This window comes from Oncorhynchus gorbuscha, linkage group LG18 (genome assembly GCF_021184085.1).
Source record: "Oncorhynchus gorbuscha isolate QuinsamMale2020 ecotype Even-year linkage group LG18, OgorEven_v1.0, whole genome shotgun sequence".
Classification (NCBI taxonomy): Eukaryota; Metazoa; Chordata; class Actinopteri; order Salmoniformes; family Salmonidae; genus Oncorhynchus; species Oncorhynchus gorbuscha.
This window is the reverse complement of record NC_060190.1, coordinates 6,887,748-7,090,842: the sequence shown is the minus strand read 5'-3', so window position 1 is coordinate 7,090,842 and position 203,095 is coordinate 6,887,748. Positions and strand designations below refer to the sequence as shown.

Sequence of the window (203,095 nt, the reverse complement as noted above, 5' to 3'; positions counted from 1 at the left end):
TGAATGAAATATTCTTATTAAATAATTGTTTTCTTTACATAGTTGAATGTGCTGACAACAAAATCACACATTATCAATGGAAATAAAATGTATCAACCCACAGAGGTCTGTCACACTCAAAATTAAAGTGGAAAACCACACTACAGGCTGATCCAACTTTGATGTAATGTCCTTAAAACAAGTAAAAATTAGGCTCAATAGTGTGTGTGGCCTCCACGTGCCTGTATGACTTCCCTACAACGCCTGGGCATGCTCCTGATGAGGTGGCGGATGGTCTCCTGAGGGATCTCCTCCCAGACCTGGACTAAAGCATCCGCCAACTCCTGGACAGTCTGTGGTGCAACGTGGCGTTGGTGGATGGAGCGAGACATGATGTCCCAGATGTGCTCAATTGGATTCAGGTCTGAGGAACGGGCGGGCCAGTCCATGGCATCAATGCCTTCCTCTTGCAGGAACTGCTGACACACTCCAGCCACATGAGGTCTAGCATTGTCTTGCATTAGGATGAACCCAGGGCCAACCGCACCAGCATATAGTCTCACAAGGGGTCTCAGGATCTCATCTCAGTACCTAATGGCAGTCAGGCTACCTCTGGCGAGCACATGGTGGGCTGTGCGGCCTCCCAAAGAAATGCCACCCCACACCATGACTGACCCACCACCAAACCGGTCATGCTGGAGGATGTTGCAGCCAGCAGAACGTTCTCCATGGCGTCTCCAGACTCACGTCTGTTACATGTGCTCAGTGTGAACCTGCTTTCATCTGTGAAGAGCACAGGGCGCCAGTGGCGAATTTGCCAATCTTGGTGTTCTCTGGCAAATGAAAAACGTACTGCACGGTGTTGGGCTGTAAGCACAACCCCCACCTGTGGACGTCGGGCCCTCATACCACCCTCATGGAGTCTGTTTCTGGCCATTTGAGCAGACACATGCACATTTGTGACCTGCTGGAGGTCATTTTGCAGAGCTCTGGCAGTGTTCCTCCTGCTCCTCCTTGCGCAAAGGCGGAGGTAGCAGTCCTGCTGCTGGGTTGTTGCCCTCCTACTGCCTCCTCCACGTCTCCTGATGTACTGGCCTGTCTCCTGGTAGCGCCTCCATGCTCTGGACACTACGCTGACAGACACAGCAAACCTTCTTGCCACAGCTCACATTGATGAGCTGCACTACCTGAGCCACTTGTGTGTGTTGTAGACTCCGTCTCATGCTACCACTAGAGTGAAAGCACCGCCAGCATTCAAAAGTGACCAAAACATCAGCCAGGAAGCATAGGAACTGAGAAGTGGTCTGTGGTCCCCACCTGCAGAACCACTCCTTTATTGGGGGTGTCTTGCTAATTTCCTATCATTTCCACCTGTTGTCTATTCCATTTGCACAACAGCATGTGAAATGTATTGTCAATCAGTGTTGCTTCCTAAGTGGACAGTTTGATTTCACAGAAGTGTGATTGACTTGGAGTTGCATTGTGTTGTTTAAGTGTTCCCTTTATTTTTTTGAGCAGTGTATTTTGATTTAATACTTGTTTTTTGGTTACTACATGATTCCATATGTGTTATGTCATGAAATAGTAAAAATAAAACTGTTGAGTAGGTGTGTCTAAACTTTTGACTGGTACTGTATATGTACAGGTAATTTCGGCTCATTTTATGCATATTGTTCAATTTGGACATTAAAGCATCACTAATATACTACAGAACAAAGTTCAGGGATGAGTCTCAGTGTTTTCCTCAATTCTTTGCTTCTCAAAACCTCAGATGGAAGCAAGGAGAAGGACTTGATGAGTCAAGAAAAATAATTCTGAGATCTACCCAAAGGTAGAGGACAATATTCTGAAGTAGAGGGTCACTTTGTTGAACAGGACTCCCTAATCTTCTACAAACATTAGATTCCAACAAACACTCTCTTTTCCAGAATCTTAATAAAGGCATGTACAAATAAAGAATTGCATTCACCTCTTGTTTTGCTGTAGAAATTGCAAGACTCGTAGTATGGCGCTAATTGTTTTCCTTTGCTATACTTATTCATTGTAATCATGAATAATATTGTAGTGATACCATGGTAATAACTACCAGTATGTTTTGGTGAAGATAAGAATGACCAGTTGTAAGGCTGACTTTGCCTTAGCAACATAAATGCGTGTGTATACTGGCTGGTTATTGATACATTAATGTACATCATAGAAAAACAAAATAACTCAATCATGCGATTGTTGCAGCTTGCCAATATAAATGGTATCATAGCAACTGTGTTCAGCAATACTGTTTATATAGGAAGTATACTTTTACAATAAAGGGATAGAAAATGTACTGCAGTGAGTGAAGTGTTTCATAATCTACAGTTCCAGAGCAAGCATCAGGGTTGGATCAATTCATTTTCAAATCTGGTAATTCGGTAAGTAATTGACTGGATTGAAATGGAATTGACCCCACACTGGTAAGCATACAGTCCTAAGTCTGAGAGGAGTTCTAGTTGTTCCATTAAAGGGTTGGAATGGAAGCATCCAGTAAATACCCGTTATTCAAAATGACAAAGTCAATAACAATTAAGTCATGATGTCATTTCCTGGTGGACAGAGAACCTTGGTATGATGTGTTTGTGGTTGGGTATGGGACGTTGTGCTTATAAATCTGAGGAATATATGTCATTATTGGTCTCTGAAGAATGTTTCAAGAGGGATGTAATGAGTCCCTAAATCAATATAAATTGGTGTATTGCTTACAATACTGTACAGGTCCCATATATTCCATTTCCAATTGCATTTTAACATTATATAGTGCCACATATTTCATTTACATTTCTGTTATTCCATTATTTACATGTGGCCAGGCCTGTCCATCTATCACCTCTATATGGGCGTCCATTTTGCACCAGGGTTCTCTGGATCACAGGAAATGATGTAACGATAGGTGATATGACACCAAGAGACCAGGTCAGGTGACAGATGTACAGTGTGACTGTGTTGTTGTTACTAGGGTGGTGCTGTGAATGGGAGGGTGTACTGTCCTCCACTCCTCTGTAACCACGGTTACATGATACAACACTGGGTCGCTCCGCAGCAGTCCTTGATGATGGTGATGGACTTGGTGACGGACGGCTTGCTGGGCGGAGGACCAGGGAGTCTCTTGGGCTTCTGGGGATCTAGGGTAAGAGAGTATGGGCAAATCTGAGATGTCATAGGGCAACCTGTTCCCAACACAGTGCACTACTTTTTGCACTCCTACCAGAGACTCGTATAGGGGTGCACATTTGGACACTTTCTCTGTGGTTGTAGATGGAGATGAAAAAGGCCCAGCCATTTCTCTACGATTCCCATCTTCGACTCTGTTTGAATGAAGTCCTAGCCATGATTAGATGAAATCAACGCCATAACAACTAAGACTCTGTTCTAGAATTGATATTCCGATAGGATTTGAATCGGCTGTTATCACATTAATTCCATTACGTGGCTTGTCCCTTGTTGCCTCTTGATGTTATCTCGGTCTTGACCTAATGTGACAGAGCCAGTGTGCCCGGTGTGAAACTGTATGACAGTCAGGGCCACTCATGGTCTGTGACTCTGGAGATGACAGAACTCATCTGCTTGGTATTACACCATATCCACAACTTTACTGTATGTGTGCTTTTAATACGTACTTGAGTGTTTTCATCAAGGCCACTGTGACCATGACCATGTTGGTGTTGCGTTGTCAAGAGGGGCAACCTGTAAGCATTTCATTGCACTGTGTCCTACACGTGTATCATGTCTGTGACTCATAAACAAACTTGAATTTGAGCTATTGATTGTGTACTAGTGTGCGTTTTGTATGAAGGATACTACTCACTTTGGGCAGCTTCTCTGGCCAGCTTCTCCAGAGGCATCAGCTTCTGTCTCAGGAACTCAGCCATCTCCTTGTCCTCCTCCTGCTCCCTGTAGAGAGGATATGGGTTAGAGTCAGTGGTTACAGACAGACAGTCACTCAATGGCAAAACGTCACATAGTCTGTAGAATACCCCCATACGTACATACCAAAGCATTTGCCCCTAAACAGTTGTCACTTTCCAGACTGTAATATACCTTGTATCAATACTCCTATTCCATAAAGTTAGTGACTATTTACGGCACACAAAATAGCTTTGTTTCCAAGAATGTCTCGCAATCTGTCCATTTACTTCTCAATATCCTCAATACTCCATACATACATTCACTGAATGACACTGTGATCTCATATCAGCTGTATGTAAGTAATCTCCATGTCAAATAAAAGAGGACCAAGATAGCAGGCAGAGGATGGGGAGTAAGTGAGAGACCAAGGGGGACCAAGATAGCAGGCAGAGGATGGGGAGTAAGTGAGAGACCAAGGGGGACCAAGATAGCAGGCAGAGGATGGGGAGTAAGTGAGAGACCAAGGGGGACCAAGATAGCAGGCAGAGGATGGGGAGTAAGTGAGAGACCAAGGGGGACCAAGATAGCAGGCAGAGGATGGGGAGTAAGTGAGAGACCAAGGGGGACCAAGATAGCAGGCAGAGGATGGGGAGTAAGTGAGAGACCAAGAGGGACCAAGATAGCAGGCAGAGGATGGGGAGTAAGTGAGAGACCAAGGGGGACCAAGATAGCAGGCAGAGGATGGGGAGTAAGTGAGAGACCAAGGAGGACCAAGATAGCAGGCAGAGGAGGAGATAAGGAGTTGTGGTCATGTGTCACATCCCTCAGACTGTCTGGCAGTTAGACCATAATCTCTCCACCTCCCTCAGACTGTCTGGCAGTTAGACCGTAATCTCTCCACCTCCCTCAGACTGTCTGGCAGTTAGACCATAATCTCTCCACCTCCCGCAGACTGTCTGGCAGTTAGACCGTAATCTCTCCACCTCCCTCAGACTGTCTGGCAGTTAGACCGTAATCTCTCCACCTCCCTCTCTCCATCTCCCTCCTCTCTCTAGCTCCCTCCCTCCACCTCCCTCTCTCCATCTCCCGTCCTCTCTCCAGCTCCCTCCCTCTCTCCAGCTCCCTCCCTCTCTCCCTCTAGCTCCCTCGCTCCCTCCCTCCACCTCCATCTCCATCCTCGCTCTCTCCAGCTCCCTCCTTCTCTCCATCACCCTCTCTCCATCTCCCTCCCTCCTTCTCTTCAGATCCCTCCCTCCCTCTCTCATCACCCTCCCTCTCTCCAGCTCTCTCCCTACACATCCCTCAGACCACAGTTATACCTTAATCTCTCCACCTCCCTCCCTCCCTCCAGCTCCCTCCTTCTCTCCATCACCCTCTCTCCATCTCCCTCCCTCCCTCTCTCCAGATCCCTCCCTCCCTCTCTCATCACCCTCCCTCTCTCCAGCTCTCCCCCTACACATCCCTCAGACCACAGTTATACCTTAATCTCTCCACCTCCCTCCCTCCCTCCAGCTCCCTCCCTCTCTCCAGATCCCTCCCTTTCTCCAGCTCTCTCCCTCCCTCTATCCAGCTCCCTCCCTCTCTCCAGCTCCCTCCCTCCACCTCCCTCCCTCCAGCTCCCTCCCTCTCTCCAGCTCCCTCCCTCTCTCCAGCTCCCTCCCTTTCTCCAGCTCCCTCTCTCCAGCTCCCTCCCTCTCTCCAGCCCCCTCCCTCCACCTCCCTCTCTCCATCTCTCTCGCTCTCTCCCTCCACCTCCCTCGGACCACAGTTATACCTTAATCTCTCCACCTCCATCCCTCCCTCCCTCCACCTCCCTCTCTCCATCTCCCTCCCTCCCTCCCCCCACTTCCCTTTCTCCAGCTCCCTCCCTCTCTCCAGCTCCCTCTCTCCAACTTTCTCCCTCCCTCTCTTCAGCTCCCTCGCTCCCTCCCTCCATCCATCTCCCTCCTTCCCTCCCTCCCTCCCTCCCTCCCTCCCTCCAGCTCCCTTGGACCACAGTTCTACCTTAATCTCTCCACCTCTGCATCGTCCACTAGGAAATCCCTCTTCTGCACCAGTTTGTGGATTTTCAGGATCAACTCCTCCTCCCACTGTCTCTGTTTCTTAGTCTTCTCTTTCTCTGGAGGAAGGAGAGAGGGAAGGGGATAGAAGGGAGATAGAGAGGGGGTTAGATTTGAAAGGTGATAGATGTTTTATATCAAACTAAAAAGTATATTTTTATCTTTTATTAAATACATTTCTCAATTGATACAACATTTGTTAGATACTGAGCTACAGGGGAAGAGGAAACTTCCTGGGAAGGCAGCGCATGCTACCAAATAGTGATTCACATCACAAACCGTAGGGACCCTATTCAATCTGTAAAGCTCAAGTGATGGAAATGTAAAGGTGATTTCCAGTTGAGCCAACATATGCTGTGATACCGTGAATGCAGTCTCTGCCAAAGCGGGACATTGCCTTTAAATTTCAATCATGCTGTAAAGCTGAACTTCTGCGTTGTGGATTGAATAGAGTCCTAGATATTTATATTCTTAAATAGTCCTCCTCGTGTTTAATTCATGAGAACTAATCGGGAGACAAAATATGCAAATGCTGTTTAATGATGCGATGTCCTGTCTGAATGGGGGAATTTGCATAAGCAGTCGTATATTAATGGAATTAATCTCAAATGTTACCCTATGCCCTACACAGGACAATACTTTTGACCAGAGCCCAATGGGTTAATTTGCATAAGCAGTCGTATAGTCATAAACTCTGTATCCAATTCCCTGGAAAGGATTTCGACGTAATTCCCCTGACCTTCACACTGAAATCAAATCAAATTTATTGGTCACATACACATGGTTAGCAGATGTTAATGCGAGTGTAGCAAGATGCCTGTGCTTCTAGTTCTGACAGTGCAGTAATATCTAACGAGTAATCTAACAATTTCACAACAACTACCTAATACACACAAATGTAAAGGGATGGAATAAGAATGTGTACATATAAATATATGGATGAGCAATGGCCGAGCGGCATAGGCAAGATGCAATGAATGGTATAAAATACAGTATATACATGTGAGATGAGTATATACTTTTATATATAAAATGGCATATTTTTTTAAGTGACTAGTGATCCATTTATTAAAGTGGCTAATGATTTGAGTCTGTATGTAGGCAGCAGCTTCTCTGTATTAGTTATTACTGTTTAACAGTCTGATGGCCTTGAGATAGAAGCTGTTTTTCAGTCTCTCAGTCCCAGCTTTGATGCACTTGTACTGACCTCGCCTTCTGGATGGTTGCGTGGTGAACAGGCAGTGGCTTGGGTGGTTGTCCTTGATGATCTTTTTGGCCTTCTTGTGACATTGGGTGCTGCAGGTGTCCTGGAGGGCAGGTAGTTTACCCCCGGTGATGCGTTGTGCAGACCACAACACCCTCTGGAGAGCCTTGCAATTGAGGGCGGTGCAGTTGCCGTACCAGTGGGTGATACAGCCCGACAGGATGCTCTCAATTGTGCACCTGTAAAAGTTTGTGAGGGTTTTAGGTGACAAACCACATTTCTTCAGCCTCCTGAGGTTGAAGAAGCGTTATTGCGCCTTCTTCACCCCACTGTCTGTGAGGGTGGACCATTTCAGTTTGTTCATGTTGTGTAAGCCGAGGAACTTAAAACTTTCCACCTTCTCCACTACTGTCCCGTTGATGTGGATGGGGGATGTTTCCTGAAGTCCATGATCATCTCCTTTGTTTTGTTTATGTTGAGTGAGGGGTTGTTTTCTTGACACCACATTCCGAGTGCTCTCACCTCCTCCCTATAGGCTGTCTCGTCATCGTTGGTAATCAAGCCCACTACTGTTGTGTGCATTGATGATTGAGTTGGAGGCGTGCATGGCTGCGCAGTCATGGGTGAACAGGAAGTACAGGAGAGGGCTGAGCACGCATCCTTGTGGGACCAAGTGATAGACTGAGACACACACACACACACACATACACACACTGCAATAGATGGAAAACAGTGTGCAGTCTTGTTGACAGTAGTAATAGTAGGTGGGAAAGCTGAGGCACCAGGCAGGAGAGGGGTGCAGTCTCAGCTCTTTCTCTCCCACTGGGATAGAACTGGATCCGTACAGCCATTCCCTGGAGTCACAGTGTTCCCGGAACGTATAGACGGATGCAGAAATCGGAATGTCAAATGGAAAAGGAAAAGCAGAGGGGCCTTTCTCTGTACTGAGGTAATAACAGAGCTTGTTGGGTCACATACATATTGATACATAGAGTATGGTATATTATGACTCATAATGGTGTAAGGAATTAGATTTGATTTGGAATGTGTGAATGGTGTTCTAAATGTCAATGAAGGTCATGAATCATGTACTGGATTTAGCTTTTATGTAATCAGTATGGCATCTGTACAGTATGTAGGCTTTATGTATGCTCTAATGAACAATTAATTCCATTGTTCTTGTTTGTTGCGATTCCAGATTATCACTAATACAGATCCAGTCACTATGTCATCACAAGTTCACAAGTAAAAGGATAAACTAGCCTGGTACCAGATCTGTTTGTGCTGTCTGGGACCAGGCTAGACAGCTAACTCTAGACTGTGACGTTGTAGAGTTGTGAAGTTGTAGTGGCTATTTGACTCCCTCTGCTTTCAGCCGTGGACACAAATAGACCTATAACATCATTTGTGGAGAAAAGTATAAATAAAGTAGTATTTGTTGAAATAATCTTTGGCCACAGTCTCAGGAAATGGACCATTGGCTCATATAGCCATTACGGTTAGCTATGTGTGCATGTGTTTGTGTGCCTGTGTGGCCATTATGACTGTGCCTACTCTAAACTACCTGAGGGGAAGAACCCCCCCCCCCCCCCCCCCCCCCATAACTCTCCCATGTCCCTGAGAGTTACAATCAATTGTGCGGCTACTTTACCGCAGTGAACCTACCCACAAATCACCTACCCACAAATCACCTCAATATGTAGCAGCGGGTAGCTGCATACGGTAGCAGTTTTTCTCCTCTACCCTATTTCTGGATCTGTACTCACTACAGCAGGGGTGTTTTCATTTCAATTCAGACCTAGACAACCAGATGAGGGGAGTTCCTAACTAATCAGTGACCTTAATTCATCAATTAAGTACAAGGGGGGAACGAAAACCCGCAGACACTCGACCCTCCGTGGAATGAGTTTGACACGTGCTCTACAGCATGCATAAGCAATTTGGCTAAGCTAAGGGTACATTGAGGATACATCCTGATATACTTGTTCTATTTCCTAGAGGGATTTCTCTCCCTGTTATGTTGCCGGGTAGACTAGGACAGGGGAGGGTGGTAAAAGTGGATTTCTTGGCTGTAGTTATATATGGTTAATACTATATGGTACATTTTTCTCTCTGTTGCCAGGAGGATAGGAAAGGCGATAGGACAGGAGAGGGCAGCCAGTGGAGGTGTTGTGAAGTCTGTGTTGCCGTTAGTTACCTGGATATATGGTTATTGATAAACTTGGGTGGTTCGAGCCCTGAATGCTGATTGGCTGACAGTCGTGGTATATCACAGTTATGGCAAAACATTTATTTTTACTGCTCTAATGATGTCGGTAACCAGTTTCACCTCCACATGATTGGTGCCGGGGTGTTTTTTCCTTTTAATTCAGACCTAGACAACCAGGTGAGGGGAGTTCATAACGTAACAAAAACATTTCCCAGGACATATCTGATATGGAGAAAGCTTGAAATCTTGTTAACTAATGTGATTAGCATAACATAGGCTAATGTGATTAGCATGAGGTTGTACAAAAACATTTCCCAGGACATATCGGATATGGCCAGAAAGATTAAATTATTGTTAATCTAACTGCCCTGTCCAATTTACAGTAGCTATTACAGTGAAAGAATACCATGCTATTGTTTGAGGAGAGTGCACAATTATGAACTTAAATATATTAATATACCAATTAGGCACATTTTGGCAGTATTGATACAACAATTTGAACAGAAATGCAATGGTTCATTGAATCAGTCTAAACCTTTGCACATGCACTACTGCCATCTAGTGGCCAAATTCAAAGGTTAACCTGGAATATTACATTTGTCCTTTCTCTTGCATTTCAATGATGCAAGATCTAATGTGTTATATTTACAGAAACTTCAAAGTATTTCCTTCAAATGGTATCAAGAATATGCATATCCTTGTTTCAGGTCCTCAGCTACAGGCAGTTAGATTTGTATGTCATTTTAGGCGGGGGGAAAAAAGGTCCAATCCTTATTATAATAGCAATAAGGCACCTCGGGTGTTTGTGGTATATGGCCAATATACGACTGCTAAGGGCTGTATCCAGGCAATCCATGTTGAGTCGCACCTAAGAACAGCCCTTAGCCGTGGTATATTGGCCTTATACCACACCCCTCGTGCCTTGTTGCTTAAAAATATATACCTCAGATATATAGTTGATATATGGTACATTTTTCTGCCTGTTATTTGGTAGGATAGCTATGGGCAGTGGAACTGTTGTGATTGTATTATTATATATTATTGTGATTGTCTCTATTTGTTGCTGTTAGTTACCTGATACATTTACCACCTTCCTCAGCTCCTGTTTCAGACTCATGATGTCTTTGCAGAGCTGGATGTCATCCGCCCTTGAAAAGACAACAACATTCATTCCAGTTAGGAAGGGTAAAGCACAGTGTGACTCTATGGCCCTGTTCCATTTTGGTTCTTCCAAGTGACCTGGCTATTGGAGGCCTATTGACATAATTTGCATTCATCTAGTTATTTCAGATCTATGAGTTAGGGGAAAGGGGATAGGATTTGAAAGGTATGGGGCCAGCTATCCACTCTATCCATTTCCTAACATAAAAATGCCCTACTATATATCAATGCGGCCCAGTACATCATAAACACACTGTGCAGTCATACTGACAGATATCTTATAAAAAAGAGTGTTTTACAGTAATATAAAAGATAAAGCAAACATCCACATATAAAAGCTATAGGGGAAAATAACATTACACTCCCCTTAGGGAAGAGTGTAGGCAGATGAAAAGTGTTGAATGAATCACTACTCTACCAGATCCTCTGGTCCTGAAGACCCACCCTGAGGACCTTACTGGTACCTCTCTGTCATGTCATCCCCCTCTGTTCTCCTCCCCTTCCTCCCTCCATCCCTTGTTCTTCACCTCCCCTCCCTCCTTCTCTATCTTTTCACTCCTTCCCATCCATCCCTCCATCCTTCCCTCTCCTCCCCTCCATCACTCACTCCCTCCATCTTTCACTCTCTCTCTTTCCCCTCTCTTCTCTGCCCCCTCCCTCTCTCCATATCCTCCCCTCCTTTCCTCCCCTCCATCCATCCCTACCTTTCTCTCTGCAGCGCTGTGACAGCTACCAGGGATTTAAGTCTCTCTGTTGTAAATCAGACTGATGACTCATCCACCAGCTCCCAACACCTATCCTTCCTCCTCCCTCCATCTCTCTCTCCCCGTTCCTCCTCAGTCTCCTCTCACTCCCTCCCTCCCTCCATCCCTCCCTTCATCACTCACCTCCCCCTCTCCCCCTCTCCCTCCTCCACTCTACCTGTCTCTCTTTTTCATCTCCCTCTCTTCCTCCTCTTCCTCCATCCCTCTCCCTACTATCCTCCCTACCTCCCTTCATCTCTCTCCACCTCCTGTAGCTCCCTCTTTCTCCCCTGTTCCCATTCTTCAGCCTCTTCTCCCTCTGCTCTTTCAACCACCTGTAATTTCTCACCCACTCACTTGTTCCTGTCTCTCAACCTCAACATCTTTTTCTCTCCTCCTCACTATCCCCTATCTGCCTTGTGTTTACCCACTCACTAGACCCCAACGGTGCTTCCAGCAGGCTTTGCACTCTGCCACTCAATCTGCTACAGAATGTGTGTGTGTGTGTGTCTGAGTCACACATAGCTGGAGGTATTGGCATCACTGTTCACTGATGAAGCCATCTAAGATAATGAAGCCACACTTCCCACCAATCTCTTTCCAGTTTCTATTGATTGTATTTTCCATCACACCAAAACATTTCACTGTATATTTTCTCAATGTTTATAACTCAATAGCGACACAATATGGTGGTCCAAGGTCCCCTGAAAATCAAGCATGAACTTCTGATCATCTGGTCACCTGACCCCGTGACAAGACCAATAAGGTCACCAACGACCTGCTGATGGTGGCTTCAGGCTCCCCCTGTCTCCTGATCGTCCTGGACTTGAGAGCAGTGTTTGACACTGTCAACCACCCCATCCTCCTTGAACGCCTCCCGGGACACCATCGGACTGTCTGGATCAGCTCTGAGCTGGTTCCACTCCTACCTATCAGACAGGACTGAGTATGAGTATTGTGGTGTCCCACAAGGATCTGTTCTTGGACCCATCCTGTTTGTCTTGTACATGGTTCCCCTCGGTCGTGTCATCAGCCGGCATGGAATCAGATTGCAGTGCTACGCTGATGACACCCAGCTGTATCTAAAAATGATGCAAGTGCCTGTCTGAACACCTGCCGTGAGCAGATAAGGGCACGAATGAAGCAAAACTTCCTTTAACTGAACAGCAGCAAAACTGAGGCCCTACTTCTTGGCACCCCCCACCAGGTCCAGCACTCACCGTTAACACACATCATTGCAGGACAGAATGCTCCTCTCTCCCCCTCAGATTCCAATCTGCCTGTACAGCTTGATTCCTCCTTGACCTTTGACAGCCACATCAGACGAATGTGTAGCTCCTCCACGCCCCCGGGACCTAGCTCCTTGTCTTTTGTAGCATCAGCTGGGTTCTTTGTGTCAGTTGCCCTGTCTATTCGGGTCCATTTTTTTCCTTCTATTTGTATTTTATATTTTTTTATGCACTTTAAGAATATTCAGTATAATGAAAAGCACTTTAAAAATGCATTACATTATTATTATAATTATCATCATTATTATATGTAAGTATAATGAATTGTCATATACGATATGAATGGGAAAGTATTCATACCCCTTGACTTTTTCCACATTTTGTTGTTACAAAGTGGGATTAAAAGGGATTCAAATCAATCTACACAAAATACTCTATAATGTCAAAGTGGCCTTGTGTTTTACATTATTGTTCTGCTGAAGGGTCAATTAATCTCACAGTGTCTGGTGGAAAGCAGAGTTAACCAGGGTTTCCACTAAGATGTTGCCTGTGCTTAGCTCCATTTAGTTTATTTGTTTGTCCTGAAAAATCCCCAGTCCTTAACGATTACAAGCATACCCATAGCATGATGCAGCCACCACTATGCTTGAAAATATTGAGAGTGGTACTCTGTCATGTGTTGTATTGGATTTGCCCCAAACATAACACTGTATTCAGGAGAAAAGTTCATTGTTTTGCCACATTTTTTGCAGTACCTTGTTGCAAACATGATGCATATTTTGGAAAAATTTTATTCTATACAGGCCTCCTTCTTTTCACTCTTTCAATTAGGTTAGTATTGTGGAGTAACTACAGTGTTGTTGATCCATCCTCAGTTTTCTGCTATCACATCATTCAACTCTGTAACTGTTTTAAAATCACCATTGGCCAGTGATGATATAATCTCTACAGTACAGTGGTGGTAGTGATGATATAGTCTCTACAATACAGTGGTGGTGGTGGTGATACAGTCTCTACAGTACAGTGGTGGTAGTGATGATATAGTCTCTACAATACAGTGGTGGTGGTGGTGATACAGTCTCTACAGTACAGTGGTGGTAGTGATGATATAGTCTCTACAGTACAGTGGTGGTGGTGGTGATACAGTCTCTACAGTACAGTGGTGGTAGTGATGATACAGTCTCTACAGTACAGTGGTGGTGGTGATGATACAGTCTCTACAGTACAGTGGTGGTGGTGGTGATACAGTCTCTACAGTACAGTGGTGGTGATATAGTCTCTACAATACAGTGGTGGTAGTGATGATATAGTCTCTACAGTACAGTGGTGGTAGTGATGATATAGTCTCTACAGTACAGTGGTGGTGGTGGTGATACAGTCTCTACAGTACAGTGGTGGTGGTGGTGATACAGTCTCTACAGTACAGTGGTGGTGGTGGTGATACAGTCTCTACAGTACAGTGGTGGTGGTGGTGATAGTCTCTACAGTACAGTGGTGGTGGTGGTGATACAGTCTCTACAGTACAGTGGTGGTGGTGGTGATAGTCTCTACAGTACAGTGGTGGTGGTGGTGATACAGTCTCTACAGTACAGTGGTGGTGGTGGTGATACAGTCTCTACAGTACAGTGGCTTATGTGTATGGGTGTCATTATTTTCAAGGGTCCCAAAGAGTCTACGTACTCTCTTTACTGTACATAATACATTCACCCACTCTTGGAAGAAAATGGAAATTCAATGTATCTATTCCAATGAGCTTCTCTATTATTCAAATCCAACACGTCTTTGTGTCTCCTGACCCCTCCTGTCTCAGCCTCCAGTATTTATGCTGCAATAGTTTGTGTCGGGGGGCTAGGATCAGTCGGTTAAATCTGGAAATTTCTCCTGTCTTATCCGGTGTCCTGTGTGAATTTAAGTATGCTCTCTCTGTCTCCTTTCTTTTCTATCTTTCTTTCTTTCTTTCTCGCTCTCTCTGAGGACATGAGCCCTAGGACCATGCCTCACCACTACCTGGCCTGATGGCTCCTTGCTGTCCCTAGTCCACCTGGTCATACTGCTGCTCCAGTTTCAACTGTTCTGCCAGTGGCTATGGAACCCTGACCTATTCACCGGACGATTAAAGCCTCAGTCTGTAATTATTGTATCGTGGTGTTGATGGTCTCTGTACAGTACTCACATAAAGCGCAGTTCGGACTCCCTCCTCACCAGCACCTCCCTGAGGCGCTGGATGCGAGCCATCTCCACTTCAATCTCATCTGGAGACATGATGCTCTCCGCCATGGACACATCTGACTGACCTGGAGGGAGAGAGGGAACTTTGTGCTTTAACACTATTGTGAGTTACAAAATTCTAACACATCGGGAGAAGGGAGGGAGGGATTTCTAAATATTTCGGTCTTAAATATTTCAATAGATCATTCATAAAATACCAATGCAATACCTACTTCTGAACTTCAGAACCAAAGGGCCTATTCTTTTGTTGCCACCATCAAATAGTCTGAAGAGGAGACCTATTCCCTCCTTCCTTTGACTTAAAGAGCAGTACATGGAATCACAATGGACATGGTCCTGCCAAGCATTACTGCTTTACTGTCTAGCCTTGCCTATTATTCCCTCCTTCCTCTGACTTAAAGAGCAGTACATGGAATCACAATGGACATGGTCCTGCCAAGCATTACTGCATTACTGTCTAGCCTTGCCTATTATTCCCCTCCCTTTATCCAGTACAATGCCCAAGGCTTGTTTGGCAGATTTATTTTACAGTAATACAACACTACTCCCTGCTCTATCCAGCGTCCTAATTATGAATGTGACGCTCGAGTAAGTCAAGGGACAGGATACGCATAGTAAATGATCTGAAATGTAAATGACACCAGGAATTTCTCTCTTGACTAAATGAAAATCAGTATTGCTTTTGGACTTCAGGAAACAGCAGAGGGAACACCCCCCTATCCACATCGATGAAACAGTAGTGAAGAGGGTAGCTAGTTTTAAGTTCCTCGGCATACACATCACAGACAAACTGAATTGGTCCACTCACACTAACAGCGTCGTGAAGAAGGCGCAGCAGCGCCTATTCAACCTCAGGAGGCTGAAGAAATTCGGCTTGTCACCAAAAGCACTCACAAACTTCTACAGATGCACAATCGAGAGCATCCTGGCGGGCTGTATCACCGCCTGGTACGGCAACTGCTCCGCCCTCAACCGTAAGGCTCTCCAGAGGGTAGTGAGGACTGCACAACGCATCACCGGGGGCAAACTACCTGCCCTCCAGGACACCTACACCACCCGTTGTTACAGGAAGGCCATAAAGATCATCAAGGACATCAACCACCCGAAACACTGCCTGTTCACCCCGCTATCATCCAGAAGGCGAGGTCAGTACAGGTGCATCAAAGCTGGGACCGAGAGACTGAAAAACAGCCTCTATCTCAAGGCCATCAGACTGTTAAACAGCCACCACTAACATTGAGTGGCTGCTGCCAACACACTGTCATTGACACTGACCCAACTCCAGCCATTTTAATAATGGGAAATGATTTAAATATATCACTAGCCACTTTAAACAATGCTACCTTATATAATGTTACTTACCCTACATTATTCATCTCATATGCATATGTATATACTGTACTCTACATCATCGACTGCATCCTTATGTAATACATGTATCACTAGCCACTTTAACTATGCCACTTTGTTTACTTTGTCTACACACTCATCTCATATGTATATACTGTACTCGATACCATCTACTGTATGCTGCTCTGTACCATCACTCATTCATGTATCCTTATGTACATATTCCTTATCCCCTTACACTGTGTATAAGACAGTAGTTTTGGAATTGTTAGTTAGATTACTTGTTGGTTATCACTGCATTGTCGGAACTAGAAGCACAAGCATTTCGCTACACTCGCATTAACATCTGCTAACCATGTGTATGTGACAAATAACATTTGATTTGATTTGATTTGATTTTTATTTGAACTGTCTTTTTCAAGTCTGACTCACTCACACACTGTCAAAGTGCTTCTTGGCAAACCTAGACAAGTCCAGATGATAGCTACGGTATGTGTCCTTGTGTCTCACAGTACCCACCTAAAAGGAATAGAAAAGGTTCTAGTAAAATGGCTGATGACTAAGAAAGAAGTAGCTGACGACCTTAAATTCGATGCCAGATGCTCAGGCACTCTGGTGTGACGCTCGCTGAATCAAGAGCATAAAAATACATAATGGAAGGAGTCTTTGACTCTGAGTGTTAGTGAGGCTTTGGAAGGGCTGAAGGGTTGATGTCTTGAAGGCAGTGGTTGTGTCCCAAAAGGCACCCTATTCGCCATTTAGTGCATTTTATAGCGAATAGAAAGCCATTTGGGATGCAGTCAGTGGGAAGGGCCTCAAGTCAAAGAAATGAGAGAAATCTGATACTGGTACTGACATAGATCAATGACCTGGAGTAACTCTTCACCGATTGGACTAATACACCCTGAGCCGGGGCCAATGACCTCACAAAGCCACCTATTCAACCAATAGCAATCAAAGACCGGACACAGCAACACAGTGAAGCCAATAGAAATGCAAACTGATGGAATAATAAACCTATATTGCTAGTCACTAATGCAGCGTTCAAATGTTATTGGAGTTATCGTGAGCTCCTAGTGGGAAATTTCACTTTAATAACCCTCCAAGTGGGAAATTTCATTTTAATAACCCTCCAAGTGGGAAATTTCACTTTAATAACCCTCCAAGCGGGAAACTTCACTTTAATAACCCTCCAAGTGGGAAACTTCACTTTAATAACCCTCCAAGTGGGAAACTTGGAGAAAATGTTGTTTGCTGAGTTGTGATGTTTCACCACAACCTTTCACCCTTTGAACCAAAAGATGGCAACATCTGTTTTTGACAATTACAACCTTATCAATATGGAGTATGTAGTTCGTTTCACCATATTGTCAATGCTAAATAAGATAACTGACTTTATTATTAGCAATGTTAGCTAGCTAAAATCTTATTGGTTAAAGAATTGTTCCGACTTCAACACAATCATGTCAGACTTTCGACTTCCCATTTTCCACCAGCACGTGAAGCCAGCATAAGCAACTGAATGATCATCGCAATCACAATGTCAACCAACTGAACACACTACTAACAATAATCCTAGGCTTCTCCAATGTGTAACCTATGTCAGCAAGAAAGCAACCTGATTTAATAAACACATATTTCAGTCAATAGCACTAAGCCACAGAACAATCATCACACTACCATTGTCAGATAGAGTGCATAGGTCACAGGAGGCTGCTGTAGGGAGAACGGCTCATAATGACAGCCGGAGTACGACTCACAGGAGGCTGCTGTAGGGAGAACGGCTCATAATGACAGCCGGAGTACGACTCACAGGAGGCTGCTGTAGGGAGAACGGCTCATAATGACAGCCGGAGTACGACTCACAGGAGGCTGCTGAAGGGAGAACGGCTCATAATGACAGCCGGAGTACGACTCACAGGAGGCTGCTGAAGGGAGAACGGCTCATAATGACAGCCGGAGTACGACTCACAGGAGGCTGCTGAAGGGAGAACGGCTCATAATGACAGCCGGAGTACGACTCACAGGAGGCTGCTGTAGGGAGAACGGCTCATAATGACAGCCGGAGTACGACTCACAGGAGGCTGCTGAAGGGAGAACGGCTCATAATGACAGCCGGAGTACGACTCACAGGAGGCTGCTGAAGGGAGAACGGCTCATAATGACAGCCGGAGTACGACTCACAGGAGGCTGCTGTAGGGAGAACGGCTCATAATGACAGCCGGAGTACGACTCACAGGAGGCTGCTGAAGGGAGAACGGCTCATAATGACAGCCGGAGTACGACTCACAGGAGGCTGCTGTAGGGAGAACGGCTCATAATGACAGCCGGAGTACGACTCACAGGAGGCTGCTGAAGGGAGAACGGCTCACAATGACAGCCGGAGTACGACTCACAGGAGGCTGCTGAAGGGAGAACGGCTCACAATGACAGCCGGAGTACGACTCACAGGAGGCTGCTGTAGGGAGAACGGCTCATAATGACAGCCGGAGTACGACTCACAGGAGGCTGCTGTAGGGAGAACGGCTCATAATGACAGCCGGAGTACGACTCACAGGAGGCTGCTGTAGGGAGAACGGCTCATAATGACAGCCGGAGTACGACTCACAGGAGGCTGCTGAAGGGAGAACGGCTCATAATGACAGCCGGAGTACGACTCACAGGAGGCTGCTGTAGGGAGAACGGCTCATAATGACAGCCGGAGTACGACTCACAGGAAGCTGCTGTAGGGAGAACGGCTCATAATGACAGCCGGAGTACGACTCACAGGAGGCTGCTGAAGGGAGAACGGCTCATAATGACAGCCGGAGTACGACTCACAGGAGGCTGCTGAAGGGAGAACGGCTCATAATGACAGCCGGAGTACGACTCACAGGAGGCTGCTGAAGGGAGAACGGCTCATAATGACAGCCGGAGTACGACTCACAGGAGGCTGCTGAAGGGAGAACGGCTCATAATGACAGCCGGAGTACGACTCACAGGAGGCTGCTGAAGGGAGAACGGCTCATAATGACAGCCGGAGTACGACTCACAGGAGGCTGCTGAAGGGAGAACGGCTCATAATGACAGCCGGAGTACGACTCACAGGAGGCTGCTGAAGGGAGAACGGCTCATAATGACAGCCGGAGTACGACTCACAGGAGGCTGCTGTAGGGAGAACGGCTCATAATGACAGCCGGAGTACGACTCACAGGAGGCTGCTGTAGGGAGAACGGCTCATAATGACAGCCGGAGTACGACTCACAGGAGGCTGCTGTAGGGAGAACGGCTCATAATGACAGCCAGAGTACGACTCACAGGAGGCTGCTGTAGGGAGAACGGCTCATAATGACAGCCGGAGTACGACTCACAGGAGGCTGCTGAAGGGAGAACGGCTCACAATGACAGCCGGAGTGACTCACAGGAGGCTGCTGAAGGGAGAACGGCTCACAATGACAGCCGGAGTACGACTCACAGGAGGCTGCTGAAGGGAGAACGGCTCACAATGACAGCCGGAGTACGACTCACAGGAGGCTGCTGTAGGGAGAACGGCTCATAATGACAGCCGGAGTACGACTCACAGGAGGCTGCTGTAGGGAGAACGGCTCATAATGACAGCCGGAGTACGACTCACAGGAGGCTGCTGTAGGGAGAACGGCTCATAATGACAGCCGGAGTACGACTCACAGGAGGCTGCTGAAGGGAGAACGGCTCATAATGACAGCCGGAGTACGACTCACAGGAAGCTGCTGTAGGGAGAACGGCTCATAATGACAGCCGGAGTACGACTCACAGGAAGCTGCTGTAGGGAGAACGGCTCATAATGACAGCCGGAGTACGACTCACAGGAGGCTGCTGAAGGGAGAACGGCTCATAATGACAGCCGGAGTACGACTCACAGGAGGCTGCTGAAGGGAGAACGACTCATAATGACAGCCGGAGTACGACTCACAGGAGGCTGCTGAAGGGAGAACGGCTCATAATGACAGCCGGAGTACGACTCACAGGAGGCTGCTGAAGGGAGAACGGCTCATAATGACAGCCGGAGTACGACTCACAGGAGGCTGCTGAAGGGAGAACGGCTCATAATGACAGCCGGAGTACGACTCACAGGAGGCTGCTGAAGGGAGAACGGCTCATAATGACAGCCGGAGTACGACTCACAGGAGGCTGCTGTAGGGAGAACGGCTCATAATGACAGCCGGAGTACGACTCACAGGAGGCTGCTGTAGGGAGAACGGCTCATAATGACAGCCGGAGTACGACTCACAGGAGGCTGCTGTAGGGAGAACGGCTCATAATGACAGCCGGAGTACGACGGAAATGGAATGGCTTTAAACATCTGGAATCCATGTGTTTGATGTATTTTTTACCATTCCACTGATTCCGCTCCAGTCATTACCACGAGCCCGTCTTCCCCAATTAAGGTTCCACCAACCTCCTGTGGCATAGGCCTAGGGGGCAACCACCTACCCTCTGTCACACCTTGGACACATCCATTGTAAACTATAGCCTCCCATCCCCCACTAGGCAGGATATAAATATTTCACTCAGGGTTAGAAGGACGTAGTGTACAGTACTGCTGGGAGACAGGCCTTCCAGACAGATTTTCTCTATGGAGAGAGACAGGCTACGAGTCCAGAATGGTGAACTGACTGTTCTGTGACTCCTCAACCAACTACTGGTAATGTTATCCATCCAGAGACCTTTACAAGGTGCTAATGTGGAGGCAGGACTCTTAAAGACAATCGACAAAAGGGAAAGTAGTGGCGTTACAAATCTTGGAAATAACTAACAAAAAATGATGTCACCTCAATTTTGTCCCTCTATTGTTTTTCTTTGCCTGGATGAGATTTTGACATTCGTTTGAGTCACTGTTTTTGTCTAAGACAAATGTAACAAGAATCGAAATCGCATCCTGTGACTGTTCATAGCTGATGAGATGCAATGCTTAGCTTAACGTCGAGTCCATGAATAAAAAGTAGCGGCCCAGTGTTTTCCCTGCTGTGGTAACCGCAGCATGAAAACAATGCTGATACACACAGTTGTCTCTGCAGTCAATAGCACAGTGTGGTAAACTGTGGAGGATTTATACCAAGTGGATTATTTCTCTCTACCCCTCACTGCTCTGTCTTTCTCTCCCTCTCTTCCTTCTACTTTTCTCTCCCCTGCTACTCTTTCTACCACACACACACACACACACACACACACACACACACACACACACACACACACACACACACACACACACACACACACACACACACACACACACACACACACACACACACACACACACACACACACACACACACACACACACACACACACACACACACACACACTATTTGCTGCTGACTGTCAATAGGACCGAGCCACACAAAATCCTGACTGGCCCATTATGATGACAGAGAGCCAGGTCTGTAATGAATAACACACAAAGGATCTCAACTGCCGACTGCTCTGAGCCGAGGAAGTTATCTTAACGCAGTACATACTCAGTCAGCACACACTCCCGTACTCAGTAGTCCACATTCAGCCATCAGCAGGGTTAGAGAGGAGGAAGATACTGCTCATGGGGTTCTTCAGATAACATTTACCATGTATCCAGGAGTTTAAGTATGGAAGGCTGAGGCTCTGTTCCAACGCACACAGCACCATACCAATTAGTATGAAGCAATGTATTGGGCATGCATTCTTCATGGTATGCTAGTGTGGGCACCATGGAAGGCAGCATTGAAAGACAAAGTAAGAATCGTGCTAAACCTACTACAGGGAAACAGACACAGTGTGGCCTACAGATAGAACTGTATCCAAAATCAAAAGCCAAAATAATAATAACTCGTAAAGCTGAAATTTAAAGGCAATGTTCCCACGTTCGTGGTAATACGTCGGCTCAATCGGAAAATACCTTGACATTTTAATGCAGATCTTCCGCGATACGGATTGAATCCAGCTCTAAATCTATACAGTAACAGCATCATTCGATCCTCCCCAGTCCCCACAGTCACTATTAGAAGAAATACCAGGCTTCCCTATCAATGTTCACTGTCATCACTGGCAGAGCCAAGCTAGTTATTAACCCAATGTAATCAAACTAATTGCATTACAACAAGCTGCCTAATCGATAGCCTGAACATCTGTTTATCAATCAACTGATCAGCATAATGAGAGCCTTGACAGAAGGAGGAGGGTGGACAGATGTCTGCTTGATGAGGAGAAGCAGAGCTGTAATGTGAATATTATCTGCGTAGCAGCCACTTCAGGGTTATGTTCATTCGGGCATGCAATGGATTAAAAAAAAGGGTTTGTAATGGATAACGAACATGAGCTTTTCTTATTGTACAAAGTCTGATAGCCCCTCCCTGTTTCAGTCTGCTTTCCTCCTAATGAACAGGGCCCAGAAGTACTGTGTTAATTGTAATGTTCCCCACTGTGTTTTAGTATCCAGCTATGCGTCTCCCAACACAGATGGAAGTTGAAAGTTGGAACACACAAGGAGGAACCAGGGGAAGGGAATGATGAATAAGTGTGTGTGTGTCTGTCTCTGTGTGTGGGGGGGGGGGACAGAGAGTCTATCTCTAAAAATAGATGCAGTCTTATTCTATTCATATTCATGAGTTGAAGAATTCATCTCTGACTTCCTGCACCCCACTCTCCTCTCGTCTCTCTTTTTCATTCCTATTCTAACAATGGAACTAATGAAGAGGACACTCAAAGAATATATTATTCCAAGATCCAATGGGCTGATTTCTGTTGAAAGTTTGATTCAGGCTGTTATGGTCAAATAGCACAGGAAGACATTGTGAGCATCTGAATGCAGATAAACACTCATAATTACAGTTAGGCCTATACAGATGTCACACAGACAGCCCTACACAAAATAAGACAGTGAAGCATGACTACCAGTATACGTTATGTGAATATTGAACTTAACCCCGTAGGTGTATGAGGCTGACTCATGACAGGATTCCCTGCTGTGGATCTCTGGTTACATAAAGCACACAATATGACCTCTTGTTAGGACTATGTCAATCCTGACCTCTGACCTCTCACCTCTGACCTCTGTTTACCCCCCCCCCCCCATGACCCTCTTTATGTCTGTATTATTAGACATATATCATACTGCTCTGATGACAGCTTCGTGGCACTAGCCTAGCCTACCCATAATATCACAAATAGATACCAGTAAAATTAAGAACAATGAATATGGCATGTCATATAAACAACATTACTGAAACATTTATCTATAATGCATTGATATCTTACTGATAAAAAAAGGATGAAAACGAGAAGGATGAAAATCTCTTGCCTGTCTCTACAGTTTGTTTCTATCATCTTTCCTGCTGGTATCAGTGCTGGTGATGCTGGTATTGACTCACACACTCACAGCCCGGCAGGTAGGCTTCTAGCTTGTTCTACCCTGCTGCATCCATCGACTGGAGGGGGTGCAGTTCAATATATTAGAAGACCCAGTCAGACAACTTTGGAATGTACAGTCAGCTGAAAGTGAAGAGCTGGGCATATGTCAGTCCTTCTTTAGTGTTATGGAAATAGGCTAGTAGATATGGGGCATTACATACGTGTATACATTTCGGGGCTCCTCTCCTTTGTGCTGTTGTAATATATACTGTTAATACAGTGGGTAAGCTATTGTGAATGAGAAAGATCTTCTCAAATAGTAATGATATGGTTATTATCAGTGAATAACCTGTCAAATGCACCTCCAAAATGCATTGAAAGCAACGCTCATGCATGGAGATGTCTCCAGTCCATTTTCAAGGCACTGGGAATGACATTCAGGAAACAATAAAGATGCACGGACTCATTGCAATTAACGGGTGTTGTTTTGCATCGCAACATCCTCTATCTGAAACCACATGCTTTTTTTCTGCACAGAGCAATAACCACTATAACAGGCCAAAACGTTACTTTGCAATGAATGACGCTCACCTTTGTCTTTTGTCCATTCCGTTTCCGATACAGAGCCGTAGCTCTTCAATGAGCGCTCGGTATCAGAAATGGATTTCTTCAATTCCATAGCTGGAATTGATTTATGATACACTTTGAGTTTAATGGGTTGTGGAAGGTGCGTTAAAATCCTATATTGAGTTCTGCTCTTGTTTTCCTTTCAGGATAAATCAGTTTCGCCGATACGAAGGACCCACGGAGCCGAGACGTTGAGCATCTTTATTTAAGCTTACAAATTCCTCGATGTGTGGTACACCGTACACAGATGGATGCAGAGCGCACGCGCATTGCGAACTGGAGAATGGGAGAAAAACGGCACCGAGCTTGCATTGAAACAGTGTCATATTTGTCAAATACAAAGCTGGAAATCGACATTTTCTATAAATTTCTACTAGTTTTCCTTAAAATGATTTATTAGAAGAATTTCTAGCAATAGCATTTTTTTCAATGAAGATGTCAAGATATCACTAGGCCTAGGTGCTGAATATGTGGAGCAGAAGGCTTACATTTATAGGAAAATGTTTCACTAATACAGTATCACTCTCGAAATAGCAAGTCCTTCATACGAGTGAATGTCAAAGAACTGAAGATACTCTAGGGCTATGCATGGAAGCTGAGTAGCCAGAGCAGGTGGGACCCTGTTAGGGGTCTGTTCAATACGCCTCTGACGTGATGACTCATTTCACGCTGTTGAACCTTTTGGCTGCTGCTATGTTGATGCACATGACTGGGCCAATAATCAGTTTCACTTGGACGTTTTTGATGTGTAAAATAAATGTGTTAAGAGATTAATTACAAAAGAGAATAGACCAGCATTGATGAAGTTTTTATTTAAATTTACAATAATAAATATATTAAATCTGAGGCAAGGTTAGTCTCACAATAGACTTGGATTGATGTGCACCAATAGGCGTACATTCAAAATATTTAGTAAAATATCATATTAATCATATTACAATGTATAACAATTGTGTACTAGTAGAAATAGAAATACAGATGTTTTTAGATTGATCCCACAGATAAAAACAATTAAATATAGGCCTATAGTACCGACAGGTACATAATGCCCTGCTAAACATTATGTACTAGTTGGATCATGTACAGACATGATAGGAAATACAATATATATCATGACAACAGCAGTAGTTTCAGCGTTCTCCACACAATATCTACTGTAATCCCAGTTATTCAGACATACAGTACAATTTAATCCTCCCAAGTTCCCACAATCACTATTTGAAGAAATACCAGGCTCCCCTATCAATTTAGCTTCACTGTCATCACTGCCAGAGCCAAGCCAGACACATACTCTAATTAACCCAGTATAATCACACTAATCACATTTAAACAAGCTGCCTAATCAATACCCTGAACATCTGTTTATTAATCAACTGGGCAGCATAATGAGAGCCTTGACAGAAGAAGAAGGAGGAGGAGGAGGAGGGTGGACGCAGATTCTGAGGGGAAGCAGATCTGTGATGATGAAATACATCTGCGTAGGAGCCACTTCAGAGTTATGTTCATTCAGGACGTGCAATGGAAAATCTTTTCAAACATTTTTTAACGGATAATAATATCAAGCAAAAATCTATATCAAGCATTGATTATCAACTATTGTAAATAGTATTAACATATGTATCTACTACTATAGATTGGATAAATGATTAATGTTTCAGAAATATGTGATGTTTGACAGGAGATAGGGAACAAACAAATAACAAGATTCGTGAATCACTATGACTCAATGCTAATTGGAAATGCACACTCATTCCTTCAGACATCAGAGATAAGAGCAGAACATTTAAAATAGCCTACATTGTACAAGACATTGTACAACACACTGATTTTACAAGTTGTCTGTCATGAGGGGGAGGGAGAGAGATATAGAGAGAGATGGAGAAAGGAGAAGATAAATGCAGTAGTACAAGAACTTCCATGTTCAAGTATGGTTTGTTAAAGAATGCTGGATCCAATTGTTATCAATAACAATTTCAATAAATACAAAGCCCCTTTGTATAGCAATACGTTACACACTGCCGACATCTTGTGCAGTAGCATAGCACATTGGAATTGAACGTTTCAAGATGAGAACATTTTGAGATATAAGATTCATACATAGACAGTATTCTTATCTAAAGGTTCTATAGAACTAGCATCTACCAGAGATTCATTTTGAGTCTGTGCTTGTCTGTGGTCCCCTCTCCTGGCTGGGTGTTGTGTCAGTTTGTGCGCCCTTGTTCAAACTAGCCTCCACCTCCTTTGTTCGTGCTTGGTCATCCTGCTTAACAGTGGGTGTTTGTGTCTCCTCTTTGGGGCTTGGGTTCTCCGGTTTGGGTCCTTCTGTGCCTAGTTTGGGCCCTGTCTGGTCCACTTTGGGCCCTAGTTTCTCCGCTTCAGGCTCTGTCGTCGTATCCTGTTTTGGAGTAAACATCCATGCGAGGGCGGCGTTAGCCGTGCCGTCCCCACTCTGACGTGAGAAACACAGGAAGGTGGCCCAGACGAAGGCACAGCACCCTGCGAAGGTGGTCCGCATGTACAGAGGCACCATGGAAAAGTTCAGGAACTAGGAGAGAGGGGAAGGAAGAGATGAGGGGAGAGGAGGACGTGTGGGAGGTAGGTGAGAGAGCAAAGTCTTGTTCATTGTACATTTGTAAATGTTCATGGAATAAAGTAAATATATCATGAAACCATAATGATTGACATTGTTCAAGTTAGTAGTACTGGGTGGACAGGATGTGTGTGTTCAAGGCTTTCAGATACATTAAGATATGATTATACAAAGACAGTCATTTACCTGCATGAATGGCCAGAACATGAGTCCAGTCTGCAAGAGAAAAGCATAGAAACCATTACAAGATCAGACTTCGTCCATGTTTTTAGATTTTGGGCTGTTTTAGACAGTGTCGTCCGGGTTAGGGGAGGGTTGGCGGCTGGGAAGTCCTTGTCCCATCGCGCTCTAGCGACTCCTTGTGGTGGGCCTGACGCATGCACACTGACTTTGGTTGCCAGCTGTACGGTGTTTCCTCCGACACATTGGTGCGGCTGGCTTCCGGGTTAAGAGAGCAGTGAGGTCAAGAAGCAGGTTGGCTTGGCGGAGCCGTGTTTCAGAGGACGCATGGCTCTCGACCGTCACCTATCCCGAGTCCGTATGGGAGTTGCAGCGATGGGACAAGACTGTAACTACCAATTGGATATCACGAAATTGGAGTCAAAAAAGGGTGAAAAGTACCTCCCCTCTCCCCCAAAAAAGAATGAAAAAAAGAAGTGGGGCTGACTATATGTGATTAAGTGAAAATCTTACACGCAAAATGCATTGTAGGCCACAGTCAAAGATGGCAGAAACAATTTTGACAGTTTGTGCAGGATTTTCTTTTGCATAGTCTAGATATGTTTCTGCTTATAATTTTTGACATTTTGGTAGGTTATTTGTTAGTCAACTTGTCTATAATTAGATACATTCAGCTTCTCTTCTGTCATTATATGTTGCCCTAGAAGACTAAATAAATCCTTGCTCACCAGAATGTCATAAATCGATAGAATGAATGCTTCAATCTAGTTGACATCAGTAAATTTCTCTGTCATCTTTCACATAGAAAAGATGTTTAGGGACCGGGGATAAAACGCAATATGTCAACAAAAAAACTAAATGTGAAAGATTTTCTGTGCAAAATGTCCAAATGGAATCAGTTTGACTGGTTGTAAAGAAATAGAAAGCTGTGAAAACGACCCAACATGTTTCTAATAAGATTTCAGTTTGGCTTGCATATTTTATGTGGGTGAAAGATACCACCTCTACAGATGATATCTAACTGACCATTCTCATTCTCTCAAGATGCTGAAAAAAAATAAATCATATTTCTCCACTCCTGTCCCCAAGTCAACATTTTGCCTACATGGTGTATTATTTTACTGCAAGAAAATATTATTCTGCAGTAGTTAATATTAAAGCTATGTGAGAGGTTATCAGTGATGTAAAGTACTTAAGTAAAAACACTTGAAAGTAGTACTTATATAGTTTTTGGGGGCATTTGTACTTTACATTACTATTTATATTTTTGACTACTTTCACTTTTACTTCTCTACATTCCTACAGAAAATAATGTACTTTTTCTCCATACATTTTCCTTGACACTCAAAAGTACTCGTTACATTTTGAATGCTTCGCAGGACAGGAAAATCGTCAAATCCACGCACTTATCAACATAATAAGTTATGGTCATCCCCACTGCCTCTGATCTGGCGGACTCAGTAAACACACATGCTTCATTTGAAAATGATGTTGGAATGTTGGAGTGTGCCTCTAGCTATCTGTAAATAAATAAAAAAAGAAAATGGTGCTTATTGGTTTGCTTATGAAAAGGAATTTGAAATTATTTATACTTTTATTTAAGTAACTACATTTACACTTAAGTATTTTCTAAACCAAACACTTTTAATCAAGTAGATCTTTACTCAAAAGTATGACAACTGGGTACTTTTTCAACCACTGGGGGTATAGACCTACAGTCAGACAGATTTTTTGTAACCTTTATTTTACCAGGTAAGTCAGTAGAGAACAAAATCTTATTTTCAATAATGGCCTCGGAACAGTGGGTAGAACGGGGGTAGAACGACAGATGTTTACCTCTTTAGCTCGGGGATTCGAGCTTGCAACCTTTCTAGTTACTAATCCAACGCTCTAACCACTAGGCTACCTGCCACCCCGAGCTCAGGTTCCATTTAACCCATCTGAACAGTAGGCTATAGTTCCCTTGAACTTCCTTATTTAAAGTCCCCGTCTTGTGACTATCGAATTTGTATAGCGCCTCACAACCATCACGCATAACATAGTCGGTACAGCGGGTTATAAGTCAACTTGCGCATCGCTACTGAGTAGTGGCAGGGTTTTTTTCCTAACCAACTGACCTGACCAGTAAAACAGGGCCCATGATTGGAATTTCTCTTCAGACTATAGACTCACCTTATATGTATTCAGGAACTTCTCCCTCCAGTCCTGGAAAATGTCCTCTTTGCCCTCCAAGAAACTCACCCCTAGGGAGAACACCGCTCAGTGTGTTTAGTCAAATATCTATTAGCCTACATTTAGAGACAACAATTGACTTTAATGGCTACTTTATTTGGTTGAAACCAACATTAGTAGGTTTGAAATATCCGATGTGTCATTTATGTAGCTCTTCCACGTGACCTCAGTTAGGCCTACATACAGACAGATAAGAGTGAACTTTGTTCTCGGTCGCTCTGACTAACCTGTGTAGAATACACTAGTGGCCAGAGGGGCGGCTGTGGTTTGGTCCAAGAAAAGTTTACGCACAACCATCCTGACCGAATTCCCGGGAAATCTGCGCTCCAAAAACCGCATCCAGAAGAAGTTAAAGTTGCCATGGAAACTGAAAGCGACCACTGCCACATTGCGTGTGTGCCTCCAGTCCATTTTTTCATTGCGCGAGAACAACTGGTGAACGAAATCCCCACCGGCAAACAGGCAACCGTAGAGGGTTACGTTGGTAAACCACGGAAACTTTTTGACGTGTTTTATGAATGCCTTTCTCATGTTGTCGACATCGGAATACAGAACCTTGAATAGAATATGACAAATAAAACGAGGTCGATATTGAGCAGTTGATGGATGAAGGTCTTCGCCGTCTTCTGTCTGAAAAGCCCATTTGTTATCTCTCACTCACACATAGGCCTATCGCATTTCGAATGTAACATACATTTCAATTCAATTATATTTTGACAAAATATCAACGAATTTCACAACATAAGCCTCGGCTAAATTAACTTAAAGCAAGAGCATACTTGCGGGAATCCAGCAGAGGGGTTTCGTGCGTAAAATCCGAAACGTCAAGTGACACCATAGCGCCGTACTGAATTCTGCAAAGAATGGGAACGCCCCCCGTGACGTAAAATCAGAGCAGAAAGACGCCATATTCAGGAGGAGCTTATTGGCTCTCTGTATTACAGTCCAGCACACAGATCTCAAGCAGACGATCATTTAAAGATATCTTTATTCGACAATGAACCTTAATAATAGAATAGGATTTTTATCTTAAATGTTATAAAATGCACAAAACCCATAATGTATACTGTGCAAAGCCAACTGAGTTTTTCAATGCTATACAACACCAGTCTCCACTGTAAAATGTGCAGAATAAAAATATAGACAGCAGGAACTTCACGATTAAATAGTTACGAAAAACGGAAATATTCTGCATAAATGTGACTTTTTGCTAATCTTTACTTTCGTCTCCTTCTGTTCCTGAAACAGTCTTTCAAACTCAGCTTTCAGCTCGTACTGCTTCTGCACACCTCTGTCCACCTCTGTTTTCAGCTCGTATTGCTTTTGAATGTCCACCTCTGCATTCAGCTCATTTCGTTCCTGGTTCTGTTCAGGTCTGTTTTCAGCTCATGTAGTTCCTGGGGGACACACAGACAACATACGTGACTACAGAAAGTACTGTATTAATATAAATTAAGTTTATAATGGTACAGCCAGAATAGGACTGGCAACCATCTGAGCCTACATTTGTGCCCACTGTGCTTCTGATTCTTTTGGTCACGAAGTGGACCAAAGCGCAGCGTGATGAGCCTACATTTTATTTGATTTTAAATGAATGTCACCAACAAAACAAGGCCATGACCCTTACAAGGGCTATAGTGCCACTAACAAAGAACTTCCCACAATAACAAAAGGGAAAAGGCTGCCTAAGTATGATTTCCAATCAGAGACAACAATAGACAGCTGTCCCTGATTGAGAACCATACCCCGCCAAAACATAGAAACACAAAACATAGAAATCAGAATATAGAATGCCCACCCAAATCACACTCTGACCAAACCAAAAGAGAGACATAAAAAGGCTCTCTAAGGTCAGGGCGTGACATCTGCATTGCTTGCTCTTTGGGGTTTTAGACTGGGCATCTGTAAAGAACCGTGTGACTACTGCTGATGTAAAAAGGGCTTTATAAAGAAATAAAATATAAATAATTTGATTGATTGATTGCAGTACTCATCCATCATTATTGGGCTGTTTCAACAGAACAACATTTATATGCAGAGCTCAGGGAGTTGCCCCAAGCCACATTAGTTGGGATTTATTGTAACATTACCTCTGTATTTATCTAGTGTCATTAATTCATATGCACAGTTGGGGGGAGCAACCTGTAGCTTCCCCACCTCTTCAATCCAGGTTTCCACATTAACCCCGCACTATGACCCCCAGACTCAGCCATGTTTTGACACCCCACTATGACCCCCAGACTCCGCCATGTTTTGACCCCCCACTTTGACCCCCAGACTCCACCATGTTTTGACCCCCAGACTCCGTCATGTTTCGGCTGCCCACTATGACCCCTAGACTCAGCCATGTTTCAATCTAATTTCACCCCCTTTATATCTTCTTACCAGTGGTTGCTGTTTATGGCCTGCTGTCAGTCTCTTCCTTGCGTGCCATGTTTCTTTGTTTTGTCCTCATTACACCAGTGCCCTATAATCCTGTGCGCGATATTTCACCTTTCGATCTGTGCAGGTGCCAAATATTTATTTGGGATTATCATACAGGTTTGAGCATGAATTTGAATAATAGTATGACCAACAGAAGTTCAAGATCAAGAATGATGTTGCAGCGCAATGTGAGGTGCAAGCTGCGTGTTACGGATACAGTTATCCTGTGTGTGTGTGTATCCTGTGTGTGTGTTTCTTTTCTCTCCTTCTCCCCTCACAGGTGAAAATCATCACTCCCCAATCAGTCAACAATCAATCATCAATCAGAAGACACACCTCCTCCTATTTCCTGACCTATCACAGTTCCTTCCCCATGGTTTAAAAACCCCATCATTTGTTTGTTCTAAAGCTCAGCTCAATCTCTCTGTAAATGCCATGTCTGTAGGTCTCTGTGTTTCACTCTCGCTTTGTGTCTTAACCGCGCTTTTGTTTAAAGCACCTCCATAGCACTTTGTCATCACCTGTGAGTATTGTTTTTGGTTATGGTGTTTGTTTGCTGGTGGGAAAAGGGGGAAACAAGACAAGTCGCCCATGGGCATACACTACCCGTAGGTGAACTTTGTTAAATACACTAGTTAGAACTGGGCGGACCACCCACTGTATTTTTGGTTAGTTAGTTAGCTGTTGTTAAAGTAGGCTAGTCTAGCTTAGGGGTGTTTTTGAATACTTATTGTTTCTTTCCTTGGGTCCAGCTCAGCCCCTTTTCCTGCTCCCCCCATTACCGTGTGTTTATAAATAAACCTAGAGTTTGACGGTTGATTTCTGTTGTCATGGTTATTTCGTGCACACTTTTACTTTGTCACAATAATAATTTTCATGAGTTATGTTACGGGTCTCATTACCATCCCCCCTAGACTGTTGGGCCAAAAGGGATTCGTGAACACTGCGCATGTCTTCTGCTACATTTTTGGTTAGAGTATATTTAACAAATCTTATTACGTACATCATTTTTTAAAACATCTTGTCAGATGAGAAAAAAGAAACCCCGCATAATGCTCTTGCTTGTATCACTACTCTTTAATAAGCTTTACATAACGGCCTCGCGGCCTACGTCAGAGCTTTTGTGAGTGTTTATTTATTAGCACCCTTATGTAGACATGGCTCCTCCCACAACGCATCGAATGGGGTTGGGGGTCGATGGGAAAATAAGTAACTGTTGCCAAATATAAGTGTGCATTTCATAAGTATTCGAATAGAGGGTGTACATAACATATTAAACACGTCTGTAACATTGTCAGCGAATGTGTTAATTTAAACAAATCATAATATGAAAACATTCAAACAAAGACACATAGGCTTCTATATTAGGATTTGTGTTTTTGTTTTGTATATCAGAAATAAAAAAGAACATTTATAGCTCAATAAATCATGTTAAAGATGAATTAAATACAGAATAGAATGTTCAGTGCAAAAATCCCCTAGTTAGCTGGGTACCAAGGTGAGGTGCGCTGTAACAGGTTGGTTTAGTGAGCGCCTCAGTGCAGACTTTTGAGTGATCAAGTATGAGAACTGTGTCAGAGGAATTTCTGTGGTGATACAGTTTTGAAATGAAGCACAATATGAAAACAGAACCGTTTTGAATTCATCCTTACAATGTATCACTTTTTTCTATTGCAACAGAGTATATGGCATCTCACATTTGTTTATTTAATTCACTGAAATATATGCATTCGTGCTCAAGCCTACTGTGCTGTATGTTAAATGTGTCTCTGTGAAATCCTTGAACAGTGATCATTTAAAAAGCTGAGAAGAATTTGATTCATGTCTTCCGAAGTTCTCAAGTCTGCTATCATCCTTCTCTTCTGCGGCTGTCAGTGTAAATATACATCTACAGCTACTGGGCAACATGACTACACCAGATAATAGTATAGTAGGACTCAGATCAACACAATCCATCAGGTCGCAAAGGGTGCAGACATTCACCCCCACACGATAATAAAAACCTCTCAACAACAAGTTACACAGACAAAGACAGAGACAGAGTTGAGAGTCCTGTTGTGCTGATGACATTCACCTGATGTTGCAAGAACGTTCCCAGAACGTTGCGCATTCATTTTGTTGCAGCATGTTCAAAAAACATTGCTGGTACATTGTGTAATTACATTACCAGGAAACATAACGAGAATGTTTGGGGAAAGGTGGTTGTTACAGATGGTGTGCGTTTTTGTGAATGTTAGAACATCCTAATTTTGTATAAAAACCCTTTCTTATGTCCTGGGTATGTTCCCGGTTTGCTGTGCAGTCTGTCCTGTCTCTTCACTGGGGTCAGCCAGTCAAGTCAGGTGAACCATGAGAGTCCATACAGCACAGTCCATACACTACACACTGTAGCAATAGAAAAGTGTTGACATTCAAAAGTGTGTCACTGATCCTTATCAAATCTTTTAGATTTTGGAGAATCTAAGAAGAAGCCTGCTCCCCCTTCTCTCCTCTGGCTTTCATTTCCCTCGGCTTGGACTGTGATGGAAATTTCCCTTGCTGCTGTGGCGGCTCCACGGACAGCATAACTCACAAGAACAGCCAAAATAATGCCTATAGGAATCCCAATACATGCGCCAAGTGTTCCATGTTCTGCACCTGCAACTGCTCCCATGAGTGCCCCCACTACAGCAGTCATAATCACTATTAGTGGTTTGACGTAGTGGCCCACCACAGATAAGGCCTCTTCCCTGTATCCTTGCTTGACGGCCTGTAGGTCCACCTTCTGATGGTGAGCCATTACCGACCCATCCTGCTTCTCTGTGCTTACTTCAAAGAATAAACACACACACAGAGACAGTTCATGAATCAGATCACCGTTACAGATGTAGGATCTTAATTTGAGCCAGTTTGCTTCAATAGGAAATGTGAATTATTATGTGGATTATATTTTTTAAGGACAGTTCTGTAGTGGTTGATACATTTTTCATTAGGGCAAATCTAGTCTGAAATGTCACAGTGGAAATTAACTTTAGAAGCAATTTTAAACTTATCATACTTACTACTGGGGGGAAGTAGTTGACTGCTACTTGTCCTCTTCATCAACCTTTCTTTAGGCTTCTCTTCTTCTCTATACTTCTTCAGCTCTTCTTCCTTTTCCTTCAACTCCATTTTGTATTTCTGTTTCAGTCTGTCCTCTCGGTCTTCATACATCCTTCTCAGCTCGGTCACTTCCCTTGGCATGGTCTCCATCAGTTCATAGTATACTTGGGGGATTAAGAATTCTTCACAGTTTTCTGCTACCATGGCGTCTAGCTTTATCAGGAGCTCAGAAATCTGGGGAGGAGAATTCCCACACTCAAGGAGATGGTGTCTGTCCCCACATTTCGCTAGAATAGTCTTTGCTCTGTCGATCATCTGATTCTGTTCAATGGATGTGCATTTCTCCTCAGCCTCACTGACAAACAAGACCATGGTAAACTTCCATGCCCTAACTGACAATAGCTCCATGTGATACCGAATCGCCTTTCTTTCTGCGGAGGAGAGCAGGTCGCCCATGGGCACCACCAGAAGAAGAGCATGGGGTCCTGGAGGACATAGGGTCACACTATTCTTTATTTCTTGTTTGATATGTGTGGACGTGTATTTCACAGTGTCCCAGCCCGGGGTGTCCACCACGGTGACGGTCCTTCCAGCCACCTCACCCTGCTTCTTCACACACATGCCTCCTTCACTCCGGAAGTTCTCTCTGCCCAGGATGGTTTTGGCTACTGTACTCTTCCCAGCTCCTACTCTCCCAAGCAGCAGGAGTCTAAGATCTGACTGGGGAGGAGGACCCCCTGCATCAGAGGGTAATAATCAGATACAAGCTCAGCACATAGTCTAACTAACACAATGTGTTTCAAACACACGCTGTGGAAAGGAAGGAATTATCGAAAAGTAATAGGCTGAACTGGAATTTACTTACCATAAACATTTGGGGAGCGTTCACTCGCCATTGCACAGGTGAGTAAACTTTGTTTTTATGTCGTCTCTCAGAGGTTACCTCTCACGCGCTGTTCTTTAGCTGCATCGCATTGAAACACATTGACGCAGGTTAAATTAGGTCACCATGGTTTATACACTTAGTGTCCCATACCATTCACAATCATACACCATTTATAGAATATTACTATGCCTCTGTCATCGTCATTATCCTCCTCCACGTTATAGACGAGCTTAGAATGAGTTACAGAATTAATAAAGACAGCGATATGACTTCATTGTTCATAAACACACTATGTACGTAGGAACAAGGAAGCGAAGGAACCAGTAACACAGGAATCCCAGGTGATAAGAGTTTACGTTTGATAGTGATTACACATGCATTTTAAATCAACTGTGCCTGGTAAAATAATTACGTTTTACTTACATTTATATTATTTTGATAATTATCCGTTTCCAATAGCTAACAGCACAACATGGGTAGAAGCAGACAGATGTGCACGTTAACACTTCCTGAAAAGTTAAGAGGTGGTTTATGCTCTCTCAAATGACACATGATGGACTTTAGTCTAGTAGCACAGAGTAGGCGTGTACAAAAGTCACATACAACACTATATTGTGTAAAATATAGTGTAAGGACAAATAAAGCATTGTAAAGCTAAATTAAAGTGATGTTATCCATCTATGCTCCAAAAGGAGACAAACTGCAGGTATCATGTAATTCACTTATCTTGTAACGCTAGTGGTTCAGTTCATCAGCTGGCATTAACATATAGGCCAACGTGAATAATGTTTTTAAGAATCAGAAAATAATTGTTAAAACAGATAACAATAAGATTTATTTTGAAACAGTTGATAAAAAAAAGGAAATAATGTGAATAATTGTGACATTTTGATACAAATGAATCATGTTGACATCCTATTAGAATGAACCAACAGATATAGAGGAAACAGAAGAGAAATCCTTGCACGGCAACACTGCTACCTCTTCCTATTTTAGATGCAGTTACAGATCGAGTTATTTCCTGAGTGAGTACTCTGCCCACGTGATGTGGCTTTCCTCTGCAACATGCAGAGCAAACCGGATAACACACACTTCCTCTACTGTTGAGATATGGTTCCAGGTCAATAGAGAACACCTAAGAGCTTTGACCTTGAGTTTCATGTATATGAAGCAGAGCCAAATATGGACATATATTTAAGGTAGAATAACTCAACTAATTACCCATTGAGTTTGTATGTAGGCCTATTCTTGACCTACAGAGGCTGATGCATTTGACTCATTTGAGAATTATGACAAGCGTTATCTAGAAAGTAATCTTTTTAAATCCGATTTTATATTCTATCAAATGTTTGAACATATTGTCAGCTAATGTGTTAATATTAACAATCATAACATGAAAACATAACTTAGGCAGAACAGTAAAACAAAGACACATGAAGCATGTACTGTATCAGACTATGACAGACACAATTCCGCACCTGAGACAATACTTTTCACAATCCTCCATCCGTTTCTCCATTGCTGTTTTTATTTTACAGCCAAACAGTCTGCAGAACTTGTTCTTCTCCCCCTTTTCAACCTCCATCCCTCCATTAAGAGGGATTCTGGTTCCTGTGAACAAACAGAGCTCGGAAAAGGAAAAATGTTCACTAACAAATGTGTGCACAACATTTTTGAGAAAGAAGATTTTTGTGCGTATTAAAAATTTCAGGGATATTTATTTCCGCTCATGAAACATGGAACCAACACTTTACATGTTGCATTTCTATTTTTGTTCAGCGTAGTTGAAATTTTAATTTTGTTCAGACTATCACAGCTTTATCTATATACAGTATCTATTCAACAGCTCAATTACATGGATGTCTCTCCATTTTGCTATTTATACACAAGACATACAACTTGTATCAATCACTCTTATGTTTCGATGTCTATCCCCGTGGGCCTATCTATCCATCGGTCTATATATTTGTGTGCATCATACTGTACTGGAGTCGGTGAAACTTGAGGTTTCGCTCACTTCTTCAGGAAGGCTTTCTCATGTGATTGACAGTGATGTAGTTCGGCAGTATGCCTTGCTCCTGAAGAGTCAGGAACTCTCTGATGAGCTTTCTCTGTAAGACAGGCCATCATTAGCTCTGGAACCAGTGAGCAGAGAGCTAACAGGCAATTCATTTGAACACATGGATGTAGCTGGCTACTGTAGCAGCATTAATTCAATACTAATCAAGGTAACAACACTACCCAAGAATACCCTTGGATGGATGAAGAATCATCCATATTTCATCCAAGGTGTAACCAGGAGACCAGTAAAAACAGTTACACAAGCTTTCTCGCCCGGCAATAACTGGGCTGAAAACGGCTCAATCACAAATAAGACCTATACATCGAGAAATACAAGCAACACAAGTGGTGTAAATAGCATTTGAAACTCAAAATTTGAGTCCACTAATTTACGCAATAATCGACATTGACCCATTTGTATTATGACATTACCACTAGATGGCGCGCGTTGACAATAAATTAAATAAATTCAGTGCAGAAGGACAGCGTTGTATTCTTCATCTCTTTCCGTCACAGTAGGCTATCCTGTGTAACAGAAATAGAAAAACGCTACAAAATGTGAAATCTAATAAAAAAAGTCCACCCAAAAACCCCACATTAAAACACATTGGTTGGAAACATTCAGTTTATTCAATTTTCATCCAATAGCTTCATTTCATACTAATAAAAACAAGTTGATTACGAAACCCAAGTGAATTAATTGTATACAAATATATATATTTATTTAAGGCTGGACAAACAATACTTGATAATCAATTGCAAAACAAATTGTCTTAAGCCTACATTGACAATCAGATGTTCAAATAAATTATCTCCTGAATGTAGGCCAACCCCAAATAGGTTACATGTTCGTGATTAACAGTGATCAAATAAAACTATTTGCATGAACATTTACACGCTGTAACCACAGGATAAGGTACCTGCCTCCACAAACACTTTCTGCTTGCAACACCTGTCCCCACCACCACAGTCCCCCTGTCGATCCCGGCCATCTCTCTTAACCCATCCCCGCCTCTCTCTTCGCTGCTCCAGCAGTGCCAGGCCAGTATCTTTATCTGTGTGGTTTGGGCCTGCCGGCATGCCATCCCACTGGGGAAAGAGCAACTCCGCGAGCCACCAGATTTTTCGCAATCGGTGTGGCGCAACCAGCGGGGCCAGAACACTGGAGCTAATTTTACCCACTGGTAGCGCATTCCACAGGTGGCCGAGCGGACCAGCCAATCACGCAGAGTGCTGGCAACGTCTGCAGGAAGTTCACTCAAGTCCAAATCTTCTGCGTCGTTTTGTAGTTTTCGTTGGTAGCGCGCTGCACCCTCTGTCAGCTCTGGAGACGCGTCGAAGTTGAACCCCTCGTTGGTGGTGTAGTTTGATAAAGCGGGCGGGTCACCACGAGACGCAGTTTGACCACCAGACGCATCGGTGTCGACCCTTGCTTCGGCTGGGCGTTCTATGGACATCCAGAACGGATCAAAAGACGAGCCCAAAATGCGCAGGAGCCGGTTGTGCCGCAGGTGTTTGGGTTTCGGAGCGTAATGGTAATCCTCCTCATTCATCGAGAGTGAATATGGCCGAATCAGCTGCGAGGAAGATACGAAACTACTTGATCTGGTCCGTAGAAAGGATACATCATCGAAATCTGTGTCCTTTCGGCCCATAGGGGTTTCACTGCGCACCTGCTCCTGGTTGGGAATCATTAAAGTTGCACTGGTGAGAAAGACAACCAGATATGTCCAGCACAGTAAAACACTCCTTAACCAATTGATCAATACATCCATTTTCCAAAGAATGGATGTCTAAAGTGAAGTCAATCACAGTTGTAGTAGGCCTAGGGCATTGACTCAATAGGTACAAAGGACAGTCCCACTTCACTGGCTCCTCTCCACTAGCTCTGGCAAGTCTAATGTGGTTTCTCCGTCTTCCTCTCATAATACATGGTTGTTTTGGAGTCTTCACAAACCCACACAGTCAGTGTATCAGTGCACACATCCTTGAACAAGGACACAATAATACACAAATAGAGCTGATGTCAATAAAGTAGGAGCTGGGAGGAGTCTCTTATCACCTGAACAACAGGGATTTGATCAGCTATGGCTGGAACAGGCGATACTGTCCACACAGTCTCTCTCTCTGGTATGATCACTCAGTCAAAGACCTCGTGCTGAAACACCACAGGCAGGAAATATATGCCATTTAGCAGACGCTTTTATCCGAAGCGACTTACAGTCATGTGTGCATACATTCTACGTATGGGTGGTCCCGGGAATCGAACCCACTACCCTGGCGTTACAAGCGCCATGCTCTACCAACTGAGCTACAGAAGGAAAGGAGAGAGACAACGCTAGTGGGGATGGTTTGTAGTGGTGAGAAGCGTGGTGGAAAGGCGTGAGTTGTTGACCTTCATTTTATCACAACGGCCTTACAGTATTGGAAACAGTTGATAATTCCTCATACCATCCCATGTATGTAGGCTACTAGGAACAGGAGAGAAACCCTGTGGTCAGGAGAGTGTCATGCGAGGTCATAATCACACAAGTTCCCGCTACGTCAAACATAACTAGTATCTGCAGCGTGTGGCTCACCCTGAGTCTCAGAGACTGAAACATAAACTGGCAACCCAGACCAAACATGTTCGTCAGGACAAGAGCCCCTTTCATTTACGGTTACTGGAATCACCTCTTCATGGTCAAAGCCACAACAACATACTGTATCAAGACTGAGGTTTCACTATAATAAATAATAATACTGTACTATCGTTTTCAAATATCAATATTTTATTTCCTTTCATAATACTAGGCTTCATATATATATATATATATATTATACATTTCACATAGTTCATATACTGCACTACATAGTGTATATTTACAAGTCTGTGGCAAGTGTACAAAACATTAAGAACACCTGCTCTTTCCATGACAGACTAAGCTATGATCCCTTATTGAGGTCAATTGTTAAATCCACTTTAAATCAGTGTAGATGAAGGGGAGGAGACAGGTTAAAGAAGGGTTTTTAAGCCTTGAGACAACTGAGACATGGATTGTGTATGTGTGCCATTCAGAGGATGTATGGGCAAGACACACTATTTAATTGCTTTTGAATGGGGTATGGTATTAGGTGCCAGGCGCATCGGTTTGAGTATGTCAAGAACTGCAACACTGTTGGGTTTTTCATGCTCAACAGTTTCCTGTGTGTATCAATGGTCCACCACCCAACTTAACACAAATGTGGGAAGCATTGGAGTCAACATGGGCCAGCATCCCTGTTGAACGCTTTCAACACCTTGAAGAGTCCATGCCCAGACAAATTGGCGCTGTTCTGGGGGGGGGGTCAATATTAGGAAGGTATTCTTAATGTTTTGCACCCTCAGTGTATAGGCTTTTGAATGATGTGATACCCGAGTGGGGGCTCCCGAGTGGTGCAGCGGTCGAAGGCACTGCATCTCAGCACTAGGGGCGTCACTAGACCCCCTGGTTCGAATCCAGACTGTATCCGGGTTAGGCCGGTGTAGGCCGTCATTGAAAATAAGAATTTGTTCTTAACTGACTTGCCTAGTTAAATAAAGATTCAATAAAAAAAAATACCACCACGCAGTGTGTGTGTAACCAAGCACCCATACTTAGGTGATATATATATATACACATTGATAATAAGGTAAAGTGCCACCACAACATAACCGCTTGTCATCATGTCATAGACTAACTACAGCAACAGCACACAGTGAAGACTGAAAAATATCTTCATTTTATAGTAGAAACACTATGATTAAAGAGGTAGCAAGGCGCTGTGCGTATTCATCCTGTGTGTTAGCTAGGACTACGTGTCCACCTGCGAGTCCACCTGTGCGCCGTTCTCTCAGAGTGAGAAAAGCTGGTCATGGGAGGTCTCCTGTGGCCGGGCGGATTGTGGCGGGGGCCTGGACGAGACGGGGGGCAGGCTGTGTGTTGAGGGAATGTGGTCGGCCACCTTCGCCCTTTCCTCCAGAAACTTGTCAAACTCTGAGAGGGAGAAAGTGAGAGAGTTAATGGTGTGGGTATTTTGCAACACTGACTTCTACTGGCACAGGCTGAAATAGGATCTTGGTAATGACGATGGTTAAAAAGGGAAGGAAAAAAGACTTACCCTCACTGGTCACCCCTTCCCTGTCCCCAGCCTCTGGTTGCTGTAACATGAAACAAGTACGTAGCAACTCATGGCAACCCATTCATGTTTGTTGAAACGTCAAGAAAACACACCACATTAAAAAGTCACCGCCTTACCGTTTCTGTGTCCGCAGACAGCCATCTGTCAATGTCTCCCAGGGTGGAGTTCTTAGGGCTAGGCTTAGACGAAGGAATCTGAGGGGGAGGGAGAGACACAGAACAAAGAAGAAGGGTAGAAAGGAAACAAGAGGGAGGTTTGAGTCTTAGTAGAACAGCACAAGGCAGATGTTTCTAGCGGGGTCTAGTCCTCAGGGCCTCAGTGTGTGAATGCATGTTTTCATTCAAACCCATTTCTGCATCACCGCTAATAGAGTCACTCCTTAGCTGTTATGTAACTGGGACTGTGTGTTGAACATTGGCTCATTGCTGTTGTCTGCATCGAAACAGTCCCTTCCGGAAAGTTACACCCTTATTGCTGGCAATAACAGTATGCTTCAGAATGTAAATCAACAGTAAATTGAAGGCCTTTAAGTCAGTATTTTTAGACCAAAATATATATATATCCTACCCTGTGCTTTCCGTAGGATATGCTATGTTGACCGTAGATAATGAATGAGAAACATTACCGCTCCAGTGACCTGTAACCTGGTGTCCAGGGCTCCAGCCAGTCCTTCCACTGCTCCTGGGTCCTCGTACCGCATACTGGACACACACAAGACTACATCAGTGGAGGCTGCTGAGGGGAGGACGGCTTATAATAAAGGCTGGAACGGAGCAAATGGAATGGCACCAAACACATGGAAACCAAGCGTTTGTTGTGTTTGTTACCATTCCGCTCCAGTCATTACCACTAGCCCGTTCTCCCCAATTAAGATGCCTACCAACCTCCTGTGGACTACATACCATAATATGTATAACAGTAGTCTTTGGTGTACATTTCTTCGGTGTGTTTTGATATTTGTATACTGATAGAACACCCTACAGCGCCACAGTGAAGGTGTCTCACCTCTTCCTCTGATCGGCCAGAGAGCTGCCCCTGGTCTGGGCAAACATGTCAAACTCATCCTCCTCTGGTGCACCTGACGCACAGAGACAGGCTGTGAGACAGAAACCAACGTCACCTTCTCTTATTCAATGACCACGGCCTTAGAGTAGGAGTGCTGATCTAGGGTCTGAGAGATTAAGACTAAGAAATGGAGTCCGACCGGCCTTGAGTTTTAATGCAAAACAGATGCTACTCACTGTGGTTGGCTGCCTGCCTCTGATTGGAGGGAGCGCTGAATGCGGGTTGGCTGGCGGCCACAGAGGTGGTTTCTGGTTGGCTGAGGGACTGGGGCACAGGGCTGAGGTCAATGAGGTTGGCCCTGGCAGGAGTCTGCTATAGGGCAGAGGGAGAGGATACATTGGGTCGTGTTCAGGATGGTGCAGCGTATTGAACGTTGCAATTAAAGAGAGCTGAAATGACTGCTTATTGTACACGTCAGTGAGGCACGTCTGGTCAGCAGAATATATTTATGTCTGAACATTGTGCCCTACTGAACTAGATGTAAAACACAAAAACAAAAAAGATGAAAGATGACTACCTGCTCTGTAGCTGTTCTCTGGGCCTTATTGAGTCTGTCAAACCTAAACAACATGGGAGAAAAAGAGAAAGTACAGACTTCAGAACATGGACACTATGTACTGTGTAATACATTTTCAATGTCTCTCTGACTGCAAGTAGCCGAGAATGTGTGTGTGTGTCAGACCTAGGTTCAAATACTATTTTGTGTATTTAAATTATTTTCAAAGATATTTGGAAGTAAGTACCTGGACATTTGAAAAGACAAGTAGTTGAATATTGGAATATACAGCATTTGGAAATACACTTAGAAAGTATTGGCATGCATTTGAAAATACTAATATACAGTAGTTCTCTGACTCAAATACAATCCCATGCATTTAACACAGGTATTTGAAAATACTATTTGAAATAAGTTTTTGAAAATACTTTCAATACTTCAAAAGAGAAGTAGTTGATTCGAGCCACATTATTTTAAAATACTCAAATACACAGAACATAAGTAACCCAAGTCTGATGTGTGTGTGTGTGTGTGTGCGTGCGTGTTTGTGTGTGTGTCCGCGCCTTACCGGTCATAGCGGATGAAGGCATTGTTTAAGTCATCGTTGACGACCAGCAGCTCCTCTATGAGGCCCTCGTCCAGCAGCCTGGGGATCAGCTCCACCACACGGCTCTGCATCTCCCTGCACACCTGGTACAACTGCTGCTCACACAAACAGAGGGGGTTGGGCGGGAGGGAGAAAAAGAGTGCAGCAGATGGGGGGAGTCAGAGGACATCCAGGATTCACTGCCTGATAACACTGAATTGGAATACATGAAGGCAATAAACAGGGAAAGAGACCGCAAGAAGAAACAGAGCGAGAAGTAGAGGGGTAGGGGAGGAAGAAAGACTTGCAGACAGACCTGCAGTAGCTCCGAGTCCTCCTGCGGGCTCTGTCCAGGCTTCAACTGGTTCAACATCTCAGTCATCACAGTCAGGTTCCCCCTGACCAGAGCCAGGTCAGCTCTCAGCTTCTGGGCCTGAAAGGTCATCAACAGTAGCATCCTTAGGCTCTTTGTCAATGCTCTCTCAAATGAGGCTTCGGGGAAAGACATGAGGAGAGGAGGCAAAGAATCATAGAGGCTACGGAGTCGTCGTCATGGATGGGCAGGCCTTACCACTTTAACCACGATGGTACGTACAGACGTTTCCCCTAGGCACGTTTTACAACAAAAGTCAAAAGTGGTCTAAACAGAACCAACACTTTAAACACAGTTAACCAATGTTTAACTGCAGCTAGTATTTACTCACACTGTGTGTACATGAGTATTACCACAATATCAAAAGGGTAATGCGTTTATGATCTATTCAGTACCTGTTCAGGAGAGATGGAGATGGGTCCATCGCTGAGTTGTGGGGGCACGGCAGTCAGTGCAGCCTGGGTAGGGGACGAGGCAGCAGGGCCACGGGGAGTCTGACTCTGAGGCGGTGGAGCTGGCACTGTAACAGAGGAGTCGTTCTCTGGAATGCTCTAGGAAACAACAGAAAGAGAGCCACGTAATAATACAGCCAATTAGCACATCATCTGATCCAAAACAGCACACACGTGGCTCATGCAGAAATGCAGACATCATGCTCCAACCAACTGAGCTATCGGAACCTCAGCATAGTAAAGAGTATGTTTAGTGGGAAGGCGGTGTGTGTGTAAGAGAAATATAGTGATCTATCCAGAGATAACAGACACCTGAAACCCCACCTCTTTAAGGAATACCTAGGATAGGATAAGTATTCCCTCTCACCCCCCCCCCCCCTTTAAGATTTAGATGCACTATTGTAAAGTGACTGTTCCACTGGATGTCATAAGGTGAATGCACCAATTTGTAAGTCGCTCTGGATAAGAGCGTCTGCTAAATGACTTAAATGTAATGTAAATGTAAATAACAGACATGGAAGGTCAAAGTTCACCATAGGATTACATAACAAATCACCAGTAAATTATAGCATCTCTTTGAGCCTTACCCTGAGGGGGGTGTGGATGGGGGAGAGGGCGTCCAGGTCGGTCATAGGGAACTCCAGGCCCCGCCTCCTCAGATCCTCGTACACACAGACCACACCTCCTAGAGAGGGAGAGCTACGGAACGCATCGGCCCACGCCTGACAGACAGACAGACAGACAGAAATAGAGTTTGAGAGGGGAGGAGCAAAAGAAGAGACTTCATGAATGAACAGAGAAAACGTGCATTTGTCCACCATTAAGCTCAGAGTTTGTCATGAATGTTGTCATTCCAACCAATTTCTACATCATCTCTAATTGATCAATGACTTCACATTATGTACGAATGACCATAGACGATTGATGTGATAATTAAATCACGGCATTAACCCCATCATAGCCTATAACAATTGACTCTACAGTCTCGCAATAGTGGGATAATGTCCAAGCTAAATCAACAGTCAATAAACAGCGGAGTTGTACAGTGCCTGTATATGATCCAAATGGATCGTCAGAAATGGCCCCCTATTCACCAGAGCCCAAAACGCGGTGCACTATATACGTAGGGAAAAGGATGCCATTTCAGACTCTACCTGTGAGATGCAACCCACCTGTATGAGGCTCAGCACCCGGTCGTGCAGGGTGGTGGGAGGGTTGTTCTTAGGCAGGATGGCTCGGACCAGAACCCCCTCCACAAAGTCCTGGGACGCCACTAGAACATGGAACCGGTGGCCACAGTTCTTTACACATGCCTCCAGAACCTAAAGATAGATACAGGAGGAACGACTGAGAACACACACACTGCAAGGAACACACTGAGCAGCATGTACTGTATATAACCCCATTTAGTTCTGTCACTCCCTGAAGTCACTCGGTTCCCGTTTTCTTCAATCCCCAGTGAGAGACCCAGATGATTCAACATTCCCCATCAAGAGAACTCCAATCCTCAGAAAATGGAATAGAAAGACCTGAAATAATACTCACTGTCAGAGCCAACATGATCTCCCTGAAGCTCTTATTACCAACAATCCTCTTCTTTATGGCTTTGACTGCATCTTTGGGTCTAGGGAGGAGAACCACACATACGCACTTCCAGCATCAATTCCCAGAAAGACTGTATTTACTGTTGTCATATTAACAGTATTGCTAACTGTTTGACATCGAAAATGACGCAGTACAAAACAGTCATCAATAAAAACACCATAGAAAACAAAATGGCCTATGTGACGCCATCCATAGTTACCCTTCGTCTGTCTCGTTGATGATGTCACATATCTCCATGTTAAGGGCCCAGTCCTCTGCATGCAGCGCGGCGCTGGTGGCTCGTTCTGTCAACATCAACAGGAGATATTATACTCTTATTATGACTGTCTGAGACGACAAACAATATGATATTATACTCTTATTATGACTGTCTGAGACAACAAACAATATGATATTATACTCTTATTATGACTGTCAGACAACAAAGAACATGGATGATTAATCATGCCTACTGTATGCAGATAGACACACAACATGGATGATTATGCAGATAGGCAGACTACAAAGTCACATTTTATACCCCAGCATTATCGATACTTATCAATACAGCTCGATATCAAGATAACACATAGAATAGCACCTAGCCTATGAGTGACCGTAAACATAGGCCTACTGTAAAATCTATTCAGCAGGCATTGGCCTACATGTGATTGTCATAAACAATTGCGGGTTGATTTTAATTGAATAATGATTCAGATTAAAGTATCCGGCAAGTTATCTAAACTCAGCTATATGGCATTTATTGAGGAATGTTTGTTCCCATTTCATCCTCTTTGCACTCCACTCTGTGGCCCCTTGAGTTGGTCATTGTAATTCTCTGATAATCTCCCTCTCAATCTCTCACCCACACCTTCCCCAATTCAATTCAATTCTAGGAGCTCTATTGGCATGGGAAAACACATGTTAACATTGCCAAAGCAAGCCACTCTCTCTCTCACTCACTCACTCACTCCCCCTATTTCATGTGACTGTCAGCTGCTTCTGTTCGCATTCCCTCCGGGGTAGTCTAAGCATATATGCCATGTGAGAGAGGGGCGAAGTGAATGAAGTAAGAGGAGTTTGTGTGTGTGTGTGATGTCAGGAACTTAAGGTCACCAAGGATGTCAACACTTTCACTAGACTGGACAGTAGACATAACTTTCCATGGCTCATCTCCATCAAAACACCTGTGACATAAAAACATGATCTGCATTTGATATAGACAGTTTGTTGATATCAATGACATAATCTGTTTATGTACGTCATAAATGCCCTTCAAGACATTATGTGGAAGTTGACCAACTTTGACTGCAATTATGCTATGCCAGTTAAGAAACCAGATATCTAGGATTTAAATTCTTTGGGCATAAATTGTGAAATGTTCATTGGTTATAGGCTGATAATAATTTCAGTCGTGAAATGGAGCCTAGTTTAAACGGTTTGTGAGCCAAGGTTTTGAATAAGGAACTAAGCAACAACTTCTATGCCCCTAAACCCACCCATTGACATCAGTGATTCGTCAATATTGCTGTAATGTCACCACAGATTACGAATCACATGAGCGATAAGGGTAGTTTAGACTGCTTCTAGTATTTTATTGGTTTGAGAACACATCTTTCAAGGCAGATATCGGCCATAAATTCACATTAACGTTCGTATATACTACTTGGCAAATAAAAGTAGCTGCAATTCCTACTTTTCTGTCTGAACCCCTATAACAAAACAGCCCTGTAACTTTCACAAAATGTATTAAACGTTTGAACATAAATAAATAGCTAGCTGGATAGATACAATTTGCAAGTTTCTAAAGTTAAGTTGCGATGTCATTCAACGTTGCAGATCGAGCGACGCATAATTAGCTTGATGGCTCCGCTTTGAACATCTTTCTGCAATATTTCTCCCGACTTACCAATTCGTTGTCCAACAGGAGAAGAGAAGGGGCTTCCTATGAGAAACTCCATATTTTTCACAAAGTCGTAATTCCAAAACGGTACTTTTTTCACTCCCAATTCCCCGTTATTTCCCCGTTCGTAAATAGACCTGTATGACGCTAGACACAATAAGGATTAGCCACGACAGTGGATTTTAGTGGCCTTCAAAATAAAGGTTCCCCATGGAAAGTCATGTAAACGGATTCAAACAGTGTAATTATGCCATATTTGGACTAGATAATGCTAAACAAGGTTATAATGTTGTTACATAATTTAAAATGAAGTTAAATAATGCATTATTTGTGTCAATAAACATATAACGTATACGTCTCGCTGTGGATGTATTAGACCACATAATTGCCTTTGGGGCATACTAACATGCAATGTACAGCCTAAACTAGAGATTGTGCTCCCTTGAAATGGGGAATCAGCCTACTCGGTGACACCCACAGAAAACAACTTTGCTCTTATTAGGGAACTTTAACTGTGGGACATCAGCTCCCTATACAGCCTATTGAGGATTCATATTGGACTGTGCAAGAGCTAAGACACTAATATAAATCTACACATTTGTGTCCTATGAGTGTCAGTGAGTTGGCAGATACCCCATTTCATGGGTGCACAATCCATAGGTTACGCTGTACAGTGCAATATGAATGTCCAATATGCACAATAGACTGACTGGAAAGGGGATTTCCATCAGTCAAGTCCTGCAATAAGAGCTATGATGTGAATATTTGTGTAAACTCTACACAGTTGTGTTCTGTGAGTGTCACTGAGCAGACTGATACCCCATTTCATGGTCCCAATATCCATATGTAAGGCTGTACAGTGCATATAAGTATGCCACCTATGAAATTCTAAAGTCTAATACATCCACAGTGCGATTTCAACTGAATTGAACTTTTTGGTGTAAAATTAACTAATTATTGCATAATTTTTTTTTTTATAACAACATTCCAGCCTTGTTTAGCATGATCTAGTCCAAATATGGCATGAATCAACGATTTGCATTGTTTTGAATCACTTTCAATGGGGGACATTTATTTTGAATGCAAACCGGAAATTCCCCTATTGTGGCTAGCTTGTGGACGCGCGGTCACGTGAATACCACCAGGCCAGGCTATGGTTATAAGGATTACATACTATACTGTGTTCTAAAGTGGATGTGTGGACAGGACAGAATACACACTCTTTTCACGGCACTTCGATACAAAGTGATTTTCTTAGCAGGTTAAGAGAGCATTTTTGCTAACCTTAACCCTTTTTCCAACCTTTAACCTCGGTCTTCTAACCTGTTATGCATATTCTCCTAACGTGTTAAGTTTTCCTAGCCCTCTACTAAAAAGTAACTTCGGTATAAAAGTGGCATGAAAATAGTTTTTCCCATGTGGACACTCAGCAGTTGAGGCTGCTGAAGGGAGGACGGCTCATAATAATGGCTGGAACAGAGCAAATGGAATGTATTTGATACCATTCCATTCATTCTTCTCCGTCCATTACCACAAGCCCGTCCTCCCCAGTCAAGGTGCCACCAACCTCCTGTGGTGGACAGTCTGCAGAAGCAATGATGACAATCAGTGAGCTATACCCTCATGTGTTAATATCTTGTCTTTAGGTATATAAAAAAAGACTTATTCAAACAAATACAGAAGAGGGTAATTGAGACAGACTGGTATGGAAGCCTATGTGGCCTAGGTCCCAATACTGTACTCAATTTGCTATAAAGAAAACACCCAAACACAAAATATTAAAATGTTCTCCACTTTATTCAGCACTTATGTGCAAGACAGTAGTCAAAGTGGCATCAACAAGGTTTGAGTTTGCATACAAACTGTGGTGTCCTCACTCTTTCTAAAGCCCTCCTTAGAAGATGGATTTAGTGATGATAACAATCAATACAAATATATGACAGTATTGACTATCAGCAATAGTTACACTACGAACAGGAAACAATCATTAAAAATGTATGGTTATAATACATTGCAGATAAATGATAATGTGCGCTTTAGCCTACCTAATACTACAAAACGGATAAAGATGAATACATTTATGATACAATACATTTGAGGTTTTAGCACCATTCTTTGTGATATTGTGTTGAGCAATTTACATTATCAGGCCCCGATAACCACAGGACTCAGTTCCTATATGCCTCTAGCTTCTCCTCAATATAACAAAAGCTTGGATCAGACATGCCTTTTCTTACATTACTCAAAACATATAGTTACAGCCGGCATTACGAGTATGGTAGCTACCAATTTCACTTGTGGCTGGTCTCGCAAAGTCCCATAACTTGGTCTGCTCCCTAAAACGTGGAGGAAACCTGTTTGTGTTTGTTTTCTATGCCCTTATTAGGACACTGTTGGGAGTGGTTGATCCCTTCTCAAGAATGTAGCTTCGTGATGGTGAAATGGCAGAGAGTATTTTCTCTCTCTCCAGTTTGCATAGTAAAGAGTCTGTTTAGAAGGGAGGTGGTCCATAGTATGCGGTGTATGCTGCAACGATGCCTGCTGTCTCCGCCATGTGCTCACAGGCCAGATTGAGCTCGCACACCTCACTTAGACTGGACGCGAGAGAGAGAGAGAGAAAGAGAGAGAAAGTTGGGGTTAATTGACTTCTCATCAATTACACATAACTGTAGGGTAAATGTACTTTATCAATTTGCTTCATGTGATTTTTTTCTTTTTTACAAAACAGCAGTGATATTCTGCATATTTTGCTCCAGTCATTTGGCTTGTATGAAGTACAGTAAGAGTGTTGCCTAAATGTAAACATCTGTAAGGTCAAATTTAAACAGATTATTTGGCTTCTTGGCGGTAACGATGCAGCTAGAAGGAGGGTTTGGGTCAGGGAGGGCTGGGGTGAAGCTAGGGGGAGGGTTTGGGTCAGGGAGGGCCGGGGTGAAGCTAGGAGGAGGGTTTGAGTCAGGGAGGGCCGGGGTGAAGCTAGGAGGAGGGTTTGAGTCAGGGAGGGCCGGGGTGAAGCTTGGAGGAGGGTTTCCCAAGCATCATTGCAACATCACCTTCTAACACCAAATCATGTGAGGTAACACCCTTGACTGTTAAATGACTAAATGAGGCATTCAGGAAAAGCGAACACCCCTAATTATAGTAGGTCACATTTGACATGGTTATGACAGCTGTCTTGTGGCAGATAGCCATAGTGTGTGTAGTGTAGTGTTGAGTGATGGTAGCAAAAAGCTTGGGTTAGAATGTTGTCTTATTGTACAATAGTCTATTAGCTTGTACATTTTCTATAGAGCAATAGTAGAGTAGTTCTGTGATGTGTTCTAGAAGTGTGTGTGTTCTAGAATTTCGAGTTCTAAAAGGGTATTGGAGCCTACCTCTCCACCTGGGTGAGGGTGAAGGCAGCAGCTGCTTGTCCAGCCGCCCTCTTCCTCCTCAGCAACACTGAGGCCAGGTCTCTCTTCATAATCACTGCTGGCTCTGTAGCTGCAGCTGGGTCCTCTGCTGTAGCTGGAACACACACACACACACACACACACACACAAACACACACACACACACACACACACACACACACACACACACACACACACACACACACACACACACACACACACACACACACACACACACACACACACACACACACACACACACACACACACACACACACACACACACACACACACACACACACACACACACACACACACACACACACACACTTCAACCCTTACACAGTACAAATGTGGTTTTGCTTCCTTTTTTAGAGCAGCTATGGTAGACTATATTTATGAACAGTTTTATTTCCCATTTTTTGTAAATGTCAAGACAAACCTGTACACATACTCTTACACATTTCCTTAAACTGATACCATTACAAATACAAACACAAAGAAGGCGACCCTCTTTCCCGTTTCCATGCAGATCTGCATATACTGCATACACTATCTGCTAGTATCAATGCATCTGTTAACTTTACATCAGCACACTGCGGAGCAACGACACCATTTAGAGTTAGTTAGAGAGATGCCAGACCTTCAGCACTAGCTGACTCTGAAGAAGAAGACGAGGAAGAGGCTGAGGAAGAGTCTGAGTCCGAGGAGTCTGAGGCAGAGGCTGATGAGTCGGAAGCCGAGGAGGAAGAGGAGGAAGCTGATGAAGATGCGGAGGAGTCTGCGGCTGGTGCTGGTTCAGTGGCAGGGTCAGGAGCAGGATCGAGAACCACATCAAGAGCCAGATCTGTTGAACAGAGAAAATCCCATTGGCTCGTTATAAGCACGTATGAGCGTTTATGTCTTATTATAAAACATGTTACGTTAGTTCTCTCGTTATTTAATCTCGTTCAGAATACATTGTCACAATCAGAAGTTATGGTGAAACTACACAATATGCTTTCCCAACTTACCGTTCATGGACAGAGAGACCGACAGAACGGCACAAATGGTCAGGAGAGTCAGAGACTTCATGCTGTTTTTGGGTTGTTGTCTTGCTGCTTTCTTGAACTACCAGTGAGTGGTAGTGGTAGAACTTTGGTTCTTTCTCTCCTTCTTTCAATGTCTTCTTCACTGTATATCCCTCCATGGTCAATATATACTGTAGTCATCCCCCTCCCAATCAGATACACTATGGTCAGACTATGTGATTGGTTAGGGAATCGAATGTCAACTTGTACCACTTCCCTGGACACTCATCACATAACCACCCACACACCCGACAGGCACTGGAACAGGCTAAAAAACACCCACACAAACATACACACTCCATGTGGCATACATACATGTACACGCAACCCATGTAGCGGAACCAGTCAAATGAAACAAGTAGGGATGTGTAAGAAGGTTTCTAAAAATGGAATTCCTCTTCTATGTAGCCCCTTTAATTGCACAGGGACTACTACATTTGATCTAGAATGGACCTAACATAATCATCACGCCAGGAATATTGTGTCTGAAAACAGAAAAGTGCTGGTTTGAAAATGAATATAGGCTTTGAGTTGAGAAATATGATCAGAAACACAGGCTATTTCTGGCATTGTTATTGTTGTAGTGTACAGGTAACTGCCAAACTAAAGGAAACACCATCATAAAACATATTCATTCAATTTGGTTGAGTCAAATATGTCAGATCTTATCACAAACAAAATAAAGGTCAACTGGGCCTGCCCAGATTTGATTATACATGACCCTAAGCATGATGGGGATCAGGAACCACACCTGTGTGGAACTGGTTTTAATGTCTATGGTGTGGAAGCACCTGCTTTCAATATACGTTATATCCCTCATTTATGCAAGTGTTTCCTTTATTTTGGCAGTTACCTGTATGTGCATGCTAAATGAAATCCTCTAAGAGTTATATTTATTCACAACAATTATTCTGAATTCCAACCATTAATTTCCCCCCCATTTCGGTCTAAATGGAATCAATCCTGAAATTCTCCTGAATTCGATTCCATCCCCACCATTCATCAGTGTAGTATAAATAATCCCAACAGAAATACCTAAAAAAAAAAAAAAACGGGTCAGAATAGAAGCAATATATCCCTCGAAATAAGACATTGTCTATAAGTTGTGATTGGATTTAAATCAGGCCCCAGCCAGTGGCATGTAGCGGATGACCCTGGATATGAGTTGCTGAGAGGCTCAGCTCCTCGGCTGCTCGCCTCAAACTCCCACCCCACAAACCCCAAACTACAGCCCAGGTCTACCACACACTACTAATCGAGTGACTGGGAACAGCACCAAGACTCATTATGTGACAGAGATTAATTACAGCCTACCAGTGTCCCACTGAAGCCACAGCCGTTCACTATATAAAGGCTGGGGACATTCAATTCCAGACAGATCCACAGCCACACGGTTTAAACTAACTTAACGACACAACTGTTACAGCCACACTTGATGTAGTGTTGCATATGCACAGGTATAAACAGCTTGCCTGGGTTGCCCATATGTTAAATGCACAATGATGTGTGTGATATGCATATGCATATGGATTGGATAGATTTGTTTTGGTGGGGGCCTAATATAGACTGTGGTTGGTCGATATATAGAGATACAAGCTTGCATCTGATATCGACTGATTTCATATTTCAATTTCCAGACTGTGGACAGGGAGTAAAGCCACATTAATAGGTAAATATGGTAGATAATCCAATATGTCTTGATGTATATATTTATATATCTCGGCGCTGACACCAGGAGCCTGGTTGTGTGTTACAATGAGAAATACCATTGCCCTCTGCTGTAGCAGACTGATCTTTATGTCAATCTCTTGCTGGTCTGTTCTTGGTGTTAAAGGGGCAATCTGTAGTTGCTACATCCATTTTTTGACATAAATGATATGATATGTACCCATATGTATAACCACTGTATAGCCTCAAAACATGGTTAAAACTATAGTTTTGAAATCCTGGATGGTCAGTCCTTGAATTTGCTCTGTCTATGAATTTGAGACTGGTTATATTTCTCCAGTCCAATCACTCGCCTTGTTTTGTATCAACTGTTTGGTTAGGGTTTCAACTGCTGATTGCAGCTTTAAGGGTTTTTCTTGGATAGTGTGGGGTGTAATTTCAATGTCTGGTCCAGCATCCTATTTTGTGAACGCGTTTCAATGCAGGAGGACAAAGTTAAAGTAAACATTTGCCACAAAATTCCCGGTCGAATAAACAAAGATGTTAAGAGTCTAGGCTTTTCTGCAGGATCAGGTCTGTTTTAGTGTGCATTTTCGTCCTGAAAATCACATACAGTGCAAGCCACATAGTAATCTGGACAAAATGTTTTACTGTTCTCCCAGTGCCGAAAGTGACACGGTTACAGACAGAGACAAGGGGAATTTAGCTCATTCCAGGCAGATACAAGTGGACCATAGCTCATTCCAAGAAAGAGACAAGTGGCCCTTAGCTCATTCCAGACAGAGATAAGGAGCCCTTAGCTCATTACAGACAGATATAATGGGGCCCTTAGCTAATTCTAAAGACATACAACTCAGCCTCTTTTATTTTGCATTTTGTTTTGTTAGTGCATGCCTCCCCTAGGGGACAATGTGGCAGTGTGCTATATAGTAACTATAATATTGTAATTATGTATTTGTAGTGTGAGATGCTTCCATAGTCCTACTTGTTAAAACCATACACTCATTAATACAAAGGCCTTATGTATATAATCTTAAAGAGTGTTCAGTCTGAGGCAGGGTTTTGAAATACACTGTTGGACATTTTAATAACTACACTGCTATTATTACACACCTAAGGGTAGAGATGAGTAGGCCTAATTATTTGAAGCATCCTTGCACATTGACCCTGTACAATATTCCCTGCCATCCTCTGAGTGCAACTTCACTCTATAGCCGGTCATTAAAACACAAGGGAATTGGAGTTTCTGACCTTACAGAGTTGAGGCCAGTTGTATGACTAGCAACAGTGAAGTACACTCCTTTACAGAACCTGTGTGAATTGTTTGCAAAATAATAAATAATCTGGTCTTGCAAAGAGGGTAAGCTGGTTGAGGTGTAGGTTTTAGACTGTGTCTGCAAGAGGAAATCTAGAGGTCTGAGGTGTAAAACAGAATACAGACGAGTCTTAAACTTGGGCTACCACATCTGGAAACAAGGGCAGACCTCTGAGGAAAAGACTTGAGTGGAAAGAGAGAGAGCGAGACATAACTAGCAACTATCTGACACTACAAACTCTTTCAGCCATCAACAGCTCTCAAGTCTCATCCTGAAAGGCTGTGTGTACGGGTGAGGTTCAATAGTCAGTACATTAGTATATCTCCACCATAAAAAAAGGTCTCTATGTGCCAGTGGACGCTCCACAGTGGAGGAAGGGGAGGACCATCCTCCTTATTGAAATTTCATAAAAATAAAAATAGTGAAACATAAAACAGTTATCCTTTTTAGATAAAACAATACTAAGTATATTCACATGTCACCAAATAATTTATTAAAACACTGTTTAGCAATGAAGGTCTAAGGTTACTTTGACAGCACTCTTTGGGGTAGCACCATGGTTTAGCTGGAGGGCAGCTAGCTTTCATTTTCATCTGGCTACATTGACTTCAATACCAAACCTAGGAGGCTCGTCGGCCTCACCTCCTTCCATAGACCTACATGTTAATTAACACAACTTCCAGAGGACGACCTCCAACCAATCAAAGCTTTTGCTGTATGAATTGACATGTTGTCCATCCAATCATAGGATTAGGATCAGAGAATGAACCTGTGTTGTATTGGGGTTGTGAAGTTTGGTGAGTTGGTGACCTTAGGATAGAGATTAGGAGTGAAAGGGTATAGTTGAGCATCTTTTAAAAAAAAATTCAATTATTCAATTCAAATTAGTTTCTTCAAATTACAGGAGACGGAGGAGGTAGATTATCAATAGTTTTCTTTGTTTTAGAACTTTATTTTTGTGTCCAGTTAGTGCAATTGATTTCAAATTTCCTTGCTTAGCAGTAGCTAGCTACCAGCGCGAGTGTGCAAAGCTACCGAAAATGTTGTAGACTTTTTGTTGAAGAAACCCTATCATTCTGTGGGATAAACAGAAAAAGGTGTGAATTAAAACCGAGGGTTAAAGTCTGCCTGAGATCAGTTTTATGAAGAAGAATGAAAGGGTGACGACGTTCAATACCAATTGGTATCAAAACAGTGGATGCTCCTCAGAGGAGGAAGGGGAGGACCATCCTCCTCAGTGAATTTTACACAAATAATATTTGCCAAACATTTAAAAAGTTTTTTAGATAAAACTATACCAAGAATATAATCATGTTACCAAATAATTTATTAAAACACACTATTTTGCAAAGAAGGTCTACGGTAGCCTCAACAGCACTCTGTAGGGTAGCACCATCACGTAGCCGGAGGACAGCTAGCTTCCATCCTCCTTTGGGAGACTCATGCTTCCATAGTCTTACACAGTAATTATGACAACTTCCGGAGGACATCCTCCAACCTATCAGAGCTTTCGTTGCATGAACTGACATTTTGTCCACCCAATCAAAGGATCAAATATTTAATCTAGTACTGAAAGAATAAACTACAGTTAGCTAGCACTGCAGTATATAACATGTGGTGAGTAGTTGAATCAAAGAGAGAGAAATAGTTTAACAGTTTTGAACAAATTAATTTATTCCAAAATTAAGGAGAAGCAAGAGAGAAAAAGCGAGAGAGATTGTTTTTTTGTTCACTTGCAGTTACTTAGCAAGCAAATGCAGCTAGCTAGTTTAGCCTACTGAAACACCCTGCTCAAACAGAGAGATGCTATATTAGCTAGCTGGCTATGACTTTCCAACACAACACTGGAACTCTTCCAAGTCAAGGTAAGCTTTTGGTTTTACAAATGTATTCCCACCAGGGCACGCCGGTGTAACTGCTTACGGACTGTACACTGTAATGTTACTGCATGATTGTAGAAGGTTTACTAACATGTTAGATATATTAGCTATGCTGACTATGAAATTACTTTAGCTAGTATGGTGACAACGATGTAGGCTGTGTGTAGCGGTTTGGCTTGGATTATTTTTTTGCCTGTTCACATACAGCTGATGTTTGTGCATTAAAGTCCACAAGTGAAGGGAAGAGGTGAGAGGAGGAGCGCGCAAAGATGCGAGAAGGAATTACAACATGGCTTCTATGAAAGTGAACTGTGCTTACGCAGATTCTGTTAAAAACGTTTCTTAATTAAACGGACGCAAATGGAAGAAAACAAGGATAAACATACCTGAATTTGTAAACATACTCTAATTTGTAACGGTTGGACCAATGATTACATCCTATATCAGCTAGTTGCAGGCAATAGTGTGCAAGGCGGCATTGAACATCACTCTCTGTCCATATGCCACTGTCGGTCCCCTTCAAATTTGTCTCTTGACCTAAACTATTATTCATAGGCTAGGTTGTAGCAACCTCATGATGGATGTAGGGACAATTTGAGTATCATGTAGTAGCCTAAACCTATCAATGTTATATTGAACTGGGTGAATGGAATATGAATCAGAGTCATCCAATATGATGGAATAGGAATAAGGCTATGCTCATGAAAAAATTTGTCCTCCCTCATCTTAAATGGCGCTGACCACCACTGTATCAAAAGTGTAGCTGGTTACCAGGAAGCCTTTCATCAAGTCGCCAGACCTTACGGACGAAGATCTCCATTCAATGCATTCGATGCATTTTTGGGCATGAAATAGTTGGCTTTAGCAGGTGTGCCTTGTAAAAAGTTCATTTGTGGAATTTCTTTCCTTCTTAAAGCGTCAGTTGTGATGTGACAAGGTAGGGGGTGGTATACAGAAGATAGCCTTATTTGGAAAAAAGACCAAGTTCATATTATAGTGAGAACTGTTCAAATAAGCAAAGGGAAATGACAGTCCGTCATTACTATAAGACATGAAGGTCATTCAATCCGGAACATTTCAAGAACTGAAAGTTTCTTCAAGTGCATCAAGCGCAAACATCAAAGTGGCTCTCATGAGGACCACCACAGGAAAGGAAGAGCCAGAGTTACCTCTGCGGAAGAGGATAAGTTCATGAGAGTGACCAGACTCAAAAATTGCAGTCCAAATAAATGCTTCACAGAGGTCAAGTAACAGACACATCTCAACATCAACTGTTCAGAGGAGACCGCGTGAATCGGGCCTTCATGGTCGAATTGCTGCAAAGAAACCAACATCAAAGGACACCAATAAGAAGAGACTTGCTTGGGCCAAGAAACACGAGCAATGGACATTAGACCGGTGGAAATCTGTCCTTTGGTCTACTGCGTACAAATTTGAGATTTTTGGGTCCAACTGCCGTGTCTTTGTGAGACGCAGAGTAGGTGAACGGATGATCTCCCCATGTCTGGTTCCCACCTTGAAGCATGGAGGACGAGGTGTGATGGTGCTTTGCTGGTGACACTGTCTGTGGTATATTTAGAACTCAAGACACATTTTACCAGAATGGCAATCACAACATTCAGCAGCGATACGCCATCCCATCTGTTTTGTGCTTAGCAGGACTATCGTTTGTTTTTCAATAGGACAATGAAACGACACACCTCCAGACTGTGTAAGGTCTATTTGACCAAGACGGCGAGTGATGGAGTGCTGCATCAGAAGACCTGATCTACACAATCACCCGACCTCAAACCAATTGAGATGGTTTGGCATGAGTTGGACCACGGAGTGAAGGAAAAACAGCCAACAAGTGCTCATGCAAATGTGGTAACTCCTTCAAGACTGTTTGAAAAGCATTCCAGGTAAAGCTGGTTGAGAGAATGCCAAGAGTGTGCAAAGCTGTCATCAAGGCAAGTGAGGCTACTTTGAAAAATCTAAAATATATTTTTGCACAACACACTTCTACCAGACCACTGAGGTTGCACCTGCAAAAGCCCCTGGCAGGAACTTAATTAACATGAATTAAAAGGTGCACTTGATTAAACTCACCCAGTGCACTGGGTAGATAGAATTCACTCTTTAAAACCATTGGATTTGTCCATGATGTGCAATCCCTCCAGCACACCACCTGAATGAAATCAAGCGCACCTATTCTCAATTGGGAAATTAGACCAATGGAAATTATGTTCAGTGGCTTGCAGATGTAATCAGCCAGATTAGAAGGGTCTAGGATTCATTTGTAAGGCACAGCTAAAAAGACAATCAGATACAATAAGAGGAATCACCTGGTAATGCTTTCCAGCTACTATTAGTTCAGAATACTGGCTGTGATTTTTTTAAATGACTTTGAGGTAAGTTGTATGGCTCTAGTTAGTTCCCTTGTCTTCCATGTTTTACAGGTAGCTGTATTTAACTGACTAGGATGTTTGTATTTTTATTTAGAATTTGTTGCCTGCTAGTTGGAGGGATAACCTGTTATCCTCCACCTAAAGGTGTGTTGTGTTGTTCTACACATTTAATTCAGATAAAATAACACCGTCTAAATCCCAGAACTTCAAATGCTGGCATTTTTTATTTTAAACTTTTCTTTCCTATGTAATTATAGATATATTCCCCAAAATAAATTAAAAAGAACTGTCTACAATGATGCGGAAGCAACCGGCTCCCGTGCCTCAGGAGCAGCCACAATGCCTCAGTAAGTGCCACAACTGGCCCAAATAGCTTAGGTGGAGCAACCGGTTCCCGTGCCTATGCAGTGGAAGCAACTGGCCACAGTGCCTATGCAGCGGAAGCTACCGGCCACAGTGCCTCGCAAGTGGCCACACACAATGCTGCCACCCACAATTTTGTCAATGGCCAAAATAACTTAGGTGAAGCAACTGACCACAATGCTTCATCAAGTGCCCTTGCCTCGGCAGAAGTGACAGGCGCCCTTGCCTCGGCAGAAGTGACAGGCGCCCTTGCCTCGGCAGAAGTGACAGGCGCCCTTGCCTCGGCAGAAGTGACAGGCGCTCTTGCCTCGGCAGAAGTGACAGGCGACCTTGCCTCGGCAGAAGTGACAGGCGACCTTGCCTCGGCAGAAGTGACAGGCGCCCTTGCCTCGGCAGAAGTGACAGGCGCCCTTGCCTCGGAAGAAGTGACAGGCGCCCTTGCCTCGGCAGAAGTGACAGGCGCCCTTGCCTCGGCAGAAGTGACAGGCGCCCTTGCCTCGGCAGAAGTGACAGGCGCCCTTGCCTCGGCAGAAGTGACAGGCGCCCTTGCCTCGGCAGAAGTGACAGGCGCCCTTGCCTCGGCAGAAGTGACAGGCGCCCTTGCCTCGGCAGAAGTGACAGGCGCCCTTGCCTCGGCAGAAGTGACAGGCGCCCTTGCCTCGGCAGAAGTGACAGGCGCCCTTGCCTCGGCAGAAGTGACAGGCGCCCTTGCCTCGGCAGAAGTGACAGGCGCCCTTGCCTCGGCAGAAGTGACAGGCGCCCTTGCCTCGGCAGAAGCGACAGGCCTTGAACAGGAGGGCCAACTCCTCAAGCAACATATATTTTAGCAGCAGTGATGTTTCCCAGGATTTGGGGTCTGACGGCGACAATGACAACACCCAATGTCTCAGCTCTAGCAGCGTTCAAGGCAGCATCGTTGAACAGTCAGTTCTCATCTCAATATAAACTGCTCAAAAAAGGGAACACTAAAATAACACATCCTAGATCTGAATGAATGAAATATTTTCTTTACATAGTTGAATGTGCTGACAACAAAATCACACAAATTATCAATGGAAATCAAATTTATCAACCCATGGAGGTCTGGATTTGGAATCACACTCAAAATGAAAGTGGAAAACCACACTACAGGCTGATCCAACTTTGATGTAATGTTCTTAAAACAAGTCAAAATGAGGCTCAGTAGTGTGTGTGGCCTCCACGTGCCTGTATGACCTCCCTACAATGCCTGGGCATGCTCCTGATGAGGTGGCGGATGGTCTCCTGAGGGATCTCCTCCCAGACCTGGACTAAAGCATCCTTCCTCTTGCAAGACATGCCTTCCTCTTGCAGGAACTGCTGACACACTCCAGCTACATGAGGTCTAGCATGTGTTGCATTAGGAGGAACCCAGGGCCAATCGCACCAGCATATGGTCTCACAAGGGGTCTGAGGATCTCATCTCGGTACCTAATGGCAGTCAGGCTACCTCTAGCGAGCACATGGAGGCCTGTGCGGCCCCCCAAAGAAATGCCACCCCACACCATGACTGACCCACCACCAAACCGGTCATGCTGGAGGATGTTGCAGCCAGCAGAACGTTCTCCACGGCGTCTCCAGACTGTCACGTCTGTCACACTGAGCACATGTAAACCTGCTTTCATCTGTGAAGACCACAGGGCGCCAGTGGCGAATTTGCCAATCTTGGTGTTCTCTGGCAAATGCCAAATGTCCTGCACGGTGTTGGGCTTGTAAGCACAACCCCCACCTGTGGACGTCGGGCCCTCATACCACCCTCATGGAGTCTGTTTCTGGCCATTTGAGCAGACACATGCACATTTGTGGCCTGCTGGAGGTCATTTTGCAGGGCTCTGGCAAGGCTCCTCCTGCTCCTCCTTGCACAAAGGCAGAGGTAGCGGTCCTGCTGCTGGGTTGTTGCCCTCCTACGGCCTCCTCCACGTCTCATGATGTACTGGCCTGTCTCCTGGTAGTGCCTCCATGCTCTGGACACTACGCTGACAGACACAGCAAACCTTCTTGCCACAGCTCGCATTAATGTGCCATCCTGGATGAGCTGCACTACCTGAGCCACTTGTGTGGGTTGTAGACTCTGTCTCATGCTACCACTGGAGTGAAAGCACCGCCAGCATTCAAGTGACCAAAACATCAGCTAGGAAGCATAGGAACTGAGAAGTGGTCTGTGGTCACCACCTGCAGAACCACTCCTTTATTGGGGGTGTCTTGCTAATTGTCTATAATTTCCACCTGTTGTCTATTCCATTTGCACAACAGCATGTGAAATCTATTGTCAATCAGTGTTGCTTCCTAAGTGGACAGTTTGATTTCACAGAAGTGTGATTTACTTGGAGTTACATTGTGTTGTTTAAGTGTTCCCTTTATTTTTTGAGCAGTGTAGTTACAAATCGGTGTATGAGAATGGCAAAACTGTCTACTCCCAAACCTGCCACACCACTGGGGAGGTTATACCTTTTTGATAGTGGAGATACTCTCAAGGACTGTAGTGACGTTGGCATCTCTGAACCAAGCATATACCAACCTGCTAAAAACTCACAACTAAAGGAGCCCTGCCACAAGGGAAGTCTACTGGGATGTAATGTGCAACTTTTACACTCACCTGCGCTTTGCGTTCTGATTTAGAAATCATTTGTACTAATCATCTATCAACAGAATTGCAATGGTAGATTCATCCTTTAGATGACAAATCCGAGATGTTCTGACACTCGGCCAGGGAGTTGCTGCTGCTCATGCTACCCTGCATTACTTGTAAAACAATAAAATATTGTACCCTTAAAAGTGCCTCTTTGTGTTTTGAAATACTGTGTGTTTAATGTCTACCTTTTGGCTGGCTGGTTGAGAACAGTGTTGGTTGCCAGTGCAATTTGTAGTAAGAGGGAATGTTCCTATTCTTTTGGATTTGAAATATAGAATTTATTTTTTTATCTTTGCTGCTCGTTGAAAAATCCCAAGATTGGCTCTACGTTGAAGCCACTGACCATCAATATCCCGTTCGGGATACTGAAGTATTTATTTTGTGTTGACATGTAAAGATCTAATTCTGTTTTACAAAAACCTGAGAACGCTTGTACCCCGGAGATGGGCTACAGTGCCATGTAACCCTCAATTCTGTTTTTGTGGTGAAACGGAGCCTGCGCATTCATCTCATGGTTGTCTGACTCTGTCAAATTCATTTAAAGTGGGCTACTTGCTCAGTTTGATCCACCATAACTGAGCTTAATGGCTACTTTCACCCCTAATTTAGACAAGTTTCTGCTTACTTCCCTTAGGTAGGCCATTTGTCAACTATATTTTAATACATGCAGCTTCTCTTCTGTCATAACTTGTTGCCCCAGAAGACTTGTCATGTTTGTCATTTATTATCATGTCTTGTCCCTGTGCTCCCCATTCTATTCGTTTCCCTCTGCTGGTCTTATTTGGTTCTTTCCCTCCTTCTATCCCTCTCTCTCCCCCTCCCTCTCTCACTCTCTCGCTCTCTCTTCTCTCTATCGTTCCGTTCCTGCTCCCAGCTGTTCCTATTCCCCTAATCATCATTTAGTCTTCCCACACCTGTTCCCGATCCTTTCCCCTGATTAGAGTCCCTATTTATTCCTTTGTGTTCCGTTCCTGTCCCGTCGGTTCCTTGTTTAGTATTCACCATGCTGTGATTGCGCCCCTGTCCTTCGTGTTTTTGCTGTGATTGTGTATCGCCCTGTCCTGTCGTGTTTTTTGCCTTCATCAGATGCTGCGTGTGAGCAGGTGTCTCTGTCTAACGGCCTGCGCCTACCCGATGCAGTCTGTGGCTCTCCAGTTATTCCCCTGACTAGAGGATTTCTGTTATTCCCTGTTTGGACTTAAATAAACTCTGTTTCTGTTAAGTCGCTTTTGGGTCCTCTTTCACCTGCATGACAAGACTAAAGTAGTGCTCACATGTCTTACGTTGATAGAATAAATGCATTAGTAATCTAAAAAGGTAAAATGATTTAAGGACCAGGTAGCATGCTAGAACACAGTGGAAACATTGGTCCTGTGCCAACTGTCATTTTGACAGATTTTAAGGAAATGGAATGCTGAGAATGCTAACTTCAGTTAGTCTTGGGTGTGTATTGAGTGTGATTGAAATGCTGTCTGCTTGCAAAAGTGTCAAATATGACACATTACATATGCATTTTCCCCGAGAGGCTGATAGAAATATTTATCCACTCCTGTTCCCAAGACAATTTAAAGATTCATTTGGATCATTTCACTGCAACTGAAGTTAATATAAACTCTGCAAAAAAAAGAAACGTCCTCTCACTGTCAACTGTTTATTTCCAGCAAACTTTAACATGTAAATATTTGTATGAACATAAGATTCTACAACTGAGACAAACTGAACAAGTTCCACAGACACATAACTAACAGAAATGGAATTGTGTCCCTGAACAAAGGGAGAGTCAAAATCAAAAGTAACAGTATCTGGTGTGGCCACCTGCTGCATTAAGTACTGTCGTGCATCTCATGGACTGCACCAGATTTGCCCGTCTTGCTGTGAGATGTTACCCCACTCTTCCACCAAGGCACCTGCCAGTTCCCGGAGATTTCTAGGGGGAATTACCCTAGCCCTCACCCTCCGATCCAACTGGTCCCAGATGTGCTCAATGGGATTGGGATCTGGGCTTTTTTTCACCTGCCATGACAGAACACTGACATTCCTGTCTTGCAGGAAATCACGCACATAACGAGCAGTATGACTGGTGGCATTGTCATGTTGGAGGGTCATGTCAGGATGAGCCTGCAGGAAGGGTACCACATACGGGAGGAGGATGTCTTCCCTGTAACACACAGCGTTGAGATTGCCTGCAGTGACAAGCTCAGTCCGATGATGCTGTGACACACCGCCCCAGACCATGACGGACCTTCCACCTCCAAATCGATCCCGCTCCAGAGTACAGGCCTCGGTGTAACACTCATTCCTTCAACGATAAATGCGAATCCGACCATCACCCCTGGTGAGACACAACTGTGACTCGTCAGTGAAGAGCACTTTTTACCAGTCCTGTCTGGTCCAGCTACGCTGGGATTGTGCCCATAGGCAACGTTGTTGCCGGTGATGTCTGGTGAGGACCTGCCTTACAACAGGCCTACAAGCCCTCAGTCCAGCCTCTCTCAGCCTATTGCGGACAGTCTGAGGACTGATGGAGGGATTGTGCATTCCTGGTGTTTATTAAAAAAAATGTATTTCACCTTTATTTAACCAGGTAAGCTAGTTGAGAACAAGTTCTCATTTACAACTGCGACCTGGCCAAGATAAAGCAAAGCAGTGCGACACAAACAACACAGAATTACACATGGAACAAACAAGCGTACAGTCTATAACATAATAAGGCCAATAAGGATACGGTGATTGACAGAGTCGAAATCCTTGGCCAGGTAGATGAAGACGGCTGCACAGTACTGTCTTTTATCGATGGCGGTAATGATATCGTTTAGTACCTTGTGCGTGGCTGAGGATTGCACAGCGGAGAAGGTAGGGTGGGATTCAAAATGGTCAGTGGTCTGTTTATTAACTTGGCTTTCAAAGTCTTTACAAGGGCAGGGCTGGATCGATATAGATCTATAACAGTTTGAGTCTAGAGTGTCACCCCCTTTGAAGAGCGGGATGACCGTGGCAGCTTTCCAATCTTTAGGGATCTGGGACGATACGAAAGAGAGGTTGAACAGACTGGTAATAGGGGTTGCAACAAGGGCGGCAGATAATTTTAGAGGCTCCAGATTGTCTAGGCCAGCTGATTTGTACAGGTCCAGATTTTGTAGCTCTTTCAGAACATCTGCTATCTGGAATTGGGTGAAGGAGAAGCTGGGGAGGCTTGGGCAAATAACTGCGGCAAGTAGCTGTTATGCTGGTGAAAGAGGACCCAAAAGCGACTTGGCGAAAACAGAGTTTTTAATCCAGTAAGATACTTAACAAAACAAAAGGCATAATACTACTCGTAAAGACGAGAACAGACTGGAGACTTGATCAATAACTGCAGGTTGCCTCGGGAAGGCACTTGAACCTAGCAGACTCAGACACCTGCTCACCACGCAGCATCTGAGGGAAACACGACACGACAGGGCAAAACATAGACACAGCACGGTGAATATAGACAAGGATCCGACAGGGCAGGTACGGAAAACAAGGAGAGAAATAGGGACTCTAATCAGGGAAAAGGATCGGGAACAGGTGTGGGAAGACTAAATGATTGATTAGGGGAATAGGAACAGCTGGGAGCAGGAACGGAACGATAGAGAGAAGAGAGAGCGAGAGAGTGAGAGAGGGAGGGGGAGAGAGAGGGATAGAAAGAGGGAAAGAACCTAATAAGACCAGCAGAGGGAAACGAATAGAAGGGGAAGCACAGGGACAAGACATGATAATTAATGACAAAACATGACAGTAGCTGTGTAACTCTGCAGTTGTTGCTATCCTGTACCTATCCCGCATGTGTGATCTTCAGATGTGCCGATCCTGTGCAGGTGTTGTTACATGTGGTTTGTCACTGCAAGGACGATCAGCTGTCTGTCCTGTCTCCCTGTAGTGCGGTCTTAGGCGTCTCACAGTACGGACATGGCAATTTATCACCCTGACCCCATCTGCAGTCCTCATGCCTCCTTGCAGCAGGCCTAAGGTACATTCATCCAGATGACCAGGGACCCTGGCCATCAGAGTCAGTAGAAAGGCCTCTTTTAGTGTCCTAAGTTTTCATAACTGTGACCTTATTTGCCTACTGTCTGTAAGCTGTTAGTGTCTTAATGACCGTTCAAGAGGTGCATGTTCATTAATTGTTCATGGATCATTGAACAAGCATGTGTTTAAACCCTTTACAATGAAGATCTGTGAAGTTATTTTGATTTTTACAAATGATCTTTGAAAGACAGGGTCTTGAAAAAGGGACGTTTATTTTTTTGCTGAGTTTATTACAAATCAAATCAAATCAAATGTTATTTTTCACATACACATGGTTAGCAGATGTTAATGCGAGTGGAGCGAAATGCTTGTGCTTTTGGTTCCGACAATGCAGTAATAACCAACAAGTAATCTAGCTATCAATTCCAAAACTACTACCTTATAGACACAAGTGTAAGGGGATAAGAATATGTACATAAAGATATATGAGTGAGTGATGGCACAGAGCAGCATAGGCAAGATACAGTAGATGGTATTGAGTGCAGTATATACATATGAGATGAGTATGTAAACAAAGTGGCATAGTTAAAGTGGCTAGTGATACATGTATTACATAAAGATGCAGTAGATGATATAGAGTACAGTATATACATATACACATGAGATGAATAATGTAGGGTATGTAAACATTATATTAGGTAGCATTGTTTAAAGTGGCTAGTGATATATTTTACATCATTTCCCATCAATTTCCATTATTATAGTGGCTGGAGTTGAGTCAGTGTGTTGGCAGCAGCCACTCAATGTTAGTGCTGGCGGTTTAACAGTCTGATGGCCTTGAGATAGAAGCTGTTTTTCAGTCTCTCGGCCCCAGCTTTGATGCACCTGTACTGACCTCCCCTTCTCGATGTTAGCGGGGTGAACAGGCAGTGGCTCAGGTGGTTGTGTTTCATGATATTTATGACCTTCCTGTGACATCGGGTGGTGTAGGTGTCCTACGAGGGCAGATAGTTTGCCTCCGGTGATGCGTTGTGCAGACCTCACTACCCTCTTGAGAGCCTTACGGTTGTGGGCGGAGCAGTTGCCGTACCAGGCGGTGATACAGCCCGACAGGATAATCTCGATTGTGCATCTGTAGAAGTTTGTGAGTGCTTTTGGTGACAAGCCAACTTTCTTCAGCCTCCTGAGGTTGAAGAGGCGCTGCAGCGCCTTCTTCACGATGCTGTCTGTGTGGGTGGACCAATTCAGTTTGTCTGTGATGTGTACGCTGAGGAACTTAACTTACTACCCTCTCCACTACTGTCCCATCAATGTGGATAGGGGGGTGTTCCCTCTGCTGTTTCCTGAAGTCCACAATCATCTCCTTAGTTTTGTTGACGTTGAGTGTGAGGTTATTTCCTGACATCACACTCCGAGGGCCCTCACCTCCTCCCTGTAGGCCGTCTCGTCGTTGTTGGTAATCAAGCCTACCACTGTTGTGTCGTCCGCAAACTTGATGATTGAGTTGGAGGCGTGCGTGGCCACGCAGTCGTGGGTGAACAGGGAGTACAGGAGAGGGCTCAGAACGCACCCTTGTGGGGCCCCAGTGTTGAGGATCAGCAGGGTGGAAATGTTGTTGCCTACAATCACCACCAGGGTCTCGAGCTTGATGACGAACTTGGAGGGCATTATGGGGTTAAATGCCGAGCTGTAGTCGATGAACAGCATTCTCACATAGGTATTCCTCTTGTCCAGATGGGTTAGGGCAGTGTGCAGTGTGGTTGAGATTGCATCGTCTGTGGACCTATTTGGGCGGTAAGCAAATTGGAGTGGGTCTAGGGTGTCAGGTAGGGTGGAGGTGATATGGTCCTTGACTAGTCTCTCAAAGCACTTCATGATGACGGAAGTGAGTGCTACGGGGAGGTAGTCGTTTAGCTCAGTTACCTTAGCTTTCTTGGGAACAGGAACATTGGTGGCCCTCTTGAAGCATATGGGAACAACAGACTGGGATAGGGATTGATTGAATATGTCCGTAAACACACCAGCCAGCTGGTCTGTGAATGCTCTGAGGGAGCGGCTGGGGATGCCATCTGGGCCTGCAGCCTTGCGAGGTTTGACACGTTTAAATGTTTTCCTCACGTCGGCTGGGAGTACAGGAAGGGACTGAGCACGCACCCCTGAGGGGCCCCTGTGTTGAGGATCAGTGTGGTGAATGTGTTATTCCCTAATCTTACCACCTTGGAGCGTCCCGTCAGGAAGTCCAGGATCCAGTTAGAGAGGGAGTTGTTTACTCCCAGGGTCCTTAGCTTATTGATGAGCTTTGAGGGCACTATGATGTTGAATGCGAGCTCTAGTCAAAAAATATCAGTGTGGAGTGCGATACAATTGCATCATATGTGGATCTGTTAGGGCGGTATGCAAATTGGAGTGGGTCTAGGGTTGCTGGGATAATGGTGTTGATGTGAGCCATGACCTGCCTTTCAAAGCACTTCATAGCTACAGACCTGAGTGCATACATGTAGTTTTACTCGTCTGGTAGGCTCGTGTCACTGGGCAGCTCTCTGCTGTGCTTCCCTTTAAAGTCTGTAAAGGTTCGCAAGCCCTGCCACATCCGACGAGTGTCAGAGCCGGTGTAGTACGATCAATCTTAGTCCTGTATTGCTTGTTTGATGGTTCATCGGAGGGCATAGCGGGATTTCTTATAAGCTTTCGGGTTAGCGTCCCGCTCTTTGAAAGCGGCACCTCTAGCTTTTTGCTCAGTGCAAATGTTGCCTGTAATCCATGGCTTCTGGTTGGGGTATGTACGTACGGTCACTGTGGGGACGACGTCATTGATGCACTTATTGATGAAGCCAATGACTGATGTGGTGTACTCCTCAATGTCATCGGAGGAATCCCGGAATATATTCCAGTCTGTGCTAGCAAAACAGTCCTGTAGCTTAGCTGCTGCTTCATCTGACAACTTTTTTATTGATCAAGTCACTGGTGTTTCCTGCTTAAATTATTGCTTGTAAGCAGGAATCGGGAAGATTCAATTATGGTCAGATTTGCCAAATGGAGGGTGAGGGAGAGCTTTGTATGCGTCTCTGTGTGTGGAGTAAAGGCGGTCCAGAGTTGTTTTCCCTCTCTGGTTGCACATTTAACATGCTGATAGAAATTTGGTAAGATGTATTTAAGTTTCCATACATTCAAGTCCCCGGCTACTAGGAGCACCGTCTCCCGGTGAGCGTTTTCCTGTTTGCTTATGGCAGAATACAGTTCATGCAATGCGGTCTTAGTGCCAGCCTCAGTCTGTGGTGGAATGTAGACATCTACAAAAAATACAGATGAAAACTCTCTAGGTAGATAGTGTGGTCTACAGCTTATCATGAGATATTCTACCTCAAGCTGGCAATAGCTTGAGAATTCCTTAGATATCGTGCACCAGCTGTTATTTACAAAAATACAAAAATACATGAGGTGAGGTGAAAACAAACCTGAGTTCATATAGCATTGGTTTTCTTTCAAATGCCTTTGAGGGATGATTGAGCCTGCCCGGAGTGACAGATAAACTCTCAATTAAGAGCAGGTTAAAAAGTATTTGAAAGAAACAAATACATTTTGAACCCATGTCTATGGAGCAGTATACGTTTAAGTGGCTTTGATAATATATAGAAAGCAGCAGTGAACTATACTGAGTTGCCTCTATATACTCTATCTACATTGCTTCTCAAATACTTTTTTCTTCATTTTAGGAGGTGAAGCAGGCACTAGTACCTGATCCTAAAACTGAGTTGAAAAACAAAGAAATAAATGAATGTAAATAATAATTGTGTCTGTTTTGGAGTCCGTATTGATTTCTGCCTGAATCTGATGTAGGCTATGTGTGTGCTCTGGTGGGCATGGTGTGTCTTTATGTGAGGACTGCCATCTGCAAGTTGACAACAGCTCAGTGGCTACTCACCACTGAGATTTTGGATCTGATGGTTACAATCGCAACTGATTGACCTCAGTAGACTAATAGGGCCTGGAGGGTCTAACAGAGAAAGAAGAATTGGAATCTGTCTTCAGAAAAAATAACAGTTGAGGATTTCAAACGCAAAGAAACAACAAATACAATGGAATGTGATACAGTATAATACAATATATATCTGTGTATTTTCATGCAAATGCTACATTTAAGTGCACACCTGTATTCAAAAACATGTGTATTTCAGTATCTGAGTTATAATATCTGGGTTATAATACAAATGGTATTATTTGACAGTATTTTCAAATACTTATGTAATACATTAGAGTGAAAAAATAGTGTGTGATTTTGAGTTTTTCAAACACTTTCCAAGTGTATTTCCAAATACATAACATTTAACTACTTATCTTTTCAAATAAAAGATCAGAATACTTACTTTGAATGTATGTGAAATTAATAGAAATATTTTATATAGTATTTGAACCCGGTCTGATTTAAGTGACATACATTTGCCTTCCAGTTACAGGGGAGTTAGTGCAGATTTCTAGACATTAAGGGCCGTACAATAAAGTACAGAAGGATTGGAGCACTCGGGGTGAATATAAAAGACCAGAATAAAGAACAGATTGTCTGCCTGCTGTGCTGAAAGAAACAGGAGAAGAAAAGGACATTGGAATTTTCAAGGCACAGACTTTGAATCAAGTATAATTATCAGAGATGGAATGCAAGCGGAAACATCAGTCGGAATAGGAAAAACACTTTGGCAGATTTAAGGGGGCTGGAGATATATGCATAGCTATCTAAACAGTTGCATTCGAGTTTATGTGTTTGTGGATGTGTACTGCAATCAAAGTTGAGACAACATTGGAAAAAAAAGCTTCCACAAAGGAGGGTAGACGGTCAGAGGATGAGGAGATGGGTTGTTGTCTTGTGATTTATTTCATCCACATGAGGGAGACATTTTATGGAGATAGTGGGCACCTTCGAGCTGATCACTATTGTCAAGTTGGTGACAATTGTTGGTCACCGCCTTTCAAAGTGTTTTGCGTTCTGGGGATAAGACATTTACCACGTGAGTTGAATTTACCACGTGTTGAATACCCTAAATTATGTTAATAATGAATGATATGATTTGATCTTTGATTATGAATTTGATTGGATACATGGTATTTGTTTCCTTTGTGATGCAGCACAGACTACTCAGTAAATATACCACTTTATGGTAAAAGGAATTCCTGCCTCAGTCTCATCCATTCCTCTGTCACCTGACACGTGACCACCTGTTCACCTTCACTGTCAGTCATCCTACCTGTCCAGCTACCCACACAGATTCCACCCACACATCTTTCAATGTTGACTGCATGAACTTTACAAAAATCTGCAGAATCTCCAAGTTTCTGCAATTGCTCTTCACCAACTTCATCCTGCAGCCATCACCTGTCATGTGGGGTCTCCATTGTCACCCAATCATTATTGTTTTTGTTTAACCCACGCGAACAAGAACATTACATTTACATTTACATTTAAGTCATTTAGCAGACGCTCTTATCCAGAGCGACTTACAAATTGGTGCATTCACCTTACGACATCCAGTGGAACAGCCACTTTACAATAGTGCATCTAAATCTTTTAAGGGGGGGGGTAGAAGGATTACTTTATCCTATCCTAGGTGACTGAAACAGGACTGAAACAGGAACCAATTTGATTGAGGCCCTCTCTCATTTATTGATTGTATAATGTAACATAAATTATTTCAGTTTGTGAGTGGGTGTTGGAGACATGTTTTTTTGATATTATAAAGGAAACCTTTTATAAACAATGGCAACACTGCCATGGTGATCTGAGCCTTGCTGTTGGAAAACGACAGTATCCGAGTTTCGGTTGTAGCAGATGCACTTCTCCTGATTTTACTTCTTGACTTTGGTCTACAGTCAGTTGCTTTGGCCTTACCACTCAAACGAGCCCTACTATATGTTTTCCTCTGAAAAAATAAATACCCAGGTCATCAAAGGCATAACATGAGAGTTTAATTGATGTCTGTCTGAAATCAGAATTTGTCCAAGATGTGGCACTATGTGCAACTGAAACATGTTAACCATCCACTGTTTCTATGCTGAATGAAACACACGGTTTAAAATAAGGCATGTGTAAAATAATGGTGCCTAACTGCTCATTGAGCATCTAATCTTCAGATGAACCAAGTGAATTTTGTACAAGCAATAATTTAAACCGATCAATGAAGTGCCAAGACAAAATGATGGTGAGTATGTATGACCATATTAGAGATACATATTTCCTCCAGATCACACAGATCCACAAAGAATTCGAAAACAAATCCAATTTTGAAAAACTCCCATATCTACTGGGTGAAATTCCACAGTGTGCCATCACAGCAGCAAGATTTGTGACCTGTTGCCACGAGAAAAGGGCAACCAGTGAAGAACAAACACCATTGTAAATACAACCCATATTTATGCTTATTTATTTTATCTTGTGTCCTTTAACTATTTGTACATTGTATATATATAATATGACATTTGTAATGTCTTTACTGTTTTGAAACTTCTGTATGTGTAATGTTTACTGTTCATTTTTGTTGTTTTTCACCTTATATATTCACTTTGTATGTTGTCTACCTCACTTGCTTTGGCAATGTTAACACATGTTTCCCATGCCAATAAAGCCCTTGAATTGAATTGAGTAATTAGTGGCCTTAATTCAACAATCAAGTACAAACACCTCACCCTCTGTGTAATGAGTTTGAAGCGTGCTTTAGAGTAAGGGCTGTCAAACCTGTCAGGATCTCAATTAGAGAATCAACCACCTGAGTAAATTTCTGCATTCCAAATCAACCCCTAGCCCCTACACCTACCACTTAGTCACTGGGCATTTGAAATGATCAGATAGGGTAAAGCAATATGTTAATTGTTTCACCTTGCCTTCTGATAGGCTGGATGCAATTGTGACCATATTGCTTATCCCTATTCTATCCTTTCTGATTCACAGAAGTGTTTCGGCTAGGTTGTAGGATTTAGGGGTCAATTTGGAAATAGAAATGGAATGTAGTTCAGTGGCTGACAGCTGTCCTTAATTAGCCAACGACATTAGAAGGGTCTTGGATTCCTTTAAAAAGAGCAACCAAACATCTGGCAAATATAGTAAAAGGGATATTCTGGTAGGACGTATGCCTACCATTAGTTCTGAATACTGGTGAGGATTTGCAGGCAAAATGACTGTGATGATTGGAATTGCTTTCAGGTATGTTTTGAGAAGTCTTGATTTAGTTTGTTTCCCTTGTCCTTCAGGTGTTACAGGTACATATGTTTATAACATACTTTTTTAAAAGGGTTTCTTGGCTTTTTTGCCTGTTAATTGGGATAATGAGTTCCACATCAAAGGTGAGTTAATTTAAAATAACAGCTACGTAGTTCCATAACCTTCAAAGGCTGGCATTTTAGTTTATTTTTTTTAAACCTAGGTGATTGGTCTCCTGCACTGGGTTCTATTGCAGCACGGCTCTATGCAGGATCACTTAGGTCTCTAGCATATGGCAATTATAAGTCTCCAACAGCTCAAATCAAGTGTAACAGAAACATCCGGCCGCCATCCTGCGGAAGGAACTGGCTTGCATGTCCCAGCAACTTCAGCATGTGTGGTATCCAGCTCAAATGCCCCAGAATCAACTAGCCACTGAACTTCAGAAGCGGAAGCAGCTGACTGCCATGAACCAGTAATTGTGGCATCCAGCTCCAATACCCCTGCAGCAGAAGCAACCGGCCGCAGAATCTCAGCAGCAGAGGAAACACCTGTGTCCCAGCAAGTGTGGCATCCAGCTCTCATGCAGCAGCAGCAGCCGACCGCCGTGCCCCAGCAAGTGTGGCATCCAGCTCACATGCAGCAGCAGCAGCAGCTGACCGCCGTGCCCAGCAAGTGTGGCATCCAGCTTATATGCCCCTGCAGCAGAAGGAACCGACCACCGTGCCCCAGCAAGTGTGGCATCCTTCTCAAATGCCTCTGCAGCAGAAGCAACCGACCGCATTGCCCGAGCAAGTGTGGCATCCAGCTCACATGCAGCAGAAGCAACCGACTGCTGTTCCCCAGCAAGTGTGGCATCCTGCTCAAATGCCCCTGCAGCAGCAACTGACCGTATTGCCCCAGCAGGTATGGCATCCAGCTCAAATGCCCCTGCAGCAGAAGGAACCGACCACCGTGCCCCAGAAAGTGTGGCATCCAGTTCAATTTCCCCAGCAGAAGCAACTGGCCCCTACAGCTCTACTGCAGAAGGAACCAACCACCATAGCCCAGCAACCTCAGCAGGTGTTGCATCCAGCACAAATGCCAAAGCTACCAGCCACTGAACCTCAGAAGGAACCGACCGCCATGCTCCAGCAAGTGTGGCATCCAGCTCAAATTCCCCTGCAGCAGAAGCAACCGGCCACTGAACCTCAGCAGAAGGAACCGACCGCCATGCCCCAGCAAGTGTGGTATCGCGCTAAAATGCACCAGCAGCAAAATCATCTGCCCGCCATGCCACAGAAGCATCAGGCCTCAATTTCCCAGCAGCCTCCGCTCGTGTGGCATCCAGCTCAATTTCCCCAGCAGCAGAAGGAACTGGCCGTCGAACCTCCGCAAGTGAGGTTTCCAGCTCAAATGCCCCAGCAGCAACTGGTCCCAATGTCTCGGCAGAAGCACTACGAAAGCACTGAAGATGGGGCCTCCAGTAGTTCCCAGTTCCAAATCTCACTACGAGAATGGAAAAACTGTCTTCTCCCAAACCCGCTACACTCCTAGGGAGGCTATGCTTATTGACAGTGGAAATGCTCCCAATGACAGTGTTGGCATATTTGAACCAAGCACATACCCACCACAAGTAAAGGATCCTACAAGGTAACATACACATTTAATCTGGTCTTAACTTTGCTCTCTGAATTTGAAGTCCTTTTTACTAACCATGTATCTGCCAACAGGAAAATCTAATGGTGGATTCTTCCTTTAGAAGCTGATGAGACTTTTTTTAATGTCAAATTGATGACATAAGATTCTGTTGCTGACACTGTTCTAATTTTTTTCAGGTTTCAGTCATGCTTTTGACCAGGAGGTTTCCGGTGTTCTTGCTACTCTTTCATGACTGAATCAATAAACAATTTTACTTTCCAATATCTAGTGTCTTTGTAATACTGAGGGTACTCTTGTGCTTGCTGATTTCAAAAAGATGGGGTGGGTTACTGGTATAGTTGGCAGTAAAAGAGAATGTGGGGCAGTCTTCAAATGGCTGGTTTTTACCTTCGCTACTGGGTGTTTAAATTCCAAGTTTGGCTCTACATTAGTGTTGTCAAGTGGTGAAATAACAGACCTTCCACATGTTCATACTTTTGTATGTTGACACCTTCAAATGTCGTGTTTCGGCATTTCAGCCACACCCATTGCTGACTCGTATAATTTCGCACACAGCCATGCGATATCCATATTCAAACATTGGCAGTAGAAGGGCCTTGATGAGTTTTGACTTTCAACATGGCACAGTCATAGTAAGGGAATACCCCCCTGTATTGGACAAATGAATGGGAATTCATTGGCATCGGACAAACAATATACACATCGGCCAATACCACCCAATTCGGCGTTGATTCATGCAAAGTGTATTGCAAATGCCATATGGCAATTGCCAGTTGTAACACTTTAAAAATTCAACAGGGGGCGAATCCGCTCCACTGTGGTTTTTGATATTGGAAATGTAACCCAAGTCAATGTCCAAAAGCAAAATTTTGTCAACTTATCACCCCTTAAAGTGCTTTCTGGACCGTTTTTCGAAATTCTTTCGATTCTTTTGTCAACACATGTGTAAGAACTGTAGGAATATACTTTTGTCCAATTTTATTATCATATTTTTTTAAAATTGTGCATGAGGAATTTTTTTGTGGGCCAAATGACAGAAATTTGACATGCTCAAAAATCCTGCAGAAATGCAAAATTGACTGGCCTGATGAACTCTGGATGGCCGGGCATTGATAGTTGTTACTTTACATCACTCGTTGTGTTGACTTCATGTCCATTTTGTGATGTTTTGGTGTAACGTGGTAGGCATACATTTTAAATGAATTTGAAATCTTCCACCAAAAACAATAACTCAATGAATGTAAAGCTAGGAGTGCAACACATGCAACACACAAAGACAATATCCCACAACTGAAGGTGGGAAAAAGGACTGCCTAAGTAGTATGATCCCCAATCAGAGACAACGATAAACAGCTGCCTCTGATTGGGAACCATACTCTGCCAACAAAGAAATATAAACAGATTTACCACCCTAGTCACACCCTGACACAGGGCCAGTTTTCAGGAGTTTTTTAAAAACCATTTGACTTGATTAGAAAAAACTGGTCCCATAGCCCATATAAACCCTTTTACAACTGATTAATCACTGTCATACCTTATAGGGTCAAGCGTTTTGCTGGTATTGTTCAGGTGACACCAGTCTGCTTGCAGTTGACAGTTATCGTCAGGTATGTGGATGATCAGGGCTTTATTCAGGAACGTTTCTTGGGCTGCTTTGTCTCAAGTGGGCGAGATGCGCAGTCTGTGTTTGACTGTGAATTCTGAGATGTCTGAGTTTTAACTCAGTGGAAAAACCCTTTGCTGAAACCTACGATGGCGCAGATGTAATGGAATGTATCTGATATTTGTACTTTCAGATAAATCCCCTACTAATCCTTGATTAAGAGATCTGGGGAAGTGTACCAAAAAATTTCTGTAGCATTGAAGGTCCCTAAGAACACAGTGGCCTCCATCGTTTATAAATTTATCGATTATCACTCTGATAGAGCTCTAGATTTCCTCTGGAGTTCAATCTCTACAGCACTCCACCAAGAGTGGTGAGGTGGAAGCCTCTCCTCAGTAAACGGCACATCACAGTTTGTCAAAAAACTCCTAAAGACTCTAAAACCATGAGAACAAGATTCTTTGGTCTGATTAAACCAAGATAACTATTTGGCTTGAATGCCAAGCGTCACGTCTGGAGGAAACCTGGCACCAATTGAGTGGCCCAGCCATAGCCCGGACTTGAACCCGATCAAACATCTCTGGAGAGACCTGAAAATAGCTGTGCAGCAACACTCCTCATCCAACCTGACAGAGCTTGAGAGGATCTGCAGAGAGGAATGGTAGAAACATACATTTGTAAATCATTATTATAAAGCAAATGAAACCAAGAGTTCAGTTTATATAGCCATATAAAAAAAGTTGTGTATGTATTTGGTTGTGAAGATCTTAGATTACATGTAAAAAAAAAAACGACTCCATAAAAAATAAAAAAGGAATACTAAAATAGCCAATGTATCGTCAAATTGTATACATAATAACCCGAGGGGGGTCGAAATTGTTGTTCAATTGTTGCATGTACATTTTTTAGTATCTAGATATTGTGTTATATGTTACAATGTCTAATAAACAACTATATTGTATACATGAATGATATTGTTTTGTCAGAAATATATAATAATAATAATAATAAATGCCATTTAGCAGACGCTTTTATCCAAAGCGACTTACAGTCATGCGTGCATACATTCTACGTATGGGTGGTCCCGGGGATCGAACCCACTACCCTGGCATTACAAGCGCCATGCTCTACCAGCTGAGCTACAGAAGGACCACATATAATGATGACAGAGTTTTACCTGCACCTGTTTGCAGACGATACAGTTGTGTACACTATCGCCCGCCCTGCTGATCAGGCTCTATCTGATCTATATTACGCTTTCATTATTTTGCTGAAAACCTTTATTGACCTTATATTATTATTGAATAGAGACTAGTGGTGAGGGTAGGCAACAACATCTCCACCCCGCTGATCCTCAACACTGGGGCCCCACAAGGGTGCGTTCTGAGCCCTCTCCTGTACTCCCTGTTCACCCACGACTGCGTGGCCACGCACGCCTCCAACTCAATCATCAAGGTTGCGGACGACACAACATTGGTAGTCTTGATTACCAACAACGACGAGACGGCCTACAGGGAGGAGGTGAGGGCCCTCGGAGTGTGGTGTCAGGAAAATAACCTCACACTCAACGTCAACAAAACTAAGGAGATGATTGTGGACTTCAGGAAACAGCAGAGGGAACACCCCCCTATCCACATTGATGGAACAGTAGTGGAGAAGGTAGCAAGTTTTAAGTTCCTCGGCATACACATCACAGACAAACTGAATTGGTCCACCCACACGGACAGCATCGTGAAGAAGGCGCAGCAGCGCCTCTTCAACCTCAGGAGGCTGAAGAAAGTTGGCTTGTCACCAAAAGCACTCACAAACTTCTACAGATGCACAATCGAGATTATCCTGTCGGGCTGTATCACCGCCTGGTACGGCAACTGCTCCGCCCACAACCGTAAGGCTCTCAAGAGGGTAGTGAGGTCTGCACAACGCATCACCGGAGGCAAACTATCTGCCCTCCAGGACACCTACACCACCCGATGTTACAGGAAGGCCATAAAGATCATCAAGGACAACAACCACCCGAGCCACTGCCTGTTCACCCCGCTATCATCCAGAAGGCGAGGTCAGTACAGGTGCATCAAAGCTGGGACCGAGAGACTGAAAAACAGCTTCTATCTCAAGGCCATCAGACTGTTAAACAGCCACCACTAACATTGAGTGGCTGCTGCCAACACACTGACTCAACTCCAGCCACTATAATAATGGGAATTGATGGGAAATTATGTAAAATATATCACTAGCCACTTTAAACAATGCTACCTAATATAATGTTTACATACCCTACATTATTCATCTCATATGTATACGTATATACTGTACTCTATATCATCTACTGCATGTATCATCTAATACATGTATCACTAGCCACTTTAACTATGCCACTTTGTTTACATACTCATCTCATATGTATATACTGTACTCGATACCATCTACTGTATCTTGCCTATGCCGCTCTGTACAATCACTCATTCATATATCTTTATGTACATATTCTTTATCCCCTTACACTTGTGTGTATAAGACAGTAGTTTTGGAATTGTTAGTTAGATTACTTGTTGTTTATTATTGCATTGTCGGAACTAGAAGTACAAGCATTTCGCTACACTCGCATTAACATCTGCTAACCATGTGTATGTGACATATAACATTGGATTTGATTTGATTTGATTTGAATACATGGAAAACTAAGTATATGTTGTTTTCTAGGGTACACAAAAATTATTCTAAATGATTGAAGTGTGCGTACCTAGTACGGTGTATCAGTACATACGTTGTCTTTTAAAAAACATATTGATGAGTTAGTTAATTAATATAATATAAAAAAGGGGCTTCTTCATTTGAAGAACAATGGGAAAGTAATTCTGCTTTGAACGTTGATCAACTTGTAAACTCTCTTTTGACAAAAATCGCCTTTGAATGTTTTGGAATCTAGTGAAGAGCTCTTCTTTGTCTACACCCATTCAGAATCGTTCACACCCTCTTATTAAGCTTTAGCCCCACCCATCTTGTTTCACTCTCGGAGCACATACTTGATGCTCTGGCCGATGATTTGTTTACCTCTGGATAACATGAAAACAGCCTAACCTGTTCTGCTGGCAACAATTTCATTTACACTTTTTTGCAGACGTTTACTGACACAAGGACATATTCAACGGGTGTTGTACACACGTCACGTAACGTTAGCTAACGAGCCAGCTAGCTAATGTTAGCTAGTTGAACAACAATGCCATAATTACAATTCCTCAAACACAAGTATTTCACACCATTTTAAAGATAAACTTGTTTTAAATCCAGCCAAAGTGTCTGATTTCAAAAAGACTTTACAATGAAAGCACATTGATGAGAAGGTGTGTCCACATTTGAATGGTACTGCATGCTAGACAAGAGACAACACAGAATTTACATTTTTACATAAAATATGCCATTGAATGAATATACAATTTCATCCCATGTCATGAGTCTTTGGCCAAACAAACAGTCGACTACAGCAGGCAAATGTGTCGAGTTGTGTCAATGTTTGTGAATGAGTTCCAGGTGACACATTATGCTAGCTAAGCTTCCCCGCTAGTGCCTTGCCGGCTTCATTGTTGGAACTTAAACGGATCCATTTAAGGTCTGGGTTCTCATACTGTGCAGTTTGGTGATTTTACTATCAATACTTGGTTTAGAAAAATGTATATGTTCTTAGACCATCTGTTGTCTGTTCGGGAATATCTTTGTTAATTGATAGGTTAAACCGTTCCAGGCATTGTAAAGTTCAAGTACACTGAATCCATTTTTTAAGACTCTGTGGTACGATAAATGGACTTGCAGGAGGAATGAGCTATAGGTTAGGTTTTGCATGGGCTGCATCTTAATCCACTTTATCCGCCTGCCCATGTCACCCTTCCGCATCTGGTGTACGAGGCCGAGCTACAGCTGAGTTTGTCAGACCATGTGACATACCTGAAATCCATCTTCTCACGAAAGAGTCTGTGGCGTCTGAACGGTTTGGCCTACAAACTATTATGACCACTATGGAAAGGGGAGACTCACAAACATGGTTCCGTTTTGCTCTATGACCCCAACAAGTTTCACGTACTCATCTGAAGGCAGCCCATACAAACTAATGGAAGTATGGAGGCAATGGTGCCAACATACATAAAGGGTTAAATATGTGTCATCACCAAGATAATGGATAGACTACAAAACTTTGCCATTTATAAAAAAGGTGTCATTCAATGTATTTCTGTGGGCTATAATATCAAAGGCAAAATTCTATATTTTATCAAAACATTGCAATAAAATGTTGATACCTAAAGTGTCCCAAAGATTCATACAGCTAATTGATCATGGTTGAACGTTTAAAACAATTCCTTATGTTAGCTCCCTAAGGCTCAGACTGAGGTTGAAGAATACGTCTGGATTGTCAACACCGTGTACAATGCATGCTTACATAACTACATCTAGAGCGTTGGACTAGTAACCGGAAGGTTGCAAGTTCAAATCACCGAGGTGACAAGGTACAAATCTGTCGTTCTGCCCCTGAACAGGCAGTTAACCCACTGTTCCTAGGCCGTCATTGAAAATAAGAATTTGTTCTTGACTTGCCTAGTTGAAGGTAAAATAAAATATAAAATTCAGCCACAACAGCATTAACGGGGTCAGAAACTGATGTTGATTAGGCCTGGCTCACAGTCAGCATTCCAATTCATCCCAAAGGTGTTCAATAGGGTTGAGGTCAAGGCTCTTCGCAGGCCCATCAAATTCTTCCAAACCAAACTGTTTCTGTATGGACCTTGCGTTGTGCAAAGGGGCATTGTCATGCTGAAACAGCAAAGGGCCTTCCCCCAAACTTTTGACACAGTTGGAACCACAGAATTGTCTAGAATGTTACTGTGCGCTGTAGCATTAAGATTTCCATTCACTGGAACAAAGCAGTCTTGCCCAAGCCATCAAAAACAGCCCAGACCATTATTCCTCCACCAAACTTTAGTTGGCACTATGCAGTCGGGCAGGTAGCGTTCTGGCAGTCGCAAAACCCAGATTCATCCTGCCCGATGGAGTGATCAGTCTCTCCAGAGAACTCACTTCCATTGCGATAGAGTCCAATGGCAGCGAGCTTAACACCAAATGTTGTAACCGAGGACAGAAGATTATGCGGTACAGCATTGTTCTGAGTGTGGGTGGCCTATCACATTAACAGGACTTATTTGACCGGGGTAACATTTGACAAACTGACTTGGAAATGTGTCATCTTATGACTGTGCCACGTTGAAAGTCAGAGCTCTTCAGTAAGGCTGCATGCATGGCTGTGTGCTCGATTTTATACACCGGTGAGGATAAAATAGCCAAATCCAGTCATTTGAAAGGGTGTCAATATACACAAAATATGACCATGAGGAAGGTCTGACAGTTCACAACACAAATGTAGAGCCAATCTTTGAATAACCGGTAGCAAATGTAAACCCCAGATATTTGAAACCTGAGCCACATTCCCTTTTACTACAAACTGCACTGACAACCCACATATGTTTGAAATCAGCAAGCACAGTGGGCACAGGAGAACTCAGTATTTCAATGACATTTTTATTGATTCAATCATGCAAGAATAGCAAGAGCACCGGCAACTTCCTGGTCAAAACAAAAGCATGACTAAAACCTGAAAGAAATTAAAGTGTCAGCAACAAAATCAATTTGACATTAAAGTCTCACCATCAGCTTCTAAAGGATGAGTCCACTATTAGATTTTCCTGTTGGCTGAAACATGGTTAGTTGAAGGACTTCAAATTCAGAAAGCAAAGTGAAGATTAGATTAAAGTTGTACGTTAACTTGTAGGAACATTTACGAGTGGTGAGTATGTGCTTGGTTCAAATATGCCAACACTGTCATTGGGAGCTTTTCCACTTTTAACAGACAATGTTCCCAGGAGTGTAGCGGGTTTGGGAGAAGACAGTTTCGCCATTCTTGTAAAGCGATTTGGAATTGTAGGAACGGATTGGGATGAGAACTGAATGTTCAACGATGCTGGCCTGAGAGCTACCAGAACCACCATCTTTAGTGCTTCTGCTGAGACATGGGGCCAGTTGCTTCTGGCGCATTTGGGATGGATGGCAGACTTTGAGGTATGGCAGTCAGTTGCTTCTGCTGCTGGGGCATTGGAGCTGGATACCACACTAGCGGAGGCTGCTTAGGATCAGCGTCCAGCTGCTTCTGCGTCGGAGCTGGATGCCACACTTGCTGAGGCTTCTGTGGCATGCAACTGGTTGCTTCTGGTGCCGAGGCAAGGCAGTCACTTGCTTCTGCGGCATTTGAGCAGGATGCCACACTTGCTGGGGTTTGGTGGCCGGTTCGTTCTGCTGCGGTTCAGCAGCAGTTTGCTTCTGCGGTATTTGAGCTGGATAGCACACTTGCTGGGGTATGGCGGCTGGTTGCGCCTGCGGTAGAGGCGTGGAAGCCGGTTGCTTCTGCTGCTGGGGCATTTGAGCGGATTGCCACAGTTGTGGTGGATTGGCGGTCAGTTCCTTCTGCGGTAGATGCATAGTGATTGGTTGCTTCTGCTCCTGGAGAAATTGATCTGGATGCCACACTTTCTGATGTGTCTGCGGCATGGCTGTCAGTGCAGCGACTTGTTGCTTCTGTACCATTTTAGCTGGATACCACACGTCGTGAGGCTGCTGCGGCATAGGGGCCGGTTGCTTCTGTGCCCGATGCCACACTTGCTGAAGCATGGCAGCCGGTTGCTTATGTTGCTGGGGCATTTGAGCGGATTGCCACAGTTGTGGTGGATTGGCGGTCAGTTCCTTCTGCGGTAGATGCATAGTGATTGGTTGCTTCTGCTCCTGGAGAAATTGATCTGGATGCCACAATTGCTGAGGTGGCTGGGGCATGGCGGTTGGTTCAATTTGCTGCTGAGGTTCAGTAGTTGGTTGCTTTTGCTGCTGAGGCATTTGAGCTGGATGCCATACTTGCGGGGGCATGGTGGCCTGTTGCTTCTGCGGTTGAGGCATTGGGGCTGGTTGCTTCTGCAGCATGGTGGCCAGTTGTTTCTGCTGCTCGGGCATTTGAGCTGGATGCCACTCTTGCTGGGGCATGGTGGTCAGTTGCTTCTGGGGCATTTGAACTGGATACCTCAATTGCTGGGTTATGGTTGCCAGTTCCTGTTGCTGCTGGGGATTGTGCATTGGATGCCACACTTGCTCAGGTAACTGCGGCATGGTGGTCGGTTCAATTTGCTGCTGAGGTTCAGTGGCCAGTTGCTTCTGCAGCTGGGGAATTTGAGTTGGAGACCACACTTGCTGAGCCAAGGTGGTCGGTTGCTTCTGCTGCTGGGGTTCAATGGTTTGTTGGTTCTGGGGCATTTGAGCTGGATACCACACTTGCGGAGGTTTCTGGTGTATGGCGTTCAGTTCCTTCTGCGGTAAAAGCATTAGGGCTGGTTGCCTCTGCTGCTGGGGAAATTGAGCTGGATGCAGCTCTTGAGGCATGGTGTTCAGTCCATTCAGCCTCCGAGTTCCAGCTGCTTGTTGGTTCTGGACCATTTTAGCTGGATACCACACGTCATGAGGCTGCTGGGGAATGGGGGCCAGTTGCCACACTTGCTGAAGCTTGGCAGCCGGTTGCTTATGCTGCCGGGGAATTTTTGCGGATTGCCACAGTTGTGGTGGAATGGCGGTCAGTTCCTTCTGCAGTTGACGCATAGGGACTGTTTGCTCCTGGGGAAATTTGGCTGGATGCCACTGAAGTTCAGCGGTTGGTTGCTTCTGGGGCATTTGAGCTACATGCCATAATTGCTGAGGCATGGTGGTCAGTTGGTGCTGTGGCATGGCAGTGTGTTGCTTCCGCTGCTGGGGAATTTGAGCTGGATACCTCACTTGCTGGAGTATGGTGGCCGGTTCGTTCTGCTGCGGTTCAGCAGCCGGTTGCTTCTGCTGTATTTGAGCTGGATACCACACTTGCTGAGGAACGTCGGTCAGTTGCTTCTGCGGTAGAGGTGTTGAGGCCGGTTGCTTCTGCTGCTGGGCAAATTCAGCTGGATACCTCACTTGCTGGGGTATGGTGGCCGGTTCGTTCTGCTGCGGTTCAGCAGCCGGTTGCTTCTGCTGTATTTGAGCTGGATACCACACTTGCTGAGGCACATCGGTCAGTTGCTTCTGCGGTAGAGGTGTGGAGGCCGGTTGCTTCTGCTGCTGGGGCATTTGAGTTGGATGCCACTCTTGCTGGGTTATGGCGGTCGGTTGCTTCGGTGGTAGAGGCATGGAGGGCAGATACTTCTGGGGCATTTGAGCTGGATACCTCACTTGCTGGGGTATGGTGGCCAGTTCCTGTTGCTGCTGGGGACTGTGCACTGGATGCCACACTTGCTGAGGTAGCTGGGGCATGGCGGTCGGTTGCTTCTGCTGATGGGGAAACTCAGCTGGATGCCACTCTTGAGGCATGGTGGTTAGTTCCTTCTGCCTCCGAGTTGAAGCTGCTTGTTGCTTCTGGACCATTTTAGCTGGATACCACACATCATGAGGCTGCTGGGGAATGGGGGCCAGTTGCCACACTTGCTGAAGCTTGGCAGCCGGTTGCTTATGCTGCCGGGGAATTTGAGCGGATTGCCACAGTTGTGGTGGAATGGCGGTCAGTTCCTTCTGCAGTTGACGCATAGGGACTGGTTGCTCCTGGGGAAATTTGGCTGGATGCCACTGAGGTTCAGCGGTTGGTTGCTTCTGGGGCATTTGAGCTACATGCCATAATTGCTGAGACATGGTGGTCAGTTGGTGCTGTGGCATGGCAGTGTGTTGCTTCCGCTGCTGGGGCATTTGAGCTGGATACCTCACTTGCTGGGGTATGGTGGCCGGTTCGTTCTGCTGCGGTTCAGCAGCCGGTTGCTTCTGCTGTATTTGAGCTGGATACCACACTTGCTGAGGAACGTCGGTCAGTTGCTTCTGCGGTAGAGGTGTTGAGGCCGGTTGCTTCTGCTGCTGGGCAAATTCAGCTGGATACCTCACTTGCTGGGGTATGGTGGCCGGTTCGTTCTGCTGCGGTTCAGCAGCCGGTTGCTTCTGCTGTATTTGAGCTGGATACCACACTTGCTGAGGCACATCGGTCAGTTGCTTCTGCGGTAGAGGTGTGGAGGCCGGTTGCTTCTGCTGCTGGGGCATTTGAGCTGGATGCCATACTTGCGGGGGCATGGTGGCCTGTTGCTTCTGCGGTTGAGGCATTGGGGCTGGTTGCTTCTGCAGCATGGTGGCCAGTTGTTTCTGCTGCTCGGGCATTTGAGCTGGATGCCACTCTTGCTGGGGCATGGTGGTCAGTTGCTTCTGGGGCATTTGAACTGGATACCTCAATTGCTGGGTTATGGTTGCCAGTTCCTGTTGCTGCTGGGGATTGTGCATTGGATGCCACACTTGCTCAGGTAACTGCGGCATGGTGGTCGGTTCAATTTGCTGCTGAGGTTCAGTGGCCAGTTGCTTCTGCAGCTGGGGAATTTGAGTTGGAGACCACACTTGCTGAGCCAAGGTGGTCGGTTGCTTCTGCTGCTGGGGTTCAATGGTTTGTTGGTTCTGGGGCATTTGAGCTGGATACCACACTTGCGGAGGTTTCTGGTGTATGGCGTTCAGTTCCTTCTGCGGTAAAAGCATTAGGGCTGGTTGCCTCTGCTGCTGGGGAAATTGAGCTGGATGCAGCTCTTGAGGCATGGTGTTCAGTCCATTCAGCCTCCGAGTTCCAGCTGCTTGTTGGTTCTGGACCATTTTAGCTGGATACCACACGTCATGAGGCTGCTGGGGAATGGGGGCCAGTTGCCACACTTGCTGAAGCTTGGCAGCCGGTTGCTTATGCTGCCGGGGAATTTTTGCGGATTGCCACAGTTGTGGTGGAATGGCGGTCAGTTCCTTCTGCAGTTGACGCATAGGGACTGGTTGCTCCTGGGGAAATTTGGCTGGATGCCACTGAAGTTCAGCGGTTGGTTGCTTCTGGGGCATTTGAGCTACATGCCATAATTGCTGAGGCATGGTGGTCAGTTGGTGCTGTGGCATGGCAGTGTGTTGCTTCCGCTGCTGGGGAATTTGAGCTGGATACCTCACTTGCTGGAGTATGGTGGCCGGTTCGTTCTGCTGCGGTTCAGCAGCCGGTTGCTTCTGCTGTATTTGAGCTGGATACCACACTTGCTGAGGAACGTCGGTCAGTTGCTTCTGCGGTAGAGGTGTTGAGGCCGGTTGCTTCTGCTGCTGGGCAAATTCAGCTGGATACCTCACTTGCTGGGGTATGGTGGCCGGTTCGTTCTGCTGCGGTTCAGCAGCCGGTTGCTTCTGCTGTATTTGAGCTGGATACCACACTTGCTGAGGCACATCGGTCAGTTGCTTCTGCGGTAGAGGTGTGGAGGCCGGTTGCTTCTGCTGCTGGGGCATTTGAGTTGGATGCCACTCTTGCTGGGTTATGGCGGTCGGTTGCTTCGGTGGTAGAGGCATGGAGGGCAGATACTTCTGGGGCATTTGAGCTGGATACCTCACTTGCTGGGGTATGGTGGCCAGTTCCTGTTGCTGCTGGGGACTGTGCACTGGATGCCACACTTGCTGAGGTAGCTGGGGCATGGCGGTCGGTTGCTTCTGCTGATGGGGAAACTCAGCTGGATGCCACTCTTGAGGCATGGTGGTTAGTTCCTTCTGCCTCCGAGTTGAAGCTGCTTGTTGCTTCTGGACCATTTTAGCTGGATACCACACATCATGAGGCTGCTGGGGAATGGGGGCCAGTTGCCACACTTGCTGAAGCTTGGCAGCCGGTTGCTTATGCTGCCGGGGAATTTGAGCGGATTGCCACAGTTGTGGTGGAATGGCGGTCAGTTCCTTCTGCAGTTGACGCATAGGGACTGGTTGCTCCTGGGGAAATTTGGCTGGATGCCACTGAGGTTCAGCGGTTGGTTGCTTCTGGGGCATTTGAGCTACATGCCATAATTGCTGAGACATGGTGGTCAGTTGGTGCTGTGGCATGGCAGTGTGTTGCTTCCGCTGCTGGGGCATTTGAGCTGGATACCTCACTTGCTGGGGTATGGTGGCCGGTTCGTTCTGCTGCGGTTCAGCAGCCTGTTGCTTCTGCTGTATTTGAGCTGGATACCACACTTGCTGAGGAAAGTCGGTCAGTTGCTTCTGCGGTAGAGGTGTGGAGGCCGGTTGCTTCTGCTGCTGGGCAAATTCAGCTGGATACCTCACTTGCTGGGGTATGGTGGCCGGTTCGTTCTGCTGCGGTTCAGCAGCCGGTTGCTTCTGCTGTATTTGAGCTGGATACCACACTTGCTGAGGCACATCGGTCAGTTGCTTCTGCGGTAGAGGTGTGGAGGCCAGTTGCTTCTGCTGCTGGGGCATTTGAGTTGGATGCCACACTTGCTGGGTTATGGCGGTCGGTTGCTTCGGTGGTAGAGGCATGGAGGCCAGATACTTCTGGGGCATTTGAGCTGGATACCTCACTTGCTGGGGTATGGTGGCCAGTTCCTGTTGCTGCTGGGGACTGTGCACTGGATGCCACACTTGCTGAGGTTGCTGGGGCATGGCGGTCACTTCTGCTGATGGGGAAACTCAGCTGGATGCCACTCTTGAGGCATGGTGGTTAGTTCCTTCTGCCTCCGAGTTGCAGCTGCTTGTTGCTTCTGGACCATTTTAGCTGGATACCACACATCATGAGGCTGCTGGGGAATGGGGGCCAGTTGCCACACTTGCTGAAGCTTGGCAGCCGGTTGCTTATGCTGCTGGGGAATTTGAGCGGATTGCCACAGTTGTGGTGGAATGGCGGTCAGTTCCTTCTGCAGTTGACGCTTAGGGACTGGTTGCTCCTGGGGAAATTTGGCTGGATGCCACTGAGGTTCAGCGGTTGGTTGCTTCTGGGGCATTTGAGCTGGATACCACACTTGCTGAGGTTGCTGGGGCATGGCGGTCAGGTCAATCTGCTCCTGAGGATCAGTGGCCAGTTGCTTCTGGGGCTTAGCTGAATACCACACTTGCTGGGGCATGGCAGTCAGTTGCTTCAGCAGCATTTGAGCTGGATGCCATGCTTTCTGGGGCATATCTGTTGGTTGTTTATGCAGTATAGGCATTGGAGCCGGTTGCTTCTGGGGCATGGTGGTCAGTTCCGTCTGCTGCTGAGGTTCAGTAGCTGGTTGCTTTTGCTGCTGAGGAATTTTAACTGTATACCACACTTGAGGTAGCTGGGGTATGGAGGCCTGTTCCGTCTGCTGCTGAGGTTCAGTAGCTGGTTGCTTTTGCTGCTGAGGAATTTTAACTGTATACCACACTTGAGGTAGCTGGAGTATGGAGGCCTGTTCCTTCCGACGCTGAAGTTCAGTAACTGGTTGCTTCTGGGGCATTTGAGCTGGATACAACACTGCTTGAGGCTGCTTAGGATAACTGGCCGGTAGCGTCTGCTTTTGGGTCATGGCGGCCGGTTGCTTTTCCTGCTGGGGCAATTGAGCTGGATACCACATTTTCTGAGGTGCCGGGGGCATGGGGGCCAGTAGCTTTTTCAGGATGGCTGACAGATGTTTCTGTTGCTCTTCGGTCAGCTGCGCTTGCAATTGAGCTGTTGGAGAGTTGTAATTACCATATCCTTTAGACCTAATTGAGCCTGTATAGAGCCATGCTGCATCAGAACCTGGTGCAGGATACCCATCACCTAGGTTAGATAAAGAAAAAATTAAAATGCCAGCCTTTGAAGTTATTGGTACCACAACTGTTACTTGAAATTAATGTGTAGAAACTCACTTGATGGAGAACAGGTTATCCCACCAATTAGCAGGCAACAAAGCCAAGAAACTCTTTAAAAAAAGAATGTCTGTTATAAACAAAGCTACCTGTAACACCTGAAGGACAAGGGAAACAAACTAGAGCAATACTTTTAAAAACCTACCTGAAAGCGATTCCAATCATCACTGCCATTTTGCTCCTCAAAAGCTCCCCAGTAATCAGAACTAATGGCTGGTATAAGCCCTAGCATAATATCCCTTAAGCTCTTTTTCGGTTGCTCCTCCTTTTAAACAAATCCTAGACCATTCTACTGTCATTGGCTAATTAAGGACAGCTGTAAGCCCCTGAACTACATTTGATTCCTAATTCCAAATTGACCCCTAAATCCTACACCCTGGCCTAAACACTTCTGTGCATCAGAAATGATTGAAAAAGCAATATGGCAACAATTGCATCCAGCCTATCAGAAGGCAAGGTGATGCAATTACCATATTGCTATGACCGATCTGATCGTTTCAAATGCCCATAAGTGACTAAGTGGTAGGTGTAGTGGCTAGGGGTTGATTTGGAATTCAGAAATGCACTCAGGTGTGGTTGATTCTCTAATTGAGTTCCTGACAGGTTTGACAGCCCTTACTCTAAAGCAAGCTTCAAACTCATTACACGGAGTGCCGAGTGTCTGTGGGAGTTTTGCTCCTTCCTTGTACTTGATTGCTGAATTAAGGCCACTAATTACTCCCCTCACCTACGGTAGTTGTCTAGGTCTTAGACAAAAACCTATAGACACTAGGCCCTCCATGGAATGAGTTGACACTCCTGCTCTAAAGTAGGAAACACATTTTGTCTTGGCACTTCATTGATCGGTTTAAATTATTCCTTGTACAAAATTCACTTGGTTCATTTGAAGATTAGAGGCTAAATGAGCAGTTAGGCACCATTATTTTACACATGCCTTCTTTTAAACCGTGTGTTTCATCCAGCATAGAAACAGTAGATGATCAACTTGTTTCAGTTGCACATAGTGCCACATCTTGGACAAATTCTGAATTCAGACAGGTGCCAATTAAACACTAACATTATGCAAACACTGCACACACAAATGCTTTGATGATCTGAGTCTTTAATTTTTCAGAGCCAAACATATAGTAGGGCTTGTTTGATTGGTAAGGCTAAAGCAACTGACTGTAGACCAAAGTCAAGAAGTAAAGTCAGGAGAGGTGCATCTGCTACAACCGGAATTTGGATACTGTCGTTTTCCAACAGCAAGGCTCAGATCACCATGACAGTGTTGCCATTGTTTATAAAAGGTTTCCTTTATAATGCAAAAAAACATGTCTCCAACACCCACTCACAAACTGAAATAATTTATGTTACATTATACAGTAAATGAGAGAGAGCCTTAATCACATCATTCAAATGAATGATGTGATTAAGGCACTGTAGGCTACACATTAATTAAAGCAATTTGGTTTCTGTTTCAGTCATGTTCTTGTTTGTGTGGGTTAAACAAAAACAATAATGATTGGGTGACAATGGAGACACCACATGACAGGTGATGGCTGCAGGATGAAGTTGGTGAAGAGCAATTGCAGAAACCTGGAGATTCTGCAGATTTTTGTAAAGTTCATGCAGTCGACATATAGACTCACGTGGTAAATGTTTTATCCCCAGAACGCAAAACACTTTGAAAGGCGGTGACCAACAATTGTCACCAACTTGACAATAGTGATCAGCTCGAAGGTGCCCACTATCTCCATAAAATGTCTCCCTCATGTGGATGAAATAAATCACAAGACAACAACCCATCTCCTCATCCTCTGACCGTCTACCCTCCTTTGTGGAAGCTTTTTTTTCCAATGTTGTCTCAACTTTGATTGCAGTACACATCCACAAACACATAAACTCGAATGCAACTGTTTAGATAGCTATGCATATATCTCCAGCCCCCTTAAATCTGCCAAAGTGTTTTTCCTATTCCGACTGATGTTTCCGCTTGCATTCCATCTCTGATAATTATACTTGATTCAAAGTCTGTGCCTTGAAAATTCCAATGTCCTTTTCTTCTCCTGTTTCTTTCAGCACAGCAGGCAGACAATCTGTTCTTTATTCTGGTCTTTTATATTCACCCCGAGTGCTCCAATCCTTCTGTACTTTATTGTACGGCCCTTAATGTCTAGAAATCTGCACTAACTCCCCTGTAACTGGAAGGCAAATGTATGTCACTTAAATCAGACCGGGTTCAAATACTATATAAAATATTTCTATTAATTTCACATACATTCAAAGTAAGTATTCTGATCTTTTATTTGAAAAGATAAGTAGTTAAATGTTATGTATTTGGAAATACACTTGGAAAGTGTTTGAAAAACTCAAAATCACACACTATTTTTCACTCTAATGTATTACATAAGTATTTGAAAATACTGTCAAATAATACCATTTGTATTATAACCCAGATATTATAACTCAGATACTGAAATACACATGTTTTTGAATACAGGTCTGCACTTAAATGTAGCATTTGCATGAAAATACACAGATATATATTGTATTATACTGTATCACATTCCATTGTATTTGTTGTTTCTTTGCGTTTGAAATCCTCAACTGTTATTTTTTCTGAAGACAGATTCCAATTCTTCTTTCTCTGTTAGACCCTCCAGGCCCTATTAGTCTACTGAGGTCAATCAGTTGCGATTGTAACCATCAGATCCAAAATCTCAGTGGTGAGTAGCCACTGAGCTGTTGTCAACTTGCAGATGGCAGTCCTCACATAAAGACACACCATGCCCACCAGAGCACACACATAGCCTACATCAGATTCAGGCAGAAATCAATACGGACTCCAAAACAGACACAATTATTATTTACATTCATTTATTTCTTTGTTTTTCAACTCAGTTTTAGGATCAGGTACTAGTGCCTGCTTCACCTCCTAAAATTAAGACAAAAGTACTTGAGAAGCAATGTAGATAGATTATATAGAGGCAACTCAGTATAGTTCACTGCTGCTTTCTATATATTATCAAAGCCACTTAAACGTATACTGCTCCATAGACATGGGTTCAAAATGTATTTGTTTCTTTCAAATATTTTTTAGCTGCTCTTAATTGAGAGTTTATCTGTCACTCCGGGCAGGCTGAATCATCCCTCAATGGCATTAGAAAGAAAACCAATGCTATTTGAACTCAGGTTAGTTTTCACCTCAGACCTTGAGATCGCCTCTTATGAGGGAGTGGAGATCTCTCCCTCGAGCATGAGCCATTTCATGGCTGACTCGCTGTCGTATATGACCCAAGATTTTTTGGGGACTTCAGCCCGTTTACCAGCACAAACAGGAACTGAGACAAATAAATCATAGTTCAGTAAGACACTGTCATGTTTTGTCTTAGATTGTCTTGTCATTTTGCTTTTCCCTCTGTTCATTTTCCCCCTGCTGGTCTTTTTAGGTTCGTTCCCCTTTTTCTCTCTCCCTTCCTCTCTCTCTTCTCTCTATCGTTCCGTTCCTGCTCCCAGCTGTTCCTATTCCCCTAATCAATCATTTAGTCTTCCCACACCTGTTCCCTATCTTTTTCCCTGATTAGAGTCCCTATTTCTCCCCTTGTTTTCCGTTTCTGCCCTGTCGGATCCTTGTCTATTGTTCACCGTGCTGTGTCTGTGTATCGCCCTGTCGTGTCGTGTTTCCCTCAGATGCTGCGTGGTGAGCAGGTGTCTGAGTCTGCTACGTTCAAGTGCCTTCCCGAGGCAACCTGCAGTTCATGATCGAGTCTCCAGTCTGTTCTCGTCATTACGAGTGGAATTATGCTTTATGATTGTAGATTTACTTTACTGGATTAAAGACTCTGTTTTCGCCAAGTCGCTTTTGGGTCCTCATTCACCTGCATAACAGACACAGCGTAGCAAAACATTCTGCAACCGAAACTAAAAACTAAAAATCAGTGTATTTTTTGGGACGAGACCAATGTCAAAAGTAGTTCAATATATATACACTGCTCAAAAAAATAAAGGCAACACTAAAATAACACATCCTAGATCTGAATGAATGAAATATTCTTTTTATTTACATAGTTGAATGTGCTGACAACAAAATCACGCAAAAATGATCAATGGAAATCAAATTTATCAACCCATGGAGGTCTGGATTTGGAGTCACACTCAAAATTAAAGTGGAAAACCACACTACAGGCTGATCCAACTTTGATGTAATGTCTTTAAAATAAGTCAAAATGAGGCTCAGTAGTGTGTGTGGCCTCCACGTTCCTGTATGACCTCCCTACAACGCGTGGGCATGCTCCTGATGAGGTGGCGGATGGTCTCCTGAGGGATCTCCTCCCAGACCTGGACGAAAGCTTCTGCCAACTCCTAGACAGTCTGTGGTGCAACGTGGCGTTGGTGGATGGAGCGAGACATTATGTCCCAGATGTGCTCAATTGGATTCAGGTCTGGGGAACGGGCGGGCCAGTCCATAGCATCAATGCCTTCCTCTTACATTTACATTTACATTTAAGTCATTTAGCAGACGCTCTTATCCAGAGCGACTTACAAATTGGTGCGTTCACCTTATGACATCCAGTGGAGCAGCCACTTTACAATAGTGCATCTAAATCTTTTAAGGGGGGGGTGAGAAGGATTACTTTATCCTATCCTAGGTATTCCTTAAAGAGGTGGGGTTTCAGGTGTCTCCGGAAGGTGGTGATTGACTCCGCTGTCCTGGCGTCGTGAGGGAGTTTGTTCCACCATTGGGGGGCCAGAGCAGCGAACAGTTTTGACTGGGCTGAGCGGGAACTGTACTTCCTCAGTGGTAGGGAGGCGAGCAGGCCAGAGGTGGATGAACGCAGTGCCCTTGTTTGGGTGTAGGGCCTGATCAGAGCCTGGAGGTACTGAGGTGCCGTTCCCCTCACAGCTCCGTAGGCAAGCACCATGGTCTTGTAGCGGATGCGAGCTTCAACTGGAAGCCAGTGGAGAGAGCGGAGGAGCGGGGTGACGTGAGAGAACTTGGGAAGGTTGAACACCAGACGGGCTGCGGCGTTCTGGATGAGTTGTAGGGGTTTAATGGCACAGGCAGGGAGCCCAGCCAACAGCGAGTTGCAGTAATCCAGACGGGAGATGACAAGTGCCTGGATTAGGACCTGCGCCGCTTCCTATGTGAGGCAGGGTCGTACTCTGCGGATGTTGTAGAGCATGAACCTACAGGAACGGGCCACCGCCTTGATGTTAGTTGAGAACGACAGGGTGTTGTCCAGGATCACGCCAAGGTTCTTAGCGCTCTGGGAGGAGGACACAATGGAGTTGTCAACCGTGATGGCGAGATCATGGAACGGGCAGTCCTTCCCCGGGAGGAAGAGCAGCTCCGTCTTGCCGAGGTTCAGCTTGAGGTGGTGATCCGTCATCCACACTGATATGTCTGCCAGACATGCAGAGATGCGATTCGCCACCTGGTCATCAGAAGGGGGAAAGGAGAAGATTAATTGTGTGTCGTCTGCATAGCAATGATAGGAGAGACCATGTGAGGTTATGACAGAGCCAAGTGACTTGGTGTATAGCGAGAATAGGAGAGGGCCTAGAACAGAGCCCTGGGGGACACCAGTGGTGAGAGCGCGTGGTGAGGAGACAGATTCTCGCCACGCCACCTGGTAGGAGCGACCTGTCAGGTAGGACGCAATCCAAGCGTGGGCCGCGCCGGAGATGCCCAACTCGGAGAGGGTGGAGAGGAGGATCTGATGGTTCACAGTATCGAAGGCAGCCGATAGGTCTGGAAGGATGAGAGCAGAGGAGAGAGAGTTAGCTTTAGCAGTGCAGAGCGACTCCGTGATACAGAGAAGAGCAGTCTCAGTTGAATGACTAGTCTTGAAACCTGACTGATTTGGATCAAGAAGGTCATTCTGAGAGAGATAGCGGGAGAGCTGGCCAAGGACGGCACGTTCAAGAGTTTTGGAGAGAAAAGAAAGAAGGGATACTGGTCTGTAGTTGTTGACATCGGAGGGATCGAGTGTAGGTTTTTTCAGAAGGGGTGCAACTCTCGCTCTCTTGAAGACGGAAGGGACATAGCCAGCGTCCCTTCCGTAGCCAGCGGTCAGGGATGAGTTGATGAGCGAGGTGAGGTAAGGGAGAAGGAACTCCTCTTGCAGGAACTTGTGACACACTCCAGCCACATAAGGTCTAGCATTGTCTTGCATTAGGAGGAACCCAGGGCCAACCTCACCCGCATATGGTCTCACAAGGAGGATCTCATCTCGGTACCTAATGGAAGTCAGGCTACCTCTGCCAAGCACATGGAGGGCTGTGTGGCCCCCCAAAGAAATGCCACCCCACACCATGACTGACCCACCACCAAACCGGTCATGCTAGAGGATGTTGCAGGTAGCAGAACGTTCTCCACGGCGTCTCCAGACTCTGTCACGTCTGTCACGTGCTCAGTGTGAACCTGCTTTCATCTGTGAAGAGCACAGGGCGCCAGTGGCGAATTTGCCAATCTTGGTGTTCTCTGGCAAATGCCAAACGTCCTGCACGGTGTTGGGATGTAAGCACAACCCCCACCTGCGGACATCGGAACCTCAAACCACCCTGATGGAGTCTGTTTCTGACCGTTTGAGCAGACACATGCACATTTGTGGCCTGCTGGAGGTCATTTTTGCAGGGCTCTGGCAGTGCTCCTCCTTGCACAAAGGCGGAGGTAGCGGTCCTGCTGCTGGTTTGTTGCCCTCCTACGGCCTCCTCCACGTCTCCTGATGTACTGGCCTGTTTCCTGGTAGTGCCTCCAAGTTCTGGACACTACACTGACTGACGCAGCAAACCTTCTTGCCACAGCTCGCATTGATGTGCCATCCTGGATGAGCTGCACTACCTGAGCCACTTGTGTGGGTTGTAGACTCTGTCTCATGCTACCACTAGAGTGAATGCACCGCCAGCATTCAAAAGTGACCAAAACATCAGCCAGGAAGCATAGAAACTGATAATTGGTCTGTGGTCCCCACCTGCAAAACCACTCCTTTATTGGGGGTGTCTTGCTAATAGCCTATAATTTCCACCTGTTTTCTATTCCATTTACTCAACAGCATGTGACATTTATTGTCAATCAGTGTTGCTTCCTAAGTGGACAGTTTGATTTCACAGAAGTGTGATTGACTTGGAGTTGCATTGTGTTGTTTAAGTATTCCCTTTATTATTTTGAGCAGTGTCTATACAGTGGGGCAAAAAAGTATTTAGTCAGCCACCAATTGTGCAAGTTCTCCCACTTAAAAAGATGAGAGAGGCCTGTAATTTTCATCATAGGTACACTTCAACTATGACAGAAGAAATTAGAAAAAAACTCTAGAAAATCACATTGTAGGATTTTTTATGAATTTATTTACAAATTATGGTGGAAAATAAGTATTTGGTCAATAACTCAATACTTTGTTATATACCCTTTGTTGGCAATGCTAGAGGTCAAACGTTTTCTGTAAGTCTTCACAAGGTTTTCACACACTGTTGCTGGTATTTTGGCCCATTCCTCCATGCAGATCTCCTCTAGAGCAGTGATGTTTTGGGGCTGTTGCTGGGCAACACAGACTTTCAACTCCCTCCAAAGATTTTATATGGGGTTGAGATCTGGAGGCTGGCTAAGCCACTCCAGGACCTTGAAATGATTCTTACAATGCCACTCCTTCGTTGCCCGGGCGGTGTGTTTGGGATCATTGTCATGCTGAAAGACCCAGCCACGTTTCATCCTCAATGCCCTTGCTGATTGTAGGCTTTGTTACTTTGGTCCCAGCTCTCTGCAGGTCATTCACTAGGTCCCCCGTGTGGTTCTGGGATTTTTGCTAACAGTTCTTGTGATCATTTTGACCCCACAGGGTGAGATCTTGCGTGGAGCCCCAGATCGAGGGAGATTATCAGTGGTCTTGTATGTCTTCCATTTCCTAATAATTGCTCCCACAGTTGATTTCTTCAAACCAAGCTGCTTACCTATTGCAGATTTAGTCTTCCCAGCCTGGTGCAGGTCTACAATTTTGTTTCTGGTGTCCTTTGACAGCTCTTTGGTCTTGGCCATAGTGGAGTTTGGAGTGTGACTGTTTGAGGTTGTGGACAGGTGTCTTTTATACTGATAACAAGTTCAAACAGGTGCCATTAATACAGGTAATGAGTGGAGGACAGAGGAGCCTCTTAAATAAGAAGTTACAGGTCTGTGAGAGCCAGAAATCTTGCTTGTTTGTAGCTGACCAAATACTTATTTTCCACCATAATTTGCAAATAAATTCATTAAAAATCCTACAGTGTGATTTTCTGTATTTATTTTTCTCATTTTGTCTGTCATAGTTGAAGTGTACCTATGATGAAAAGTACAGGCCTCTCCCGTCTTTTTACGTGGGAGAACTTGCACAATTGGTGGCTGACTAAATACTTTTTTGCCCCACTGTATATTAGGAAAACCCTTCACATTACAATGTTTTCGTAATAACGTCATCTATTAACCTTTAATAACAGAACAAAAATTACATACATTTTCATAGTCCACCTATCGTCATTCCAAAGTCCCTTTATTTCATGTTTAATGTGTCGTGGAAATTTCCTTAATTACCAAATGATGAGAGAGCAAATCACACACACCAGTCAGAGTTATGCTTAATCTTCACCTTTAATAATAATAATTAAGCTTTTGCAAACGCATTTTGACTTTCAACATTTCAGTATCTCTAATGAACAGTTGAGAGTGGTCAACATAATGGCAACTGAGATCTTTTTTTTTATCAAAGATCCACCCCCCCTAGTCAACATGACAAACCACAGGTCTTAGGATCTAACAGAAAGAAAGACTTTACTTCAGAGAAGAGTATCCCATAGCCAGACAGCATTGGCTATAAATTATTGTTCAGTTTGGTCTCCTTAACAAAGCTCTTATCTCCTTCTTGGTACAAAATGGTACCAAGACATTACCTCACACAATTGATATATATCAATTGTCATTTTAGACACTCCCATCCAAAATACAATCCATTCTGGACAAGCTCAAGGAGAGGAGAGTGAGCCTCTAGGTCAAGATAAGGGCAACGAGAGAGGGAACATAGAATGGTTCCAGACACTGCCATCCTCCTCTCCCCGATGGGAAAAGTAGGGAGTGACTGGCACACAGACATTGTGGAGCCAAGGGATAATTGGTTCCCCCTCAATCATCCCTTCACATGGTTTAAAATATATGTTTAAACATGACAACAAGCTTGACCTCTCCCCTCTCTGCGGCCCAAGTAACTGAACCCAGGACAGAGAAAGGATAACTGCAAATGGCCACCACTATAGTTCAACAAGATACATTCCAAATGAGAAGTAACTCACAAGCATATAATGAAAATAAAACATCTTATCTATGTTACCCAACTAATTCTGATTCATCCCCAACCAATGTTCTGAGGTTGGTTCTCCATAGTGACAGGACAAAGGAATTTCTCTGTGGCCTGAGATTTACCAGGGGCGTGAGGGGCAATAGAAAAAAACATGTCTTCAGACCCACAGATCTCTTCTCTGTTGTGGTTGAGAGATAATCTGTAGGGTTGTGGTCTCCTGTATCCTGACGTGATCAAGACAGTCATGACACTGCTATCCCAGGAACAGGCCCAGATCCCCGTGATTTGTGTGAAGAGAAGGTGGAGAAAACGGGGCCAGAGGCTGGACTGCCTTCTGAGAATTAGTAGGCGATCGAATAAACCCCCACATACTTCCATTCTGCTAGCAAACATGCAATCTTTTGAAAATTAAATACATGACCTATGCGGAAGATTAATTCAAAACTGTAACATCTTATGCTTCACAGAGTCGTGGCTGATTGACGACGTTATCAACAAGCAGCTGGCTATCCTCCAGGATAGAACAGCGGCGTCTGGTAAGACAAGGGGCGGTGGACTATGTATTTTTGTAAATAACAGCTGGTGCACAATATCTAAGGAATTCTCAAGCTATTGCCAGCTTGAGGTAGAATATCTCATGATAAGCTGTAGACCACACTATCTACCTAGAGAGTTTTCATCTGTATTTTTTGTAGCTGTCTACATTCCACCACAGACTGAGGCTGGCACTAAGACCGCATTGAATGAACTGTATTCTGCCATAAGCAAACAGGAAAACGCTCACCGGGAGACGGTGCTCCTAGTAGCCGGGGACTTGAATGTATGAAAACTTAAATACATCTTACCAAATTTCTATCAGCCTGTTAAATGTGCAACCAGAGAGGGAAAAAAACTCTGGACCACCTTTACTCCACACACAGAGACGCATACAAAGCTCTCCCTCACCCTCCATTTGGCAAATCTGACCATAATTGAATCTTCCCGATTCCTGCTTACAAGCAATAATTTAAGCAGGAAACACCAGTGACTTGATCAATAAAAAAGTGGTCAGATGTAGCAGCAGCTAAGCTACAGGACTGTTTTGCTAGCACAGACTGGAATATATTCCGGGATTCCTCCGATGACATTGAGGAGTACACCACATCAGTCATTGGCTTCATCAATAAGTGCATCAATGACGTCGTCCCCACAGTGACCGTACGTACATACCCCAACCAGAAGCCATGGATTACAGGCAACATTTGCACTGAGCAAAAAGCTAGAGGTGCCGCTTTCAAAGAGCGGGACGCTAACCCGGAAGATTATAAGAAATCCCGCTATGCCCTCCGACGAACCATCAAACAAGCAATGCAGGACTAAGATTGATCGTACTACACCGGCTTGCGAACCTTTACAGACTACAAAAGGAAGCACAGCAGAGAGCTGCCCAGTGACACGAGCCTACCAGACGAGCAAAACTACTTCTATGCTCGCTTCGAGGCAAATAACACTGAAGCATGCATGAAAGCAAAAGCTGATCAGGAAGACCGTGTGATCACGCTCTCCGCAGCCGATGTGAGTAAGACCTTTAAAGAGGTCAACATTCACAAGACCGCAGGGCTTGACGAATTACCAGGACGTGTACTGCGAGCAGGTGCTGACCAACTGGCAAGTGTCTTCACTGACATTTTTAACCTCTCCCTGTCCGAGTCTGTAATACCAACATGTTTTAAGCAGACCACCATAGTCCCTGTGCTCAAGAACACTAAGGTAACCTGCCAAAATGACTACCGACCCGTAGCACTCACGTCTGTAGCTATGAAGTGCTTTGAAAGGCTGGCTCACATCAACACCATTATCCCAGCAACCCTAGACCCACTCCAATTTGCATACCGCCCTAACAGATCCACATATGATGCAATTGTATTGCACTCCACACTGATATTTTTTGACTAGAGCTCGCATTCAACATCATAGTGCCCTCAAAGCTCATCAATAAGCTGAGGACCCTGGGAGTAAACAACTCCCTCTGCAACTGGATCCTAGACTTCCTGACGGGACGCCCCAAGGTGGTAAGATTAGGGAATAACACATTCGCCACACTGATCCTCAACACAGGGGCCCCTCAGGGGTGCGTGCTCAGTCCCTTCCTGTACTCCCAGCCGTCGTGAGGAAAACATTTAAACGTGTCAAACCTCGCAAGGCTGCAGGCCCAGATGGCATCCCCAGCCGCTCCCTCAGAGCATGCACAGACCAGCTGGCTGGTGTGTTTACGGACATATTCAATCAATCCCTATCCCAGTCTGTTGTTCCCATATGCTTCAAGAGGGCCACCATTGTTCCTGTTCCCAAGAAAGCTAAGGTAACTGAGCTAAACGACTACCGCCCCGTAGCACTCACTTCCGTCATCATGAAGTGCTTTGAGAGACTAGTCAAGGACCATATCACCTCCACCCTACCTGACACCCTAGACCCACTCCAATTTGCTTACCGCCCAAATAGGTCCACAGACGATGCAATCTCAACCACACTGCACACTGCCCTAACCCATCTGGACAAGAGGAATACCTATGTGAGAATGCTGTTCATCGACTACAGCTCGGCATTTAACCCCATAATACCCTCCAAGTTCGTCATCAAGCTCGAGACCCTGGTGGTGATTGTAGGCAACAACATTTCCACCCTGCTGATCCTCAACACTGGGGCCCCACAAGGGTGCGTTCTGAGCCCTCTCCTGTACTACCTGTTCACCCACGACTGCGTGGCCACGCACGCCTCCAACTCAATCATCAAGTTTGCGGACGACACAACAGTGGTAGGCTTGATTACCAACAATGACGAGACGGCCTACAGGGAGGAGGTGAGGGCCCTCGGAGTGTGGTGTCAGGAAAATAACCTCACACTCAACGTCAACAAAACTAAGGAGATGATTGTGGACTTCAGGAAACAGCAGAGGGAACACCCCCCTATCCACATTGATGGGACAGTAGTGGAGAGGGTAGTAAGTTTTAAGTTCCTCGGCGTACACATCACAGACAAACTGAATTGGTCCACCCACACAGACAGCATCGTGAAGATGGCGCAGCAGCGCCTCTTCAACCTCAGGAGGCTGAAGAAAGTTGGCTTGTCACCAAAAGCACTCACAAACTTCTACAGATGCACAATCGAGATTATCCTGTCGGGCTGTATCACCGCCTGGTACGGCAACTGCTCCGCCCACAACCGTAAGGCTCTCAAGAGGGTAGTGAGGTCTGCACAACGCATCACCGGAGGCAAACTATCTGCCCTCCAGGACACCTACACCACCCGATGTCACAGGAAGGTCATAAATATCATGAAACACAACAACCACCTGAGCCACTGCCTGTTCACCCCGCTAACATCCAGAAGGCGAGGCCAGTACAGGTGCATCAAAGCTGGGGCCGAGAGACTGAAAAACAGCTTCTATCTCAAGGCCATCAGACTGTTAAACCGCCAGCACTAACATTGAGTGGGTGGCTGCTGCCAAAATCAAAAATCAAATCAAATCAAATCAAATTTTATTTGTCACATACACATGGTTAGCAGATGTTAATGCGAGTGTAGCGAAATGCTTGTGCTTCTAGTTCCGACAATGCAGTGATAACCAACAAGTAATCTAACTAACAATTCCAAAACTACTGTCTTATACACAGTGTAAGGGGATAAGGAACATGTACATAAGGATATATGAATGAGTGATGGTACAGAGCAGCATACAGTAGATGGTATCGAGTACAGTATATACATATGAGATGAGTGTGTAGACAAAGTAAACAAAGTGGCATAGTAAAGTGGCTAGTGATACATGTGTTACATAAGGATGCAGTCGATGATGTAGAGTACAGTATATACATATGCATATGAGATGAATAATGTAGGGTAAGTAACATTATATAAGGTAGCATAGTTTAAAGTGGCTAGTGATATATAGTGCGCCGCCAACACACTGACTCAACTCCAGCCACTATAATAATGGGAATTGATGGGAAATGATGTCAAATATATCACTAGCCACTTTAAACAATGCTACCTAATATAATGTTTACATACCCTACATTATTCATCTCATGTGTATATGTATATACTGTACTCTATATCATCTACTGCATCTTTATGTAATACATGTATCACTAGCCACTTTAACTATGCCACTTTGTTTACATACTCATCTCATATGTATATACTGCACTCAATACCATCTACTGTATCTTGCCTATGCTGCTCTGTGCCATCACTCACTCATATATCTTTATGTACATATTCTTATCCCCTTACACTTGTGTCTATAAGGTAGTAGTTTTGGAATTGTTAGCTAGATTACTTGTTGGTTATTACTGCATTGTCGGAACTAGAAGCACAAGCATTTCGCTCCACTCGCATTAACATCTGCTAACCATGTGTATGTGACAAATAACATTTGATTTGATTTGACATGTAATAAACTCAGCAAAAAAATAAACGTCCCTTTTTCAAGACCCTGTCTTTCAAAGATCATTTGTAAAAATCAAAATAACTTCACAGATCTTCATTGTAAAGGGTTTAAACACATGCTTGTTCAATGAACCATAAACAATTAATGAACATGCACCTCTTGAACGGTCATTAAGACACTAACAGCTTACAGACAGTAGGCAAATAAGGTCACAGTTATGAAAACTTAGGACACTAAAAGAGGCCTTTCTACTGACTCTGATGGCCAGGGTCCCTGGTCATCTGGATGAATGTACCTTAGGCCTGCTGCAAGGAGGCATGAGGACTGCAGATGGGGTCAGGGTGATAAATTGCCATGTCCGTACTGTGAGACGCCTAAGACCGCACTACAGGGAGACAGGACAGACAGCTGATCGTCCTTGCAGTGACAAACCACATGTAACAACACCTGCACAGGATCGGCACATCTGAAGATCACACCTGCGGGATAGGTACAGGATAGCAACAACTGCAGAGTTACACAGCTACTTGCCGCAGCTACTTGCCCAAGCCTCCCCAGCTTCTCCTTCACCCAATTCTAGATAGCAGATGTTCTGAAAGAGCTACAAAATCTGGACCCGTACAAATCAGCTGGCCTAGACAATCTGGAGCCTCTAAAATTATCTGCCGCCCTTGTTGCAACCCCTATTACCAGTCTGTTCAACCTCTCTTTCGTATCGTCCCAGATCCCTAAAGAATGGAAAGCTGCCACGGTCATCCCGCTCTTCAAAGGGGGTGACACTCTAGACTCAAACTGTTATAGATCTATATCGATCCAGCCCTGCCCTTGTAAAGACTTCGAAAGCCAAGTTAATAAACAGACCACTGACCATTTTGAATCCCACCCTACCTTCTCCGCTGTGCAATCCTCAGCCACGCACAAGGTACTAAACGATATCATTACCGCCATCGATAAAAGACAGTACTGTGCAGCCGTCTTCATCTACCTGGCCAAGGATTTCGACTCTGTCAATCACCGTATCCTTATTGGCCTTATTATGTTATAGACTGTACGCTTGTTTGTTCCATGTGTAATTCTGTGTTGTTTGTGTCGCACTGCTTTGCTTTATCTTGGCCAGGTCGCAGTTGTAAATGAGAACTTGTTCTCAACTAGCTTACCTGGTTAAATAAAGGTGAAATACATTTTTTTAATAAACACCAGGAATGCACAATCCCTCCATCAGTCCTCAGACTGTCCGCAATAGGCTGAGAGAGGCTGGACTGAGGGCTTGTAGGCCTGTTGTAAGGCAGGTCCTCACCAGACATCACCGGCAACAACGTTGCCTATGGGCACAATCCCAGCGTAGCTGGACCAGACAGGACTGGTAAAAAGTGCTCTTCACTGACGAGTCACAGTTGTGTCTCACCAGGGGTGATGGTCGGATTCGCATTTATCGTTGAAGGAATGAGTGTTACACCGAGGCCTGTACTCTGGAGCGGGATCGATTTGGAGGTGGAAGGTCCGTCATGGTCTGGGGCGGTGTGTCACAGCATCATCGGACTGAGCTTGTCACTGCAGGCAATCTCAACGCTGTGTGTTACAGGGGAAGACATCCTCCTCCCGTATGTGGTACCCTTCCTGCAGGCTCATCCTGACATGACCCTCCAGCATGACAATGCCACCAGTCATACTGCTCGTTATGTGCGTGATTTCCTGCAAGACAGGAATGTCAGTGTTCTGTCATGGCAGGCGAAAAAAGCCCAGATCCCAATCCCATTGAGCACATCTGGGACCAGTTGGATCGGAGGGTGAGGGCTAGGGTAATTCCCCCTAGAAATCTCCGGGGACTGGCAGGTGCCTTGGTGGAAGAGTGGGGTAACATCTCACAGCAAGACGGGCAAATCTGGTGCAGTCCATGAGATGCACGACATACTTAATGCAGCAGGTGGCCACACCAGATACTGTTACTTTTGATTTTGACTCTCCCTTTGTTCAGGGACACAATTCCATTTCTGTTAGTTATGTCTGTCTGTGGAACTTGTTCAGTTTGTCTCAGTTGTAGAATCTTATGTTCATACAAATATTTACACGTTAAAGTTTGCTGGAAATAAACAGTTGACAGTGAGAGGACGTTTCTTTTTTTGCAGAGTTTATATTAACTTCAGTTGCAGTGAAATGATCCAAATGAATCTTTAAATTGTCTTGGGAACAGGAGTGGATAAATATTTCTATCAGCCTCTCGGGAAAATGCATATGTAATGTGTCATATTTGACACTTTTGCAAGCAGACAGCATTTCAATCACACTCAATACACACCCAAGACTAACTGAAGTTAGCATTCTCAGCATTCCATTTCCTTAAAATCTGTCAAAATGACAGTTGGCACAGGACCAATGTTTCCACTGTGTTCTAGCATGCTACCTGGTCCTTAAATCATTTTACCTTTTTAGATTACTAATGCATTTATTCTATCAACGTAAGACATGTGAGCACTACTTTAGTCTTCTGGGGCAACAAGTTATGACAGAAGAGAAGCTGCATGTATTAAAATATAGTTGACAAATGGCCTACCTAAGGGAAGTAAGCAGAAACTTGTCTAAATTAGGGGTGAAAGTAGCCGTTAAGCTCAGTTATGGTGGATCAAACTGAGCAAGTAGCCCACTTTAAATGAATTTGACAGAGTCAGACAACCATGAGATGAATGCGCAGGCTCCGTTTCACCACAAAAACAGAATTGAGGGTTACATGGCACTGTAGCCCATCTCCGGGGTACAAGCGTTCTCAGGTTTTTGTAAAACAGAATTAGATCTTTACATGTCAACACAAAATAAATACTTCAGTATCCCGAACGGGATATTGATGGTCAGTGGCTTCTACGTAGAGCCAATCTTGGGATTTTTCAACGAGCAGCAAAGATAAAAAAATAAATTCTATATTTCAAATCCAAAAGAATAGGAACATTCCCTCTTACTACAAATTGCACTGGCAACCAACACAGTTCTCAACCAGCTAGCCAAAGGTAGACATTAAACACACAGTATTTCAAAACACAAGAAAGCACTTAAAGGTACAATATTTTATTGTTTTACAAGTAATGCAGGGTCGCATGAGCAGCAGCATCTCCATGGCCGACGCAAAAGCATACAGTGGAAGCTTAAAGAAAGTGTCAGCAACAACTTGGATTTGTCATCTAAAGGATGAATCTACCATTGCAATTCTGTTGATAGATGATTAGTACAAATGATTTCTAAATCAGAACGCAAAGTGCAGGTGAGTGTAAAAGTTGCACATTACATCCCAGTAGACTTCCCTTGTGGCAGGGCTCCTTTAGCAGGTTGTGAGTTTTTAGCAGGTGGGGATATGCTTGGTTCAGAGATGCCAACGTCACTACAGTCCTTGAGAGTATCTCCGCTATCAAGATGGTATAACCTCCCAGTGGTGTGGCAGGTTTGGGAGTAGACAGTTTTGCCATTCTCATACACAGATTTGTAAATATATTGGGATGAGAACTGACTATTCAACGATGCTGCTTTGAACGCTGCTGGAGCTGAGACATTGGGTGCTTTCATTGTCACCATCAGACCCAAAATCCTGAGAAACACCACTGCTGCTAAAATCCATGTTGCTTGAGGAGTTGGCCCTCCTGTTCAAGGCCTGTGGCTTCCGCCGAGGCAAGGGCGCCTGTGGCTTCCGCCGAGGCAAGGGCGCCTGTGGCTTCCGCCGAGGCAAGGGCGCCTGTGGCTTCCGCCGAGGCAAGCCGCCTGAGGCAGGCAGGGCGCCTGTGGCTCCCGCCGAGGCAAGGGCGCCTGTGGCTTCCGCCGAGGCAAGGGCGCCTGTGGCTTCCGCCGAGGCAAGGGCGCCTGTGGCTTCCGCCGAGGCAAGGGCGCCTGTGGCTTCCGCCGAGGCAAGGGCGCCTGTGGCTTCCGCCGAGGCAAGGGCGCTGGCTTCCGCCGAGGCAAGGGCGCCTGTGGCTTCCGCCGAGGCAAGGGCGCCTGTGGCTTCCGCCGAGGCAAGGGCGCCTGTGGCTTCCGCCGAGGCATTTGCGCCTGTGGCTTCCGCTTACCTAAGGTATTTGGGCAGTCGGCGCCTTGCTGACGCATTATGGGTGGCCGCTTGCATGGCACTGTGGCCAGTTGGTTCCACTGAGGCACCATGGACAGTTGCTTCACCTAAGGCATTTGGGCCAGTGTGGAGCTTGCCGAGGCATTGTGGCCAGTTGCTTCAGCTAAGGCATTTGGGCCAGTTCCGCCGAGGCCATTTGATGAGGCACCGACTTGCTTCACCTAAGGTATTTGGGCCAGTCGTGACGCTTGATGAAGCATTATGGGTGGCCGCTGGCATGGCACTGTGGCCAGTTGGTTCCACTACAGAGGCACCATGGACAGTTGCTTCACCTAAGGCATTTGGTCCAGTCGTGGAGCTTGATGAAGCATTGTGGCCAGTTGCTTCAGCTAAGGTATTTGGGCCAGTCGTTACGCTTGATGAAGCATTGTGGGTGGCCGCTTCCGAGGCATTATGGGTGGCCGCTGGCATGGCACTGTGGCCAGTTGCTTCCACTGCAGAGGCACCATGGACAGTTGCTTCACCTAAGGCATTTGGTCCAGTCGTGGAGCTTGATGAAGCATTGTGGCCAGTTGCTTCAGCTAAGGTATTTGGGCCAGTCGTGGCATTTGATGAAGCATTGTGGCCAGTTGCTTCAGCTAAGGTATTTGGGCCAGTCGTTACGCTTGATGAAGCATTGTGGGTGGCCGCTTCCGATGCATTATGGGTGGCCGCTGGCATGGCACTGTGTCCAGTTGCTTCCACTACAGAGGCACCATGGACAGTTGCTTCACCTAAGGCATTTGGGCCAGTCGTGGCGCTTGATGAAGCATTGTGGTCAGTTGCTTCAGCTAAGGTATTTGGGCCAGTCGTTACGCTTGATGAAGCATTGTGGGTGGCCAGTGCTTCCACTACAGCTTGCTTCACCTAAGGCATTTGGGCCAGTCGTGCACTATGAAGCATTGTGGTCAGTTGCTTCAGTAAGGTATTTGGGCCAGTCGTTACGCTTGATGAAGCATTGTGGGTGGCCGCTTCCGATGCATTATGGGTGGCCGCTGGCATGGCACTGTGTCCAGTTGCTTCCACTACAGAGGAACCATGGACAGTTGCTTCACCTAAGGCATTTGGGCCAGTCGTGGCGCTTGATGAAGCATTGTGGTCAGTTGCTTCAGCTAAGGTATTTGGGCCAGTCGTTACGCTTGATGAAGCATTGTGGGTGGCCGCTTCCGAGGCATTATGGGTGGCCGCTGGCATGGCACTGTGGCCAGTTGCTTCCGCTGCCGATGCACTATAGCCAGCTGCTTGACCTAAGGCATTTGGGCCAGTCGTGGCGCTTGCTGAGGCATTGTGGGTGACTGCTTCTGAGGCACGGGATCCGGTTGCTCCACCTAAGGTATTTGGGCCAGTCGTGACGCTTGCAGTGTCATTACGGGTGGCTGCTTCACCTGCCGAGGCACGGGATCCGGTAGCTTCACCTGCCGAGGCACGGGATCCGGTAGCTTCACCTGCCGAGGCACGGGATCCGGTAGCTTCACCTGCCGAGGCACGGGATCCGGTAGCTTCACCTGCCGAGGCACGGGATCCGGTAGCTTCACCTGCCGAGGCACGGGATCCGGTAGCTACACCTGCCGAGGCACGGGATCCGGCAGCTACCGCTGCATTGTGGCCAATTCCTTTGAATTGATTTTGGGGAATATATCTATAATTACCTACGAAAGAAAAGAAAGTTTCAAATTGTAAAATGCCATCATTTGAAGTTCTGCTATTTATACACTGTTACTTTTACTGAATTATATGTGCAGAACAACACACCTTTATTTGGAGGATAACAGGTTATCCCTCCAATTAGCAGGCAACAAATCCAATAAATTCTAAAAAACAAAAACATCCTAGTCAGTTAAATACCTTTAAAACATGGAAGACAAGGGAATCAAACTAGAGCCATACAACTTACCTCAAAGACATTTCAAAACTCACAGCCATTTTTCTCCTCAAATCCTCAGTATTCAGAACTAATGGTAGCCAGAAGCCTTACCAGAAGATCCCTGATATTGTATCTGATTGTCTTTTTTGCTGCGCCTTACAAAGGAATCATAGACCCTTCTAATCTGGCTGGTTAATTAGGTACATCTGCAAGCCACTGAACATAATTTCCATTGGTCCAATTTCCCAATTGAGATTAGGTGCGCTTGATTTCATTCAGCTGGTGTGCTGAAGGGTTTGCGCATTCATGGGCAAATCCAATGGTTTCAAAGAGTGAACTCTACCTACCCAGTGCACTGGGTGAGCTTAATCAAGTGCACCTTTATTTCATGCTAACTAAGATCCTGCCAGGGGCTTTTGCAGGTGCACCCTCAGTCGTCCGGTAGAAGTGTGTTGTGCAAAAATATATTTAAGATTTTTCAAAGTAGCCTCACTTTGCCTTGATGACAGCTTTGCACACTCTTGGCATTCTCTCAACCAGCTTCATCTGAAATGCTTTTTCAACAGTCTTGAAGGAGTTCGAACATGTGCTGAGCACTTGTTGGCTGCTTTTCCTTCACTCTATGGTCCAACTCATGCCAAACCATCTCAATTGGGTTGAGGTCGGGTGATTGTGGAGGCCAGGTCATCTGATGCAGCCCTCCATCACTCTCCTTCTTGGCCAAATAGACCTTACACAACCTTGCGATGTGTTGGGTCATTTGTCCTATTGAAAAACCAACGAGAGTCCCACTAAGCGCAAACCAGATGGGATAGTGTATAGCTACAGCATAGTGTGGTAGCCATTGTACCTTGAATTCTAAATAAATCACAGACCATGTCACCAGCAAAGCACCCCCACACCAACACACCTAGTCCTCCATGCTTCATGGTGGGAACCAGACATGCGGAGATCATCCGTTCACCTACTCTGTGTCTCACAAAGAATGCATATACAATTTCATCCCGTGTCATGAGTCTTTGGCCAAACAGGCAGTCGACTACAGCAGACAATTGTGCTCATTTGTGTCAATGTTTGTGAAATGAGTTCCATGTGACACATTATGCTAGCTAAGCGTCCCTGCTAGTGCCTTGCCGGCTTCATCATTGGAACTTAAATGGATCCATTTAAGGTCTGAGTTCTCATACTATGTAGTTAGATGATCTCACCAACAATAATTGGTTTAGAAAAATTGACTTGTTCTTATTTTTTATTTATTTCACCATTATTTAACCAGTTAGGCCAGTTGAGAACAAGTTCTCATTTACAACTGCGACCTGGCCAAGATAAAGCAAAGCAGTGAGACAAAAACAACCACACAGATACACATGGGATAAACAAACGTACAGTCAATAACACAATAGAAAAATCTTTATACAGTGTGTGCAAATGAAGTAAGGAAGTACGGCAATAAATAGGCCAATAGTGACAAAGTAATTACAATTTAGCAATTTACACTGGGGTGATATATGTGCAGATGAGGATGTGCAAGTTGAAATACTGGTGTGCAAAATACCAGATAAACAAAAACAAACATGGAGATGAGGTAGGTAGTTGGTTGGATGGGCTATTTACAGATGGGCTGTGTACAGCTGCAGCGATCGGTAAGCTGCTCTGACAGCCGATGCTTAAAGTTAGTGAGGGAGACATAAGTCTCCAATTTCAGTGATTTTTGCAAATCGTTCCAGTCATTGGCAGCAGAGAACTGGAAGGAAAGGTGGCCAAAGGAGGTGTTGGCTTTGGGGATGACCAGTGAAATATACCTGCTGGAGCGCGTGCTAGGGTTGGGTGTTGCTATGGTGACCAGTGAGTTGAGATAAGGCGGAGCTATACCTAGCAAAGACTTATAGATGACCTGGAGCCAGTGGGTTTGGCGACGAATATGTAGCGAGGACCAGCCAACTAGAGCATACAGGTCGCAGTGGTTTGTAGTATATGAGCCTTTGGTGACAAAACGGATGGCACTGTGATAGCAAATTGGATGCAGTCTGAGTAGAGTGTTGGAGGCTATTTTGTAAATGACATCACTGAAGTCAAGGATCGGTAGGATAGTCAGTTTTACGAGGGTGTTTGGCAACATGAGTGAAGGAGGCTTTATTGACGTTCTGTTGTCTGTTTGGAAATATCTTTGTTTATTGATAGGTTAAACCGTTCCAGGCATTGTAAAGATCAAAGTACACTGAATCCACTTTTTAAGACCTTGTGGATCGATTAATGCACTTGCAGGAAGAATGAGCAATAGGTTAAAAACCTATTGACGCTCATGTGAATCAATATAGGAAACGACCACAAAAATCTATACATTTAAGCTAGAAATATCAGGTTTTTGCATGGGCTGCATCTTAATCCACTTTATCCGCCTGCCCATGTCACCCTTCCGCATCTGGTGTACGAGGCCGAGGTACAGCTGAGTTTGTCAGACCATGTGACATAACTGAACTCCATCTTCTCACGAAAGCGTCTGTGGCGTCTGAACGGTTTGGCCTACAAACTATTATGACCACTATGGAAAGGGGAGACTCACAAACATGGTTCCGTTTTGCTCTACGACCCCAACAAGTTTCACATACTCATCTGAAGGTAACCCATACTAACTAATGGAAGTATGGAGGTAGTTGTGCCAACATACATAAAGGTTTAAATATGTGCCATCACCAAGATAATGGATAGACTACAAAACTTTTCCATTAATAAAGTTATTGGCACTATACAAAGTGCTATTTTAACTGAATTACTTTGTGCTATACAAACACACCTTTAGGTGGAGGATAGCAGGTTATCCCTCCAATTAACAGGCAACAAATCCAAGGAGTATTAAACATGTTTTTTATCCTAGTCAGTTAAAACACAGCTACCTGTAAAACCTGGAAGAGGAAACCAACCACAGCGCGTAGTGAACATGGCTGAGGTGCACCCATGACCAGCTCTGAAAACAGATTGCATAGCGGAGAAGGTACGTGGGATTCAAAATGGTCGGTAATCTGTTTTCTGACTTGGCTTTCAAAGACCTTAGATACGCAGGGTAGGATAGATTTGTCTGTAGCAATTTGGGTCTAGAGGATCGTGGACCAATTCAATGGTTTTATAGAGGGAAATCTAACTATCCATTGCACTGGGTGAGCTTAATCAAGTGCACTTTTTAATGCAGGCTAATGAAGTTCCTGCCAGGGGCTTTTGCAGGGGCAACCTCAGGGGTCCGGTAGAAATGTGTTGTGCACAAAGGTTGCACACACAGAGATCGTGTCCACAAATTCCATACTGTGACAAATTAAATGAAGTTGTCTGTTGACGTACACTAGACCAGAGATTGTCCAACAGCAAAGTGTAACTTGTAGAAAATTCAATGCATATAGAATTTCATTCATGTTCATGAGTATGGCCAAACAGTCAACTACAACAGGCAAATATGTCAAGTTGTCCAAAAGTCCTGGGTGACATCTTATGCTAGCTAAACTATCATGTTAGTGCCTACCAGCTTCCTCTTTGGAACTTAATGGATCCATTTAAGGGCCTAATTCTCATACTACGCAGTTCGATTGCTAATTGGTTAAGAAAATGTGCATGTTTAAAGACTGTACATAATATATTTGTTACTTGATCGGTTAAAGCGTTCCAGGCATTGTAAAAATCAAATTCACTGAATCCATTCCATAGGAGCCTGTGGTACAATAAATGGACTAGTAGGAATGGGCTACAGGTGAAGAGTATTGAGGCAGTCAAGGTAAAAGACCCATCAAAATCCAGTTGAAGCTAGAACATTGAATGGGCTGCGTCTCAATGGCCCTTACGCATCTGCGGTGGACAGGGGCCGAGCTACAGTGGTGTTGGTCATACACCCCAAAAATGCAGTCTCAAAAACATCTGTAGCTTCAGAACGGTTTGGCCTACAAACTGACCATTATGGGAAATTGACTCCCGAACATAGTTACGTTTCCCTCTATGACCCCACAATTGTAAGACGGGTAACCCATACAAACAGAAGTATGGAGGTAGATGTGCCAACAGGGGTTGAAGCATCCAAAATAACATTTGAGTCAGCTAGATATGGAACTCACTCCTAAACTGATTTGACTCTTTGCCATTTGTGGTATGGGCTATAGTATAAGGCCAAATGCATGTTTGAAACCAAATGGTCACTCAATTCTAGTAGCTAAATGAGCCATGGTTTGACCATATAAAAACCATTCCCTATATGCTAGCTTGCTGAGGTTGAAGACAGTCTCACTGTATACAATGCATGCCTACATCTAAAGTAAGAACATATGAAGAAAGTCTGACAACTCACCCCAAGCTTTTATTTTGAACAACAAGTAGCAAAGGTAAAAGATTAGAAAACCAAAGAATGAACTGAGCAGTCATTTTTACTACAGACTGCACACCACCTGTTCTCAATTAGCAAGCAATGGACACGAGAACCATTATTTCAAAGACACCAGGCATTTTTGAAAGTAGAACTGTTCATGGACTCCCTCACGCTGGAGTAGCAAGAGCACCAGACACTTCCTGGTTGAAACAAAAGCAGAAAGAAATGCAGTGTCAGCAACACAGAATGTTAAGTAACCAATGTCAAAAACAAATCTCACCATTAGCTTCTAGAGGATGAATCCATTACATTTTCCTGTTGAAAGACATATGGTTAGTACAAAGGACTTCAAATTCAGAGAGCAAAGTTCAGAGCAGGTCAAAGTGAACCATTACCTTGCAGAATCCTTCACTAGTGAACAAAACTGTCCTTGGGAGCATTTCCACTATCAACAGGCATAGCCTCCCTAGGAGTGTAGCGGGTTAGGGAGAATACAGTCCTGCCATTCTCGTAGTGCGATTTGGAACTGTAGGAATAGATTGGGATGACACCCGACTGTTCAACGATGCTGGCCTGAGTGCTACTAGAGGCACCATCTTCAGTGCTTTCGTAGTGATTCTGCTGAGACATTGGGGCCAGTTGCTTCTGGGGCATTTGTGCTACATGCCATAATTGCTGAGGCATGGGGGTCAGCTGGTGCTGTGGCATGGCAGTGTGTTGCTTCCGCTGCTGGGACATTTGAGCTGGATACCCCACTTGCTGGGGTATGATGGCCGGTTCGTTCTGCTGCGGTTCAGCAGCCGGTTGCTTCTGGGTAAGCTGGTTGCCACTTTGCTGAGGCTGGTCAGTTGCCAGAGGCGTGGAGGCCGGTTGCTGCCGTGACATTTGAGCTGGATACCACACTTGCTGGGGTGGTGGCGGCGGTGCGGTTCAGGTTGCTCCTGCGGTAGAGGCGTGGAGGCCGGTTGCTTCTGCTGCTGGGGAAATTCAGCTGGATGCCATACTTTCTGATGCGTATGCGGCATGGCGGTCACCGCAGAGACTATGCTGGGGCATAGGGGCCGGTTGCTTCTGTGCCCGATGCCACACTTGCTGAAGCATGGCAGCCGGTTGCTTATGTTGCTGGGGCATTTGAGCGGATTGCCACAGTTGTGGTGGATTGGGGGTCAGTTCCTTCTGCGGTAGATGCATAGTGAATGGTTGCTTCTGCTCCTGTAGAAATTGAACTGGATGCCACAATTGCTGAGGTGGCTGGGGCATGGCGGTCGGTTCAATTTGCTGCGGAGGTTCAGTAGCTGTTTCCTTTTGCTGCTGAGGCATTTGAGCTGGATGCCAAACTTGCGGGGGCATGGTGGCCTGTTGCTTCTGCGGTTGAGGCATTGGGGCTGGTTGCTTCTGCAGCATGGTGGCCAGTTGTTTCTGCTGCTGGGGCATGGTGGCCAGTTCCTTCTGCTGCTGGGGTTCAGTGGTTGGTTGGTTCTGGGGCATTTTAGCTGGATACCACACTTGCTGAGGTTGCTGATGTATGGCGGTCAGTTCCTTCTGCGGTAAAAGCATTAGGGCTGGTTGCTTCTGCTGCTGGGGAAATTGAGCTGGATGACACTCTTGAGGCATGGTGGTCAGTTCCTTCTGCTGCAGAGTTGCAGCTGCTTGTTGCTTCTGGACCATTTTAGCTGGATACCACACGTCATGAGGCTGCTGGGGAATGGGGGCCAGTTGCCACACTTTCTGAAGCTTGGCAGCCGGTTGCTTATGCTGCTGGGGAATTTGAGCGGATTGCCACAGTTGTGGTGGAATGGCGGTCAGTTCCTTCTGCAGTTGACGCATAGGGACGGGTTGCTCCTGGGGAAATTTGGCTGGATGCCACTGAGGTTCAGCGGTTGGTTGCTTCTGGGGCATTTGAGCTGGATACCACACTTGCTGAGGTTGCTGGGGCATGGCGGTCAGTTCAATCTGCTCCTGAGGATCAGCGGCCAGTTGCTTCTGGGGCTTAGCTGGATACAACACTTGCTGGGGCATGGCAGTCAGTTGCTTCAGCAGCATTTGAGCTGGATGCAACACTTGCTGAGGTTGCTGGGTTAGTGAGGCCGGTTCCTTCTGCTGCTGAGGTTCAGTAGCCGGTTGCTTTTGCTGCTGGGGAAATTGAGCTGGATGCCACACTTGCTGGTGCATGGTGGCCGGTTGCTTTTGCTGCATTTGAGCTGGATACCATGCTTTCTGGGGCATAGCTGTTGGTTGTTTCTGCGGTATAGTCATTGGAGCCGGTTGCTTCTGGGGCATGGTGGTCAGTTCCGTCTGCTGCTGAGGACTAGTAGCTGGTTGCTTTTGCTGCTGAGGCATTATAACTGGATACCACACTTGCTGAGGTAGCTGGGGTATGGAGGCCTGCTCCTTCTGATGCTGAAGTCCAGTAACTGGTTGCTTCTGGGGTATTTGAGCTGGATACAACATTGCTTGAGGCTGCTTAGGATAACTGGCCGGTAGCGTCTGCTGTTGGGTCATGGCGGCCGGTTGCTTTTCCTGCTGGGGCATTTGAGTTGGATACCACATTTTCTGAGGTGCCTGGGACATTGGGGCCAGTTGCTTTTGCAGGATGGCTGCCAGATGTTTCCGTTGCTCTTCGGTCAGCTGCGCTTGCAATTGAGCCGTTGGAGAGTTGTAATTACCATATCCTTTAGACCTAAGTGGGCCTGTATAGAGCCATGTAGCATCAGAACCTGGTGCAGGATACCCATCACCTACGTTAGATAAAGAAAAAAAGTAAAATGCCAGCCTCTGAAGTTGTTGATACCACAACTGTTACTTGAAATTAATGTGTAGAAACTCACTTGATGTAGAACAGGTTATCCCGCCAATTAGCAGGCTACAAAGCCAAGAAACTCTTTAAAAGAAAGAAAGTCTGTTATAAACACAGCTACCTGTAACACTTGAAGGACAAGGGCAAACAAATTAGAGCAATACTTTTAAAAACCTACCTGAAAGCGATTCCAATCATCACGGCCATTTTGCGCCTCAAAAGCTCCTCAGGAATCAGAACTAATGGCTGGTATAAGCCCTAGCATAATATCCCTTATGCTGTATCTGGAAGGCTTTTTTGGTTGCTCCTTTTAAACAAATCCCAGACCCTTCTAATGTCATTGGCTAATTAAGGACAGCTGTAAGCCCCTGAACTACATTTGATTCCTAATTCCAAATTGACCCCTAAAACCTACACCCTGGCCTAAACACTTCTGTGCATCAGAAATTATTGAATAGGTATAAGCAATATGGCAACAATTGCATCCAGCCTATCAGAATGCAAGGTGATGCAATTACCATATTGCTATGACCGATCTGATTGTTTCAAATGCACATAAGTGACTAAGTGGTAGGTGTAGGGGCTAGGATTTGATTTGGAATTCAGGATATTTACTCAGGTGTGGTTGATTCTCTAATTGAGTTCCTGACAGGTTTGACAGACCTAACTCTAAAGCACGCTTCAAACTCATTACACGGAGGGCCGAGTGTCTGTAGGTTTTTGCTCCTTCCTTGTACTTGATTGCTGAATTAAGGCCACTAATTACTCCCCTCACCTACGGTAGTTGTCTAGGTCTTAGACAAAAACCTATAGACACTAGGCCCTCCATGGAATGAGTTTGACACCCCTGCTCTAAAGTAGGAAACACATTTTGTCTTGGCACTTCATTGATCAGTTTAAATTATTGCTTGTACAAAATTCACTTGGTTCATTTGAAGATTAGAGGCTAAATGAGCAGTTAGGCACCATTATTTTACACATGCCTTCTTTTAAACCGTGTGTTTCATCCAGCATAGAAACAGTAGATGGTTAACATGTTTCAGTTGCACATAGTGCCACATCTTGGACAAATTCTGAATTCAGACAGATGCCAATTAAACACTCACATTATGTAAACACTGCACACACATTTGCTTTGATGATCTGAGTCTATTTTTTCAGAGGAAAACATATAGTAGGGCTCGTTTGAGTGGTAAGGCCAAAGCAACTGACTGTAGACCAAAGTCAAGAAGTAAAATCAGGAGAAGTGCATCTGCTACAACCGAAACTCGGATACTGTCGTTTTCCAACAGCAAGGCTCAGATCACCATGGCAGTGTTGCCATTGTTTATAAAAGGTTTCCTTTATAATATCAAAAAAACATGTCTCCAACACCCACTCACAAACTGAAATAATTTATGTTACATTATACAATCAATAAATGAGAGAGGGCCTCAATCAAATTGGTTCCTGTTTCAGTCCTGTTTCAGTCACCTAGGATAGGATAAAGTAATCCTTCTACCCCCCTTAAAAGATTTAGATGCACTATTGTAAAGTGGCTGTTCCACTGGATGTCGTAAGGTGAATGCACCAATTTGTAAGTCGCTCTGGATAAGAGCGTCTGCTAAATGACTTAAATGTAAATGTAAATGTAATGTTCTTGTTCGCGTGGGTTAAACAAAAACAATAATGATTGGGTGACAATGGAGACCCCACATGACAGGTGATGGCTGCAGGATGAAGTTGGTGAAGAGCAATTGCAGAAACTTGGAGATTCTGCAGATTTTTGTAAAGTTCATGCAGTCAACATTGAAAGATGTGTGGGTGGAATCTGTGTGGGTAGCTGGACAGGTAGGATGACTGACAGTGAAGGTGAACAGGTGGTCACGTGTCAGGTGACAGAGGAATGGATGAGACTGAGGCAGGAATTCCTTTTACCATAAAGTGGTATATTTACTGAGTAGTCTGTGCTGCATCACAAAGGAAACAAATACCATGTATCCAATCAAATTCATAATCAAAGATCAAATCATATCATTCATTATTAACATAATTTAGGGTATTCAACACGTGGTAAATTCAACTCACGTGGTAAATGTCTTATCCCCAGAACGCAAAACACTTTGAAAGGCGGTGACCAACAATTGTCACCGACTTGACAATAGTGATCAGCTCGAAGGTGCCCACTATCTCCATAAAATGTCTCCCTCATGTGGATGAAATAAAACACATGACAACAACCCATCTCCTCATCCTCTGACCGTCTACCCTCCTTTGTGGAAGCTTTTTTTTCCAATGTTGTCTCAACTTTGATTGCAGTACACATCCACAAACACATAAACTCGAATGCAACTGTTTAGATAGCTATGCATATATCTCCAGCCCCTTAAATCTGCCAAAGTGTTTTTCCTATTCCGACTGATGTTTCCGCTTGCATTCCATCTCTGATAATTATACTTGATTCAAAGTCTGTGCCTTGAAAATTCCAATGTCCTTTTCTTCTCCTGTTTCTTTCAGCACAGCAGGCAGACAATCTGTTCTTTATTCTGGTCTTTTATATTCACCCCGAGTGCTCCAATCCTTCTGTACTTTATTGTACGGCCCTTAATGTCTAGAAATCTGCACTAACTCCCCTGTAACTGGAAGGCAAATGTATGTCACTTAAATCAGACCGGGTTCAAATACTATATAAAATATTTCTATTAATTTCACATACATTCAAAGTAAGTATTCTGATCTTTTATTTGAAAAGATAAGTAGTTAAATGTTATGTATTTGGAAATACACTTGGAAAGTGTTTGAAAAACTCAAAATCACACACTATTTTTCACTCTAATGTATTACATAAGTATTTGAAAATACTGTCAAATAATACCATTTGTATTATAACCCAGATATTATAACTCAGATACTGAAATACACATGTTTTTGAATACAGGTCTGCACTTAAATGTAGCATTTGCATGAAAATACACAGATATATATTGTATTATACTGTATCACATTCCATTGTATTTGTTGTTTCTTTGCGTTTGAAATCCTCAACTGTTATTTTTTCTGAAGACAGATTCCAATTCTTCTTTCTCTGTTAGACCCTCCAGGCCCTATTAGTCTACTGAGGTCAATCAGTTGCGATTGTAACCATCAGATCCAAAATCTCAGTGGTGAGTAGCCACTGAGCTGTTGTCAACTTGCAGATGGCAGTCCTCACATAAAGACACACCATGCCCACCAGAGCACACACATAGCCTACATCAGATTCAGGCAGAAATCAATACGGACTCCAAAACAGACACAATTATTATTTACATTCATTTATTTCTTTGTTTTTCAACTCAGTTTTAGGATCAGGTACTAGTGCCTGCTTCACCTCCTAAAATGAAGAAAAAAGTATTTGAGAAGCAATGTAGATAGAGTATATAGAGGCAACTCAGTATAGTTCACTGCTGCTTTCTATATATTATCAAAGCCACTTAAACGTATACTGCTCCATAGACATGGGTTCAAAATGTATTTGTTTCTTTCAAATACTTTTTAACCTGCTCTTAATTGAGAGTTTATCTGTCACTCCGGGCAGGCTCAATCATCCCTCAAAGGCATTTGAAAGAAAACCAAAGCTATATGAACTCAGGTTTGTTTTCACCTCACCTCATGTATTTTTGTATTTTTGTAAATAACAGCTGGTGCACGATATCTAAGGAATTCTCAAGCTATTGCCAGCTTGAGGTAGAATATCTCATGATAAGCTGTAGACCACACTATCTACCTAGAGAGTTTTCATCTGTATTTTTTGTAGATGTCTACATTACACCACAGACTGAGGCTGGCACTAAGACCGCATTGAATGAACTGTATTCTGCCATAAGCAAACAGGAAAACGCTCACCGGGAGACGGTGCTCCTAGTAGCCGGGGACTTGAATGTATGGAAACTTGAATACATCTTACCAAATTTCTATCAGCATGTTAAATGTGCAACCAGAGAGGGAAAAAAACTCTGGACCGCCTTTACTCCACACACAGAGACGCATACAAAGCTCTCCCTCACCCTCCATTTGGCAAATCTGACCATAATTGAATCTTCCCGATTCCTGCTTACAAGCAATAATTTAAGCAGGAAACACCAGTGACTTGATCAATAAAAAAGTGGTCAGATGAAGCAGCAGCTAAGCTACAGGACTGTTTTGCTAGCACAGACTGGAATATATTCCGGGATTCCTCCGATGACATTGAGGAGTACACCACATCAGTCATTGGCTTCATCAATAAGTGCATCAATGACGTCGTCCCCACAGTGACCGTACGTACATACCCCAACCAGAAGCCATGGATTACAGGCAACATTTGCACTGAGCAAAAAGCTAGAGGTGCCGCTTTCAAAGAGCGGGACGCTAACCCGGAAGCTTATAAGAAATCCCGCTATGCCCTCCGACGAACCATCAAACAAGCAATACAGGACTAAGATTGATCGTACTACACCGGCTCTGACACTCGTCGGATGTGGCAGGGCTTGCGAACCTTTACAGACTACAAAGGGAAGCACAGCAGAGAGCTGCCCAGTGACACGAGCCTACCAGACGTGCAAAACTACTTCTATGCTCGCTTCGAGGCAAATAACACTGAAGCATGCATGAAAGCAAAAGCTGATCAGGAAGACTGTGTGATCACGCTCTCCGCAGCCGATGTGAGAAAGACCTTTAAAGAGGTCAACATTCACAAGACCGCAGGGCTTGACGAATTACCTGGACGTGTACTGCGAGCAGGTGCTGACCAACTGGCAAGTGTCTTCACTGACATTTTTAACCTCTCCCTGTCTGAGTCTGTAATACCAACATGTTTTAAGCAGACCACCATAGTCCCTGTGCTCAAGAACACTAAGGTAACCTGCCAAAATGACTACCGACCCATAGCACTCAGGTCTGTAGCTATGAAGTGCTTTGAAAGGCAGGTCATGGCTCACATCAACACCATTATCCCAGCAACCCTAGACCCACTCCAGAGACTGAAAAACAGCTTCTATCTCAAGGCCATCAGACTGTTAAACCGCCAGCACTAACATTGAGTGGCTGCTGCCAACACACTGACTCAACTCCAGCCACTATAATAATGGGAATTGATGGGAAATGATGTAAAATATATCACTAGCCACTTTAAACAATGCTACCTAATATAATGTTTACATACCCTACATTATTCATCTCATGTGTATATGTATATACTGTACTCTATATCATCTACTGCATCTTTATGTAATACATGTATCACTAGCCACTTTAACTATGCCACTTTGTTTACATACTCATCTCATATGTATATACTGCACTCAATACCATCTACTGTATCTTGCCTATGCTGCTCTGTGCCATCACTCACTCATATATCTTTATGTACATATTCTTATCCCCTTACACTTGTGTCTATAAGGTAGTAGTTTTGGAATTGTTAGCTAGATTACTTGTTGGTTATTACTGCATTGTCGGAACTAGAAGCACAAGCATTTCGCTCCACTCGCATTAACATCTGCTAACCATGTGTATGTGACAAATAAAATTTGATTTGATTTGACATGTAATAAACTCAGCAAAAAAATAAACGTCCCTTTTTCAAGACCCTGTCTTTCAAAGATCATTTGTAAAAATCAAAATAACTTCACAGATCTTCATTGTAAAGGGTTTAAACACATGCTTGTTCAATGAACCATAAACAATTAATGAACATGCACCTCTTGAACGGTCATTAAGACACTAACAGCTTACAGACAGTAGGCAAATAAGGTCACAGTTATGAAAACTTAGGACACTAAAAGAGGCCTTTCTACTGACTCTGATGGCCAGGGTCCCTGGTCATCTGGATGAATGTACCTTAGGCCTGCTGCAAGGAGGCATGAGGACTGCAGATGGGGTCAGGGTGATAAATTGCCATGTCCGTACTGTGAGACGCCTAAGACCGCACTACAGGGAGACAGGACAGACAGCTGATCGTCCTTGCAGTGACAAACCACATGTAACAACACCTGCACAGGATCGGCACATCTGAAGATCACACCTGCGGGATAGGTACAGGATAGCAACAACTGCAGAGTTACACAGCTACTTGCCGCAGCTACTTGCCCAAGCCTCCCCAGCTTCTCCTTCACCCAATTCCAGATAGCAGATGTTCTGAAAGAGCTACAAAATCTGGACCCGTACAAATCAGCTGGCCTAGACAATCTGGAGCCTCTAAAATTATCCGCCGCCCTTGTTGCAACCCCTATTACCAGTCTGTTCAACCTGTGATTTGTAAGCTTTATTTTTGTTAATGTTTTTGTCAACTGTTGGTATTGGCCTCCACCCTATATGTCCTTTTAGTGTAGTTTTTGGTGCTAAATTAGCATTCGATTTGTGGGAGCAAGATGTACATATAGGGAGAAACATAATACTGTACCACAAGAGAAATATACACTTAGAGTGCATTTGCCATTCTGGTAAAATGCATTGTCTATTGTATAGGACAGGAAGCCAAAGTAAGGCCATGAGAGCATAAGACAGCTGGAAATACCAAGGTCAGAGGGACATACAAAGGAGGGGGTCAGCCAAATGACCAGCTGATGGACTATAGACATAGGGCATATATTTTTAGGACATGAAGAGAAGAGACACATAGTCTACTAGTCCTAATAAGGACAAGCCAAACATAAGGGGCCCATAGGATAAGATGGGCATGTATTATTTTTGGGACATGAAGAGGTCCTGTCACCATTATAACTTGAATGAAAGCAGATATGGGTGTTATTGGGCGTGAACAAGCAGGAAGTACAGATTGAAAGATAATGGTGGCAGATGGACTGAGGGAACTAACTTCATTTGCATGTGGGATGGACTCATATGTTGTATGTGTATATATCAGAGCCAGTGCTCTGGAAAAGTGTGTGTTCCGCGGACCATCTAGGCTTCTGATATGTTTGTATTAAAAGCCTATATTGAATTCACATGTTCTTGTAAGTGTTATATTTTGTAACGATCCTCCACGACACTACCGACATCGAGAAAAGACAGTACTGTGCAGCCGTCTTCATCGACCTGGCCAAGGCTTTCGACTCTGTCAATCACCGTATCCTTATCGGCAGACTCAACAGCCTTGGTTTCTCAAATGAATGCCTCACCTGGTTCACCAACTACTTCTCAGACAAAGTGTGTCGACAAAGTGTGTGAAATCAGTGTGTCAAATCGGAGGGCCTGTTGTCCGGACCTCTGGCAGTCTCTATGGGGGTACCACAGGGTTCAATTCTCGGGCCGACTCTTTTCTCTGTATATATCAACGATGTGCTCTTTGCGGGTGATTCCCTGATCCACCTCTACGCAGACAACACCATTCTGTATACATCTCACCCTTCTTTGGAAACTGTGTTAACTAACCTCCAAACGAGCTTCAATGCCATACAACACTCTTTCTATGGCCTCCAACTGCTCTTAAATGCTAGTAAAACCAAATGAATGCTTTTCAACCGATCATTAAGACACGCACCCGCCCGCCCAGACTAGCATCACTACTCTGGACGGGTCTGACTTAGAATATGTGGACAACTACAAATACCTAGGTTTCTGGCTAGGCTGTAAACTATATCCTTCCAGAACTCTCCTTCCAGAGTTTTGGATCTACAATCCAAAATTAAATCTAGAATTGGCTTCCCATTTCGCAAACAAAGCCTCCTTCACTCACGTCGCCAAACATACCCTCGTAAAACTGACTATGCTACCGATCCTCGACTTCAGCGATGTCATTTACAAAATAGCTTCCAATACTCTACTCAGCAAACGGAATGCAGTCTATCACAGTGCCATCCGTTTTGTCACTAAAGCCCCTTATACCACCCACCACTGCGACCTGTATGCTCCAGTCGGCTGGCCCCCGCTACACATTCGTCGCCAGACCCTCTAGCTCCAGGCCATCTAGATGTCTATGCTCCGCCTTATCTCAGCTCAATGGTCACGAGAACAACACCCACCCGTAGCACACGTTCCAACAGGTATATCTCACTGATTATCCTCAAAGCCCACACCTCATTTGGCCGCCTTTCCTTCCAGTTCTCTGCTGCCAATGACTGGAACGAATTGCAAAAATCACTGACGATGGAGACTTATTTTTCCTCACTAACTTTAAACATCAGCTATCTGAGCAGCTAACCGATCGCTGCAGGTGTACATAGCCCAATTGTAAATAGCCCACCCAATCTACCAAACGCATCCCCATACTGTTTTTATTTTATTTTCTGCTCTTTTGCACACCAGTATTTCTACTTTCACATCACCATCTGCTCATCTATTACTCCAGTGTTAATGTGCTGAACTGTAATTACTTCGCTACTATGGCCTATTTATTGCCTTACCTCCCCACGCCATTTGCACACACTGTATATAGACTTTATTTTTTTACTATTGTGTTATTGACTGTACGCTTGTTTGTTCCATGTGTAACTCTGTGTTGTTTGTGTCGCACTGCTTTGCTTTATCTTGGCCAGGTCGCAGTTGTAAATGAGAACTTGTTCTCAACTAGCTTACCTGGTTAAATAAAGGTGAAATATTTTTTTTTAAATAAACACCAGGAACGCACAATCCCTCCATCAGTGCTCAGACTGTCCGCAATAGGCTGAGGCTGGACTGAGGGCTTGTAGGCCTGTTGTAAGGCAGGTCCTCACCAGACATCACCGGCAACAACGTTGCCTATGGGCACAATCCCAGCGTCGATGGACCAGACAGGACTGGCAAATAGTGCTCTTCACTGACGAGTCACGATTGTGTCTCACCAGGGGTGATGGTCGGATTCGCATTCATCGTTGAAGGAATGAGTGTTACACCGAGGCCTGTACTCTGGAGCGGGATCGATTTGGAGGTGGAGGGTCCGTCATGGTCTGGGGCGGTGTGTCCCAGCATCGTCGGACTGAGCTTGTCACTGCAGGCAATCTCAATACTGTGTGTTACAGGGAAGACATCCTCCCTTAAGAGGTACCCTTCCTGCAGGCTCATCCTGACATGACCCTCCAGCATGACAATGCCACCAGTCATACTGCTCGTTATCTGTGTGATTTTTTGCAAGACAGGAATGTCAGTGTTCTGTCATGGCAGGCAAAAAAAGCCCAGATCCCAATCCGATTGAGCACATCTGGGACCAGTTGGATCGGAGGGTGAGGGCTAGGGTAATTCCCCCCTAGAAATCTCCAGGAACTGGCAGGTGCCTTGGTGGAAGAATGGGGTAACATCTCACAGCAAGACGGGCAAATCTGGTGCAGTCCATGAGATGCACGACAGTACTTAATGCAGCAGGTGGCCACACCAGATACTATTACTTTTGATTTTGACTCTCCCTTTGTTCAGGGACACAATTCCATTTATGTTAGTCATGTCTGTCTGTGGAACTTGTTCAGTTTGTCTCAGTTGTAGAATCTTATGTTCATACAAATATATACACGTTAAAGTTTGCTGGAAATAAACAGTTGACAGTGAGAGGACGTTTCTTTTTTTGCAGAGTTTATATTAACTTCAGTTGCAGTGAAATGATCAAAATGAATCTTTAAATTGTCTTGGGAACAGGAGTGGATAAATATTTCTATCAGCCTCTCGGGGAAAATGCATATGTAATGTGTCATATTTGACACTTTTGCAAGCAGACAGCATTTCAATCACACTCAATACACACCCAAGACTAACTGAAGTTAGCATTCTCAGCATTCCATTTCCTTAAAATCTGTCAAAATGACAGTTGGCACAGGACCAATGTTTCCATTGTGTTCTAGCATGCTACCTGGTCCTTAAATCATTTTACCTTTTTAGATTACTAATGCATTTATTCTATCAACGTAAGACATGTGAGCACTACTTTAGTCTTCTGGGGCAACAAGTTATGACAGAAGAGAAGCTGCATGTATTAAAATATAGTTGACAAATGGCCTACCTAAGGGAAGTAAGCAGAAACTTGTCTAAATTAGGGGTGAAAGTAGCCGTTAAGCTCAGTTATGGTGGATCAAACTGAGCAAGTAGCCCACTTTAAATGAATTTGACAGAGTCAGACAACCATGAGATGAATGCGCAGGCTCCGTTTCACCACAAAAACAGAATTGAGGGTTACATGGCACTGTAGCCCATCTCCGGGGTACAAGCGTTCTCAGGTTTTTGTAAAACAGAATTAGATCTTTACATGTCAACACAAAATAAATACTTCAGTATCCCGAACGGGATATTGATGGTCAGTGGCTTCTACGTAGAGCCAATCTTGGGATTTTTCAACGAGCAGCGAAGATAAAAAAATAAATTCTATATTTCAAATCCAAAAGAATAGGAACATTCCCTCTTACTACAAATTGCACTGGCAACCAACACAGTTCTCAACCAGCTAGCCAAAGGTAGACATTAAACACACAGTATTTCAAAACACAAGAAAGCACTTAAAGGTACAATATTTTATTGTTTTACAAGTAATGCAGGGTCGCATGAGCAGCAGCATCTCCATGGCCGACGCAAAAGCATACAGTGGAAGCTTAAAGAAAGTGTCAGCAACAACTTGGATTTGTCATCTAAAGGATGAATCTACCATTGCAATTCTGTTGATAGATGATTAGTACAAATGATTTCTAAATCAGAACGCAAAGTGCAGGTGAGTGTAAAAGTTGCACATTACATCCCAGTAGACTTCCCTTGTGGCAGGGCTCCTTTAGCAGGTTGTGAGTTTTTAGCAGGTGGGGATATGCTTGGTTCAGAGATGCCAACGTCACTACAGTCCTTGAGAGTATCTCCGCTATCAAGATGGTATAACCTCCCCAGTGGTGTGGCAGGTTTGGGAGTAGACAGTTTTGCCATTCTCATACACAGATTTGTAAATATATTGGGATGAGAACTGACTATTCAACGATGCTGCTTTGAACGCTGCTGGAGCTGAGACATTGGGTGCTTTCATTGTCACCATCAGACCCAAAATCCTGAGAAACACCACTGCTGCTAAAATCCATGTTGCTTGAGGAGTTGGCCCTCCTGTTCAAGGCCTGTGGCTTCCGCCGAGGCAAGGGCGCCTGTGGCTTCCGCCGAGGCAAGGGCGCCTGTGGCTTCCGCCGAGGCAAGGGCGCCTGTGGCTTCCGCCGAGGCAAGGGCGCCTGTGGCTTCCGCCGAGGCAAGGGCGCCTGTGGCTTCCGCCGAGGCAAGGGCGCCTGTGGCTTCCGCCGAGGCAAGGGCGCCTGTGGCTTCCGCCGAGGCAAGGGCGCCTGTGGCTTCCGCCGAGGCAAGGGCGCCTGTGGCTTCCGCCGAGGCAAGGGCGCCTGTGGCTTCCGCCGAGGCAAGGGCGCCTGTGGCTTCCGCCGAGGCAAGGGCGCCTGTGGCTTCCGCCGAGGCAGCGCCTGTGGCTTCCGCCGAGGCAAGGGCGCCTGTGGCTTCCGCCGAGGCAAGGGCGCCTGTGGCTTCCGCCGAGGCAAGGGCGCCTGTGGCTTCCGCCGAGGCAAGGGCGCCTGTGGCTTCCGCCGAGGCAAGGGCGCCTGTGGCTTCCGCCGAGGCAAGGGCGCCTGTGGCTTCCGCCGAGGCAAGGGCGCCTGTGGCTTCCGCCGAGGCAAGGGCGCCTGTGGCTTCCGCCGAGGCAAGGGCGCCTGTGGCTTCCGCCGAGGCAAGGGCGCCTGTGGCTTCCGCCGAGGCAAGGGCGCCTGTGGCTTCCGCCGAGGCAAGGGCGCCTGTGGCTTCCGCCGAGGCAAGGGCGCCTGTGGCTTCCGCCGAGGCAAGGGCGCCTGTGGCTTCCGCCGAGGCAAGGGCGCCTGTGGCTTCCGCCGAGGCATTTGAACCAGATTTGATGAGGTACCGACTTGACTTACCTAAGGTATTTGGGCCAGTCGTGACGCTTGCTGACGCATTATGGGTGGCCGCTTGCATGGCACTGTGGCCAGTTGGTTCCAATATAGAGGCACCATGGACAGTTGCTTCACCTAAGGCATTTGGGCCAGTCGTGGAGCTTGATGAAGCATTGTGGCCAGTTGCTTCAGCTAAGGTATTTGGGCCAGTCGTTACGCTTGATGAAGCATTGTGGGTGGCCGCTTCCGAGGCATTATGGGTGGCCGCTGGCATGGCACTGTGTCCAGTTGCTTCCACTACAGAGGCACCATGGACAGTTGCTTCACCTAAGGCATTTGGGCCAGTCGTGGAGCTTGATGAAGCATTATGGGTGGCCGCTTGCATGGCACTGTGGCCAGTTGGTTCCACTACAGAGGCACCATGGACAGTAGCTTCACCTAAGGCATTTGGGCCAGTCGTGGAGCTTGATGAAGCATTGTGGCCAGTTGCTTCAGCTAAGGTATTTGGGCCAGTCGTTACGCTTGATGAAGCATTGTGGGTGGCCGCTTCCGATGCATTATGGGTGGCCGCTGGCATGGCACTGTGGCCAGTTGCTTCCGCTGCACTATAGCCAGCTGCTTGACCTAAGGCATTTGGGCCAGTCGTGGCGCTTGATGAAGCATTGTAGCCAGTTGCTTCACCTAAGGCATTTGGGCCAGTCGTGGCATTTGATGAAGCATTGTGGCCAGTTGCTTCAGCTAAGGTATTTGGGCCAGTCGTTACGCTTGATGAAGCATTGTGGGTGGCCGCTTCCGATGCATTATGGGTGGCCGCTGGCATGGCACTGTGTCCAGTTGCTTCCACTACAGAGGCACCATGGACAGTTGCTTCACCTAAGGCATTTGGGCCAGTCGTGGCGCTTGATGAAGCATTGTGGTCAGTTGCTTCAGTTAAGGTATTTGGGCCAGTCGTTACGCTTGATGAAGCATTGTGGGTGGCCGCTTCCGATGCATTATGGGTGGCCGCTGGCATGGCACTGTGTCCAGTTGCTTCCACTACAGAGGAACCATGGACAGTTGCTTCACCTAAGGCATTTGGGCCAGTCGTGGCGCTTGATGAAGCATTGTGGTCAGTTGCTTCAGCTAAGGTATTTGGGCCAGTCGTTACGCTTGATGAAGCATTGTGGGTGGCCGCTTCCGAGGCATTATGGGTGGCCGCTGGCATGGCACTGTGGCCAGTTGCTTCCGCTGCCGATGCACTATAGCCAGCTGCTTGACCTAAGGCATTTGGGCCAGTCGTGGCGCTTGCTGAGGCATTGTGGGTGACTGCTTCTGAGGCACGGGATCCGGTTGCTCCACCTAAGGTATTTGGGCCAGTCGTGACGCTTGCAGTGTCATTACGGGTGGCTGCTTCACCTGCCGAGGCACGGGATCCGGTAGCTTCACCTGCCGAGGCACGGGATCCGGTAGCTTCACCTGCCGAGGCACGGGATCCGGTAGCTTCACCTGCCGAGGCACGGGATCCGGTAGCTACACCTGCCGAGGCACGGGATCCGGCAGCTACCGCTGCATTGTGCAATTCCTTTGAATTGATTTTGGGGAATATATCTATAATTACCTACGAAAGAAAAGAAAGTTTCAAATTGTAAAATGCCATCATTTGAAGTTCTGCTATTTATACACTGTTACTTTTACTGAATTATATGTGCAGAACAACACACCTTTATTTGGAGGATAACAGGTTATCCCTCCAATTAGCAGGCAACAAATCCAATAAATTCTAAAAAAAACAAAAACATCCTAGTCAGTTAAATACCTTTAAAACATGGAAGACAAGGGAATCAAACTAGAGCCATACAACTTACCTCAAAGACATTTCAAAACTCACAGCCATTTTTCTCCTCAAATCCTCAGTATTCAGAACTAATGGTAGCCAGAAGCCTTACCAGAAGATCCCTGATATTGTATCTGATTGTCTTTTTTGCTGCGCCTTACAAAGGAATCATAGACCCTTCTAATCTGGCTGGTTAATTAGGTACATCTGCAAGCCACTGAACATAATTTCCATTGGTCCAATTTCCCAATTGAGATTAGGTGCGCTTGATTTCATTCAGCTGGTGTGCTGAAGGGTTTGCGCATTCATGGGCAAATCCAATGGTTTCAAAGAGTGAACTCTACCTACCCAGTGCACTGGGTGAGCTTAATCAAGTGCACCTTTATTTCATGCTAACTAAGATCCTGCCAGGGGCTTTTGCAGGTGCACCCTCAGTCGTCCGGTAGAAGTGTGTTGTGCAAAAATATATTTAAGATTTTTCAAAGTAGCCTCACTTTGCCTTGATGACAGCTTTGCACACTCTTGGCATTCTCTCAACCAGCTTCATCTGAAATGCTTTTTCAACAGTCTTGAAGGAGTTCGAACATGTGCTGAGCACTTGTTGGCTGCTTTTCCTTCACTCTATGGTCCAACTCATGCCAAACCATCTCAATTGGGTTGAGGTCGGGTGATTGTGGAGGCCAGGTCATCTGATGCAGCCCTCCATCACTCTCCTTCTTGGCCAAATAGACCTTACACAACCTTGCGATGTGTTGGGTCATTTGTCCTATTGAAAAACAAACGAGAGTCCCACTAAGCGCAAACCAGATGGGATAGTGTATAGCTACAGAATAGTGTGGTAGCCATTATACCTTGAATTCTAAATAAATCACAGACCATGTCACCAGCAAAGCACCCCCACACCATCACACCTAGTCCTCCATGCTTCATGGTGGGAACCAGACATGCGGAGATCATCCGTTCACCTACTCTGTGTCTCACAAAGAATGCATATACAATTTCATCCCGTGTCATGAGTCTTTGGCCAAACAGGCAGTCGACTACAGCAGACAATTGTGCTCATTTGTGTCAATGTTTGTGAAATGAGTTCCATGTGACACATTATGCTAGCTAAGCGTCCCTGCTAGTGCCTTGCCGGCTTCATCATTGGAACTTAAATGGATCCATTTAAGGTCTGAGTTCTCATACTATGTAGTTAGATGATCTCACCAACAATAATTGGTTTAGAAAAATTGACTTGTTCTTATTTTTTATTTATTTCACCATTATTTAACCAGTTAGGCCAGTTGAGAACAAGTTCTCATTTACAACTGCGACCTGGCCAAGATAAAGCAAAGCAGTGAGACAAAAACAACCACACAGATACACATGGGATAAACAAACGTACAGTCAATAACACAATAGAAAAATCTTTATACAGTGTGTGCAAATGAAGTAAGGAAGTACGGCAATAAATAGGCCAATAGTGACAAAGTAATTACAATTTAGCAATTTACACTGGGGTGATATATGTGCAGATGAGGATGTGCAAGTTGAAATACTGGTGTGCAAAATACCAGATAAACAAAAACAAACATGGAGATGAGGTAGGTAGTTGGTTGGATGGGCTATTTACAGATGGGCTGTGTACAGCTGCAGCGATCGGTAAGCTGCTCTGACAGCCGATGCTTAAAGTTAGTGAGGGAGACATAAGTCTCCAATTTCAGTGATTTTTGCAAATCGTTCCAGTCATTGGCAGCAGAGAACTGGAAGGAAAGGTGGCCAAAGGAGGTGTTGGCTTTGGGGATGACCAGTGAAATATACCTGCTGGAGCGCGTGCTAGGGTTGGGTGTTGCTATGGTGACCAGTGAGTTGAGATAAGGCGGAGCTATACCTAGCAAAGACTTATAGATGACCTGGAGCCAGTGGGTTTGGCGACGAATATGTAGCGAGGACCAGCCAACTAGAGCATACAGGTCGCAGTGGTTTGTAGTATATGAGCCTTTGGTGACAAAACGGATGGCACTGTGATAGCAAATTGGATGCAGTCTGAGTAGAGTGTTGGAGGCTATTTTGTAAATGACATCACTGAAGTCAAGGATCGGTAGGATAGTCAGTTTTACGAGGGTGTTTGGCAACATGAGTGAAGGAGGCTTTATTGACGTTCTGTTGTCTGTTTGGAAATATCTTTGTTTATTGATAGGTTAAACCGTTCCAGGCATTGTAAAGATCAAAGTACACTGAATCCACTTTTTAAGACCTTGTGGATCGATTAATGCACTTGCAGGAAGAATGAGCAATAGGTTAAAAACCTATTGACGCTCATGTGAATCAATATAGGAAACGACCACAAAAATCTATACATTTAAGCTAGAAATATCAGGTTTTTGCATGGGCTGCATCTTAATCCACTTTATCCACCTGCCCATGTCACCCTTCCGCATCTGGTGTACGAGGCCGAGCTACAGCTGAGTTTGTCAGACCATGTGACATAACTGAACTCCATCTTCTCACGAAAGCGTCTGTGGCGTCTGAACGGTTTGGCCTACAAACTATTATGACCACTATGGAAAGGGGAGACTCACAAACATGGTTCCGTTTTGCTCTACGACCCCAACAAGTTTCACATACTCATCTGAAGGTAACCCATACTAACTAATGGAAGTATGGAGGTAGTTGTGCCAACATACATAAAGGGTTAAATATGTGCCATCACCAAGATAATGGATAGACTACAAAACTTTTCCATTAATAAAGTTATTGGCACTATACAAAGTGCTATTTTAACTGAATTACTTTGTGCTATACAAACACACCTTTAGGTGGAGGATAGCAGGTTATCCCTCCAATTAACAGGCAACAAATCCAAGGAGTATTAAACATGTTTTTTATCCTAGTCAGTTAAAACACAGCTACCTGTAAAACCTGGAAGAGGAAACCAACCACAGCGCGTAGTGAACATGGCTGAGGTGCACCCATGACCAGCTCTGAAAACAGATTGCATAGCGGAGAAGGTACGTGGGATTCAAAATGGTCGGTAATCTGTTTTCTGACTTGGCTTTCAAAGACCTTAGATACGCAGGGTAGGATAGATTTGTCTGTAGCAATTTGGGTCTAGAGGATCGTGGACCAATTCAATGGTTTTATAGAGGGAAATCTAACTATCCATTGCACTGGGTGAGCTTAATCAAGTGCACTTTTTAATGCAGGCTAATGAAGTTCCTGCCAGGGGCTTTTGCAGGGGCAACCTCAGGGGTCCGGTAGAAATGTGTTGTGCACAAAGGTTGCACACACATTGAGATCCTGTCCACAAATTCCACACTGTGACAAATTAAATGAAGTTGTCTGTTGACGTACACTAGACCAGAGATTGTCCAACAGCAAAGTGTAACTTGTAGAAAATTCAATGCATATAGAATTTCATTCATGTTCATGAGTCTGGCCAAACAGTCAACTACAACAGGCAAATATGTCAAGTTGTCCAAAAGTCCTGGGTGACATCTTATGCTAGCTAAACTATCATGTTAGTGCCTACCAGCTTCCTCTTTGGAACTTAATGGATCCATTTAAGGGCCTAATTCTCATACTACGCAGTTCGATTGCTAATTGGTTAAGAAAATGTGCATGTTTAAAGACTGTACATAATATATTTGTTACTTGATCGGTTAAAGCGTTCCAGGCATTGTAAAAATCAAATTCACTGAATCCATTCCATAGGAGCCTGTGGTACAATAAATGGACTAGTAGGAATGGGCTACAGGTGAAGAGTATTGAGGCAGTCAAGGTAAAAGACCCATCAAAATCCAGTTGAAGCTAGAACATTGAATGGGCTGCGTCTCAATGGCCCTTACGCATCTGCGGTGGACAGGGGCCGAGCTACAGTGGTGTTGGTCATACACCCCAAAAATGCAGTCTCAAAAACATCTGTAGCTTCAGAACGGTTTGGCCTACAAACTGACCATTATGGGAAATTGACTCCCGAACATAGTTACGTTTCCCTCTATGACCCCACAATTGTAAGACGGGTAACCCATACAAACAGAAGTATGGAGGTAGATGTGCCAACAGGGGTTGAAGCATACAAAATAACATTTGAGTCAGCTAGATATGGAACTCACTCCTAAACTGATTTGACTCTTTGCCATTTGTGGTATGGGCTATAGTATAAGGCCAAATGCATGTTTGAAACCAAATGGTCACTCAATTCTAGTAGCTAAATGAGCCATAGTTTGACCATATAAAAACCATTCCCTATATGCTAGCTTGCTGAGGTTGAAGACAGTCTCACTGTATACAATGCATGCCTACATCTAAAGTAAGAACATATGAAGAAAGTCTGACAACTCACCCCAAGCTTTTATTTTGAACAACAAGTAGCAAAGGTAAAAGATTAGAAAACCAAAGAATGAACTGAGCAGTCATTTTTACTACAGACTGCACACCACCTGTTCTCAATTAGCAAGCAATGGACACGAGAACCATTATTTCAAAGACACCAGGCATTTTTGAAAGTAGAACTGTTCATGGACTCCCTCACGCTGGAGTAGCAAGAGCACCAGACACTTCCTGGTTGAACCAAAAGCAGAAAGAAATGCAGTGTCAGCAACACAGAATGTTAAGTAACCAATGTCAAAAACAAATCTCACCATTAGCTTCTAGAGGATGAATCCATTACATTTTCCTGTTGAAAGACATATGGTTAGTACAAAGGACTTCAAATTCAGAGAGCAAAGTTCAGAGCAGGTTAAAGTGAACCATTACCTTGCAGAATCCTTCACTAGTGAACAAAACTGTCCTTGGGAGCATTTCCACTATCAACAGGCATAGCCTCCCTAGGAGTGTAGTGGGTTAGGGAGAATACAGTCCTGCCATTCTCGTAGTGCGATTTGGAACTGTAGGAATAGATTGGGATGACACCAGACTGTTCAACGATGCTGGCCTGAGTGCTACTAGAGGCACCATCTTCAGTGCTTTCGTAGTGATTCTGCTGAGACATTGGGGCCAGTTGCTTCTGGGGCATTTGTGCTACATGCCATAATTGCTGAGGCATGGGGGTCAGCTGGTGCTGTGGCATGGCAGTGTGTTGCTTCCGCTGCTGGGACATTTGAGCTGGATACCCCACTTGCTGGGGTATGGTGGCCGGTTCGTTCTGCTGCGGTTCAGCAGCCGGTTGCTTCTGCGGTATTTGAGCTGGTTGCCACTCTTGCTGAGGCACGTCGGACAGTTGCTTCTGCGGTAGAGGCGTGGAGGCCGGTTGCTGCCGTGACATTTGAGCTGGATACCACACTTGCTGGGGTACGGCGGTCGGTTGCTCCTGCGGTAGAGGCGTGGAGGCCGGTTGCTTCTGCTGCTGGGGAAATTCAGCTGGATGCCATACTTTCTGATGCGTATGCGGCATGGCGGTCACCGCAGAGACTTGCTTCTGGACCATTTTAGCTGGATACCACACGTCGTGAGGCTGCTGGGGCATAGGGGCCGGTTGCTTCTGTGCCCGATGCCACACTTGCTGAAGCATGGCAGCCGGTTGCTTATGTTGCTGGGGCATTTGAGCGGATTGCCACAGTTGTGGTGGATTGGGGGTCAGTTCCTTCTGCGGTTGAGGCATTGGGGCTGGTTGCTTCTGCAGCATGGTGGCCAGTTGTTTCTGCTGCTGGGGCATGGTGGCCGGTTCCTTCTGCTGCTGGGGTTCAGTGGTTGGTTGGTTCTGGGGCATTTTAGCTGGATACCACACTTGCTGAGGTTGCTGATGTATGGCGGTCAGTTCCTTCTGCGGTAAAAGCATTAGGGCCAGTTGTTTCTGCTGCTGGGGCATGGTGGTCAGTTCCTTCTGCTGCAGAGTTGCAGCTGCTTGTTGCTTCTGGACCATTTTAGCTGGATACCACACGTCATGAGGCTGCTGGGGAATGGGGGCCAGTTGCCACACTTTCTGAAGCTTGGCAGCCGGTTGCTTATGCTGCTGGGGAATTTGAGCGGATTGCCACAGTTGTGGTGGAATGGGGGTCAGTTCCTTCTGCAGTTGACGCATAGGGACGGGTTGCTCCTGGGGAAATTTGGCTGGATGCCACTGAGGTTCAGCGGTTGGTTGCTTCTGGGGCATTTGAGCGGATTGCCACAGTTGTGGTGGATTGGGGGTCAGTTCCTTCTGCAGTTGAGGCATTGGGGCTGGTTGCTTCTGCAGCATGGTGGCCAGTTGTTTCTGCTGCTGGGGCATGGTGGCCGGTTCCTTCTGCTGCTGGGGTTCAGTGGTTGGTTGGTTCTGGGGCATTTTAGCTGGATACCACACTTGCTGAGGTTGCTGGGGCATGGCGGTCAGTTCAATCTGCTCCTGAGGATCAGGGGCCAGTTGCTTCTGGGGCTTAGCTGGATACAACACTTGCTGGGGCATGGCAGTCAGTTGCTTCAGCAGCATTTGAGCTGGATGCAACACTTGCTGAGTTTGCTGGGTTAGTGAGGCCGGTTCCTTCTGCTGCTGAGGTTCAGTAGCCGGTTGCTTTTGCTGCTGGGGAAATTGAGCTGGATGCCACACATGCTGGTGCATGGTGGCCGGTTGCTTTTGCTGCATTTGAGCTGGATACCATGCTTTCTGGGGCATAGCTGTTGGTTGTTTCTGCGGTATAGGCATTGGAGCCGGTTGCTTCTGGGGCATGGTGGTCAGTTCCGTCTGCTGCTGAGGACCAGTAGCTGGTTGCTTTTGCTGCTGAGGCATTATAACTGGATACCACACTTGCTGAGGTAGCTGGGGTATGGAGGCCTGCTCCTTCTGATGCTGAAGTCCAGTAACTGGTTGCTTCTGGGGTATTTGAGCTGGATACAACATTGCTTGAGGCTGCTTAGGATAACTGGCCGGTAGCGTCTGCTGTTGGGTCATGGCGGCCGGTTGCTTTTCCTGCTGGGGCATTTGAGCTGGATACCACATTTTCTGAGGTGCCTGGGGCATTGGGGCCAGTTGCTTTTGCAGGATGGCTGCCAGATGTTTCCGTTGCTCTTCGGTCAGCTGCGCTTGCAAGTAATCCTTCTACCCCCCCCCCCCTTAAAAGATTTAGATGCACTATTGTAAAGTGGCTGTTCCACTGGATGTCGTAAGGTGAATGCACCAATTTGTAAGTCGCTCTGGATAAGAGTGTCTGCTAAATGACTTAAATGTAAATGTAAATGTAATGTTCTTGTTCGCGTGGGTTAAACAAAAACAATAATGATTGGGTGACAATGGAGACCCCACATGACAGGTGATGGCTGCAGGATGAAGTTGGTGAAGAGCAATTGCAGAAACTTGGAGATTCTGCAGATTTTTGTAAAGTTCATGCAGTCAACATTGAAAGATGTGTGGGTGGAATCTGTGTGGGTAGCTGGACAGGTAGGATGACTGACAGTGAAGGTGAACAGGTGGTCACGTGTCAGGTGACAGAGGAATGGATGAGACTGAGGCAGGAATTCCTTTTACCATAAAGTGGTATATTTACTGAGTAGTCTGTGCTGCATCACAAAGGAAACAAATACCATGTATCCAATCAAATTCATAATCAAAGATCAAATCATATCATTCATTATTAACATAATTTAGGGTATTCAACACGTGGTAAATTCAACTCACGTGGTAAATGTCTTATCCCCAGAACGCAAAACACTTTGAAAGGCGGTGACCAACAATTGTCACCGACTTGACAATAGTGATCAGCTCGAAGGTGCCCACTATCTCCATAAAATGTCTCCCTCATGTGGATGAAATAAAACACATGACAACAACCCATCTCCTCATCCTCTGACCGTCTACCCTCCTTTGTGGAAGCTTTTTTTTCCAATGTTGTCTCAACTTTGATTGCAGTACACATCCACAAACACATAAACTCGAATGCAACTGTTTAGATAGCTATGCATATATCTCCAGCCCCCTTAAATCTGCCAAAGTGTTTTTCCTATTCCGACTGATGTTTCCGCTTGCATTCCATCTCTGATAATTATACTTGATTCAAAGTCTGTGCCTTGAAAATTCCAATGTCCTTTTCTTCTCCTGTTTCTTTCAGCACAGCAGGCAGACAATCTGTTCTTTATTCTGGTCTTTTATATTCACCCCGAGTGCTCCAATCCTTCTGTACTTTATTGTACGGCCCTTAATGTCTAGAAATCTGCACTAACTCCCCTGTAACTGGAAGGCAAATGTATGTCACTTAAATCAGACCGGGTTCAAATACTATATAAAATATTTCTATTAATTTCACATACATTCAAAGTAAGTATTCTGATCTTTTATTTGAAAAGATAAGTAGTTAAATGTTATGTATTTGGAAATACACTTGGAAAGTGTTTGAAAAACTCAAAATCACACACTATTTTTCACTCTAATGTATTACATAAGTATTTGAAAATACTGTCAAATAATACCATTTGTATTATAACCCAGATATTATAACTCAGATACTGAAATACACATGTTTTTGAATACAGGTCTGCACTTAAATGTAGCATTTGCATGAAAATACACAGATATATATTGTATTATACTGTATCACATTCCATTGTATTTGTTGTTTCTTTGCGTTTGAAATCCTCAACTGTTATTTTTTCTGAAGACAGATTCCAATTCTTCTTTCTCTGTTAGACCCTCCAGGCCCTATTAGTCTACTGAGGTCAATCAGTTGCGATTGTAACCATCAGATCCAAAATCTCAGTGGTGAGTAGCCACTGAGCTGTTGTCAACTTGCAGATGGCAGTCCTCACATAAAGACACACCATGCCCACCAGAGCACACACATAGCCTACATCAGATTCAGGCAGAAATCAATACGGACTCCAAAACAGACACAATTATTATTTACATTCATTTATTTCTTTGTTTTTCAACTCAGTTTTAGGATCAGGTACTAGTGCCTGCTTCACCTCCTAAAATGAAGAAAAAAGTATTTGAGAAGCAATGTAGATAGAGTATATAGAGGCAACTCAGTATAGTTCACTGCTGCTTTCTATATATTATCAAAGCCACTTAAACGTATACTGCTCCATAGACATGGGTTCAAAATGTATTTGTTTCTTTCAAATACTTTTTAACCTGCTCTTAATTGAGAGTTTATCTGTCACTCCGGGCAGGCTCAATCATCCCTCAAAGGCATTTGAAAGAAAACCAAAGCTATATGAACTCAGGTTTGTTTTCACCTCACCTCATGTATTTTTGTATTTTTGTAAATAACAGCTGGTGCACGATATCTAAGGAATTCTCAAGCTATTGCCAGCTTGAGGTAGAATATCTCATGATAAGCTGTAGACCACACTATCTACCTATGAGAGAGTTTTCATCTGTATTTTTTGTAGATGTCTACATTACACCACAGACTGAGGCTGGCACTAAGACCGCATTGAATGAACTGTATTCTGCCATAAGCAAACAGGAAAACGCTCACCGGGAGACGGTGCTCCTAGTAGCCGGGGACTTGAATGTATGGAAACTTGAATACATCTTACCAAATTTCTATCAGCATGTTAAATGTGCAACCAGAGAGGGAAAAAAACTCTGGACCGCCTTTACTCCACACACAGAGACGCATACAAAGCTCTCCCTCACCCTCCATTTGGCAAATCTGACCATAATTGAATCTTCCCGATTCCTGCTTACAAGCAATAATTAAAGCAGGAAACACCAGTGACTTGATCAATAAAAAAGTGGTCAGATGAAGCAGCAGCTAAGCTACAGGACTGTTTTGCTAGCACAGACTGGAATATATTCCGGGATTCCTCCGATGACATTGAGGAGTACACCACATCAGTCATTGGCTTCATCAATAAGTGCATCAATGACGTCGTCCCCAGAGTGACCGTACGTACATACCCCAACCAGAAGCCATGGATTACAGGCAACATTTGCACTGAGCCAAAAGCTAGAGGTGCCGCTTTCAAAGAGCGGGACGCTAACCCGGAAGCTTATAAGAAATCCCGCTATGCCCTCCGACGAACCATCAAACAAGCAATACAGGACTAAGATTGATCGTACTACACCGGCTCTGACACTCGTCGGATGTGGCAGGGCTTGCGAACCTTTACAGACTACAAAGGGAAGCACAGCAGAGAGCTGCCCAGTGACACGAGCCTACTAGACGTGCAAAACTACTTCTATGCTCGCTTCGAGGCAAATAACACTGAAGCATGCATGAAAGCAAAAGCTGATCAGGAAGACTGTGTGATCACGCTCTCCGCAGCCGATGTGAGAAAGACCTTTAAAGAGGTCAACATTCACAAGACCGCAGGGCTTGACGAATTACCTGGACGTGTACTGCGAGCAGGTGCTGACCAACTGGCAAGTGTCTTCACTGACATTTTTAACCTCTCCCTGTCTGAGTCTGTAATACCAACATGTTTTAAGCAGACCACCATAGTCCCTGTGCTCAAGAACACTAAGGTAACCTGCCAAAATGACTACCGACCCATAGCACTCAGGTCTGTAGCTATGAAGTGCTTTGAAAGGCAGGTCATGGCTCACATCAACACCATTATCCCAGCAACCCTAGACCCACTCCAATTTGCATACCGCCCTAACAGATCCACATACGATGCAATTGTATTGCACTCCACACTGATATTTTTTGACTAGAGCTCGCGTTCAACATCATAGTGCCCTCAAAGCTCATCAATAAGCTAAGGACCCTGGGAGTAAACAACTCCCTCTCTAACTGGATCCTGGACTTCCTGACGGGACGCTCCAAGGTGGTAAGATTAGGGAATAACACATTCACCACACTGATCCTCAACACAGGGGCCCCTCAGGGGTGCGTGCTCAGTCCCTTCCTGTACTCCCAGCCGACGTGAGGAAAACATTTAAACGTGTCAAACCTCGCAAGGCTGCAGGCCCAGATGGCATCCCCAGCCGCTCCCTCAGAGCATGCACAGACCAGCTGGCTGGTGTGTTTACGGACATATTCAATCAATCCCTATCCCAGTCTGTTGTTCCCATATGCTTCAAGAGGGCCACTATTGTTCCTGTTCCCAAGAAAGCTAAGGTAACTGAGCTAAACGACTACCGCCCCGTAGCACTCACTTCCGTCATCATGAAGTGCTTTGAGAGACTAGTCAAGGACCATATCACCTCCACCCTACCTGACACCCTAGACCCACTCCAATTTGCTTACCGCCCAAATAGGTCCACAGACGATGCAATCTCAACCACACTGCCCTAACCCATCTGGACAAGAGGAATACCTATGTGAGAATGCTGTTCATCGACTACAGCTCGGCATTTAACCCCATAATGCCCTCCAAGCTCGTCATCAAGCTCGAGACCCTGGTGGTGATTGTAGGCAACAACATTTCCACCCCGCTGATCCTCAACACTGGGGCCCCACAAGGGTGCGTTCTGAGCCCTCTCCTGTACTCCCTGTTCACCCACGACTGCGTGGCCACGCACGCCTCTAACTCAATCATCAAGTTTGCGGACGACACAACAGTGGTAGGCTTGATTAACAACAACGACGAGACGGCCTACAGGGAGGAGGTGAGGGCCCTGGGAGTGTGGTGTCAGGAAAATAACCTCACACTCAACGTCAACAAAACTAAGGAGATGATTGTGGACTTCAGGAAACAGCAGAGAACACCCCCCTATCCACATTGATGGGACAGTAGTGGAGAGGGTAGTTTTTAAGTTCCTCGGCGTACACATCACAGACAAACTGAATTGGTCCACCCACACAGACAGCATCGTGAAGAAGGCGCAACAGCGCCTCAGGAGGCTGCAGCAGCAACCTCAGGAGGCTGAAGAAAGTCGGCTTGTCACCAAAAGCACTCACAAACTTCTACAGATGCACAATCAAGATTATCCTGTCGGGCTGTATCACCGCCTGGTACGGCAACTGCTCCGCCCACAACCGTAAGGCTCTCCAGAGGGTAGTGAGGTCTGCACAACGCATCACCGGAGGCAAACTATCTGCCCTCCAGGACACCTACACCACCCGATGTCACAGGAAGGTCATAAATATCATGAAACACAACAACCACCTGAGCCACTGCCTGTTCACCCCGCTAACATCTAGAAGGCGAGGTCAGTACAGGTGCATCAAAGCTGGGGCCGAGAGACTGAAAAACAGCTTCTATCTCAAGGCCATCAGACTGTTAAACCGCCAGCACTAACATTGAGTGGCTGCTGCCAACACACTGACTCAACTCCAGCCACTATAATAATGGGAATTGATGGGAAATGATGTAAAATATATCACTAGCCACTTTAAACAATGCTACCTAATATAATGTTTACATACCCTACATTATTAATCTCATATGTATATGTATATACTGTACTCTATATCATCTACTGCATCTTTATGTAATACATGTATCACTAGCCACTTTAACTATGCCACTTTGTTTACATACTCATCTCATATGTATATACTGCACTCAATACCATCTACTGTATCTTGCCTATGCTGCTCTGTACCATCACTCACTCATATATCTTTATGTACATATTCTTATCCCCTTACACTTGTGTCTATAAGGTAGTAGTTTTGGAATTGTTAGCTAGATTACTTGTTGGTTATTACTGCATTGTCGGAACTAGAAGCACAAGCATTTCGCTCCACTCGCATTAACATCTGCTAACCATGTGTATGTGACAAATAAAATTTGATTTGATTTGACATGTAATAAGCTCAGCAAAAAAAGAAACGTCCCTTTTTCAAGACCCTGTCTTTCAAAGATCATTTGTAAAAATCAAAATAACTTCATAGATCTTCATTGTAAAGGGTTTAAACACATGCTTGTTCAATGAACCATAAACAATTAATGAACATGCACCTCTTGAACGGTCGTTAAGACACTAACAGCTTACAGACAGTAGGCAAATAAGGTCACAGTTATGAAAACTTAGGACACTAAAAGAGGCCTTTCTACTGACTCTGATGGCCAGGGTCCCTGGTCATCTGGATGAATGTACCTTAGGCCTGCTGCAAGGAGGCATGAGGACTGCAGATGGGGTCAGGGTGATAAATTGCCATGTCCGTACTGTGAGACGCTTAAGACCGCACTACAGGGAGACAGGACAGACAGCTGATCGTCCTTGCAGTGACAAACCACATGTAACAACACCTGCACAGGATCGGCACATCTGAAGATCACACCTGCGGGATAGGTACAGGATAGCAACAACTGCAGAGTTACACAGCTACTTGCCGCAGCTACTTGCCCAAGCCTCCCCAGCTTCTCCTTCACCCAATTCCAGATAGCAGATGTTCTGAAAGAGCTACAAAATCTGGACCCGTACAAATCAGCTGGCCTAGACAATCTGGAGCCTCTAAAATTATCCGCCGCCCTTGTTGCAACCCCTATTACCAGTCTGTTCAACCTGTGATTTGTAAGCTTTATTTTTGTTAATGTTTTTGTCAACTGTTGGTATTGGCCTCCACCCTATATGTCCTTTTAGTGTAGTTTTTGGTGCTAAATTAGCATTCGATTTGTGGGAGCAAGATGTACATATAGGGAGAAACATAATACTGTACCACAAGAGAAATATACACTTAGAGTGCATTTGCCATTCTGGTAAAATGCATTGTCTATTGTATAGGACAGGAAGCCAAAGTAAGGCCATGAGAGCATAAGACAGCTGGAAATACCAAGGTCAGAGGGACATACAAAGGAGGGGGTCAGCCAAATGACCAGCTGATGGACTATAGACATAGGGCATATATTTTTAGGACATGAAGAGAAGAGACACATAGTCTACTAGTCCTAATAAGGACAAGCCAAACATAAGGGGCCCATAGGATAAGATGGGCATGTATTATTTTTGGGACATGAAGAGGTCCTGTCACCATTATAACTTGAATGAAAGCAGATATGGGTGTTATTGGGCGTGAACAAGCAGGAAGTACAGATTGAAAGATAATGGTGGCAGATGGACTGAGGGAACTAACTTCATTTGCATGTGGGATGGACTCATATGTTGTATGTGTATATATCAGAGCCAGTGCTCTGGAAAAGTGTGTGTTCCGCGGACCATCTAGGCTTCTGATATGTTTGTATTAAAAGCCTATATTGAATTCACATGTTCTTGTAAGTGTTATATTTTGTAACGATCCTCCACGACACTACCGACATCGAGAAAAGACAGTACTGTGCAGCCGTCTTCATCGACCTGGCCAAGGCTTTCGACTCTGTCAATCACCGTATCCTTATCGGCAGACTCAACAGCCTTGGTTTCTCAAATGAATGCCTCACCTGGTTCACCAACTACTTCTCAGGCAAAGTGTGTCGACAAAGTGTGTGAAATCAGTGTGTCAAATCGGAGGGCCTGTTGTCCGGACCTCTGGCAGTCTCTATGGGGGTACCACAGGGTTCAATTCTCGGGCCGACTCTTTTCTCTGTATATATCAACGATGTCGCTCTTGCTGCGGGTGATTCCCTGATCCACCTCTACGCAGACAACACCATTCTGTATACATCTCACCCTTCTTTGGAAACTGTGTTAACTAACCTCCAAACGAGCTTCAATGCCATACAACACTCTTTCTATGGCCTCCAACTGCTCTTAAATGCTAGTAAAACCAAATGAATGCTTTTCAACCGATCGTTGCCCGCACCCGCCCGCCCGACTAGCATCACTACTCTGGACGGGTCTGACTTAGAATATGTGGACAACTACAAATACCTAGGTTTCTGGCTAGGCTGTAAACTATATCCTTCCAGAACTCTCCTTCCAGAGTTTTGGATCTACAATCCAAAATTAAATCTAGAATTGGCTTCCCATTTCGCAAACAAAGCCTCCTTCACTCACGTCGCCAAACATACCCTCGTAAAACTGACTATGCTACCGATCCTCGACTTCAGCGATGTCATTTACAAAATAGCTTCCAATACTCTACTCAGCAAACGGAATGCAGTCTATCACAGTGCCATCCGTTTTGTCACTAAAGCCCCTTATACCACCCACCACTGCGACCTGTATGCTCCAGTCGGCTGGCCCCCGCTACACATTCGTCGCCAGACCCTCTAGCTCCAGGCCATCTAGATGTCTATGCTCCGCCTTATCTCAGCTCAATGGTCACGAGAACAACACCCACCCGTAGCACACGTTCCAACAGGTATATCTCACTGATTATCCTCAAAGCCCACACCTCATTTGGCCGCCTTTCCTTCCAGTTCTCTGCTGCCAATGACTGGAACGAATTGCAAAAATCACTGACGATGGAGACTTATTTTTCCTCACTAACTTTAAACATCAGCTATCTGAGCAGCTAACCGATCGCTGCAGGTGTACATAGCCCAATTGTAAATAGCCCACCCAATCTACCAAACGCATCCCCATACTGTTTTTATTTTATTTTCTGCTCTTTTGCACACCAGTATTTCTACTTTCACATCACCATCTGCTCATCTATTACTCCAGTGTTAATATGCTGAACTGTAATTACTTCGCTACTATGGCCTATTTATTGCCTTACCTCCCCACGCCATTTGCACACACTGTATATAGACTTTATTTTTTTACTATTGTGTTATTGACTGTACGCTTGTTTGTTCCATGTGTAACTCTGTGTTGTTTGTGTCGCACTGCTTTGCTTTATCTTGGCCAGGTCGCAGTTGTAAATGAGAACTTGTTCTCAACTAGCTTACCTGGTTAAATAAAGGTGAAATATTTTTTTTTAAATAAACACCAGGAACGCACAATCCCTCCATCAGTGCTCAGACTGTCCGCAATAGGCTGAGGCTGGACTGAGGGCTTGTAGGCCTGTTGTAAGGCAGGTCCTCACCAGACATCACCGGCAACAACATCGCCTATGGGCACAATCCCAGCGTCGATGGACCAGACAGGACTGGCAAATAGTGCTCTTCACTGACGAGTCACGATTGTGTCTCACCAGGGGTGATGGTCGGATTCGCATTCATCGTTGAAGGAATGAGTGTTACACCGAGGCCTGTACTCTGGAGCGGGATCGATTTGGAGGTGGAGGGTCCGTCATGGTCTGGGGCGGTGTGTCCCAGCATCGTCGGACTGAGCTTGTCACTGCAGGCAATCTCAATACTGTGTGTTACAGGGAAGACATCCTCCCTTAAGAGGTACCCTTCCTGCAGGCTCATCCTGACATGACCCTCCAGCATGACAATGCCACCAGTCATACTGCTCGTTATCTGCGTGATTTTTTGCAAGACAGGAATGTCAGTGTTCTGTCATGGCAGGCAAAAAAAGCCCAGATCCCAATCCGATTGAGCACATCTGGGACCAGTTGGATCGGAGGGTGAGGGCTAGGGTAATTCCCCCTAGAAATCTCCAGGAACTGGCAGGTGCCTTGGTGGAAGAATGGGGTAACATCTCACAGCAAGACGGGCAAATCTGGTGCAGTCCATGAGATGCACGACAGTACTTAATGCAGCAGGTGGCCACACCAGATACTATTACTTTTGATTTTGACTCTCCCTTTGTTCAGGGACACAATTCCATTTATGTTAGTCATGTCTGTCTGTGGAACTTGTTCAGTTTGTCTCAGTTGTAGAATCTTATGTTCATACAAATATATACACGTTAAAGTTTGCTGGAAATAAACAGTTGACAGTGAGAGGACGTTTCTTTTTTTGCAGAGTTTATATTAACTTCAGTTGCAGTGAAATGATCAAAATGAATCTTTAAATTGTCTTGGGAACAGGAGTGGATAAATATTTCTATCAGCCTCTCGGGGAAAATGCATATGTAATGTGTCATATTTGACACTTTTGCAAGCAGACAGCATTTCAATCACACTCAATACACACCCAAGACTAACTGAAGTTAGCATTCTCAGCATTCCATTTCCTTAAAATCTGTCAAAATGACAGTTGGCACAGGACCAATGTTTCCATTGTGTTCTAGCATGCTACCTGGTCCTTAAATCATTTTACCTTTTTAGATTACTAATGCATTTATTCTATCAACGTAAGACATGTGAGCACTACTTTAGTCTTCTGGGGCAACAAGTTATGACAGAAGAGAAGCTGCATGTATTAAAATATAGTTGACAAATGGCCTACCTAAGGGAAGTAAGCAGAAACTTGTCTAAATTAGGGGTGAAAGTAGCCGTTAAGCTCAGTTATGGTGGATCAAACTGAGCAAGTAGCCCACTTTAAATGAATTTGACAGAGTCAGACAACCATGAGATGAATGCGCAGGCTCCGTTTCACCACAAAAACAGAATTGAGGGTTACATGGCACTGTAGCCCATCTCCGGGGTACAAGCGTTCTCAGGTTTTTGTAAAACAGAATTAGATCTTTACATGTCAACACAAAATAAATACTTCAGTATCCCGAACGGGATATTGATGGTCAGTGGCTTCTACGTAGAGCCAATCTTGGGATTTTTCAACGAGCAGCGAAGATAAAAAAATAAATTCTATATTTCAAATCCAAAAGAATAGGAACATTCCCTCTTACTACAAATTGCACTGGCAACCAACACAGTTCTCAACCAGCTAGCCAAAGGTAGACATTAAACACACAGTATTTCAAAACACAAGAAAGCACTTAAAGGTACAATATTTTATTGTTTTACAAGTAATGCAGGGTCGCATGAGCAGCAGCATCTCCATGGCCGACGCAAAAGCATACAGTGGAAGCTTAAAGAAAGTGTCAGCAACAACTTGGATTTGTCATCTAAAGGATGAATCTACCATTGCAATTCTGTTGATAGATGATTAGTACAAATGATTTCTAAATCAGAACGCAAAGTGCAGGTGAGTGTAAAAGTTGCACATTACATCCCAGTAGACTTCCCTTGTGGCAGGGCTCCTTTAGCAGGTTGTGAGTTTTTAGCAGGTGGGGATATGCTTGGTTCAGAGATGCCAACGTCACTACAGTCCTTGAGAGTATCTCCGCTATCAAGATGGTATAACCTCCCCAGTGGTGTGGCAGGTTTGGGAGTAGACAGTTTTGCCATTCTCATACACAGATTTGTAAATATATTGGGATGAGAACTGACTATTCAACGATGCTGCTTTGAACGCTGCTGGAGCTGAGACATTGGGTGCTTTCATTGTCACCATCAGACCCAAAATCCTGAGAAACACCACTGCTGCTAAAATCCATGTTGCTTGAGGAGTTGGCCCTCCTGTTCAAGGCCTGTGGCTTCCGCCGAGGCAAGGGCGCCTGTGGCTTCCAAGCCGAGGCAAGGGCGCCTGTGGCTTCCGCCGAGGCAAGGCGCCTGTGGCAAGGGCGCCTGTGGCCGCCGAGGCAAGCGCCTGTGGCTTCCGCCGAGGCAAGGGCGCCTGTGGCTTCCGCCGAGCCGCAAGGGCGCCTGTGGCTTGTGGCCGCCGAGGCAAGGGCGCCTGTGGCTTCCGCCGAGGCAAGGGCGCCTGTGGCTTCCGCCGAGGCAAGGACACCCACTCACAAACTGAAATAATTTGTGTTACATTATACAATCAATAAATGAGAGAGGGCCTCAATCACATCATTTATGCACTGTAGGCTACACATTAACTGCAGCAAATTGGTTCCTGTTTCAGTCATGTTTTTGTTCGCGTGGGTTAAACAAAAACACTAATGATTGGTTGACAATAGAGCCACCCACAATGCAGGAGGAAGTTGGTGAAGAGCAACTGCAGAAACTTGGAGTCAAATCTTTATAACCTTTATTAAATGATCACATGATTTTTGTCAAGTTCATGCAGTCGACATATAGACCCACGTCAGAAAAGTTTAATCCCCAGAATGCAACACACTTTGAAAGGCGGTGACCAACAATTGTCCCCGACTTGACAATAGTGATCAGCTCGAAGGTTCCCACTATCTCCATAAAATGTCTCCCTCATGTGGATGAAATAAAACAAGACAACAACCCATCTCCTCATCCTCTGACCGTCTACCCTCCTTTGTGGATGCATTTTTTCCAATGTTGTCTCAACTTTGATTGCAGTACACATCCACAAAGACAGACACTTGAATGCAGCTGTTTAGACACTGTAGCTATGTATATATCTCCAGCCCTTTCAATCTCAACATCTGCCAAATAGTGGTTTCCCTTTTCCGTCTGATGTTTCCGCTTGGCACTCCATCCCTACTAATTATCCTTGATTCCAAGTCTTAGCCTTGAAACTTCCCATCCCGTTTTTAAGGAATTTATTTGGATCAACCATTCAACTTGTCTTTCTCTTTGGAGTGTGTTGTTTTCTTCTCCTGTTTCTTTCAGCGCAGCAGGCAGACAATCTGTTCTTTTTTTCTGGTCTTTTATATTCACCCCGAGTGCTCCAATCCTTCTGTACTTTATTGTACGGCCCTTAATGTCTAGAAATCTGCACTCACTCCCCTCTTCCACTGCTGTAGGCTGGCCTACTGTAACTGGATCTTTCATGGACAGTTGAAGTCGGAAGTCATTAAAACTTGTTTTTCAACCACTCCACATATTTAGGACATCTACTTTGTGCATGACACAAGTCATTTTTCCAACAATTGTTTACAGATTATTTAACTTATAATTCACTGTATCACAATTCCAGTGCGTCAGAAGTTTACATACACTAAGTTGACTGTGCCTTTAAACAGCTTAGAAAATTCCAGAAAATGATGTCATGGCTTTAGAAGCTTCTGATGGGCTAATTGACATAATTTGATTCAATTGGAGGTGTACCTGTGGATGTATTTCAAGGCCTACCTTCAAACTCAGTGTCTCTTTGACCTCAGAAAAAAAAGTTGTAGACCTCCAAAAGTCTAGTTCATCCTTGGGAGCAATTTCCAAACACCTGAAGGTACCACATTCATCTGTACAAACAATAGTTCGCAAGCATAAACACCATGGGACCACACAGCGGTCATACCACTCAGGAAGGAGACACGTTCTGTCTCCTAGAGATGAACGTACTTTGGTGCGAAAGGTGCAAATCAATCCCAGAACAACAGCAATAGACCTTGTGAAGATGCTGGAGGAGTCCTATATCGACATAACCTGAAAGGCCGCTCAGCAAGGAAGAAGCCACTGCTCCAAAACTGCCATTAAAAAATACAGACTACGGTTTGCAACTGCACATGGGGACAAAGATCATACTTTTTGGAGAAATGTCCTCTGGTCTGATGAAACAAAAATAGAACTGTTTGGCCATAATGACCATCGTCATGTTTAGAGTAAAAAGGGGGAGGCTTGCAAGCCGAAGTACACCATCCCAACCATGAAGCACGGTGGTGGCAGCAGTACCATGTTGTAGGGGTGCTTTGCTGCATGAGGGACTGGTGCACTTCACAAAATAGATGGCATGATGAGAAAGAAAAATTATGTGGATATATTGAAGCAACATCTCAAGACATCAGTCAAGAAGTTAAAGCTTGGTCGCAAATGGGTCTTCCAAATGGACAATGACCCCAAGTATACTTCCAAAGTTGTGGCAAAATGGCTTAAGGACAACAAAGACAAGGTATTGGAGTGGCCATCACAAAGCCCTAACCTCAATCCTATAGAAGATTTGTGGGCAGAACTGAAGAAGCACGCGCAAGCAAGGAGGCCTGACAACCTGAATCAGTTACACCAGCTCTGTCAGGAGGAATGGGCCAAAATTCACCCAACTTATTGTGGGAAGCTTGTGGAAGGCTACCTGAAACAATTGACCCAAGTTAAAAAATGTAAAGGCAATGTTACCAAATACTAATTGAGTGTATGTAAACTTCTGACCCACTGGGAATGTGGTAAAGGAAATAAAAGCTGAAAAAAATCATTTTCTCTACTATTATTCTGACATTTCACATTCTTAAAATAAAGTGGTGATCCTAACTGACCTGAAACAGGGATTTTTTACTTATTTTTTACTTATTTGGCTAAGGTGTATGTAAACTTCCGACTTCAACTGTATGCAACTTAATCAGATCTGGGTTTAAATACTACAGCGGCAAGAAAAAGTATGTGAACCCTTCGGAATTACCTCAATTCCTGGGTAAATTAGTCATAAAATTGTATCTGATCTTCATCTTAGTCACATCAATAGACAAACACACAAATTATTGTATTTTTCATGTCTATATTAAATACATCATTTAAACATTCACAGTGTAGGTTGAAAAAAGTATTTGAACCCCTAGGCTGTTGACTTTTCCAAAAGCTAATTGGAGTCAGGAGTCAAACCAAAGTCGATTTGTTTAGAAGGAACACACAACACTATGTGTGGAGAAAAAAAGGCACAGCACACCAACATCAAACCTCATCCCAACTGCAAAGTATGGTGGAGAGAGCATCATGGTTTGGCCCTGTTTTGCTGCCTCAGGGCCTGGACAACTGGCTATCATTGACAGAAAAATTAATTCCCAAGGTTATCAAGACATTTTGCAGAAGAATGTAAGGCTATCTGTCCTGCAATTGAAGCTCAACAGAAGTTGGGCGATGCAACAGGACAATGACCCAAAACACAAGTAAATCAACAACAGAATGGCTTCAACAGAAGAAAACAGGCCTTCTGGAGTGGCCCAGTCAGAGTCCTGACCTTAACCCGATTTAGATTATGTGGCATGACCTCGAGAGCGGTTCACACCAGACATCCTATGAATATTGCTGAACTGAAACAGTTTTGTAAAGATTAATGGTCCAAAATTCCTCCTGACCGCTGTGCAGGTCTGATCCGCAACTACAGAAAACGTTTGGTTGAGTTTATTGCTGCCAAAGGAGGGTCAACCAGTTATTAAATCCAAAGTTTCACATACTTTTCCCACCCTGCACTTTGAATGTTTACATGGTGAGTTCAATAAAGACATGAAAACGGATAATTTTTTGCGTTGTTAGTTTAAACAGACTTTGTTTGTCTGTTGTTGTGACTTAGATGAAGATCAGATCAAATTGTATGACCAATTTATGCAGACATCCAGGTTATTCCAAACGGTTCACATAATTTTTAATAGTTCAATTAATTGCTCATACATTCGAAGTAAGTATTCTGATCTTTTATTTGAAAGGATAAGCAGTTTAATTTTTGTATGTACTTGGAAATACACTTAAATCTTTTGAAAAACTCAAATACACTCTCATGAATTTACATAAGAATTTGAAAATACTGTCAAATAATACAATTTGGCAGACTTTTGGTTTTTACAAATAACCATTCAAATACGGAAATAAAAGTTATTGTTTTGGGTTGTGTATTTGAAAAAAGTTTTTTATATATACCAGACACTCAAATATACTGTACATGTATTTGAACACAGGTCTGCACTTAAATATAGCATTTGCATGAAAATACACAAAATGTATTGTAATATTTTGCATTGTATTGTTTCTTTGCGATTGCATTTGAAATCCTCAACTGTTATTTTTTCTGAAGACAAATTTCAATTATTCTTTCTCTGTTAGACCCCCCAGGCCCTATTAGTCTACTGAGGTCAGTTTGTTGTGATTGTAACCATCAGATCAGTGCCAACGCTGACAAACTAGGCTAAAATCTCAGTGGTGAGTAGCAGACTTTCCCTCACATAAAGACACACCATGCCCACCAGAGCGCACACACACAGCCTACACAAGATTCAGGCAGAAAACAATACGGACTCCAAAACAGACACAATAATTGTCACAAAGCTAATTATTTACATTAATGTATTTGTTTATTTTACAACTCAGTTTTAGGATGAGGTTCTCCTGCCTGCTTCACCTCCTAAAAAGATTTTGAGAAGCAATATAGATACATTAAATGGAGGCCACTCAGTATAATTTATTGCTGCTTTCTACATATTATCAAAGCCACTGAAACGTATACTGCGCCATAGATATAGGTTCTAATAGTATTCGTTTTCTTTCCAATACTTATTTGCCTGCTCTTAATTGAGCTTGCCTGTCAGAATGGAACCAATAAAATAGTCCAAAAAGTGCAAACCCTGTCAATCTGGCAATCTAGGCAGGCTCAATCAACCTTCAAAGGCATTTGAAAGAGAACCAATAATATTTGAACTCAGGTCTGTTTTGACCTCTGACCTTGAGATCGCCTTGTATGAATGACTGGCAGAATTCCTGCACACGCTCGGTAGAGATCTCTCCCTCGGGCATGAGCCACTTCATATCTGAGTCTTCGTCATAAATGCCCACGCGGGGAAGGTCACGTGACGTCAGGCTGAAGTAGCCCAGAGATTTCTCATTGGACTTCACCCCGTGTACCAGCACAAACAGGAACTGTGACAAAGAAATCATGGTAATGTTCAGTAGAGCACACTGTAGCAAATACGTTTGGCAACAGAAACTAATACTAAAATCTGTGATTTTATTGGACGAGACCAATGTCAAAAGTAGTGAACTATATAAAATATACAGTACATTGAGATTCTGGGACTCAAAACATCGGACTCCATTGATCCAATTTGCAAATTAAATTCAAGATTCAATGAAATAGTTGATTCAAAAGAGCCAATTCCAAATAGGGGATTAGGGACATTATCTCAAGATTTGAATCAAATGGCCGATATAACAGAGGTTTTGTTGAGTCGCTCTTTTCAGGTCCAGTTGCTGCTTGCCTGCTCTCACCTTCCCAACAAATTCTGGGGCCAGAGCTCCTAGTCGGTCCTTGAGTACTTTATAGTCACCACTCCCCCTGTTGATGAAGAGCAGGAGGTGTGCCTTCACCTCAGACTGGAACAGACCCACTGCTGTCTGAGAGGAGAGGAGAGTGAGAGAGCTATAGGAAATAGATATCAAAATAGGCATGTGCTAGTACATTAACTGTCTGTAGGTGTAGTCTGGTTATATGACTGAACATGAAAGGCTAATAATACAAAGATGTGCTGGCAAGATGTAATCATAACAAGGCTGGTATAACTGTTAATAGGTGCTGTTGTATAGAGTAGTGTGTAAGGTGTAGATGAACAGTGCTGTGGTCAGTGACTACCACTTGGTTGTACTCGGTGATGTAGCGAAGCTCGTTCATGGTGATAAAGCGAGCAAGGCCGTCCGCCTCCACTTTCTTGGTCTCAGAGAGCTGAAGGTTGTCTTGGTGGTTATCTGCCTGAACACACACACATAAATCACATTTTTCAATTGATCTTTTCTTGTAAATTTGTTGTCAAAGTAGTTGTAACGGGAGTCAAGCAGGTGATTTCTGATGGACAAAGTGAAAGGTGTGGTGTAGTGGTTTACTTTTCTGAAGATGGCGACCGTGTCAGACGCGATGCCGAGTTTGGCCCATGCCTCCTTATCGCTGCACAGAGCCACAGGGATATGCTTCACAGACCTAGCTGCCTCCACAAACTCCTTGTAGCCAAAAGTCTCATCTGAGGGAGTCTGATAGAAAGAGAGAGAGAGAGAGAGAGAGAGAGAGAGAGAGAGAGAGAGAGAGAGAGAGAGAGAGAGAGAGAGAGAGAGAGAGAGAGAGAGAGAGAGAGAGAAGGGAGGGCAGAGAGGGGGCAGACAGAGAGGTAGAGAGAATGTTTAAGTCTAATGACACTCACTACAGTGATATACTATTGAAGTCTGTTTTTGAGATTCAAATTGCCACTTAGCCCATGTGAATTTCAGTGAATAATATTTAGGTCCCTTGTATTTGTCATACAATCATCCTCAAAGAATGTCTTGAAATAATATTTTGGTCCCCAGCAGGTACATGGCAGTCCACCATTTACGCCACTTGACACTCTGGGACGGCCGCCTACTATCCTCAAGGCAGCGCCAGCTAGTCACTTCATGTGCCAAGTGTGTGGCCAGCCACAGGAAATAGTTTCTCACCAAACCTGACAGCAGCTGGGACTGTAGCTACGAACAGTCAAAAGTGCACAGGAAGGAATGCATGTTTTTTTTTTCTCGTCTCAAATCTGAGTTATGGTTTATATCTGGCTGGCCCCATCCGGCCGCACGTTAGTGGTGTAGCGTCTAGCCAACGATGCTAAAAATCTGCGTTACATTTCCCTCCCTCCCCTCCCATCCTGCCCTTCCCACGCTTGTTTCCTGTCTGACCTCAAAGAACCCGCTGACGACCACCTCAGAGGCTTCGATGAAGGCCTCGGCTGCAGTGACATCACTCAGGGTTGGGAGGGCGCTGTCCACCATTCCATCTCTTTAGAAACACGGAGAGGAAAAATCCATCAATCAATCTCAGGAAACCAGTCATAGGCTCAATCCCAATGTCAATTTCAGCATACCATTTAGAATGAAGCAAAGTATTGGGCATATATATTCTAAGGGGTATACTGGTGTGCATATCGTAACATAGACGTCAGAAAGATAGAAGAGAATATCACACCATTCAGGAAGGACTTTAAAGAAAAAGAAACAGGAAATGAAGACTAAAAAGATAGACGTCTAGGAATTCTAAAAACATGTACGTGACCAAAGGCAAAGAGATTCTCACCTTCAGCTGTGACTGAGGCGGCCAGGAGGGAGAGAATCAGAGAGAGCAGCGGTGCCATAACTTTATCGGCAGGCTGTAGACAACGAAGGGCCTCAGAGAAGTTTGTCCGTTTTTGATTCTATGCCGGGCGGTTGAGTTTTAGGTCTGTGTCCGTCTGTCCATGTGTCCGTCGTGTCCCTCCTTCCGTCCCTCTGTACCTCAGGGTCTGCCACATGGCCGTTTCCTCGTGCTGCTGATTGGTGCCTGTATGAGAAGCTGACAGGTGTTATTGGTAGGTTAAGTTCAGCGAGTGTTGGACTACGTGTCACCGTGTCAGTTCATGAGTGTGGCTGGGTGGGCGGGCGGGCATACACACACGTATGACTAAGGATGTACCTCCTAACCTGAGGATACACATGCAAAATGTTTTTGTTTTTTTCTTCAGAATCTCAATATGAAAAAATCCCAGGCAGTCAAATCTGACACATATTTTCAGCCTATACAGACACCTCACTCAACAAGGATGTATATCTCTAGTATAATCCTGATTGTTCGGTACATAAATATCTGTAGTATCTAAATGGTCTAGTCAACTTGAAGTGGGCATATATTTTCTTTATCCCTTTTTCCCTTCTCATTCTGTAATGTCCTGCTGTTCACCTAAATGACAGCATTACTTTTCTGACAGAGCAATGCCACTTTATAGGAATTCGATTTGTATGCATGCGTGCATGCCGTTCAATCTAATGCAGGGTTGGATGTGGCCCTCCCTCCTGTGGTGACTTGACCACACTGCACTCTGAATCAGCAGGGTGTTTATACCTACCGATGACACTGGTCTGGCCATAGTGGTGGCACGCAACAGGCAGCTGTTTGGGCTGACTGACCCTAGAGAATAAGCCAACCAGCTATTTTAGTGTCCAACGGACACGCAACAAACCAAACCTTTATGTAACATGTTTATCTTTGGAAGATGTATTAACGAAGCAGGAGAAGTATTTTAGATTGTTTAATATGTAGTATGATTTATTTATTTAAAATAAAGTTTCAATTAAAAGCAATTTGAGGATTCCAAGAGGAAATGTGTGCTGAAAATTTGAGAATTTGTTTAAGGTGTATATATTTTCTATATTATAGAGTCTGAGTCCAAAACTACCCAAAGTGTAGTACACTACGTGCCATTTAAAATGAACCAATGAGCGGCTTAAAGGATACTCCGTTCAAAAATGATCTTTTGGTATTTTTCACATTAGTCCACTGTTGAACTAACTTGCATAACACATCCTCATGATGATGTGGCAAGTTACAATTATCTTTTTGAAAGTCCTATGTCTTGAAAATTTGATCGCTGACATTCAAAGCCTTTTGGGACTAATTAAAAAAATACCAACATTTCATTTTTTGAGGAGATTATTCCATTAAAATGAAAGCAGTTCCCACATTTGAAAAGATTGCCCTCTAATACCAGAGTCACCTGTGTCACAGTCCTGCTAGATGTTTCAGAAACAGCTTGTAACCAGCTTAAGACTTGTCATAGCGAGGGCAATTTGCCAGGTGTGGACTGTCCTCAATCTAAAGGGAATCCTCCTTGGTTAGCGTAACCCAGGGTCCCTGGGACATCCCTACCCTAAACCCTAACCTTAACCGCAACTTCCCTTAACCATAACCATAGCCTTAACCATTTTTTATGTCAACTTCAGTGTGGTAGGGATATACGGAAGATCCCGAATAGCAAGGACCAATCCTCCTTAGTGATGAGTTGTGGGACATCCCCTATCAGCAATAACCTAAGTGACCCTGTAGAGTTCTCACAACTAGATATGATTTTATCATATTTTTACTTGTTTATAATATTGTTAAAAAAATGTAACTGTATAATTAACATGTACTCTAAAAAAAAATGAAAAACAAATATATCTACATATAGCGTACCAGTCAAAAGTTTAGACAACACCTACTCATTCAAGGACTTTTTTTATTTTTTATTTTACTATTTTGTACATTGTAGAATAATAGCGAAGGCATCAAAACTTTGAAATAACACTTATGGAATCATGTAGTAACCAAAAAAGTGTTAAACAAAAAGAAAACAAACTCAACATCAAGTCTCTATGGTAAGGTGTCTCTATGGTCATTGTTGTTCCTGAAAATAAAAATGGTTCATTTCATATTGTCCACGACTCTAGCGTGTGTTGCTTGCCACATTCCAAGTGCTTCATGTCCCTCTTACATACTGTCACTTCCTGTATCTACACTCCAGTATAGTAAACGTGTAGGTATAATCTGTTGGTTGTGCAATACCTTGCAATGTCAACTGAATGATGAAGGTTGATGACGTCAAGTATCGTGATATGTGTCAATCTTGTCTTAGCTCCCTTTGGCGATGTGAACGTGTGAGTTTAAAAGATCCCTCAACATGCTCTAGTTTTAATATCTCATACCGGGTCTGAAGCAGGCACTTTTTTGTGTCATCCTCTCTCCAATCAATATAGGAGAAAGTTACATACACATATCCCATGTTTCTGAACAAGTGTTTAATATCAGATAATAACTAACCTGGTGAATAAGGGCTGAAACGTCGCCAATAAAAACCTCATGAGACCATAGATTGCAGTGTTCTAAGTTTACATTTACCTTTTGTCTCTTTCTAACCACCTCAATGTCTGCAATGTACGCATGGGGCTCCCGAGTGGCGCAGCGGTCTAAGGCACTGCATCTCAGTGCTAGAGGCGTCACTACAGACCCTGGTTCGACTCCAGGCTGTCCCATAGGGCGGTGTACGATTGGCCCACCGTTGTCCGGGTTAGGGTTTGGCCGGTGTAGGCCGTCATTGTAAATAGGAATTTGTTCTTAACTGACTTGCGTAGTTAAATTAAAAAATAAATACATGTGAATCTACTGTATGTTGGCCTGTACGTGTATATTATTGTGTATATTATTAACAGAGTATTAGTGACAGTAAGGCTTCTTAAGAGCTAAACTCATGAGAGCCTCAAAACGTATGTTGTGTCTCTACTCCACTCAGACGGTCACCACTCTCTTTGGCATATCTCTGTATGAGCTCATATGTATGTACAGTATCTATATGTATCATAGCTGCATGATCTCATATGTATGCACAGTATCTATGTATCCATAGCTGCATGATCTCATATGTATGCACAGTATCTATATGTATCTATGTATCCATAGCTGCATGATCTCATATGTATGCACAGTATCTATATGTATCTATGTATCCATAGCTGCATGATCTCATATGTATGCACAGTATCTATATGTATCTATGTATCCATAGCTGCATGATCTCATATGTATGCACAGTATCTATATGTATCATAGCTGCGTGATCTCATATGTATGTACAGTATCTATATGTATCATAGCTGCATGATCTCATATGTATGCACAGTATCTATGTATCCATAGCTGCATGATCTCATATGTATGCACAGTATCTATATGTATCTATGTATCCATAGCTGCATGATCTCATATGTATGCACAGTATCTATATGTTATGTATCTATATATCCATAGGTGCATGATATCCTTCAACCAACTGTTGTGACCTCGAACTCCAATTCATCAACGTTTTGCTCAGACTTAACACACTCATTGTTACATGTTTCTGACATACTCTACTCCACTTAGCTGATCTCCTCCTCTCTTATTCCCACTTTTCACTCCTTTTTCACTCCTCCTGATCTCCTCCTCTCTTATTCCCACTTTTTCACTCTTCCTTTTGCCTCTGTTATTTCACAGTCTAGTGAATCAAAAGGTTTCCTTCCACTACAGTCCCAGAGTAATCTCTAGCTTTTGGAAACAAATGCTTTGTTAAAGAGACTAATTACATGTAAGGCCTTTGCTGTAAACTGGCCCGGGTGTTTTAAAACATGCTGTAAAATCTTAACACTGAAATACTGCCAAAAACATTTGGAATGAGAAGAGGAAAACGAGAGAGTTGGAGTGGAGGGAAGACAGACACAAATTAATGTTCAAATTCGTGCATCTTCTGATTTTCTTGTCTGAGAGAGAAATAGAGAAGGATGAGAAAAGTGAAATCTGATTCATGGTGACTCAGTTAAACACCTGTAATCTGAGAAAGAGATGATGACTGGACAGATAGATGGATGGGTGATGAAAGAGGCACACGTGAGAGCATTAATATGGCTTTATCACTGATACTCGGAGAGAGTTAATACTACACACAGGCTCGGGTGTTCAGTCCCAAGGTAGGTTAAGCATCTCAACAGGCAGAGATGAATCCAGAAGGTGATTATGGGTAAACACACCTGACAACAACCAGGTATAACGTGAGATGATGGCACATCCGCCGCGTATTTATATTTTTTAAGCTCTCTTACTTGTCAGTTCCAAACGGGACTGATTAATTGTATTTTTATCCTTAACATGGAAGATCGAATTCAAAGCAAGCAGTGCACTGGAATGACATTCAGATTTACTGGAATGGCATTCACTCTCATGGGATGGGTGGCCAAAAATAACTAACTTAAAGCCACACCCCCAATAAGCCACGAATATGACCGCATTGAGGCATATGTCACTGTGCTTCTATGGCAGTAAGCACCATGCCACTGCAAACAAGACAGTTCATAATCCATTGTCTTTATCACAGTCGACACAGCTATATTTTAGCTTTCATTTACTTTAAGAATGCAACATTTTCATCTCTACCTCATGGAAAAATGTGTAGAATTGCAGGATGTTAGCTGTGACACGTCTGCCTTTAACACTATGACATGGGGATACGAATTTAACAAACATAGTTACGTCACAATCATTTATTAGCCATATGTGTAAAGTACAAGCAGCTTAATACCCTGCATCTCACTGCTGGCTTGCCTCTGAAGCTAAGCAGGGTCAGTTCAGGGCCCGATTTCCCAATAGCGTTGGAATTTAGGCTTTACCTACCTCTTTCCTGCAATGGCCGAAGATGTAACATAAATTTCCCAAAACACCACGTAGAGAGCGTTCGCTAAGCGTGTCGATACTGATAGGATAGCTTTCTCCATTCAAATCTTACCTTAAAGCTACAATATGTCACTTTTTAGAAATCAGTAAATATGTTCTATGTGCGCTATTTCTGTGCTTCCCATTCTTAAGTTTAGTTTTTGTGTCTTTTACTTTCGGCTTTGTTCACCTGCTTCAAACAGCTGAAAATATAATATTTTTGGTTATGGAAATTTATTTCACAGCGGTTTAGATGGTACAATGATTCTCTAGACAATGACTGTTTGTTTTGTCAGGTAAACTGAAATTAGGCAAACTATTAGAATTTTAGCAACCAGGAAATGGCAGAGCAATTTTTGCATATTGCACCCTTAACATTAGAATTATTCCACAATACTGACAATGGATCAGCTCTTATAAAGACACAGTATTACCACCTATGGCTGCAAAGATTGAGGGGACTTATTCTAATCAAGATTTGGGAAATCATTGTGCTCATGTTAGGCTACACGAGTGGTGCAGCGGTCTATAGCACTGCATCTTAGTGCTAGAGGCGTCACTACAGACACCCTGGTTCAAATCCAGGCTGTATCACAACCGGCCCTGATTGGGAGTCTCATAGGGCTGCGCACAATTTGTTCAGTGCTGTCCGGGTTTGGCCAGTGTAGGCTGTTATTGTAAATAAGAATTTGTTCTTAACTGACTTGCCTAGTTAAACAAAGGTTAAATAAAAAAAATCCTGAAATATATGGGAGACCAGATGCCGATGGAAGTGGTGTTGGAGGGCCAGTAGGGAACCTCTTCCCTCTGGTCTTAGGAGATTCCAATGCCCCAGGGCTGTGAAGGGGACATTGTCCTGAGTAGTGTGCTGTCTTTCGGATGGGACATTAATTGGGTGTCCTGACTGTCTGTGGTCATTAAAAATACCATTGCACTTATCGTAAGAGTAGGGGTGTTAACCCCAGTGCGGTACCCTGGCCAAATTCCCAACCTGGCACCTTTCTATCATGACCACCTAATCATCCCCCTGATTCCTAATTGGCATATATCACTCCTCACCTCTCCACCATGATAGGTGATGTGTGTGGAGTGTTCTGGCACAAAATAGTTGCCGTACATCACCCAAGTGGTACACGTTGGTGGTGGAAGAGGTGAGTTTCCCCCCTTGCTATGTACAGCGCTTTGAGGAGTGAGCATCTACTGTCGGTGGATCCAAGGCGCTATATAAACGCAATCAATCATTATTATTATTACTGTTATTATTAGAAGTTACAATTAGTGTACAATACAACAACAACAAAACTTCCATGTATCTTATCCATTGATGATGTAAATTCATTCATGATGAAGGTTAATTCTACACTCAGTAACTTGTATAAATAGCTTTTTTAACTCAATTTACTGTCATTACTGCGGTTCCCTGGTGTTGTCTCTGAAGTCATCACAGTTTGTTTGAGGTTAAAGCTGATCTGTAGATTACAAAGCCTCACCGTCTTCTGAGTTATTAACAGGCGACGACAAATTTACGTCCCAAATGCTACCCCATTCCCTACATAATGCAGTACTTTTGATCAGACCACCGGGTTCTATTCAAAGGGAAGGCACTATGTAGGGAATAGGGTGCCAAAGGGGGATATCAAATGGAGGCAGCCAATCTTGGCTCAGGATTACGAAGGAGGGAGGAGCAGGGAATTAATCCAGGTTAGGGCAAGAGTTAAATCGGTCTAAATGTTCTGCCTAAACAGAAGTTATATAACATTTAACCCACTAGTGCTGGGGGACTTCTGTATTGAACACCATTGGTGTTGGCAGATTCACTCCGCGCCCATGTGGTACAGATGTTTACCTTGACAGAGTTGACCTTGTGTCTTTATTGACCTTTTATTTCAGTATTTGCACTGTCTCTATGCACACTCTCAGGGCCCTACACACTCGCACACACTGTCACTCCAACACACACACAAACACTCACTCCATCATTTGCTCACTCACACATAATATGCACATACATTTATACTGTCTCTACACACTAGCACACCCACTCACATACAAGCTGCTGCTACTCTGTTGATCTCATATCCTGTTGCCTCGTCACCTTACCCCTATACATATCTACCTCCATCACTCCAGTATCCCTGCATTTGTAAATATGGTATTGGAATTGAATTCTAAATATTTGCTGTATATACAGTACCAGTTAAAGGTTTGGACACACCTACTCACTAAAGGGTTTTCTTCATTTGTACTATGTTCTACATTGTAGAATAATAGTGAAGACATCAAAACTATGAAATAGCAAATATGGAATGATGTAGTAACCAAACAAGTGTTATATATATATATTTTATATTTGAGTTTCTTCAAAGTGGCCACCCTTTGCCTTGATGACAGCTTTGCACACTCTTGGCATTCTCTCAACTAGCTTCATGAGGTAGTCACATGGAATACATTTCAATTAACAGGTGTGCCTTGTTAAAAGTTAATATGTGGAATTTATTTCCTTATTAATGCGTTTGAGCCAATCAGTTGTGTTGTGACAAGGTAGGGGTGGTATACAGAAGATAGCCCTATTTGGTAAAAGACCATGTCCATATTATGAACAGCTCAAATAAGTGAAGAGAAAGAATCCATCATTACTTTAAGATATGAAGGTCAGTCAATGCGGAACATTTCAAGAACTGAAAGTTTCTTCAAGTGCAGTCACAAAAACCATCAAGCGCAATGATGAAACTGCCTCTCACGAGGACCGCCACAGGAAAGGAAGACCCAGAGTTACCTCTGCTGCAGAGAATAAGTTCATTAGAGTTCCCAGCCTCAGAAATTGAAGTCCAAATAAATGCTTCACAGAGTTCAAGTAACAGACACATCTCAATCTCAATTGTTAGAGGAGACTGTGTGAATCAGGCCTTCATGGTCGAATTGCTGCAAAGAAACCACTGCTAAAGGACATCAATAAGAAGAAGAGACTTGCTTGGGCCAAAAAACACGAGCAATGTACATTAGACCGGTGGAAATGTGTCCTTTGGTCTGATGAGTCCAAATTTGCGATTTTTGGTTCCAACCGCTGGGTCTTTGTGAGACGCAGAGTAGGTGAACGGATGATCTCTGCACATGCGGTTCCCACCATGAAGCATGGAGGAGGAGGTGGGATGGTGTGGGGGTGCTAAGCTGGTGACACTGTCTGTGATTTATTTAGAATTCAAGGCACACTTAACTAGCATTGCTACCACTGCATTCGGCAGCGATACCCCATCCCATCTGGTTTGGGCTTAGTGGAACTATCATTTGTTTTTCAACAGGGCAATGGCCCAACACACCTTCAGGCTATTTGACCAAGAAGGGGAGTGATGGAGTGCTTACTTAGTGTTTTTCATATTTCTTATTACTATTATTTTTTTGTAATACATTGTTATTAATTATTTCATTGTTGGGCTTTGAGTTTGCAAGAAAGACATTTCAATGTACTTGTGCATGTAACATTAAAACTTGAAGTTGTAAAGTCTGCTTCCAACTCTCACCCTCAAACACGTAGATCCCCTGAAAACAGCTTACTTTCCAGACCATTTTCCGGCACACACTCTCAAACACCTAGATCACCTGAATGCAGCTCACTCTCTAGATCCCAATCACCTGAATTCTAATCACCTGTTCACACACCGGTATGTCATTATCACACACTATTTAGTTCAGTTCTTTGCACCCCATCACTGTGAGGTATTGTTGGTTTTGTGACACATGTCTTTTGGAGCACTGTTGCCTGTGATTTTTGACTATTCCCTGCCTGATTTCCTGTTATCTACCTATTGCCTGATCTCTCGGACTACATTACTAGCCTTTTCCCTGCCTGTACTGTTGCCTTTTGGACCCCCTGTGTATGACCTGCCTGCCCCTGGACCCAGCTACCTGCCTCCTCCTGTGGTCCTTTGCAATAAACACCTGCTGCGCCGCGCGCTTGAAACCAGCTCTCTGTCTCCCCTCGTCTTCATTACAGATGTAGGAGCTTCATTTGAGCCAGCTTGCTACAGCAGGAAGACAATCCTGCAGCAACAGGAAATGTGAATTATTATGTGGATTATAATTTATGGACATTTTTGTATGGGTTGATGGAATTTTCAAAAGGGAAAATCAAGTCTGAAATGTCAGTGGATTCTTTTGTATTTATTCCCCACATTGCAGGAAAGTTCTAATTAAGATCCTACATCTGTAACGCTAGTCCCGAGAACCAGGGAGTCATTGATTTCCACATCAAAGGCGCCAGTCTATATGGAGATTGTGCAGACAATATTATGTAAGACATTTGAAGACACCCTTCAATGAATAAATTCCATTGAGTTGCTATGGGCAGGTTGCTGAGAATGTATCTGTTTTGTTACATTGCATTACAACAACGACGGCAAGAACAAGTAAAGACCATAAACAAACTGACCCAACACAAAGTTGGTTGTCTTACACATATACAGTGCATTCGGAAAGTATTCAAACCCCTTAACTTTTTACATATTATGTTACGTTCCAGCCTTATTCTAAAATTGATTCAATTGTTTTTTTTCATCAATCTACAAACAATACCTCATAATAACAAACAAAATATCACATTTCATAAGTATTCAGACCCTTTATTCAGGACTTTGTTGAAGCACCTTCAGCAGAAAATACAGCCTCAAGTCTTCTTGGGTATGATGTTACAAGCTTGGCACAACTGTAAGCTCTGTCAGGTTGGATGGGGAGTGTCGCTGCACAGCCATTTACAGGTCTCTCCAGAGATGTTCCATCAGGTTCAAGTCCGGGCTCTGGCTGGGCCACTCAAGGACATTCAGAGACTTGTCCTGAAGCCACTCCTGTGTTGTCTTGGCTGTGTTCTTGAAGTCGTTGTCCTGTTGGAAGGTGAACCTTTGCCCCAGTTGGAGGTCCTGAGCGCTCTGGATCAGGTTTTCATCAAGGATCTCTCTGTACTTTGCTCCATTCATCTTTCCCTTGATCCTGACTAGTCTCCTAGTCCCTACTGCTGAAAAACACCCCCACAGCATGATGCTTCCACCACCATGCTTCACGGTAGGGATAGTGCCAGCTTTCCTCCAGACGTGATGCTTGACATTCAGCCCAAAGGGTTCAATCTTGGTTTCATCAGACCAGAGAATCTTGTTTCTCGTGGCCTGAGAGTCCTTTAGGGGCCTTTTGGCAAAATCCAAGCGGACTGTCATGTGCATTTTACTGAGGAGTGGCTTCCATCTGGCCACTACCATAAAGGCCTGATTGGTGGAGTGCTGCAGAGATGGTTGTCCTTCGGGAAGGTTCTTCCATCTCCACAGAGAATTCTGGAGTTTGTCAGAGTGACCATCGGGTTCTTGGTCACCTCCCTGACCAAGGACTTTCTCCCCCAATTTCTCAGTTTGGCCAGGTGGCCAGCGCTAGAAAAACTATTGGTGGTCCCAAACTTCTTCCATTTAAGAATGATGGAAGCCACTTGGTCTTGGGGACCTTCAATGAGGCAGGCATTTTTTGGTACCCTTCCCCAGATCAATCCTGCCTCTGAGCTCAACAGATAATTCCTTCGACCTAATGGGCATGACTTGGTTTTTGCTCTGACATGCATGTCAACTGTGGGACCTTGTATAGACAGGTGTGAGCCTTTGCAAATCATGTCCAATCAATTGAATTTATCACAGGTAGACTCCAATCAAGTTGTATAAACATCCCAAGGATGATCAATGGAAACAGGATGCACCCGAGCTCAATTTCGAGCCTCATAGCAAAGGGTCTGAATACTTATGTAAATAAGGTAAAAACCTGCTTTCGTCATTTTGGGGTTAGGTGGAGAGTCCAAAACATATAATAGAACAAGGACTATGTTCACAGGGCAGCTGGGTTAGGTTCAATTCATGGGTCAATTCATAGTGAAGCTCACGCAAACACAGATCCTTAGTATGATTTGCCCATTTTTTTAAACATTTACACCCAGATTTCCTTAGAGTTTGAACCAGTTTTTTTTTCAAAAGGGGAATTCAACATTGAGGCATAAACAAAAAGGTCAAATGAAGTTGGAATAAATGATAAAACACGAATGGCTCTATTCAATCCATATCATGGCAGTGCAGCATTACAGCGTGAATGAAATTAGCGGGGACTGTGTTCACAGTAAAATCGGAATATGTCAGCTCAATCGGAAATGACTTTTACATTTCTATCACACAATCGGTAACACTTCAGTGAGACAGATTGAATAGAACCCAAGTGTAAATCCTACATAACGTTTGTTTTAGATTCGTTTTTTGTTGCAAACACTTAGTTAAACTGGGCCTTAATAAGACCACAAAAGCTCTTCTCTTAGTATCTCTGCAGTTAACACAATTAGCCCTTGCAACAACTACAGGCCACTGATACACTACCCTCTCACCCCGACTAAAACAGTCCCTCTCTCCCTATAAATACCAACCTGAAGCTTACTTTACATCAGGGTTACCAATGTGTGTTCATCCATTCAATTACACAACAGCCTACACTTGCCAATACATTATACACTGCTGTACATACTCAAAGTGGCCGGTGCCATGTGTAAGCCTATTACAGGGCTTTAACTCTGCAGGAACGTGGCCCACAGTGGATATACAAATACACTGCATCCAAAATGGCACCTTTTTCACTACCCATAGGGATCTGGTCAAAAGTAGTGCGCTATTTAAGGAATAGGGTGCCATTTGGGACTCGCTATATGCTCTGGATGTTATGTCAGGCCAGCTAGCAGCATGGGACGGGCTGGTGGCCAGTAAACACCCAGCAGGATACACAGTACACACGGTCATGCATTGGCCACTGGGTTAACCTCCAGTTTACCTGCAGAGATTAACTCTGACCTCTGGGACAGTGTGCGAGTGACAGTGCAAAGGTCAGAGGGGATTAAGTCAGAGGTGTATAAAAGGGGAGGACAGTCGGAGAGGAGGAAGAGAGATACAGCAGGATCTCGGTAGGATCAACCCAACTCCGGAGAACTGTTCACTACAGACTGCAAAGACAGGTAGGATGAAACTGCAGCGTCCTGTTACGCTCAGCTCTGAGCATTAGTTACCTTTATTGCATGCCCTGTAAGGGTCATTTGACGTCAATGCCTTAGACAATTGCAGAAAACATTTTTAAGTGCAGAGAATTCGCTGGAAATATTGTACTGTTTCCATGGAGTTGTCTTGTTGAGATTGTGCTCCATTGCTGATGGTCATTGACTGGGTAGCGTTCAATGCACTTGCTTTAGTGCTGGCTCTGGAGAAGGACCTTTGTGGACTTCACAGGAGGTTGGTGTCACCTTAATTGTCACCTTAATTTGGGAGGACGGACGGGCTCATAGTTGGAACGGAATGAATGGAATATCAAACTCATCAAACACATGGTTCTCATGTGTTTGATACCATTCCCGCCACTCCATTCCAGCTATTATTATGAGCCGTCCTCCCCTCAGCAGCCTCCTGTGGTAGACTTGTGTGCTGTAGACTTGAGACAGCTCACCCAACTGACTCTTGAGGATGAGAGCAGTGTCTAATAGAGAGCTTTTCATTCAACACACTGATAGACAGGGAATTGATTTGTGCTGGAGGACACTAGGAGGAGACCAGCAGACCAATCATCAATACCAGGACACTAGGAGACCAGCAGACCAATAGGCAATACCAGGACACTAGGAGGAGACCAGTAGACCAATAGGCAATACCAGGACACTAGGAGGAGACCAGCAGATCAATAGACAATACCAGGACACTAGGAGGTCAGCAGAAAAATAGGCAATACCAGGACACTATATAAGGAACACATGCGGATCAGTAGAACAGCTATGGAATGTGATGTAGGAGAGATGTTGATTGGCTGTTGACTTGACAACAGAACGTCATTCACCTGTACAGGATGCATGTCTAGAGTGGTTGAATAAAACGTGTTTGGGTGCAGAGTATTGCTTGCATGGACAATGAACTCTCAAAAGCATCTGTGTGCAATGTATTCTACTGTAGAAATATACATTGTATAGAGTGCAGTTGAAATGGAAGACTGGGATAGGCTACTACTGGTTTCGGAGGTCTAGAAGAACCTTCTAGTTACACAATGTTCTGGTTGAAGTGACCTTCTGGTTGAAGCCGAACTACAGATTGTAACGCTAACAAGTAGCTTTGGTACTATTTTGGCCTTGGTTAGTACAGTACTATTCTGGTACTATTTTGGCCTTGGTGCCAGATCTAATCTGGTATGATTGAATCAACACAGACCGCTCAGGGTTATTTTAGAGGGATTATCACTCTTGGGGTGCAACGGGTTAGAGAGAGGGAGGGGTTGGTAATAACTAGGTATTAGGGAAAGGGTTTTGGATTAAGACAGATTGAGGATAAAAACGATGGAGTTAAAGAAACCGATAATCTACTCCTGACTGATATCTTGATGGGATTTACTACTGTTACTCAGTTACGTATTTCCCAGCTACCTCTTTCCTCTCTCTCGCTCTCGGTAACCAACAGAAATGGCAGACGTTGCAACTGCTGCTGAAAAAAGGCCCCCCTAAATTCAAGCAGAGGACTACCCGTACCTTCAAGAGCAAGGCCCCCAAGCCTGGCCAGAAGGGGTGAGTTGGAAACTCCCTTAGAACACACAAATATAACTACTACTACAACAATGAAAACTAATTGCGCATACGCCTTCTAACATAACAAGCATCCATCCTTACATATCAAATGCAACTCCTTTTATACCGTACCAAAACACACTTCAATACATCTTTCTCTCTAACTCAACTTTACCACCACAACCCTCGTCTGCTGTGTCTCTATCCCTTTAGCTCATGGAACTTCTCCCTCTCTCCTCTCCCACCAGATTCGGTGATGACATCCCCGGCATGGAGGGTCTCGGCACAGACATCACAGTGGTCTGCCCATGGGAAGCTTTCGGTGACATGGAACTCAGTGACCTGGCGAAATATGGAATTGTTTAGACGCCCTACCCCTCCTTCCCTTCCCTCGACCACCCCCTTCACTTCTCTTTCCTTCACTCCCCCTCTCCTCCTCCTTTCTGGACCCTGAGGTCAGGGAGTCCAGTACTCTGAACTGATTCTTGTTTTGTTATGCCATCTTGTACAAGGCGCTTCCACTTTGACATCAGCTCGTTGTTTAAGAGCCGGGCGTACTCGGGTGCACTACCGACCCTGAGAGCCGGGCGTACTCGGGTGCACTACCGACCCTGAGAGCCGGGCGTACTCGGGTGCACTACCGACCCTGAGAGCCGGGCGTACTCGGGAGCACTACCGACCCTGAGAGCCGGGCGTACTCGGGTACACCACCGACCCTGAGAGAATTGGTGAAGTCGCACAAACACACAGTGATACTTGGGAAATATGCACACACCAGCTTTAAACTGAAGACAGATAATACCAAACCTCATCCTGCCACTGTCCTCCTGTAGAAATCTCACGTAAACGACCAGCTAAGCAATGTCCTAACAACTGAAGTCAAATGGCACTCAAGTTATATGAATAAGACATGTAATGTATAATAGTGATGTGCATTCGCTTTCTGCGGTCTGGTAGGTAAATAAATGATCATGTCAGTGAGCTTACTTCGACACTACTACTACAGTTTCACTGGTGCACTTCCTGAGAGAGAGGCTGGACTAAATTTACAACGTTATTAAAGAGGGTTTGATTAAGCGTTGTTCATATCTCAACCATAGTTGGTTTCCTCCCGCCTGACTATTTCCTCAACCTGCACCCGCTCTCCTTGAAAGCACTTTTTATAAACAGAAATATATATTTATGTACAAAATAAAAAAACATTATTTTTTTTACAGTGAATGTCAAATGTCTGTAATTTGACTGTTCATTTGAGAGCCGATCACTCTTGCAATGTGTCAATCACAAATGAATCCTCTTGAATTATATGAAGAATAACCAATTGAAAAACAGCTACTTCTCCTGGTACTTTGGCAATACTTCATCAGAAACAATCAACTAAAATTTAAATTTCTTATCTTGGATCCTCAATAACACAAAATACAACCACCAGCGACTCAAACACACATTAATAAAACACAGGACAACATAGGAAACTGCTCAGTCCCCTCCTGTACTCCCTTGTTCACTCATGACTGCATGGCCAGGCACGACTCCAACATCACCATTAAGTTTGCCAATGACACAACAGTGGTAGGCCTGATCACAGACAACGATGAGACAGTCTGTAGGGAGGCCAGAGACCTGGCCGTGTGGTGCCAGAAAAACAACCTCTCCCTCAACGTGATCAAGACAAAGGGGATGATTGTGGACTACAGGAAAAGGAGGACCAGCATTCCCCCATTCTCATCGACTGGGCTGTAGTGGAGCAGGTTGAGAGCTTCAAGTTCCTTGGTGTCCACATCACCAACAAACTATCATGGGCCAAGCACACCAAGACAGTTGTGAAGTGAGCACGACAAAGCCTTCTCCCCTCAGGAGACTGAAAGGCATGGCTCCTCAGATCCTCAAAAGGTTCTACAGCATCGACAGAATCCTGACTGGTTGCATCATTGCCTGGTATGGCAACTGCTCGGCCTCCGACCGCAAGGCACTACAGAGGGTAGTGCGAAAGACCCAGTACATCACTGGGGCCATGCTTCCTTCCATCCAGGACCTCTATACCAGGCGGTGTCAGAGGAAGGCCCTAAAAATTGTTAGACTCCAGCCACCCTAGTCATAGACTGTTCTCTCTACTACGGCACAGCAAGCGGTACCGGAGCACCAAGTCTAGGCCCAAAAGGCTTCTTAAGAGCTTCTACCTCCAAGCCATAAGACTCCTGAACAGCTAATCAAATGGCTACCCAGACTATTTGCACCCCCCCCCCTCTTTTACACTGCTGCTACTCTGTTTATTATCTATGCATTGTCACTAACTCTACCTACATGTATATATTACCTCAATTAACCGGTACCCCCGCACATTGACTCTGTACCCCTACCCCCTGTATATAGCCTGTTATTTTACTGCTTCTCTTGAATTATTTTTTTACTTAACTAACAATGCAGTTTTAAGAACAATAAGTGTTAAGATCTTGTAAGTAAGCATTTCACTGTAAGGTTGTCGACCTGTTGTATTCGGTGAATGTGACATAACATTTGATTTGAAATTGGACACCAAAATAACATGAGTCACAAACCACAACAAAATATTTTATATAAAAGATTTTATATGGACATTCACTAACAAAATAGCATAATGGCAGCCAATGGATAAACATGACAGAGGGGAAGAGATTCAAAAAAGGACAGTCACTTCTATTTGAAACCTATAGAGAATAAGAACCACCTCACTGTATAATATAATACAAGGAGCCTACTCCATGGCTCTGTTCCAATATCCACACAAGTATACTACTTAGTATGAAGCACTGTATCAAGGTATGAATTCAAAGTAATATGCTGGTATGGAAATTAGAACGTTGCCATTGTGTTCTTGCCTCGTTGTGGAGGCCATTTTGATTTGACCATCACTGGGCCTGAGTCTTTGACAAGCAGCACTGTGCTCTTCTTTGCTACACTAGCATCCTTAGCATAAAAAAGGGCTAGCTGCCTAGCATTCTCAATGGAGTTTAGTGGTAAAAGATGACTATTGCAACCGAATGCTGTTGGAGTCTGATCTCAAAAGACAGAATCAAAATCATGCAAAACATTTAGGTCAGGGGTCTCAAAAACTCTACTTCCTGGAGAAGTAGATCATGCTAGTTGCCCATGTTGATTGGTTCAATAGGTTGTCAATCATTTATCCACTTTGCTCTGCGTTTCTCAATTTGGTAACCATAGAAATAGGGCATAAATAACCATCTTTGGCTGTATCTTTTCAGTTATTCATATTTCAGTCCACTTTTGCAATACATGATAATAAAGTCAAATGACCAGAGAAGAGTTTGACCCCTGTTGATGTCTTAGATTAAGTTCACACTGAGAAGAGTGGTACACACAGCCAGAAAACCGAAGATAAAATGAAAAAGAGCAAACATTTCAAAATAAACAATGACTGCAGCATTTTGAAATATTGTTTCATAGTAATTAGTTCATGCCCCACAACATTTTCTTTGTAAAACTGCTATGAAACATTTACCATTGTACAAACCAAACAATAATACATACAACCTTTTGTATACTTGGATCATTCAAAGCCACATGCCCTTTAACCTAGACAGCACACGAGCGCTACGCTCTTCACATCCGTTTTAAACCTCAACTGACTAAATTTCAGCACTGAAATGTTAGGAGTCTTTGTCTACGACAGAGTGACTAGATTACTTCACCAGGTCAGAAGAAGTGCTTGTCAGGCCACCATTCATTCCAGCGTATTCTTGTCTACTGTAAACTTTGGACTTGGAATAAATTGTGAGACCCAAACATTTCAGCCTTTCCCTATCTTTTGGGGGGAAATTAGTTTGGTAGTTTAGTTTTACGTGCTTTCCCGTTTTGTTCGCGCCATAGATATAGAACACTAGATAGGCTGATGTCATAGAGGTATACTTCTATGGTTCCCTCCCTCTTTGAAACTACTAAAGAGTCCATTCCCCTCTGCCCAAGAAAACAACACAAGGGGGGGGGGATATCAGATTTCAACTAATCTTGGAGGAAATTAAAATGTCACCTTACATTAGGTGGAACAACATTTACCAATAGAAAAAAATATAACGACCTAATGCAACAAATAAAAAGACCACACTTATAATAATAATAACCACAAGAACGATAATATATTTATCATACACATGACTAAAAGTGTGCTTTTCTACAAATCTTTGGAACAAAAAATAAAAAGAGGCAAAAACCACATTTTGGAAATAGAGTATAAGGATATAGAAATATGCACAATAGTATGGTATTTTGCATTAAATATTTTTCATATTGATGGTGTCCCTCTTTCAACACCTGTTGACAGAATCTCACTATCTATTACCAACGTAGCTATTCTCAGGAAGACTGTACTTGATGTTTACCTGCTCTTCTAAAAGACAGAACAAGTTAGGGAAATCAATCATATAGCCAAATAATACATCCCTATCATACCTTTTCAAAGAAATATAACTGAAGAAGTTTATTCTAGGACACTAGGTTCTGGTTGTTTCAATGATATCAGTGATATATGTCTCAGCCTAACATTCACAATGCAATAAAAAGCAGGCCGGTACCTCGATAGTAGTGATGAAATATTATATAGTTCTGAGTGATGTGTATAGTGTGAAGTATTGTGAGAATATGATGTTGTGCACTGGAAGTTTAGTTTGGTATAATATTGTGTTATGTAGAGGGGACGTGTAGTGTTGCCCACTGTAGTGAATGACACAGATATTATCTACACCGTAGTCCTAGCCCCTAGACCTCGTTTCTAGAGAAGTGGAAAATGTGTGTGGAGGTGTGCTCAGAGAACCACTGAAACTAACAATATTAACGCAATAAAGACAACGCTATAAATCAGCAATAATAATAATAATTTGGTAACTTTTTTTCTTTCTCTAACTAATTTATTTGCATAATTGTAACAATTAAATTTTTAAAGGTTTGCCATTTTCACGGACTAAGAAAACTTTGAGGTAAGGAACAGCTATGATAATCCTTTTACTGCTCAGTTTGAAGTGAGTCATTTCTAATAGTGTTAAAAAAACATCAGTCCATCCCCTCTCTCTCTGCAATGATGATGTCATTTCCTCTCTCATACTCCTTCACCCCACAACAGGAAACATGGAGTCACATCCTCCACTTTGTTTGCAAGTTGTCTTTGTTCCAAAATGCTTCTGGTGCTCGGTTGCTGTGGTTCCTCGCTCATTCAGGCTCCACAGACCTGCAGACACTGGCAGTCACAGTTCTGTCTTCCATAACTAGGCTCCGCCTCCATTCTTGATGTATGAGTTGTGTATAATACATGCCACATTACACCTTGGCTGTTATACGTGTGGTATGGGGTTTCAGTGTTCAGTTAACGGTCCGGACACCAGTTACATGATAGGCTCTGGAGGTATGCTAGCTGGGGGCGACCATTCTGTGTCTTGTGCTGCTGAGAGTGTCGAGAGGGAGAAACAGGGGGACTATAATACAGCCGTGCAATGGAAACAAGCGGCCATTTGGTTCAAATACAAGTTTTTTTTTCTATTTTCTTTTCTTTGTCAAGGCTTTCTACCAGTCTTTAAAACGGCATTCCTATTTTTGTTTGAAGCGAAAAAAGAGTGGACAGCAGGAGATTTTGAAATATAAATGTTTCCATGGTAGGCGACAAACTTGCGTCAACGTGTTGCAATCTCCATCCTGGACAGCAGAGGGAGCTCTTTTATAGATTGTTCAAACAGGATGAGAGAGCTCCTGGGAAATGTGGTTAGTAGGGCGCAAATCTACTGTAGCCTCCCCTGTACAGTGTGGCCTGGTAGAGACAGAGGAGAGGAGGTAAGATGGCAGTTAGTGGGTTAGTGAATGGCTAGATCTTTACCATAGAAGTAGAATTACTAGAATGGACAATCTAATTCTATGATATTTTCGTTGTTGTGGATAGTAATGTAAATATATGTTCTTACCATAGCTCCTACACCATAGGCTGCAGCAGGGTTCAGTGCAGCGTGGTAAGGGTCTGTCGTGTACACCCGTCCGTAGCTGGACACCAGAGATTAGTACATTACAAACCCGCAGCTGTGCAACCAAACATGTTCCAGAATAGAAAGTGAAGTAGGCCCACTACTTTTCATTTGAATATGTTAATATATAGTCATAGTACGGTGTGCTACTGCTTTATTTTGTGTAATATCTTGTGTCTATCACCCACCCATCACTGTAGGCAGCTGCTGCGGCAGCCGCTGCTCCTGCAGGACCAGCTACCGCAGTCGGCTGAGCGTAGCGATACGCAGCATAGCCACCCTATAGGAGGAAGGGACAGACAGCGAGAACACGGTTGTTAGTCAATTGTTATCAACTCCCTCACACAATACCCCAGGAATGAATGAGAGTGAAGCTATGTTCCTTTATAACAGCAGAAAAAGGAGCGAGACTAACAAGCAGCAACAACAGGTCACCTGGTGCAACATGGCATTCAGAGAATGTAGCAGAGGCCTTTTCCCCGTGTCGGTCTCCCTCCATGACCAACAAAAAAAACACTAGGGCCTCGGTTTGTGGCAATGATATAGGCCCTGCATCAAGTGTGCCGCAGCTTTTCTACATTCAATTCATCTGATAATTGAGGTCTTGTTGGAGGTGGGGGGAGAGACAAAGACAGGAGAAAGTGTGCATAACCTCAGGTGTGAAATCTCCTCCTTCCCATCAAAAACACAGCGTTAAAGAAAGGGGGGGGGTGAATAAACAGGTGATCAGGATCATTATTCCTTTAATGTGGAAAAACGGATGATGAAGACACAGAAGACGGCCAGCCAATACAATTAAGGGGGAGGGGACACACACTCGCATGGTCACAACCAAATCACTGACAGCATGCACCCCAAACTCAACAGAGGAGGCCGCCTCCTTGGCAACACACCACTGCATTCTAACCTATAGATCATTACAGGACCAAGTCCCAGTATTCAGTAACACACACATCTGCTGGGGTGAGGGAGGGGATAGGAAGAGGAGGATACAGAGAGAGAAGAGAGGAGGAGAATGGGGAAGAGGGGTATAAGTGTGTCTGCATGCCAACATTGATTCAGTTAGCATGCCACAGGTGGAACAGATATAGGGAGATACCAGGAAGGGGTCAGAACGACTCATTAAGATGAAGATCCATGTCCCTGAGAGTCTGTGGACCTGTGTTGATCCTCAGATCCTGGAGATCCTGTCTTTAAGCTACTCAGCCTCAACTTTCAGAAACCATGTCAGCCATTACTGGCAAAGCAAAGTGTACCTCTATTTTGGCTACACTTCATATCTAAGGGTGGCCGTTATAAAGACTGCATAAGAATCATGGCAAAATCCTATGTTGTTTTCATCTGTGTATATGATTTATTGTACAATTGTTTTTTTTTAACTGAACAAAACTTTAAAATGTCCATCATGTTATGTCTAATTCCTTTAGAAGGTAATATTGTCATTCGTGTTATAACGATTCCCTTTCTCCCCCGTTCTGCAACTCCACCCATGTCAGAATCCAGTGAGTTAGTAATAGAAATAGAAATAAAAGAGGCATTTCAATCTGGGATGGTCAATAAAACACCAGTAGCAGTCAGTCAGTCAGTGGAACGCATAGTAATAGGATGGATGCACACTGGCTGATCACACAGTGACGTGATGATGGGACCCTACCTGGGGCAATCTGCCACTAATGTCCTGAAACACTATTCTACAGAGAGAACAGAGAACAGCTATGGTCAACCTGGTACCACACACACACACACAATCACAGTCCACACGCAGGCAAACGATGCATAGAGCAGTCTATTCATGAATGTATAGAGCTATGAGGGCGTGTAGTATAGATCCTGGAAGATTGGACATTGCACATGGCATGCACCGCTTCATATAGCAATGTGATTCATCAAGAACAAAATGTGTGCCGTGTAACAGCTGTTATTGATCTGCCTAATTAAAATAATTGACTGAATAAAACGATTTTTAAAAAAAACGTGTGTTCAATTGTAAAGTTTACTACATCACCCACATATACACAGTTCTGTGGATTTGGTCCATGCACACACGCTCACACACTCCGACGGAGGGAGGGGAAAGGAGAGAATGAGAGAGAAAGAGCGAAGGAGAGAGGTATACTTACATAGAGGTCTGCTGCACCGTAAAACCCTTCCTGATACATCACACTGAGAGAGAAGAGGAAAGACCAGAAAGAGAGCGATGGATAGAAGAGAAGTGATGGATGGTGATTGAGGAGTGGAAGGAAATACAAGTTGTGAGGAGGAGCAGAATAAAGAAGAGGGTGTAAAAGAGAGGAGAGAAAAGGGCCGGGTGATTAATATACACACACACACACGTGCAACATGCGAGATAAAATACCACTTCTCTTGTTTGGCCAAACGTAGCCCTTTATACAAGTCATATTGGAGTGATTGTGACCACTGCGCAGTAGAACGCAATATTATCTCATGTTCAGACAAAGAAATGATATTTCAGCGCAGCACCAAACTAACGCAATTAAGTGTATTTGTTATATCACACCATGCAGTAAAAGAGTGTGTGTGTGCGTTTGTTTTATTGAGTAACACCTACCCTGGGTATGTAGGTATAGCTTGCTGGGGTAGGGCTGCCCTGACAGCACCGTAGACCGGCCGGCCACGACCCCGGAGGTGGGCGCCCCTAAAGGTCGCCGCCGCTGTGGCAGCCTGTGCAGCCGCCGCAGGGTACGGGAAGCCAGGGACTGAGAGAGACAGGCCAGAGAAATCAGAGAGAGGCAAAAAAGAACAAAGAGTTAGTCTACACAAAAGAACAGCCTAGCGAAAATAACAAACAGCCTAGCGAAAATAACAAACAGCCTAGCGAAATTAACAAACAGCCTAGCGAAATTAACAAACAGCCTAGCGAAAATAACAAACAGCCTAGCGAAAATAACAAACAGCCTAGCGAAAATAACAAACAGCCTCGCGAAAATAACAAACAGCCTAGCGAAAATAACAAACAGCCTCGCGAAAATAACAAACAGCCTAGCGAAAATAACAAACAGCCTCGCGAAAATAACAAACAGCCTCGCGAAAATAACAAACAGCCTAGCGAAAATAACAAACAGCCTAGCGAAAATAACAAACAGCCTAGCGAAAATAACAAACAGCCTACAGAAAAGGGAAATGGGCTATTTTGATTATGATGGAGATCCTTTGTGGGTGAAGTGTCCTAATATAAAGGAATACATAAGGAATAAAGCTAGTCATATCAACATCTCACCAATCTCCTATTCTGATGAAATTAGGATTTCAACTAACTTTAGAATCTCACCTGTACTGATGAAATGAGGACTTAAGCTAACAATGTTAACAATGTTATACTGATGAAATGAGAACTTACAGTGCCTTCGGGAAAAAGTATTCAGACCCCTTGACTTTTTCCACATTTTGTTAAGTTACAGCCTTATTCTAAAATTTATTAAATTGTTTTTTCTCCCTCATCAATCTACATACAAAAACAGGTTCATTTGCTGAAATATGACATTTCCACACCTATTCAGACCCTTTATTCAGTACTCTGCTGAAGCACCTTTGGTGGTGAGTACAGCATAAAGTCTTCCTGGGTATGACCCCACAAGCTTGACACCTGTATTTGGGGAGTTTTTCCTATTCTTCTCTGCAGATGCTCTCAAGCTCTGTCAGGTTGGATGGGGAGCATTGCTGCACAGCAATTTTCAGGTCTCTCCAGCGATGTTCGATCGGGCCCAAGTCCGGGCTCTGGCTGGGCCACTGAAGGACATTCAGAGACGTGTCCCAAAGCCAATCCTACGTTGTCTTGGCTGTCCTGAGCGCTCTGGAGCAAGTTTTCATCAAGGATCTCTCTGTACTTTGCGCCGTTCATCTTTCCCTCGATCCTGACTAGTCTGCCAGTCCCTGCTGCTGAAAAACATCCCCACAGTATGATGCCACCACCATGCTTCACCGTAGGGATGGTGCCAGGTTTCCTTCAGATGTAATATTTGGCATTCAGGCCAAAGAGTTCAATCTTTGTTTCATCAGACCAGAGAATCTTGTTTCTCAGGGTCTGAGAGTCTTTGGGTGCCTTTTGGCAAACTCCAAGCGGGCTGTCATGTGCCTTTTACTGAGGAGTGTCTTCTGTCTGGCCACTCTACCATAAAGGCCTGATTGTTGGAGTGCTGCAGAGATGGTTGTCCTTCTGGAAGGTTCTCCCATCTCCACAGAGGAATCCGGAGCTCTGTCAGAGTCACCATCGGGTTCTTGGTCACCTCCCTGACCAAAGCCTTTCTCCCCCGATTCCTCCGTTTGGGCGGACAGCCAGATCTAGGAAGAGTCTTGGAGGTTCAAACTTCTTCCATTTAAGAATTGATGGAGGCCACTGTGTTCTTGGAGACATGCAATGCTGCAGACATTTTTTGGTACCCTCAACACAATCCTGTCTCGGAGCTCTACGGACAATTGCGTCGACCTCATGGTTTGGTTTTTGCTCTGACATGCACGGTCAACTGTGGGACCTTATACAGACAGGTGTGTGCCTTTCCAAATAATGTCCAATCAATTGAAATTGCCACAGGTGGACTCCAATCAAGTTGTAGAGACATCTAAGATGATCAATGGAAACAGCATGCACTGCATTTGCAGAAATTTCTAACAACCTGTTTGCCTTTGATATTATGGGTTATTGTGATGTTATTATGGGGTATTGTGCATAGATTGCTGGATAATTTAAAAAGCAACGTAACAAAATGTGGAGAAAGTCAAGAGGTCTGAATACTTTCCTTAGACACTGTAAGCTAACAATGTTAGCATCTCACCTATACTGATGAAATGAAGACTTAAGTTAACAATGTTAGCATCTCACCTATACTGATGAAATGAAGACTTAAGCTAACAATGTTAGCATCTCACCTATACTGATGAAATGAAGACTTAAGCTAACAATGTTAGCATCTCACCTATACTGATGAAATGAAGACTTAAGTTAACAATGTTAGCATCAGCTCTGCTGATGAAATTAGTCTAACAATGTTAGCATCTCACCTGTATAGAGCTCTGGACTGTACATGGCTCCAACCATTGGACTCAACTTCCACCCGGCTGTAGGGGAGTTGGCATTTAATAGCCCTAATGTACATTTGAGGAAAAAGAGGATAAGAAATATGAGTAACACTCAACATCTATATCTCAACAAGTTAAACATACTATGCAATTACACTGATGTAATCACATGCAACTACATTGCTACTAATGTGTTGGTCATATTCAGCAGTTATAACCAGCAATATAATCTTTACCGTAAGGTAGAGCGGCGAGCCCCTCTCCACCATTAGAATATGGGGTGACCATTTTCTTATTGGTCATCACCCTGGCTGTGGCGTTGTTGACCTGGGTGTCAGAGAGAGGTCAGAGGTCAAGACAACACGACGAGGGGTGACACCGGACCTGAGGGACAAACACCCTTGCCTGCTCCATGCAAACAACATGCACAAACATCCTCCTGTATACCCAAAACCATAGAAACAGAATGAATAGAACAGGCGTGGAACCTCTAACCCTGGAAAACTGACGGTTAAACTCAAGGGTACACTAACAATATCTGGTACTGTGAAGTAATAATTTCCATGATAGTGTACTGTTCATTCCAATAAATAGTGATGTGGCTCATGCAATGTACTGTATTTTTTGTAATGTCCGTTTTTAAAAATCACAGCGCAGATTGATGGGTACACTTCTTTTACTTACTGCTTTAGTCTTATGGGTACACGCAATGGCCGACAGACCACCCATTATGCCATCACTGGCTTTAATGGGGACATCCGTTCTATTCATTCTATTTCTATGCCCAAACCACACAGTACAGGCACCAACAACCTTCAGTACTACCAGAACAAATAGGCCCTATATATTTGAAATATGAGTGCGTCAATACACTTAGAACTGGCTATGACTTTACTAACTCATATTATTAATACATATGCAACTAAAGCAAATAGAGATGAGTAAAACAACACTATGTTTGTACTTGTCAACATTTATCTGCTACTGTGAGCCGTATGAATTGAAAAAGTGACAGTAGTGTCTAAACTTGGATAAGAGGTTCATTTTTCTGATGTAAAGTGATGGTAATTGATTGATCCATGCATTCTTTTGAAGGATAAAAAAAAACTAGGAACTTGTGAGTATTCACAATAATTTAACCATGGACAGACTGAACAAAAATATAAAAACATTTCAGAGTAAGGCATTCAAAAGAAATCCAAGACCATTCCAGGCATTGCTACCTTTAAAAAGAGGGAAAAGAGAGGGTGAAGTAAGCTTCTGTTGAACACGATGCAAAACGTTTCATCACTTGAACAGGTCACACACAGATTACACGCAGCCAGTCAATCAAGAGCGCATCACATGACCAGAAGGTGAGCCAAACCAGCCAATCAGCAAGCATCAGATGCAGTATATATAGACCAATCAAAACATTCTGGCAGCGCTCCCAATCAAGTCACACACATCATACAGAGAGAGAAGGGGGGAGAAGAGAGCGGGATGCAGGAAGAATAGCCAGTCCACATTAAAAGACACGGGAACACATAAATGATGGGAGGTAAAGAGAGAGTGAGAGAGAAAATTATTTTTCTCATGAACAAAAAAAAAAAGAAATACCAAGATGCGGAACAAACGAATCAAAACAAAATAAAAAATGTCTAACCGTTTGCCTACATACATGATCCAATACATGAGCTGGAATAAACAGGGATGAGACAGAGGGAGAGAGGACAGAATAAAGAGATAGAGGATGGGGGGGGGATGCAAATGTCATTCCTCAAAAAAACAAATCAAACCATGACCGTGAAACACTGTCAGGCATTGCAATTCAGTGTCGCACGACAAATAACTAGAAGCAGACACCAATATAACACACCATCCAAAACCAAACCATTGCTCAACATTTTTTTAAAGAAACTCCTCGTGAACATAATGTCTGGGCAGATAATCTAATTAAATATACTATCCTATTGAGAGTCAGATGTGATACTGATGGTGGTTTCAAGATGATCTTCTCTCTCGTGGTGGTCTCCATTGGCAACTCGTTTGAAGTATTTTATATACTCGATATCAGTTGCATATCCTTAGCTTGTACAAAGTGTCATTTAACCTTCGTTTTAATGTGAAGAATAGACTACGTTGCCCTTCTACATGGACAACTACAGCCAGCGCACAAAACCTACTGTCTCGTTACCAGGACTGACTTCTACCACAACGCGTTCATGCTTTATCATGCCAACCCACTACTAGTGTACCAAACAAAATGCTGTTGAAGCAAAGCAAGCTACCGTTTGGTATTCACTAAAGAAAGGTAGCTAATACATAACAGAGATGACAGTGGCACTATATGGTACAGACGACAAGAGATAGTCAACCATGCAGGAAGTCAATAGCTCTAGAATTCATGTTTGAATGCAGTTAGAGAGGTGAATGGAATTAATGCATAAAGTGGTAGTCAGTAGCGCTTGTAGATGCTTTTTATATCAGCTTATCTTAATGTTACAGAAATAGTCTGGAAGGCCATGCGGTCAAATGCCATTGATTTTTCTAATCAGCATTTTATTTGCCAGCACCACAATCAATCACAGGATTAGCCAATCAGATCCTTTCGATCAAACCCTGCCGGGTCATGGACACTTTTATTGTATTTTTTTGTGTGTAGGGTGCACTATCTTTATTTGGCGGAAGGGGGGTGGGGGGTCATTCAAAAATGATGCCATGTGTACACAACTTACCATTGCTGGGGAAACGGTGTGAGGACACGCGAGCGGTTACCGTGGAGACTGACAACAACACAGAAATCATCAGGGGGAAATAGAGAAAATATAATAAGAAATTAACCAAAACAAAAACAACCAATGAGGTGATGAAAAGCAACCACACCCACCCTAAGGTACACAGAGGAAGTGATGTCATGAAGTGATGTCACGGGTGATTGGTCACCTTTTGACATAAAACGGACCTCTATTGATGTAACTACTACAAATACCCAATACATACACATATGGGAGACAGAGGGGGACAGTTGAGGGATCAATCTAGAAGCCTATGGGTCAGGGAGAAGTCACTAAACTTTTCAACACATAGCCAGTGTTGGGGGTAACGCCTTATAAAGTAACGTGCTACAGTAATAATAATATGTTTTGTGGTAACGAGTAATATATCAGAGTTACTGTTCAAATTGCAGTAATAATAGTAGTTATCATTCCCTTCCTATTACACTTATTGATCCAAATGAATGTGTGAGATTATTATTCCCTCTGTTGGCGCAATATATATAAGATTTAAAAATGTCCTCTCACCAGGTTCCCGTTGATGCATGCACACACTACCACTGACTGTTTAAGTGAGGATGATGGGAAAATGGCAGAAGAGTCTAAAACACTTGTTTTCCCAGCGTGGAAGTACTCCCATTACTTTAATTTGGTAGGACAAGATGACAAGAATAACACAGTAAAATGTCAACTCTGCCCAGGTGAGAAGAGAAACACCTGACCCTGCTGCTGAAGATGACTGTGGGCATATTTCATCCTAATGGTTCAGGAGGACAGGCTGTGACCCAGGGAGAGCTGAACCAGCATGTAGCTGGGTATGTAGTAAGAGGAAATGCTGCCCTTATCCTCAGTAGATATTGTGTCGGTCATTATTAGGCTAATTGTGTTGGTGCATAGGCCTACGTAGGGTAACGTTGACATTGTTTACATTGAGTGAGGAAGCGCAAAGTTTTGGGGTGTAACAAAGGTAATAACGATCAGTGTAACTAATTACTTTTCCCAGGGAGTAATAAGTAAAGTCATTCATTAATGTTGAAAGAAGTAATAGATAACAACTTTCTTTTTTGTAAAAAACCTAACACTGCACATAACAAAATACTGTATTGGAGTACACTTAAAAAGGAGAATGGACAGATGGAGAGAGGGGTATATCGACTTGGCTTGGGCAGTATACCATTTATACAGTATACTAGGGTATTTGGAAAAGCCACAGGATGTTTTTTCAATAAATTAGAATATTTGTATCAACTTTTTAAGTTAATACCTGCAGTCAACTTGTGCAATATGTTCGGCATTAAAGCAGATTGCGTTCTTCATTTCACCGGTCTTACGTTCTGAAGTTTACCGCAGTTCCCCAGAACAGTTGAGCCAGTCAAGTGTTTGTTTGTAAATGGCAGAGGTGTGGACTTGAGTCACGACTTGGATTCGAGTCACAAATATGATTACTTGCAACTCGACTTTGACTTCAACACCAATGACTCTCGTCTTGACATGGACTTGAGCCTTATGACTCGCCCCGACACCCTCCCCAAGCCCAAATATTAAAAGTTATGCTATTAAAGAAAAAAATGTGCAGCACATCAACTCTTCATTTAACGGATTACACTTTGAATCAGACAGCAGCCAATCAAATTGTGCCAGCTGAGAAAAAGTTGTGCGTGGCAGTGCAGAGGAATGTCGCCGGGTGAATTCAGATGGAGCCCTTGGAGAGATGATACCCAAAATGATTATTTTCAGATATAAAGACGCTGTATCAACAAAAAACGGATTGTAACTTGCAAAACATGCGGGAAGAAAATTACAGATGGAGGCGCAACAATTTCCAACTTTGTTCGACATTTGAAGCTGTACAAAGAACGTAAGTCGTGGCTAATATAGCCAACAGCTATATATTTTGTTACTTTCCTAGTGTATCAGGTAGGCTAACGTAACGTTAAATCAATGAGCCTCCACAGTTAGTCAGTACGGGAACATGATCATTGCCCCCAAGATTGAGCTACAACTGGCTAGGCAGTTGGTAGGCTAAATCTTACCTGATGTTCCTAAAAACAAGGTTGGGTGATTGTGTACAAGCCTACGTCGCCCGATAGCAATCACTTAAAGGGGGGGGCTACCCATGTATTTCCACGGAAATATAAAGTTTATTTGGAAAGTAATAAATTGTTATTTTTTAAAGCATTCATGATTTGCGTAAATGTAATATACTATTACTCTTGTTAAAAATATGAAATGGTATTACATTTGGTGTGAGCACATTAGGACTTGTTTAGGACTCGAAACTCAAAGTTAAACTTGAGACTTGAATCGGACTTGCCTGTCTCGACTTGGGAGTTGAGCGCCAAGACATGAGACTCACTTGTGACTTGTAAAACAATGACTTGGTCCCACCTCTGGCAAATGGCACAACAGGAGACGGCGGGAGCTGCTGAGACCACAGCCTTGTATATCTTTCGGCCAGTCACTGTTGTGCGCCGCACGAGGCGATGAAGTTACACTCAAACAAATCACTACGAAATGTTTGCCATCAGATATCTTATCACGGCTTTCTGCCGTCTGTGAGAAGTCAAAGGGCTCTTAGTTATCTGCCATGTTCCCCCTGTGCTTCCTTACTAGCAGGCTTTTTCCTCCTCCGTTCTTCTCACCTCTGCTGGATGTACCACATGCTGGATCTTCTTTCAGAAAAGCATGCATCACAACTCTGTTCATGTGTACAATTTCTCTCGTTCACCTTCGCTTGTACAAGTCCAGACGCAACGAAAATGACATTCGGTGGCTACTAGTATAACTTCATGAGCTGGATTTGCCGGTCTTTGCAAGTAGTTTGTTGTTCGCATTCTAGTAAGACGCCCAACGGGCGTTTTCTTGTGGTTTTTGTGAGTCGCTCTGGATAAGAGCGTCTGCTAAATGACTTAAATGTAATGTAAATGTTTTTAGTGCCCCTTGTGGGCTATGCCGGTAATCGCGTAAATCCTGGAATGGCAGGTAGGACGGTATGAAAATCTGGATACCGCCCATGCCTAATATGGACAGGTGTTGAGGGTCACAAACAAACACAGGTTGATATATGGGGAGAGAGACAAACAAGGATAGACAGACCGACCGGCATGAAGATAGAGTGGAGAAAGAGATTGAGCAGAACAGAAAAGGGGGGAAAGGAGAGGAAGACAGCCGTATCATCGTCACTCGTCACTCTCTCCATCGCTCTCTCTCCCCCTCTTCCCCCGTATCTCTCTCTCTCACCCGCACGTTTAGACCCACATCCACACAGCAGGAGTGCATAACGGTTGAGAGCATGCAGAAGAGCTCAAAACGAAGCATGGATCTAAAACCAAGAGCCAAAGCGATGGCAGAGCATGAGGTGTTGTCCTTCCGAGATCTTCCAAGTCATGCTGACAAAGAAAACCAGAGGCATCGCAGCAGAACTCGTCCCCATTACACCAGGTATTACTCGTGGGAAAGGGGGATGCAAGTGAGGGTGAGGTGTGGGTTGCCTTTATTTAATGAGTGACATATAGACCCCAAAACATCACCAGTGAATCTATAAGCAGCAGATCGAACACGTCACCACCACACTCCCTCAGGGCAGTCTCATACCAATACCTGCCAACACCTAATGCATGCAGCAATGTCACCATACAGCAACGTAATCAAACTACTTCAATACTGTGCACTGACTCACAATCAAGCACACAGGTATCGGAATGTAGGGGAAAGAAAAGGAGGCAATCTTTTATGACGTCACATCACCCGACCGGTCTTCTGAAACACGATTGGTAGCCCATGCAAGAGAATCTCACACAAACACAAGCAAGCATGGTTGTTTGTCAGAAGAAGAAAGTAAAGGAAGAGAGGAGAGGGAGAACGTCCCCTCTAAAATAGTGAACACCAATAAAGCCCGGATTCTGATGGCGGAAATGATGGTGATGATGGATATAAAGAAGGGGGTGCAGCAGAGAAAACAAGACACGCCCTCTCGCATGCCGTGTCATAAGCAGCATCCAGAGGCACAGTGTGTAAAGGTGTCACGTGAAAACACTGTTCCCAGACCATTTTGTTGCCAAACCACCCAGCATGCTTTGCAATCCAGGCAGACCCATAAAGCTGAAGATCAAAACGTGCAAATGGACAGTGCGCGAAACAGGACGTGATGTAAAACCAAGACATCGATCTTTCTGTGAGGCACCTCCGCACCATGCTGGAAGGGGGTTATTATAACACTAAACACAAACAGACTCCCCGAAACCATTTGAGACAGTTCAACTGGAGATGGAGGAGCATACTAAGCCAACCAGACCTCATTTCACTGCTGAACTTGGGAGAAAGACAAAAATCAAAATGGCCAACGTTCTTGGAGGGGTAAATTACCTCAACCTTGCGTCCTTCCACCAGAGTTCCGTGGAGAGCAGCTCTGGCCTTCTCGGCGTCTGCGCTCGTCTCAAACGTCACAAAGCCAAAACCCTAGAGAGGGAATGGGGTTGAGGATGGAAACAGAAGGGGATGGAGAGAAAACAATAGGGTTGGAATAGAAGAGAAAGATAAGGGATGTGAAGAAATATGCGTAAACTATGTCCATTCTGTGCAGAATATTATGTCATGTAACTTAAAATGAACAGGTTTGGTAGGTTGATGTGTGCATGTCATACCTTCGATCCTCTCTCGTTGAATATGATCTCTACGTCGAGGATCTTTCCAAATTGCTGTAGAAAAAATGCGGGGGGGGGTGCAGCATCAATAAGCATGGCACTGCAAACTACTGCATTGAAAATGAAATACAAATATTGAACACAAGGTGTCAGTATTGTACTGAACATATGAACTAGCAGAATCATGTTGAACTTTTTTAATGATCAGTTCTATTCCTCTTAGAGCAGAGAATTAAGAGAGGCACTTTTCCCTGCTCCATGTTAAGGAAGCTTTACTAAAACACTAATTTAAAAGTCCTAAAATGGATATAGCAATCGCAGATTGCTCCTTTAATCACTAACTAATCTAGAATGTCAGGGTTGTGGATGGGGAAAAAGGACAATATTCCTGGTCTCGTACCCCAAACATCTGCCGGAGGTCAGGGTCTCTGAAGCGGAAGGGAATGTTGGAGACGTGGAGGCGTTTGGGTGTCCCCTTCTCTGAGTCGTCCCCTACGGACCCCCCGCCACCACCTCCTCCTGTACACACCAACTGGGTATCAATCTGTGACGACACATCTGACTGCTGTGAGAAAGAGTGAAAGAAAGAAAAAGAAAGAGTGAGAGATGCAGACAGACAGAGAAAGAGGCAGAGACACAGAGAAGGAGAGAGAAAGTGGGGATTTAATAGACACTCCCTCATTCACAGCGTGAAACAAAGTCTCTTGTAAAGTTTGTGCAAATAAAACAAACTCACGTGCGTGGTTAAGATGTTTGGGACACTTGTCGGGGTGTTAAGGCCTGCCTGTCCGACCTCCACCGACCCCTGGATGGCCCCTGCGGCGTACAGACTGGCCCCATACTCCAGGGCCAAGCCGTTCTGGGGGGGCGGAGGGGGAGGAGGGGGGAAGGTGGAGAAGGATGGGGGGACGAGACCCTCTTGACCACCTGCTGAATCCTGAGAGCCCTGAGGGTGGGAGAGTGAGAGGGAGAGAGAGCATGAGAGGAGGAAGAGAGAGGTGAGTGGTCTTAAGTAACTGGCTGGCTATACTCCACCGTATTCCTTTACCGACAGAGAGCCAGAGAGAACATCACTAGGGGTAAGACCACTTTCCCAAGAGGTTCAGTTTAAAAGGCTTACAGGCACGGATATTATATTTCCCTCCCCCTGGTGTGTGTGAGTGTGCGGTTGTCCATTAAATATTCACTACAGGCCCATCTATTATTGAGGGGGTCAGCAGCTTCCACACAGAGAAGCAGCACAATAGATGTTGACGCCCACACACAGACAGAAACAGATAAGACACATACACCTCAACACACTAACTATGACACGCAAACGCCCACAAGCCTAAACATTCAAAGGCTGACTGTTGGATAACGGCTGTGCTATAATCTAATGCCCACAACTACCGAAATACTCTCATAAACACACACACACACACACACACACACACACACACACACACACACACACACACACACACACACACACACACACACACACACACACTACAGTGCATTCCTAGCTTATTGGCAGAGGGGCATCGCTACCCTACATGGAAATGGTGAGAGTACTGAAAGAGATGACGGAGAGACAAGAGGAGAGGAAAGGGGGGTGGGATATGGAGAAGGAAAGGACAGGAAAGGGGGATGGGATATGGAGAAGGAAAGGACAGGAAAGGGGGAAGGGATATGGAGAAGGAAAGGACAGGAGAGACAAGAGGAGAGGAAAGGGGGATGGGATATGGAGAAGGAAAGGACATGAAAGGGGGAAGGGATATGGAGAAGGAAAGGACAGGAAAGGGGGAAGGGATATGGAGAAGGAAAGGACAGGAAAGGGGGATGGGATGGATGTCATAAGGTGAATGCACCAATTTGTAAGTCGCTCTGGATAAGAGCGTCTGCTAAATGACTTAAATGTAATGTAATGTAAATATGGAGGGGAAAGTACAGGAGAGGAAAGGGGGATGGGATATGGAGAAGGAAAGGCCAGGAGAGGAAAGGGGGATGGGATATGGAGAAGGAAAGTACAGGAGAGGAAAGGGGGATGGGATATGGAGAAGGAAAGTACAGGAGAGGAAAGGGGGATGGGATATGGAGAAGGAAAGTACAGGAGAGGAAAGGGGGATGGGATATGGAGAAGGAAAGGACAGGAGTGGAAAGGGGGATGGGATATGGAGAAGGAAAGGACAGGAGATGAAAGGGGGATGGGATATGGAGAAGGAAAGGACAGGAGAGGAAAGGGGGATGGGATATGGAGAAGGAAAAAACAGGGGAGGAAAGGGGGATGGGATATGGAGAAGGAAAGGACAGGAGAGGAAAGGGGGATGGGATATGGAGAAGGAAAGGACAGGAGAGGAAAGGGGGATGGGATATGGAGAAGGAAAGGACAGGAGGGGAAAGGGGGATGGGATATGGAGAAGGAAAGGACAGGAGAGGAAAGGGGGATGGGAGAAGGAAAGGACAGGAGAGACAAGAGAAGAGGAAAGGGGGATGGGATATGGAGAGGGAAAGAACAGGAGAGGTGAAGACTGACAGAAAAGTCCTGCTACTGATCCATGAAATACTAGATTCAACGTGTTTCATTCATTTACTATATCAGACTGCTAGAAAACAGGGTTGGCTTAGATTGCTGACAACATACAACTATACATAGTCTCCAAATGTTTATTGAAAACAGATACATTTGCACAATAAGCTCTTGTTGTCTCTCAAATACATTGTTAGTTGTAGGTTAGCTAGCTAGCAAATGTTTTGCCATATTAGCATTCACATGAAATGAGTCAAAACGAGATATGGTATCACAGCCGTGGTCCCATGTGGCTCAGTTAGTAGAGCATGGAGCTCGCAACGCCAGGGTTGTGGGTTCGATTCCCACGGGGGACCAGTACGAAAACGTATGCGCCCACTACTGTAAGTCGCTCTCGATAAGAGCATCTGCTGAATGACTTCAATGTCAAATCAATAACAAGAAAACTATCAGAATGTCAGCTTCTTGTCATTGTTGTGACATTGTCTATAGGTAATGACAAGCATCAGCTGATATAGCAATAATGGTGTGTTATCTAAAACACAACATCTGTCTGTGTGTGTGATTGGGTGAAGAATTTCCCTGCTGTGTGGTACAATACATCCAGAGTCCCTGAGGGAGTGTTAGGACAGAGTGTGTGTGTGCCATCTGTTTTAGCGCCTGACCTTTCGCTGCTTTGCACCTGTGACAAGCTGGGCAAGCCTGGGTCATTTTGATTCTTACAGAACAGAAAAATACATTTTAAAAAACAGGGCAAAACCCCCAAGCCCCTTTCCCACTGTACATGTTTCTAACCGTGGGTTGTTCTATGAAGACTTGGAAAAAGCCTTGAAGCTAAAATATTGGCAAATAATATCCCATTCTATTTCCTTGCTTTGTTTTTCAATTCTGCCAAACCGAAACACAGAAAAATAGAGCAACCTTGAGCCTTCCATTTTAGCTGAACGACTCTGCATGACCTTTCAAATAGAATATTCATGTTCCATTTTCCACACAGGCCTGATACTGCACACCATGGGTATCTCCCAAATGGAGCCCTGTTCCCTGTATAGTGCACTTATTTTGACCAGAGCCCTGTGGGCATCAACTGGAATGGTCTCCTGGTCTGTCAGGATCGCCTTATGTGATTTAGACTAAGTTGCTTTGTCATTCTCTCTGGAAGAGAGGGATGGCTGAGAGAGGGATGGCTGAGAGAGGGATGGCTGAGAGGGGATGGAGAAAGAGCGGGACGGTGAGAGATATTGTCACTCTGATGTGGGGTGTCCTGTAGACATATGTGTCACGCATCTTGTCAGCACAACATTTGTAAACGTGTGTGTGCGTGTCCCTGGTTGTGTAAGCTTATGCCGGCAGTTCAGCGGAGCCTGTGATTCAGAGGCAGTAGCTGCAGCTGACTTACTTTCGGGTCAGTTAGCACCGGCTAGCTAGTGTGTTTGAGGAGCCTGGCATGTTAGAAAATGGACTCCTCTGCCCTGTCTGACTGCAGCAGTGTCACTGTGTGCAGGTAACCACGGCTAACCAGGCCAGATCTAGGCCGTTTGACATGAATAATGACTTATCAGGGACCTCTGTCTAATGGGTGTATGTATAAGTCTACAGCCTAATTCTAAAGAATTGAAGTGTATGAAGAATGGGGGAAGGTGGCATTCAATGGACACTACTGAACTGTAGATGATGCAGGAATTGAAAGGTGCAGTTCTGTTGTCAGTATATTAGACACGGAACAGTATACAATTCAAAATGCTTTATTAAATTCTTGGCACGTTTACCAGCTATCTATACATTCCTAACATAAAGAACTGTAGAAGAAACCCTTCCCATCCTTCCTTGTTAAATAATTCCATCCTCCTAAGCCGCCCCCTCTACCCATCACTCTCCTCCCTCCCACTCGCTCTCCTCCTGCTGCTGCTGTCCTCCCTGTCCTCCCCCTCAACTCCACCCTTTTTTTTTTTACGCTTCACTAAATCCAGACGGGACCCTTGCATCCACCCCCCCCCCCAGTCAACCTCGCTGCCAGGCAGCCTCATAGCAACAGAACATTAGCTCGCCCCGTAAACTCCTCCCACTCCACATCTCCTTATAGGGTAACATGTCTGCTTGTCATGAAGCCCTCTCACTCCGCCCCCACATCCATTTCCTTGTAGGGTCTTATGCACGCTCCAGATGATCACGTGTACACCACGTTCTCCGTCATCTCTCCTGTATTGTGTCTGCTATTAATGGTCTGTTAGGCTCCGGTGCAACTCTTTATGAAAGGTACACATTCAAGACAGACATGGTTGACAATATCTATTGGTCAATATTGCTTTACCGCACCGCTAGTCAACCATGCAACGACGCACGCAGCCCCAGACAAACAAACACACACACGGGTGAACACACAAAACAGGAGTCTATTGACACTACATATGATGTTCCTCCTCTTCCAACACATTGTCAGTGACCACGGAACTAGTTTGTCTTGTTCAGAGGACACGTAGAGCTCAATACCAATCTGACTCTGGCTTTCCCATGGCCAACGCGTTCATGTGTGTACATAAGCTAGTGCCTAGATGACCGTTGTACTGTCAATCACACCGCGCAGTGAGCAGTTGGAGCCAGGCTGGTTGGGATTTCACATCCTGCCCTCCTTTGGAAAGTGCATCATTAGTTTTCAGAAGCATATCAGTTTAGCGCTGCCATAGAGTGGACACAAATGAACATTCAAAATGGACCTCGGCAAAGACGCCTTCCACAGTCCCAATAGTAGAACGGTTTTGCAGTGTTAACTGGACCCATTATTATTACATTTGAAGCACAGCTCAGGACATTGTGTATGCTTCATGCCCGTGTGGGCCTGTAAAAAGTTGTTACACTTCCTAGTGACACTTCACACCCACTTCGATCAATGAACGGTCGTCATAGCAACAACACTAATATACCATTTTGAAGAAAGGGGGCAGAATCATAAATCACCGGTACTGTAGGCCTTTGAAGAATGTCAAGAGCTTTTGACCTCCATAGTTTGTTTTTGTGTGTGTGTGTGTGTGTGTGTGTTTGTGTGTGTGTGTGGTGAGCCAGGTAGGCGTCTCTCCCATGCCTTAGGGCACACGCTTGGGTGGGGCTCTGCAAATATTTCTCCAACTCTCTCTCCTCTCAGTGCTAGGCTATCCCTATTTGCACAAAGAGCTCTGTAGTAAAAGTACACCTTAAAACAGAAGCTATAATTTACTGTGCCTCTCCACAAACAAACAAAAAAAATCCCCCTTTCAAGTGAATTGCAACTTTGGATCCACAGAACTGCAATGTCAGCGATTGAGAATTCTATTACATCACGCAACAAACTAGCTTTATCCAGTGAGCTATCCATCTCACTGTCTAGATTATATATCTACACCCATCTACCTCACTTATCCATTTCTCTATCAGTCCATCTGTGTATAATATTTCCTTTAGGAACAACTATGACTTCTATGGGCCTTCCTGCAAAGAGAAGTCTGTCTTTCACCTTTCATTTCAATGTACATTCTCCTGTTTCCCCCCTCTCCGTCCCATCCCCCTCTTTCTGGGGCTCTTAAAGGAAAACATTGAGATAACAGCTGCTAGGGCCCCAGGGAGAGGCACAGGGAAAAGAGGTCAAATAGTAAAGGGAGCAGGATTCAAAAGGTACTGCTGAAAGAAGTGTACAGGCCAACGCATGTATGCAGGCAGAGCACTAACCAGGGTAGTCAGTCAGACACTGGTGGAACACATGGTGGGACCACTGAGTCATCCCTCAAATATAATGATATGACGATGGTCTGACACACACACACGCGCACACACACACACACACACACACACACACACACACACGTCTCAACATTCAAAGTTTGTGTGTGTGTGTGTGAGAGAGCGTCTCTCAGAGAGATAAGAGAGTGAGGGGGTATTGGTTGAAAAGAAAGAGAAAGCAAGACAGAGAGAGACCGGCAGAGTGAGACAAGAGCGAGAGAGAGACAACTGTTCTTGGGGCACCTGTCCCTTTCGCTTAGAGCATAGAGGGATACGTATACAGACAGCTGCAGAATTTCTTTACCCCCCCATTTGTTCTCCTCCCTCCTATTCCCTATCCTCCCTCCTATTCGCAAACATGTCGAGGCATACTCAGATCCCGAGGACAGTGCAGGCTAGAGGCCTGTACTTACACGGTCATCCTAAACAAATCCTAGATGCTTATTCTCACACGTACACATCTCTTTCCCCGTTCTCCAGATTTGCAGGAACAAATATTCCCGTCCATATGTGCTGCGTATAAACATAAATGCTACGACGCATGAATTGAGAAGCCAGAGTACAAATGTGGCCAGCGAACGTATCTGTGAGCACTAGAGGCCCAGGGCAAGAGAACAGATGCCATGACAATACGGTACAGCAAAGCTCACACAGCATATTATAATACAGATTCTATCTTCAAAGGCTCCCATCTCTGTCCCTCTCGTAGTGCAGCGCAGTATTCCAGTGTTGATTTCCTATTTACCGACGCTTCTGACTGATGATTGGGTGGAAAGCCATGCATGAAATGGCCTCACTAGCACACCGCTCAAGTAAAAAGGGTCAAACACAACGCTTGGCATTTGCACTGAATTAAGAGTCGCTGCAGCTGAAGAACAGACAAACCTAGTTTATGTCATTTAATTGTTGTTCCTTTATAAAACAGCAACCGAAACAGTAGAATAAGCCTTGCAGAAGGGATTTCAAGATCGGAACTCACCGACAACACGGAAGGATAGTACAGTCCCATCATCGTATTTGTGCAAAAACTTGAAATTTCCGTTTATCCTTTCTATCCGAGTGAGTGTTCCCTGTCCAGCTCACTCTCCCGTCTATCTGTCGCTCTTCACAGATTCAAAATCTCCCTCTTCCCTCGCTTGCTCCATATACCACGCCAATCCCCCCTCCCCACCTCCTCCGCTCTCTCTGTCCCTGTCACTCGCTCACTTTTTTCCCCCTCTATTGTGCTTTGCTTTCCCTCAACCCCCAGCCTTCCGTTCTCTCTGTCGTGCCGTTGCCTGTTCACTGCTCATCCCTCTCCCTCCCTCAACCAGATAGCCTGATGCTCCCCAGCCACACTTCCTTCTCCCCTCCCTTTACGCCACCTCCTTTCCCTTGCTGTCACACCTGCAAACTTTCCCCCCTCCCCTACTTCTCTCCCTCCCGCCGTGTCGCAGTATCTCCCTCCCCCCTGTTCTCTTTCTCTCCATGTAGGTGAGTTAAACTGGGGCTGCTCGCACCACTGGGAGATTGGAGAGAGAGAGAGAGAGAGACTACAGAGTGAGTGAAAGAGAGAACAGAAGCTTTGTTTCCCTCCTTCCTCTCCTTTCTGTTTTTCTCACACTCTCTCATCGTCTCCTGCGTGACACTCTCTGGGCTCTTCCATCGGAAAGTCTTTGATCACCTCGTCTCATGCTGTCAGTGACAGTTTACCAGCTCTTCCCCAGGGGGCTTTGTGAGCAACTTCTCATAGTCTCCTGTTAACCTCTTCGGGCCAATATCCCCTCACGATACCGCCGTGGTCCAAATGGCTTTTTCCTCTACACCGCTTCCTTGAGCAAGACTCGTTTAAGAACAGACAAATTCTAGGTATTTTCAGTTATTAAAAGATGCCATCGTTTTCCTTTAGCTGCCATTCCACACTACACAGAGGTATACAGTACGTGGACATGAAGACCGTCCGTATTATTTTATTTAGCCACAGAACAACAACCAAGGATATAGACATGTATAGATAGCGGAATGGGAATATCCATTCTGGTAATTCTAATTCCATGCATACATTGTCAGCCGTGTAAAACGTTCATGATGAATGTTGCACGGCCTCCGTAGTGAGCGGGGGATAAAGAGAGAGGGATGAGGGGATTATGGAAAGAGCATGGAGGATGATCTGAGGATTAACAACACCAACTAAACCACCTAATAACACAATCAGCCTCTTAAAACACACTGGACATACGGTACACACACACACATTTATAAGGTAGGCCCCTATGTACGGTTTTTATTGTCATATGGGCGGTGTTGACTGCAGGGCACACACACAGTTTGTATCTCAGTGTTTCCACTAGGATTTATTTCAGCAGTGGTGGCAAATACCTTACATCTGGTTCAAGTTTACATTGAAAAAGACCATGGAAATTTCAAAATAAAATAATAATACATACAGTTGAAGTCAGAAGTTTACATTCAATTAGGTTGGAGTCATTAAAACTCATTTTTCAACCACTCCATAAATGTCTCGTTAACAAACTAGAGTTTTGGCAAGTCAGTTAGGACATCTACTTTGTGCATGATAAGTCATTTTTCCAACAACTGTTTACAGACAGATTTCACTGTATCACAATTCCAGTGGGTCAGAAGTTTACATACACTAATTTGACGAGTCCTATATCAACATAGCCTGAAATGCTGTTCAGCAAGGATGAAGCCACTGCTCCAAAACCACCATAAAAAAAGCTAGACTACAGTTTGCCATTGCACATGGAGACAAAGATTGTACTTTTTGGAGAAATGTCCTCTGGTCTGATGAAACAAAAATAGAACTGTTTGGCCATAGTGACCATTATATGTTTGGAGGAAAAAGGGAGAGTCTTGCAAGCCGAAGAACACCATCCCAACCGTGAAGCACAGGGTGGCAGCATCATGTTGTGGGGTGCTTTGCTGCAGGAGGGACTGGTGCACTTCACAAAATACATGGCATCATGAGGCAGAAAAAGGATGTGGATATATTCAAGCAACATCAGGAAGTTAATCTTGGTCGCAAAGAGTCTTCCAAATGGACAATAACCCCAATAATACTTCCAAAGTTGTGGCAAAATGGCTTAAGGACGTCAAAGTATTGGCATACACACGTATATAATGTGTATGTATGTATGAGCATATAGGCAAAACGCTGTAGTATACTCAACACAAACTCTTATTATGTTTTAGACTAGTGAGGGAGAAATTGAAGCTACTGGCAGGACAGCTCTACGACATCCTTCCATGCCATATCTATGTGCTTATCTTGATATTGAATTGAAATTCCTACCATATTTCTTGGCTATCCAAGGGCAAACAGGAAATAAAAATAAACCTAGAGAGCAACCATATGCCTAATGTAAAGCCATATTAACAAAGAGTAAACTTATATAGAGAAGGTTATTCAGAAGAGGTTGTGTGGAAAAAACATTTCAGTTGAATGCATTCAGTTGTACAACTTGACGAGGTGTCCCCCTTTCCCTTACATGAAGTTATCAGGCTCCCAATCAGAAATGATCTGAATCCACATCACCACCTTGTGGCTTGAAGAGCTTAGAAAATAACTTAAATATGCCGTTGCCCATATATGGAAGAGCACAATGGCGGACATAAGATAATGAAAATATATCATACAACATGCAAATGTCCCACATGTATGCAATTATGTTAAGGAGACTGTAGTCTTACCTGACTGTGGGTTGGGTATCCATGGTAACCAAGGGTCAGGGGGTCATTGTTCTGAAAGAGAAGAGAGCAGACATTTAAAAACAAGGTCACCAACTACACAAAGTTCACCAATTATCATAATTTTTTACACGTGTGACCAGTTTGTGTCCGTTTTAAGTTGTATAATATTCTCTCTTTCCAGCCAATCATCCCTCTCTCCTCACCAGTATATTCCAAGTTCCAGTTAATTGATGCATTAATGGCCACACTAATCAAATTAATTCTGCCTGTGCCTCACACTCCTCTAGCTAGCTCCCCCACTCAATGTCCTGGTGTGTCCTCTTCCTCGCTCTTCTCACGCCAGTAGAGCTATTGTGTGTTCGTTAGGAGAGATAAGAGGACAGTGAGAGAAAGAACGAGGGAGGAGGAGAAAAAGAGAGACTCATCGTAGCGCTTAAATCAGAAATAGGTCACAAGTGTCATGGAGTATACTGCCTCCCTCACATCATCTGCCCTGATGCAACCCACTGTCAGATTCCTCTCATTTGCTCCGTTATAACTGGTGGTGGTGTTGCAAGAGAGAAAATGGAAAGAGGGAGATGTAGGCTAGCTACCAAATATTTGTTGAGTAATTGCCTAGAGTCCTCATTAAGCTCTCCTCTTCCCCCATTGTGCTATCAGTTAATGTTAGGTTACCCGATGTTAATTAAGCCGTGACTGTCTGTTATAAAACATACACTTGTAATGCACTTTAATCACACGCACAACACCAGATACTGGCATTTATGCAGTGCTCGATCAAAATACACCATGTGCTGGTTTTACAGAATTTACAATTGGATCGGTTTGAGGGGAATAAAATATATAGGCTTGGCTGTGTCTGTAACGCTACATCGAAACAATCTCTCCTTTCCGTTTTCCTCCTCCCTCATCTCCCTTTCATCTGGAACCAATGTCCCTCGCCTGTGTTGTCCCCGGAGGGAACACTTTGCTCCGCGCGCATCACAGCTTGAGCCCTCACAATGAGCACTGTAGCCATCACCCTCAAGCCACAGGCGACGTTACACAAAACACTCCATCGAAATACTTTATGGAATTCAAAAGTAGAAAGAAGAGAGAAGAGTTGCTATGCTCGTTCACTGCCGTTTGAGTAAGTGTCCTGGAGAGCCAAAAATGTCCTTAGCGAGAACAGATTTGAGGCAACAGTAAATTATTAATTGTCTTTTAGAAGCCTGACTAACATGAATAAAGTATAAACATCTATTTGAAACAGAGGGTAAATTCCCTGAACTGTGTTGTAGTCATGAAGGCAGACATGCAATAATACTAGGCAAATCCAGACATTTTTAAAGGGGCACCGCGAAATTGGCTAATTATGTTGAAAGATCTAAGGGGGAAGGGCCGGGGTGAGACGGTAAAAACACATCTGGAATAAATATTTCTGGAATTGCTCAAAAAAAGGAGGGTGTTCGAGGAGAATGAAGGGATGAAAAGGAGGGAGGAGTAGAAAGTGAGGGAGGAACCCGGGCTAGACGAATAGAGAGAGAGAAATAGGAATAGGGTTAAAAATAAAAAAAGTCCAAAGGAGATGACTCCATCCCAAATAGCACCCTATTCCCTACAAAGTGCCTATGGCCCTGGTCAGAGCAGTGCACTATATAGGGTGCCATTTGGGATGCTGCCAAGAACAAAGACAGTAAGTCATACATAAGCAGAGTCATGCGCTTAATTTCCTTAAGGAGGAGGGAAGAGAGGGAGGAAAGAGGAGAGAGTAGAGAAGGAGGGAAGAGGGGAGTAGAGGAGAGGGGGAGGAAAGAGGAAAGAGTAGAGGAGGGAAGAGGGGAGGGGGAGGAAAGAAGGAGGGAAGAGGGGAGTAGAGGGGGAGGGAAAAGGAGAGCTGTCTGAACGGAACATGTCCACTCAGACAAACACTAATACACAAAAATATGCACACACACACACACACACACACTCGCTCACATTCAGACACGCACACACACGCTCTCTGGATAACAGCTTTGCTATAATCTAAACGCACACAATATAATCTAAACGCACACAACGACCCAAAATACTCACAGAAATACACACACACCAGTTGTGCTACCCCCAACAATTACAGCTAATCTACTAGAGCGACTCCATCTAGCATCTGCAGCCTTTTAAGAAACCATCCAAGTATGTAAATTCTACTTATGCCTTCTGTCTTTGTCAAATGGACAAATTAATGGGCTATTTCTGTTTAGAGGAGAAGCTGAATAAAAGCAGAGGACAAACTGAAGGAGGGAAAAAGAGTGAGAGGGAGAGGGCAATCAGGAGAAAGTAACAAGATGTCTTCAAGTCAACAGATGGTGAAAGGAGGGAGGGGAGAGAAAACCGACCCAAAACAGAGGTATGGGTTGAGAAGGGCAAGGTGTGTGTGTGTGTGTCAACGCGTACAGGAGTTCAGTTACTTCCAATGGTCCAAGTTTCTAACTCACATCACCAGTTCACAGGATTGTGGTAATCCCCTGTACACATGGACCCAGTGCCCTCCCAAAACCACAGGTTGTGTGTGTAGTGGTGATTCTTTACTTTCACAGGCCACCTGGTTATTCACTCATCATTTGATACAGGATCACTTTTTTATGGAGTCGACTCCAAGTTGAAACCACATCAAATTGTATTCAATTTTTCCCAAAGAACATGAGGGCCAAGAAGGCATGAGGCACTCAAAGAGGATGTGACTCCATTTCAACCACAGAGCCCTTACATTCTAAGCCTCACAGCCAGCCGGAGGATCCAATCGTGTTCTAGCGCTCTATACTTCCCATTCTTGTCCCTTGACACAGAATACCTACACTTATAGTCCTATGCTTTTAGAGGGGCTTTAACTGGTTTTAGTGGATGTTGCCTGTACGTGCAGCTCTTGGATCAGTTTGAACTGTTCCTGCTGATGGTTGATGCTAGAACTGGGGCAGGAAAATCGGATTCTAGATCAGTTTATCAAGACAATGTCGACCTGTAATGCACAGATAACAAATGAACCCCTGCTACACAGAACCCAAAATAAACAACTTGGGGTTGAGTCAGTGAACCTGGTGGAGGAGACAGTCATCACCCTCTGAGAGAAATGGGACCAAAACTAAATAAATATTCTCAAACTCAGAGCAGGAGAGGAGAACATTTTTCTTGCTGACGTTTCATTCTATTTCGGTCGGGCGGACAGAAATTAAAGTACATCTGAGTGCTGCTGCTCACTACTCTGCTGACCTGGGTTCAAACACTATTCAAAATCATTCCAATTTCCAAACCATTTCATCTCTGCTTGATTGAGCTCGCCTGATTTTAATGGACCAATTGAATAGCCCCGAATGTGTCAACCTGGCCCATCTGGCTCTCCGGGCTTGACTAGAGCAAAGGCACAAAGCATTTGAAAGATGTCAAATAGCTTTAAACCCAGGTCTGCTGCTCTGTGCTCCTCCACCTACATTAATGTTGTAGTCCAGTCATTCATACTGGCCGCTGTCACCCCAGGCAGGTCCCTATTAGGTTAGGGACCCGGGTCTTACACTGCGTGACAGATGCAGGGAGCTCTGCATACGGAATCAAATTGGATCCGACAACCTCGACATCTCCAAAATCTCGATTTGCGGTTCTTATTCTAACCCATGCATTTTGGATCACAGCCAACATGAAATATGAAGGAGGTTTTCAAAGAGCTATGCAGCTGCAGGGTAAGAATATGAAATAGCAGCTTCATAAGTGTACGATTCAGATAAACCCATTCAGGTTAGAGCTTTTGTTATGACTGAACTAGATGAGATTAATGATAAGGACTTTCGTGACTTTAATGTGTAAAACAGCACAAGCACACTACTCCCTATTAGGGAATTAGGTACCAATAGTCAAAAGTAGAGCACTATGTAAGGAAGTAAAGGTCACATTTGAGACACGCACATCAACTACAAGTGTCTATGACAAAGTGTGCAATGGCTGACGGTCCTCTGTTGTGTGATGGTGGAAAGTGATGGCTTATCACCACTACCACCACCACATCCCATTCTACTGGCATTAACCAGAGGTCAGAGGTCATGACGTGGTGTGAAGAGCAGCGTGCCAAACATTCTGTGATAACACTCAGTAGAGGGAAAGACAATGCGAGAGGGAGAGAAAGAAAGAGGAAATGTTGAGAGAAGGAGAATGAGATGAGTGGGACGTGTCCAGTTACTGGACTACTTAAAAAGGAATAACCTCACATATAGCACAACACTTTCCATGATTCATCCTACCCATGGGGGAGAGGCCGGGAGGGGGAAAGAGGCCGGGAGGGGGCAGAGGCCGGGAGGGGGCAGAGGCCGGGATGGGGCGAGGCCGGGAGGGGGAAAGATACCCATTGGGGGAGAGGCCGGGAGGCGAGGCCGGGAGGGGGAAAGATACCCATTGGGGGCGAGGCCGGGAGGGGGCGAGGCCGGGAGGGGGAAATAAGTTAGATTTGGAGAAATGCAATTGTGCATTTATGAAGTAATTTCTTGGAAAGCTCAGCGCCACTCTCGTTTAAGGAAGGAGTGTTCAATATCTCTTAACCTACTTTCAGTTGAAATATTAATGGAGGCATCAGGTCAGGGGAATAAGAACACAGCACCGGGACCACGTATTCACTAAGTGGAAAATTATTAACAGTACTCAATCTAATGTCTTAACAATGAACAGTCTGTATGATAATAGTGTGGAAGCCTATTGATTACAATAGGAATTTAAAGCAATGTCAATAAATGTACATCACCAGCTTTTGTAGCCAAAATATGATACTAAGCTCTACCGCCTGCATTATGCAGTGTGTGTGTGATTAATCCTCCCCCTGTAGATAGGGATCAGTGTGGTTCTAATGCCCCCTCCGGAATGAGCGGTGATCCCATTAGCCTAGTGGAAAAAGCCTCTTTATTGCTGGTGATAGGGCAAATCTGCTCCCTACTACTAGGGAAGGGTGGTGGAGATCTATGAGGGGGGGGAGATCTACAAGGGAGGGGTGGAGGGGGGATCTATGAGAATCTACAAGGGAGGGGTGGAGGGGGATCTACGAGTAGTGGGTTCGATCCCCGGGACCACCCATACGTAGAATGTATGCACACATGACTGTAAGTCGCTTTGGATAAAAGCGTCTGCTAAATGGCATATATTATTATTATTATATTACGAGGGAGGAGAGATCTACAAGGGAGGGGTGGAGGAGAGATCTACAAGGGAGGAGGTGGGGGTCTTAGACCAACCCAAAGACGTTCAATACCTTTTTAGGAGCCAAGTGACCATTGATCCATCCAACCATACCTCTCCCTCCCACACAAACGCAGACACATACTGTCTGTTTTAAGTGAATTAGACATTAGATCGTCTTTCAGCACCCCTGTAGGAGAGTATCGTGGTGGACTACCTCTAAAGACAGTCTCCCCCACTATTACACGAGGGCAGCACTCATTTACATTTACATTTAAGTCATTTAGCAGACGCTCTTATCCAGAGCGACTTACTCGTCAATTCCCCTCCATTACCGCTTCTTACAACGGCAGAGAGAAGGTCATTTTACCTTTGGATGGATCGGTTAACTTCCCGCTGCAACATGATACATTTAGTGAAACATTTAGTGAATCACGTGACATCCTGCCTATGTATTTCTC

The 203,095-nt window shown here is 44.3% G+C and overlaps 14 protein-coding genes, 1 long non-coding RNA gene, 1 other non-coding gene and 1 pseudogene across 23 annotated transcripts; 2 read left to right on the top strand and 15 right to left on the bottom strand.

Annotated features, from left to right (window-relative positions):
• Positions 1–1,507: 1,507 nt before the first annotated feature.
• On the bottom strand, positions 1,508–24,225 carry LOC124003980 (bMERB domain-containing protein 1-like). The gene is made up of 6 exons (XM_046312686.1): positions 23,976–24,225; positions 14,638–14,758; positions 10,406–10,479; positions 5,863–5,977; positions 3,818–3,903; positions 1,508–3,134 (listed from the first exon to the last, which is right to left on the bottom strand). Exons 1-6 carry the CDS (start codon positions 24,061–24,063, stop codon positions 3,022–3,024), a joined length of 597 nt encoding a protein of 198 aa, XP_046168642.1. The 5' UTR covers positions 24,064–24,225; the 3' UTR covers positions 1,508–3,021.
• A 578-nt stretch (positions 24,226–24,803) lies between these two features.
• LOC124004271 (mpv17-like protein) lies at positions 24,804–29,866 on the bottom strand. Its single transcript, XM_046313053.1, has 5 exons — positions 29,793–29,866; positions 29,241–29,568; positions 28,954–29,024; positions 26,788–26,817; positions 24,804–26,556 (listed from the first exon to the last, which is right to left on the bottom strand). The coding sequence occupies exons 2-5, from the start codon at positions 29,542–29,544 to the stop codon at positions 26,161–26,163; spliced, it is 801 nt and encodes a 266-aa protein (XP_046169009.1). The 5' UTR covers positions 29,545–29,568; positions 29,793–29,866; the 3' UTR covers positions 24,804–26,160.
• Positions 29,867–32,549: 2,683 nt separating this feature from the next.
• LOC124003336 (GTPase IMAP family member 4-like) lies at positions 32,550–36,117 on the bottom strand. Its single transcript, XM_046311495.1, has 4 exons — positions 35,828–36,117; positions 35,384–35,482; positions 34,479–35,255; positions 32,550–34,245 (listed from the first exon to the last, which is right to left on the bottom strand). Exons 2-4 carry the CDS (start codon positions 35,412–35,414, stop codon positions 33,860–33,862), a joined length of 1,194 nt encoding a protein of 397 aa, XP_046167451.1. The 5' UTR covers positions 35,415–35,482; positions 35,828–36,117; the 3' UTR covers positions 32,550–33,859.
• A 1,955-nt stretch (positions 36,118–38,072) lies between these two features.
• On the bottom strand, positions 38,073–39,450 carry LOC124004077 (noggin-2-like). The gene has a single exon (XM_046312854.1). The coding sequence runs from the start codon at positions 39,238–39,240 to the stop codon at positions 38,341–38,343; it is 900 nt and encodes a 299-aa protein (XP_046168810.1). The 5' UTR covers positions 39,241–39,450; the 3' UTR covers positions 38,073–38,340.
• Positions 39,451–40,298: 848 nt separating this feature from the next.
• On the bottom strand, positions 40,299–48,214 carry LOC124003079 (target of Myb protein 1-like). 3 transcript variants are annotated; one of them, XM_046311117.1, is made up of 15 exons: positions 48,071–48,214; positions 46,382–46,466; positions 46,123–46,201; positions 45,750–45,899; positions 45,165–45,299; positions 44,521–44,676; positions 44,069–44,185; positions 43,735–43,868; positions 43,188–43,230; positions 42,847–42,982; positions 42,611–42,701; positions 42,231–42,306; positions 41,722–41,799; positions 41,585–41,624; positions 40,299–41,460 (listed from the first exon to the last, which is right to left on the bottom strand). In XM_046311117.1, exons 1-15 carry the CDS (start codon positions 48,120–48,122, stop codon positions 41,318–41,320), a joined length of 1,515 nt encoding a protein of 504 aa, XP_046167073.1. In that variant the 5' UTR covers positions 48,123–48,214; the 3' UTR covers positions 40,299–41,317. The 3 variants fall into 3 exon arrangements, with proteins under 3 accessions (XP_046167073.1, XP_046167075.1, XP_046167074.1); XM_046311119.1 differs by having other exon boundaries at positions 42,611–42,683; XM_046311118.1 differs by having other exon boundaries at positions 42,847–42,979.
• A 1,628-nt stretch (positions 48,215–49,842) lies between these two features.
• LOC124003708 (osteocalcin 2a) lies at positions 49,843–52,646 on the bottom strand. Of its 2 annotated transcripts, none has more exons than XM_046312245.1 (4): positions 52,470–52,646; positions 52,100–52,303; positions 51,439–51,565; positions 49,843–50,658 (listed from the first exon to the last, which is right to left on the bottom strand). In XM_046312245.1, the coding sequence occupies exons 1-4, from the start codon at positions 52,528–52,530 to the stop codon at positions 50,556–50,558; spliced, it is 495 nt and encodes a 164-aa protein (XP_046168201.1). In that variant the 5' UTR covers positions 52,531–52,646; the 3' UTR covers positions 49,843–50,555. The 2 variants fall into 2 exon arrangements, with proteins under 2 accessions (XP_046168201.1, XP_046168200.1); XM_046312244.1 differs by having other exon boundaries at positions 51,439–51,571; positions 52,470–52,645.
• Positions 52,647–60,325: 7,679 nt separating this feature from the next.
• On the bottom strand, positions 60,326–60,958 carry LOC124003197 (keratin-associated protein 5-3-like). The gene has a single exon (XM_046311276.1). The coding sequence runs from the start codon at positions 60,956–60,958 to the stop codon at positions 60,326–60,328; it is 633 nt and encodes a 210-aa protein (XP_046167232.1).
• Positions 60,959–82,749: 21,791 nt separating this feature from the next.
• Positions 82,750–88,713, bottom strand: LOC124002464 (mediator of RNA polymerase II transcription subunit 15-like). 2 transcript variants are annotated; one of them, XM_046309874.1, is made up of 2 exons: positions 84,996–88,713; positions 82,750–84,227 (listed from the first exon to the last, which is right to left on the bottom strand). In XM_046309874.1, the coding sequence occupies exons 1-2, from the start codon at positions 88,710–88,712 to the stop codon at positions 83,358–83,360; spliced, it is 4,587 nt and encodes a 1,528-aa protein (XP_046165830.1). In that variant the 5' UTR covers position 88,713; the 3' UTR covers positions 82,750–83,357. The 2 variants fall into 2 exon arrangements, with proteins under 2 accessions (XP_046165830.1, XP_046165831.1); XM_046309875.1 differs by having other exon boundaries at positions 82,750–86,426; positions 87,195–88,713.
• A 4-nt stretch (positions 88,714–88,717) lies between these two features.
• Positions 88,718–90,163, bottom strand: LOC124002465 (bromodomain-containing protein DDB_G0280777-like). The gene is made up of 3 exons (XM_046309876.1): positions 90,064–90,163; positions 89,919–89,971; positions 88,718–89,829 (listed from the first exon to the last, which is right to left on the bottom strand). The coding sequence occupies exons 1-3, from the start codon at positions 90,090–90,092 to the stop codon at positions 88,718–88,720; spliced, it is 1,194 nt and encodes a 397-aa protein (XP_046165832.1). The 5' UTR covers positions 90,093–90,163.
• Positions 90,164–107,145: 16,982 nt separating this feature from the next.
• Positions 107,146–130,383, bottom strand: LOC124003193 (autotransporter adhesin BpaC-like). The gene is made up of 4 exons (XM_046311268.1): positions 130,378–130,383; positions 129,248–130,107; positions 127,725–128,947; positions 107,146–107,651 (listed from the first exon to the last, which is right to left on the bottom strand). Exons 1-4 carry the CDS (start codon positions 130,381–130,383, stop codon positions 107,146–107,148), a joined length of 2,595 nt encoding a protein of 864 aa, XP_046167224.1.
• LOC124003549 lies at positions 113,911–114,752 on the bottom strand. Its single transcript, XR_006833250.1, has 3 exons — positions 114,335–114,752; positions 114,220–114,254; positions 113,911–114,139 (listed from the first exon to the last, which is right to left on the bottom strand). It is a non-coding gene; the product is annotated as an uncharacterized LOC124003549 (long non-coding RNA).
• LOC124003547 (bromodomain-containing protein DDB_G0280777-like) lies at positions 114,871–117,043 on the bottom strand. 2 transcript variants are annotated; one of them, XM_046311891.1, is made up of 4 exons: positions 116,915–117,043; positions 116,768–116,820; positions 115,899–116,677; positions 114,871–115,805 (listed from the first exon to the last, which is right to left on the bottom strand). In XM_046311891.1, the coding sequence occupies exons 1-4, from the start codon at positions 116,941–116,943 to the stop codon at positions 114,927–114,929; spliced, it is 1,740 nt and encodes a 579-aa protein (XP_046167847.1). In that variant the 5' UTR covers positions 116,944–117,043; the 3' UTR covers positions 114,871–114,926. The 2 variants fall into 2 exon arrangements, with proteins under 2 accessions (XP_046167847.1, XP_046167845.1); XM_046311889.1 differs by having other exon boundaries at positions 114,871–116,677; positions 116,915–117,033.
• A 4,256-nt stretch (positions 130,384–134,639) lies between the features above and the next one.
• Positions 134,640–135,883, bottom strand: LOC124003548 (activating signal cointegrator 1 complex subunit 2 homolog). Of its 2 annotated transcripts, XM_046311893.1 has the most exons (4): positions 135,617–135,883; positions 135,064–135,532; positions 134,949–134,983; positions 134,640–134,868 (listed from the first exon to the last, which is right to left on the bottom strand). In XM_046311893.1, the coding sequence occupies exons 1-2, from the start codon at positions 135,845–135,847 to the stop codon at positions 135,080–135,082; spliced, it is 684 nt and encodes a 227-aa protein (XP_046167849.1). In that variant the 5' UTR covers positions 135,848–135,883; the 3' UTR covers positions 134,640–134,868; positions 134,949–134,983; positions 135,064–135,079. The 2 variants fall into 2 exon arrangements, with proteins under 2 accessions (XP_046167849.1, XP_046167848.1); XM_046311892.1 differs by having other exon boundaries at positions 135,064–135,883.
• A 16,953-nt stretch (positions 135,884–152,836) lies between these two features.
• LOC124002458 (endoplasmic reticulum resident protein 27-like) lies at positions 152,837–155,698 on the bottom strand. The gene is made up of 6 exons (XM_046309865.1): positions 155,533–155,698; positions 155,139–155,238; positions 154,326–154,469; positions 154,078–154,194; positions 153,717–153,842; positions 152,837–153,368 (listed from the first exon to the last, which is right to left on the bottom strand). Exons 2-6 carry the CDS (start codon positions 155,229–155,231, stop codon positions 153,114–153,116), a joined length of 735 nt encoding a protein of 244 aa, XP_046165821.1. The 5' UTR covers positions 155,232–155,238; positions 155,533–155,698; the 3' UTR covers positions 152,837–153,113.
• A 13,278-nt stretch (positions 155,699–168,976) lies between these two features.
• LOC124004297 lies at positions 168,977–170,294 on the top strand (annotated as a pseudogene).
• A 1,352-nt stretch (positions 170,295–171,646) lies between these two features.
• LOC124002347 (RNA binding protein fox-1 homolog 2-like) lies at positions 171,647–197,773 on the bottom strand. 2 transcript variants are annotated; one of them, XM_046309715.1, is made up of 13 exons: positions 197,666–197,773; positions 197,463–197,513; positions 188,247–188,456; positions 187,911–188,075; positions 187,511–187,564; positions 187,233–187,325; positions 180,348–180,438; positions 180,094–180,177; positions 177,647–177,818; positions 177,198–177,240; positions 175,266–175,357; positions 175,021–175,096; positions 171,647–174,869 (listed from the first exon to the last, which is right to left on the bottom strand). In XM_046309715.1, exons 1-13 carry the CDS (start codon positions 197,696–197,698, stop codon positions 174,825–174,827), a joined length of 1,209 nt encoding a protein of 402 aa, XP_046165671.1. In that variant the 5' UTR covers positions 197,699–197,773; the 3' UTR covers positions 171,647–174,824. The 2 variants fall into 2 exon arrangements, with proteins under 2 accessions (XP_046165671.1, XP_046165672.1); XM_046309716.1 differs by lacking the exons at positions 197,463–197,513; positions 197,666–197,773 and adding an exon at positions 194,752–195,061.
• trnaa-cgc lies at positions 190,304–190,379 on the top strand. Its single transcript has one exon. It is a non-coding gene; the product is annotated as a tRNA-Ala (tRNA).
• Positions 197,774–203,095: the final 5,322 nt, after the last annotated feature.

Bases quoted from the DNA above. Each gene is read 5' to 3' on its own strand.
- LOC124003980 (XM_046312686.1), bottom strand. From the start codon at position 24,063: ATGGAATTGAAGAAATCCATTTCTGATACCGAGCGCTCATTGAAGAGC. The intron at 14,759-23,975 runs GTGAGCGTCATT...CTCTCCCTCCAG, and splicing joins GGAATGGACAAAAGACAAAG to GTCAGTCAGATGTGTCCATG. The intron at 5,978-10,405 runs GTAACTAACAGC...TCCTTCCTCCAG, and splicing joins GAAGGTGGTAAATGTATCAG to AGAAAGAGAAGACTAAGAAA.
- LOC124004271 (XM_046313053.1), bottom strand. From the start codon at position 29,544: ATGAGAAAGGCATTCATAAAACACGTCAAAAAGTTTCCGTGGTTTACC. The intron at 29,025-29,240 runs GTTAGTCAGAGC...TGTTCTCCCTAG, and splicing joins CACTAGTGTATTCTACACAG to GGGTGAGTTTCTTGGAGGGC. The intron at 26,818-28,953 runs GTGAGTCTATAG...TTTCTCTTGCAG, and splicing joins AGTTCCTGAATACATATAAG to ACTGGACTCATGTTCTGGCC.
- LOC124003336 (XM_046311495.1), bottom strand. From the start codon at position 35,414: ATGGCGAGTGAACGCTCCCCAAATGTTTATG. The intron at 35,256-35,383 runs GTAAGTAAATTC...CCTCTGATGCAG, and splicing joins ACGCTCCCCAAATGTTTATG to GGGGTCCTCCTCCCCAGTCA. The intron at 34,246-34,478 runs GTAAGTATGATA...TATTCTTTGAAG, and splicing joins TCAACTACTTCCCCCCAGTA to TAAGCACAGAGAAGCAGGAT.
- LOC124004077 (XM_046312854.1), bottom strand. From the start codon at position 39,240: ATGGATGTATTGATCAATTGGTTAAGGAGTGTTTTACTGTGCTGGACA.
- LOC124003079 (XM_046311117.1), bottom strand. From the start codon at position 48,122: ATGGAGTTTCTCATAGGAAGCCCCTTCTCTTCTCCTGTTGGACAACGA. The intron at 46,467-48,070 runs GTAAGTCGGGAG...TGATGTTGACAG, and splicing joins TCCTGTTGGACAACGAATTG to AACGAGCCACCAGCGCCGCG. The intron at 41,800-42,230 runs GTAATGTTTCTC...CCTCCCCCTCAG, and splicing joins GGTTACAGGTCACTGGAGCG to ATTCCTTCGTCTAAGCCTAG.
- LOC124003708 (XM_046312244.1), bottom strand. From the start codon at position 52,530: ATGAAGTCTCTGACTCTCCTGACCATTTGTGCCGTTCTGTCGGTCTCT. The intron at 52,304-52,469 runs GTAAGTTGGGAA...TCTGTTCAACAG, and splicing joins GGTCTCTCTGTCCATGAACG to ATCTGGCTCTTGATGTGGTT. The intron at 51,572-52,099 runs GTCTGGCATCTC...TGTGTGTTCCAG, and splicing joins AGAGTCAGCTAGTGCTGAAG to CTACAGCAGAGGACCCAGCT.
- LOC124003197 (XM_046311276.1), bottom strand. From the start codon at position 60,958: ATGTTGCTTGAGGAGTTGGCCCTCCTGTTCAAGGCCTGTCGCTTCTGC.
- LOC124002464 (XM_046309874.1), bottom strand. From the start codon at position 88,712: ATGCCCCAGCAACCTCAGCAAGTGTGGCATCCAGTGCACAGTCCCCAG. The intron at 84,228-84,995 runs CAACTGACCACC...GAGCAGCAGAAA, and splicing joins ACACTGCCATGCCACAGCAC to CAACTGGCCACCATGCTGCA.
- LOC124002465 (XM_046309876.1), bottom strand. From the start codon at position 90,092: ATGGCAGTGATGATTGGAATCGCTTTCAG. The intron at 89,972-90,063 runs GTAGGTTTTTAA...CTTTTTTTAAAG, and splicing joins ATGATTGGAATCGCTTTCAG to AGTTTCTTGGCTTTGTTGCC. The intron at 89,830-89,918 runs GTGAGTTTCTAC...TATCTAACCTAG, and splicing joins GATAACCTGTTCTCCATCAA to GTGATGGGTATCCTGCACCA.
- LOC124003547 (XM_046311889.1), bottom strand. From the start codon at position 116,943: ATGGCCGTGATGATTGGAATCGCTTTCAG. The intron at 116,821-116,914 runs GTAGGTTTTTAA...TTTCTTTTAAAG, and splicing joins ATGATTGGAATCGCTTTCAG to AGTTTCTTGGCTTTGTAGCC. The intron at 116,678-116,767 runs GTGAGTTTCTAC...TATCTAACGTAG, and splicing joins GATAACCTGTTCTACATCAA to GTGATGGGTATCCTGCACCA.
- LOC124003193 (XM_046311268.1), bottom strand. The intron at 128,948-129,247 runs TGAAGCAACTGG...AAATGCCTTAGG, and splicing joins ACTGGCCCAAATACCTTAGC to TGAAGCTACTGTCCATGGTG. The intron at 107,652-127,724 runs GCCTTGAACAGG...CGGAAGCCACAG, and splicing joins TGCCTCGGCGGAAGCCACAG to GCGCCCTTGCCTCGGCGGAA.
- LOC124003548 (XM_046311892.1), bottom strand. From the start codon at position 135,847: ATGCCCCAGCAACATAAGCAACCGGCTGCCATGCTTCAGCAAGTGTGG.
- LOC124002458 (XM_046309865.1), bottom strand. From the start codon at position 155,231: ATGGTGGACAGCGCCCTCCCAACCCTGAGTGATGTCACTGCAGCCGAG. The intron at 154,470-155,138 runs GTCAGACAGGAA...TCTTTCTATCAG, and splicing joins TCGTCAGCGGGTTCTTTGAG to ACTCCCTCAGATGAGACTTT. The intron at 154,195-154,325 runs GTAAACCACTAC...GTGTGTGTTCAG, and splicing joins CGGTCGCCATCTTCAGAAAA to GCAGATAACCACCAAGACAA.
- LOC124002347 (XM_046309715.1), bottom strand. From the start codon at position 197,698: ATGCATCAATTAACTGGAACTTGGAATATACTG. The intron at 180,439-187,232 runs GTAATTTACCCC...TCTGACACCCAG, and splicing joins TGGAAGGACGCAAGGTTGAG to GTCAACAACGCCACAGCCAG. The intron at 174,870-175,020 runs GTAAGAACATAT...TGTCTCTACCAG, and splicing joins CCTATGGTGTAGGAGCTATG to GCCACACTGTACAGGGGAGG.